A 242910-nucleotide genomic window follows, 5' to 3' on the forward strand; every position below is an offset into this window, starting at 1 on the left:
AAGTGTCTACGGTAGGAGGAGATAAGTCACACCCTGAGAGTGCTCGTTACCCTCCATGAGCAGTGAGGCGAGCAAGGGGTGACTAGCTCAGATTTAGCTGTCTATGCGTGGTCTGTACATTGTTTCCCACCAAATGGCACTGGATGCCTGGATACCTACCTATGGCCAGATGAAGGCCACCCCATGCCTAGGTCTTCAGAAGCACTGAGGTCTCTACTGCACATCTGCAGGCAGCGAGAACTAGATGTTTGAGGGGCTCTTCCCAAGGTCGCAAGGGAGGGCTGCGGAAAGCATGAACCTTGAGGCAGTAACTGCCAAACCAGTGAGCTGGTTACTAGATGGTCTTTCAGTTGGCTGTGAAACCTCACAATACCCTGCTTTTAGTCCTAACTTATATTTCCATTCAGCAGAACAACTTACCACCACCCTGCGCTCACAACATGGATGGGTTACTTAAGGAGCTGAATACATATATGCAATATTCAGTAACCACAACCAAGGTACAGCCAAAGTCCTCCTAAGCTTCAAAGACATGAGAAGAAATTTTAGGGCCAAATCGTGGTGTAAAACAGTACAATTAGATTGTTTTGGAACTGGGATTTGGAGCAGTGCTGATGACTTAATGCAGCAGAGGATCTGGGGATGTCAAGCCCTAGATCCAAATGGCGCAGCTGGCTCCTTCAATAACACCAAACAGCCATATTCCAGTGATCCAGACCAGGGGAATAACTTAGCCTCAGATCTGGGCTCGGCAGCTGGATCTATCCCTCAGGAGGACTGCATTCAAAGCAGAAGCACCAAACTCCCTAAGTATTTACGATTTTTATCTCACATGTCCAACATTCATTAGTTATTAAAAATAATTAAAGTTGATATTGGCTTATTTTCTGTGTTTTTATCCTTTATTCTCCAGTCATCTTTTTAAGCTTTCTTCTGTAATCACTGGGTTTTTTTAGCAAATGAAGCAAAGGTATTTATCAATCCACCTGAGCCCAGCAGCTGCAAAAATAAAGGATTCTTTAAAATAATTTCCTAGATTGAACTGAGATTTCCTAGATTGAACTGAGATTTCCTAGACTGAACCTGAGAAAAAACTTCTTCACTGTGAGGGTGACAGAGCATTGGCACAGGTTGCCCAGAGAGGTAGTGGAGTCTCCTTCGCTGGAGATATTCAAAACCTGTCTGGATGTGATCCTGGGCAATATGCTCTAGGTGACCCTGCTTGAGCAGGAGGGTTGGACTAGATGATTTCCAGAGGTCCCTTCCAACCTCAACGATTCTGTGATTCTGTGATTCTGTGATTGCCCTAAGAGAAAAACATAAAAGAATACTTTTACCTGGAAGTAAATGTGAAAGGAATGCCTCTTTTATGCCTGGTTCCTTAGCATTTATCATCTGCATATTTAAATCCTCATAGAAGTCATTAAATAAAGCGGCTCAAGGAAACATAATTGATTTTCCTCTGTCCTCTGTGGAGCACATTTCTGGTTTATTATTCCTTGCTTATATTTCTTAGGGAAAAAAGATGGATGTGTATTTCTGAGACATAAAGCTACAAAATCACAACTCCCAGAACAGCACTTTTGCAAAAGGTGAGCTATTGTTAAATTAAATATCAAGGTGTTACACAGGGCACTTATGGTAGCCATGACTATCCGGAAGGAATTACCATCATTATGGAAAAAGAACTCAATTTTTAGTTCTCGTCTAGTAGAAATATGACAAATCAACTATTCAATCCAAGGGAAAAAAAAACCAAAACAAAACAAAAACAAAGCAGTAACAAAACAAAAAGCTTCTCAAAACAATGCAAACTGTTAAAATGCTAACAAAGCTAATGGAAGGGTATTTTAGGAGGAAAAGGAAATTCTGCAGAAATCCCTTTAATAATCGTTATGGCTTGTTATAGAAGATGGATAGCAGATGGAATTGTCTTCTCCGGGTCAAATAAACTGTTCATATGAACAGAGCTAAAATCTCTGTTTGCCCTGAAAATGCTAAGTCTACTACTTTCAGTGACATGTAAACTCCTACCTAAGTTTTGAAACTGGTCCTTAGAGAAGCATGTAAATCACTTCGTCCCATGCGCACTACCCCTTTATCTCACTTTTCCCTGATGACCCATGGACACTGCTCTCCGCCCCCCCACGCATAAGTAAATGTAATCAGGAGGGGGCAAGCTCTCTTGAGAACACAACCAAAGCCACCTTTTATTCTGATTCTTCTTCTAGGCTTGCATCAGATGGCTTTTCCAGCCTCGCTTGGCATTACTGTGACTGGGGACATCCTGAAAGGATCTGTCCAGGCTTCCCCCCTCAGAAGGAGATGGAAAGAGAGAGACAGCTCAGCAGGCTTGTGCACTTCTCCAGGCAGTGACCGGGGGACACAGGTAGCATGAGGTTAGGTAGGGGCTGTCAGCATCGCGTGCCCTGGAGAATCACAAGCAAGTGCTGCTTTGTGGGTCTGGCAACATCTCACCTGCAGTTTGCATTGGTATCTGTTGTTACACAAAGTGGAGCAAGCAAACGTGTTAAAAAAGCACAGTGCGGATCCCTCAAGTCCAAATTTAAATGTCCCTCCTTAGCCCTGAATGATGCTAGGACTGTTCATGCAGCTGTTAACACAGTATTGAACTGTCTGCTCCGATCTTGCAGAAAAGCAAAATACTTTTTTTTTGCTTGTTTGCAAATAAGAAGCTGACGTACAGAGAATTTTAATAGTTTTTTCCCAAAACTTCTGTAGTTTTGCAACCGTAGCGTATCTGAATCTTAGTCCAACGTTAGTCATGAGACAGCTTATCTCAAGAATTACTTTTTCTCTTCAGAAATGCACAGTTGTCCTTCCTCCTAAATGCAGCCCAGCTGCTCAGAAGAGGGTGACTGATGGATTTGCCGCGTCTATTTAGACATATACATATTGTTCATAATTCCTTCAGTGGCATTTTCATTTGTCTTAATTTGCATGGGCATAATTAAAATGACTTACTGTATTTCCCAGTGAAAAGTTCAGGGAAAAGGTTAAACTGATGTTGTGCTTCAAAGCATAACCAAGCAGGTTGGGAAGAACTTGAACCTACACTCTCCAGGCTGTCCACCAGTTTTTCCAGACAGACTTTGGGGTGAAAACCTTAGGAGGACCTCCAAACATCATTATGGATGTGAAAACGTGCTCTAGCTTTAATCAGGATAATCATCGTCTTTTTTTTTTAAAGACTGTTGTCAAAGACTTCAAGATGGAAGTCGGAAAGACGCTTCCCTTCATGACAGACTATTCTTGGAATGTTCCTTCTAGACTGTTTTCCCCCCAGTTTCCTCTGAAATGGCAGGTAGCAATCATTAAAGGAGTGATAATGGAAAAGAGAGGCAATATCATCTCTTCTAGCATGAAAATTCTGCTACTGGGTTTATAACTGCCTGAAATCTCTCATGCCCTTTACTGAAAACAGAAGACAAATGGGATGTTAGCTTTCTGGGGTGGGCAGATGGGGATGGGGACAGTCTACTGTGTTTATTGCATATGAAATCCCATGTATTCTGCCTAGCTAGTTGGATTTTGGACTGAAATATTGAGGGAAGAAGATTCTCGTCCACAGTCCCTTGAAGTTCGGCAGAGCCTTGCTCATCTGCAGCATGTGAGCATACAGCCTTGGGTGCTTTGATATTGAAATCAATTCACGTTACACATGGTCAAAGGAGTCTGCCCAGCTTTCTGCTGCAGTGAGGTCATTTACGATGATTCAGATAACACATACAACGTGAGCAGCATTGCTGGAGAAAAATTTGTCTCTTGAACTTGGCACATTGTGAAAGGTTGCCATAAAGTACCTACAGATACACTAGGCTGCAGAGAGAGGTGGATTGCATCTCTGCACTGGCAGAAACGTCCAGCTTGCTGCATTCATCGATAATTTTTGTGAGGGGTTGCTTGCTATTGGGTTTGGACGTTGTTTATTTGCCAATATCTTTATGGATGAGTTGGTGTCTCCATTATAGAACTCGAACCCTGAGATTCTGGCCTTCTTCAGCTCATTAAAATTGTTCTGCATGGAAATTTGACTGCTAAATGTGCTGATTCTGAGAGTTAAATACACTAACAAAACGCTGCTTTCTGTTTGTCTCCATCATGACCCACTGCTCTGTCACCTTCTGAGTGGATTGTTGTAGAACATGCCAGCTGAAGTGCAGGAAAACTCCAGCTTATAAAGCACATGAATTCTTTTTTAAGGACAGACTGGGCCTCGCTCTAAGAGGGTATAAAATTGGGCAAGGTTCAACAAGTTTATCCTCTGAAGGAGACTCCAGACCTTTCACTAGCCCGTGTTGTCCAGGTGGTGAGAATAAGGTCCAGAGTTATCCTATAAGTGTTTTTACTATCTCTCCTCTGATCCTTTTAGTGCTAGTCCCATTAGCACCAGAGATGGCTAGTTTAATCCAGTATAGCGACTCAGTAATTGCCTCTGTCCCTAATGGGACATCGAGAGAGTAGAGCTCCATTGCTCAAGCTGATCATCCTGAGATGCAGGTGCAATGGCCACAAAACCAAAGCCTCAGTGCTAGAATTTACACTCCTGAGGGGATCCCTCGGCAACAGCCTTGGAGCATTTCTTGTCAGTCTGGTCATGCCCAGCTGAAATCTGAGTGATGCCTACATCTCTACAAGGGGCTGCAGCCACCCAGCTAATAGAACTGCATGTGACAGTTCTATCCCAGGTCAACCATTAAACACAGAGCAAAAAAGCAGGTCTTCGTTTCTTCATCAGTGACTTGAATTAGCCTCAGTTTAAATTCCCCAGCTCACCTATCTGAGCTAGCAGCAGTAACGTTCCCTTGTCCTGCCTTTGTATGAAGTATGTCTGGCAAAAGAAGATGAGCCTGCCTTTGCTTTATGTGACGGGGCTGTGTTGTTGGAAGAGTTGCATAAGGAGGAAATGCAGCATGTGGGCAAGCGCACTCATGGTTCAGCTTTCCAGTCGAGCACAAGTAAGAATAGGTTAGTGGGTAAGCAGGAATAGGAAGCTTTCTGCACTCTCCGCCATGGCCACACGTGTCCAGATGATCTCTCTTTGGGCAGGTTTCTCTGACCCAGACTTTTCCACTCCTCTCAATTATCCTTTATACAGAGCTCGGTGATAATCCGTCTCGTCCAAGAGAGCATCTCACCTTGATCTGGGTGGAACAGGAGACAGAGGAGCCATCACTTACCTTACTAAACTCTTCTCCCTTGGTGTTTAAAAATGCATTGCTTTATGATGTCCAACAATAAATAGCCTATTAGAATATCTAGGAGCTTTTCTTCATAGCAGTGCTTTTACCTGTCTAAGGATGGCACCAGCCCGTTTCTCCCAGAAGATCTCACAGATCAACTGTCTGCCTGTGGTGACCCCACAAGCCTATTCAGAGTCTATCTTCCCCAGAGACCATCCACCTGGTCTCAAGCCGAGACCTCCTGTGTTTTCCCATACGCTGACTTCGCATTCGGCAGTATTATTATGCATTTTGGCTGAGTGGCCCCAAGCGATCCGGATTGCTCTGTGTGACTCATCATATTTTTTTATGCTGGCTGTCTTTCTGTTGTCTGCCAGTTATGTCAGCAGTGATTTCATATTTATTTCCAGATCATTGAGGAAAATGTTGAACAGCATCAAGCCTTGTAGCAGTCTCTGTGGATCTCTGCTTGAAAGACCCACAGGCCATTGCTTTTCAAATCTACCAGTTCATCCTATTGATTCCTGCGGATTGAAGTCTGTCAGTCGCTTGTATCATTGACTAACATCTCCTTTCGTTACTGATGAACTACAAATACTTGGACATTGTCATGTAGGAGAAATATAGCATTCAGCATTTATCTTTAAAGGTTTTACCATCTCCATGTAGTGATGGCACTAGCCTATTTCTAGGATTTCTCCTTTCCCATCACCACTCCTCTTTGCTTTCCTTTCCTCAGTCATCGTATGTTTTTCCTTATGGCTTTCATCTTCCCTTATTCATTTTCTGTCCTTTTTTGCCACTATGCATAATAGAAGGTGCCCACTTCCCTTTTCACCATTGCTTTTTGTATTTCTAATTGCTGACACTGAAGAGAGAAAGCTTTGAGTAAGGGTGGTCCTCTTCTGTATTACAAAATAAAACATTTTAGACATCTTGTTGGCTCTTCCTGAAAAATTCCTAAATATCACTCACTTCTCAGGCTGAATTTTTCCTCTTGGTTCGTCTCATTGACCCTGTTTCTCTGTGTGGAGAAAGGAGACAGAACAATTCGCTGCTAAGCCAAGGGCAAAAAAAAAGCAGATGGCTTGAAATCAGAAGGACGAATGTAGTATTCTTAACGTACTTAAAAATATATGAGCCACAATTTATAACTTTGAGCTCTTCGATTAACCGTAGGCGTCACCCAACAGAGTGCAGTTTGGATTTCCTTCCCGTGCTCACGTGAAACAAGCCAAGAGGGGCTCTGCACAAGGCAGGACTTCATTTTCTGACGAGCTGACAGGGGATGCTGAGTTATTTTGAACAGGCAGCTGTGGGGAACACATGGGCACTTAGGCACTGCTGGAAAATCATGCTGATCCCTTTGGAGAAGCCATCCTGCCACGTCTAATCATGAAAAGCAAACACAGGACGAGGGCACACCAGCTGATGCTGTCTCCAGTGTTTTCAAGGAGCTCTTTAGAAAGAGCGCTTCCTTGCCTTGGGCAGCATTTTTAAAAGGCAAAAAAATAAATAGTCTGAACAGCCATGTTTCTGGGCTGCACAGCTTGTTTGAAAGCCCTGGGCACCCTGGGGTCTGCAGCGGAGCGGGCGCCGGCGACGGGGAAGGAATGGGGCGACATCAGAATAGAAGCCAAGGAGCAGCTATGACCATGTTCCCCGTCCCCGGGAGACACGGGCTCGTGGACAGCCACCCAGCATTCAACTCCCTGCAGCGTGACTCTGGCTTCCTCACGGGCCAGGTGAGACTCCCCTTGTGTTCCTGTCCCATCTCTTGGCACGACGGTTCTGGAGCTGGTCTCCATCTCCTCCTTCTCCACCCTGTGCCAGGCCCCCTGCCCTTCTTCCTGACACCTACTCTGGCAGCTTGGGTCACCCAAAGTATTCAGGAAGTAAGACTTCACTCCCTGGTCCCCTCCAAGTCAGGAGACCGCATTTAAAAACTGGGATTGGAGGTTTTTTGTTCATAAAAGTATGGGTTTCTGTGTGACCACTCATGGGCCTTCCCTGTAACTCTCCCTTGGGTTGTCTCTGAAGCCGTACGTGTGCAGGATGAGATACTGAGAAATGAGAGCTGAGAGTCTTACATGACTCCAGGAGCTGGGGATTTAAGAAAAAAAAAATACCATCGTTCCCAAGAAATGGCAATAGAGTCTTCCTCCAGCCATTCGTCGGCTCACTACTACTTTTTCCTTATGCAAGATATTTGTCTTAGTTAAGGAATAGAAAATTGTGGGTTTGACATTTTTGGCTAAAATGTCAGCTGCTGCATTTGATAATAATTTGGATCCCTTTCCAAAGTCCTCTCTGATCTCAGCCCCTCAGGGTGGCAGCGGATTTCTGGAAATTTCTGGCACAGCTCTAATCAAACCAAAATTGCTGGAGAAAGTTGCTTTTTCTGGCTTCTCAGGATTCTCCACTTCCTTCCCAGCACAACATTTATTCTTGTAGTTCTGTTTCTCCCAGATCAATGTACTTTCTTTTTCTAACTCTGAAAAAATGCCTAGGCCATAAATTTGATGCAAAGTATGACCTGGAAGCCAGAAACACCATAACTCTGTTCCTTGTTCTGCCATTCATTTCATGCTCGGTCTCGGCTATGCCATGTAGTCTTTTTTTCTTCAGTAGTGATAGGTATACTGTAGAGATAATTCCTTTTTTCTCTCTATTGTGGGATGTTGTTATGACAATTAGTCAATGTTTAAGAGTGATAATTATTCTGAGTTATTCATGAGAAAACCACAACATCAGGCTGCATGAAGTCTGTGACAAGATTTCATTTAAAATTATATATAAAAAAGAAAATTTATTCAGCTGCAGCAATTAGCCAGCGGCACCAGCTCCCAGCAGGCTGATAACAAATAGCACTGTTCCCCCTGCTTTCCCCTCCACAAATGCATCCCATGCTCTCTCCCAAAGAAAGATGGATTCCCACAGGAGAACTCCAAATTGAATTTAAGTCTTGGTCCCATAATACAAAGTCTTTAAGGGAAATATTATTCCTGTCCCTTTGGCCCTGCTGGTTCACAGTCCAGGCTGCATCAGCTTAAATAGATGGATACCCCCGTTGTCTTCCTCGCAGCTGAGAGGGGAAGGGAGAAAGCCCTTAAACCAACATTATTGCTTAAAACTTGGCTTTGTAAATCTTTGTGAATTTCCCCCAATCTTCGAAGTTCAAATTTACCACTGGAGGAGGCCATTTTTCTCCACGACGAATACAAACACTAGGCTGTTTTTGCATGCAGTCAAAGATGCCTGAAAAACAGGAGAATCACTAACCATTCAGCATATGTGGCCAATATTTTTAACGCTAGGTTGTAAATGGACCAATTTCCAGAAAATCACAGAATGGTTGAGATTGGCAAGGACCTCTGGAGGCTGGCTAGTCCAAACCCTTGCTCAAAGCGGCGTCACCTACAGCAGGTTGCTCAGGGCCGTGTCCAGGCAGGTTTTGAAAATCTTCAGAGATGGAGACTCTACAGCCTCTCTGGACAGCCTCTTCCAGTGCTTGAGCACCCTCACCCTAAAGGGTTTTTTTTTAAGTTTAAACAGAATTTCTTCTATTTCAATTTGTGCCCACTGCCTCTCATCCCATCACTGGATGCCACTGAGCTGGGTCTGGTTCCATCTTCTTTACACCCTCCCATCAGGTATTTACACACACTGGTAAGATCCCCCTGAGCCTTTTCTTCTCCAGGCTGAACAGCCCCAGCCCCAGCTCTCAGCCTCTCCTCATACAGCAGTGCAATACCTTAATGATCTTCTTGGTTGCAGCACTCCAGGTATGGCCTCACCAGTGCTGAGCGGAGAGGGAGGATCACTTCCCTCAACCTGCTGGCAGTGCTCCTCCTAATGCAGCCCAGAATATTGCTGACCACTTTTACCAAAAGGGCGTACTGGTGGCTCATGGTCAGCTTGTCTATCAGGATCTCCAGGGCCTTCTCTGCAGAGCTGCTTTCTCCTTCTTGCCTTTCTTAAAGATAGGGATGACATTTGCCTTCCTTCAGTCCTCAGCAACCTCCCTCTATCACCAGGACCTTCCAAAGATAACTGAGAGTGGACTTGCAGTGGCATTTGCCATAGCATCGTTTCAGTAAATGACCTTATTTGAATGAATCCACTTGTATCTGCCCCTCTCTGGTTTTTGTCCTCCGTTGGGATCTGCCACTATGCTCTTGCTCTCTGCTCAGTGGGAAGGTAAAATACTTTGTAGGACAAGGTGAGTTCCAGCTACTAATGCTTCAGACCCAAGGTTGGGCCAAAGCAATGAAAATAATTATTGTTTCATTAATAGACTTCTTAGACTTATCCCAGATGCCAAATTATCCGTTCTTCTGCCAAACAGGAGTGTGACTTTTATGACACATTATATTACCTTGTTGAGTCTGGGGTATTTGCACACAGATCTAAGGAAGGCTAAAGTAATTTTCCATTTTGAAAACTAACCTTAACAAAATTTGGTCTGGAGATATATAAAAATTCTTTTTTTTTTCTGTGCAGTTCAGAAGATGCACTTTGAAAATGTCAAAACAAAATAGTTGGGCCTTCCCAAAAACCCAGTCACCCAAACCACCCCCCCTTTAACTTGGCTGAAACAATCCCCTGTGGTTTTTAATCTGGCTCTGGGTAATGCTTAAAATTGCAATTTTCGGTAGGCGAATTCTATGGTCAAAAAAAAATCAGTAAGTAAATGCTTCATGTGAGACAACTATAACAGCATCAGGAGTAGATGTTTCTCCAGCCACTGATATCAATAACAACAACAACAAAAAGATAGATTAATGTTCAAACATGGGCAGCATGAGGATAAACCAAACCAAACCACTTCACGTTTGGTTTTATTCTGAATTGTCCTTGGACCTTGCCCACCCTCAAGAAGGATATTACAGAAGTATCTAATGGGGGGCCAGTAGCTACTTGGCACGTAGTTACAAGGATGATAGAGTCAAACAATTTTTGGTACAGGGCAACGATATGACAAGAAGCCATAGGCACAAATTGCAGCTTTGGGGATGAGGTTGGACATTAGGAAGATTTTGCACTAGGAGGGTCATGCAGCCCTGGAAGAGGTCACCAGGGAGGGGGATCTCCATCCTACAATGTCTGAGATGCAGCTAGGCAAAGTCGTGGTCAGCCTGATCTAGCGTGGGTGCTCTGGACTCGCAGAAGTCCCTTCTCCCAGCGTGTCTATGAATCTTTCATGGCGTTTGGCTGTCCCCATCCAGGCTCATTTTAGAAAACAAGGTCTCAAATGCCACCTCTGTAAAGAGGCAGGAATGACACAGAGATGTGCTGTCCAATTATTGTTCAAAATTAAAGTGTGGGGAGAACGTGAGAGGCAGCCCGGTCGGTCTGTGGAGTCAAACGAACTGCTCAGCTATTCAGCGATTTCATGCCAGAGCCAGACAGACACCAGCTTTTCTCGCTGTGATGGATGGAGATGCAGGTTTTGCTGAATCATAGCAGGCAGGAGGTTTAATGCAGGCGGTGCCTGACTGTTAACTCTTCCCTAACCTCTGCTCCCAATCTGGAAGTGAGAGACAGCCTGTTTTTGGGGGACAACCTAGCCCACCTAGATCCGAGCAGTGCTGCTGGCTCTTGCTTGCACCACGCTCCAGAGCTGCAGGTGCAGCTGGGGACAGACCCAAAGACAACAAGTTGCATCAGGTCCATGAGGTCACAGTGATGTGGCCCTGAGAAAAAGCAGCCTTACAGGGCAATGGAGTGAGCTGTGAGGGTATCCAAGCCATGTGGGAGATGGACCAGGACTAGGTAGGTGGCAGATGGCACCATCACACTTTCTGCTGTCGTGGTTAGTCCTAGGTTTGGGGTAACAGCAACCCCCAACTTTGGGGAGAGGCAGGCAGCTCAGCCTCTGAATTCTCAACTTTTCTACTCAAAACAAGGTTGAGAGAGAGACCCCCAAAGCCATGTCCAAAGCCGATCTCTGGCTCTAAATAGTCCATCTGTGCCTGCCCACTGTCACACAGCCTTGAAACCTCTCAGACCTGCACTGCTGGGCATGATCAGTTCCTGATGAAGATTGCTGAGTTCAGCAGAAATGTGAACCCATCTCTTCAGCATTTTGGATACGCTCTCTGTCTAGTAGGTAGTGGCTGTTCAGAGGGAGGACAAATGTAAGAGTGGTTGGTTTTTTCCTTTTCCTTTTTTTTCTCTTGGTTTCATTTCAGTTTTACTTAAGAAATGTTTTCTATTTGGAGAGCTATTGTTTACTATTCAAAGCCATTTAAATATCCTCTAAAATCACACTATTTACAAATGAAAAAGGAGCTATTAGGTGATCCAGTGTATTCATTGACAAGACATATTAACCTCTGATAGAGACATCCACCACTCATCGTTCTAGGACAATTCCTGAGCCCAACTTACTGAATGAGCGTGCTCATCTCTCTGGTCCTAGTTTGCCTGAATCTTTGGCACAAATGCATTTGCAAACCTCCTACATGCCTGAAATGTGGAGATTTGCACATCCAGTTGTTTGCACTTGCTTGTGTATGATTATTGTTGAAAGCTGAGCTTCACATTGGGCTGTTCAAATAGATGTGTCCATGCAACAGCAACTTCTTATAAACAGTAATGCAATCTCCTGCTTTTCGTGGATGATCCTGAAAGCAATCACACCGGCTGTGCCCTCCTCTCCAACCTCCCAGATGTATAAAGCTTCATGACAAGCTCCACCATGTGTTGTCACTGAGATCTCGGCAGTTTGTAGATCAGGTCTCTTTCCACGTGTGGTCTTGCCATCTTGTTCATGCTTTCAGCTTTGAGCTCTCAGGAAGGACCCTTGTGTTTGGATGCATGCTGGTGTAATTCCACTTTCACTCCAAAAGGGAAAAACCTCTCTGCCTGGTTGCACCCCTCCTGGTTGCACAAGTGACCCAGGAGAACAGCTGAACTCCCTGAAAGAGATACTTCTCATACATAGACCAGTGTGACGCCAGCTGCCAGCTCCGGTGCCTTTCTCCTTCCTGTTCACTGGACAATACTGTTTTATTTGTGGTAGGACCTCTCTCTTCTTTCAGAGTTCAGCCCACTAAACTACTCACATGCACTGCAGAAGAGAAGAAAGATTTATGTAGGCTTGGAAGGAAGAGACTTAGCTCAAGGATGCAGAGTCCTTGACATTGCAGAACTCTATGTGGGCTTTATCGGGTTATCTGGGTTTATTGTAACCACCCATCCATCCACCCACCCATCCATCTCGTGTTCTCACTGAACTCTCCAAAAAGGGTCTATCTATCTAGGGAAATCAGTGCCCAATAAAGGACATTTACAGCACGACAACCTCTTCTTATCCAAAAGCAGAGCAAGCAGCTTCACACATGCCAAGGGCAGCAGGACGGATAGGAAGCACCCAAAGTTCAGTGAACATGGGGCCAGCTCTTCAACAGGGGTTAGCATAGAGGATTATTACCTCACTGGCAGATATGCATCCTGATTGAAAATTAACGAGGCAAATCCTTGCTACTTCTCACTATCAAGTAGTACAACGCTCTTATCTCTGCTTCACTGTATAATATAGTAGACCTACATCTCCCCACTGCAGCTTGATGCCATTGAGAGTGTTTATACTGTGCTAGATTGCATTTGTGTACTGATGCAGCAGACTGGTATGACTAAAAAAAGGAGGAAGTTCTCAGCTTCTCTGGGCCAGGAGATGACCCAGATGTCCCATGTACTTCAGCTATCAAGGCTGAAACCTCTCATGGATCTGAGGACATCTCTCAACTGTGACACTTTCTGATGACATTAAAGTGACTTGCCTGATTGCTGGATTTTGGAGGAGGATCATCAGATGACTCCTAAGATGGGTTGTCCACCAGCCTGCGTATGAGTGCTTGCTCCCTTGCTGAACAGTTTACCCCACATTTCCACAGGGGCAAAGACTTTGGTTGAATGTGATCCCAAGAGCAGCCCTGCTGAAACACAGGAATGTGCCATAAGAAGGCACAAACACAAGGAGTAAAAAGTGAGTTAATTCCAGCATTAAATTTCTTTTACAGACTGATGGCAAAGCTGATCTTACAGTTACAGTGAAGAGCGTTCCTGAGGGCTTTGCAGAGCATTTCCCTATGGCTATGAAGAAGTCACTTAAACTTTCTGTGCTGCCGTGTATGTGTTTAAACAGGACTTGCCTCAGGCTGTTCCTGTGCCTAATAATAACTCAGGAATTACTAATCCTATTGCGTGTACCTAAAAAATGCCTCATAAGGATGTGAAAGGATTCTGGAGCGTTTTATTTTGGACTAACTTCTGGCCTCAGTAATCTCTTACAGCAATGAGTTCCCCAGATTGATTCTATCGTCCTTAAAATGTTTTTCTTTGATGAGTTTAATACAGATACCATACATAGCTTCTCCGTAAGGAGAGGTGGAAGCCACATTGTCAGGAGTTAAAGTTCCCGTGAGCTTGCTTTTCTGATCTTTCCCCACTTTTCCCATTGATTTCTGCAGGGCAAAATCAGCCACTCTTTGAGAATCTCTGATTTCAGTTGCCAGCCTTTAGAGATATATTTCTCCATGCCTTTTCCCAAAAGGCCTCCTGATTTCCCCCTTCATACATTTCCGTTGGTGCCTTCAGCCTGCTCTCTTACAAAGATGGTCCAAAATGGGATCTGTATCTGCTTTACCAGCCAGCCTGGAGGTTCATTGTACATGCTGGTTCCCAACATGGATAGTTACTTATCTTCCTGGTTTCTGTGATTGTTTTGTGGTACTAATTAGCCTTCATAAAAGCCACTTCCAGAGCATTGTACAAAGACAGTCAGTAAGACTGTGTCTGGAGTGCATTTTCCCTGGGATGGGCTTGGGGCTGCAGCACGGGGAACGGTCAGGGGGATTTACAGTCCTAGCAATACACACTCCCCCGTGCCCTGAGGAAGGTCACAGTTATTGCCCGTGCCTTGGTTTCCCCATCGGTAAAGTAACAACCCCGACACTCATTAGCAACACAGCCGTATTCTGGAAAGTAAATAATGACTGTGGAGATAATTCAAAATAGTTTTAATGTCTGCCATTTAAAAACAGAACTAATCAAAACAGGACAAATTAGATGTTTCCCAGTGATTTTAAAAGCCATCTCTTAAAATCTTGCTTATGAAAAGCGATGGCAGGGAGCTATGAAAGACAGAAGGAGGGAATAAAAGCAGGGTTGGGGAAGAGTCACCTTTTCCATTTTCTCAATCTCTCTCAACCATTGCATCCATTACCATCACCCGGCGCAACCTGCAGCTTGGAAAGTGTTAGTCTTAACCATGCTGGGGTTAACATCCCTGCCAGCAGCCATTGCCTCCCCAAATAGAAGGACCACATCCCTGAGCGTGACACCTCCGTCTGCCCCAGGATGCTAATGGGCTGGGAGGGAAGATGCTGAGGCCAAAGTCCAGCTGCCGCCGCATCGTAACTCTGCCAAGAGATCCAGCACATCCATAATTCATGGTTTCCGCTAAATACCCTCCCCTTTATGGAGGACGACAGAGGAGGAAAAGGCATCAGAGGAAAAGGCATCAGAGGAAAAGCCAGCTGCACGATTCAGACCGGGAGCCCCAGCTGTTCGGCCCTACAGAGAACAAGGGTGCAATGAGCTGGCAATCCTCTCTCTCAAATGCCAGGTTTTGCCATCTGGCATCTGGTCGGCCCGATCTGTCTTTCGATCCCAGAGCAGGAGTGAGGCAGCAGCACTGCGTGATACAGCCTCCAGCGTTGGGCCATGACCAGAACTGGGGCTTGATTTTGAACAAAGAAGCTGCAAAAGGGAATCCTGACAAAGAATAGGAAAGGAAATAGGGGTATGGGGTGGCCTGGCTTGCTGAGCAGTGACCCCATCCAAAGTGACACAAAGAGCATGCAAAGAGGACCCTGCTGAGCCATGCAAGGCCCAGAGGGATCACTGATGGTCACTAGCTCTGACACCATGTGTCATGCAGGGTTCCTTGCATGCTGCAAGACCCTAACCTGTAGATGAGCTAAATGATGTCATTTAGAAAGAAATACAATCTTGAAAGTCTTCAAGAATGGGACAATTAAGAAGGTCTCTAAGTAAGCTGCATCCACAGCTAACTCCTCATACTGAAATAGTCATATTATGTGTTGTTTCAATTTGTCCAGCTTCACTGTACAGTGAGTTGACTGAGGCCATTTAGTATGTCAGTGGCAGAGCCAGGAATAGTCTGCAGGTATCCCGTGACCCAGGCCATAATCTCCTCCCAGCAGTGCACATGTCCTATGTTGAAACACCAAGAAACTGTTTAAAGACTAGGAAATTGATGATGGTTCCTTTCTTGACGTCTGCAGCAGGGAGATGTGACAGCAAAGCAAGGGCAGTTTTGGGGCTCTTGGTTTAACTCACACCCCAAGCTCAGCGGGAAGCAAGCCTGCAGTCTTCTCCCTGCTGTCCTGTGTCCATGCCGTAGCAGAACCTCCCACTGCCAAAGGACGTTGCAACACACCATGACTCTGCGCCTGGGAAAAGAAATAAAAATGAAAGTGGGTTTGGGGAAAGGTGGAGCAGCCTGGACGAGATCTCCCTGTGTCGTCGTCTGATCTAAGCCTCGCTCAGAGTTGTGACACGGGCGGAGTTTTATTCCTTAAATAGATACTGCAGGGCTCACATGAAGACTTTTAGGGTGTTCAGCACAAACGTGGTGCTGGCTTTTACCAGCTGGTCTTGGGTGCTTGGCTGGTCCTGGGTGCTCGGCTTTTACCAAATCCTTGTGGAGTGTGTTTAGAGAAAATAGGCACTTTCTACTTTTGGGGGGTGGGGTTTACTGAGGGTGCTCAGCAAATGCAGAGGCAAGCAGTATGGTTTAAACACAGTTTTGTAAGTCTGTTAAAGGTCTGACTGTCTTTGCAACTGTGAGCAAGAACGGTCACCATCCAAACAGGCCACTTTGCATGCTGATGTTGGTTCCCTGGACATGTGCTTCACTAACTAGTCCCCAATTCTTCAAGAGGAATGTGGGGAGACGCCAAGCTCTGCCTGCAGCTCTGTGTGAGATCTGCCACAGAGGGGAAATGAGTGAGAGGTGGAAAGAACCAAGTCATTAAGCCTTGACACTCTCTTTGGGCTGATTTTTGCCCCTGTGCTCTCCACTTGGCCCCCAGGCAGGATCTGGGGAACACCAAGAGCTGAGTATACTTCCTAGTACTCTGTCATTTGGCTATTTTATTCACTCATTTAGACACTAAAAGTTTCCAAGTGCACACACCTTCACCTGAACCAGGTCCCACCTCAAGGTGGTGGAGACAGCTGGGCATTTCCAGGATGTGACTCATTTAATCATAACACAGACATCTCAAATAGGTCAAAATAATTGTGATTTGTCAACTATGGGGCGATCAGCTCAGGGGAGACCTCTATTTTGTAGGTGTTTGAGGCTGGGTGAGAAGAACTGCAGACAGTGTCTGCTCTTAGGACAGCACCACACGTATCCCCAGAGAGGGATAGGCAGGTCCTTTGCTCCAGGAAATATCACGGCAGAGATATTTCATGTGATCGGGGCAAAGGGTCTGAGGCCATCCCAGAGTGCCTCACATCCTACATGCCTCTATGGGAGGGCTGAGTGCTCCCCATGAAGCTCCAAGAAGGGGAGAGGGGGACTCCTGTGAATACATGAATGTTCAAAGCATGCAGGCAGCCTCTTTCTGAGCCAACTGCAAGCAGAACATCTGGAATAGTAAGACCAAGCCCTCTCCCAGGGTATTCAAAGTGGCGCTTAGTGCCAGCCTTAAGGGAGGGAGCGGGAAACCCCACATTGTGTTGCCACGTGGCTGGGTCCTCTACATTTCCAAAATCATTTATTTATACTTGTTCTCTTCATTAAAAAGGACATTTCTGAAAAGCAACCTATAAATCAAAGATTTGTTCCTTGAGCATGCTAGTTAAAATGTATTCCGGGTAGACTGCTTCTTAAGGCATTATGGTCGTGACTCATTTCCTTATTATTGGTATGATTCGCTAATGAATATTCGTGGTCTAATATCTGCCTGGTTTGTGTTCAGGCTTTCTTTTTATTTCCCTGCATTGCTGTTTTCAGTCTGACTCCAGCTCAGCATAAAAATCAAATCTGACATGCTAGCAAATGTCTTCAACTCAATTAAAACCAGTAGGACTTGATTTATGTGGTGTTTCTGATGCTTTAAGAGAGAAAGCCATATATTTTCCTGATACTGAGGGGAAATTACTTTGAGCCTATGAAAAAGCCAAGTTCAAGTTATGGTTATTGCATATTTCCATTAGCAAGACACTCTGCAGCCATGAGATTTCCTTCCCCATCTTTGCTTAAAAAAGAGAAGCTTGAATGAACTGGGATGTTCAGATCCTTACACATGAAAAATTTGGTTTTCCCTGAGCCCATATTGTTTTCATTCATCTATCAAGTTTTGATGCAGCAAGAACTGTCTGTTATTCCTCTGTAAAGATATTGTTTGCTAATTACCTTTAAATCTTAAATGAAATTTCCAGGCTCTTCAGTCTTCTTTATTTTTGCTGAATTTCAGCCTGAGATACTCACCAGTTTCTGAGGATGAGGCAAGGAGAAAGAAGCAGTCTTACCACTTTGCAACTCTGACCACCGTTTCTTGAACTGCTTTCTTCCCCTTCCTTCGCCCACCAAGCTTTGAATGTGCAGCTCAAAACCTGGTGGGATTCTCTGGTCCTCACAGGGGAAAAAATGCTTGGATTTGGATATGCAAAATAGGGGCAATAACACACGATTTGTTGCGGACTTTACACTCAGCACTAAAATCTGGCTGGTAAATTCTTCCAACATGCCATCTCCAAAGGGCATGTCCCACTGTGTTCTTGTTCATCTCCGCCCCATGACCAGGGTCTCAGCGTGTTAGCTCTATCTCTTGGGCCCTCCATGACACTGACTCCATCTCTCCCCTGTTGACCCTTCTCTTAACTCCTGCCCGTGACACTCGGGCTGGGTGGAAGAAGGTGCTTCACTCAAAAGCAGCGGGGCAAAAGCTATGGTTATGCAGGAGCAGGGCATTAGAGATTTTGCAACTGCTTTTAAACCTAAAGAGCATTTTGAAAATACACTACATTTTACATCGGCTCTTTAGCAATCAGTGAAAGATTGTGCTTGTACGTGGGGGGATAATCAGAATATCATCCATTGCCATAAATAAACGTTTATTGTTCTAGATAAGCACAGCTTTATAGAGATGACTACAAAAAAAATTAAGAAATTGATCATAAAAATAACTAATACAACCTGATGCCTGTTTCCAGGTACTGAAGTTGTTCAGAAACAGCCACTGATGATTTCTTCAGACCTTCAGCAGTGGGTTGTATTCGTGCACATGCCTTGGGTTTCTGCTATTGCGTCTGCTCTGTGCAACACCTTCTCATGGCTTCATAGCTCATGAGTGGGCCATGAACTTTAGGTCAACATCGGATCAGGGCAGCAGAGCCTGTGTTTTACCACCTGAGCCTCTTCTCATCAGATCCATTCATTTCTGGGGGATAATTTCTTTGCTGATGCCTCAGAAGCAGAGCCCTAAATCACTTCCAATAGCTGTTAAAGCCAGGTGACATCTTCATAAGGCCTTTTGCAAGCTGACCACTTGCAGATTTAATGATTGAAATGGTTATCACTTTTATAGCCGGGATTTTCCCTTCCTTTTGAAGAACAATAAATTCCAGTCTGTTAATTACTTCTCCTGATACTTCGACAGAAGGCGAAGGGGAAAATTACTTCCTCACCAGGATTTTTGACACAAAAATTTTCCCCCAAATCCAACACCTCAAAAAAAAAAAAAAAGCTGTGTGAAAGAGAACTTTCATGCTCGTAAATAGGCTAATTAGTGCAGCAGAGACACAATTCATATGGCAGTTCTTGTGAGAACCCCTTGAACTTGTGCTGTTCAGACAAAGGACTATTTTCTAACTCTCCTTTAGCCACCATTCAGCAGAGGCTCAGAGAAAACCAGGAGACTGATACCTGGTCTTTTTTAGTCTTTTTTAGGTCCCTGGCAGGAGATTATGCAGGAGATTATGGATAGCTAGTAAGTTTTGGTATAGGTGCTAGTACAGACGTAAATGGAGTTATTGTAACTGGTGATGCCCACATGCCTGTTATCAGACATCCATACTCTGGATGCCAGATGAAGGGAATTAATTGGAAGGAATAGTCCTGTTTCCACAGAGCAAGCATATTTATTACAAGGCAAAGCACTGAGAGTTTGTCTGCAGTGGCAGAGGGAGGATATCCAAAAGTGAGCTTGGCCCTCTGGGCAACCCCAAGCCAGTGGGAGCTGATGGTTCCCAGCTTGTACCTTCAGCATTTTGCAAGCCCCAGCCATAAAGCAAATGAAAAGGGAACACCAGCGTGTGCCCCGCAGCTGCCAGCAGTTGGCAAAGTGGGGTATAACCGGATAATGCTATTCGAGCACTTCCCCGAAAAGCCTGTGTTTACAAGATTTTTCATGTAAAGAGCCAGGAGTGTCCCTGCCCCTTCAGAGACATTCGTATATCTACGAATATACGAATGTTTTCCCTCTGTTTTGATAGTGGACCATATGGTCTTTGCATCTACATTCCCTAATACAAATCTGTTCAGACTGCCTCAGCTGCTCAAGTATTTGGTCATTTGCCTTGATATAGCTTCCTAATTGTCCTTCTTTGTCACGACTCTTCTGGATGAGGTTCGGTCTCACCAACAGCGGAGAGCGAATCCAATAAATCAGAGCATCTGTCAGAGGCTGCAGGGAGAGGAATGTCAGATGAGGAATGGACAGATGTTCTCTCACCCCTAAAACCACAATTTGCTGCAAAATCAAGTCACTATTCATTCCCATTACAGCAGCCGGGGAACTGCCTTCCCAGCTCCATGCGCGCAAGAGAACAGGGATGCAAATGGAAAGCTTTGGCTTCAAATAAATCCTGCCACTCCTCATTATCCAATTTTTCTTGACGGCTTTTACAATTTAAGGTGCAGCTATTGCAACTGGACGGTCAGTATGGCTCAGCTGGCAAGATGGGCTCTACTCTATTCACCTTATGATAATCGGAGTGGTATGGAGCCCATGCTTAGACAAACAGCCTTTTTACTCCCTGTAAGGAGTAAACTGACCTAAATAAAGTCTAGTCATGAAAGAGGGTTAGCAGAGTTCAGCTGATAGCTGTAAAACTGGCAGCCCTGCACAGAAATGTGGACAGATACCTCCTCAGGCTCTGCTAGGGCACAGGAAAAACATGCACGTTCATGTGTGCAAGTGCCCTCCATAATTCATCAGTGTGTGCATCATTTCCATATAAATATCTCACCTTCCCAAGGGGGAAGGTGCATGTAGTTGTTTATAGGACACAACGTCTGCCTTAGTCTCTCTGCAAAGTGGTAAAACAAGAGCTCAGGTATGAGTCATTTTGCCAGTGTGAGCCCCAAAACTTCTTAATATCCTTCCAGAAACACCCAAATGGGGTAAGGGCCCAGTGCGTGTGTCCAAAACACGTCAGCTGGGTGTAGAAACAGGTTCAGTCTTCAGTCAACATCTGTAATGGTTATGCAGCAATCATACAATTTTAGGGGGCGAGATTTTAACTCATCTGACCATTTTCCCATTCCTGGGAGCAATGCCTTCAGAGCCAAACAGGCACCAATGCATTTCAGGCAGTTTGAGGACTGATTTGCTCAGCTTTCCTGCATCTGGTCATTAGTGCAGTAGTTTCCCCATCTCCATGTACTAGGGATCTAGATATCTACTAGGAAGTCCTTTTTTTCTTCATATATGAAATGTTTACTTGTTGTCCTTGACTTTTCCAGTCCCTGGCTTTCATATTGAGGTCTGTAGCTCCCTTTACCAAATTTCTATACTTCTTAAGTTAGAACTTATGCCAACTGCTCCTCATCCCCATTTTTACTATTTCTTATATGGCATTTTGTCCTTTTTTTTTTTTTTAACTTTAGTTTTACATCTTTCCTTTTCCTAAATTAGGATAAGTTTTAACCAGCAATGACCCTATTTCTTGATTGTGGAATAGTATCTTTTTACCATGTGAAAAACCCATCTCAAAGAGCCACTTTTTCCTACATTTTTCCATTGAGTTAATTCCAATCATATTTTTCCCTCTGGAAAACGGCCCTGCAGAAGTACTGAGTGCAGGTACAGACCTGTGCAGGTGAACCCCCATGCAAAGTGTGAGATTGGCTGTGACTCCTCTCTATTTACCCAAAATAAATGTAAGCAAGTTGACATCACTCGTCCCTAGGTAGTCATCAGCTTCCAATCAGTAATTTGTCTTCATCTTCTGTTCCCGTGGCCGAGGGCACAAAGCCTGTTGTGTTAAGACAGGCTAAGACGTAATTGTGTAAGACATTAACTCTATGTTTTAGAAACCTTACCGATGCTTTCTTACCAGTTCTGTGCCTGTGTGTGTTTTCCAGACTGAAGGCTCCTCTAACACTTTATTCTTCTATGCTGATCATACAGAAGAGCCTTAAAAATAACTCATACTGATCCCTGCTTTGATCCACCAGACTAACAGACCTCCCAGCAGTGCCTGCTCCTGGACTGAGTTGATCAGCAGGCTGCTCATAATACTGACAGTGTGCTCTATCAGTGCCTCTTAATGAACTAATTATAATTATATGTAATATATATATAATTACGTATATTAAAAATATAGAATTAACTGATAATATCTCTAACTCTGAGTGCCACTCCCATCATTGCCTTTTGCTCACTGTACCTATCCTAAGGGGTTTTATGTCCTGCTCATTGCAGTCATCTCAGCAGGATTCAGCAGTCTGATTATACTCAAATTCTCGTGAACAACCAGGTCAGTTCCTCCAGCTTGTTTCCAGGCTCTGGGACTGGTGTACAGGCACCTGAAACATGTCTTCCCTCTGTGGCCCTGCTCAGGCTGGTCCCATGTGTCCCTGACCTGCTGACGTTCAGGCTCTCTCATAGGGGCATTGTTGGGCCATTGACCTTCTGATGTCTCAACCAGAGTAGATAAGTCCAAAGGCCTTTCTTTGAGGTTCAAACAATTTGCACAACTGGTGATATGCACCCCAGACTTACTGCTTTTTCTCTTCTTTCACACAGAGGTTTGGGAGGATTTGAGAAATCGCTTGGACTTCTACCTTCATACGCTCTCCTCCAGTGGATATCATCTCCAGGTCAGAGCCCTTCACTTTTGTGTAGCATAGTTTTGCTTCAAGAAGATCCCACAGCTCCCTGTCCTTGCATCGAGTATTGAATTCGCTGCCATCCTCACCAGAATGATTGCTTCCCTCTTGGATGGTGACTCTTTTTGTTGCTCCTTTGTTTTATATTGCAAAGATATCTCTCAGTAAGGCATGATTTCTGGCAGAACCTTTTTTAATGCATGTCAGCGCAGGCTTGCAATAGGGAAAAATGCATCATTCACAGAAGTCACGCTTGCAGCATGCGTTACCTTGCCAAGCACACGGAGGCAATGCAAGTGCTTTGGAATGAGGGTCATCTCATTCATTTCTAAAGGGCATTTTCCCTGGATGAACAATGCCTTCTGTGACCAAATGCTGTCATGCTCTCCATAAAACAATTTCAGGCACCCCCAGAAACTCGCTCCGCAAACGGTCCTTAGTGGCATCTTCAGCTCTAGTGCAACAAGACTAACCACTTGTATGAGAAACCAGCACCTGCCCTGCCCCCTTTTCACTCCAGTGTCCTAGCAGAAACTGAACCCTTGTCTGAAGAAGAGGCCTTACCTTCTCTGGAATAAATAAGATAACAACAAAAATATAACAGACAAAGTAAAATCAAATAGCTTTGCAAAGACTCTCGGAGCAGTCTCAGTTTTCCTATCTGTCAGTCTAGCTGTCAGTTCCTCAACAAATCCCTGACACTAAACAGCTGCTTGAACATCTGTTCTTCAGTGGGATGTCCCCTCAGATGCTTTAGGATTCCTATGTCTTGTATTTATTTATTTATTTATTTATTTATTTATTTATTTTCCCCTTCTCATTAGAACTGAGGGCAATTTGTGACTGGGATGTGGCTTAACACGAAGCTGTGGGTTGAATCCGTGGTCCTAGGCCACGGCCTGTTCCCTATTCACTCTCTGAACTCTGTTCCCCCAGCTGAGATGTTTTCGTTTGTGCCTTGGTAGCAGGCAAGGAGTCATGCAAGCTCCAAGTTAAAAAGATCAATACGCAGGGATGTGGTGCTGCAAAAACACTTCTGCCAGCCTCTATATTGAGATGAGACCAGAACTGCACACGTGCCACTTGTGTGAGGAGGAGGCAGTATGTTCACCCATGCATTTGTGGTGCCTCCCTGGATCACCAGTCAACTAGGGGGCTACAGATCCCCCCTCTGTAGCAAATACAACAGAGAGGAAGCTTGATTTCTGACCAGCTCTCTTGAGCTTTGCGGGTGCTCCAACATCTACGGTTGCTGGCAGAACAGGTCTGGGAGCAGATGTGAGGCACCTACAGCTCTGCAAATCCTTGGAGCAGCGAGGAATGGGGAGGTTGTCTCTACTACCCTAGCACTGGGAACCAAGGGGCACGACCTACCCCAGCGTTTCCCTCAGGCTAGTCCTGCTCCTTCAGGTCCCTCTGGGTCTGTTGCCACAGGAAAGCGAGCTTTTAATTTATCCCTCTCACCCAGCCCATTCCCAAAACTATGCCTATAAATCTCCTAAGCCACATTGCTCTTCTCAGCCACACCTGGGACATATCTGTTCCTCCACATGTAGCTCACATCCTAACCATCACCCTTTGCCATTATCTTCTTCTCCCTTATCCTATACTTAACCCACCAGAGGCCATCACTGAATCAAAATATATACACAGGAGCAGGTAGGAAGCTTGAAGGGAGAGGGAGATGCCACCATAGAAAGGTGTGGGTTTTTTTTGTTTAAATCACATGCTCCATGAAGTAGTGAGCAGAAGAGGCAGTACCCTAGGAAAATGCTGATCAAACGAAGAAACAAAGAAAAGCAGTCCAAGGTTAAGAGACGGGCCATAGTACAGGTATCTGAGCAAGGCTATGTGTCAAATGAATCGCTGCAAGGTCTCGACACGACGCTTTCTTCAGATATGCAGGCAGGGCACCTAGAGCTGCACCATCCCACAGCCAATTAGGTCCCTGCCAGGACCGTGTTAATCCACCTTCGCCTTTTGATCTTTCAAGGTTAAATGAGAAAAAAACAAGTTTTTGCATCGTAGCTGCTGGCCTGGTTTTGAACTGTGTGTCCATGGGGAGGCTTGGGTCAGAGACCCAAATATGGCTAAATTAACCTTTTTTTTTTTGGCTAGATTAGCTTTTTGCCAGATCAATTCACCAGTCGGGTTCACCATAGGACAGTACAAACAGTTATTCCAGCGCAGAGGCAAGGCAGAGGGGCAGAGGGAGGCAGGATTGTCTTCTTTGGGCCCAGCACCGTTTCATGGAGTTTTCAAGCATCCATGAAATTACGGCTTTAGCTCAAGGGTGAGATATGCGACGATATCTCACTAGCAGGGGGGGTACTCAATTATCCACCGTTATTTAGAAGACGGCAGGCTTTTTCTGCAAACAAAAGGCCCACCGAATTCAGGAGACAAAAGGTATTGTAGTTAGAAAGATGCAATTCCCTCTGTAGTGTTTCTAGATCAAAAGAAAAAGGAAGAATGGGGAAAAAAGAAAGAAAAAATGACTGATCTTCAGATTGCTTCTCTTCTGAAAGCTATCTGAAACCCAAAAGAAAGATATAGAATTAGCAGGCTGGATTGAAGATTGTTTCAAGAAATTTCTTCTCCAGGTGCAGAGCAGAAATTCCTGGAAACCAGTGAAGCAAATACACAATCACTTTATAAAATACCACTGTGTGCATTTGGTCCTGTCTTGCTGTTCGGCCCAGAAGGATGCAGCCCACTCTAAAATCTCAGCATACCCCAGCATTTTAGCCATGGGAGGTGCAAACATTAATCGCTTCCCCTCCCAAAAGCTCAAAACTCAGAGAAGTAAAACAAAAAGGCCCCAAACACTTTTGCTGCAGTTCCCAACCCGGTGTTCAGCATTATCCTGAAGGTATTTGAGAAGAAGGCCTCTTCCCATTCCCTACCCTGCACCCCGTTATCCCCATCTTTGCAACCCCCTTTTTCCATAGCTGGTAAATCAGCATGCACGGGGGTAATTAGAGAGCAGAGATGTTATTATTCACCGTGCTCAGCGCTGCTAGCTACACTGATCAAGATGGATGGGTGTTGGTGGAGAGGAAGAGCGCCGAGAGCGCTTTGTCAGGAGCAGATGGCAAGGGGAGGGGGAGGAAGGGGGTCTCTCGCGGGAGTAAATCTAGCTCGGAGAAAACATTCATTTCACTCCCTGGCCCAGCCGACTGAATTAACAAGAAATGCAATCGGCCTCTCGCCCACTAATGACGTGCCTTTGAAAGGGAAGACAAGAGAGGAGTCAATCAGTCGAGGGATAATTGAGAGATGACTGATGGAAAGGCCCTAATGCAGGCGTGTTTGCTGCACCGCAGTGAAATAATATGCTGTGGAAGCAACTCCCTCCCTCGCAACTGCTTGGAGAGGTTGTTGAGGAAACCAAAAGCCGCCTCTGCCTCTCTAGCGAGGGTGGCAGCTCCCGGCGCTAGGGAGAGCCAGGTCACTTCAGAGCCGAGCAGGACGAGCTGAGACAGTGGCCACCGGGGTGTGAGCCCAGCACATTGCCCTCTGCGGTCCTGTGACAAAAAGATAGCTCAGAAAAGCCCAGCTGCAAATCTGGGCCCTACATTTGCTCCAGGAGTCACCTCTTCAGTGCCAGAGACCAGCTGCTGATGGGAAAGGACATTGTTGTCTTCCCTTGCCAGCTCCACCATGTCCCGGAGAGTATCTTCCTTCCTCTGGGTGGGGCCTGGACACTACCCCTGACGTACCTGTGGGTTTTGTGGTTGCTGAAGCTTTTACTTTGATAAAGAGGTCACTCAATGCCCAAGGCACTGGGAGTGTCCAAGCCTGAATTCTCCTTCCTCCTTATCTCTTTCTCTAATCACCTCACAGACCCAGCCCAACAGGCACAGCTGCAAAGAGCTCAGCCTTTCTCCAGCACTAACATCCTGAAAAATCTTCATGAGACTAGCCAGGAGGTCAGGGGTGCCATTCGATCTCACAGAATAAGATGGGGAAGGGGAAAAAAATAGCGAATCAAATCCATTCATTCATTCAAGTCTCCTGGGCACTGTTAGGCTGGTCTTCCTCTGTAATGCAAAGTATTACTACGTGCAAAGATCCTCATCAATTTACTGGTGAATGAAGGCCAGATTGTAGGTGACGGTCAGGAGGAAGCTATAAAAGCTAATAGGGAACTGAGTGAGTCTCTTTCAAAGAGGATCAAAGGCAAGAAGGAGAATCAGGTTCCCTGTTGTACTGGGGGGGCAGCAGAGAGAGGCAGTGCCTTCAAACTTCTGGGACAAGGAGACCCCAAGCCAAGCCAAAACATTGTCCTGAGGGTGGTGGGAGGTCACATCTCCACGGACACATTGCTCTCTCTGATGAGCTCTGGGAACTTGACCTCGTTGACACACACTAATGCTTGCCTTGGATGAAGTTTAAGGGGGCACAAAAGGTCCCCCAAACACAGCTCAGATTGTCACTGCCTGACACTGCCTGTGTCAGTGTCCCTGTGCCAGTCATAGGCCAGCACTGTTGATAGGCAGGAGAAACTAACTCAAGAGGCCATGCAGGTCTGGGGGAAAACATTCCAGTTCTGGCCATGACACTCTGAAGAAGAGACATACTCCATCTAAGCAGCCTGATTTTCAGCTTTCAATTAATTCGGAGAGGTGAGGGGTGACGAGCTCTTTTTGAAAGCTGGGGGGTGGTCAAAGAATTGTCCAAAACACAGGTGTGCTCATCACAGACCTAATGCTTAATTACTTCAGGAACAGAAAAGCACTGGGACTGCTTTCAAGAGTGATGTGTCAGGTCTGCCCTCTCCTCCCCCTAAGATTCGCATAATGTTTTTGAAATAATACACAATCAAATCTTGATCTGTCCCCTGGGGTTTGGAAGGCTTTTCAATCCTACTACTTTTCTCTGCAGCTGCGAGGGCTAGAAAGTTTTGTTTGGGAGATTTCTCCCATTATCACAGGGGTCAGGAGTGAAGACTGCTAAAGCCACAAGGCACACGAGGATCCTCAACGTTATCGTGAAACGTTATCTGGTAAAACCAGAAACGTGAAACGTTAGCTGGTAAAAACGTGATACATTTGGCCATTTCCCACTTATTCTGTCTCTTTTCATGAAGAGCTCATCCAGAATAAACAGCAGCACCCGAGCTCAAAATGTGGAGTTTGCCACTAAAACTCAAATGTTTTTCAGTTCAGGGCTGTTGCTGGGCTGGGATGCTAGCAGTGCTTAGTGCATTTACTAACCATCCTAGTCTATATGGGGCTGGCCTTCCCAGTAGTTCTGGGCAATGACTTTACATGGGGTGTCCTGTTCTTAGCCCCTTTCTTCCTGAGGGATCAGACCTGCATATATGTTTTGAGATTTCCAACCATCCGGTCCACATCAGAGACAGCAGCCCAAAAGATGCACATACCCTTCTGCCCCACAAATTCACCTTCATCCTCTCCTGGTTCAGGTCTTCTCTTCCCAGATCTGCTCACGGGAGAACCACCCTCCCAGCGTTTCTCTCCCAGCGACCTCAGCCCTGGTGACCTGGTGCCATGCATGAGCATCACAGGGTAACACATTGCTTAAACCACTTGCTGACGATATTGGCTCAGCCGTTTCCATGGCAAGCGACAGTTCGATGCTATTAGGGGCTCTTGCTTCCTACCGCAGGGGTATGCTGACGAAAACAAATTGGGAGGCAGAGGCAACGCAGGCTTTAGCTGTCTTGAGATGATTACCTGCCTTTCCCACCAGCCCACCACTGCCAGTCCTTTCCCAATCCAATCCAATTTCTGATCATAAAAACCTCTCTTCCAAACAAATCTGAGGATTTTGCTAGAAGAAGAGCTCTGTCTAGCAAGAGAGGTCTTCTCCTTCGCAAGGTGCCTACATGCTGCTGTAGCCGTCCCCATTATACAGACGGGACCCAGCTACAGTGGGGCTGAGGTGTTCGGCCGAGATGGTCTGTAACAGAGATGGATGCTGAGCCTGGATGCTTGTCTTAAGAACCTGTAAACTGCCTTGCTTCCCCACGTACATTTAGATGGTCCGGAAATTGACTTGAATTGGCTTTGGGAAGGAATCTAGACCTATACTTGACATTTGTTTTATATCCAAACTCCAGATTCGATGCCTCTTTCCACAACCCGCCCATGCCATCATCGCACTTGGGTCTGTTACAAACCAAAGACATAACTGAGTCCAGTTCAAATTTGGCTGCTCGAGATCTTAAAGTGCTATACAAAGCTCAGCATGGGTAGCACAGCACACCCGTGAAGGGTAAAAAGTAGTGTATGCATGGGATATGCTGTGTCGTTGGTGGTGACTACTGATCCAGCCACAGCCCCAGAGAGCAGCCGCTGAGCCACGGCTCCTCCTTGTGCTAGGTGCTGTACAAATCTAGACTGCCCTCATTCTGGCTGCCATCTTCAATTGCAATTACAAGGATGGACATGGCAGCAGGGAAAAGGCGGTAACATCTGACAACAAACCATACTGGAAAACACAGCAAGCACAGTCTGAAATACAGCCTGGATAGGGCCATGTAGATCAGGGTCCTTCAAGCCCAGGGAATGGTGGTTTTGCGATGACACCGTCTGGCGAGGAGCAAGACTGCAACGAGTCTGAGCTGTCCTGGCCACGCTGCAAGGAGACAACCTTTGGGATCTGCAGTTTAGAGAACTGTCATCAGTTAGGAGAGATGAGATTTAACTAGCACCTTAAAGGATATGCACCAAAAAGTGGCTGCACGTTTAACTGCAGCCCATGGCTGGTACTGGACTCCCTGTCCCTCCCTGCTTCAGAAGAGTGCATGGTGATTTTATAGTGATATTTTATGTATCATCATAGCATTTAAAAGATTGTGTCATGGAGAAGGGTCCTGCTGCACTACAGATGTGGTAGGCGGTCATATTAACCCCCTGCTATGCACAGCATGAAGCAGGGGTTCCTGCTCCAAAGAGTTTATAATGAGCAGGGGGGACTGGACTAGATGATCTCTGGAGGTCCCATCCATCCTCAATCACTCTGTGAAAGAGAAAACAAAGTAATCAGTTGCTCCTGACTTAGAAAGAAAGAAAAAAATACGTGAGCATAGTGAAAATTTTATGTGTGGGAGCCTCAAAATTCAAGTATGGTTCGCACTGGTAAGCCAGTGGAGGGAGGCGATCCAAGCAGAGGTTAAACCCTTCAGGTCACACACCAACGCCTGGCTGAGCACTGTGTGCCTGTGGTCACCATCCACATCCTAGTGACATCCTGCAGCCAGCCACCTCCTGTGTGCCCCCCATATCGTGGAGTGAGCCGGGCGACACTGGTCAGTGTCTGGGAGAAAGGGATGTTGGTACTGTTGATGACTCCGGAGAACTAGGAGAAATTTTCGGGTGTGAAATTGTACAGTCTGAAGATAGGCACAAAGGGAAAGTGGTCTCTGGCTAATGGTTTCCAGTCCTTTATTCCTCCGCTTACCCCTGCTGCAGCCCTAATGATGGGTAAGAGATGGGTTCGGCTTAATGACTAAAGCTATTTGCCACCGCTTTCTCAATACAGAGACACAAGGAGGCCTGGCGTGCAGTCGCCATTGCTATTCGCTTATTAACCTTCTCATACGCCTTTCATGCCTCAGTTTCCCTTCTGAGGCATGATCTGAGCAGCTATCTCAGTCTACCCAGCTGAATTCGACAGAAAGCATAAAGTTTATCACGGACAGTCATTTTGACTTTGCATGTCAGACCGGGGTGCGGTAAGCACTGTCATTGCTAACAGGAACCTGCATTATCCTAAGATCCTATGAGCCTTGCCCAGAACGTCCCCAGTTCAGCTCCACTTTAGTTAATTCAGCACTGTAGTGTGAACCACCTTCCTCTTTCCAAAATCAGTTCCCACCTTCAGCATTTCTTCTTAACTGATCCCTCCGTCTTAGATGAACTGGGACCAACCTGTAGATGTTCTGCAGATATTTGTCCCATCTGCCTGGCCCGCTCTGCTGTGCCTCACCTTTCTGTTTGTCCAGCATCTAGCACAAGGGGCCCTAACCCGTGATGGGACTTCCGAGGCATTAAATATTAACAAGTAACAAAAAAGAGGCATCTCTGGCCCTCTCCAGGCCACTTCCACCATCCCTTGTTGGCCAAAGGATGCACTGTCTCTCACCCTTACGTAGGATGGATATGGTATTTAACCAGACAGCCATACTGGTCAAACTGGCAGCTATCCATCCATCAGAAAAGGGGAACTGAGGACCCTCAGTTCTGAGGGGACAGTCCGAGGTGGAGAGCAGCACACACTCCTAGGAAGCGCAAGTGATTTTTGCAGTGGTGTATCCTCCACCATGCCTGCTGGTCAAGGCACAAGGTTGCTGTGGCCCCCATATGCTCAAGGAGAGAGGAAATACCTTCTTTCCCCATTTCTCCTAAATCAGCTGGTTTTTGAGAAAACTTTGGAGGTTTTGGATGGAGAAGCACTGATTTTGCAGCAGATGGCGCTTCTGCCTAGGAAATGGGGCTGGAAATAACATGCCTTGGTCCTTGGAGCAAGGAGAGGAGCAAAGACAGTGGCTCCCCGAGTCCTCGCTGCAGAGGGCATCTGTAGATTGCAAATACCCCAAATTCAGGCTTGATGACATTTCTTCACTGTGACATTTAGAAGGCCTTTCTGACACTCTTTCATCTCCCCTTTTGATGCATTATAAATGCATCATTCCCCCTCAGCACAGAATTTTTGCATCTACCAGCACATGCCAATAAAACCACTGTTTTGGAACGGTCTTTGCGCAGGATTAAGGCAGATGTGTGGGAAAAAAACCACTGAGGGTATCGTATATCTGCAGATACTGACATCCTGAAATCACCTTCTTGGCATGGAAGTTGAAAAAAGGGGAAGGAAAGCTTTCAATATCATCAGAATATCCCATTTAGCTATTTACACTTGAAAGTAAGGCTTTTATCATCAACTAAAGTGACTTTAGATTGAATTTTTTTTTCTTATTATTGTGTAAACAGTGTAGCAAAATATTTCCATCAATAAAAAGTATTAAGCGTTCCTTCATAGAGAGTTTAAACATTTTAAGGTCTTGACCCTAAGTAAAAATGGAGGTCAAACTTCTGCAAAACAGAAGTTCGGTTCTGTTTCTGATTTTATTTCAACTAATCTCTGCAATGACAATCAGCAGCAAAATCTGTTCGTATATACTGCATGTACTCTGCATTCAGTCCAGACAATGTTCAGAACTTTGCAAGTGTTACATTGCTCCTTGGTTTTTTTTCCTCCCATTTTATTTAAGTAGTGCAACTGTGCAACTAGAGTATGTGGATCAGAAGCAGGGTTAAATCTAATAAATCAGCTTGTTTCCTATCAACGAAGCCAAATGTACTGTGAAATAATGTACTGAGAACCCATCAGATGGCAACCTCATTACTTGAGTTATCCAAGTGATCATAATACCTTAGAGAGGGGAAAAAAAATAAAAAATCAGTCCTGTCTGCTGGGTGGACGAGAGGACTTCAAGGGTTTCTGCCAGGATTATATGCACTTAATAAGGCTGGATTTTTCCTTCTCGGAGGAGAAGAGGGCCAGGTCAGTGACAAGATGAAGTTTATGAGCAACCACATAAACATCTGTTTGCACAGCAGAGGCAAATAAAAGGCTGAAACTGAGCTAACACCCAGCCTGGATGGCAGATCAGGAGACTGCCTACGAATGGACGCAGCTGGGCTCGTAATCTGTTCCTGTCCACTGCTCCTGCCCCCGAGTGACTCCCACCCCCCCCCTAAATTACAATTTTATGACACTTTTGCTCTTTCTTGAACACTACTATATTATAATTGCTTTTTCTCTCCCTCTAGCTGCAGTTCTTCAAGGCATGAGGGATGGAGAGAGACAAGATTTATATTAAAATAAAGGCTTTTTTCTTTTCTTGGTTGAATATAGGTTACTGAATTACTGTACGTGCCTTTGATCAGACACGCGATCAAATATTTATACAGTGGGCAATCCATCTGTTAGGTTGAATTCCCAGCAGGGTAGCTCCGTTGCTGTCTTCGTACTCACTTCATTTTCCTCACTCGCTACATTTTTCCTGGAATAAATTGGCTAAAAACTGACAGTGAAGGGAGTAAATATTTCTTGTTCCTTCTCTTCTCATCTGCACACCTAGGAAACGCAGCGCTCTTGTTTACTCGGGTGTGCGTTTATTTAGCTCTGGGTTTTAGGCCGCCTCCGCGCAAAGAGCTGTCATTTAGGCTGCTTTGGCTCTTGCCTCTGACTGTACATGGCCAGGGCAATTCTCAGCCCATCAATCCCATATTCTGACACTTTCCATGTTTATCCGCTGGAGGACAAATAGCTTCCATGCTGGGATTTCTGCATTTCCATGTTGACCCCACTGGCCTTAGTGGAAGCAACATCTCTCTCTAATATCTATGTAATTATATGGGTAGATATAGGACCGGTACCAATCTTGCACACTCCTGGAAGGGGAAGGGAAGTGAACCTCCTATAAATAAAAGCCCTTTCAAATGAGAAAAAAAAAATTGCATCTGCATTGGTGTGGAACTGGTTTATCCACTGTGTCTAAAAAAAAGGAGAATTGCAGCATGGTGATTCACGCGTATTTTAAGGCACGTCAGCCCCGAGGTACGTCTGCAGGTTGGCTCTTCAACCCCAGGGGACCGGCGGTCTCTGCTGGCTGGCTCTCCCATCCGGATGCCTCTCCATCGTGCTGCCTGGCCATGGGCAGAGAGTACTGTGGCCCTGTTCGAGCATTATTTTCCCTTATCTCCTCCGTGTTCTCCCAGCCTCGGTGGTTTTGGTCCCTTGGAGTGGTTTGTGGGTGAGGTGGGGGATGCTGAGCGCAATGAAGCCCCTCAGGCCCTTCATGTGCCCTGATGTGACACCTGACATGGACCCACTTGGCAGGTCCTGATATTCCGGTTCTAAGAGGACGTGCTGGACCAAAGGCACAGATTTAATCTGCCTGAGGAAGGAGGGGTGTTTGCTCCATTACTCAGCAAGTCACCCTTGCAGCTGGTCCCACAGCTGTCCCATAGGATCACAGTTAATGCAGGTTGGAGGGACCTTGGGAGGTCTCTACTCCAACCTCCTGCTCACAGCAGGGCAGCTCTGGGGCTTTATCCAGTCAAGTCTTGAAAATCTCCACAGATGGAGCCTGCACAACTTCTCCGGGTTTTCTTCCAAATCAGAGATTCACCTGAGCTCTTCCAAATCCCACCTCTTCAGAGGCAAGAGCATCCTCTGGCCTCTCCCAGTGTCCCAGTAGATGGGTTGAAGCCTCTTTAAGCAGCTGGTCATCCCTGGATGGACCAGTTCCTAAGATGCTATGCTATTATTTTATGTGGTCATAACATAACAGTGTTTAAGCAAACCCATCATTCTGCCCACAGCTAGAACAAGGACAAGCCAAGACCTATTGTCCCCAGCCGGGAAAGTGGGCTGAGATCAAACGGCCCAGCAAGGAAAAAAGGAGTGAGACAGAAAGAAAAACCCTATAGAAAGGCATTTCACATAATTCTCTATGTGCTGATCATATTCCCATTTGTGTCCGCAGCTGGATGCTGACCAAGGCACCGGTAATGTTTCACTGGGAGATCCCCACTGCCCTAGATAGGCAGAGGGGAAATTCCTGGTGGGAATGGAAACATTGCAGTGCCGACTGGTATGAAACACTGAGCAGGGGACAGGAGAGCAGGAATATCCTGAGCCTTTACCGTCCATTTTATCTGCTGTTACGAACTGACTTTGCAAGCAGAGCCAGCAGCTCTCCTCTCTGACCCCTGCTTAGGAAGCAAATTGTCATCAGCCAGGGAAGCACAGCCAGCAAGCAAGGGACAATGTCTCAGCAATTTAGAGCTAGAAAAGCTCCTAACCCGCTGTCACCATCTAATCTGCAGCCAAAGGAAATCCAGCCCTGCCCTCTGCAGCAGGCTAGTCCCGACGTCCGGATTTACAGACACAATTACCACTACATTAATGAGCTCTGGAGAGCGTCCGCTGCCAGCTCCATTACAGATGGGTGGAAAAAAATCATTCTAGGGAATCCCCCAGCTGGACATAAATATTTAGCATGTGATCAGCTGCTTAGTATTCCCCTGGCCTGGAGAAATCTGTGTGGTTTCCCCTGCTTTCAAATAAAAAGCACATAATCAGCATCATTCCCCTTAATTTTTTTGAGGGGTGCAGTGAAGACACCCCTTTATATCTATCTTTGCAGCCCCCTTCCTTAACGCTCTGTCTCAGGCAGAAAAACTGTTTAAGGCCAAATCATCTCTCTGAGGCAAATTCAGGTCAGCCGGATAGGACATTTCAGTAATTTACGTTGTGTGTAGCGTACAGGCTGTCGGTACTCAGCAGATCTCAAGAGCTGAAACAGAGCCTGCTCCTGGGTCTTCCAGCCTGGAGCAGGGGCTACCTTGGCCCTTGGTAAATTCAGCCTTTAAGACCTCAGGCCAAAATACTTTCTAGTGCACTGTTTCAAGACCAATAGAGGATGCAAATAGCTATTGATGCTTTCATTGCACAGCCTCTCTACCCCCCCACCCCCACCCCAAACAGGCTGCAGATAATGATTTTTTTGAGCCAGAAATGTTATTTTTGTGTTAACACATCCTATTGTTTTTTTTTTTCCTTCCACAAGCTTTGTCTGTTTGCTTTCCTGAATCCATGTAAATTTTTTGACATCTACCGTAGCTTGTGGCAATGAATTCCATGGTTTAACAGCATGCGTGAAAGTATCTTCTGCAGCATGTATCTAGCTTCCCATCTGATAACTCATTTAATGCTCTCTAGCTTGTGCATTGTGAGAATGACCAAGCATCCCTTTTTTACTGTCTCTAGGCTACTTGTGGCATCTGTCATATTCCTCTTTTTTCAAGCTGAAGTATATTTAACTGCCCAGTGGTCTCTCCCAGCTCCCTCAGCCAGCCTGTGGCTTTGTCTCAGAGTCATGCAAAGCTTGCCTCAGTTCTTTTTGACCAGGGCATTGCAGACAACGTGAGGAGTTGTCACCAGGAGAGCTCATGTTTGCGTGCAAGCAGCAACCTGCAGAAGCTGAAAGAATTAAGGCTGCCAAAGCACTAACACAGGCCACGGGAGATGCAGGTTGAAATCCACGATCCACACTACTGGTTTGCTGAGCAACCTCAGGTGGATGATGCAGAACAGCAGATGCTCTGGGTAGCGGGCACCTGCATCCCACCAGGTTCAGAAGGAGATGGACACTTCCCATTTCCGAGGTGTCCTGGTTTCCTCTGTGTATGGGAGCAGAGCAAACTCCTCTACCAGAGGAGCATTGAGAGGCTAAAGTCATTACAGATGAGGGGCAATAGGTGGTTATTTTAGTACTTTAAATGACTGGCAGGCCTCATGCAGAGGACTGAAGGCATCTCCACGGACTCACCAGCCTGTCCTCATCATCTTTGCTGGTCTTTACGTGCATCCTGCAATGCATGAGCTCCACTGCACATTTTCTACCTGCACACCAGTGACTCTGTCCTTGCACTGTCAAATAGGCTAAAGACACATCTCCTCATGTACATAGAGATGGCTTTTTTGCTTGCTTGTTTGAGACATTAGGAAAATAAAGGTTGATTCAGAGACCTTCCGCAGGCAGGCCTGCTTTTAGGATTTTAAAGACAGCTTGTGCGTGCCTTTCACACAAGGGGCTGAAAGAGGGCTTGGCTCTGAGGCTGCTGCAATCAGTAAAAGGCTTTTTATTAATTCACCCATGTGTTGCATTATGACCAAGGGGAAATAGTGGAGGGGGGTGAGTTATTCAGCACAGAGAGCTTTGATACCATCGCTAACACCTCCTGTAATAACTTCTGGAATTCCTTAATTAGGGGAAAAGAGAAAGAAAGAGAGTGATGTTTCTCAAAAGCATAAATCGCCTCTATTATTTCTAATCTCTTCTTGAGACAGCAGCTCTGGGAATGCTCTGGATGAAAGGGGGAAAATTTTTGCTCCAGAGAAAACAGGCTGTGCTGTGCTTATTTTTATGTCTTCTTAGCAGGATCTTGGTTCAGTCCAGGCTTCTACATTAAAACATTCTTAGCCATAGCCTGTCCAGAAGGGAAGAAAGGGGGTGTAATATTCTAGGGAAGACGTGCGTTTCGTGGGACAAATTTGTCTCGGCTGATATCTTTTAACCAGATGTCAGAATGATTGCAGCGTGGTTTGCTGTAAGTCATGCCACACACTTTACAAGAAGTTCAGACCGTATATTGTAGAGTCCTGCTTGCCCAGGGCCAAAAGGACAAGCCCAAAGCATACAGCTTCCCCATCTTACAGCAGCTCTAAGCTGCCTGAGCAATGATGTGCTAATAACGGTCCCACTGATGAAAGAAATGGTCACTAGGAGCAGGATAGGTCACTGTCAGAATTGCTTAGCATCCAAAGCCTTGCTGACTCTTGCCAGGAAAAAGGGCAATGGGCCACCAGGTAGCTGAGTTGTCCAGAGAGGGATGGGGAAGGTGCACATGGGATGTGGACTGCAGACACCCAATCATTGCTGCAGTTCGGGGTCAAAGCTTCCTGAAGGTCGTATGGTTTAGACAGTCAAAAAACCACAATGTGTGAGTGAGGGGATATATGCTCACCGCCAGTAATAACTGCATTCAAACATTACCTAAGACATAAAATGTTGCCTGTGGGAATCCCTATAAACTTCTCTCTTGGAAGCTTTACATTTCAGTTACGAGACAGAACAAATGTGTTCAAATATTACTTGTAATGGTGAAGAACACAGCAAAGGTGGTCATTGGCAGTAACACGAAAGATCAGATTTGGAATAATCAAAGTGATCCAATTTGACTTTTTTTTTTTCCATTTTACTTCCTCTTTTTCTACAGGCTTCCAAAGCTTCACCTCCACAGAGCCCGGTCCTTGTCTTCACTATCAGAACAGATACCATCAACCTCAGCAAATGTCATTTCAGGACCTGACAGCTTTCAATGAAATGTTGCGAAACAAAATATGGGACCTCAGAGATCTGGTCGCCAGCCTCAGCACAAGAAACCAGGAGCTGAAAGAAGAAACCAAAAATCTAGAAGTTCTGAACAGGAGCCTGCAAGCCAAAATTGGCTGTTTCAAGACCCTGGTGGAAGAGTTACAGAAAGAGGTGAAGAATATCAAAGATACATTGCAGCAAAGGGAATGGAGGCTCAGACAACTAGAGTACAAAAACAAGACCCTGAATAGAGCCAATAAACAACTCAACTTGCGAATCAATGACATGGCTGGCCAGCTGTCTGCATATGAAGGGTATCAAACTGCTATAGACTTGCTAGGAGGGAAAAGTGAAGCTCAAAAAATCAAAAATTATGCTCAGCGCCTTGAGGGCAAATTGGAAGGTCTCCAGCAGCAGTATGAGGAAGAAAAGCAGCAGACCTCCCAATTAAGAGAGGCATTGAGAGAGCTCTGCCAGGTATGGGAGGATCAGAGAAATGATATAATGCAGCTGAAAGGCGAGCTGGAAATAGCAGAGAAGCAGGCAGCTGTCTGGAGACAGGCCCATGAAGGCTGGCTCCTCGTAGGCTCATCATGGCAGGACAGAGAAGGAACTGAAATGCTGGAGATCTCCTCAGAGCCAGCTGGGATGAGAAAGCTGCATTGGTCCAGGGACCTCAAGAAGACTTTATTCCCCCTGATGGCTTGGGTTGCACTTGGTGCTGTTTTGGCTTTGTTATACACCCATTTTGTCAAGGATTGTTTCAATGCTGACGTTCTTCTGCTCTTACTTAGTGACCATCATATCCACATGATCATGGAGCTCCTGTCTGAATACCTCTCCTGGAAAAAGTAAGGGCCTCTTGTCAAACTAGATTTGCTGTAGCCCTCTGTTCAGCTCTTTATGCTTGCTAATTCTACTGATCTTTATAGTGTAAGTTCAGATATGCATATACTATATAGATATTTATTTAAGCTATATATAATTTAAATAAAGTGATCAAAATAGATGGTCAAGCAGTTTTCCTTATAACAGAGATGTGTTGTAGATGAAATTACTTGTCCAAGGTCAGATAGAGAAGAGGTGGCAAAGACAGGCACATAAACTATTGCTGCTGGGTCTCAACCTAAGGACACCATGCAGGTGTCCTCTCCCTGCCCTGTGGGAGAGGGATGCAGGTCAAACTGCTCATGGAAAGATGATAGATATAGGGTAAAATAAGCCAGTGTCTGTCTCCAGGGAAAACTATCCTAGCAGGTGAAGGTGTGTGATCTATACATCATATCAGGGCTGCTGAGCGCAGGCGTCTGTGGGGAGAGTAACTTCTATGAGGAAAGCCAGGCTGAGGCTATCACTGGAATTAATGGTTTTCAAACCAGTGGGAAATCCCTGCTTGCTGGAGTGCCAGTTCTGCTCTGAGTGACATGGTGACCAAGACCCAAGCACAGCCAAAGTACCATTTATTCTGAAAAGATGGGACAGACGATGCACCCATGGTGACCATCCCTAGGGTCCATCCCACACTTCCTGAAAGCAAGGAGGGGAAGATGAGCTGCAAAGTGCCAAGCTGATCTCTAAATGGTGCTGAACTCTACCGCTTCTGAAAATCAGGCCCTTTGCAGAAGGATCTCAGCGATAGGAGGAACCTATGCCCAATATCTTGCAGACACAGTGAAGAAGCTGGAGATAAACTAGCACAAGGGCCCCACTGCTTCATTTTTTCTAGCATTATTTTTTGGATGCCCCAGAGCCCTGTAGATGCCTGGCCCTGCTACTCAATTTGTATTTCTCTGCTTTGGCCGGCTGGCTCAATGAAGGGACAGTTTTTGTACCACACGCAGCTGAAGGAACAGTGTGGAGCGGTAGTTTGGACTGAGACAAGTCTACAGCTTCTCTTTGCTGTAGGACCAACAAGCTGCAGAGGACAACAAGGGAGGTGAACAGCTGGGAATATTCAGCTCCTCAGAAATACACCCTCTGTACCCTCACCATTAGATGGAGGCAAGGACGTTTGGAAGATGTCACCTCGTAATCTAGCCCTTCCAAATCTTCCTCTGGCTATTGCACTTGCCATTAGCAACAGGGGAACCTTATGGAGCTTTCAGAAGACATGAGGACATTGTAGGCTTTCACCCCAAAGGTTTCCATTTCAGAAACAAAAAAAATGTGAATAAGATTTGTTTATTTAATAGATTTTGCCATAATTGCAGTAGAAGAAGAGCATCCAATGGCAAGGATGGTCTTAACAGTCTCTTCAAAAGATGCTTGTAAAGCAAAGTTATCCCTCAGGTCTTTGTTGCGTTCCGGATAAATGCAAAGAAACAATCAGTCTTTTATGTGACATAAGTAGCTCAAGTAATAGGTGCCACTACCTAAAGATTTCTGCAGGATAAAGACTGAATCAGGAGAAGGAGAGGGCTTGATTACTCTTTGCCAGAGGAGACCTGGTAAGAAAGGTCACGGAAGACAAAGAAAAAAACACACCACCACTTTTAAGCAGAGCATCTATCTACCATAACCCCCTGAGAGAGAGAAACTGCTTCAGTAGAGGACAAGCCTCGGAAAGGGTTGAGGGTATGAGTAATAACATGTCTATCCTTTGGGCAGGAACACAGGACTCATCACATCAAAATACGTAGCTCATCATTTCCCAAACAAAATGGCCATAAGCCACCTAGCGCTAGTGGACCTGTTAGAGGGGACAAACATAACTACGACATTTTAAAAACAGTAAAGAGATGTGAGGAATACTGTTTAAAAAGATATGTAAATAATTTTTATTGTCATTAAGGATAGGGGCAAAGGGAAAGCAGAATTTTTGCTGTTGCTTTTGGCCACCCTATCTGACATTGACTCCTTCTATAGTGGGTGAAGAGAGAAAAGTGCAACCAAAAGGTGATCCATGTCTCCTGGTCTCTTTATTGACCCCAGAGTTTTAACACTGGCACCTCTATAAAGTGCTTCAAGTCAGGTGGGGAGACTCCTCGCCCTGATTCCCACCTCTGCTTCCTACCCAAGTCCTTGGAAAAGTCATTCAGGCCAATATCTGTTGCTTAAACCGGAGAGATACTTCAGGGCACCTAATGACTCTGCAGAGCTGCGCCGTGGTGTATCTCTGTGCTTCCAGCCTCATGACTGGGGTATTTCCCAACCTCACAGGAGTGTTGAGCAGAGCACCGAGATATTTTGATAGCGGGAGCCACACACAGTGAGCTGGACAGAGCTACTTAATTAATTAGCGGAGCTTACCTCTTATATCCCTTTATTGTACTTCAATACAAAGAATCACCTGTTCTGCTCCACATCCTGCATTTTCCCCTCCTTTTCAGTCTTCTCATCTAGCTCTTGCTGCTATATGGAGCAGCCTTGCCCTGTGCAAAGGGCAGAGTTGCTGAAGCAGCTTACGTGGATGGAATAGCTACCTCGAACGCCTGCGGCTTGTCAATGCAGAGCAGACGGTGTTTCCTGTTGATGATGGAGCTCGTTGCACACAGAAGCATTCAGTCTTCTTTCAGTGTCTCGGCATTTCTGGGGGAGTCGTTGAAAACAGGCTCTGTCACCAAAGTGGTGCGAACAAAGGCTGCTGGCCACAGCCCAGGCATGCTTCTGAATCCCCTTTCTGCAGAGATTAATGGAAACCAAAAAGGGAGACCTAGCACAGACTGTCAATGACCAGCATTTTGCCAAGTCCAGGCTGGATGGAGGCCCGACTAACCTTCCCATGCAGGGGACTGGGGCACCCCCATTTTAGTACCCTGGGCCAGCTCTGCATGACAAAAATCTACCTTCCTCAGCGATGTTACGTATGGTGAGCCCTGCCCACTTCTGCTGTACAGTCCTTGGGGACAGCACCTGCTTCCAACCATCCCTTGTGCAGCTAGTGGTGTTTTGGGGTAATTTGCTCATGACAAGTGTGCAGCAGGAAGTGCTACAAGCCCAGTATCTGGTTGAGAAAGGTGTCTCCTTCATGCGATCTTACTTCTCTCCTCTATGCTTCAGCTCAGAGCTGTGTGCTACGCTGTGTGCCGGAGGGTTCATTTTTGGGTGCCCTTCTTGAAGCAATGCTTGCGCTTCATGCACCAACTGATGATTGCTCTATAGCAAGGCACAAAGTCCCTCACTCTCTGTTCAGGAGAAGCTACCTCTTTTCTACATCACCTTTCCAGTGAAGCCTTCTAGATTTTGATCACTTCCTAGACTGTTAAGGCTGTTAAATCAACCATTCTCGTTCTTCTTGTTAATCCAAAGCACACTTAACCCTGGGGGAGGGGGGGTGACTGTTTAAGCCTCAAGGAGCATCTAAGTTGTCTCAGTGTGACCATTTGCCTTACAAGCTAATACACATTCAGCTGAAGTTGAAATGGTCAAGTTGAACAAAAAGTTCAAAATTGCGAGTTGAAATGTTCAGGACTTTTGGGTTGTCCATCTTTGTCTGGTGTTTGCACGCCTAGAAACATCTTTTTTTCTCTGCTTTGCAATTCTACCTTCTTGGCCTACCTTCTCATATTGTGTGGGCCACAGCATGAAAAATAGAATATAGCCCAGAAGACTTCAGCTGCTGCCTGGTCCTGAGCCCAGTGACTTGGGAAAGCTCTTTCTGCATTCAGGAACAAACTCTCTCAGGAGAACCATCACAGCGCTTTTGAGATGAAGCAGATGGGAACCAACATGTGAAGCCCAACAGCTGAATAGCCCCTCTTGTGTCATGCTTGCACCCATGAAGAGCTGCTGTGTGTGCAGGGGTCCTAAAACTAGGATTCAATCCTTATCATTCCAAACTGGAAAACATTGTATTCCACATAAAATGGTCATTTGCAGCCAGGTACTGGATATGAATGACCCTGATGGTCCCACCATTATTTGAATGTAATAAAAAAATGAAACCAGTCACATCAACCTTACAATAAATCTGACACAGTTCCCCCCTCCGCTTTTTTCTTACAGGAATATTTAAGGCTAGAGATATAGCCAGGGTAACTGCTATTATCTCTGCCCACCAGTTCCCAGATGGCTATTGTGACCCTTAATCTGAATTAATCAGTGCTAGCTCATCTTTTCAGATGGGGCTTGTATCCCTGAGTAGTAGTCTCCCGCCTGCGATGCTATCATCTCCTGCCAGCTGGATAGTTAAATGTAAAGACAGGTTCAACGTCTCCAGGGGCTGCAGCATAGCAATGCCCTGCCACATCCATGCTGGAGAGGAGATTTTTTCAGCTCTGAGCACTAAAAACAACAATTACCATATGTGCAAATAAGCCGGATTCATTAGAGTGAGCACATGCAATCGACCTGAACCGATAGGGCAAGGAGAAACAGGAGTGAGCAAAAGAGCCCCAGTCAAGGGGATGGCACTGGGTAAGGGATGTACCTCAGGAGGCGAAGCCAGTGTGTGACAAGCCAAAACTAGGGGAAGAAACTGCAGGCTTGAGAAAGACTGAAAGCACATCATGAAGTGAGAGCGGAGGAAATAATAGTTTCTATGACCAGTGATTGTTTGACAGGATAGAACACACCATGGGTCATTGTAGAAGGTCCTTGTCACCTCCAATTTCAAGTTCTCCAGGTTCCAGCTCTCAAACGCAGGCTGCGTCACTGTGTGGGTGCTCTAGGTAGATGGTGAATCACCAGCAATCTTAAAGGTGGTTTCTGCCTGGCTTTGTGGAAGTCCATGGTGCGCTTAGCTTAGCCATAGCCCACATAAAAACGGTGGGGAGCTGTTGTCATCTCCCATGGGGTGAGCACTGTCCTTGCTCAGCTCTCCAAGGGATGGAGAGCACATGGAAGCTTTTGCCTCACGCTACCTCTATGCTGCATTTTGCAGAGAGCACTGGGTGCAGAAACATACTCCCTGAGGTGACCGCTGCAAAGTGTCGAGGGCTCTCACCTCCTGCCAAAGCACAGGTTAATAATCTTTCCATGATGCCTTGGTGACCGACCGGAGATGGAGGGAGATGGTTTCACTCCATGGGACAGCAGGCTCAAACCTTCTGTGAGACAAGTGCTGTAATCACTCCTTCTAGCCCAAAGCATTCACTGTGGTCTTTCAGGACATTCATCACTAAGGAATGACAGTCCAGCATGAGTGTATTACATAGCTCCTTCCTGTTTGTCTCACAAGACAGACAGGAGGGAGCATTCACTCACTCACTTCTCATCCTATTATCACAAATCTGCTGCATAACCTTTGGGAAAACTCTCACTGTCTCCGTCCTTTGTCCATCCCTGCCTCATACGGACTATGAGGTCCTTAAGACACATACTCAGTGTACCTCCATGGATTTAACACCAAAAAGGACCATTAGATCATCTGTCATGCTTCCTGTGAGCATGATAATTCCTGCTGAACTAAAACATCTCTTCCAACAAGGCATCCAGTCTCGACTTAAAGGCCTGTCAGGGTAGGGGAGAGGGTTCCTCTTTTTGCCACCTGAAGGTTAGATTTTTACCTCAAAGTAGTCAGCGAGGTATCTCTCAAGCCCATGCAGAAAGGCAGCTCCACTCATCCCATTCCAAGAGACACATCTAATGTAAGGGGCTTAACTTACTCTTTGAAGAGCCCTCTTTTCCCTAATGACTTTGGAGGAGGCCCCAGTTCTTATTTTTGATGAGCACACCTGATTTTCTGATGGATGAAGCTGAAGGTTACGAATCTCAGCCTAGTTACAGAAACTCCCATTTAGGTTTATATCGCTTGATCTTCCCCATATCACAGAATCGTTTAGGTTGGAAGGGACCTCTGGAGATCATCTAGTCCAACCTCCCTGTTCAAGCAGGGTCACCTAGAGCATATTGCCCAGGATCACATCCAGACGGCTTTTGAATATCTCCAGCGAAGGAGACTCCACCACCTCTCTGGGCAACCTGTTCCAATGCTCTGTCACCCTCACAGGGAAGAAGTTTTTCCTCAGCTTCAGATGGAACTTCCTGTGGTTCAGTTTCTGCCCATTGCCTCTTGTCCTTTTGCTGGGCACCACGGAGAAGAGGCTGGCCTCATCCTCTTGACACTCCCCCTTCAGATACTTGTACCGGTTATCGGATATCGGTTTTTGTTCTCTGTGGAACTGAAGAACTCAGCAGAATCTGGGAAGGTACCTATATGACACACTGCAAAACTTGCTATTAAACAAGCCTATGCCCTTCCTTCTGCTCAATTTCGCAGCCTGAGCGCTCTGCTTCTCATCCCACTCCTGTGATCGTTCTGTTCCTCAGGATTTTCACATGCTCTCCCAAGCACAAACTCTGGATCTGTTCCCAGCATCCTTTCTCCATCTTACTGATGACACTAACCTGGTACATCCTTCCTTGTCTTCTCTCTCCTCTTACATCCAAGTATCATATCTCTGATAGCAGCCTCACACTGGAAACCAACACAGCTACTATTCCACTCTGGTCACCAAATCCATTTCTAAATGCTGCTCCACAGGATCCTTCTTTAGATCTGAGTGGCATTTGTTTCTTGCCTAGTTGCATCATGACCCATTTGCCTATATGAAGAAGGCATTTTTTGACTAGGTAGCCAAGGTCACCAAGCAATCCATCTTGCTCTCCACAACAACCCCATCCTCCAAGTTATTTATCATTCTTCTAGTCTATGTGTCATAGACAAATATTATCAGTCCCTGCAGGTCTTACCATCTGCATCATCCATGTGATTTCTTCCCAAAAGCTTTTTCTTCCCCATGGTTCACATCCACAACACCAATATAACAAAAACAATGCAGCTGCTGAGACAAGCAACAGGAAAATCAAAAGGATGGAGTGAGGAAGGGATGTTTTCAGTATTACTTGGAAATGATTGAGAGTTACTGTTTTGGAGTGCAAAAAAGTCATTTATTGCATGCTTAAAAGCTTAAATACATAAAGCTGAATGACTGCACATGCTTTCCAGATGATCACTACTTTCTTCTACATCTTTTGCTATACAAAGCTCCCACAGTAAGTCTGTATCTTACTATAAACAAACACAGTGAGACAGTGCTTTACATGTGGTCTGGCAACAGTCTTCTCCAAAGCCTGGAGCAGATTGTAGCAGCAGCCAGTTTCATGTTCTTCTGACACATCAAGAACAAGAATCACCCAAGACAACTAATCTTTCACTTTCTCTGAAGATATTCTTTCCATCACACTAAACTATCAAAAGAGGTTTCCCAACTCGTCAGCTCAGTTTGACTGCTCCAGGCACCTTCTCTACCTTGATTTGGCCATGACCCCACATTACGTTTAAAGACACCATCATTTGCAGACCAATAGTAGTACTTTGAGGTTCTTACCTGCTTAGATTGACAACTCAGTTATCCCAGCCAGAGGCCAAAACCCAGCCCTGGAGTCTTTCTGCTGTTCTCATGGGTAGTGCTCCCAATACTCTTCTGATGCTCCATCAGCAATGGAGCATCAGTATTTTTTTTGAATGCCATGAAGCAATATGCACAAATGAAAGATAAGCAGTCAAAAAATTCCTGCAGCAAAAGCACTTAGAAGTCGAGGGAACTGTTTATTTCTAAAAATAAGGAGTTAAATTCCTTCCCTCCCCCTCCCCTGCATGCCCACAGCTCACAGCCATTACAAAATACAAATACAGTTCAGCAGTACAATGAATATCAGGACCAAGAACAAGGTGAACATTTTAGTATCTAGGCCACAACTTCCATCACCTATTGTAACACATCACACATGTCAAAAGCACATAGGAAAGCTGACCTGAACATCTTATAGTGAATCTATGCTTTCAAGTGTGTTTATTTCTACAAGACTAAAGTGTGAAGTACAGCAAGAGACTCATAGGAGATGTTAGGAAAATCCTAACCAGCCTAAGACAATGAAAAGCCTGGTCCAAAAGGCTATAGCCCGTCTTCCAAATTCCACATGAGCGCCCCCCAAAATAGGCTATAAAGCGCAACAGTCAGTGAAATCTCCTTCAAACATTTTAGGCTTAGCCTAAGCAAGACTCCCTCAGGAATGTTTCAGCCAAGTGTAAAAGTAAAGCAAGGTTTACCCAGCAAGCTACCAGTGCCAGTGGAAAACTGCTCCCTTTTCCTATCGAGACTATTGCTATGTCCGCATATATTGCAATGCTCTTTCCAAGAACAAGAGCACAAAGATCTGTCAATGGCCATACAGGCTATGGTTGTATTTATAGCCCTTTTCTGAATATCTTAGTCAAGGCAGAAATTCAGCATGAGAACCGTGCCTTTCATAAGGGCTGATTCCTCACACTGCTGCCTCCTCAGTCGAGCACAGTTCATTCAACACGTGCGCTTGCAAGGTCTAGTTGCACCCATTTTTTGGGAACACCAGCAGTGTTTTCCAAAGCGCAGTCCAAATGGAGGGAGATGATAATGGGACAGTCTGTGGAGAATGAAGAACATACTTGGCTAGACAAGGCATGGGGGTGAGGTGGAGACACTGGGTCCCAATCCATATACTTTGAAGCGGCCTCCATACCAAAGAGAGAGGCTAGTTGCTTAAGGCATAAGGGAGCAGTAGGAGCAGCAGAATTGCTCAGGGCAGATGTGCTGTGCCTTGTGGTCCTCAGGGGATCAGACTGCAGGAGAATCAAGGTCCCTGGCCTAAAGTCTACCATGTCATGGGTTGATGTGCACATCCTTTTTTGCGCTAATTTAATTAGTTCAGTGAAAGGTACGCTTTCTACTGAAATAATCATTCCCACCAAAGACCCAAATATGACAGCAAATAAAACTGCTTTTCACCAGCATGAACTGGTGAAAAGTTCCTTTCTTTATCATCAGAGGAATAACCTATACCAGCACTGATTCGCCTTTGTATTACTCAAAGGACACATTGTGCTGCTCATGAGCTGAAAAAAGCGTTAACCCATGTGCACAAGCCTTAAGGAGAATTTGAGGCTGAGAATATAAATAGTGTACCTTGATAGACAAAATCACCACCATAACCCTGAAACATTTCAAACTTGACAATGAGGAGTATTGGGAACAGTCCTCGCAACAAAATAATTTACTTTTCACTTGAACGACGGAAAAATATGCTTTTCCTTATGAGAGAAGGAGATTAACTTGCTAGGTTCCAGCCAATTTGCCTTCTGTCAGCAGGGATTTCTTTTTGCCATATTTTATAGGTAATTAGGAAACCATGAACAAGAGGTGAACTTCTCACAATTGACAGAAGACATTAAGTACTGGCCAACTAAAGAGGACCAGATGAAAAATCAGCTATATGTGGGGAAGCAGGAAACAATATGAGGTTTAAGATAACTAAATGGCCCTGAGAAGGGAAGTAGCTGGGCCAATGGCCATAGTAGTTTCCTCTACTTCAGAAAGAGGTCACCACTGGATTGGGGAAAGGAAGGTACAGAGAGAACAGCAGCCAGCCAGCAGCGTGCTGTTAGAGGGTTGCACCCCACTATGTACAAGTAATGGGAGTTTAAGAGACCCCACTCTACATTTAATAGTAATCAAGTTCCTAAATGATCAACACGGGCATTTACATGGACCCATCCAAAATTTTTGATTCCTATCCTGGACTAAAGACACTGACATCAAAAGATATGGCTTTTCTACCAAACCAGATGTGCTCAGGATCATTTCTAGATCCTGAGGCCACCTGGCCTGGGACAATGAAGCCTATGCTATCAAACTCACCCTCCAAATGGGCTGCCCCTAGCCGCCCATGGAGAACGCTCTGGACTGTGACAGCTCCTGAACCGTGCCCGAGAACTGTGTGGAAAAGTCAGAGCTGACACAGGCCAAACCTGTGCCAAGAACTGTTTTAACAGCAGGGCAGATATTTGGGCTGTCAGGGACTCTGTACCCAATCTGTTAAATATTAAGTTTATTTTCCTAATTGCCAGCATACTCTGGAGCCAAACTGAGCCAGATGCAATTCTGTGGCTACCATGGCTCAGTTCTTCATGTCATCGTTGCTATGTAAGTGATGGCTAATTTCTACACATTATATTCCCCCACCTCTGCTCTCCAAAGAAGGAACTCTTGGCTACACAATTCACTCTTCCTCTCAATGACAAAGATACAGTGAGAGAGCAGTCCAACCACAAAACAGGTATGAAAAGAGACAGTACTCTGTGCTATAGGGCAATAGAGGGAAAATTCATACAGCATGTGCAAAGTGGAGTCAACAGGTCCACTATTTAACCAGGCATTTAGGGATTTAGCACAGAAATTTTCTTGGAATGTCAGCTTTGAAGTCTCACTCTCAGTCTTCCACTGTCATGGGGACTAACAGTTCATGGCTGTCAATCACCATCTAGGTCAGCATTGTGGTTAGACAAAGGGATCTACAGAGCTAAATGTACAAATACCACATAACTTTAGCTAAGAGCTGGATTCTATAACTATGACTGCAACAGCCTCAGGAGTCAGAGACCAGCAGAACATATGTCCTTGTAGGACAGCGAGCCTTTGTTTCCAACATAACAGAAAGCTGTAACCTGCAGCCAGGAAAGCCTAAGTAAAGATCAGGTTCAGCAGTTTCACTGCCTGCAACAATACCTTAATCTCACTATTGCAAGGTCCATAGTGTAACTTTCACATAGCCCAGCACCCTTCCATCCTCTCACCTAGATTAACATCAAAAGTGTTGGTGTTATCACCAACACTGCAAAAACAAAAGAGAGGTTGCTCAGGGCCTGGCTGGAGTGCATCTTCTTCAATGGCTGGTATTGCCCTTCCCCACAGAGGAGAATACCACAAGGGAGGAGGCAGGTTGTCCATCCACACACTGGGTGGCCGCTGTCTCAAGGGCAGGCTCTGGCTGGGAGGTGGACACAGTAGAAGCCCCATGGTCATCTGTTCATGCGCTGCAGGATGGTCACACAGCCATGATAACTGGTACAGCGCTGCAGCGGAGGCTGCTGCTCCACACTCCCTGTTGTCGGGTCAAAAGTGAATGCTTTGTCCGTGCCTTCTCCGTTCTCATCTCGGCCACCCAGGATGTAAATCTTCCCTTCACACACTGTCAAGCCACAGCTCTCCTGGAAAGGAGAAGAAAAGCCCAAGAGCTGAGGAACAGCCCTCCAGCTTTACGCAGTGGAGCTGAGCAGGAGAGCAAGTCATTGCAACGAGCTCAACTCTCACCCGCCCAGCAAAATGGAGAGAAGGTAGGTAGGAAAACTGGGGTCCAGCTCTTTGGAACTGTGGGTATTTGGGGTACTACTTCATCATGATGCTTGAGGATCATTACTTTTCCCCAGATTCTCCATGATATTAGATGCTACTATCTCACTCTTTCAGCAAGAGTTTAGGTATTTGAAATATCTCAAGCTGACATTTGCTTTTTTTCGGCAATTGGCCAGACGACACAGCAGAGACTCACGAGCAAGCTAACAGCCCAGAAAACCAGCCAGCACCTCCCTGAAAGAAGTCACTTGTAAGTACGTACTGGCATTGGCACGGCATTGGCATTGGCAGAGAGGACAAGTTCAGAGCTTCTTTCTAAAAAATTGTCCTTACCAGTGGTCCAGGGAGGGTGGCCACATCTCGCCAGCTATCTTTTCTTGGATCGTAGCTGAAGATTTTACTGAGGAGTCCACCTACAACATAAATGATGTTGTCCAAGCACACAGCACTGATGCATCTCTGGTAGAACGGGGTAGGGGACAAGAGTGTCCACTTGTTCTCCTCCGGATCATAACACTGGACCTGGGAGGAGAAACACAGCTATTGGAACATAAATTTCCCTCATCTTCCTCCTTGGATGAAATTGCTATTCACCAGAATTATAAGTGCACAGCGACAGAACTGCAAGAGATCAATGCACAACTGACTCTAATGGAACCATGTCTAACGTACAACAAATGCCCGACATCTTTCCTTTGCCCTCTCTGGTCTCTGTCTCACTGGCTTCCATTTAAATCTATGACTTATCCTAATCCCAGAGGATGTGAAAAACATGTAACTCCTTCCTTTTATGCAGCAGCCTTTTTTGAAGGCTTCCTCGTAGCTCCCTTTCGAAGGCTCCCTTGAAGCTTAGACAACCCCATTTCTCTCTGCATTGCCAAGCAGACCTAGTTTTCTAGGTCTCTGTTCGTTTTTGTTGTTCCTTCCTGGCCTTTCTTTGAAATCTCTTTCTCAAAGCACAACGCCCAAAACTAGACCTGCACTAAGTTGATACCTCCTGCTTCTGAGCTAGCTAAGGGCTTATTTCGCTTATCTCAGTTCTGTTTCTACATTACTGTCATCCTCATACCTTCATTCCAGCAATACCTTGTCTGTGTTTGCGCTGTCGTCCACAGCACCGCCCAGCACATATAGTTTGTTGAGGCAGGAGACCACGGCTGCTGAGCTCACAGCTTGAGGCAGCGGGGCCAAGGTCGACCAGCTGTTGGAGAAGGTGTCATAGCACTCCACGCTGGAGAGGCGGTAAAAACCATCAAACCCTCCCACAGCATAGATCTGCCACAAAAGGAGCAAAGCAAACCAATTAGAAACTCACGGACTCCCCTAACAGGCTACGCTGTCATGTAGTACACGTGGTGAGGCTAGGACATGTCCAGAAGGACAGACACCAAGCCGAGATAAAACCTTCTCCTTGAATCAGAAGTCAGATATCCCAGGTTTAAATGCCCCACACTGCATAGTTTTCACCCAAGGTCTTTACACAGCCATCTCCAGAAGTCTTGCACCATCCCATGATAGGTCTTATTACTATGTTTGTACTAAGTTTCAGATTTCATTTGTGGCTACTTCAGGTGACAACACAAACCAAACTGAAAACAGTGACTCCTTGATTACGTCCTAATTGTTCTCCCATCAAAATCATCTCTACATGATCCAGAAGACAAGCAAATAGTGATAGCCTCGTATTACACTGGGCAGTGGGAGAAGTGGAGGAGTGTGCTCCATATGACTTCTTCCAAAAATCAGGCCAGCGCCTACCTTGCCCTGCAGCGTTGTCATTTTGTGCCTCCATCGGCCTTTCTGCAGACACGCAACCTTGATCCAGACGTTCAGCTGCGAGCTCAGCACCCAAACGTCATTGCTGCTGATGTGGCCCCCTGCAAATCAGAGGGATGGAGGGCTGGTGGGATCCCAAGGACAGTCCCATCACCTCACTGCACCACAATAATGCATAGTTCCTCCATGCGGTGGAACAACCTAGACCACAATATGGTTATTGTGAAGCCAGCTAGTACCCTGCTAGGAACCCACAGGACCTTTCCCCTTGCGAAATGAATGTTATATTCTACAGCAGCCTCTAGCTAGATGGTTCAGCTGTTTGGCTACCAAACATACATACATATTTTCAGTGTGAATAAAGAAGTTTGTGAACAATTTCTTTCGCTATTGATAGCCAGGTGTCTATGCTCCTTATTTCTACTGTAACCAAGCCTGAAGATTGTCTGGGCCCTTAGAAAGCTGGTTAAGGAGAACTTGCTTACCATAAAACTGTTTTAAAGTTTTCTTATAATGTTCTTCTCCACAGGGACTTGGTGGTTGTGCAAACTCAGCCTCCCAAGGGAGATATCCCCTGGACTTCAAGGCACTTATTACACTTCTTCCTCCCTTACTCAGAATGCATTTGATGGGCATTACATTTTAAACAAGCAGCAGGTAGGAAACCCCATTGTTAAAGAAAACCCCATCTGACTGCAGGCGCTGAATCCAGCTCATTCCAGAGCCAAACACTTGACAGATGCCCAGAGAAGCAGGAGGAAATATTATCAACACTTCCATCTTCCTACGAAGGTGAAATTTGTCCTTTGGCCATACAAATCCAAACCACGTAAGAATAAGCTTCACCAAGGAGAAATGACTTTGCTGCTGAGCTGGGAAGCACATGAATAACACCTCAGCGAATAGACCTCAGGCATGGCTGTCCAAGCAGTGGTCACACTGCTCCTCTTCCTAACTCAGAAGAGCTCTGCCACCCCATGGCATCTCACCTGATATGTACACATCATTCTTCAGTGTGCAAGCAGCAAACTCCGACTTGGTATAGCCAGGCACGCTGGAGAGGGCTGTCCACTGTCTGCTCTTTGGATGATAGAGGTCTGTGAAGGGCAGCTTCAGAAGGCCTTTCTTATCACAGCCCCCAATAATCACAATGACTTCTGCCAGCTCCATGAACCTAGATCAAGACAGGCATGAGTAAGTCCATGGGCCAGGCCACTCCTTTCTGCTGTCCTTCCCGGCCCATCTAGGATCCTGGCAGCACAGTCCAACGTGTACAGCAGGCTCCTTTCCTGCGTCTGCTAGGGATTTTCTAGGCATTTTTCATCCCTGTGCCTTCCCTCCTGACTGCATGGGCAAATCAAAGGCATCTCTCAGCTTGTGTAGGAAGGGGTCCAAACTGCAGAGGGAAGGAGCGGGACCTTTAAAAGCCCCTTGTGAGATTAGGTCCACTCGCCCTCCCCCTTCCCGCACAATCAAGCCTAATCCTCAACGTGTAGCCATAAGCATGGAAAGCCTTTCCTGGCAGACAGCCTATGACAAGCTCCCTGCCTGGAGAAAGAATTGTTTCCAGGAAATCTCACTCTCTCCAGCCGTAATAGCAGCAAGCAGACAAGACAGACAGCAGAGAGAGGAAAATCCTGCCAGCTGGTAGGTGGCAAGAAAGAAACAACCCTGCAGGAAGGAAGGACGGAGGAAGGAGGAGAATGAAAGGGGATTTGAAAGACTGCGGGCCAACAATTTGCGTACCTGAGACAAGTCACTTACAGCTGAAGTTATAAAAGAAGGGAGGTAAAACATGGACACTAAGGGTGGCACTTAATCCCATGAATTTTAGCTGTCTACCTCCTTGAGCTGGTCACCACAGACCCTTTTATTGAATAGGTCTTTATACAATGGCCTGTAGGGGCATTTAGCACAGAGAAGACCCTCTTCAAGTCTCACCTTGGCTTGAGAGGACTCAAATCACCTCTTCCCTCCACCACAAGAAAGCCCTAAATACCAGGGTGGGACTTCTGAGGTGCTTTGGGGAAACCTTCAGTCTGCTATCGAGGCTGCTCTACTGAGAGGCTAAAATGTTTGGATTCCTTGGGCCAAAGAGCAGCAGAGCACAAGTCGCCTGGACCTTAATTCCTGACCCTGCAGCAATGCCTGTGTCACAGTACTGATGGCCGGGAGGAGTCAGACTGTGTCTGAGCCTTTCTGCTAATAGACAGACTGGGGATGCCGTGGGAAACACCAAAAGAGGCGAAATAAGAGTAGAGGGGCAGAGGCAGAGCTGAGAATGGAAATCAGGTCGCAGCCCAGTGCTCTACCATTGGTGAGCTCAGCTAGGAATAAAGAGCTACAAACACACCCTCCTGCCCATAGTCTGGACATGCATTTAGATGGCATCATTGCACACCCAGAGCATGTCTTGCTAACAAAAAAGTTTTGCACGCATTAGTGGAAACTTCACACAAGCCCTTTAAGTCAAGAAACTGTCTCCAGCGCCTCCATTTGGGAAGCAGAGTGATCACAAATGAGGCAACTTGAGTAAGACCTGTACTGGTGAGAGTGAGTACTTTGAAGAGAACAGCTGATTAATGTGGGCTGGGGCTGAAAGACCTTCACTGAGAAGTACCGGCTATTACAACAGAGGAGCTGCAAAGGCACTTTGGTCTCTTATTTAAGAAGCAAATTGCCCACATGCAGCTACAGGGTTTCCAGTACTGTTTGAGTCAGAGTAGTACAGTCACTTTATGATAGGTGGTACGCTTGTAAGCCCTTCCATAAGTCAGAGCTCAGTGCAAGCTCCTGAATAGCTTTGCATGAGCCAGACAAAATACAACATGTTGGCTCTGAGGTGACAAGCCTCAATGTCACCATGCTGCCTGGTGTTTATTCATGGTGATTTAAGCACTCTTGGCTGCAAGAACATGGACCAGGGACACCCAAGCTGGCTCTGTGGGGAGCTGAGGTCTAGCACGACTCATTAACTTGTGTCCATATTACAAAAAGGCTTCTGTGTTGCTTTTTGACCCAAACTGACTTGAGGAGCTGGAAAGCCACAATCAACTAGGCTGACCACTATGAGACAGCAGATGTGGCTCTTTTCTCATCTGTCTTCTCCATGGTCAAATGCTAGAATTCCTTTGTGCCCAGGAGGGAAAAAAAAATAGAAGAAACATGACCTCTTCCCTTATGCTTTAATTTAAAATACAAATAGCTTTTTTATCCACTGTGTAGTTTGAAAAAGGTAAAAATTGCTTTAAAAAAAACCCCAAAATTGCCTTTTCCTGTCACAAATTAACTTTTTGGAACGAGCTTCACATCAAAACACAGATTTCAAAAGTACAGGCTTGTTTGCCTCCTCTTTATACCACTGTGAGCCTCAAGAGATCTCTGGTAGCGCAACTGCTCTTGAAAAAAAACTTGACCTGCCCTCCAAGTAGAAGGGCATTGCAAAAGCACAAGAAAAGCAAAGTTCCTCTCTGACACTGAGCCAGAGTCACTACAGTTCCAGATGTCAAAGTACGTCATTCAGTCTTGCTGTAAAGCTAGGTTCCTCATGTTAACATGCTGCTAAAGGGAGAGGTAACATAAGAGATGTGAAGGAATGTCTTAAGCTGGAAAACCTAGAAAAAAAACAAGAACCCTCCCCCCAAGAACTTAGACCATGTAGATCTAGGGAAGAAGATGTTGGGTTTTACCTTCTGGGCCTTGATCGCAAATTGCTGACCTCGTTCCCAAGGATGTAGTACTTGCGTGCCTCATGCAGTAGGGGAATGCACTCCTTTGAGTCCTGGATGAGTCCATCCATTTCCACCTTCTCCAGGAAGTATGTAGGGTCGAGTAGGGGCAGGCGCACATGCTCGAGGAGGTCCTTCAGTGCTCCCTTCCTGGCAGGTATATCATGCCGTACCCAGCGCATCACTGCTTCAAAGACCACTTCCTCCTTGGGGACCACCAGCTGCTCACTAGAAAGATATTCAACCAGCTCCTTCACCCCCATCTCCAAGAACTCTTCGTGACATGACACCTCCACAAAGCACTCTAGCATGAATCTCTTGCTCTTCTCTGTCAGGGAAGCGATGGAGAATGAGTCAGCAAACTTCATGATGCCCAGGCAATTGCACGGGTGAAGTTGACCTTCGAGGAAGGTTACGCAAGCATCTCTGAGCTTGGAGATCTGCAGCAAGTCAGCCAGCTCCAAGATGCCTTCAACATTGTCCTCCTGAATGATGATATTCCCACCATACATATAGTCAAGAAGGAGAGACATGGTGGGAGCAGAAATCTTCTGGATGTTGACGATATCCTGGTGGCCTTCCTTGAGATTGCTACCAAACATGGCCTGGAAATATGTGCTGTTGGCTGACAAAGTTGCACGGTGACAGGGGAATTCTTGTCCATCAATCAAGAGCACCACATCTGTAAAGATGCCACTTTGTCGGTAGGAGTTTAGTGTTTGGAGTATTTGCTCAGCATGACAGGACCCACTGCAGAGCTTCATGTGCAGCTTTTCTTTATTTGAGTCCCGAGATGCATTTTCCAGGCTGCTTGTTCTGTAACTTGATTCTTCCTTCATCAGTCGATGCATCCTGATCGAGAAGGATTGAAGAAGGCAAGAGAAGAGTAGTATGCTTATTAAAATACGTGGCTGCAATATCCAAAATCATCATGGTTTTTGGATGTGCCTCATTGCCACAAGGAAGTACAGCTTCCAACCAAAATACAGCCAAACTCTGCCCCTTCATCCTGACCCACAGCTCATAGAATCACAGAATCGTTTAGGTTGGAAGGGACCTCTGGAAATCATCTAGTCCAACCTCCCTGCTCAAGCAGGGTCACCTAGAGCACATTGCCCAGGATCGTGTCCAGACGGCTTTTGAATATCTCCAGCGAAGGAGACTCCACTACCTCTCTGGGCAACCTGTTCCAATGCTCTGTCACCCTCACAGGGAAGAAGTTTTTTCTCAGGTTCAGATGGAACTTCCTGTGGTTCAGTTTCTGCCCATTGCCTCTTGTCCTGTTGCTGGGCAGCACGGAGAAGAGGCTGGCCTCATCCTCTTGAACAAAATATTTCCTTCAAACCACAGTACAATGATGGGAACTAGGATATTTCCCATCCAATCCTATCCCAATAGAACAACCTCTTCTGATTTTAGGAGATGTTTCTTCCTTGGGCAGTTGCCCTGCCCAACCTCTGCTGTGCCTCAAGATACCCTGCTGGCACCTTTGTCTACTTTACCTACGATCAATGGACACCACTTCTCCTTCTGAGGGATGGAAGGGGATATACAGTCATCTTGACTGAGGGAGAACATTACCTTGCAAACCAGGAGTGCCATGGGAACTCGTAAGCCAGGTCTGCAAGGGCCCACTCAGCCCAGCGAGGACCCTAAGCTTAGGTGTAAACACATCAGGCTACTAGATTTCCAGGATCAGCTCAGGTCCAACACCATTAAAAGAGAAATGGGATGTGCAGATGGGCAGTTAGGTTTTCCACTATGTAGTGTCCCCAGCTTTCAATACCCAACTACGAGAGGATATGTGACTGTTTCCTTAGGTCACATAGAAAGGTTGCTGTCAGAGAGGGTAACCAAATCGGAGCACCTAGCTAATACCTCAGCATCCTTTCCTGTCTTGCTGATGCTTTGCCACTTTTGTTGGCTGGTTTATCCACCCTGCCAAATACAAAAGTTCCATGGTACAGCCCAGTTAGGAACGATGCAGGATTTTAACTTTTTATATCCACCATATTTCCCCAGAAGTCTTATTCCAAGAGAAAATCCAGAGGTAAGCATATGAGACTGAGATTTGCCAAAGGTACTTATGATATGACCTGCCCAAAGGTAGGGGTGACGTCTACGTCTGGGTATACCTTTCTGCTAGATTTATTCTCTGGGTGATTTTAAAAGTCATATGCTCACCCTGGAGACTCTAAACAGCTGCACATCCAAAAGGGTGATCCCTGCTCAAACAGGTCAGGGAGGCAGCCAGCTCCCCGGGAAGATTGTCCAGGAGCCCCATACTCCCCTTATCCCCACGAGAAGGGCTTCTCCCTGTAAAGGAGATCTGATAAGGGGAGAACATCGCGGCACTGACATAGTGACAAGAACTGACTATCTTTGACGATGGCAATTGAACCAGAGACCCCCCACCTATGATTTCCACACCCTCTGCAGCTGCCTCCGCAGTCCTTGATCCCCCCCAGCACTTGGGCTCTGCCTAAGTTTCCTAAGTTTTCCAGTTCTGCCCAAAGGCTGGGTCTGGCCCATCACCGGTGCACAGACCTGGCTCCCCGAGGGGGATGAAAGGAGGGAATCGAACCTGGATTCCTGCTCATCTGCCCAACTGCGCTCACTGGCCAGACTTTAAATAAGAGGGGCACAGAAATGCCACCCCCTGCCCGTTAAAGCTGGGCAGAGACCCAGCACCACTCTTGGAGAAGGGGTGTCAGTGGGAGCATCCAGCAGAGGATGCCACGTTCGGGAGTGGATGGAAACGCCTGATCATGGCTCCAATCTTGGTTCTGCAGATTTTAGATTGCTTTTCTGAGGCTTGGTAACAGCAAAGAGTCTGGTTTTGGGGCTCTTTGGGGCTCAGACCCCCAAAGGTGCTCAGATTCTCCCATGCTCCAGAGGACACGTGCTGGCTGCACCTTACTGGGCTAGTTGAGTGTAGGGCAGGCAAGTCTGGTCCTTGGGATCCTCTCCCCGCCCCTCCATCCCAAGAAAGTGTCACCATTTCCTTTGTGTCTCCAAAATCCCACAGCAGCGGGGAAAGCAGCTCTGCCTCGTCACATGGGTGTTGTGGAGACCTGAAGAGCAGTCAAAGCGGCATGACAAGTACTACATAAATATCTAAGAAATCCTGGAGGAATGGGCAAAAGCTCCAGCTGCCCCGAATGCCATTGACAAGCCCTCAGGGCTGTTCAGAGAAGAAAAAATGCTCTTAGCCAGTCTGAAGTGATTTAGAGAAGTTACAACAAAGACAGGTCTCTAGAGATGCCTTCTGCACAGAGTACGGCAAGCTCCGCGTTTCACAGGGACACATAGCTCCAGCAAAGACAAACACATCTCTTGTCCACGCTTCTCTCCCTGATCTGCTCACGTTTCCAAGCCATCGGGGTCACTTGCAGCTCTGCACAGCTCAGTGCTGGGAAGAAACAGCTGGGGCCAACCTCCATACAAAGAAACCCCCCTGCCACCCTTCCTGGAGTAAGCCAGACACCTTTGTCCAGCTCACGTCCTTCCTGTCTACCCTCAGGGCAACTGCTGCCGAGGCTGAAGAGGGAGTGGGTTTTCCTCACCACGGGTCACCCCCTCCTTGGATCACCCTCTCCCTCCGAATCCCACACAGCAGTGATAGCTTTATTTTTCTGGTGTGCTTCCCAAGATACTAGCGCAAGAAATCAAACGTTACCTGGCCAGCAGGTCGCGTCCTCCAGGTGGGACCTAGAGAAGTCTCAGCTTCCCTCTCGGAGAGCTCACATCCGTGTTGGGGCTCTGCACAGAGACAGGTTGCCGCCGTAAGGCACGCTCAGCCCTTCTCCGGCAATGCTTCAGGAAGCACAAAAGCATCCCCTTTATCCTCACTGCCAGAGAGGTGGGGGAGAAATCTGCTTTTGTTTCTCCTGAATGACATGCTGGAGAGCTACACGGCATTAGCCATGCAGCTGTCAATAACAGCCAGCCAGGGAGGAGCCAGGACCCAGGGAAAACCCATAGCGGCTTAGGGAAAAATATATCACACCAGGGCAGCTTAAGAGCCATCTGGAGAGCAAACTGGAGTCCAGGTGGAACAATTCATTTGATAGAGTCTCCGGCTTACTGAAAATCACACTAAAGAGGATTAAAAAAAATACAGCTCTTTGAGTAGAAAGGCTCCCAGAGCAGGAACGGACTGGAACGGGGAAGAGCTGCAAAGCCCCTCATTAATGTGTGGTAATAAGGCCAATGAGGAAGATGAGGACAGAAGGAAAGGTTTGCCCTGTGTGGCTTTCCGCATCCTCTCCTGCGACCTGACCCCAACAGTTGTCTGGATTTTTAAATGCTCAAAGCAGGGATCAAAGGAGCCCTTGGGAAGCTGATATTTGCTCCACAAAGTAACTGCTGCCCTGAAGACTATCAAAACCCCTAGTGCAACGCAGACCAACTTCCCTCTCTTACCCATCACTAGTTTGAACAACCCGTCTCATTTCATGATAGGCAGCAGGGAAATGTTAATAATAATCAACCCCTGTGTGTTGTCACCCCAGCAAAACCACCCCTCCGCTGAGGCACCACAGCCACGTTCGCTGGCTGGCTCCTTTCTTCTCTCCCATCACCCAGACACTGGGCACAAGCTGGCATCTTGCTTGCTCCCACTATTTGCATATGAATCACTGGTAACCTGGAAAGAGCCTGTGGTTTCTCAGCCTGCACAGTGGGCTGGAGGACTGGAGGAAGGATTTGTTCTTAGGATCTTCCGCTCGGACAGCGCTGGCACTGCCAGGCAGCACCGTCCAGGGCTTCCGCTGCATCCAGGCGTGCGTGGAGGTTGGTGTGCCAGGCCACGTAGGGTAGCCTCAGACCTGATTTTTCTGTATGCTGAGATTGCTAGGAGCTGGGCCACCAGGACAAACAGGAGCACAGAGCTGATCCTGCCCCATGGGGTGCCACAAGCAGGTCTTCTGAGCATGGGTCAGCATCGGGAACCCTTCAGCACACAGGGCTACCAACATGCTCAAAGCCAATCCTCAACTCCAGGCAGGGGGCTGCAGCCACAGAGGGACCAACTAGCAAGATGCTGTAAATATGCAAAGCGATTGCAATGAGAAGGCTTTGTAGGGTGCCACTGCCCCTGCTGCCCACGCCAAGCCTCCTATTGAGCAGATTACCACAGCCTGACTACACTGCACTTGGCCCTGGATCTCCCCATGCAGTGCTAAGTGCTCCAAAATGCCTGTGACCATGTGAGAGCTGTGCTACAGCCCAGACTGGTGGTCTTCTTGTGTGAAACTAGGGCATTAAATATCCCATAGGGCTGCATGAGGACATGGGAGTGCTCAAAGGGGGTGTCTGTGAGACAGCACCAGAGGATGCTCTGTGCAGGGGCAGGAGCCCAGCCTCTCATCCTCTCCAAGTGCCCTGGGTCTCCTCCCAAGGTAGATGCAGACGCTGAAAGCAGTGCACTGCTGAGAGTCCTACTCCCTTGTCAAATCTCTTCTTCACATTAAAAATGCCCAGCCCTTGGCAGACGGCCCGCAGAAGCCATGACGTGCAAAGCCACAAGCACTAAAAAGATGCAAAATGGAAATAAGGGATGTAGGTCCAGGAACTCCAGGAGCCTGCGGTGAAAGCCTTAATGGGCTGCACTGCTGACTCCAGAGCAGGCGACCAGGAGAACAAAACTTGCTGAAGGAACAGTGTGCATGTGTCAGGAGGAGGAAGGAGAAGGGATGTGGCTAAGCTGAAGAGAAAATAAGGAGAAAAGAGCGGAAGAGACGAGAAGAAAGGTAGGAGAGAGTTTCTAATAAATCAGATAACTGAGGCCACAGTGAGACACATTGAGGGAGGTGGTCACCAGGGCTGTGGTTTGTACCTCCAACCTCATGCTTTGAAAGAAGAAAACACATCCTGTCCAGGACATCTGTCTATGCAGCCCCAGCCACACCATCCACAGCTCCACCTTGCCACGGAGTGTGTCAAGACATCATCTCAGTCACTTAACAAAAGCAAAGGGTAATCAGTAGCAACCAGGAGAAGAGACCAAAGCAGGAGAATCAAATAGATGAAGAAGGCAGAAAAGCAGCAGGAGCAGAAACGAGGCTCAAGAAGGAGAAGAGGGAGAAAACAAGAGAAGCTTATGAGGAAAAAGCCTAGTTTCATCCATTGTCAGTACCTGCATCGAGCTCAACGCTTGGTCTAGCGCTCCAGCCAGAGAGATATTGCCTTGCTCTAGAAGCCCAGGGGACAGGGAACCAGCCTTCAGCCTCAAGTTTCTTCTTTTGTTCATACTCCAGCCTGACTTCCAATTTCCAGTTTGAACTTTCCAAGCTCCTAGACTCTGCACATTAAGGCTTTAGCCGATATGTGAGAGCTCCTTCTCAGGCAGATGCCTGCATAGGCCTAGGGCATGGTCACATCAGCATCGCTTTCCAGACTCCAAGACTACAACTCTGCTGGCAAATTTAAGGGGCTAGGAAGGTTCACAGCCACTAGAACTCACTCAGGTGTACCACTAAGCTCTTATAAACAAGGGCAGTTTTGGAGGGGCAGAAAGAGTTAAACAGCATCAATGTTGGCTGCCCCAAGTCATTTGGGCTCAATGCCAGAGACCAATCCTCATCTTTTTATTTAAATAATAAGATGCAGCTGACATGACTCTCATTCCTCCTCTTTCAGCTTTCCCCTATCTTTCACTAAGGAACAGCAATGACAGCCCCCAGTTACAGATTACTCAGTACTGGGGCTATCAGGAACTTTACCCCCTCCCCAAGGGCTATTTCATTTTTAACACACACACACACACAGTTTGTTCCTGGAGCCAGTCAAATTCACGACACAGTACTGACTGCTCATCACCAGTCAGAGACATAGTATTTACTTTAATCTTTTTCATCTATCAATTAAATGCAGCCTTTCACAGGCTGCAGAAAACAGCAGCTTAATGATGAGGAATCTATAAGAACTGCCACACTGGCTCAAACGAGATTCCCCTCCTCACCCAAAGCATCCTCTGTCTGCAACTGGGACCAGATCCTGGAGCACATTACAAGAAAGAGAGCAAGCACCAAGCAAGCCTTTCCCCTAATATAAACGTTCAGCAAAGAGCTCTCAGGGACTTTCCAAGCTGGAAGTCGTGTCTGGACTGCTGTATTTGAAAGCTGCTAATGGCCATATGAGCCATTTCTTCCTCTTTGAACCTGCTTACGCTTTTGGCCTTCAAAGCACCCTGGGGCAATGACTTGCATAACACGTATTAAAAATAAATTGCTTACGCTGGTTTGGTTTAAAACTGCTGCCTGATCAGTTATACGGATGCATCATTGGCCCCCTCTGTGGCCCAAGGAGTGAAAATTATTCTGTAGTTACTGTTCAAGACACAGCTCCGCTGGGTCATCTCCACCCCACTCAACTGCTTTTCAGCTACTATTGTATCAAATCTGGATGGAAGAGAGGATGGGAGACAACTGCATTGATCGCAAGGACGGATCTCCAAACGCTCCTCTGGGCAGACCATCTCCCAAAAGTGCCCGTGGGTCCCCTGCAAAGCACTAACAAGGAGAAGCATGGGGAGGTCAGGGCCAACGATACAGTAAGCAAGGCATCACCACACTGCAAGCAAGCCCCAAACACACGACAACGTCACAGAGCGGCAGGGGAATACTGACAGTTTATTTCACAGAGCATTGCAAAGTTTATTTTGGTCTAGCTCTATTTTCATCAAAAAAGTCTCATCCTTTTTTTTTTTTTTAAAAAAGGTAGCAAATCTTCAGGAGAATAACAGTAACAGTCAGTGCATTATGCATAAGGTTTGGGACTTGTTATTAAAAAAAACAACAAAAAAAAAACCCCAACAACTCTTCATTGCATTACTTTTAACACTTCCAAGCTTTTAAGCACTTGACCTTTCAACAAAACCATCTTCAAGGATAAAAACAGAACATGCAGGTGATTATCAACAGATGCCAAGATTTAACAATGTCTCTCACTTGACAACGACAATCTGCCGGGAATGTTTCAATACAGCACCACGTTTAAGGGAGAAGCAACATGTTCTCAAAGGCCTTCAATTCCACCAAAATCTGGCAGTTCTGCAGGATTAAAAAAAAAAAACACACACACACACACACACACCTTTTTTTCATAGGCTTGAGTATTATGCGAAAGGATAGCGCATTGGGGTAGGCAAGAGGGAGCATGGACAGGGGCCTTACTCCACCTACATTCATAAAAAACCCAGGGCAGATGCAAATGATTTAAAGTCCTGATTTGCACTGCTTAGGGAGTGCACATTAAAGCATCACAATTAAGGTTTAATGACTTGCTTCCATTATTAGCAGGAGCGTTTTTCTTCTGTCGCTTTGACATTTTGCTTCATTTCGTATCTCGTACACAGCAAAGCTGGCCAAAAAACTACCGGATTACAGTTAAAAGATTAGCATTTTAGTGCTGCTGTGATAAGAACTTGCATCAGCTTGCTTCTGGCTATACCAAGCCTACATTTGGTGTCTAACGTGATGCACACCAGCACCCCAAAAACACCCCTCGCTTCTGCGAGGTCACTTCTTACAGTTACCAGGCAGGCTTTGCAGAGAAGCCCTGGCCCAGCTGGCGCTCGAAGCCCCGCTCCTTCCACAGGAAACTACTCTCGTACTCCCGTTTTCAAGGCAGCGCACACCAAACTTCAAAGGAAGCCCACGATCAATGGGATTTCTCATATTGCACGTTGTGTCAACCGCGACGCGGCAAGGAAGGAAGCGACCCCACACCGGAAGGACGCGGCGACTGAGCCAAAACCCATTCACATCAACGGCAGCCTTTCAGCTGGCTTCAGCTGCCTTGGGAACCGGCTCCGTGTCAACAGCAACATGACCCAAAAACAGGCTCCTCTCAGTGAGGCCTTGAAGGATAACAGCAGAGAGCTGAGACTGCCCTTGGGCTGGCTGCGAGCTCTTGCAGGGAGGGGGAAAAATGCAACTGTAATCTTAGTTTCTGAGATTTTTTTTTTTTTTTAATTTCTGGTCTAGGATTTTGGTTTATAGCCTCTTGCATTGGAAAAATGCTGATGAGAGCTCTCGACTTCACGAGCCCCTCAGCATCTGCTGCAAGATTGTCGCTCCTTTGGAGGACAATAACAGGCAGCCTCGAGAAGGTTCTGCTTTGAAAGCAAGGAGATAAGGTCTCCTTGCAGGAATCAATTATTCTCCCAAGCCGTTTCCCCTGCCAAACTATTTACAAAGCCTTTACCCACAGGTATCTGCTTGCCCAAAAGGGGGAAGCTCACACTGCAGCGCCATCTCTTCTTAGCGGGTGCAAGGACAGGCAAGCCAGGAGCGATTGCAAATGCCACTTGAAGTGGCAGGCACTTTAGCCAGATATCTGAGCGGCGTTGGCGCCCATGACATTGCTTTATGCAAGCCATCAGGGCTCTCGATAGAGCCCCACCCAGGGGAGAGAGAAAAAAAAATTGAAACCAAATCATTGCCGCCAGCAGAGACCAATTTAAAGCCATTTGCCTTAAGACTGCGACAGGTCATTTCGCTTCGAAAAAGGCCATTCTCCTGAAAGCATCATTTTGGGAAAGGGGGAGGGAGAGGGAGAAAGTGCCCAAACAAACAAGCCAGTGCAATTCCTCCTCCGGCTCTGAACTTCAGCAGGGAAGAGCAGCGCTATCTTCTCTCCTAGGAAAGCTCTCTCCTCCAAACAGCCTCCTGTTAAAGCAGAGCTAAAACTTCATTGCCCAGGAAGGGAAAAAATAATAAAAAAAGAATAAAAATGACACTTCACAAGAACTTCACAACGTACGTTTTAAACAGAGTTCAGCTACGCAGTCATTGCGCCGAGGAAAGGATTGGAGCTGAGTGGGAAGAGAAAGGGGAGCCGCATCCCACCTGCTTTCCCCGGCCTCCCCAAGGGGACTCAGGCTGTCACATCACGATGCAAATAACTTCAGCCATAAGGTAAATGATTTAATGAACAAGGTATTTCCATTCATGCCCTTGAAAAACAGGTACACTCCAAAAAAAGAAACAAAGACGACAAAAAAATCTGGACTTTCTACATATATACAAAAAAGCCCCTCGACCTCACAACCAGCAGGGAGGTGGAGCGGCCACCGATGGGAGAACGGGAAGGGGTGTCTGCCCGACCAGCAGTTCCTCAAAGGTTCCCGTCTCGGAGCAGGCAGGAGAGCACGGCTCTCACTGCCAAAGGGAAAGTGGGGAGCTGGCCATGCTGTGGCGTTGGGTCCGAGCTCCTCACTTCATCCGCAGCTTGGTGTCCCGATGATCCGTGGGGGTCACCATCTCGTTGGAGTAGCCGTTCTCGGAGCAGAGCGACAGCTCGTCCGTGTTCTCCACGCCGTTGTTGATCTCTGGCCAAGGCAGAAAAGGGGAGACACCGTCAAAGCGCCAATAAAAAACAATAAAAGCATCAAAGAGACCCACAGCAGCTCGCAGCCTTTCCCGCCAGGCACTGATGGGGAAACTGAGGCACCAAGCAGCCATGAAATTCCAGCACAGCAGCCACATGCAGAACAAGGCCCCTACAAGGACTTCCCCCCTGGGCTTTAGAAATACTACTCTCCGTTTACACCTTCTTATGCCAAATCTGAACAGGATCTGGTTCCCAGCAGGATGTCACCTCTACATCTCACACCTTGATGATCCTGCCACCATGAGGGGCGGAACGGGACTCCCAAAAACAGGGGACACTGTCACGGGCTGAATTGCCTGCCTTTGCTAGAGGATTCAAGGGATGCTCTTATCTCCTCCACCTGGATTGTCATTCTGGAAATGGAGTGAACCCCTGTAGTTCCTGGATTCTCTGGGAAAAATGCTCCTCTGCCAACATTTTATTTGTAAGCACCAATCCGAAGTGAAAACATTTGTGTCAGAGGCATGAAACTTAGATATGCAACACTACCTCTAAGGGCATTTTATGTCTAGAATATTTTAGGGAGGCTTAATTCTAATAGGACTAACAAGGCTTTCTCGTTCCGGGTTTACTAGATTTGCTCCCAATTTTCTTCGCCTCTGGAGGGCAGAATCAGGCCTGCATTCCACACAATAAGCTCTTTGAAGTGAGACTTGTCTTTTCGTTCTGTATGTGCCCAGTACAATAAATCCTGATCCCTGCTGGAGGTCTCCAGTCCCCTACATTTCTTTCTATGCAAAGAAAGAAAACCAATTAAAAAAAAACACCAAGGGGGGAGATTATATTCACATTCCTTAAAATGCAAGCTTTCCAGCTTAATGCACTAACTTTTATCTTTCAAAGCCGAACACGTTTCTCTCATTGTACGCGTTTCTGAGAGCTTTTTTAGAGGTGTGCTGAGATGGGCATGGGGGAAAGGTGCCCCCGTGGAGGGAGCCAACACACACCAATGCAAACAAAAGCTGAGCGGAGCAAGGGCACATCGGGACCCCCCCAAACTCTAGTGCCTCTGACTGCCAAGTCCACCTCAAACTCATCACCACTATTCATGGCAACTTAGTGTTTTAGGATGTTGCTATTTTAGTTTGTTTTATAGACGTTCTCCCCTCTGAATCATCAACTGTGTGTGAAGCTGTGGGATGTCCGAGCGCACTGCGTGGCACAATTTGGGAAGTTAAATGGAGGATATCTGAGCAAATCAGGGCTCAGAAGCAGTCTGAGATAGGTGAGCTGACACCAAATCCCACACGTGGTTCAGTGCAGCTGGGTCAGCCCAGCCGCACTGTCTTGTGTGCGGTAAGAGATGCCACACAGATCAAGACCATCTCCTCCACCAAGACCATCTCCTCCACCAAGACCATCTCCTCCACCAAGACCATCTCCTCCACCAAGACCATCTCCTCCACCAAGACCATCTCCTCCACCAAGACCATCTCCTCCACCAAGACCATCTCCTCCACCAAGACCATCTCCTCCACCAAGACCATCTCCTCCACCAAGACCATCTCCTCCACCAAGACCATCTCCTCCACCAAGACCATCTCCTCCACCAGCAGAGAGCAGGGTGACAGCAGAGAGCTCCATCCCACCAGCCCCTGCCTTGTCTCCTGCATACCTGAGAAGATCAACTTTTCCTTCATAATCTTGACGTCCCTGCTGGATCGGCGCACGGCAGCGCTGAGCATGATCTGCTCCGGGTTGTACGTCCTGATGCTTCCTAGGCGCCACCTGCAAGAGAAGAGGAGGATGTCACAGGCTGGTCTCCCCAACCTCAGGAGCCTTCTCAAGGCAAGCGGCCACCAACATGGAGACTGGCAAGTCCCGGAGACCCTGATGCCTTTGCTCCCTTGCATCTAACACAACCCCACGTGGTGGGTGGATGTTCAGAGATGAGAAGGAGCATGTCATATCAGGGGACTATAGGCATAAAAACCCAGCCATCTTTCAGCACTTGAACATCCTGATTCCAGCAGTGCCAATCCACAAATTTCACCAATGACCACACATACCCAGAAGTGATTTGCATCACATCAGCTACCCAGCTGCCCTAAGGCATGACCACAGGTGAACTATATCAACTCTTGAGGATGGGAAGAGGGAGAGGAACACAAGACTGAGCCAACTAAAGGAAATCATGACCTCTTCTTTGCAGTGTGACATGCTCACACTTGTGGGAAGAGAGAGCTCAAAGACAAACTAAGGTCTCAAACGTGAGACACGCAGCAAAGAGACACTGGGGCAAGGTGCTCTGAAGGAAAGTACAAGCAGTCCCAACACAGGTAGCTGTCAAATAAGGTGTCCCTTAACACAGTTTCTCCTAGAGCACTTCCCTTCCCAAATACCATGGGGGTCTTTCGTTAAGCATCCTCACCAACTCCTCTCCCCAGCCAGAGAGGGCTTGAGGCTGGAAGATAGCAAGGGATGAAGCCTATGCTGTCAGACCAGGATCCAGAAGCCTGGTAGCTGTTTCTACCCCAGAACCTACACTTTTTAAGCCCTAGTGAAACTCAGCATTTGCCAGAAGTTTCCACCACATAAACAAAACGAGGCTGATGGGAACCTGGCTGCAAGTTAAAAATCAGCCAGGTTTTTATCCCCATTACTGAATAAAGAAAATGGTTGCTGTTAGCAAAGAGTGGTGGCAGCAAGTTAAAGGGGACATTGCTTTTAAAGCTTTTTCTCAGCCTGGGAGCTCCTCTGTCCCACAGGGATGCTTGGCTGCGGATCTGCTTGAAGAGCAAAAGGCAGGCTGCTGTGGTGCAGCAGGGTTTGGCAGGCTCAGACAAAGAGGCCATACCCAAGATCCCTTCGCAAAGGGATGCTCTTCAGGCCGTGCTTGCCCAGCTCAAATCCCACCTCCTGACCACAGAGGAAGGTTTTCAGGCTTGCACCCCTCGGGAGGCTATTCCAAGTCTCCCTGCAGGAGCCAGGGATGTTAGGGTGCCATTTGATGGAGAAACAGCACAGATTTCGGGTGGCTTCTAAGGTTTCTGATCTTCTGGCACCATCTAGTGGCCTACCTACACAAAATAAGGTGAGTTTTAGGGGGCAATCACTTCCTCCTAATTTTCTATCCTCCTTCCCACAACTGGTTGCAGAGGATTTAAGGAGTCCCAAGCATCTCTGGACTGGGCTCACAGCATCAGCCTGACAAAATAACGTTCGCAGAAGAGGTTCTGCGGTTTTGCCAGGAAAATCTATCTGGTGCTGACGTCGTAGGATTTCCAGCCCTCTCCCAGCTCCCTGCACTGTCAGGCTCTGACTGGGGCATGGATGAAGGCTGCTCTGCTACAGAGTAAAGAGGGGATGGGATGATAAAGCTGCACATTTGACAGCCCCACAGACAGAAGCAACACAGAGGAAGTACAAGGAGGTGGAGAAGCCACTAAAGCCTAAAAAGATTAAAATAAGAAAATTAAAGCCATTTGCTTCCATCATTATCTAAGCTGAGCCACACTCGGAAGAAAAATGTCTCTGCCTTTAGTGTCCTGTGCAGATAGCTAACCTACCTGTAGCTCCCACTACAGTCAGTGGGACTGCAATCACTTAGGAGCTTGTAGGATGAGACCGTCCTAAACTATAATCAAGAACAAAATATATTGCTCCAGAGTTGAGTCTTTTTGTGCCTACAATAGCAGAATTTTCAGCACCGAGCTGGGTTGCTTGGCTGGAGGACATGAAGGTCTCTTGCCACAGTCCTTGATGTCCCATGGAGGGCACGAGCATCAAAGAGGTGGAGGGACTGAGGGCTTTCCTCCTCCTACCAAGGGAGATACTCACAGCTCTCTTCTCCCCATCTCACACGGTGGCTGTGGTCAGACCCAGGCCAGTTAACAGCACAAGGGGCCTGTGATCCCTCTTATAGGAGTGCATTGCTCTGATTGAATAAGCTGGGGGCAGGAAACACAACTCAGCTGCTCAGACTGCTTTGCTGGGTGGTGGCTCTCTGTGGCCTATGCACCAGCCTGAGCTGGGATATACTCACCTCAGGCACCCTGACAGTCCCCACTCCCAAAAAATCAGGGGACCCATAGCAGGGCCAACCCAGGGTCAGGGGGGAGGGCAGGTCAAGCCAAGACTTTCTAGGGATCCAGGAGGGAATTTCACCTCGAGGTAAGAGGAGCAGAGCAGGGGTAGCAGCTGGGATATGTTTGCAAAGCAGAAACACCTAAGCAGCAATATCAAAACCAGATCAAGTTTTCAGGGATAGTGCAGTTATTCTTTTAGCTCCTGTGCGGCAGCTACCAACAGGAAATCAGGCTCTCACCAACCATCCCTATTTTCAAGGCTTTTTTGAAATATCCTCTTGGCGCAAGAACCACCAGTACGTTCCACTGTGATGCAGCTCCAGCTAATGCCATATGAAACATTGCCTGCAGTAGTCAGGAGGCTTTGGAGATCCAGGAAGCTTATTTACTATAAAATAGCACCTTTCCTACCCGCTTGGACACCGCTGTTATCAGGCATGTTTAGGACAGCAGTGTGCAAAAAGGCCCGGCCAGAGCAGGGCTCGCTGTGCCAGACAGAGAGCAGGTAGGTCTTGTTCTGAGACACTGGCATCAAAGCAGACCACATGGACACAGGGTGGGACAGACTGAAAAACACTGGGGCAGTGACACACAGACAGCACACACCATGTTAGGGCAACAACTAGGGCCCTTAGTTTGGAGGGGAGATGCTAAACAGCATGGAAAGGGGATGGGGGAGGGCAGTTTGAGGAGCAACTGGGGTAGATTGGTGCCAAGATGGAGAGATGGAGGGGAGCAGAGAGCCAAGCCAGCCACAAATGCAGAGCATCCGCGTCCTGCTGCTGCCCTCACGTGAAGCCTGCCCAACTCCTTTGTGCCCTTCTCCTCTCCCTCAACCACGTGTGCAAGCCTAGGAGCAAGGGGGAGGTGAGAGGGGGCCAAGGAGGGCTCAGCTTGGCCCCGTAGCTAGGTCTCACCTTGGAAGGTAACGCAAGGCCGCCGTATCGCAGAACGGCCCTCTGCGGATCGACACCGGGCACGCGAGTTCGGGGCACCTCGTGGGGCAGGCAATACTTACAGGTGGCAAACCCCAGCCCCGAAGTGGTGGGTGGGCAGAGGGAGAGGGGCTGGTAAGGGCACACACAGAGTAGCTGGTCCTCAGAAATACGACCCCATCACTCAAAGCAAAAGGAACAGAGAAGGTAACACACAGAGTTTGGTCCGAGTACAGAAGTGGTGAAGGCTTTACTGCAGAAAGACGATAGAGCCTCCCTCCAAGGGGATAAAAGCTACTGAGGAGAAAACAGCCAATATAAGGAGAAATCTGGGCTTTGAATTCAGGGATCTTCAAATTCAGCATCCCAGGCTCACTTCCCTCCTGGGTACAACGCTATTTATTTTCACACCTTATTTCTAATTCTGTAGTGCTGTAACTGGGAAGAGGCTCCTGAAAGATCCCAAGCTCAAACAAGTGCAGTAGCAGAAGAGCCAAACCTTTTCATTCCCTACTGGTTCATTCGCAGGGCTGCAAATGATGCTCTGTAGACCTGAACAAAGTTACATTTTTCTTTAGAAGCCTTGAAGCTTCACTGGTGGAAGCACAACGCCAGTAACAACAAGAACCACGCGGACACCTCAAAGAAACCACAGATATCCAAAATAACTCCTTTCCCCCAGGAAACAGAGAGCAGAGCCTGGCCCAGGGTGTTAAGTAGGGATTTGCGGCCAGCTTCCACCAGGAGGGAAAAGGAATGAAACATAGGCGCACAGAAAAGCCCCAGTCTCTAAAATTTATTGCTAAAACATGCACTTGGGGTAGATGAGCATACCATGACAAACTCACTGCTTCTTCATTGCCCATTTGCCATGATTTTAATATTTCTGGGAGGATAGGCAAGCTAAAAGTCTCAAATATCAATGGTAAGTCCAAACTGGCCAACTTAGAGCAGGCTGGACTCAAAAACTTCTGGTGACTGCAGTAAGAAGGGTGATCCTTTTGCAGTGAGATCACTTCTGTGTGGAAAGCACCATGTCCACAGGGAGTTTCCCAATTACAGCACGCTACAGGACATTAGAATAGGGCAGCTTTAAAGGGCAGCATCTCAGAACATCAGATTGCCTTCAACACACCCACAGGCTTCAGCATCAGGCTCTCGAGGTGTTCATGATTACAGACCATGCAACGTTCAGACTTTCAGGGTCCCGTGTGAAGCCGGATGTTTGAAAGCATCGTTAAAAGCTGCATTCTGCACTGTCCATCTGCAGTGAAGCCGTAGCAGAGAGGGACAAAGACAGAGAAAGGAAGGTTGAATGAAAAAGAGAAAGAAGAGGAAAGCACCAGAATTACCTGATCATGTGATAGCTGTGAGATGCCAGAATGCAGCAGAGAGAGAAAGAGGAGGAACATGCACAACAGTCAGAGCAGTAAGAAAATAAACAAGGCAAAGAGGCAAAAAAGATTGGTTAGAAGTCATCACAGTTGGTATTTCCTCTCCAGAGAGGCTGCACAGATCCTGTCATTGGGGCGGAAGCAGAACAGCATGAGCAATTCCTACCGTGACTACGGAAGAGAGAAAAGCCATGCGTAGGAGAGAGAACGAGCACATCGAAGCGGTGGCTCTGTTCCCACCCACCCCCCTCGTCTTTGCGTGGAGGAAGCAGCTTTTGTTTTGCCCCAGAAAGGACTTGGAAAAACAAAACAAAGCAACACAACAACAAAGAAAAAAAAAAGAATGACATGTTTAAGGCCAAAGGCCAAGCCCCATTTCCAAGTTCCGAACCACATCTACAGGTAGCTGGGCAATTCTGCCACAACCGGTTTTTGGTATACCCTCAACACAGCGACCAATACTTCTACATGGTGGAGATGCCACGGACAGCAGAGAAACAGGTCTCTCCTGAGCAGGATGCACAAGGTAGGAGCGCTTGGAATAATAAGACTTTTCCTGCAAAAAGTCCACTTTATGGTGCTAGTATTTCTTCTTCTTCCTTCTACTGACTTGGGGGTTTCATGACCAGAGTTGCCCCAATGAAGTGATCCAAAAAATGAAGCTTGACCCTGCTACTGATGGACCCCACATGGCTAGACCTCTCTGAGCAACTGCTTTTTATGTGAGAGGTCCAGAGGCTGGGCAGGCTGCTCAGCACTGCAGGTAAATAAATCCTGGGGAAAGCTAGTGGCAGCTTACAACTGTCCTTGCCTGCATCAGATTTCCCCTTGGGCAGGACAGAAATCCCACAGCAATCAATCATCCTTTCCCCTCTTACCCTGCTTCCACACTCCCTACCCTATCAAACCACTTCCAAATTGGAAGAAATTCAGTCCATGCAGAGAGGAAGAGGCCAGCTATTGCAAAGGCCACATAGCTGCAACTTCTCTCCCTCTCTCCAAGCAATGCATCATTTCATCCTCCTTTGGGACCTGTAGCTCACATTCAGCAATTTGAATCAGTTTAATTCCTTTATCCATGGTCTTCTGGGTCAGATTCAGAAAGCCTGCTGAAAAGTGCTTTGGGGGAATGACACGAAAGACTCTGCAAACATCGCATCACCTTGGTTTACAAATTCTGCTCTCGAGCAGAAAGAGACCTGCCTCTTCCTCCAGACTCCTCAGTGCATTTCTGTATCTGATACAGTAAGATTGAAGAGTGGGAAAATCTCCTATTAGACCGCATCATAAGAGAAATCTCATATTATCAATGTGAAGGGGCAGAGGAAGCTTTCAGACAACACAGTTATGATGCTCTTCTGGAGTTAAGGCTTTAATTGGCTGCAACTCAAACCATGAGACTTTTTATTCCAGCTCAGTACTCCGTGGCCCATGTCACGATACATATTTTGAGGGCAAGCCACGTCCTTCAGATCTAAGATCACCCAGGCAAAATTCTAATCACGTTGCCAAACTCATTTTGGTGTTGGTTTCATTAAATGTTGGGAAATCTAATCTGAAAGGACAGTTCTGAACCTTCCTCTTGCTCTGTTATCCTGTGCTGGAGTCAATGACCTGCTGGGCACAGGTCCACCAGCCTGGAACTACGCAAGTCATGAATTCAGAGAGACATAATTATAACAGAGCCGAATGCATCTCATGAGGTATAACAGACCCAAAATCTCACCTGAAACCTAGTCTATTGTACCAGGGCAAAAACAACCCAGGAAATTACCCACCCTGGGGAAGGAAGGGGATCGCTGCAAGCAGGTGATTTGGGACGATGTGACAGTAAAATCACTAGCTCACAAGGCTGAAGCAGATGACATTGCTACTCCTAATGACAGGGCATTTTGGGTGTCAGTAAGGAAGGAAACTGCAGGTCCCTCGATATCTCTAGGACTGTAGTTTGTGCATGCCAAAGTAGATGAGATTATAAAGGTAGGGGAACAACAAGTGCAGTTTCCAAATGACACTTCTCCTAGGAGAAGTCTTCTGCTTTTCTTTTCAGGGAATGCACCTCCCTTCTTCAGCTCACGCTTTCCCAGAGAGGGTTATTACATTGTCGTCACTGACAGTTAAATGCCTCTTGGGAGAAAAGGCACATCAGCGGGAGGACATCATGGTTTCCTCCAGTATAATCAAGAGGGGGGCAGTTTGGCCAGGTCTGTCATTAGGAAGTTGATTTGTCTCCTACCAATTCATCACTGTCTTAACTTGCCTTGCTCCTAGGTTTTCTGTTCCATGCTTGTTTTGAAAACACATTAAATCCTTGCTCTCTCTCATCTTTGGAAAAGCGGGGAGACTCTCTCCATGCATCAGGCTAAGGCCAATATATAGAGTAACTGTTTTGATCTGTTAAACCATAATAATTTTGAGTCCTCCCAAAAATGTTTCCATTTTGTCTTTCAAATGGAAAGAAACTGACTTTAAAAATGCCCAAATATAGAGCTTTCTCAAATTATAATATGTCCTTCTTGAAAACTATAACCATGAAATCTCAAAATATTTCCTCTTCTTCCCTTAGAGCATTTCAATCTTCCTCAATGTCCACTTCCCCGAAGTATTTACAGTTTCTCTCCCACGCACATTTATGAGCATCCATAAGGAATCTATCACTATTATTTTGAGATCTATCATTCTTCTCAGCAAGAAGCAGTAGTGACCTCATCTAGTTCAATATCTTATCTCAGGAGTGGAAAGAACATGCCACAAATACATGAGAGTTCAGCTGTAACAATGCTACTTACTTCTGGAATATAAAAACTCCTACAATTACGATAAATGAAATGAGATCAGATGTGATCCAGATTAGACGGTACTCGTCTGGAGGCTGGAAGACAAAAAAAAAAGAGAAGCAGACCTTATACCTTTCGCTTTGTACAATCACACAGAGACCACGTATTGTCAAGTTATCACCAGGGTAGAGTGAAATGTCATAAACCTTGTGATTTACATGTGACCCCTGTAGCTCTGTTCTTTTCTAATGTTAGCACATCACTCAAAATGACTTCATCAGAAAAGACTGCAAACAGCACATGAAAGTTTAAAATTGTCCCTCACATTTTCTCAGAGCTTTGTGGGCTGAAAGTTTCCTATCTCAACTGTACCGCTAGGTGAGGTAAGATGCTATTTGGAAATCCAAGCCTGGAAGAACAGAAGAAATTTATATATATACACACACTCTACACATGAAACATTCGGGCTCCGCTTCGAATGCTTTGCTAGAATAAGCATTACTTATTCTGATGTTCATGGTCGAGCTTATTCTGATGTTTACGGTTGAGCACAGTCCCTGCAGAGGAGGGGAGCCCTCTGCACTTTAAGCACGTACTTTTCAATTTCTGTCCTTTAACGTACAGGTAAGTCAGGGGTTGTAAGCTATTTTGTCTCCGTTTGCTAGTTTAAGTGACTATCATCACCACACCAACCATCTGAACCTAGCATAGGAGCATGCTGCTTCACATTCACTTTTGGGTTGCCCAGGAAAGAAAAAACTGAAAGACAAAGTCAAGGGATAATTAATAATAAACAACTCCTGGTGGTGCTCAGAGGGTACCAACTGGGGAGAGCCATCCGCAATAGCTAATCAACTTCTGCTTTGCCAGCCCAAGCCGGAAGAACATGGTCCAAACCAGGAAAAGGTCACTGACTGCAGACCACACCAGACAGATCCATCACAGCCACCAATACCAGCATTAACACACATAAGTAATATTTCATTAGAAAAGCAGAAGCCATAATGCAAGTGGGTGCATTCATCAAAGGTAGGGTGACACAGATGAACCAGTCTGAAGCCATCAACTACGCTAGCTCCATCTTCTAGCACAGAACAGCTTGGGTTTCCTTCTGTTCTGTACCTCCTCACGGGTCTTAATTTATACTGTGAAAGCATACTGCAGAATTAGCTGTGTAATGCTTAAACTAGCCAGTGCTTCGCATGGAGATGTAATCCTTATATTTTCCCTCTTAATTATAGAAGGGTGACATCTGACATGGCGTTGACATTGCATGAAGATCTGGCTGTAATATTATGTTTGCCGCATCTCTTAAGATCAATAGATACAAATTGATTGTGTTCCCATTTGCAGGAGAATGCAATCATAACTAAGTAATTTGAATGAAAACTCAAAAGTCTCCCAGTTTAGAACAAAATCTACACATCCAAACTTTTTGTTCTGTGCAAGCCTTGGTATTCCACAAGGAAAGACCCAAAACAGCAGGATTTCCTGTGGGGTAAGAGTTGCATTTCCCAGCATGTATACCATGCCATAGGTGGACATGCACTCAGTGCTGTGGGCAGTTAATACCAGGACCCTGTGTTGATGATTATAGGTGTTTTTTTTTAAAGTCCTGTAAAAAGCTCAAAGCTATCTGTTTTCACACCAAATCAAGGCTTTGTGAGCTCAGATCTGCAATTGCAAGATTATCAATAGGGGAAAATTGTATTTTTTCCAAAGACACACACCCAACACGCATAGTCATTAGGAACACCCAGTGAGCAGATGCCACCCCGGCTCTGTTGAGGAAGGGCACGGGCCAGCAAAAACATACGTTGTGTGGAGACAACCCATTGTATTGCCTCGCCCACTCCAAGACCTGCACAGGAATTTGCTATTCCCACCACCAGCGTTGCTACATTTCACTAAAAATTCCTCTTTTTCAGATAGGGCTGTTTTAGAGGGATTATTGTGTTTGTCACAAACTTCACACAGCCTACACCCTATTCCTAAAACCCTCACGTTTGCAACCCTTCAAACCAAGCATCAATACTGTGTAACACTGGCTCTCGGCTCCGAGGAATATTTCCAAACAGTTAACTCTCTAACACCTGTTAAATTCTTCTCCTTGGACTCATTTGCTCTTCCCTTCCCTAGGCAGATCCGTCAGAGCACAAGACGAAACAGCTTCCTCCTGTCCTACCCCCAACAGGATATATCAACAAAAGAAGAGTTGCGCTTACACCTCTGCAGCTGAGCTTTTATTTGGGGAATACTTTGGTGCAATTATTTCACCATTTCCCATTTGCCCTACATGCTGACACAAATATTTCCATTTGGTTCAGAAACCTAAAATGCTAGCCAGGCTTTCAGAGAGTTGAGTGAAAGAGCTATGTGATGGAGGACAAGGGGCTGCTTTCGGTCTCTGGCTGTCCTTGTCCAGCAATGGGGCAGTCAGAGGTAAAATCTGTCCTTTTTTGGGAGGGGGAGAGGGAGGCAAAAAGGCAGCTTTCACAGCCTGCCTGAAAGCTAGGTTAGCTGGTTCACCTGCGTGCCTGCTTCTCTTGCAACTCAAACAGCTACTCAACAGGTCTGGAAAGGTGTTTTTCCTTGAGAGGAAATAGGAAAAAGCACGTGGGCAAAACGGGCAGTCTCCAAGGCCCCCAAGCCCTGCATGAGGGGAGACGGAGGCCACCTGAAGCACGGGATGACGCAGGAGATCTGTTGCCAGCTCAGTGCGTGGACATACAGAAAGCAAAAACCCTCAATCCCAGCAGCACGTTGAACCTAACCAAACCTTTCTGGAGAAATCCATTAGCCGTATGGCTTCGGTGGTCGATGGCCACCTTTCCACCCCTCTGCCATCCCCTCTCCTTCCAGGGACTTGCGGTGTGCTCCCAGGCATCGTGCTTACCATTAGCCAGATGGGAGAAGGCACCTTGCGAAGGACGTGGGAGCTGTCGGAGGTGACCGACTGGACGCCAGCGCACCACAGGATGGAGTACAGCCAGGGCTCATTCACAGTATAGAGATTCACGCTCAGGTTTGCCGTGGCATAGTCCCTGCCGCAAGACAAGTGGACAGAGGGGTTAGTGCTACAGCAAGAAATCAGGCCCTCCACAGCTCGTCCTAGTGTCCTCACGTCAAAGAGGAGAGCTCTCACCATCAGGCAGTGGGATAACGCTGACTAGATTTATTGGCTTTTAACTGCATGAGAGGGGTTTTTAAATAGGGCACAATCGCTTCATAAACAACCAGAGGATATTGCTATCAAATGAGTTGAACTTGAAAGGTTTCTTCTGCTCTCAGAGGCTATCCAACCCAGGCCACAACCCATTTCTGACGCTTCTTCACCAAGGATGGACACACCATATTTTTTTGTAATGACTGCCTCATCATGTTGATGTAAAATTAACATCTGGTTCAGATGCCGGTAACACTTGGTAAGTAATTTACTGAATTAAAAACTGGCAAACCGCATTTCCAACATCAGTTCCTACAACCCCCATGCCTCTGCTCTGCGGACGGTTGCAGGGTCACCGCTTCCAGTCTTACGGATAATCTCTAGTGCCCTGAGATCGTTTTCCAAGAAGCTAAAACTTAAAGCTGGTGTACAGGAGCCACCGGCAGCAAACCAAGAACTAGTACTGGACTCCCCCTGCCCCAGCGATTTGCATAACTTGTTCAGTTTCCTTATCTACAAAGCAGAAACACCGCTAATCTGCCTTGCATAGGCAGCACAAAGGTTAATACTTGCAAATTAGTATCCGCAAAGCGCTTTGAGGACGAAAGCTGCTGTACAAGACGTGGACAACTCAAAGCTCGTAACATGATCAAGCTGCTCCAAAAGCTACAGGATACTCAAGGGCAGAGCCAGTCACAGCGATGCTCTGTCCACACACTGATTTTTCGGGGGCTGAGAGAACTGTGTTACACCAGGGCTTGTTGAATCTACTCTGGCAGCGGCGTTGAGCTAACGCTTGCGCTGCAGGACTGCCACGACATTTGACTGGGCACCGCACAGCCTTCGGGGTCAAGAAATGCTCAGGCAGCAGGTCTGATTTTAGAGGGATTAGTAGATAGATGAGAATATTGGCGTGTGGACATCTCCATGAGAAAAAGCAAATAGGTAGTAGAAAACAGGCAAGAATTATCCTGCAGGTGAAGCATAGACCTGATTTGATGGGCAAGCAAACAGACTGATTGCTGGCACCTACAGCAAGACACCACTGGATCACACTAAATAGGACCACACACTCAAACAGCTGTAGGCTCAGCTCTTCACTACTCCCATGTCCACATGGGAGTAAGACAGACAGACAACTTCTTTAAAGATATTTTCCCTATGCAAACCTGTTCAATTTTCAATTATTTCTTTAGAGAATAAAGTCAAAGTCTAAAAATGCAAAAGCTCTACTAGAGATCATCCACCTTTCCTGAATGCAAGAGAAGAGGGCAAAGCTGCGAGTTAACACACTGCACATTTCAAATACACACTCAGGTGGGAGAAGGAAAACCCAAACTGTGCCAGTCTAAATTTAAGTTCCTCTTTTTAATGAAAGAGGAACCAGTCTAAACAGGTGACAAGGGCAAACCAAAACTGGTGCGTTTTCTGCAGAAGGGATTTTCTAAAAGCAAATCCAGACTTTGGACTAATCATAATTCCGCAGTAGCAGCTCTGGAGCCGAGGAACAGACGTGAAGTGCAGCTGCTAATGCGGATGAAACTGCAGTTGTAGGCACTCAATGTGAGAAGCTCCAACTTTTTTCAGAGATGACAGCGGAATAAGAATCAGACGACTCATATTTGTATTTCCAAAAGGTTCATCATATCCTGAATTAGCATGTAGAGCTATGACAATCAACTGCGTGCCCCTGGGAACAGTCTGGATTTGGGTTGATGAACAGGGACACCTTTGCACAGCTCCAACTTTTAAGCACAAGTTCATCAAAAATGATATCTTTATGCAGACAAGGCAGCCTGGGATGATCAGGAAAAAGATGCTGCGGGGCCAGGATGCATACCGGGCACAAGGGATGCGAGGTGCTAACGACACCCACCACAGAGCACACGGGCAATCGCACGATGTCCGAACGAAGGGCAGTACCTGACATCCTCATTCGTGACCTTGGTGTAACGCAGGTTAAGTTTCACGATTCCTTTCTCTTTCATGCGCTGCGCGTCCAGCTTGAGGCCAGAAGTCTGCTGGAAACCCGGTGCAATCTGTCTGACCAGCTGCCGCTCTGCGTCCGGCAGCCACATCACCTGTGGACGGAGGGAGACGGAGACGGCAGCTATTGCAAAGACGATTCACCAAGCAGGTAACACGAGGCATGTTTGCAGACATGCCGTTTACACCGAGTCAGAAGCTAAACTACATCAGACACTTTGCCTTATTGGTCATGCAAAGTGCCTTAGAGACACTTAGAGTCCCTCACCTCTCTATTCAAGCACATCTCAGGATTGCTGGCAAGGCCAGAGGGCTTTAATGAACAAAAAAAAAACCCCAACCCTTTTGTCTCTAAGGAGAGGAGCTGAGATATAAAGAGGTCAGGCAAAGGGCTCATGAGAAGAGGCATAGTGTAGTTCTTAAAACCTGTCCCTCCTGTCCAATTCAGGGCACAGAGAGAACTAAGGACATGAGGCTAAAATTGACAGTGCAGGCAGGACAGAGAGGAAAAGCCTCCCACAGTCCCATGGTTGAGATTAGTTTTATTTAACCATTTTATCAACGTTACATCTATTCCAACCCAGGGCAAGGTTTTCTCTGAATTCATACTATGCTTTGAAAACGTGTCAAATCAACTATCGCAAACATGCTCGGCTGCCGGATGTAAAGTGGATGCAGAAGCCAAACTGGGCAGTTTTATAGCTTGTGCCATGCGGAGACCGGGCCCAGCTAGATGATCTTAGCAATACCATCGGGCATTGTATTGCTCATTTACCAAGGCATCAGAGCTGCCCGAAAGCAGTTGCATGCAATTTCAATAGGGAACCAGGGCGAGAGACTTCAGTTTGCATTGCAATATCTACGTTTCGACTATTATCCCCTTGCCCTCCATCCCGCTGTGAAATATCCAAAGGGAAGACAGCACAGTCCTCCTAGGGATCTAGTAAAGCTGGTAGCAGTTTGTGGAAAATGCACACAGTCACTGTGACCTCAGAATGAATTGGAAATCGGGTGGCAGTGTCACTCATTAGAAAGACAGACGGAAGTTAAAAATAGCTCTGTTCCCTCCTGGGCCCATCATTGCACAAGTCGGAGCGCTGAATGCTCCCACTTTTCTGTGCATACAAATGCAACTAATTGGTACAGATGAAATGTCTAAGCTGCAAGCGATGTAAATCACTCCACTTGCCAGCCATACTAAGCTATTGTCATTCAGTCCAAATTCACGGGAGACACCAGGACAAGTGAAAGGACAAGATTTCCTTCCCAAGACAGGCCAAGGAGAGAAGCTTTCCAAGGTCCCACCACAGTTCCCAGGTATGGGTGCCCTTCCAACACATGAGAAGCAGGACTCTCCCTCTAGGAAACTTCATTGCATCAGAGCGATCGTGTTGGGTGATACTTTATACTTTGGGGCCAGAGAACATAGATAACAAGGCTGGCTGGACTGTGAATGCAATGGCTCAAGTGTTTAGCATAACCCAGTAAGGACAATTCTAGGGAAGAATTGAGAGCTTGGAGGAGATCTCTGCAAGTTTATGTCTCTCTTTGCTGGAAGCCCTTCCTTCCTTTCCAGGACATGCATTTCTCCTCCAAGCAGAGGCTGGCTGCAGCAGTTCTTTGGCCCAGGGAAAAGGATTATTTAAAACTAACAAGTGGGAAGAGGAAGGGCATTCTGCTTTCGCACTACAACTGGCATCCAGGTCTCAGCCTCTTTCCCCATGTCTGGAGGCTCTCAAAGCGCTTACATAGGAAAAGACCTTAGGAGGTCTCTACTCCAACCTCTCCTCAAAGCAGGGCCACCACTAAGTTCAAAGCAGGTTGCTCTAGGCTTTGTCCAGTCAGATCTTGAAAAATCCCCAAGGATGGAGGTCTCACAGCCTCTCTGGGCCCCAGTCTCGATGCTAGCCTGTCCTGACGGGGGAAACTTGTTTCCTTATATCCAGCAAGAACCTCTTCTGTTTCAATTTATGACCACTGCATCTCACCCTCCTGGGGTGAAGAGCCTGCATCTGTCTTCTCAGTAACCTCCCTGGAGGCATTGGACAGCTGCTCTTGGGTCTCCCCAAAGCCATCTCTTCTCCTGGCTGAATAGATCCAGCCCCCTCAGCCTCTCCTCACACAGCATGTCTCCAGCCCCCGACCAGTCTAGTGGCCTGTGCAGGACTTGCCCCAGTTTATCAATGTCTGTCTTGTGTTGGGGAGCTCTACCAGAAACAGTATCCAGGTGGGATTTAATGAGAGTAAGGGGAAGAACTACTTCCCTCCATCTGTGTTAATACAGCCCAGGATGCCGTCAAGCATCGTTATTGCCAGGGCACATTGCTGCACAGGAGTAGTTATCTCAAGTGGTTTTCAGAGGCCCATGCTGACCCTTGCAGGATGGTATTGCCTCTTGGACCACCAGCCTGTGGCACCGTCCTCCCCAGCATGACCTCCTGGCACTAAGCAGCTCCGGACATTTCAAACTATTAAGTGCCAAACAGACCAAGTGAGGCATTCAAGAATACGGGCAGCCCATGAGGACTGCAGTTTCGGAAATAAGAAGAGTTGCTTGGGAGTAGACTGGGGACATTGTGGAAGTGACTAGAGAGAGATCCCACAGCGTTTAACAGCAGGGAAAGTAGGGCCAAAATAGATACCCCTGAGGGAAAAACACCCTCATGTTCTACAAATCCCCAGCCAAAGGAATTCTTTGATTCCCAAAGCAGCTGATATAAGCAGATAGAAATTAGCCCGTTTCCTCCTGTTCGTAAAGCCCTTCCCTTTCGCACAATGTCACCAACTCGTTTGCCCACTTTTCACAGAACTCACAGCCTGCTGCCGAATTCCCGATGCCAGGATGGTTTCCAGGGTGATGTTGATATAAGTGCTGTAGTAAGGATGAGCAGGTGGCAGGTCCTGGAAGTTCAAGATGACTGATGTATTGTCCTTGACCACCTCTAGCATATCTGCCAATTTGCAGACTGACTGGTTGGCAGCTTCCAAGTAGTCAGACTTGGAGAGAGACCCAGCCGTCCAGAAAGGGTCATTCTGAAAGCAAAGCATATCCCAGCATTACTGCCACAGAGCCCAGACTGCCGCAGTACGGGTGGAGCTCCTCTGCTACCCCACCTTGGCAACAGCAGGCAATGCCGACAGCTACACTCAATGCCTGTCTTGCAGCTTGCCGAAGTGTTTCAGGAAGCCAACTCTGTGCCTTAGTTTCCCCATCGCAGGGTAAGTCATAGATCCTTTCCGAAATGCTGTGCTGCCCCCTTCCCACCCCCCCCCCCCCATTTCCAAGGAGAGCGCTGACCTAAAGGGTACAGGTCAGAAGCAGGCAGTGACCAGAGATAGGAGGAAAGCCTAAAATGAGGAAATGGGAGCAAGGAGCAGGAATTAGCAGTGTTCATAGAGGAGGCGAGTGAGAAGTAACAGCCTTCTTTGGGGGCTGGCTGAGCTCTTGTATGAGGACTAAGCGTATTCAATCCAATTTGCACAAGTAGTAAGTTAAAAATATGCTTTCTCACACTGTATGTGCTACTGCAAAAGATTCTTCAAGACAGAGTTAAAAAAATACAGCTATTGTATAGTATTGTATAGCTAAGAGTGATCAGAGAGGAGCTAGAGGTTTGGAAGAGACCTAACCACCTACACTCTCCTAGGGCAACCCCTCTAAGTCCAGAGGAACAGCCTTTCCCTTGGAAGCAGTCTGTTTCAACATTTAAATGCAGGATCACCCTCCACCTCTGACCTTCCTCCACAAAGTGCTTGAGATCCTTCAAAGCAGAGGATATAGGCAAACATGGACCATCCGGATTTAAGGACGTTCCGCAAACGACTCTGCCTCAAAGAGCCAAGGACATCTCCCAGAGCAGCCCTCCAGCTCTTGTCTCAACCCTTCTCACCTGGTAGGAGGCAATTCCTCAGCATTCCCGCGCCCGCAAGTACATCTGCGACCCAAACAAGTTTCTGTGCTGCCCCACGTGCAGCTGTGTTACCTAGACACTCCAATCACATCTCCAAACCAGCACAGGTTGGCACAGCAGTGAAACCACAGTGTTCAGGCTGCCACTGAGCAAGCACCCAGGGTGCTCCAAGCAGGCACGTGAAACGAGGATCTGAGCTTGTTTGACTTAGCATGCAATCCTAAGAGGATGCCCTAGCAGAGGAAATGCAAGCCGTTATGCACAAGCCAATTTGCGCACAGTCAGAATGCCAGTCCCAGTTTGCTATCTGCAGCTGGGAGAGCTGGAACCTGCTCTCACCACCCAGCCTGAGGAGGTGAAGGGCACCCAACAGGCAAACGAGCAGACACTTGCCATGGGAAAACAGAATAAGGGTGGCAAAAGGGAAAAGTCAAGCTGCGCATTGGAGCAATGAATTGCGAAAAGTATTTGAAACCTGCTATTAAATAGCAAGCCACAGCTTGCTCTTAGCATTATTGCAGTCTCCCATCAAGCAAGAAGATGCAGTCACAAGTGGTTGTGTTTACAGGTAAATGAAGAATATGCCTGCCGGGGGAACTGCAAAGGAAGGCAGACACTACACGATCTTGAAGAGGGTTGGTCATATATACCACTCTTTTCTGTTCTCTTTATAATCAGGTTCCCCCTCTCAGGATCTTGACATTCCAGGAGGTGGGAGAGACATAGAAAGACAATGCAATTTCTCCTCAACCCCAAGTTTTAGGGCAGAGAGAGGACCAAGCACCCTGAATCTCAACCAGGGCTCTTGGGAGGCTACTAGCAACATCTCAATGATACACGTTAACAGGTGGCAGCCACCTAGGAAAACTGCCTGCACAACAGTAAATATTTAGTATTCATATTTCCCCACAGCATAGGGCAAGGAAGAGGAGCAATGTGCAGCTCACAAGCTGAAAAAACATTCCAACTCCATTCTCCCGTCTTCCGGGCCATTTCTCCAACCCTTGGGCAGCAAAGCCCAAAAGAGGCCATGAACGTGAACGGTGGGATGCCAGGCTCTGTGGCTTGCAACATGGACAAGCAGATCAACGTCCTAAAACTGACTGCACAAACAGAGAAGCCCCTGCTAATTTTCACCCACCCAGTGGAAAGAATCTTCCATTTGACAAGCTGAGATTAGCTACCAAGATGCCCCAAGCAGCAAAGAAAAGGGCAAATTAAGTTGAGCAGAAGACAAAAAACATGGTTCATGAAGACCTGACGTAGTCACGCTTCAAACTACTTCATCGAGGACACAGATCTACACTCGTCCACCCCAGGGCAGCTTCAGGTTTGAACTTTCATCCTGTGGCCTTGGCACCAAGACAGCCTCTCCATGGCCTCACGCACCTGTAGAAACCACTCTCCAGCATTGAGCTTTTCCAGGTCAGTCCAGTTGAACATGGAGGAGTGCTCGTAGGCCAGCTCTGGAAACACTTCCTCCACATTCGTTGTTCTCCTGAGTGTTTTGTCGTGCATCAGAAATGGCACTCCATCGTAGCTGCAAAGAGAGTCAGAATCCCCATTACCTGGTGGAAATGAGCAAACAGATACAGAGTACTAAAGAAACACTCACTCCCACTTCTCCCATGGCTTTGTGGGACCACATCAAAATCATTGCCAAGGTCTTAACCAACTTAGCACATCCAGTTGAAATCCAAGAGCCTTCTTCCTTTGGGTGCATCTCATTTCAAATGGTCTCAAGAACACGAGATACCCAAAGGAGAAACCTCTTGGATACCTCCTAGTTGTTCGCTTTCATTCAAATGCTGACATAAATGAGAACACCCATGATAAACAAAGGTTGCTGCAGTGTTCACAGCTCCCAGTAACATCACAGGTTTTCCGTACCTCATATGCATACACACACAGAAATTATTCCCATGCTGTAAATAGTAGATAACGGGTAAGATTTTCAAAGGCTTTCAGACTATATGGGACCCTAAAGTTCATGGGCTTTCAACAAGATGTAAGGACTCCAAGCTTTCAAAATTGCTTTGGAATTGCCTTTCCCAATTGAAATTTGTTTTCAGGAGATAGTCATGCTCATACAAGTAGCTACGTTCATGCAACTTAAAGAACATTTACTTCCCAGTCAAAACCAAATAACCAAGTGCATGCCCTATGGTTTTTAAGGCACCTGGATATTACAGAAGAGTGGTTTCAGGAGACCTAAAAACTTTTTCAAAACTTTCTTCCAGACCTATTTTCTCTGGCTGGGTCAGTGGCAACACTACAGATGACAATGATAGTTTCTATCAAGAGCTAGGGGACATGGAGTTGTCCACACTCAAAAATCACGACAAACCCAGCACAGTCAGCCTGGACAACAGCAGAAGATTATAATGGCGTTTTCCAAAGCAAGAGGACAGGACGCGAGCTGGCTGGCTGGAGGGGAAAAAAAAAAAAAAAAAAAAAAAAAAAAAGAGTGCTTCATGCCCACCCCTCCCTGTGCACTTCACACGGAGGGTCTGGGGAGCTCAACCCCTGTAAGGATCCCGTCTTTGCACTAGGAGACTCAAATAAGGCCTGAAAAGGAAATAGGGTTCAAACTCATATGAATCCAATTAGGAGACAAGCCAGAGCATTCACCCCAGTGCTAGAGAGTGACCAAAAAGACCAATTTTAGAAGGTAGAGCAAACGCTGTCCCAGCTCTGCCACTGCCTGTGCAAGGCCGTTAACACAAAGGTCACTTGCATCTTATTTTCTATTTCTAGCATGCATTATAGCAACTAACTTCCCTCCTCCTCCTCACTCAAAGCGATGCTGACACAGCAACACCATGCTCAGCAGCAAGCACACCAAGCTGCTGCAATCAGAAGGCTTTCTAATAAATGCTGTTAAAAAAATGCTCAGCAACTGCAGAATTAAGTGTGGAGTGTTTAAGGAAGATAGGAGCTCAAGTCTTAGCAGTATCTGATGATGCTCTGCGAAGAGATGTTAAGCCTTAACCACAGTGCAGAAATCCTATGGGGCATTTAACATTCGCTCTCTCCTGCCTAATCCTTCCCCTTAGAAAAGTCAATCAAAAAACACAGTCCAGGGCTAACCACAATGGATTAGCAGGCACTGGTTTGAAAGAAGTAATTTGGAGAGAAATCACAGCTTTAGAAGAAAAGGACACGTGAGAAGAGGCAAAAGATGGGATGGGAGCATGAAGAGATACTATGCTCCTGCTGCTTGAAGCAAAGACTTTTCAAGTGCACCAGTGCTGCTTTATAACCACAGCCACCCAGTTCAGGGTGCAGACTGGGTGCAACATTTGCCCCAGCGAGAAGGAACCAACCCATGGCCGATACTCACATGGAGAAAGAACAAGTAGGAAGCGTGGAGACATCCAAGGAGGAGAATTGAGGGAGTGAGTCTGTCATGTCAGGCACAAAGAGCATCTTTCAATGGGATTAGGGCAACAGTCGGGGCTCTGCTGCAAACCTTTGCCAAAACTGCTGTCAGCTGTATTGATATGTCTGTTTTCAGTCTGAACTGAAGGCCACTGGAGTCCTGTTTCTATAAAAAGACATAGGTCTCCTAAAGTTGGCCTCAGATAATTAGGCCATCAAGGGTGTCATTTCAGCTATGGGATGCCCCTTCAGGACGGCTGATGGGTGGCAACTTGGGAATCTCTTAGAGCTGTTCCATCTCTGTTCCCCAAAAAGGCTGCCTTTCCCTTTGTCTAAGGCTAAGGAAAGCAATCAGTTCAGCCCACGCTGTGACGTGAGGTGTCATCTGGTAGATGGGCAGTCAAGCTTTGTCTTTTTAAAACAGTTACGGAACTGATTTTTGAAGAAAGAAGAACTGCATCACAAACATCCCGATTCATTCTTCATCCTTCCACAATGACCTTCCATTCCCCAGGGGGAAGAAATTCCATCAGTTTTTTACATCATTTGCTCTCAAACAATTATGGAAATTAAAAAAAAAAAAAAAGCACTCTGATGATTAAACTGCTAAAGCCCATCTCTTCCACCAGGCAAAAATATCTTTTCATCAATGCCAACCTCCAAAGAGATCATAAATAAATAAATAAAAGCTATGAGGCTTTCTTCTATTAACATCCAGAACTAAGAAACTGCCCCACACTCAAACCCTGATCCCTGCTGAATTTGGCAGTCATTAGGCTCCTAGATAATCAGGAAAGGGTTACTGGCCACTCAGTACAGGGAGCCAAGAACTATGAGAGACCCACCAAAGCTGACAGAAGGATGTAGCTTCTAGCCTGGTAAGAAACATAACAGTCGTCTTCCTTCTCCAGGAGGTAAGTCTTACAAGATGTACTAAAGCAACACCTTGCCCTGCTCCTGTGATATGCCCTTATTCCTGCTTTCAGTCATGTACTTGGTCCTTGTCTGTTCCTAGGCAAGGAAGCTTGTTCACACAAGCCAAGAGGCCCCTGACCCACTGGCAACAACTTAAAGCAAGTAGCAGCCCTAATGTCCATGATCTTAAGGGGAACAAGCTACCCTCAAGCTACCGAGGGAGAGATAACCAAGATAGGGCTCTGCCATTCCCTTCATGCCACTTCTGTCTTCTTGCACATCTGTATAACTCATGCAAAAATACAGCTCAGAAAAGGAGCAAGAATATTTATTAAGATTACACTCCCGGAGCAAAGGATGGTTCTTGAAATAACTCTTGCAGGATCCTCTCTGAATCAGCCTTCTCAATTCAGCTCAACATTTGCCTGCAAGGAATGACTTTTCGACAGGTAAAAGTATCAGCAGATTCCTTCTTCCCTCAGCATTAGTGTCATGTGAGGGAGAGGAGCAGGAGAAAGGTTTTACTCCCAGGCTGCTAAATTCTTGTGATGATTTTGCAATACTGGTAAAACCTGACTGGTGACCTGCACAACAAGGAAGTCATTTTGAGATCTCTTCTCTCTGCACACGGGGCTTCCCAGCAGCAGTCACTTTTAAGTGGTTCAGTCTCTTCCCTGGGAGCAAGGCTGCCAGCAGATTTCAAGCCAGGCTACAAACCAGGTACTTTGTTTCATGCGATAAAATAAGTCCAAGGAAAGAGGACAGGCTGTCTGTAAATGAAGATTAGTTTCACGACAAATGAATCCAGGTTTTCTCCACCTGCACAACCTCATCTTTAGTCATCATCTCAACTGAACAATGTCTAACTTCTGTGTGCTACAAACACAGGCAGCTGAGGAGTTACCAGGCACATTCTCCATGAGAGCCCTTTTCAATGGGAAAGGGTGGCAGTGACCACCAGACAGATACCAGAGAGAAGAGAACCAGGAACATGGTTTAGGCCATCCATAAAGAAAGTCTCTTTGCTCAAGCAAACCAGTGTACTGACTTACCTCAGTACTACATCAGCTTGGACTCCGTATGTCTTCTGCTCCACTGCCTTCTGGAAGGACATCAGAGTGTTTTCTGGTGCCAGCTACGTGAAAAAAAGAGCAGTAAGAGATCAGCAGTAAGTGGAAATGTTTATAAAGCAATTCCAGCTTGGATGATGCTGGGAGGAAGGATTAGAGAGATTAGAGAGCCAAAACAATCTTATTTTGAAGAGTATGTGCTGGCAAGTTACACTGGGGTACCAAGAATGCTCCAGAGGGAACTGCATCTCTTTGAAACCTGAAGATGACCAATGGATCTGACCCCACTGAGAGTATTTCACAGCAAAATAAAGTTCAAAGAGTTGTGATGGTCTGTGATGCCAGACACCCAGCTAGTCCCAGCCTGTTGCAATAGTACTATATTAGAGAGAGGCCCGCCATCATGGTTCTCAGAGGCTTGCTGAGGACCCAAAAAAGTGTCTGTTAATATAATACCAGCTCTCTATTCACAGGTTTTATCTGGAGCTGCCTAAAACAGCCTCATAGCTCTTCATTCTCCTACTTCTCTATGCAAACAGTGGTTATAAGGTCATCACAGAGAGACAAAACAGTCCATGAACCAGGATATCATCCATAACATGGAAAAGAGCAACTAGATCGCAGGTTCTGTACCACACATCTTATTTCCACATCTACAATTCACTGAAGTGATCTACCAGTAAGTAGCAATTGATCAATTGCTTTCTCTTAATTACAAATGCTCCAGTTAGTCTTAACAGTGGTAAATAACAATAAAAATTTTTAAAAAGCCTTAAGCCTGGAAATTTTATGAGTCCTTATCTGTAATAGCCATAGAGATCAGTTTTAATTTAAATGCCTTCCTGTTGAATGAAGCAGACAGTAAAAGAGTTAGGGCTTGTTTAAAAACAACTACAACAAAAAGAAACACTTTCTTTTTCTGCAAAAACAGTATAGCCAACCCAACAAAATCCATAAATCAAAAAGACAGACCAGAAAGAAAACAGACAACCATTTGGATAAAACCTGAGAGGCTGCTATTAAACAAGTCCACTTCATAATAAAGCAATTTTAAAAAAAACATTTTCTTTTTTCGAATTTTACTTTCAGGTTTAGAGCACCCGTAACATCACTTTTTCACAGTTATCTCTGCCACCGTAAGGATCAGTGAGTAGCCATCAAAATACACTGAATACTACCAAGTTAAGAATCCTGGAAAATCATAGGGGCTTGGAAAGAGGAATAATTTTAAGGATAAATGCCCAAACGCACACTGTAAGTAACACGCACAATACATACAAAAACCAGGTCAGGAGTTTACAGTATCTTTAAGAAACATTCGTTTTCTTATTAGCTGGCCTACTTAGGTGCTCGGGTCAGCAAAGCTTTAGCGTAAAACCTATCAGACCAAATACTCTGCTCTGAGCTGTCTACAACACAACCTTCACATAGCTCTGCTATCTCTCTACTGCATTCCTCTGGCCCAAGCCATGCATCAATATTTGTCCATTTTTCTGTTTGTTTAACAAAAGCAACACAGCGGCATGTTATCTTGCCAGCAAAAGCTCCCAAAGACTGACTTTTCCAAGAGGACAGGAGAGGAAACACCCCCATTACACCCTCTTGCACATTACAAGAATGGGTCATATAAGGTCAGGCTAAAACGCCTTTTCCCGGTACACACACAATGCCCAGAGCTGTCAGCAGGGAGCAGCAACTGCATAAAGATCCCACTCAGGCAGCTCTGCTTCATCTTCTTGGGCTACTTGCAGCATCTCAGGTTTCCCCCCTAAGTAGCTCAGGTTTCTCAGGATGAACACTGCAAGGTGATCCTGTCTGTATAGCGCAGTGCTCAGTATTTACTTTCAGAGGCTTCAGCAATTGCACAGAAATAGAGTGGGTAGCACTCAAACCAGAGACAGCTGAGATAGAGAGACCAAAGGGCAACGTACAACTGCCAGCCTGAGCTGGAAATGGTTGGTGGGTGGACGCAACATAAGCCCCAGGTCGAGATGCTACATCACATCAAGCAGCAGCTGAACCTGGAACCCTACAAGCAGCCTCACCAGGGACGCAATCATATCACAAATAGAAGAACAGCAAAGTATGTTAAGCAGTAAGTCATCCCGAGCAAGAAAGACTGGAAAGAGCAGCTTGGACTAGCTCCACCGAGCAATCAATGTTAAACCCTTCAACAAGGGTAGGACAAGGGTGAGCAACACTGCTGTCACCCACATCTGCGACTAAAAGTTCATACTGCATGAAGCAGGGCAAACGAAGGCAAATGTTGCTCCCCCTCAGTAGAGGCGGGCCAGGTGAACACGATCTTGTCCACAGCCAGCCTGGGCATCAAACTGGATTAGGCAGAGTCCTAACCCAGTGAGGAAACACAGGCTCTGCGCAACTGAGAAAGGCTATATGCTCATTGATTAAAATACTTCTTGCCTCCTCCTCTCTCAGTGTATTTTGGTTTCCGTGGAGATAGGATCAATCTTTGGTTGGACATCACCTCTCTTGAGATGTGGTCAATTTGATGACCCCAGAGGAAGCCTTAACCTAAAAAGCAGGGGAGTTGCAGCTGCCGCTGCTGGAGGCACTCAAAGGAAACGGAGCCAAACAGATGTGAGAGGCAACAGGTCAATAGGCAAGAGCCTGAGGAAAAGCAAGTTTAGACGGAGCCAAGACTGCATGCAAAAGTGATAGATGAAAGCCTCATAGGAAAATAGTCTCTCTGGGACAGGCTTTTGGTTCAAACTGGGAAAAATTGACAATCTGAAGATCGTGGTGACACTTGTGCATCTTAGAGGCATTGCTACGATATGGACTCTGGTGAGCTAAAAACTGAGATTTTCAATGAATTTCAAAAGTCAGTGCACTTTGATCATCCCATCCTCAGCACTCAGAGAGATGCCACCGAGCCTAAACTCATGGAGAGGTAACCTCAGCCCCAGTGTTGCTGTCTCATCTCCAGGTCCTTCCGAGCTTGCAGACCTAGCTTTGTCCTTCAGGAAGGGGAGAACTTAGCTAGGACCCACTGGGGCTGCATGCAGATATGACACCCATCCGTTCCTTTCCCAGGAGCTCAACCTCAAGCACAATTTGGTTGAAATTCCAGCTTTGGAGATGTGCAAAAGAACAAGCATTTTGAAACTGCTCCCAGAACAGGCTGTCAGTTAGGGTCCGACCATCAAAACGCACAGTTAGGAGCCATAACATCGTCCTCACCACAGCACTACACCAGATGCTAGGAACATCCCTCTTAAGAGGCTCATAGAGGCATCAACATCCTAGCTGCTCTGAAACAGCAAACAGCACTGACATCAACAGAATCACTCCCCCTAATGCTGTGCTCGCAAAGGCATGTGCTGGTTAGTCTCTAAAACGCCATGTTGCTGTTACTTGACAGCCTAATTCCCATATATGTCATATCCTTTTGCAAAGTAGATTATAAGCCTTCCAGGCAAGGACCTCATCTCCTCGTGAGCATGTCACGGGTAAGCTCCTAACCTGGCCAGAGCCAGTCACCCTTATATAAATAATTACATCTCCAAATCAGTCCATCATCAATGCAAAGAGCTGTCCTCCGCTGTCTCTAAACCTCTCAGTTGTTCCTAGCCCAGAGGGAACTAAGCGAGCTGGCATGCAGGGCTCGTCATCACCAGACTGATGACACAACCCAGGAAAGCATCAGCTAGAAGCCAGGAAAGTAAATTTAACCCTGTCCCCTGAAATCAGATGCTGCCTACTCCCGGAGGTTGCCTTGGCACCACTGGGGAGCCAGGGCCTGTCTTTATGGTGACTTCATCTACATTGCAATGCAAAAGGGAGCATCAGAACAACAGATATTTCTGCCATCCCAGGCTGCCTGTCTCTCTACCAATCTCCAGGAAAGAGGCAACGGAAAACCAAAATCCAGTATGTTTATGGCAGAGATGTATCTAAGCAGGACAGTCATTGCCATAGTGCTGATTTTTTTTTTCTTTCAAGTTTTAAAGCAAAGCTGAAATAAATAAATAAATAAATAAGCTTTCTTTTTGTATTTCACTCTCTCTCCTCCTCCCAATCCCTCTGATGGTTTTCATCCTTGATACAACATCAGCAGGCAAATTTCGTATAAAACCCAAACCCAGGTTTGCAACCATCCAGGGTAACTGAATACAACCAATTTCTTAAGAAATTAACGTTGAAGCAAAGGAAGCAGTGATTTCACTCCAAAATCGTCATCACATAAACCATGAAAACATCCACTGAAAGCCACAGACAGTCCCCGTGCAGAGTTTTTGGAAGCTGTTCCTTCTTTTTGTGCACGGCTTGACAGACTCACCCCTTGCAAGAATCAGCCTGCTATTCACTTCTTCCTGCTAGATCGAGAGGGCAGCAAATAATGCCTTGAAAATTACCTATTTAACGCATTCTGACTATTTTTATGCTTAGAAATCAATTGCAAATGCTTTAAAACGGATCACTGAAGTCAAGAACGTTGGATCCTCCCTAACAAACATTGTCAAAGCGTGCTATGTAGAGTGGTAGAGCCTTGCTACAGTCGGACATCGCTACACTGTATTTTTCCCCTAATTAGCCAGCTTAACAAGGGCTTCAAAAAAAATCACTGCATCATTTGCATGTGTATGGAGGGTAATGAAGAAGTCTGCACAGACAAGCCAAATTCCTTGCAAACCGTAACAGCGGTCACAGCACACTTCTGGCATCGTGCACGGAGCTACACTGAGGGATTTAATCTTTGTTTTATTGACAAGCTTTAAGTATATTTCCTGACTCTTTTGGAAACATTAGCATCATTATAAAATTTATTTTATAATTTATTTTGCTGAGCAGGAAATAGTCCTCAAGAAGTCAAACCAAAGAATTTGAAGACATTCATATACAACTAGGTAGCTGCTTGTGGATGATGGGAGAGGCAGCAGATCCTCTGAGCTGCAGGACACCAACATGAGAACAGCCAGCCTTGCAACACACTGCCATGCCACAAGCTGTCACCATCCCAAATCTACTCTCAAATAGGATGTGAGGCAAATTGAGGATGTAACAGACAGGGAAGAAGGGCAGCCACACAGCTCTGAATCAGTATTGGACAACAACAATACCTTTTTTTTTTTTAATTCTTATTTTAAATAGTATCTTTAATCCCCCAAGAATTCAAGGTGCTTTAGACAGCATCCATACCCAGTATCTCTGGAAACAGCTCTTCTACACTGAAAGGAGGTGAAAAAGTACAGAACAAAGAAAAAGTATCATCCTGGAGAAGAGGATAGACTCCTAGGTAAAAAGCCATTAGAGATTTAATAACTAGACAGAGAAGATGACCCCTCATGATTGTGCACATGCATAAAAGCCAAAGCTTGATTTAATGACTACCTAACCCTACATAGATTTACATAGGTGAACATAAGCCTTTTTCCAGGTCTGATGGAAGGCATTAATTGCGACTGTTGCTATCAGTTGGAGCAACAGACAGGTTAACTGCCTATATATTTAATAGCTAGGTGGCATAAAACATGCAGCAGACCAAATGCTTCTTGATTTCAGCAGCAGAAATAATACAAACTAAAGTGCTTCAGAGCCCTTAAAAATCAAAGCCACCTCAAATCAGGTGGTGGTGAAGTTTTTCATTTTATCTGGGGTATCAAAAGGCCCTTGAAACCACCTAGAAACCAAAAACAAAACAACAAGAAAACGACCAGGTCTTCTACGTTTAGATGACAATTCTCCAATGAGCCATAACACCAAACAAAATCTTCACTACTGCTCTCATCAATAGCTGGCATTACAAGATATCAGAATAACATCTCTGAGACAACGCCAACATAGGCTGGAACCTTCACCTTCAGGTATCATGAAGCACTGACTCCACATGTATAATGGGGTGTTTTCTGGAAATTTCCTGGGACCCGCAAGATATGCTCCCTGCCAAGGCAAAACATTGACGTACAGCAAAGGAAAAGGCAAATCATAAGAGCAATTAAACACTGGCTGCCCATCAAGGAGTTTCATCCCATCCATGGGTACATTTCTACCCCACTCAAGTCGTTCATGTTTTCTGGTAATCATCCCTTTCCACTTTTAGAGGTTCTGTAGAGCCCGTGAGCCAGCGCTCCCAAGAAAGGCTCTTTGCGGCACAGAGAAGGCCGCCGACTGCCACGTGAGCAAGGAGCTGAGACACAGTGGCATTCGAGAGCCGAGCGCTTCAGAGCCCTTCCGAAAACACATTGACAGTTGCTTCAGTACCGGCTTTCTCAGTCCTGTTAAGATATGTCAGAAACCAGCTGTCTAGGTAGTTTGCCTTAAGTGTTTATTCTGATGCCAAATGCCCTTTGTTCCCACAAGTTTAGCCCCAATTTCTTTCAGAACAACCAGTGCTTTATGTGGCCCTAGTAAAGAGAGGTGAATACCTAGGCTTCATGCAGTTTCCTAGGAAGACAGATACAGCTGAAATAAACTCTTGGTGGTATTAATCCTTTAGGTAATTTACAGAACAAAATTGAGATCAAGGACCATGACTGGCCTAATTTTGAATAGGATTCAACATCACGGATAGCAGCTCCTCCAGATCCCAAACCCAAAGATGACCTGCATCAAGTCTCAAGCACTTCGTGAGAAAAGCTGTTTGGGAGAAGACTAAAGGTACAAACAGCAGTAAAAGTTGGTGTCCTACTGGATGAGGTTCCTCATTTCCATTTCAGATTTGGACCTGGCTTCCACCTCACGTGCTTGTTGTCATTTATGCTCAGCATAAGTTACACGCTTACCATCACAGGAAGAAAACAGTCAAGTCTGTTGGCATTGAAAACAGCATGCAACTAGACTGCTGTGAGAAGAAAAAGGATTGCTTTGAAGAACAAAGGCACCAGACATCAGCTCAGAAAAGTGTCCAGCAAGTTTAACCCGTTAACATTCAATGGTGGCAGCAACCCTATCTCACATTTCAGGGTAGCAGACAATTCCGCCACCTGTTAGGCCAGGACACCTTCAAACTCATGGGCATCATGTGGTCACGAGGGCCGGTGCCCTCAGTTCTCAGTACACTACCACCACCACCCTGATGGTTTCCTGATGGGAGTCCAGAAGAACAGAAACAGATCTGGAGGCTGGATGGCTAATTTAAAAGGAATCTTTGAAAAGAAACTATAATTGATGAGCTAAATACCTGCTCAGAGAAAGGACATACTTATCATAGGGAAAAGTGGGCACCACTGGGCAATATTTAGACCAGGAGAATTTAAGAGGTGTCATTCGGGAAAGCGTTCAGCGCAGTCAATTAAAACACATTGGGGAACAGGATTATACCAAAGAGACATTGCTTGGAGAAGTGCTACCATACGCTCGTAGCTACAGACAAGCCACACAGCGTGGGACCAGCAGCTCTCCTGTACTGCAGAAAATCCACGTTTCCTCCAGCTGCGAATACCAGGATGCTTTCTGATTTTCTCTTGGGCTACTACTTAAAATGCAAGGCTATTTTCCTCCACCAGTGTTTCAAAGCAAAATACGTGAGCCATATGACTTCTGTTTCTCACTTTTACCCTCCACAGCACAAGGCTGGCAGTGAGTTGCACTCACACGGATGCTATGAAAGCTGCACTTTCGCATCTTAAAAGGGCAAGAGGAGACAGGGTGAGCGTGTGCATAAAGGAAATCAGGCTCTGTGGAGCACAAGGAAAGATCTTTGCCCCCGTGCAAGAAGCACGTTGCATGCACTGATAGATCAGTGTGCTGAGTCCTGTATCCTTCAGGAAGCATGCACATCCATGGTTTTCCAGGGAAACTCCATTTCACACTAGAAGAGTACTCCAGCTCAGGCTGGGTCAAAGCACAAAGATCTGCCTGACTCCTTGTGCCACTTGTCGCAGAGGGACCTCAGCTGACTACTGTGGGTGGGGTGCACAAAGAGCAGAATTGATCAAGTGCATCTCTTAATTAAATCCATTTCTGTCCACCACCTTTTGCATCATCTGCAGCTGTTCCCTTGCCATCAGCCCCAACAAATTCTTTGTTTAAAGACAGCAAGCATATTCAGCCATCCCACAGTCTCTGCTGGCTTTTGTCAGAGTAGTGCTCAATTGCATTTGTGTCTTTGTAGTATAAGGGTGTTCGGCACGCAAATGCAGTATTACAGACAGTCTCGCCAGCCTGGCCAAGCACCAGCTATCAGGCTCTTTCAGATCAAGCATTTGTCTGCACAGCTCCCAAACCACATTTGTCTAACTCTGGGTTATTTGAAGCAACCGTTGCTACAGCAGTGCTGTTTATTACCTCCCCTTCCACTAGATCTCCTCAGTAGTATCACCTCAGGTCCCAAGCTGCCAGGCTCTGTGGAGTTTCAGCCTTGATATTCCCTTGGGGAGGACATCTGGGTCCTACAGTGCAGTCTCTAGACTTTTATCTGGGCTATTCCCTCCTCTCTAGCTCCACTTGGCCATTTCTCCAAAGTAAAGCTAGACACGCTTGGGCTCAACAGTAGAAGTGCAGTAAGTCTTCTTGTGAAGCCTAGATCCTATTAGGAAAAATGCCTTTTGACAAGGCATTACAATCATTAGCTTCCAAGCAGATATTGCTTAGTACAACCTGGGGATTTACACTGTAGGGTAGAGGAAGCTCTTCAAACTCAAGGTGACATTTGAGATAGTGACAGGCTGGGCAAGGAGGGAAGCACAGAAGGTGGTTTTAACCACCTGTCTCTGCTTCTCATCTTTTTTTCGATTACAGCAATTAGTTTCTTACCCCATTTCAGTTTCACTATTCAAAGGCACAATCACCTGAGCCACAGTGCCACATATGGCATAAGGCATCCTCTACAGCTACCCTCTGCACCCTAAAACGCAAAAGGGATCTTCTCTAACAGGCTTATATCCTATGTAAGAAGCGTTTGCTGACTCCAAGGAAGAACATGAAGCAAAACAATGGACGAAGCCTCTGCTGGGAGTCTTGTTCAAGACATGGCACTCTAAAGGTTTATCTAGTCCAGTTTGATCCAGACGACAGAAGGTTTTGGTTTGTTGGTTCGTTTCTTTAGAAGGCTGCAGGGGGGCACACAGGTCTAGAAATCTTACAGGAAGATAGAGTCCTACTACGCTTTTGTGATTTCCTGCCATACAGGAAGCATGCAGAGCCTACGTTCTCACATGGCTCCTTCTGGACTTCAAGTTGATACAAGCTCAGCAGGACAGGAAAAAAAAAAAAAAAGTGTTTGTCATGCCCAAAACTTTATTCCACCGCCCACAGAGGCAATATAGTTAAAAGAGCAGCTCAAATTAAGAAATCCCTTTAAACTCCAGCTTAAAGAAAATAAATAATTTTTTTTAAAAAAGTCGGGGGGGAGAGAGTGTGAGAGAGAGAAATAAAAACACTTTGTGTCATGGTCAGCGTCCATCTCACCTAGCAAACTCCTAAAGCACACTCTTGGACTTGGAGAGGAGTTCAAGTAGACTTTAGCCTGCCAAATAGGTTTTGGCAGCCTGCCTACATTTTTTCTTCTTTGAATGCCAGCAAGAAAGTTAGCCAGCTGCCTTTAAAGCCACTTGCAAGACCAGTGGCTCTGTGCCGTAACATGCTAGTTTTTCATAGGCCGGTCAACGTACAGGAAGGGTGGAGGTACAAATATGCAACGGACCGAGGGGCAGAAGCAGTCAACCTAGAGAAGACCGAGGCCAACACATCAAGGCACCACAGGACAGCATTATGCAAGCCCAGTGCTGTGCCCAAGCCAGCAAGCCCTATTCTTTAGTCTGGACCTGCCCAGACACCTTGGAGGAGAAAGGACTACATCATTACAATTTCAAGGTGTAGCTAGGGGGCAGATGAGAGAAATTTTTCAACACCTCACCCGGTCTCATCGTGATCTGCAATGCAAGAGTACAGCATGTCATACATGGTCAGCACAGCCTTTCTGCAGATTGCCTCATGTCCAAGGCATCTTGCTGCGGGTTAAGTTTAACGCTGCTGGTGAGGTCCCACAGAGGACATAAACGCAGAGCCTCTAGGTCTAAAATCACAAACCTCTACCGCTGCAGCTCAAAGGCCATGCCTGAAGAGCAAAAAGAACAGCAGAACTTCTAGTGACCAGATACACAAAGGCCACAAAAGACCCTGAACAAATCAAGCCCTATTTTTTTTCTTTTCTTGTACAGCACCTAGTGCAGGTGGGGCACGACTCACCTCTGGATTCACGTCCTGCTTTATCACCACTGTAATTCTAGCCAGAAGGGAGTTCCTGCAAGTCACTTCAAGTACTTTCAAGTTCTCTCTCTACTGTCCCAATTCCCTCACAGTACTAAGGTAAACGAGCTGCTAGAGATCACACACTGACATTTACTGGAGATGAATGACATTGTCTAGACAGCAACATGCAGATCATCAGATCCAGACCCATCATCAGGCAGAAGAGTCAAATAACACGGTACTAATAATATGAAACTACTCACCATTGGTGCTCCACGGTGACCTATAATGGCCGGCTTTGGTCCCAGAGCCTTCTTCTCCATTATGCAAGGGGATGAAATGGTGAGAGGGACGAGGTAAAGTGCAACTACAACTGCAAGGTATGCAGTGAACATCAGCATCTGAGAAGCTGAGGCAAAGCAAAAAAAAAAAAACACACACTCATGAAAATGCTAGTTCAGACTTCCCCCATCAGCAAAGTCAAGACACTGTCCTCCTCCAGTGCAGGGACTGGTCCACAGCCATCGCCTTCAGCAGAAGAGCAGAGCTCTGTGTTTAAGGAATAACATCTTCCATTTAAAAAAAAACCAAAAACACAAAAAAAAACCCTCTCTCTGAAGTATTCAAGTCCTGATGGAGGTTTTTACTTGATTTTATACTTGGGGAAACAAAAATTCAAGTGCACTGCTTAAAGCCCCAGCAACTTAACCCAACACACTGTCGATTTTCAGTCCTTTGGGTGGGACTCCACCAAATTTTGGCCTGCTTGACAACAGAAATAGGGCACCAGATAAACATTCCTGCAACTCATGTGCCACGTTGGTATGTTTAAAGTTATTTTGGTTTACCTTGGTGGTTCATCAACACTACTCATTTCAGTCAAAGTAAGGCGACTTCAAGTGCTTCTGCATCAGGATATGCACCAGCTAGAACTGACTTAATTTGCAGTGAAGTTTTACTGGTTAAGGTGGACATGTTTGAGTAAGTCCCTTGGGCTGGGGTGGTGCTTTACTCCTCAGGATTCCAGCAAGCAGCTGCATTATAGGACCAAAGGAAGTGAAGAGGGTCCTGGCTGCAGTGCCGGGGGCCGGGCCAGGCCAGCACCCTTGCATCCTGTGCCATGCCTCGGCTGCCCGCCTTTGATTTTCAGTGACTTCTGGCAAACAGTTATGCTGGGAATCTTTAGAAGGTGCTGACAGTGCAACAAAAACACCCCTTGCTCTTGACAGACGTGCATTTGTTACAAAGGACAACAGGCACCTTTGAACTCATGAGCTATTTACAGTCACTTGAACCCACAAGTGTCAAAGCAAAAGACAACTTCATTTTCTATTTATTTTGCAAGCTTGCTAAGACATTGGAGGTTGGGAGAGAACCTCCAAAAAACTGAATTAAAGCAAATATTTGCAGTAGAAGCAAGATGGAGAAAGCAGTTTTTTCAGGAGAAGCATGGAGCAGCCCAGCTAGGGTCCTGACCAGAGCTGATCTACTTTCACAAATAAGCAAATGGCATTTTGCTTTTGCCATCCAATAGCCTTATTCAAATGTGTTCCTACTTGTCAGGCAGTAACACCAGCAACTTTGCCAGCTCTGGCAGAGAGTTCAATCACCCACAGAGCACTCAAGGAACTGAATGTTGCAGTGGCATCTTGCTAACTGAGTTCATGCTGTGTCCTGCACCATAAAGGTATGGTGCCCTGGAGCTGTGCGTTACCAGCATCAAAACCTCCAGAAGGCACAGGACATCACCCTGACCCATTCTTGTTCACCCCAGGAACGCAACACACCAACTAGGCTTTCAAAAATCAGCCTAACTATTTGCACAGCCTGGGACTTTGCTGACAATCTGATCCCTTCTCTCACGTTACTGCAGCTTGAGGATTATGCAGCTCAGAGTCAGATCAAAGGTAAAGACCACACGAAGTGCGTGGGCTTGAAAATATTTTTATCACTGGACTGTACCCACTCACAAGGGCAAAATGCCCCCAGAAAGGATCATGGGCCATTTTGAAATGGATCTGAGGATCACAGCCAGCCATGCACATGGGGAGACGGATATCATGCCAAAACAACCAAAAAAAAGCCCCAAGCAAAAACGATCAAAACACCACAACACTGATTCTTCCCAGAGAGCAAAAATGGAGTGAACCAAGGCCGTTAATTTGTTTTTGTACTTCACTAGCATGCAACTCCCGTGCCTTCAGCACACCAGCAAGGGTGGAAGTGCTGTGTTGTGGCCGACACTGTCACAAAGACACCTGGCAGATGTGAATGGGGATATGCAGGAGGCACTTGGGATTCATCTGAAAGTCATACATAGTCATGAAATACAAGCAAAGTACACGCTGTTCAGTTTGAGGTGGGAAGGTCTGTATGGAAGAAGCTCTCCTGATGACCACCCGAGCCAAGTGAGCAGGACGAATAAAGCTCTCACCTTCCACAACATGGCAACGCCAATGTCAAAATTTAGATAAGCTTTCCTTCTCCACTCCTCCTGCTCTTAGCAGCCACACTGGTGGAGCCTAGGCTCCTACAAGAGCATATTTGTCACATTCCCATTCATTATTCAAGGCTTCCAGGGCTGAATTTTCACAGCTTGCTTCTGCTTTCAAATAAGCTACTACCTTTTAAACCACTGGAGCCATTCTAGAAACATCTATTCTTTGGGTACAGAGAAAGTAGCAAAGAAAAAGAAAAGCGTGCATAAATTTACTCAGGAAAAAAAAAATCCAACTGCTGAAGTTCAGGTGCCTCAAAGACAGGACAAGAACAGACTCTTGCACCAATGACTCCAGCTGCACTAGTTATTTCCACATTAGTATTACTGAGTGAAATGCTATTACAATGGATCGTAAACCCCAGGCCAAGGCTTTCACAGAGATTTCACTTCTTCACTTCCATTTTAATGCTGCCATGTCAGGCATATCTGCACCAAAAGGACTGTAAACTCTGCCAAGTAGGATACCTTTCACAAGTAAAATGACTCCTGAATACAGAGGGATCGAGCGGTACAAAAGAAATACACTTTTCCTTTTTAAAAAAAAATACCATCCAGGAGCAGAAGAGAAACAAAGGAGATTCTTATCTTATTTTAAAAAAATAAATAAATAAAGAGCCATCTTCGGAGAACTCAGCTCAAACAAAACAAGTATGAGGAATTCAAAAGGAACCCATAAAGTCTCCTCTAGGCATACCTGCAAACCCTCCCTCAACTGGCAGGCTAATTACACACTAAGACATATATTTAAGAGAAACCAGGTGTAGCTTCACTGGAATGTTTATAAACTAAACTATAGCAATTCTTTCTTTGAAAGGTCTCCCCGGATATTAAAGTCTTTCGATCTCCAGTCGTCTTCTTCAGACACTGTTTCCCTGTGCTTAACACCCACTTCTTGGAAGTTTTTTTTTTGCAAGTGCTGCCAAATACTTCCAAGGCTTGTATTTTGCTGCAGGTTAAATACCAATTAAAATCATTTTTTAATGGAGCTGATACAACAGTCTGAGGACATCTGTGACTTCCTGAAGAAAAACACTGCTGAGTGCACCGAAGGAACAAACTATTCCAAGAAGAACTGAGGGAACAGCCCAGGACTGCGAGAGCCCGTGGCAATGAGGTAGGGGTCATGGCAACACACAGAGCAACTTCTTTCAGTAGACAGGACGAGCAGCCAGATCTGGGTTCAGCTGCTGGCTTTGCTGGGTGGCGCTCATCCAGGTGACTGCACGACCTTCACCTGGCTGGTCTCTTTAGGCTTAGACCATGTCTCAATATGCATTTAGGAAGCACCTAATCATCCAGAGGTCAGATCAGTTGAGCCCTCTAGATCCTACTGCAACACAAAAGGAGACCATAAAGGCCTTCAAAAGGCAGATAAACCTAGAAACCCAGGTGAACAAGAGCCAAGGAGCCGGAGGAAAGGAGAAGTACTTATGAGATACAGAGAACCCTGTGCATTAGCTGGAGATGCTGTAATTATGTTTTCTAAAGCAGAAGGATAGAAATTAAGATGCTTTTATTCACTTCATCATTAAAAGCAGCCCTTTCACCTCCAGGCCTGGTATGCTTCCAGCATCAAAGCAGCAGCTATAGGATCCGGATGTATCCCCAGGCCAGGCGCACCTGCCCTGGCTTCAGCAGAGTTTTCCCAGAGAATAGCCACATCCCCGAGCCAGCAGACACAGGATGCCCAGCCCTGGCAAGGGAGTTTCGGGGCTCTCAACCAGAAACTGTCAAGCAGGATCTTGACAAGGGGAGTCAACACAGCTGATGGACACCTGGCAGCCTCCAAACGCAACGCAAGGAGGTGAGCGGCACGTGGGGTGAGAAAGACGATGACGACGAGCTGGTACTCACTGGCTTTCTCTGTTCTTGCGAACTGCCCAGCTATCAACCACGACAGGGCCGTGACCGCCGCGAGCGCTCCTATGTGCAGGAAAGGAGCTGTGGCCTGCAGGACACAGGAACAGGAGAGAGAAACTGTGGTTACAAACAGCCCAGCGCCCTCCAAATTCGCTCACCTTGCCGACTCCGTAGGGCGTCAGCCCGCTCCGTTTCAAACTGGGTTTCACAGTGCTCCTACGTCGGGCTTCTGCATCCATTTTTGGCCATCTCTTGTTCCTAACCCTGCCGCTACCACTCAGGCCACTGAGAAAGCAAAGCAATAAAGCCTTAACCCCCTTCTCTGAGGAGAGCTCACCCAACAGACAGATATTTGAAACAGGCCTCTTGAGACACCAGGCAATTTTCAGTAAAGCTCTGGCTGCCAAGTGAGTTTTAAATTTCCTGTAGTCCAATTGCTAGCCAGCTGAACACACTGCTGTATCACCAGGTAGCATGAGATAAAGTTTGAGATGGGTCCTATGAGTCCATGTCTGTTCTCCAGTTGCCTTCCTAAATCTCTAGGAACCGGGGAAGAATGAACAAGCCACTTCTGGGAAGCATTAGTCACTTAGGGAATGCTGTTTTTTCCTCCTCCGTATCTAGGTACTCCCAAATACAGCAGTGACCATCAGTAAAACCTCAGGTCTTTCACAGCCAAAATTGGTTTGCTCAGCTTTTTGAGGAAGAGGGGAAAAAAAACGGAAAAGAGCACCTCTATCAAGAAATAAGCAGCTTGTAAGGCTTTTCTGCTAACACTTACGCAGCCCTGCAGCATACCAGAAGCATTTCTTAAAACAGGACTAGAGCACGCACATGTTCCATTTTCCTTAAATATACATACATACTTATATGCAGTGTAAAAATAAAATCAGAGGAGCATTCCCACGAGGGTGGGAAGAGCATGACGTTTCAGGCCTGGACACCACGTCCAGAGCATTGCTAGCCAAACGAAGATCGTGGCTATTTCAGCAAGGAATTGCTCTCTCCTTCCAGCAGCTCTGAGTCACTCCCAGCCTCTATTTCCCACCTCCAGCTCTGCAGCCAAGCCCTGTTTGGAATTTAAAGAAAAGGACCCAGGACACAGAGAGAGAGTGATATCATGGCCTTGAGGAGTCCATGGGAGTTTTGCCACAGACTTTCTCATGGCCAAGATTTCATTCTTAGTATTGGGAGTGACAGAACAAAGCCCAAGAGAGGGTTTTATACAGCAAGACGACAAAGTCCACATCAAGTAGCTATGCTGATCCATCATTTCTTTCCCCATCCAGAAGAGCATCCCTGCACACAACTTACTTGAAGTGAAATAAATACCATCTCCCATTCATCGTCCCAAAGCTGAGCTATCGATGACATGGTCACCACGGTAGTTATCAAGGTCGTCATCAGGCCAATCTGCAGCAAATATGAGCGTGTTTACTTAGTGGAGGTTTTGTATCGTTATCGTGGCAGTTTTACAGATGGGAAAACAGACAGAGAAAGCTTTCGGATGCAATAAATGACCATTTCCTATAACAACTAGTCTTAGGACCCATGAGGAAAGAGACTGGGCTCGTGTGCTCTCCCAACACTGTACCTGCCTCCGTCCACTCTCCCCCCACTGGAGATAAAACACCAGGCTAGACGGCCCCAGTAGGGCACATCTCATGGGTGATCTCTCACTCTCTTCACAGAAGAGGCCAAAGGTATGGAGAGGCCAAGTGATCTGCCATGGCAGCAAACTGGATCAGAAGCAGAGCTTAAACAGCGGTTGGGGTCTGCCTGACAACTTCAGGAGATGATACTGTCCTCTCCTGGCCCTGCTGCGACAGACTGATGCACTAATGCTATAGGAGGTTGGTGGACTTTGCTGCCAGCTCAGATTTGCCTCCCCTCCACTTCTGCTCATGAATAAGCTTTGAAAACACACAGCAGACAACTATCATTGCACTTCCATAAAGAGCAGATGCACGTGCAAATAAGCCTGCGCATCCCCACCTCTAAGCAGCCACTTCACAGAGATAGCTTGACCCAACTTTATGCATGGATGTGACTGTCAGCATCCAAGTCATGTTGGCAGAGCAGTGACAACAGGGATATTGCAGCAAGAGAAGAGGCTCTGGATGACCCAGCAACCAAGCAACCAAGCTGAGATGTCAGGATGAGATCCAGTATATCAGCCACCTCCCCTAGTCCACCCCTCCTTCCATGTGGAAATACTCAGAAGTCTAAGTAGAACAGTACAAAATAAATAAATAAGTAAATAAATAGAGGGAGAAAGAGAGAGAACCTCTATGTTGAGGGTAAAAAGCTCAAACAGTAATAAACTGCCACAGATAAAACTCCACCTCAAGAGACGTGGCAGGCTAAGTCTAGTCTCTGTCAAAAAGCAGTTGATCTGCTCTGCCTCTCCGTCTGGTCTCTCAGCTTCTACCACACTGCAAGCCTGCTAGAGTCAAAGGATGCTGCTGCTCTGTGCCTCAGTCTCACATGCTGTCTAGATCTGTAATCCTTACCAGAAATTTAGGCAAAAAAAAGTCCAAGTGATACATACTAATGAATTGATCATCTAGGATGTACAGGACATTACTAGATTGATTTCAGATTTTCTTTACAGCTCATATGCTTCTTGTAATAGCAACAAGCAAACAGAAGAAAAAAACACACATTCCCAGCATTTACAGAAATCCTTTTTTTAATGCAAAAAAGGCGAGTTTAGTCTCAGTTTCCCCCCTGCCATTCCTGTCCTGGCTGCCCACAGACAGATCTGCCAATGGTGAAGTAGTTGCCCGTAGGACAGCAGTGGTTTACCCTGAGTCTCCACTTTTCGGAGAACATGAACAAAACACCCGTGGTGCCAAAAGGGGACAAGGGAGATGGCCTTTGAGGTTACACTCACGTGAGCAAGGATTTACCTCCCCCCAGTCTGAAACGGACTCATGAGCCAAGAGGTTGCTTGCAAACCCCTTACTGCCCATCTCTGCACAGGCAGGCAAGGGCTAGACTTTCTTGCCTGCTTAAAAGGCAACCCCTGCTCACTGTAGTTGTGAGCCACAAAGGGCTTAGTGAAACCTGAGATCCAGTGCAAAGCTGAGACCCAGCGCTAACCCAGAAGCAACGCGGCAGGGCACTCGTGGCTGCTTATCTGCTGTGTGCCCATCCACCAATGGCACAGCGAACCCTCCCGATTCAATTAGAGGTCGGCAGGGTGCCGGTGTGTGGACTTGGTCTGGGGACTGACACGACACAACATCCTCCCGCTGTCTGCATGCGCATAGATGATTGCACTTTGCCAAATAGCCTTGCAACAGTTACTCTGCTCCTGCCCATCCTGTGGTCAAACCTCCAGGCTGCCTGCCAGAGCATAACACCAGCATACAACATGGGTCAAATGCACTTTGCATCCATTTTATACTCAGAGCTGAACTCCCAATTCAGTGCCAACAGAAGACCTTGTCAGCTAGATTATTTCAATACACACTTAATTCCCATTCATGGTCCTGTCCTCACGAAGCACAGAGGTGTCAAAATACAAACACATCTATTTCATCATTTCCGTCTCACATCAGCTCTCTTTTATTGCTTCTCACCCTTTCCCCTGTATCTCCAACTCTGCTTATGATCCTCAGCACTTCTCACAGGATCACAGAAGACAGTTGGAAGGAATCATGCTGCTCGCACATACAAGCCTTTCCTACACATTTTAATCTATATTTGAAGGTAATTCAGTGGTAACAGAGACAAGAATATTAACTTATTCCAGCCTCTCATTCTCTCTGAGGGAGGTGCAGAAAAGAGAAGAGAGGCTGAGCAGCACATCTAAGTTGTGATGAAAGGGGGACTTTTTTGGAAGAAGGGAAGGAAGGATGGGCTTCTGTAGGCAAGGAGAACTAACCGATCTCCAACACATTCCTCTTCTTGACTTACTCATCCAAACCCACCAGCCACCTGGAGCGTGTCTGAAAAAATACCATCTCCCCAACAAAGAAACATATGTTAGACTCAAGAATCAACAACTTGTTTTTCAGCAGCAGTCAGACAGCCTCCGCCCCCTCTTTGCACTGCATCCCCTTCTCCCAAGGAGGGAACATTGCTGGAAAGAGGGGGCTCAGGGAAGAGAGGAGGAGGGCTGTGCTCTCCCTGGCCCTGGGGGAAGATGCATCTGCTCAGGTTCCGATCCTGCAAGACCTTGTCACGTGCAGAACAACCGATTTCAGGAGATGCCTCTATATTGGCAGATTCAGGACTGGTCCCTTAATTACCTATTAGCAGATTGTCTGTTACAACTGAATCCTGCCAAGCCATTTCTCTTTGGCGCTGTCTCTCCCCACAGCTTGCTAGCTAGTCTTCCTCTCCCTTTCTGCACTCCGAACACCAAATCTGTATCTTCTGCTACACGCATAACTCAGATTTTCTCCAGACTTTTTAACACGTACTCATGTAAATCAGGACCTTCTTGAGTTTCAGCAAACCCATACCCTAAACTGCAGGCTGAACACCTACATCTTTCCCCCAACATTTTTCCACAGTTACTACAAGCACATCTTGAACAGCTTCACACCTGCTCAGCTCCTCTGCCAGGGCTGGGTTCAACGCAGAAAGAGGCACAAGAGAGGGAAGTAAGAGTATCACACTGAGCTGAGACAGAAGTCAGGATGCTCTTGCGACATGGTGTTTCTCAGTCTCCAAAAAGGAGTCCTTTGCCAGCAGGGACAGCAAAGCATTTCACCCACCATGGATGAAAGTCTTTGTCCCAAGGCTTTGACTGCCTCTACTGTGTAATTTTGCTCAGTTTTCTAAGGTGAAGATGCAAGCACTACAGCCCACCTCAAGGTTATGTGCTTCCCAAAAACACCACAGTAGCAAGTACCCCATGGACCACCCATTCCTTAGACTCCTATGTTTTACTGACGTCCTGCTCACTTCTGAGCAGAGCAGAGTTGTTTACCTTGTGAAGCCAGTGTAGGTTCATTTGCTGTCCCACAGCTATGTGACATAGTGCTAGTATCTGGAAAGAAGAAAACAAGTCAGACAACGGCACATCACAACCATGAAGGGTTCACACATGCAGGAATGAGACAACACCCCAAAAGACAATGACAGGCCAGGACAGAAAGCAGGATTGGGGATGGTGCTGCAGACAACACCTAGCTCAATTGGACAGACAGATCCTCTCCAAAGCAGGGGACATGGTGGAAGAAGCCTTGACCGCCAAGAAGCGGAGAGTTCGGTCCATGCATGCCGGGGACTGCAGGATGCACTGCCTGCACGGGGCCAGGTATCGCCTTGCTGCCTGCACGGACATCACCTTGTAGACACCTAGCACCCTGGGACATGGGGAAACAGCCTGCACTAGCGATTCAAAGATACATCAAAGTTGGGCCTGGACCATACCAAGGGAAACAAGAATTGTTTCTCCGCAGGCCAGCTGCCCCACCAGCATCACAGCCTCCGTCTTTGTTCTTGATCATCTGAGCTCAAAAGGCTATGTATTTTTCACTTTCCTTTTACTTTAGGCAACTTAAGGCTTTGAGAGAGAACAGGAGAGAGAAATTGCTTCTGAAAGGAAAATTGCTCACCATCTTACATGGACTGAGAAGTTCATGCCCTTTATAAAAACACATACACACACACAACCTTTATAGATAGCATTTTTATTTTACTTACCAATAACACTGCAATGTACGTAAAGCCAGCAGCAGTTGTTACAAGTATTGGAATGGACCAGTCACTCCAATATCCCATTCGGTTATATAAAAACCTGAAAAATAAGTATGAAATAGAGATTAAGAGGGGATTCAACACCATAGCAATTCCACCAGGATTAAACAAAACTTCAGAAAACGTGCCTTTCCATTTCCACCATACTGATCAGAGATAGGCAGCAAAAAAGCACAAATCGTTTTGAAACGAAACCCAGAGTTTGTGCTTTGATCCCTCATGGGAAATTAACTCTGCAAAGAGGAATCAGACAATCACGTCAAATACAGCAACAATGTTACTTTGGGAAAAAAAAAAACACTCTACAACATACTGGACTAGGCTTTTTCAGAAAAAAAATATTCCAACAAGAGAGAAAAAGAATTCCTACATGTGTTGCAATTTGCCTAAACAATAGTGCCAAAGCTGTCCCATAAGCTCATAGCCTAATAAATACAATATAGAGATAGCATCAAGGACAGAGGAAGAAAATGAGTGTTGTCGTGCATAACCGTGTGCTATTTACCCAAGCTCTTTGCAGAGGGATGAGGCAATGGTGGGAACTGGATCTCCTCTACACAAAGACATTGCCTCTTATTTGAACAGACTGAAGACAAGATCCAGCCTTGCAAGAGTGGAGACGGTCAGCAACTGGCCTCAGGACTTCTGAGAACAGGGCTGGCTAGAGGAGGACGTGCATCCTTCCAGTCTTTTCTTCTCCACTAACTGAAGGGTTTGCCTGCCTAGCCTGAAGATAGCCTGTAGACCGCGAGGACTTTTTTCAGTGAGTTGCATTATCCTGGTCCTTCTGTTTGCTCTAAAGCTCTAGGTAAGAGATGGGCCACTCAATGGCTCTGTGATCCCACTGCCCAACCTTGGGAACAGGCAGCCGCAGTGTCCTGATGCTCTGGAGGATCAGAGCAGGGGTTACAATAAGGTTAGAGTGGTACTGAGGTACAGGTGACATCCTGCTAACAATATTTCCAAAGCACTGAATCAGCTTCTTAGGCTCCTCCAGACTATCACTTGCCAGCGAGTTTCCCCACAGTTCCCCCGTACACAAGCAGAACAGTTGCCGCCTTGTCAAGGTTGAGCAGCACAAAAGCTTAAGCCACATGTTTTGCCCATACCTAGCAGTCACAGCACTGCTCTAAAAACAGAGAAACTCATGCTCATCCCCTGCCTTAGCCTTTGGGAGAGCAGTGCTCATCCTCCACCAACTCTGTAGCCTACGGGCAAGGCGGAGGCTCCATCTTCCTGCTGAAACTGTGAGGTTGCAGCAATGAAAACAATCTCAAGAGTCTGCTGAGGATATAGCCTGAATTGCCTGGTGCAGTGATCCAAAATCTCTTCCCAAAGGATGGGAATATGAGCCCTGGGAGGGCTGTACACAAAGCACAGATTCAACCACACTGAGTAGGGAGTGGATGGCAACATTTCCAAATACTCTTTACCAGGGACCCCCGTGACTGAGAGCAGGTTAATAGAGTCCTGCAAAGAGTAGTTTGGCCATGGCTAGACCGGCTTTGGGGTGATGGATGGACAAGGTGACCTCCAAGTTCTTCTAGGTCCACTTAAAGTTTTCAGTGATTCAACTTGCAGATAAGCAGGGTTGCCTTCACTCATAGGTTGGACTGACCACGCTGCATGTGTCCTTGCTGATTCACCTTCAGTGTCCCCCTTTTTCACCTCCTGTTCCTCATCTGTCCCCCCTCCATTGGAGAAGGTCTCACTTCCCCTCCTGCGCCCTTCCCCTCAAACCCTACTGCCAACATTGATGCTGAAGGAAACCATTAACCAAGCCAAAAACACAGTGGCTCACCCCCATGAAAATTTTTACTACTATTTCTCCTTGCTCCTCTCTTTTACTTATCCAGGTATCTTCCTCACTCTCATTTATTAGGTCTTCCAACCCTCATTTCAGAAGGTGGTTTATGCCCTGTAACCTGTCTCTCCTTGTTGCTTTCATGAAGCCACAGAGCAACGACAGCTTTATGAACAGGAATACCAGATGAAGCAGACCATTATTTGCCGTGGCAGCACTGTAAGAGACACTGTCCCTCGTGCCTGGCAGCAGGTCTCAAGTGTCAAATTTGCATTTAAATAGCCATATGCTTCCCAATAAAGCTATCCTGGAGTTGGAGTAGAGAGTCATTAAAGCACATTACAGCAAGACACAAGATAGGCTCAGCCAAGCATCTTTTCTGGCCTAAAAAAAAAGCATACAGAAGTGCAGAAAGGAACAGAGCTCCTGCAAACAGCACTCTCCCCAAAACCCACCTCTGTCCCAGCCTCTTATATTGGGGGTTCATATAGCAAGAGGATTTCTGCGTGCCAAGAACTTTGAATCCCAGCCTCTTATATTGGGGGTTCATATAGCAAGAGGATTTCTGTGTGCCAAGAACTTTGAAAATGCTTCCGATCCCAATGTTTCCCCGATAATAAAACTACAGCATGCGCATGCTTCCCTCTGTGCCACCCCCAGACACACGCCTGCCAAAAGCATCACTTCTGTCAGTCTCTCAGAGGATCCCCCCCCTCTTCCCTCTTAAGGAAGACCATTACACTAGACTAGTGATACTGCTGGTAGACAGAAATAAGCAAGTTGGACACTCTACCTCCTCCACAGCCTCCTCCCCATCACCCAAATCCACATCATTCATCAGCCACAAACTCCTGGCTTGACAACTGTCCCATCCACTATGTCCAGGAATAAAGCTCCCATGCAAGATCTGGAGTAAAATCCTTGGGCTTAACATGCACACAATCCGTATCCAGGCTCTACTCAAGGATTCAAAGAGCCATAACAAAAGAGAACGAGGGGAATCAAATATGCTGCTTGGAAACAAGGGGAAAGAAAGAAAAGAGAGTTCCTCTGAATTCTTTGTTCACAATATCACCAAAAGTTTCCTCAGCTTCAGTGAATTTTAGTTTTTTTTTTTGGCTCTGATGTCCCTTCAAGTTTCCCTCTGTCAGGTCTCCACTTGATGTGCAAATGACAGTTTTAAAATGCTATCTCCATGGTAGTTACGAATGAGATCAGCCCTCTGTAGAACTATAGAAGAAAACAATTGCTACACAGTCTTGTATTTATAGATCTTCTCCAAAGGGGACACGTGGCAGGCTCATGAACTACAGCATCTTCCACATCCTTTGTTAACCAAGGTCAAGCTTTCCTTCTGTTGCTGCACATAGCTCTAACCTTGCATACTGAAGATTTGAAGTATAGCTAAATGTAGACACCCAAAAGGGAAATGCCCAAAGCAATAAACTAAAAAATATTTACTTCAAGAGGCACAAAGCCCTTTCACTGACAAGAACCTCATTGCATATTCAGGGCAGGAAGTCTTGCAGATAAAGGGTAAAAGCCTGCAGTAATAAACGCCAAGCTATGATTTTGCCTCATCTTTCTTAAGCCCATTTCAATCCCAGGAAAGTCCCCTAAGTCTTTACAAGTTTAGAGGCCAACTCCTCACATTTACATAGGTTAAGCCCCAAAATCACTGTCACCATTAGCCCCTATTTTAATCAGGGGCTCAATTTGGTTTTTATATGGGTAGGTACATCCGCTCCTAGACCTTGAACATGATGTATAAGCCACAGGCAGGGTGCGCTACGTTCATCTGTAGGTTTCTGCTACCTCTTAAGTCATCTCTGGCAGATGTTCAGCAGCCTTTAGCAACGTCCTGCACATCTAGGTTAAGAAATGAAGAACATCTTGACAAATTCAGGTTTCAGGCGCCATTTTAGCCAAAAGAATGCAGACAAGAGGGATTGTCAGCCATCATAGTTTCACTGTAATGAAGCTTTACATTAGCATGTTAATAGCCCTGCTGAGAAGGGCTTGGGGTTACAGAAGATACTAGCTTGAATGAGCCAACAGTACCTCCATCATAACTAAGGCCAAACCATATACTGGGCTGCATTAGGAAGAACGAGGGCAGCAGCCCAGGAGAGTTGCTGTCCCCCTCTACTCAACACGGGTGATGCAGCACCTGCACCACAGCATACTGTTTGGGGCATCCCAGTTGAAGGAGATGGTGAAAGACCTGGAGGGACTCCAATGGAGGAAAGCTTCAAGGAGGTGAGCTTGCTTAGTCTCAGAAAGAAAAGGCTAAGATATTATCCAATAACTGGCTACAGCTCCCTGAAGGAGAGCTACAAAGATAATGAAATCAAACTCTTCTCAGTAGCAACAGACTATCACAAGGGGAAAACCGCCCTTGGAGGTTCAAGTTGGACATAAGGAAATCCTTCTTCTCCCAGAGGGTGGTGCAGTCCCAGAGAGGGTCAGAAGTCTCCATCTTTGGGGTTTCAAGACCTCATCTAGTGCTGGCAATAGTCCCGCTTTGAGGGGTTAGTTAAACCAGATGCCTCCAGAGATGCCCTGCAACCAGCGTTTCTTCAGCTGCTGTGAAGGGACAAACAGAAGAGGCTCAGTGTAGTTGTTTGCATGCAACATAAGAAAGAATTGCTCATGAGAACAGTCTTCACAGGGGAGGATCCAGCTCAGAGAGAGGATATACCTTGCAAAGAAAGAGTCAGAGGAGCAGAAAGGGAGGCAACAAGAACAGCATCATCAAAGAAATACTGTCCACAAAGATGGACCATAAGCAACAGTCTCTGAGGAACAGCAAAGATGGGGTTTTAAGAGCCACTGTATCCAGTCAGCAGCAGGCTCATAGCTCTGCTGGGACCAAAATGGTGCTTTCATCTCTTTTGCACCCCATCCGGCTGGGAACTTTCCCCTAACAACTGCCATGTTTTAATGGAGCCCACGCATCTGTGCTGGGAAGGGAAAAGGGCCAGGTTCAGCCTGAATGTACCCAGTGGAAATTGTTTCCTCTCTTTCTGGAATCAGCAATGGCTGTAATTAAAACCTCGCCCCATGTTATCATCCTCCCTCCCAGCCTTTCCACAGTATTTCAGGCTGTTTTTAAGAAATCCTGCTGTTTCCCTCAATCTCTGGTGTCAGCGCATGGAGCAGGGGTCTAATTGGGGTTATGGCACACACAAAGCACTGGCCTATTTTCAACATTGAATGGCAGTGCTTGAATAGACAGACATAGCCCTGCTATTTTGCATCCAGAGAGCCTCTCCTGTGGCCACTACGCTCGACAAGAGGGTTTGCTTTTCCAGCCCTGCAAATCCAGCAGAGCTTCCAACACCCTGTGCGCTCTGGGTTGCATGGCAAGAGAAGCAAGGGGCTTTGGACTGCCTGTGACGCGTAGGGCCTTTTAAAGCCCAGGTACCTCTCGCATGCAGAGGAGACATGTGCACCTCCTCCCATTCCTGCAGGAGGATTCGGGGACCCAAAACTTTGCCACATCAGAGCTGCAACAACCATTCATAGCATTCCCAGGGCTTTATTTTATCTCTGCGTGATTTAGCAGTCCTCCTCAATTCTGAATTAACAAGAACTTGCCTTTGCACTGGAATGGCCTGGGGCATTCCTATCCTTCACTGAAGCTATAAAACAAAAAAGGAGTTCCAAGACAGCCAAAAAAATAGAGCTACTGCTGCCTTGACCAGGAAGGAATATAATATTGTCACTAAACTTTCAGGGAGTTTTATCTGCATGCCAGACTCTCCCTGTTGATCACATGGCACCTGTGGCAAGAGTTTATATCAGCTTCTACCCTGCTGCTGAACCCCTAAAGCACCATCCTTACTGCCATCAAACCAAGGACGCTACAGGAACACAAGGGCTGGATTTGGAAAGAAAGACAGTATCATCTTTATGCTCCTACTATGAATAGGAAAAGCAATAGCGATGGATTTCAGTTGCCTGGGAGCGTACGTGCAAACAAAGAAAAATGATGTTTGCAAGAACAAGGGAAGGGACAAAAAGTTCATCTGAACTGACTTGAGCTGAGACTCGTTTACTTCTCCCTCCTTGGCCAATAACCTAAAAACACATGCAGATAAATAGCTAAGAGCAACCCACTAAACCTCACACAGGTTCTTCCTCAGCATGCAGAGACACTTGCACCCGAGACATGAGCTGCTACTGCCACCGCAGGAGCCCACGAGTTCTAGATATCCCACAAGGTTGTTGAGAGCATCCCAAAAACCACAAGGTCCGCTCCAAAGTCAACAGCATCCAGCAGACCATAATGCAACTGTCTTTTCTCAGTTTATTTGACTGGTACCCCCCTAACAAGACACCTCCGAGTGCTACACTAGCTTGATCACTGAGCAAAGTGCCACCAACTTTGGCATGCACAGAGTAAACCAGTCTCGTATTAGTCACTCCTGGAAGGAGACAGCTCACATCATTAAGTTACTAAACACTCTGCCTCGCACAGCTTCAGCATCTAAAGCAGGTAGTTCATTTAAAGGACCAGCCACCCACTGCGTTTTAAAATACTGTTTGCATATTATCTTTGACAGGAAGACTATGTCAAAGTGGTTGGGGTAGAACAGAGTCCAAGGTACTGTCAAAATGTTTTAGGATGTTGATGAGGTAGTAAAAGGAAGGACGATTTCCAGCACTGGGGGAGGGGGGGCTGGCAACCTCCCAAACTGCCCAGCATATCCCATTGGAAAACTTGTTTTCAGCTCCTTCCAGCATTGCTAAATTTTCCACACCCATGTCTGCTTCAGGCTGAACTTTTTCTTTTATATTTTGCGGAAAGTTTCAGCCAAATCGCTCAGCCATTTCCGAAAACAGCCAACTATAGAAACAAACAGAAAAACCCCAAAAGGCTTTTACATGATTTCAGTTCCACCTTTGTTTTCACATGCTGTTTACCAGGGAGCACCTGCCCGGAGCTCCATCATGGCCAAGCAACAGCGATGCGAGGCCGTATTACATCTACCAGCGCAGACAGAAGAAGCTCTCATTAAGCCTCGCTTTCCATTTACTATCATTAACAAACACATCAGAAGGACCCAGATGCATCCAACCTGCTTTGAACGAGGTTTTTAAGAGGCACATGACCGCAGCCAAACTCGGTAAGCGCTTGCCACTCCGCTCATCTTGTGGCAACATGGATCTCTACTCACCAGTTGATTTCATTGTAGTCGTTATGAACTTCCCACCAGAAGTAAAACCAGACCAGCGTCAGGAAGAAGGAGGCGGCGAGGATTAGGAACCAGAGGCGCTCCCACTGCAGAGAGAAAGAAAATCAGCTTTAACACTACTGTCTCTCAAGACCAACTCCCCATCCAGGCCCACAACTCGCTTAAACGCAGCTGAGAACGGCACGGATGAACTAGACACTTCCAATGGGCATAGACCTCTATCTTGGCTGCAACAAGCTTTCCAGGTTTCCAGCCTACATTACAGGCTATATCGGACCAAATATGTGATATAAACAGCACCAAGAGCCTCAATTTAATTAGGTCAGATCTGTCCTTCCACAGATTTAGACAGATACCAAAAGCCTGTGCAGACACGGCCTAACGCTCTGACTATTTTTGAGACGCGGGGACACGAGGAACTGCCCTCAGCACAGCAGAGGCGTCAGCAACGACAGCTGAACTCGCCTAGCTGTTAAAAACCGCTCGGCTCTGCTAGCTGGGCGAAGATCACACCTCCTCTTCTCTCTCAAGACTCCTCGTCTCAGCACAGCAAGGGATGAGGGGAAATGGCCTTTTCCCAGCGGGAGCTGGGGGATGTAGGTCCTGTCCCAGCCCGGCCTCACCTGGGTCACTTCCCACCTGGCCGCATCTTGCGTAGGGCAGCGTTTCTCCAGCTTTCAGGGCACATGGAGTAAGACAGCCTTTCCAGGTGTGGAGGTGCATTTTTGTTTACGTGGGTTTTGTTTTCTTTTGGGGAAGGTTTTTTTTGTTGTTGTTGTTTTGGGTTTTTTTTTTTTGAGGCAATCATTTAATCAATGCTTCCATTCACATGCAAGAGATGTGGCACGGCACCTTACGCTCCCATGGGTTCAGCCTGAATAACTGAGCCACTATCAGATCTCAAGGACTCCACAGAGCAGGTCAGAGATGCTCAAAAGGGAACTCGCAACAGCAGATACTACTATATAGACATATAAACCCCTCCCAGGGTGCTCAGATGCTGCAGAGCCAAAGCCTGCATCTGCAAAATTTGTTTCCCCCCCCACACACACACGTAAGTCTTTTGCAGGTTACATGGCAGAAGGAAAGATCACACGAGGCTTGGATGAAAGAGGTTTGCATTGACGCTCAGTTTTGATGAATGTTTCAGTGACACTCAGTTTTGATGAATGCTTCAAATAATACCAGGAAAAAAAAAAAAACACAAACACCCCCACACCCACTAAAGCAGCTGTTCAGTGCCCCACTCCGATAGCACGGCTAAAATCCTAAATCACGATGACACCCACAGAAGAGATAATGTCACAAGAAAGCTGTCTATAACCAACACCCTTTCCATGTGTTCCTTGGGGGTTTTGCTCTGCACGCGCACATGCTTCTGCTTCAAATAGCATCCAGTGTTCTTGGAACAAAACACTAAAATAAATTAGTAATGGAAAAATATTCAAATGAATCCTCTCTTTCCAGACTGAAGAAGGGATGAAAAGAGAGAGAGAGAGAGAGAGAGCGCGCGCGCGCGCACACACACGCAACTCTACTACCGTAATTTCTTTCCAAACCCTGGACACACCATTAATCTCTTTTGAAAACACCCTCTTTTCTAGTGAAGTGCTACCTGGCTTTTCCAATTACACAAAACAATATAACGAGTACCAACACTATTTTGGTGATATATAAAAAACAGGACTACTCTCTGCCTTCCCTTTTCCATCTCAAGGGCTGAAACTACTTATTTAACTATGTATTGACTATGTTTCATCATGAATCACCCTGGATACCAATCTTGTGATATAGCTCTTCCCTTTAAAGTCCAGGTCATAAACAGGGCCAAAAAATATCTGCAATAAAAAGGGCTAGAATTATTTCATTCCTGCTAGGCCAAAAGTGATCTCTTCTGTTAGAAATTCCTGGTTCTTGGCTCAAACGGTTCTTCAAGACAGCTCAAGTTTGTTAACCAGCTTCTATCAAATCTCAGTGGAGCCGGATGCTTAATTCCTGCGAGCAGCTTTGTGGCCTAGATAAATGGCACAAGAGCAGTAAGGAGGAGATTTTTAGGGACTTTACTATGCAGCTACCGAGTATAATCAAAGCCACGTGGCTAAAGTGCTCTGCCATGAATTTACAGACCATTTTCTCTCCCCTTCATGCACGCACCATGAGAGTTGCTACGCTGGACACAGATCTGCATCAAAACCACATAGCGAGCAGTCAAAACTCGCACAGCTTGGCTCGCCGAAGGAAAGCGCAGAGGCTGGAGCGCTGTGCACCATCTCCACTGAAATGGGCGTTTCACCCCCTTTTCTCAAAGGCGACAGTCAAAGCAGCCACAAGTCCACCACCATGGCGTACCCAAGGTGACCCCTTCCTCACACACACACACAGATACATGTATATATGTGTGTCTATACATATATATTTTTTTTTCCTCCATTCACATGGAAGTAGCACAGCTTGTGTGAATCCCTGGGGTTTGGGCTCATCCCTTGAGGGTGCTCTTCCCAGATATACTTGCCTGGCTGACTTTGTGAAAACCTACTCACACTCTCCATGATGTGTTTTTGTGACTTAAAGCATAGTTCTGGATGGGCTTCCAGAAGAACTATTACGTCTCCCCAGCACTGCCAATGCAATTCAGCATCAACCAAGCCAAAGCCTGACATACAGGCACAATATCCTGGATCGAGTCTGGGTCCCGCACAACCTTCCTCCATCAGCCCCTTGGCAGGAGAGCATTTTGGCCCCTCGTTTGCAAGCTCATGCAAACACGCCACAGTTTTCACCCTACTGTAAAGCAACAGCTTCTAGCCTCAACTGCTAAAAATACCAAAGACTTGAAAATTGTGTCATTTCGATCACTCAACACAGCCACAAGTAGGTGGAGGAAACGGTACCACTTCACCTACAGAAACTCAAGAGAAGATATTTGGAAAACGTCCATATTTTCAGCTCCGCAGGACTTTAGAAGAATGTCATCACTGACATTTTAACAGTTCTTCTAGAAAACTTTTTTCCCCTCCTTCCCTTTAGGGCTTCTCCTTCTTCCCACTCATTTGCACTCTGGGACAGGATGGATGTCCTTGCTATTTATCAATTACTGAAAGCTTCTCAAAAATGGTCTGCTCACCCAGCACTCAGTAGGGTCTTCCAGAGAAGCCCTACAAAGGGCATCCGCATTAGCACCTTCATTCCTATAGGGATGTGTTTTGGAAGTAGCTCACCCTTTTGCCCTGTTTATTGTACTCTGATACACACTGTAGAATGTTTTTTGGTGAAACTAAACCAGGCGATGTGCTCCAGGAGGTAACCGAATGCGCTTCAACCTCCAACAGGCACTCAGTCAGCAGGACTGGACTAGAGCTAGTCCTAAGTGATCGCACCACCACCACCTCCAGCACTCTCGGAGGATGGACATCAGGACCTCAGCACCAGCTATCTCCTTCTAAAGACTTTCTCCTCTTGGGCCACACTACTTGCTAAAGCAGATGCAGGTAGGGTGTCTTGTTGAACGGCACAAAACAGGATTAGTTTCATCATACCAATATTTAATTTTAAAATAAAGTAATAAATGAAGAGTCAGCCTTTTCCTCCAGCTATGCACAGCTCTCTGGGAAGTCATTTTGGTGTATATAGAAATGGATGTCTTGGCCACATCAATCTCCCCAATTTGAGCACTCCAGAAGAAATTTGCCATGACCCACCACGTCCACGTAACCTCCCTGTGACTTCCATGGCTCCCACCATACTCTGGTCAATGCTATTAACAGCTAAACACGCAGCGCTAGACAGATGGATCAACACAGGAAATACGGAGCGGAGCAGATGAGACCACTCTGACAACTAACACAGGAAACTTGGCACAGTGCCTCCAAGTGACCAACACACCTAACACATCTTGGATAAACCTTCTTAGTCTGGGATGAATTTATTGGCCAGGCAGGCATTAAGCCTCACAAAACTCATTTTGCCACGGGGCAAAGCAAGAGAGAAGAAATAGCTTAAAAGTAATTACTGAAAGAACAAGGAGATGCTAAGCTGCACGTGGAAGCTTGACTCCTAGGTCCTTCCTTTAGCCACACAACCACCTCCCTTCTTCTTGGCTCCTGCCTAGAGAGACCATGTACCAGGTGCTCAATTAATTAAAAAAAAAAAAATCCCAATTTGTACATGAACTAAACCTTTCAAAGCACTCCCCTCAAGATTGCCACAGGCCAAAGAAGGGTGGAAAGTCTCACTTAAAGTAAGAGAGTAAGGGAAGTGGCTTTGAAGTGAGAATATTGAAAAGGTCAGACATAGGCCTAAATTTCTGAACTTCTGCAGAAGCACTTTCAAAAACCCGCCTCGCACATACCACGGCACTTGTGATCTCATGTCTACTGTGGAGCCATTTCAAGCAATGGGAATATGGTTTCTTATTCCAAGGGTGTCTACAGGCCTAATCAGAAGAGCCCCAAAAGGAAACTACAGTCAGATATGTTACGAAGTGGCTGTTACACTTTTAGTTTGCCAGTGATTTTTAATCATAGAATTCTTAAAAAAAAAGAAAATTCTCATTCTCTGCTATTTTGTGCATCTCCAACCTGCACCCCACATCAGGTGGGGGCATTACCACTCCCAACGTGAGGGAACATGGGGGGGAAAAAAAAAAAAAGGAATTGCCACAGAAAAGGCCAGTTCATGATTCAAACATGAAGCTGACTCATGCGTTTTACCTGCTCCTGTGCTTCAGGTTTTACTCTAACTTGTTAAAAACAACCCTGAACATGATATCGAAAAGCACAGAATAGATTTTCCAGCCCTGAGATTACTTTTGGATAAACGAAACATGCGTCACACTTCTGCTGCAACCCTCCAAAGCGTACCAAAGTCACAGCATGATTTACCACCCAGCACCAGTAGAGCAGGAAAGCAGACAGGCTCAGGAAGATTATTTTATTTTCTATGTGATCTGTCGGAGATATGGTGTTCATCTGCCCATTTCTCATGCACACACACTCCTACCTGCCCCTCCCACGACACTATTTCAGTTTAGTCAGTCCTGTTATATTAGTAGAAATGAAATTTCTCACCCATTTCTACACTCTAGCTGATAACACATATGCTGGAAGACATCTCGTTGGTTAGCACGGTACCATTTTTAAACCAAAGCAATTTGTCGACCAACAAGTCCCTTTTTTTTTTTTAATTAAAATTAAAGAGTTTCTTTGGAGGAGGTAAGCTGTCTATCACCAGAAAGGCATCATCTGCCAGAACTAGTGACGCACGGAGTTAACACACGTGTGTCTGCCACAGCTATCTGCTGCGGAATGACAGGATGAACGCATTTCAGTGTTGTGCTTGTTCCAGAGAGGACCGAGCAGTGCCCATTTGATAATTACTTAATGAACCCTTTTCAAATTGGTCACTACCTTGCCAAAAAACAACGCAGCACAGTATCAGGGTCTGCACAGGATGCGATTTGGACTCCGAACAGAGAAGGGACATGTAAGATCTTAAAATCAGGACTCCTCAGGATGAAACTTGCTGGACAGGGAGTGGATATCATTGCAATTACACGTGTCCCTCTCCTCTTCAGGCTTAAATATTTTCCAATTAGGCCGGATCCATCTGAAAGTAGATCCAAACCCGTGCAATTTTTGATTGCAAGCCAAAGAGAGAAGTACAACTTGCGAGAGGGCACTAAACTGCTTATTTACTACCTCTTGCTAATACTTTTACAAGTGACACAGAGGTGTATCTGGGGGGATAACTTCACCCCAGTAAAGCAATCCCACAGTTCACCAGTAATGCCGTGCAGCGCTCATGCAGGAGCTAAGCTGCTCCCCTCGCCCTTCCTGTGCGCTCAGCTTAAGGAGGAGGCTGTGTTGTCGGAACAGACGGCACACCGTTGGCTCGCGGTCTGCTCTGCTAAAGCCCCCCAGAAAGCTGAGGCTAGAGCCAACTGATTTGCTGGCAGCTTACGGGTGAAGCAAAGCATAAGCATTTTGCTTCACTGAGGTTGCTGGAGTCACCCGGGTTGACATTGGTCCTTAGATGTCCTCCTCCATTTATCAGCTGCCATCGTTGCCGAAGACCTCTCTCAGCTCACCCCATGAAAACAGCCAGCTTCAAAATGCAGAATTTCAAAATGAACTAGAGAGAAGCCAACTTTGAACTATGGGCGGGTAAGAGGAAATGCCAGCGTTGGATGGATTAAGATCTCTGTTTCTCTGCCAATAGCTCATAGCAAACAACTGGTCAGCAATCAATCAACACGGGAGAAGTCAGGTCCCTTCCAGTTCGTGCATCCCTAGAAGTTTTCCAGAGAAGGAAGTTGAAAGCCACTAGGAGCTTGTCCTGATTTATACCAGTATAACCAACTAATTGTGGCAGCTCACAGGTCCAGACAAGTATTTTGTACATCTCTTCTTGGGACTCGCATCCAACTGCACGCATTGCAGTTCCTTACATCAAACCCTCTGCGGCAATAGATCCCCAAATCTCTCCTGAAGCAGCTGAAACCAGAGAGAGCAAAATTTCACCTACAGAGCCTTAAAAACGGGGGTGAGGTGGTTGGTGAGTGGAGGTGGAGAGGATGATGGCAAAGCAGATTTTTTCTAATTAAAAGATATGCTCTTCAAAAGGTTAAAAGTCAGAAAGTGCAAGTTCACAGCTTTAAACCAAGACACCACGGAGACCCATCAGAAGAAACTAACTTCCTCCACTAAACAGCACACTAAGTCAGAAAAGGTGTGCCAAGTTGGGGTAGCATAATTTTCTTTTTTTCAATGCTTCATACAAACCTTTCAAGAGCGTGTAAGAGGGTTTAAACACACCACGAGAAAAAAAACTGCATACCCAAATCAAGTGAGCTGCCTCTCCAGATGCCTTGGTCTTTTAACAAAATTCACTAAAACAAAAAGACAGTTCTTCGAAAGAGGTGCATAAACAGCAAAATAGGAAGCGGAATGGGGGGGAGGGGGTGGAAAAGCTATTAATTCCCTTGAAACTTAAAACTCCCTCACACTTGAAGGTCTCAAATTCAGAAAGGTTATCGCTAACATTTACAAAAAAAATCCTTCACCACAGACCTCGATGTAGGGACCCAATCTTCATTAGAAAGGGAAGGACAGGAAAGACCGATAGCATTCGCTACCGACCAGAAAGGCAGCGCAACGGCGGGGAGACCGAAGGGCAGCGAAGGATCACGCAAGCCCACTGAAATGAATAGGAAAAACCTCCAGCTCACTTCCCCACGCCCTGGCTTTGAACCAAAAAAAAAAAAAAAAATCTTTTATTGCTAGATTCATTATTTCAGGAAAGTGGATAAATTGAGTTTCCTTTCAATTTCGCATTCCTCTCTGCTGTTAATTTATATTTCACACCGCACCAGGAAATCACTCCTCATTAAATACTACTGGCAGAGCTGGCAGAGGCGATGCCTGCCCTGACTCTCTGCTACCTCGAGCAGAACTGAGGGTTATTCTGCCAGAGCTGCTCAGAGGTCCCCTTCCTCCTGTTAAGAGCACATTTTTTCAAGTTTCCTCTTAAAACAGTTGCCTTTCTGAAACCAAAAAGGGAGCGCTTTACGGTGCCGCATTTGGAAAGAAAGTCGGTGCAAATCAGAGCTATAAAAGCCACCTGACTCACCCCTCCACATTAACACTGAGTTATAATAAGCATCGTGCAGAGTAAACCATCTTTAACAGTTAGTTAGAGCGGAATATTATTTTTCCGTTTCGCCTGCTGATAGGATCTGTGTTCTGGTCAGAGGTTTCTGTGATCACATACATCAAGCCTGTTTCTAATAAGTATAGCCAGCTGCTGAGAAACGTAGAAGGAAGTCGCTCCACACTGAAAAGATAGCAAGTGTATTTATTCATAGCTACTCCTGGGCAAGAATTAATATCTTTGCATACATAAGGCTGTAAATGAAATGTCATTGCAAAAGGGAAGGCAAAAAGAATCAGCATTTGGTGTGTAAATGCACACAGAGAGAAAAAGCCCTTCACTGAGCTATTGCAGGTATTTTTATGCTTTGAAACATCATCGTCCTAAAAAAAAAAAAAAAAAAAAATTGCCTAAAATCACAGGCAGGGAACAGCCAAGGAGCTTTCAGTCTAACAACAGGTTAAGATGCCTAAGGTTGGTGTCCTTGTACAGTCCCTAGAGCCTTCTTCAGAGCAAAGGTTTAAATTAAACACTCCAAAACTTGCTCCGGAAGAAGCTGGTGCTCTCCTTTTGCTATATAGGGAGCCTAAGAAATCAGCCTCTAGGTTTCAACACCTACAACTAGATAGTGTGAATACCTCCCCGTCACAGCCCCAACCTCATGGGTCTCTTTCCGCTTACATTAATAGAAACGTGTTCCACCTCCAGACCTCATGATCGGAGAGGATTTTCACAATTACTTTTTGTACACTGCGTGCTTAACTTTCAGCCAAAGGCAGTCAGTCTGCTCCCATCATCATCTCTGCAAACACCACGGGCTGAGCCTGGATCCCAGCGCGCCATGCAAGGCGGCGGACGCGCCTGCTAGAGAAGGAGCCTACGTTATGCTGGGAGAGGCTGAATCAGAAATGGAGGAGTAATCAGATGGTCTGAATGGTTTCTGGAATTGTTAAGTTGTCTGCTATGAAGAGGGCTTTTGTTCAAGTCAAAACGCCTCTGGGAATTTAGGGCTCTCAGGCCACGTGGCAGATCCTACCCATTCTCCATCTCTTGGACACAGTATGTCCCCTGTTCATTCAAAAAAAAAAAAAAAGAAAAAAATTCTAGCTAGAGCTGGAAGGAACTAACTGACAAAGCTGCTTTTTATTATTTATAAGTCAGAAAAATTCCAATTGTCAAAAACTGAAACCTTTTGTAGGAGATATGCTATTTTAATGCAAATTCTTGGTGGAGGGGCTTCTCAACTGGAATTTCTCATCAGAGGAAATCAGAGAGAGATCAAGCCTTCCTAAAACAGAGAAGCACAGCGGCCAGGATGCACACAAGCAGATGGAGAAAAAGGCCACGTGGGTCTGACTACACACATGCACTAAGAAATCAGCCTGGGCATCTTTCTCCAGTTCCACTTATTCAACCATTCTGCTGGAACAACTTCAGCTGCTCGCCTTAAGAAAATGCTCTGCTGGCTTTAGCCTTCTCTGTATCATTGGTCACATCCAGACTCAAGCCGACAGGAACTTCCTACGTCAGTCCTGCCCTGCCAGCATTAAGATCTCTAATTCAGAGCGATTTTAGCCTGCTTATTGTGTCCTGATGGGATTTGCTTATGACAACTCCTAGGACACTTCCCACCGTTGGTAAACGTACACCAAAACCACTAGAGTGAGCAGATAGCTATCTTCAAAAAATGTTACGTTAATACCTCCACAGCCCTACACAGATCAGATATCTAGACATCCACTGGTTTACCCTGAAATGTAGTCAGGTCTGCCCGAATCCCTCCTCTGTTCTTGGCCCCATCCCTTTCCATCAAAACACTTCTTCCCCCATCGTTCCTTTTGTATCCAAGCCTTTGCCTCCGAAGAAAGCAGCTAGCTGTTTAAATGCAGAGCTTTCAGAAGAGGTAAGCTATACAAACCAGAGCAGCCGCATGACCTGCTGATGAATCTCACCTCCTCAGTCTTCCCCCCGCGAGATATTTATCATCTTCTCACAAGACACCATAAATCTCCATGCTGAAGGCTTTATATTCAGACAGCATTCCCAGGGACATCCCAGACAACTAGGACCTTAATTTGTAAGTGCAGTGATACAAGAAAGGTCTTTTATCTTCCTGAAGGGAACAGCACTTTTCTGTCCCTAAATATCCATCGGTCCAGGCCTGCCCCAGCCTTTGTCAAATAAATGGATTCTGCTGAAGGACCAAGGCCACGCAGCCCTAAATAACTGCTCTGTACCTCAAGAGCAAATACAAGAGCTGGATTTAAATTGGAGCACAGCCTTTACTCAAGTGTGTTTTCAGGTCATTTAAATTCACTCCTGGATACAATGAAGAGGTTACTAATGAGTCTTCACTACACTATTCTCTGACATTTTCAAGAATCAATTTCCTGCAGACATTTATCAGTATTAGCTGAGAGCGGAAAGGACGCAAGCTAACATTTATCCACTGAATACGAAAGAAAAATTGAAGGTATGATTCTTCATTTCCAGATTACCCAATTGGACCTCCTTCAACCAAACAAAAGAAAATCTTCTTCAGACAAGTGATTAAATCATGGAAGATGAAGGACAACATCTCCCAGCTGTGTCCGTTAGAACCAGGAATCAAGGATAAACAAGAACAAATACTAGCTGAAGCATTTTGTTAGCGTACAGAAGACTTAAGTTCTTGCAGTGAAGTTATAAAATTTAATGACTAACTCCTGGTTATAAGTGCATAGTCCTTAAGAACTGCATACTATAAGCGGGATCAGATTTCCACCCATTTGAGTTCTAGCTCACTCTCCCAATTGTTGTACCAAAGATCAAATGCAGACCCCAGCAAATATTTAAAGATAGAATTACCGAGGTAATAAGGGGCCTCTGTCAGTCTCTGCTCCAAGTCCCCACTCAAAGCAAGGCCAACTTCGGTCAGGTTGCTCAGGGCAACATCCAGGCACAGTCTGAACGTCTCCAAGGACGGAGACTGTCACCCTTCTCTGGAGCCTGCTCCAGGGTTTGACCACCTTCACAGGGAAGGACCTTCCTACCTAGGGAAGTGAAATTTCCCTTGACGCAACACGTGCCCATTACCTCTTGCCTGCCTCTACCTTCTCTACAACCACTCAACAGACAGTTGAGCACAACACTAAGATCCCCTCTTCCCCCTCTCCTGCTGCACAGCCTCAGCTCTCAGCCTTTCCTTGCACATCCTGGGCTTCAGCCCTGACCAGCTTAGTGGGTCTACTGGGACCTCTCCCGTTTGTCACCATCTACCTGGTACTGCGGACACCTAAACCACACCAAGTGCCCAAATGTGGTTTCTTAAGTATCACTAAAGAGAGGAAAAAAAAAAAGTCACTTCCCTCAACCTGCTGGCTGCAGTGTTGCTGATACAGCCCAGGATGTGATCAGCTTTCCCCATCACAAGCACATCCAAATGCTGAACCCCATAAAACGAACATAAAAGATGCTTGGAACACAAGGTAAGTGAGCAAATCAATACCTGACTGACAGATGTTGACCTACCAGACCTTTAGTACATCAGGAACATAATCCAGGCACCTGGGCTTCGATTCTCTTGCCATAAGAGCCCACAGAGGGATCAGGCTTTCATCTTTCATGCTCATGAGCCCAAAAGAAAGCAGGCAGCAGTCCAGGGGACTCCACAAAGCATCAGTTAACTCTCATAGTACTTTGTAACCTGCTCAAAGGCTCCATCTAACAAACAAGACTATCAACAATTGGTGCAAAACTCCACCTAAGCATGTTCTCCACCTCTTGCTTTGCATTTTTTCATCCTTACCTTCCTCTCCTCCCCCTTTCTGTTCAGTATTTCAAAGCTCATAAGGTACGTGAGTTCCATTTGCTACAGCCCTCTTCAGTGCAGAAGAAGGATACATCTCCTGTTAGCACTAACTTGAGGAACTCTGGTCAGCTCGTAGCCATTACAAATAAAATGAATTAATGAGAAGAGAAAGCAAGACATAGGGGTATAACAAACAACGGGTCTAAATTAAGGGGGAAAAAAATATTCCTTCCCTTCTGGATGCTGTGGCTTCTGTAGCTAACCAAATGCTTCCTAAAATAAGTCACTGCAAATCTTTGACTTATCTTACTTGATTATTGTAAATACGAGGCTAATAGCTCTCTGCACACCTTGTTAGAAAAGACCATGAATGAGCTGAGTTGTGACATGCTCCATTTACAATTCAATTTAGCAGGTCAATGAAAGCAGCAGAGAACATATTACTGAAATATGTGCTCCTGCTGGGGCTGCCATAATTGAACCGTAGATCAACAGATGCAACAAAAGGGAGCCAAATCTCTAAAAACAACATTATTACATTTTATAAAACGCCGCAGCTCCCAGCCTCCACAAAACACAACCGAAAAGGGTAGTCAGGCAGGACTGCAAGTTCCCTCCAGGTTTCAGGGCTCGTAGCACTGCAAAGCTAAGGAGCAATCAGAGGTTGCTTGCTTCCCGTCAAAGAGAGAACACATACCTGCCCATCCCTCCTTCCCCCCACGCTCTCTGCCTCAAGGAGAGTTTTACGCCTCCGCAGCCAAAGACCCGTTTCTCTCTAGGCGCATTTCATTTAGCAGAGACAACATCGAGCTGTACGCCAGCAGCTATAATAATCACTAGTGCTTTCTGATGGAAATCACTGACAAATCAGGACGGCGCTGCGATGGGAATTCCCGTGCCACAGCAGAGACGGCGCACGGCTAGAGCCTGGGCTGTTTCTGGCTATTAGAGGCCCCAGGGGTCTTTCTGCAGCGATAACAACGTCCTGGAGCAGCTCTGCCTCCTACAATTACATTCACCCTCCTTCATTCAGTGCAGAGGTAAAATGAAACCCCTTAGGGAGCCTCGGATTCACGAGGAAACAGGACAGGATGATAGCGGCTTCCCAATCTACCTGCCACAGCATGATCCACCTTACCCTAACAGCTCCTGACAATGCATCTTTAACCTGCTCTTAAAAACCTCCATTAAGAGAGCCCTATCTCTTCCCCAAACAGCATAACCCTTGATCCCAGTGCTTCTGACCTTCCTGACGGAAGTGCTTCCCGAGTATCTAGCCAGTTCCCTCTGATGCATTATAAACCCATTAGTGACGCTAATGATGGGCTATTCCTTCTCCCTTTACAACACACACTGGACTATTCTCTTTCCCTTTGCGTATCTGGAGGCCAGAGGGAGGCAGTTATCTTCTTTAGCCTGAACAGGTCCAACCCTTTCAGTCTCTACTGGCGAGACAGAGCTAAAGAAATGCAGCCCATCGTTCCCCCGCAGCATCACCTGGAGGGAGCATCACCCTCATGTGAAGGGGAGCACTTTGCTGGACACACCACCCCTGCTGAGGCCTTACCATTCCTGGGCAGCAGGAGGACCAAACCCTCAATGCCTCCCGAGGATGTTATTCCTGATAACACATCTCAGTCTCATGCTAGTCTTTTTCAAAGACACATGATGCTGTTGTCTTCCATTCAGTTCATGTCTTGTCCTTTGCATTCAGCATTGTCTTAATTTAAGCACTGACATCCTACAGAAACGGGGTTTAAGATTAAAGAGATCTATATCTGTATATCTATATATATATACACACATATTTTCCCCCTGATTTTAGAAAACGGATTGCATAAGTTATCTGAGCATAGAGTCAATGAAGGCTATTAAACATAATGGCCTCAGCACCAGCTATGGCTCAAGAAGTCTCAGAAAAACCAGTTGCCAGAGGAAGGATTGTTTTAGACACGTCCTGGGTTGTTCTGGGGGGTCTTCCCCTAACTTTCTGCTCCTGGCTGCTGTTGGAAATAAGGCATTTGGCTAGATGGATCCTTTACCAGGCCTGGAACAGGTTGCAGTCAGTAAAGCCTCCAGATACCTTCAGCAAACCAGTTGCCCAGTCATCCTGCATCTAGACAGATCACTCGCATCTAATGAAAACACTCTACATTTGCCTTTGCTGATCTGATCCTATTTCTGCCCCAGTACCAGGCTCCTCGTGCAATTTGTCAAGATTAGTCTAATTCTGGCTTCTGATGTGCCTCCAGCACCCTCCTTGTTTGGTGTTCGCAAGTTTAATAAGCATGGTTTTCATTAGGAACAACGGTGGACAGGATAAATACCAAACGGATATTTAAAAGAATTGATTACTGTTATGATTCTTGAAGAAGTGTTTACGGGATTCTGGTTCACAACAAATAGTCCTATTCCAAATCGCCTAAGATACAGATGCCAAGTCAATTCAAGGGCGAAGAATGGGACAGGGAGAACAAACAGCCAGCAAGCCCACTCCTTGGATTTTTTTTTTTTTTTTTTTTTTTTTTTTACCCTCCCCTTGCTGCATCTCATTCTCGGCAGCAAATGTCCCCAAAACGAACTCTAAAATGCTACTTTGCCATGATGCTTGACACAAAAATCAAGGGTTTCTTTGCAAGCTCAATGGGCGAGAGCATCACCAGCCAGTGCTGGAAGCTGAAACTTTGCCAGTGAAAGAGGCAATGGGTGAAGCTCTCAATATCGATAAGCGGTTTTCCCTCTCGCCTTCAGAAGGGAAGGCAAAGAGCACATACTTCAGTTGAAAGGAAAAGGAGCCAAAGGAGAGATGCACAGAGAACATTCAAAGAACGGTGGAGGAGTTTGCACTGGCAGTAGCAATCTGCAAGGAAAGAACTGGGGCAACCTCGCATGCTCAGAGAGGGAAGGTGGCTGCAGTAGTCAGAATACATTGTGATAACAAGAGTGGGCAAAAGCACTGACAATACAAAACAGTCCGGAGAGGCTGCATCTTTAAGAGGTTATTTGAAAAATCAGCAAGCCCAGAAGAACTTGTGTTTTCCCCTTGGACTTCTGCAGAGCTTTTCCTCCTCATCCTTACCCAAAGGACTAGCAAATCTTTCTGCAAAGTTTATTGCAGTGCATCTATGTCTAAATCCAAATATGTATTTATTTAAAGGTAAAATTACTCTCGTTCAGAGTGAATGCCTCACTGGAGTATCGCAGATAAGTCCAAGACCTGCATTAGCACAAGTCTATATCTGAGTCCATACCTTAAGAACCTCTATATTACACCTCAGAGTAGACTCAATCCAAGTCTAGGAAAACCCTGCACACTCACTCCCTTCTTCATAGAGAGGACAGAGACGAACATGCCCTGCCTCCCCATGAGGTGACAGGCGAAGAATGCCAAATCTGCATCGTCTCCAAAGCCAAGCTAGTCACAACATGGTCATTTCAGCCCACCAGCAAAGAGGGCAACGCTCACACGGGCAGGTGCAGGAGGAGAAAGCTAAAGATAGGAACCTTGACAAAAATGGTATCAAAACACAGGCCAGAACATTTCCCCACATGAAAATCCAGATAAGCTGTTTTATCAGTCTCTAGTGTCCCAAGTAACAGGCTAAAAAGGCACTTGTGAGGGTGGATTATCCAACAATTCCTGGCTCAGGGCCAGCTGGACCCTGAGGACAGCAGCAAGGAAAGCTATCAAGTGGTAGGTATCCAAAAGCTTGTGTTACACAAAACTCACTGTCCGGAAGGCATAAAAATGACAATGGCATGAAGCACAAATTATTAGGCAATAAAAGCTGCATCAAAGAAGCTAAAGATCTGGCTTATGCAAGGTCCCCTTTCTGCTTTCAGGCAGCCCTGACAAATCTCACATCACTGTTGCTGCAATAGGGCATTTTCTTTGATGTTTGTAACCCTGGCATAGCAAAGTTGAGTTATATAATAACAACTCCGCCACACTTGCCTAAAGGTAAGTCATGAGATTCCCCTGCAGCTATTTCCTTTCAGTACCCATCACCATGACTAAATGCAAGCAGCCAACTTAACAACAAAAGCAGCAACTTGTTTCCATCCTGTTTGAAGCGGCAGTGGGAGCCCAATTTCTCTGTACATGAGGCACAGGCAGGCACACAAACTGTTCAAACCCAAAAATATCTACTGGCACTGCCCAAAGAAAGCTTCTTTTCTTCTACTCCTTTACCATATGATCATCTGTAGCAAGATCATGGAGACCTACAGTGAAGAGGGGACATAGCTGGAGTGAAAGAGGTGGGCCCCCGGATGAGAGAGGAGAAGGGACATTCCCAACTAATCTTTCCAGATGCAGCGCACCCCTAGCATTTCTGTTGGGATGTCCAGTGGGTGCCTCTGGAAACAACCAAAGGATATGGGGGGGATGCTCTTTGGAGGAAACCCTCAGTTAATTTCTTGCCATAAAATTGTTTGCAATTGCAGAAAGGGCATTTTAACCTCATATCCTTACTCTTTAAAAATGCAAATAATTATCCCTCTCACTGGAGACAGTTGCACATTGATTAAAGCACTTCAGTTCCTGCAGTGGAAGGTGTTCCAGAAATAGCAAGCTTCTGCCATACTGCTGTTTCTGCACCTTGCTGTACTTATGAGTTTTTTCAAAGCAGCACCATGGTCAGCTTGATTTTCCACTCTCTCTTAAGAAATAAACCTGAACAAAACATCTCCTGGAGGTTCAGAACAGGTCTCTCTGAAAATAACCCCGAGAGCCAAAGTTCATGCTTTCTCCTGGCTCAGCTCTCACTGGTTGCAGAAACATGCCATAGCAAGAGTGCTAACCTTGCAACTCTCCTACACCACGCTGGACATCTTGCATGAGAAGCCTGTTTTTAAACAACTTCCAGTCTCCTTACTCAATCCAAAAGAGATTTTCCTGAGCTGGAGATTGAAGAGTTTGAATTACTGTTCTGACCAGGACATAGATGGACCAGACAGATACTGTGCATGTGAAAACAGCTAGGGCAAGCAGGCAAGGAAGGACTTCCCAAAGCATCAGTGGTTTTCACCCTGGAGTTTTGCAGGCAACAGACCACATTGGTTTTGGCTTCACATCCAGGACACATGCTAAGAAAAAAAAAAAAACATTTCCAAGCACAGGAATAGATCATGACACAGATGCTGCCCACAGCACCAAGAATATCGTCCCAAAAGACATTCTTACCGAAACCACACAGGGCCTCTCTCCTGCTGTGGAAGAGACTAAGGCAGTCATGTGCTGCAGGCCAAAGTCAGTCACAAGAGACATTGTACCAAGGTATAAAGCCTGCATTCAACTATCCTTCACTAACTTTCTCGTGGAGCAAAGGAATGCCTTTCCTTTATACAGGTCAAGTCACGGTCCACCCTCCGTGACAAATAACAGCCGAGTTTCAGCTCTCCCCCACACCGCCACAGATTTAACATGTCCAGAGGACTAATATGTATTCATTACTCACTTCCTCGACTGTCCTCAAGTTTTAAAATAATTAACTGCTCACAAAGTTGCTTTTATTGGCATAAAAACAGACTCCTTTATAGAGGAGCCAAAAATGCCGTAACTGCCGGAGAGTGACAAACTGCTCAGTAAGAGCAGGATGGGCCTCCCTGGGTGTAACTGTTGATTTCTGTAGCTAACCGAGCAAAGATGCTATTGCGGAGACGGCCGCCTGACAGCAGACAGCTGCAGGACTCCGCGTGCACCAGCGTTTCGTGGATGCACCTCCTCTTCCCCGCACAGACCGGGGTGGGAACAGAAATCAGTTATTTCCACTTCATGCCTGTTCTTATCCGCTAGGCACCATCATGCTGCACCCCATAAAAGCCATCCCCAAGTCAGGAGGCAGCATGACAACCCAGACAGGCAGGCAACAGCACTTTCCCAACAGTTTAGCCCCTTGCCGTGAATCAGAGATGCAGGATGAGAGCCCAACTTGTGAAAAGCAGCAAACAACAGTGGGGAAAGAGGAGGAGGTGATCGCAACAACACACCACCCACCAAGCTCAGTTCCTGGTATACCATCATCTCTCTTGTCTTTTAGACAGCAGTTGTACCAGACAATTTCTCTGTCTGGTCTTTCCTTCGCACTCCCATGATGATTAACGTGAATAAAGTTGTTTCCCCTGTTGCTAGCAAGTTAGCGTCAGTTTGGCTTCAATTTACTCTCATCTCTTGCTGGACAAGAAGAGAGATAGGGCCACGATCTGAACCATGGGGGCATGAGTCCAGCCTTCCTAGCACAGCTAGGTTGTGTGCTGCACCATCCACCGCTGCAGGGTTGGTGTCCCCCTTCCACCTCTGCACATCTGCAATAAGTTGGGGCCTTCATAAAAATCCCTAAGGCACAAGGCAGCCCTGCAGACAGGCCAATAACAATCTCACCAAGCAAGCAAAGAAGCTGAAGTACCAGGGCAAGGCACAGCAGGACTCAATATCCAGGAGCTTCCAGAGCTCAGCTCATTCCTTTACACCCAGCAACCCTTCCCAGGCAGGCATTAAAATGGTCCAAAGCAGCCCTCATTTGGCATCTTCTCCTTAACACAAACTTCTGTGGAGGAGGCAGGAGAGAAGCAGGGAGGTGAATTCAATCGAGGCACGAAGTCAACTCATGAACACCCTCCAAGTTACCCTCCCTCAAGGGAAAGAGCCTGCAGAGAGACTGAACAGCTGGCTCTGGCACGTGGGTTGCCACAGCCATTTTTTTTTTTTCCACTTCAAAAATTTTAAAGCAGATCTTCAATCTTTATTTCTTGTTATACAATGAAAGGGACCCTTAGCAGACAGTCCAGATGCCCTAAGGGTGGCCGACCACATTGCTATCAGAAGCAATTGCTTCTCCCACTCTGTTCAGACAACAATATCTATCTTGGGTCTGAAGAAATAACGAGGGGAGACAAATGCATGACATAGTCAGGAAAAATATTTGGATTTTACATTAAAATAGCATCAACCACCTCCCCGAAAGAAGTTTTCCAAACAGGTTCTTGCGCTCTCTTTCCAAGGGTATAACTGCTCACATGGATCAAGTTTGTCCGACAGGACCCACAGACATCAAGCCTTTCTGTTTATATCACCGCTACCAGAGTGGCATGCCATGTCCAGGGCTCCCCACTGCCTTCCCTCTAAGCTGCTCCAAGGAGTCAACCTTGCCCCCCCAAAGAGCCCTACAAAATCCTGTCTGCAACCCAAAGCCACCTACTGAGCTTGAATAAAGCCCACAGCAGGAAAGTTCACTGAAAAGGAGTCCGTCATGACTATGGTCTTTGAAATAGTCCCTTAAGGAGAATCTTGTCTCATTGAGGTAGGTGTTTTGGGGGACAACTGATAGCAGTGGGCTGTAGTTCTAGTTTTACTTGTTACCTTGGCTCTTTCAGGCCCTGAGCTCCTCAGTGTGTCTCAGAGCCATGTCTCCAGATTTTTCTAGCCTCAGGCAGTTGATGAGAAAAGAAAACTAGATGCCTGATATTTCAATTAATAGCTAGAGCAGTTACGGTTCAGTCAGAGAGAGGATAGAGGAACAAAATAGGAGAATGTTGATCATCCACTTTTCCAAAAAAAAAAAAAAAAAAAACCACAGAGCTGTCTCCTGCCCACCCTGTAATTTCCATCACATAGAGAAGGCCCAATTTGTCCTTATCCTATACTTTGGTGATTAATGTATCAAGGCACGACAGACGTAAGACACCTCCACTACAGTCTGCTTGTTGCTTATACTGACAATACAGTCGAGATGGTGCCTACACAACGTGCGGAGAAATGGAAAAGTAAAGCCCGATTTACAAATCTGCAGCCACACGCAAGGCTGTCAACTGTGCTTCTGCAGGAAGCTCATCCAAACGTTTCCTGTGACAAAGAAACCTGGATTATCCGAGTTATCCAAGGCACCTCAGCTCCCATTTCAGCAGAGCTGATGGAACTTCTAAAAATAGCACCTGTAAAATAGCATTTCCGAATTTTCATAGACATGATACAAATTACTCCTCAGCACTCAAGTCATTAATGCTTCAAATATGCAAAGAGAGAATATCACAGGTATTTTACAGAGATATATAAGGACTCTTTGTTCCTTCCTATCCTAAATTAGGCAAGGAGGCTCAGAGTTGGGAGTGCCTCCTCCGTTTAAGTCCACAAAGTTCAAGAGGAGTCTGACCTTGGACTTGGTTCAATATCAAAACATGCTGGAACTGTTTGAAGAGGAAAATAAAAGGAAAAGCAATAGCTTTAAAGCAATTCAGGCTATAAACCCTAAGCACAAGCGGTAGTTCCTGAGTCATTTCATATTGAACTGGTTACGTTTCTTTAAGAAACTTAGGACAACGAAAAGATTAAAAGTTAGATTAAACTGTGAGGTTTGGTCAATGAAGCAAGGTGGCAACAAGTCCCATCTCCTTGATGGGCGCAGTCATCCAGAAATCACATGCACATGGACTGAGATTCAGTAACGCGCTGCCTCTATTCCCTGCCCAGCAGGTGCAGGATTATTCCCCATCGTTCTTCACTCAGACTCTGCCTAAATTATTCAAAGCAATGGCTCTTCCATCATCTCCCCTGACATCCTAGCTCCAAACGATCTCCATTAGATGCTGAAAGTTCAACAACTGCTAGCTCCATCAGCCCATGCCTGAAAGACAGCTGAATTTTCAATTACCAGGCTCTTATCACAAGGGGCATTTCCCAAGGCATTTGTTGGCTATGGCCACTAGCCCTGGGAGTAACACAGAGGATCGAGAGGATAAAAGGATGCAGCCAGTTCCCACCTAGCATTGCAAGTGCTTTTTCCACCAGCAAAAGGGCATGAATGTTTGATGAGCAACTCTTTTCTACCAATTGTTAATCCATTAAGGAAACAAAGTCAGATCAATTCCTATAGCCCAGGACCCCCAGCAAGGCATGCCTAAAGCAACAATTGTACTGTGCCAGATAGGAGGGGGGGGGAAAAAAAGTGTTAATAAATCACATAGCAGCAGCCTGGAAACAGGCTGTGACCACAGCCCAAACTAATTTACAATTGAGCTTGCAGGAGGTGAGAGACAGGAAAAAGGTGAAACGTGACCCTCCAACCTCAGGTTAGGAAGCCACAGAGAAAGCTGTATATGGATTTGGGTATTTCCAGCAAGAGAAGTGCTGCCAGAGACAGGCGCTAAAGCATCTCTTTTAGCCAAGTCTCCAATAAAACAGATGCTGGGCAATTTAAACAAGAGAGGAGCTAGCTTCGCTGATCCCTTGCACTTCACACATATTCACAGGTACACCGAGAAGTGTAACACCTCCCTCTGCTTGACACACCATGCCTGAAATAGGCTACAGGGAAACAGAAAGGTGACTCTCCACTTGGAAATACCCAAAGGCATAGGCTGCGTGTAAGGTGAACCATGAGCCAAACTCACTCGCTAACCTCCGCCTCTCAGCCGAAGTCACGGATTCATTCAACTTTAAGAGAAAATCAGCCCGGATCAGTTTGATGCTCAGACTCAGTTCTGTTCAGCGCCAACAGACTATCCACACAACATATTTATTCAGCAGTTATTTGCACAACTGGGAAGAGCGCGCCCCGGTGCTTTCCTCCTCGTTGGTGTCCCAGCTGAGGCCTTGCACAGTTCTTGCAGTCCAGAAGAAAAGTCTGCATTATGCTCATTAGACAGATTGAAGCTCTCTCCTGACCTATCCACGTCATTGTCTGCGTTGGAACGTCTCCAGCGAATGATCTGGACTTCAGAGTTAAACTGGTGGATTTATTCTCGTGGCCAAGTCTTCTCTTCTCGACATGCTTAGCGCCGTCTGTAAAAGTGAGTTATTAGCCTGCCGTGCTCCCCAGCAACTGCCATTTTACACAGCAGATATGTATCGAGAAAACAGCAAGACGGGGGCAGTAGCTGCTTGGGGTCACGCAAAAAAGAGCGCAAAAACAAACGTGTCAGAATCACGTAACTGCTCAGGGAGCAAGGCTGAACTCTGACTTCCGCCAGCAGGTGTTTACAAAAGCACTTCACCTCACCAAAATTTTAGGTCCTGTAGCACACAATGAAAATTGTATGCATGTGCTTGGGTAATTAAAAGCGTACACAAGTCAGCGCTAAACAAAATCAGGTCTCCTCTGCTGTGTCACAGGGCTTGATACAACAACAGATAAGGGGATTTCTCCTTTAACCGGTTGTTTGCACTGATGGAGTAAAGAGTTGGCCATCCCACTACTCCACTATCGCACGCGGGGAGGCAAAGGTACACAATTAACTATAAAATCTTCAATAAAATATCCCATAGATGGATTAAGAGGGGCTCAGCATGACCAACCCATCCCTCTAAGTAGTTAAGCTTCACCCTTGCAACAGCCTCTACTACATATATACCTCCAGCAACCTTCGCTTGGGAGATTTCCTAATACCTTTAGGTCAGCATCAGTAAACACTTAGTAGAAACAGAGAGCCAGGTCTTCAATTTGGTGAAAACCAGCCTCCCTCTAATGAGCTACCACCTCTGAACCAGCTACAGACTTGGAATCTCACACACACACACACACTCACAAACAAGCCTGATGCAGAGCTAAACATCGCCACCGAACAGCTTTGAAAGCAACAGAACATGACTTTAAGGCAAGCTCAAGCCTTTGCTAATCAAGGCCCAGTCAAACCAGTCCATCTTTCTCTGCATTTCAGATCATTCAAGGGCTTTGTTCCTCCAGCATAACGCAGACATCTGCGCTGCACTGGCCTGTGAATAACAAAAGGGTCTTGGTTAATATTAGAGCTACGTGATTTGGGTGACCAAGATCTTTGGCCGCGGCGCACCCTGTGGAGCACAGGGAGTCCTGCCCTACTTTTCTCTCATTTTAGCATGAAAACTCTCAGAATTTCTTCCACCAAGCTGCTACCAGAAAGCATTCAACAGCGAAAAAGGAACAGTTCTGCTGTCAACCAACAGACTTACACAGCAAAAGGACCTACTACAGGCATAAATCAGGGCACAAGCAAGTCCACGCTAAACTTCAGGCGAGCGTCCCTTTTGTCACTGGCATTGCAGATCTATTCTTAAGCATCTCTTATCACAGGTGCGTTTGAGTGTAAGTCATTTCACCGCATGGATGGGCTTCTTTCCCCTATCCAGGCAAATTAGACAAGCTATTCTTGGATTGCAGAAATAAATTCAGAACGCAGCAGCCCAATAGAAACAAACTAGGCAGTGCCAAATGGGATAAACTAGGCCATAAAAGCAATTGCTTTTAGTAGATGCTATCGAGTTTACTAAACTGCTTCTGAATTATTAGGTTTGGGGTGATATAGCGTGCCTGCCTGCCTTGAGCAAGAATCCATAGTTTTATTGGATTATAAATTACAGTCAACTCTAGCAGCATACAAATTAAAAATCTGCTTTGGAAGTATAATTATCACAATGCTATAACTAGTGATACATGGCACTTCCCTTCTTTTATTCTTTATTATATTCAGGGCTCACTTGAATTTTATGATGAAAATTTTGTAGTACGGGAACTTCTCTCAACCAAAGTATCTTTCCATAAGGGCTAACTAAGAAAATATCCTATAAATCAGAATATTTGCTCATCTGAACAGGAAGATATATAGAAGCAGGAGGCAAAAGATCCACACTACCTGATGATAAAGAAGGGAACAGAAACAGTTCACATGGAGGCCTGGGTATACATCTCCACCAACCCATTTGGCAGTTGATGGTGAAGACAGGAGGACTAGGGCTCAAACTCCTCCAAACAGCCGTGCAGAAGCATAGCCAAGTTTTACCAAACCACATCAACTTTGCTTGCTACATCACAGCTTAAGCTGATCTAGTTCCACTGGGGTCGGGGGGAGGGAATCTTGCCTTATCAAATCCTGCTGGTATGAGGCTCTTCAGTGGACACAGCCTGTCCTGCTGGGCTAGACCATCAAGAATAGATACCGCAAGTTGGATAGATGTTTTGTCCGATTAGACAGTGGGTACCCCTGAGGCTCGAAGGAAGCAGAAAAATGGCGTGAAATGGAAAAGAAAGAAAGGAGGGGCAAACCTACCATAGTTTCCACCCTTTTTTTTTCCCCCTCCTCAGGGTCGGGCTGGCATCTGCGGAGTCCCTCAGATGTTCAGGTAAGGTGTATAGTTTACATTTCTCCTTCCACATCTCTTCTGAACCTGATGTGGTGTCTACAGCTTCTCACTGTCCTAAGCGTGATTCATGTTACCCAAACACTGGGACTATTTGGCCAGCCAGAGCACACTGCAAGCTTTTGCAGCTTCCTTACACTGGGAAGCTGCATCAGCCTTGCTCCTCAGCTCTGTTGAGGTTTGTCCTCGGATCGCTGCCAGGGACACAGATGCAAAAACCACAGGCCTGAAGATACATGTTTGGAGGCTTTTCAGTATGAGAAGGTCTTAGTTTGTGGACCAAAACATGACAAAAGCCCTCTGCCTGGTGTCAGATACTTGCTATACAGAAGTCTAACCGAAACGTACTTTTAAATCCTTTAATAAAAAAAATGCAGTGGTCGGGGATGACTTTGGAAAAATATCCCTCGCAATGCTGTAAGAGAAGGAAAGGCCTGACATTACAGATACACAAGCAGAGCTGCTTTGCAGCCTTGTAAGCCCCAATGTTAATTTTTTTTAATAAATAAAAAAGGCTGTAACAGCTCGAGGGGGCCCTTGAATCTAGAAAACCCCCCAAAAGGTGTCCTTTGGGGCAGAGAGGCAGCCTTATTTATCTTCCGAGAAGGCACATGGCAGTGCTTGAGCACACTGGCACACACAGGATGGAGATTTACTGCTTCCTTAGCCTACAGCCAGCTCCACCTTCCAATTCCTCAGCAATTTTACATCCCCCTCCAAACCCAAACAGCTTGGCTAATTTACCACCCTGGGTGCCCACTCTAACCCAATTTCATACTCTTCAATTGCAGCTATTTGAGGTAATAGCATTCAAAGAAAACACGTTCAGTCTTTTCCAGGGAGAAACCATCAGGTGCTCCAGAGGGAGAGTCAGAAAACGGCCAAAGGAATCAGTAGTCCTGTACCAGGGTTCAAACAGCAGCCAATAAATAGGAGCATCTGGACAACAGCTTCATCAAGCATTCTGTACACTGAGCAAGGCAAGGGCAATCCAGCAGGCAAGTGAAACATGGTACTGGGATGTCCTCCAACAGGGCAGACTGGCATGGAGCAATGCCTTGATAACGTCTTGCTAGGACCACGTGCAAGCGCTAGGTCTGCGCCCTTCTGCAGAAGATCTTGCTCTCTCTTTAAAGAGGGCAGAAGGCAAAGCCAGCCCTGACTTGAGACCAAAGAACGAACTAGACAAGGCAAAGGGAGCAGGGATAAAATAGCACGACTGGTTCATAGAAATACGCCCCCATCTCCTCCAAGACTCCAAACCAGGAAAGTTCTTCCAGGGCAATAGTAATGATTATCAAGTCTGTGCAACACTGCAGACAAACAGATCTTGGCTGTATCGCTATTTCAGAGTTGCCTCTGCTTCCAGAAACAGGGAAACAAAACATTAAATTCTGAATATTTAGATTACAGTAATAGGTATATTTTATAGGCACAAATAGGCAAACAGTTGCCTCCAGAGAATCCAACCTACTGCATTTTCCCACAAAACTTTTCGTTGTCTATATAGAAGAGGTAACTTTTTCAACAGGAGACTGATTTGGATAATTTGGTTTTCAATATTCCCAAAGCCCGTGAAAAGACGCACAGTGGCCCTGAAGCCGTCTTCCAGGCTCAGGACCCACGAAAGTAAAGTCTCTATTCACAGACAGCAAATCAATCCACTCTAGACCTCTGAGAAAATTAAAATCATTTTTAAAGTCCAACAAACAATGACATCTGGAATTTTACTGCAACAAGACCCTGAGGAGAATAAATAGCTGCAATTTTGCAGACAGGAATGACAGAACACGCAGCTATAGACAGCTCTTTCCCTGCTATTTAAAATAATTAGATTCATATGCATGTGTCCCTCCTCCCCCCAAATTATATGAAAGCAAATCCACTGTAGAAAGCTATAACAAATACAAAGCAGTAGTCAAGCACACAAAGAGCACAGGAATTATTTCACAAGCTTTCATCATTGGTGTTAGTGTCCTTACATAACAAACATGGCATAATAATAGAGCTAAAGTCCTCCTTAAGCAAAATTTCGGTAAGCCAAGAAAAACAAACCATAATCCTATTTCAATCTAGTGCTACAATCTTAGACAAAAGTGTTTAAACAAAGCTCAAGATGTTGATACATGAATTACTAAGCTCAAAGCCTCTTTTTCACTGATTCAGAAGACATGCAAAAAGCATTTTCATCACATTCCCATAAGCAAGACAATAGTCCAAATATTTGTGAGTACATTTGTTGAGTGATCTTTCCCCCAAGTATGTGCAGATATTTATTTCTTCTCTGCTTAATTCCCTGCTTCCTGCTCACCTCCACTCTCTAGCTACCCAGGTAAGAGTGTAAGGTCTCAGCTTGGGGACCGGCTGACCTCTTGTCTATGCAGACAGCGCTCTCAGCAAGGATGGACATGGACTCAGCCTCTCGACACTATGGAAAGCTACCCACAAAGGGCAGGCTTTGTTACTAGAAATATTAATGCTAAAAAAAGGCAATAAACTCAGAAGGGAGGTTGGAAAACTAAACTCCAAATTCCCAAGTCCCTTTTTCAAGGCAGATGTTTCCTAGAGCCCCACAGTAAGGTCAGTTTAGCACTTTGCTTTCATTTCCCTGCACATCCACTGTTTCTCCCCAACTCTCTCTAAAGCCAAATAGTTTTGGATAGTTAACTATTTTTCCCAATCTATCCCAGATTTAGGGGAGCAGAAGAGAGGACATGGACAGAATGCAGGATGATACAAGAATTAATTTCCAGTTAAAAGAAAAAAGAAAAAAAATCCCAGGCCTCTCTGTATTTTGGATAGCTACATCTGAAGCTAAGAGGTTTGCAAGCTATTTCTGAACTTCAGAAAATGTATTTGGTTTTGACTCAGCAGCTCTGTTATGAAGCTGCACTATTAAAGAAGCACGGTAGTTTGCAATTATAGGTGCGTTTACCACAGCCACCTTAATGCATTTCTTAAACTAGCATGATCCCCGCACAAAAATAGAAAGGACTTTCGTTTTGGTCAGACGGGAGACAATTAAATAATTCATTGTAATTATTTGCTGCCCTAACTTACCCAGCGCTCAGAAAGCTACCTGATTATTTTATGTGCGCTCAAATTGAGGTGCTCCAGGGGCTGCACCCAGGTGGTCAAATGCCAACTCACCCACCGGCTTCAGCGCTACCCAGCGATAGCGTCTTTGCTGTCCTAGGAGGAAGGAGAGTGGGGAAGATGCAGTCTGGTCCCTGCCATTAAAGAGGATGAGCCAGCATCCCAAATACTAAAAGGATTGGGAAAAACCACTACTTTCTGGATCAGGAAGGTGCACAATGGCAAATCAGGAGGACCACTTTCATTTGGGGGTCACTGCTGCTTTTGCAGGTGTCTTTGCACCTCTCAAGGTGGTTGGACCAACCCGACTTGGCACAAGGGTTTCTACTACAGCAAGCGGAAGCAGGTGGCTTCACATTTGAGTTTTTAATGAAAAGCCTAAAAAGGCTGACCTGCCCTTTCCAGGTGCTTCACTGCAAAAGAAAAGCTGTAGGTTGGCACACCTCTCATTATTGCCTTGTCTTTCAGCATCTAGTACCAGCTAGCAATGTGTCATTTACCCAGCAGGGTGTGATGACAGTGTGTAACAGGTCTCCCCTCAAGGGTGATAAGCCATACACAAACAGCTGCAGTTCTTCAACCCTTATTTACCCAATACAGAATAAAAATCCCCGTCGATTCAGGCTACTTTTGTCTTCCATTTGTCCTTGTTACTGAGACCAACATTTCAGATTTTTGACTTTGCCTCTAACACTATGAACGCAGTCATTTACTTAAAACGAGCCAGTACAGACATTTCTTTCTAAAGTTAGGTTGAAAGACCATATCTTTCTCCCTAGAAAACTGGGAGAGGAAGAGAAAACACGTAAACAAGGGCCATGATTCTTCTTCAAAACTGTGCATTAAAGCAGTAGTCATAGCATCTCTTCTAAGGTTAGTTTTACCCTAAGCACAGACGCAGAAACAGATTTCAGCTGATATTTTCACACGCGGAAGCAAAACCATCATCCAAATAAGCAGCAATCTACTTTTCAGAGGCAAGTAAGCATCCTGACATCCTACAGGAGCCAACAGGAGCTGGGAATTACCCTGAATTAGGATTTTAGTCTTCTAAATTTTTTTAGTCTTCTAGGAGTGCCCCCATGTCTTTGCAGCTTTGGGAGCCCAGATGGATGCTCCACATTAAGCAAGCCAGAAAGACTGTATTCCCTCATCTCCATACCACTTTTAACAATAGTATTTTACCAAATGCAGGATCCAATTTTAACAAGAAAACAGTGCAATCTTGTGTCAGCCTAGGGTGAGAAATTTATGTTCCGCAGTCTTCAATCTTGTATTCAGCATACATTTCATGTTTCATAGCAGAGGCTGTTGGCATGGCTGACCAAGCCTATACCCAGACAACCAAGGAGTACGCCCTGCCACGTTTCTTCTAACACATGCCACTTTTTTTTTTTTTAAGCCAACTCACCTTAGAGTTGGACTTTAAGGGGGCTGATTCAGTCACCATTGCTCAACTCATCTGAGAAACAACTTTGTATTCTTTCCCTTGAGATTCATGGAAAGGATAGCCCATGCCTGATCAAGAACTTGCTCCTATCCCCCTCCCAGCATGCATCAGTGAACTCAAAAGGAGAGCAAGATAAGGTCTGCATGGGGCAATACGATACTAATAGTGTTGTTTGGCTGAGGAAGCCTAACAGGCTTACAACATTAGGAAAGGAAGACGCGTACACACAAAGCCAGCAAGTGCCAGCACATCCGGAGCCTTTGGGCCTTCTCTTGCTCACACACAACACATGAACAAGGGCTCATATTGTTAGAGACTGCTCTCTTCCAGCCCAAGCCAGATGATGGACAAAGTCAATGACCTAGGCAGTATACATAATTGCTTTTGCAGAATGAGACTGTATACAGTAAGAAGCAAATTCAGAACATTCCTCTCAGATTTTTGCTGTCATGAACACAAAAGGTGAAAATTGTCCATCAGGAATCTCTTATCCAGGATACTTTTACTTCAAGGGTTTCCTGCAGACCCTGTAGATCAGCTCCTGCCCAGGCCAAGGGTGACACTGGATACAGCATCTCTAGAGCCATGGGAAAAGCCTGACCCTCAGAGCTAACCCCAGAGGAAACAAAAGTTGCACTTCGAACACTGGAGCCTCCCATCAATTGAAAAACTCTGGAGAAGAGAGGTCCTACGGCCTTTAGAGAGCAACATCTCATTCATGCTGCTCACCAGAGCTTAGAGACCACAGAAAAAGAGAATTTTGCTAACGCAGGAGGACGAAGCATAGATATGTAGAGGGGAAAAAGGCAGACGCCAGACCCGTGTCCTTACAGCTAGGATAGGCACAGGGCGGATGTAACAGACATAAGCACATATTGAAATACCTCACCGGGATGCTGCAGAAAAGCAGCAAGTACAAATACCTTTGCGAACAAGAACAGTCCTACCAGACCAGAAGAACTTTTACCTACCAGTGCAATGGGGCCAACAACAGTGTTTACATGACACTCTTAGGCCCTTTTCCAGGAAAGCCAGAGCTTTAAGCTATCAAAACATAGGTCAGCCAACTGTTGCTAAGCTATTTGGCAGAGGATATGGGACAGACAGGGGCAGGAGGCAGAGAACAACATGGAAGACAGCACTATTAGTCCGAGATTTGAACGCAGCCTTCACGGGCTGGGGCAACACTTGATCGCTGTTCACAGAAAGGAGCAGAGCACAGGTTTTACCCGGCCATTATTGTTCACAGGTCCAGGAGACGCTCTTTACACAGCTGTATGCCAATACTATGCTCTCCTTGGAACAGGATGGGACAAAGACTATGCTCCTGCCTGTTCAGTCCCAAGTCTAAGGTGAAACCTGCTGTATTTGACAAGCAAATGAAGTGACTTGGTTCTCCTGCACACACGGCTGCAGAGGCATCATCATCATAGAAAGAGATAGCAGCTTTAGGTTAGGTAAACCAGTACATTTTCAGAGCTGGTTTTGCAACGTCATCCATCCCTGAAGACTGCATTCCCTAGGGCTCCACAGCTCTCCTAAAAAAGCCCTCCTCCTTGACAAAGGAGATGAGCAATTCCCAGCTAGCTCCGTATGGACATTGTGCAACACTCCCCATTTCTCAGGCTGAGTGAGACCCTGGGCTCTCCATCCAGGCATTCAGCCCTAAGCCCCCTCCCCAGGCAGGGGCATAAACCTGGGCACCCTAGAAATAGGCAACACACAACAATTCCTCGCGTACAGCCACAGGGTAGAAGAGACTGGAATTCTCTCATGTATAGCCATAGGGTAGAAAAGACTGGAATACGCTCAGCAGTCAGTCCCAAACCAGAAATACCTATCATAAGCATTCAGACTTTCCTAGCAGCTTGTAAACCAGCCTGAACCATGGACCATGTAGAAGGAGAGCTCAGAGGAACCTGCCAAGACAAGCGTTTCCATTACACGAAGCACCATCATTCCCATCCTTCAGAAGACTGCACCACTTTCTCATCTAAGAACAGATTTTCTAGAGATAACTGGATGGTGTTTAATGTAATAGTGAGCTTGCATATCTCTAAGAGCTTCTCCATCTACAGAAGGGACACGTGATGTGGAAGACCATCACTTACAAATCTTGGTTTTTTCCTTTTGGTCCTACATCTAGACTCCTCCCCAACCCAAATCCCTCTCCTTTTCAAAGCTTTCCTTGAATTGACCATTTTTCACTACTTCCTTGTAGCGTCATCCCTTCCAGCACAGAGAAAAGTTGATTTTAAGAGGTTCAAATGCTGCTTGTAAAATTAACTTGATACTCTGCCTTGCCAGGTGATCAGCCTTGAGTCTGTAGGCTTTCTGCTGCCCTTACCAGCATTCAGCACACAGGACCTCACTCCCTCACTTGCTTCAAAACGTCCAAGGCTCTTTGGGCAAGCGCAGCCATGCAAACACGCCAAATCGGATCCAGGGTGACATCGGACACTGCGCTCCCTCGACCCCTCTGCACGCAAGGGTAAATCGATTCAGCCTCATGAGGCACTTGCGTGGGAAACCAAGAGCACTTCTCAAATGACACTTGCAGTCACACGGTCACCCAGAGGAAAAGGGGAATTTCCTTTGCAGGTGGTGTTTTTGGGGGTGGCATCGCAAGGAGGGTCTTCAGATATCATTGCTATAATTAAATCTGGGCACAAACAGCAGCTGCAGAGAAGAGCTCGGCAGTGACGTAGGCGGCAATATTCACTCTGCAATACGGCAGCTGGACTCCTGCTGCCCGAGGGTCACCAAACAGCCCTAATCTGACATAGTTGCCGCCGACCCTAACTCCGTGCCAAACGCACAGCTGGCCAAAGCCAGCCCCAGCATTTTGTGCAACAGAGCAGCCCTCACCAGGAAAACCCTTATGCCCATTCCCTGCAGCCTTTCTGGGCAGGAATTAAGGATGTCTAATACCTCTACAGTTCTCACGCCTTATTATACTGATCTCTTCAGTTCTCACAGAGGCACCCCTCAAAGCTGTATTTGCTACACCTACCACACAAAACAAATATTTGGAGCGCTGCAAAGCGGCGGAGAGGAGAATCTAGAGCTGCAGCGATCAGAGAGGTTTCACCTTGCTCCAAGGAGGACGCAAGCACACACAGAACAAACGACGACAGCCTGAAATTCATTTTTTTCCAGGAGTTTGCACCCAACTTCAGTGCCTACTGCCCAGCAGGCAGCATCTGGGCAGCTTGGTCCCGAGAAAGTTGCTTGCAAAGAAAAAAAACAAACAAGAACAACAAACAAAAACATTAAAAAAAATTAATAGCATTGTCCAGCAGTGGCAGAGCGCTAGGAAAACTCTCTGCCTGCTGCTGAGATGCCTCATGAGTGTCATCTAGCTCTTTTTTTTTTCATATCTCAAAGCAGAGAGAGAAAAATAAGTTAATGAATAACTGGCAGTTATTCATTAAAAATCAGCATCGTCAGGAACCAGACTGCAAGAACTTGTTATCCTCAGCAAGAGCTGGTTTTGTGCTAGCAGTCTGAGGCAGGAGGAGTTTATTTTTAAATTGGCTGATGTTGCTTAGCGTAGCCGCTTTCATGAGAGAGATTTTGGCTGTTTGTCCGTTCTGCAGAGCATGGGGCACCCCAAGCAAAACTATCCAACAGAGATCACAGAAAAAGAAAACAGAATAAAGGAGGAGGGTAGGGAAGGAGGTGTGCAGTAAGTAAATAAAAAGCTCAAGATGTGACTTTTTATGCCCAGGAAGACTAATAATAATAATAATGAATACAGGCTCCCGTCCTTGTGCATGCTCTGCATAGACCAAACTCAGGCTCTGAACTTTGTGCAGCCTCGAGAAAGCCCAGAGGGTGCTTCGAAAGCCCTCACCATGTATCATTACTTTTTGTCTGCTTTATTAAACGCTACAGGCAGCCGCATTACAAGACACCCCTGGAAAACACTTCAATCAATATTAACGATTATAATGGGGGCCTTAGCAGTCATTTCAGCCTCTCGCAACTCCCTAATAGCTTTAAGCATTGCTTGCAAGTGTTTACAGCCTCAAATTTAATTTGTTTTCAAGCCATAGTGGCTCTGGACTAATAAGTTGAGTGCTAACCTCTCACCAAGCAGTTTATGTACAAACACCACCAGTAGATGTTTCCAAAACTCCCCCTCCCCACAGCGCATGGGGTGCTGGAAGATGGAGCAACGCTTCTACCAGCAGTATCTTAAGGGCAAGACGACTATTCTCATTTGCAGCCGAGGAGCGAAGGAGGAGTGAAGCAAGGACAGCAAGCCAGGCCTCCAAAGGGGCCTCGTAGCGCCTGCCAAAATAACCCCCAAAAAGCAGAGCAGGTGCAAGGCAGCTACCAGCACTTCTGCTCCCGAAAGCGGAACGGGCTCGACAGCCGTCGTGGGTTGCTATGAACCACGTCACCCCAACGTCACAACCACAGATCGCCACCGTTCATCAGGTCTGATGCTTGCCCAGCATCACCTTTAAGGAAGGGGCGGCATGTTTCTACAGCTTGTGCCTGACTCAAGGTGAATCCACCCATCGGTGCCGGGAAGCGAGGAGGCAAATGTGCTGGTACGCCCAGCTCCGGCAGCTCACATCATCCTGCTGACAGCAGAGAACAAGAGATAATTGATAAGGAAAGTGCTGCAGGAGCACAGGCAGTAAATTGGCTCATGAATCACACCCAGACAGGGCAGGTGGAGAGCTTCTGTAAATCCTCACCCCGTTGCAAAACATGGTGGTTGAACTCCACTTATCAGCTGACTCGATACCTTAAAACACCCTGACAGGTCAATGCAGCCTGGGACTAAACATGTCCAGCATCGAGGTAGACAAGTCTATTCCTTGTTGCCGTGATCAGACACACGGCTCACTTCAGCAATGGTCCAAGATCACAAAACCCATCCTGCCAGCTCATTTGGCACTCAAGTTGCTACAAACCCAAAACACGCAGAAGGATGCAACGTGGCCACAAGCTTGGGGAGCAAAAGGGAAAATAAGCAAGACAGTCGGGTAGGGAGGGAAGCAACTAAAAATACTCAGCACAAGACAGACTTGAACCAAGGCACTGCAGAGAGCCAGCGCTTCACTCCAAGACAGGCAGACAACTGCCACAGATTTGCAATTGAAATGTTAATGAAGACAGGCTCTCGCAATCAGGGACTCTAATTTAGACTGGAGTGCTTGCCTTTTGCCAGAGAGACAAGAAATGTAATCAAGAGTCCTCACTCTCGCCGGCTGGTGCGGATTTATGAGCGAGTCACAAGATGCCCTTGCACCTGGCAAGTAGCTGCCTCCCACGCGACGAGTTTGGTGCAGCCCGCGAACAAAACACCCTGCCCCAAAGTTTCCAGTCCCTCCTCAAAGCCAGGATAAAATAAACTTAAGCTTTGACCCACATGAAAGAAGGGGAGAAAAAGAGTTGGCGGCTTCTCGGCCGCTCTTTCCCAGCGGCAACTGCAGAGATGCTCCTAGATCTTTGTGCAATTTTCCCTTTCCATTTGAGGGAGAAAGGCTTGTTAAAAAAAAAATAGAAATCATAGAATACCTTTGGGGGGGGGGGGGGGAAAGGTCTTCCCTTCATTTTGCTGCGAGGTAATCGTTGCATGTCCCAGCCTCTGAAAGGAATCAAAGGCTCAGAGGGGCCCAAACCTTTACACCTTCTGCCAGATCCTTACGCAAGCTACAGGTCTGCTTCTAAGTATCAAGAGCCTCTGTGGCATCATCTCATCGTTCCCATGTTCCTAGACCAAAAAAAATAAAATAAAACAACCACCACCACCCACAAACACCTCCTCCTGCCACTCCAAATACACTTCTACTTGCTTTATTTATGCCAGGAGGGCATTAAGCACTTCTGCTACAAGTTCGCAGGAGGAAAAGACTTCTGCCAGGTGTTTGGGCACTACAGGAGGAAGCAGAGAGACCCCTAATAAACTCACTAAGCAAACATCCAACAAGGTAGAATCTAGTTAAATCACTAGAAAAGCAGAGGAAAAAAATAAATAAATCAATGTATACTGTCCACCAAGGGTTAGGCATGTTAGAGGCGTCCCTAACTTATTCCCAACCTCCGGCATGCTCCTCTTGGTTGACGTAACCTAGAGCCGCTCACAGCTTCCATCCACATTGCCTAGACACGGGGGGAAAGCACATCTTTTAGGCCAACTGCAACATTTGCCCCCCAAGCAACGGTGCACGCACACGTTAATCGGTTCATCACAACGGTAGCACGTCCGCACAGATACTTCTAGAGCGCTGAAAACATTAACTTATATGCATTATATATGTATATATATTGTACATGTATATTAAATACTTTCTTGACTTCAGACCTGCATTCCCCCCTGTTAGCAGATGAGGAAGAAAGATTAAACTGACACCTTGAAAGCCAGAGACAAAATGACTGGAAAGACGAGGGCCAGACCCCAGGGCCTGCGTTTAAATCTCTAGCCCCCACCAAATCTACCATCCAGAGCTTTCATTACAATAAAAAAAATAAATTAAATTAAAAACAAAATAAAACACACAGACACACACACACAGAGGAAGGACAGAATATTAAGACAAGAAGCACAAACATAGTCCAGGCCACTTAGAAAGATAAGATTACCAAAAAAAAGAAAAGGAAAGCATTAGGATCTAGCACAATTTGTATTGTTGAATGAGTTCCAGGCTTCTCGCACAAAGAAATTTAATGAAATGCACTGAATCGCACTTTATTAGCATAACACACAGCTCCTCCGTCGTACTCCGCAACTCGGCTACGAAAACTCTCGCACAAAAAAGAGTAGGCCCCTAAGAATTTGCAGTTTACAGAGGAGAGCGAAGCTTTGGCAATAGCGGCCCAAAGCAAACACCTTGCAGTTTGGCAGGGGACGTTCTCGGCAGAGAAGCCGACAAGCTGGTATGGATTTTGTTTTTAAAAAAAAAAAAAAATTGAGGAGGTTTTCATGCTCATTTTAGACAGCCAGATCAGATGCAGCAGTAAAGCAGAGCAGCTGCAGTTAGCGCTCCAGCTTCCCCAAGCAAGAACAAGCCCAGGAGCAAAGGCTCCCGGATACTAGTTTTATTTCATCTCAATCTGTTAACTTCCAGGAGCGTAACAGCTTCCAGGCACGGGGGAGATATTTTTCAGACAGAATGGCACCCCTCCAGCCCAATAACTAGCTCAACGTCACCGTCACTCCGCCAGCGTAAGGAAGTCTCTAAAAAAACACAAACTTGAAGGACATATTGATTCTGGAAAACTGGTGAGCCAGATGCGTGTTTTTTAATTGATAAATCCTCCATAAAAATCAGTTGGCTCCTCACCTCAGGCTTCATCAGACAAAGCAAGTTAACTATGTTATGCAAATTGCCTTTGGTGATAATGATATCCCTATCCACCCATAATGCACTGGGGAAAGGCTGGGGGTGATGTAGTTTTTATTCAAAATAGTACTGAGATATCACCAAGCTCCCTGGCAGAAAGGTGGTCTTATTTATGCAATACCTTGGGCAACAGGCACAGCAAAAAACACAAACAAAGAAATAAAAAAAAAAACCAAAAAACCACACCCACCCACCCACCCCAGGACAAAGACAGGATCCCAAACCCAACCAGAAAGTCAAATAAGGAATTTAGATGCAAAGAAACAAGCAGATACAAATGCTTGGCTGAACTTCCTCCAACGAGCTGTGGCAGTCCAGAACGTAGGCTGTTGATCATGGGAGATCACGGCATCATCTTACGGACAGGTCAGACTTTGGCTGGATGCAGACAAAATAAATCCACTGCATCACCTTTACCCACAGCACAGTCTAGAAACAGAGAGGGAGTGAAGAAAAAGTACTTTCTACCCAACCTGGTCAAAGCAGGGACCACAAAGAGAAAGATCTCCACCCTGACTGCTGCAAGCCTCACTCGCAGCCCAAGGCTTGCTTGCAAACTCCTGTCTCCTGCACCCCACTGCCATGCCGTCCCGTCATGCCTTTGCAGCCATTGGTGTCCCGTTCCCACCTGTGACTCCACCTGCAAGGGGGGCTGGAGAGCCCCAGGCGATGGTCTGAGCTTCAGCACATCCTACACCACTGTCCAGGTCGCATCTCCTCAGATGGTCCCTGCATGACCTGCTCCACTATTTCTCTCCCATCTGAGCAATGTCGTACAGGTACGCGTGCCTGGATAGCGCCATCACATGGCCACACTTTGTGCAGGAAATCCAGGCAGTAAAAGGGCCTGAATTATAATGCTATCAGTAGGCTTCCAAATTAACACGTCACACAGCAGTGAATTACAGTCCCTTTCTCCTGCCGCAAATTTATCTCCTAGGATGGAGCGCTTGTACAGAGCCCTGAGGGAAATATCTCCCTCTTTAGTGTCTCTGACCCCAAAGCAACCAGCTTTGTCATATCAGGTAACGAGCCGCATCTTCATCATTGCACATCCTCTGTTCCGGAAAGGACCTTTGCAAAGACACAACTCACAGAGCTGGGGCCAGAACCCACCTCCCAGTTCCTTCTTCCACCACTTTCCCCAGGTCATGCCAGATTTGTGTGCACAACGCCTCGCAGCAGGCCTGGGATTGTAGCAGGACCCTACTCCAAATCAGCAGGATGGAAGATAGAGACACCACAGTTTGGCTCTAATGGGGGGGGGGGGGGGGGGAGAACCGAAACAAATTTTTAAAAAATCCTGAAAGTACCTGTTTTCTTTTTAATTAACAACCTTTGCAAATCTGTAAAGCCTGTGAAAGCAAGTATTGTTCCAATGCATTAATCTAGTTATTCCCACTGGGCACAATTAAAACCCTGAAATGTAACTAAAGGCTTATTGGTAGGTAGTTTATCTAGGACATGATAAGATGTAACATTTTTTTATTTGTCCAAAGATGCATTTCTTACAGGGGGAAAAAAGGCCATTGGGTTAGCCAATTTGAGGCCATTAGCCAGCACACCAGGTAATTATTTAAGACAGCTCTGAGCAGAGTTTGCATCATCATTCCCAGAGAAAATCATTGGCCTGTTACCCCTTCCACAAGCCTCCCGGGTTCATCCCGATGAAACCGCAGCAGGACGCTGCGGTAAGAGCACAGGTTGCAGTAGCGGAGTTTGCTCTTGCTTCAGCCTAGGCCAGGCAGAAGGACAGACAACTTTCTTTGTTTTCTCAGTTGGGTTTTTATAGGAAGTGCCAGGCCACTTCCCAGTTGGCTTAATTTATTTGCAGAGAGCTGGCTGGCCCATGGCACTAGCATGCACTCGACTCACCTGCTGGGTCTCCAAAAAGGGGGGGGGGAAAAACAAAACAAAATAAAATAAAACCTTCCATCACAAGACCAGTAATGAAATCTGAATTGGCCAGTCAGTTTTCAACAACTGCTGGTGAAAGCTAGCTGTAACTTCAAAATTACTTGCAAATGAATTTCCATATTCCACCCTCGTAAGCAGTCCAACTCAAAGAAAACGGGGAAAGTCATTTTTAACTTATTGGAATAATTAATAAAAACAACCACATATGAAAGGGGTATCTTTTTCCTGCAGCTCTAATTTAAATGACTGAATATATAAAATTCCTCCCAGATCTCTACTTGAAGGCACAAAAGTTTCGCAGATTTATCTGCTGCCCATAAATACTGTGGTTTATTATGGAAACACTGACAGGCTCTCGTAGAGGAACTGATGCTAGAGCTGATGAAATTAAACCCGGCAAGAATATCCACTGAATTACAGGGCGGGGACTTGCTCACAACCCCATTCCAGCCAGCCAGGGAAGGAAAAAAAAAGATAATAGTGACTGTATTTCCAATGCTGGCTGGAAGTTTTAAAGGGCTATTGCTGAGACTTAGAGTTGTATTCCAGAGTCAGTGACAGAGATTTAAAAAAAGAATAACTAAGCTTGTTATTGTTGGGGGAATTTTTACTCCAGAGGAACCAAACTCCCCATGAAACACATCTGAAGGTGAAAAATGGTGCCCCTGGGATATTACCTGAGCCAAAAACTACAGGGATGACCCAGGCTCCCAAACTGAGCCCTTGTCTCTCTCATTCTGGATCTGCTGGTTTAGATGAGGACACCTGCACTTTAGGCACCTAATTCATGCTCCTTAGTAATGACAATATAATAAAAAAGGGATCGATCCATACATGAACTGGAAGTTGGAAGAAAATGCACTTTATTCTCAAGTTCAGACTGCATAAGATATCTGCTTCCTGGAAACATCATGAAACCAATATTTTAGCTTGGCATCCCTGACCAGAGCAAAAAGTTTCACTGCAATAAAACAAAAAAAAAAAACCTTTAAAAAAATCATCTTTAAACAGCAACAGCACAACTCCAGCTAAAATACAGCCAAGAAGCGATGAACTTGAATTTATTCCTGCCCCACTGAAGGTAAGCTCTGCCCTAGTCCTACAGCACAGAGGATGGCTCAGAGCAGCAGAACAATATCCTAAATCGCCAGGTACAGGAAAATACAATATATGGAAGTAGGTCCCTACGTCCATCTCTAGTCAGCTGTGAAATTCTCCAGTCTTCAGTGGAAAGGTAGACAAAAATAAACCCTAATGCCATTTTATTACTCTAAGGCGGCAGTGTATCCACCCAAAGTAATCTCACTAGGAAAATAAATTCTTTTTCCAGTTACATTTTCAAGTGAAGTCTATTAAATTGGAAAAGTTTTTCACTCACTTTCCAGGAGAGCTGATGGACATCAGATAATTAAAATCAAGACGTGCAGCCAGCTATGGCAGAGACTTTTTTTTTCCCCCTCCTTCTCCAGTCTTTGTCTTGAGGAAAACCAAGTTTATACAAACCTCACTGCATCAGGAAAACAGCATATATAAAAGAAATTCATCTTACAAGCACCAAGAAAAGGGTCTGAAATCCAGTCCTTTCCATCTAGCCAAACACTGCTACAAAGTGCATAAAAGGTAAAGTGGGGCCAAGTCCAAGCCCCCCATTTCCACTCCTACCAGGTAGACCTGCAGGGAGGAGATTGGGACATCAAACCACAGCCTCGAACGTGGTCCACTTGAGTGTCCGTTTTTTTCTGGGTTCTCACCCCTCCGGCAAGCTCTGCAATCCCACGTTCCTACCTCCTCACTAGCTCCCTTTACTGGATGCATCCTAGAGATATTTATTTAAAAGAAACACATGCAAAAAAATCAGGAAAAGTACAGAAATGCTATACCCTGATCAGAGGCTTTCCATTAGCAAAATGCAGATATCTACTGGGCTTGGAGCTGTGTTTAGTCCATTTGCTTTCTCAGCAGCTTCTCTGTCCAGGGACCTAGCACGCACCTCCAGCCAAGGGATGCTCTGCTGAGAGCAACACCACAAAGAGAGGAGCGAAATTTCACATCAATTTTATGCTCCTCTCAGAGATACCATCACACAATTCACACTCCTTTTGCGGATTTCTCACTTCCTTGGCAGCAAAAACGATGCTGAGGACTACGTGGTACAAGGATACGGGTCAGCTGTATGCTGACGCATCATCCTTTTCAATTCATTAGTTCAAGTAAGACTGTCCAGTGGAGAGGGTCTCGCTATTTCTTGCTACGGATGCCCATTAGGCAAACGAGTCTCCCATCGCTTGCACCCAGAGTTCAATCCCTCTCTTGTGTTCTGGCTTTCAGGTCAGTGGATCTCCAGGTGTATTTTGTCGAAGGTAGCCAGGCTTAGCTGGGTCTGTCCCTTGGGCTGCTCATAAAACATGGGTGCTGGGCAAATTGCAGCTCCTCTGCATACCTCCTCTGGAAGATGGGAAAGCCAACAATAACTTTATGGTAAAGGAGCACTTTTTCCCAGCCCATTCTGGCTGAGATCACAAGCTTGATGCACTGCCTCGTTCCATACCACCTCTCCTCCCTCATGTCCCCCCTCCCCAAAAGTAGGGACTTCCTACCACCAGCTATACTGACCTGCTTCCACAGTTTCTGGGGACTTAAGCTAGACAATCCTCCAAGTAGGAGATGAAGGTGTCCCCCAGCACGTAGTCCTCCTCTGCCAGGAGGAAGACCTCAGCACACAGCCCACGGAGAGCACCACGCTGCAGTCCCTCTTCCAGCTCCTCCACATGCTCCTACTGAGGCTCTGTCTGCATTTTCCCACAACTGTGTATTCCTCCCCTTCCCACCCAAGGCCCTGCCCATCTCCTTTTCACCTTCCTCTTGGCCAAGCTGGCCATCCACTACACCGGGAGGAGGATGATGCACCGACACCATGAGGATCGTGTCCCTTCCCAATGCATCCATTGCTGGGCAGCATCCCTAGTTCTTGGTGTATTTTCAGGGCACAGCGGGTAGTGATGGATACTTTACTTCCATCCCCCTCCTGTTACACTCAGAGCAGTTCACAGACTTCCCTAGCAAGAGAACAGGCAGTGAGTTTTTATCTTCTCCATTACAAGGGGCTTGGGCTTTCCCTCACCTGCCTGAACTAGGCTTCTGGGGTTTGCTGTTAAGGAAACATTTCTCTAGACAGACATCCCAGGCTGGAAAGCAACGGCCTGCTCTGTTGCAAGCGTTACAAGCAGCAACAGATCTTCCAGGGAAGAGCCCATCTCACAAGATGCAAGCCAGCTCCCGGCTTCCCAGGAATTTCTCAAAGCAATTGAAGGAGTATTGTCGTACCACAAGCCTTTTTTCCAGTTACAGCATTTCTGGAGCAAGCTGTTGGCACAAGGTTATTCCAGATGAGCACACGCAGTTTCACGGAGCAAAGTTACATTTTGCATTCAACTACGGATCGCCAGAAGCCAGGAGAGAGAAGGAGGGAGCACAGAGAGCAAACGAGATGGCAGAACGATCTCCTACTCCTCAAACACCCCTTGCCAGACCCTCGCAGAGACAGGATGCTGGGCAGGATAACCTTTGGTCTGACCCAGTTGGCAAGTCCTTATGTGCTTGCACTTTGCTGCATGAGACATTGCCCCATCAATACACAGACAGGCTTATTTATTCCACATGATGAGATCCAGAGGGCAAAGACGCATCTGTTAACAAAAGCCATTGAACAGGCTAATAGGCAAAACGCTCTCCCCCCTATCTTTGGGGCAAACCATCGACCTGAAAGTCTATAATAAGAAAGATTTAGAGCAGGGAAAACTGAAGTCTCTCTTTCAAGGGGAAATCGATAAGACCAGAGTCCTCCCCAGCCTCCACATCCCCAGTTATCATGAACAGAGAGTATCTGAAATACTGGACAGTAACAGGTCAGATTTACCAGTACAAGGTTAGAGCTCGGCTTCCCAGAAACAAGGGTGCACTTGTCTCTGTATCTGCCAGACAACAGGACGCTTTGTGCAAGTCAAAGAAATCATGTATTTTTCTAATACTTGACATATGGAAGGGATTTACTTATTTTCCCTGTAAGAGATCAAAACGGGCTCAGTGCACTGCCAGAGGGAAACCAAATGAAGTCACAAACTTCAACAGCAGCTGAGTCTCCAAACTCAGCATCCGTCTGTAGGTGGAGAGGAAGGAGAAGCTCTGCTTGCAGGATTTGATTTTATTTTTTACCTCTCTAGGGCTGAATGTCAAAGAAAAAGAAATTGGCCATCACAGCCAGAATTTAAGTGCTGGCGTCTGCTCATCACAACAGCCCATTCAAGGCCTTATATGCACTGCAGTGTCACACTTGGCACAGACAATGCACCAGAGCGTAATACAGCAGCATCAAGGCAGGTTTCACTTTGCATTGTGCCATTTATCATTCATTTTTTTGCTGAAGCAGCAGGAACCCTTGATGGTAGCAGACAACTGCAATAAAATAGCTTGTTAAGACTTGCACACATTGCTAACAACCCTTCCAAACACACACACACACACACACTAATTCACCATTGACCTCAAGAGGAAAAGCAATGAAATAAAATACCCTTTTCACATATCGCTCAGCTAAAAGCAGTACCACCACACCCGACTCAGCTTTGGGCTCTCGACCTTACTGGGGAAGGAAAGCACCGAGACGATAAGGCACAGCTCACAGTGGTGTGGTTTGTTCAAGCTCAGCAGTGGTTTAGGCGGTTACAAACCAGGCTTGTTAAGCAAACCCTAAGTACGGCACAGCAGCGTGTTCTGAATTAGAGGAACCAGGAGGTGGTTTGTTTTTCCAAAAAGGCCAGCAAGAGCTGCTTAAAAATATATAGTTTATAAAAGACAGCAGCTAGCAAGAATGAAAAAAATGCTCTTGTGGTGAAACCAGCAGACCAGGAGATCAAAAAAGCCAACACGCGTCCTTCCTCTGCCGTTAACCTGCAGCGTTCAGCCTGGCAATAGGGCTGATGTCATTCGAGCCTTTCACAACACCTCTACTGAAAGAGCATCGCCCCAAGCGTCACCATCAGCAGGGCGGTTTGCTTTCTCCCGTAAGGGATGAGAAGAAGCAGTAAAGGGAGAGGAGCGAGACCCTAAGTCTCCAACTGATTTGATCCTGCTGAGGTGGCTGAGGAATACGGTTTGGGGGATTTTAGCCCGGGAGGGAGGCTTTTGCACCAGGTGAGATTAAAAGCACCAGGCCTTTTCCAGCTGTAACATTCAGGAGTCAAGTGCTGCCAATCACAGCATCATTCCTGCCCAGCACCCTCAGACACTCAATGCCCAGGGCAAAGCAAGAGCTGCTCTCCTCTTACTGCCTTTGGGGCATGCATTGCACTTCCAATAGCACCCAAATTTTACCTGATAGTAAGGGGTTCTGCTTTTTTGCCACCCAAAACAAAACTGCAGCTTTGCAACTGGCCTGCAAGGCTTCAGGAAAGCACACAAGAATGTTAACTACAGTTGACTCAAATTTTCAAAGTCAGAATGTTGATTGAAATCTTCCCAATTTCTTTCTCGTAAGACCTTAGTTACTTTTTCCATAGTTGTCCCTGAAAAAGGGCCTCTTGACTGCACTGAAGTTGATGGATTCTCAAGTGTTGACTGACGTCATGTGCAAATAAGCATGCCACCAAATAAAGGCTCAAAACCACATGTCAAGAAGCGCCTGACAGATGACGGGTCCAGACCAGTCCATAGGCTCTTCTTTTAACAGCTCATTGGTGAGGTAGCACAAAGGATAAACTTTCCAGCTTGAGAGGAGCTACAGAAGTTAACCACCAAAAAGCCCATTAAAAAACTAATCTCCAGCTAGCCACACAAAAGCACAGCTTCTCCTTGCACATCTCCAGCTGCCATTTATGCCCTTGAAATCACATTTCAGAGCTCAGTAGTCATTTGCCTGGAAACAACTAGGAAAAAAAATTTTGTATCTGCATTCAAACATCTCTAAATTCAAGGCTATTTTTCAAGAGGAACTCACAGTAAGAGCAGATAAAAACCATAGTTCAGATTTCTTGGCCAACACTGAAAAACAGTCATCTCATTGTATTTAAGCCTTGCTAACTGGGTTCGTTAATAAGCCAACAGGTCAACGTAGAGGTCTCCAGTTCTTAAAAATACAAGCACTTCCAGCATCCCAGTTTCTAGGTTGAACACATCCACGTTGAGAAAGTCTGGATGCCTGTTCAGATCCCACAGGCAGCCACGTAGTCTCTAAAATGGCTAAGTGAAAGACTACTGAAACGTCTCACGATCAGCCCAAGACGTAGGCCAGGAAAGCCACAACCCCCCACATCTTCAAGCTCTTCTCTCCTAACCACACCACGCCATAAAGCTACCCACCAGAAACCAACCTGTCTGTCTGCATGCGGTTATGGTGCATGGCCTCATTCTACCCACACTCCAAAGCAGCTTTTGAAAGCATCAGAAACCTGTACACATCACAGCACACCCAATAAGACCTAGCTCAGACACCCATGGGCTTGCAGGCATTTCCACCGCATCAGTGAGCCGAGGTAGAGACAGGGCTGCACTCTTCCATGGCTGGCCAGCTTAAACTTTGTTTGCAGACTTATGCAAAGGACTTCACTACAGCCAAGGACTTAACTTCATTAGTGCCATTCAATCCCATTTACACAACGACTTTTTCCCTCTCTACCCAACTAACATGTTTACCGGGCTCAAAACTGAATTAGAGATGGCACCTCAGGGAACCTGCAACAAATAGTCCTGTCCTGAAGCTGTGCAGTGCTGTTTGCTAGCAGAACCCAGAAGGAATGAGGTTGCAATAACTGGAGCCAAACTCCAAAGTTAATAACAACTAATATCAAGATGTCACACACGCATGCACCCCGAGTGCACAGTCTTCTGGGTCAGGAGGCAGAGCTGATCTGTAGGCCACTGTGGGTGTTTGCTCAACATGCAAGAACAGCTGATCGAGAAGAAAAGCCGGCAAGAACAATCCCAAAAGCATCATCATAACCTGCCTATGCTCCCTAGTCTTTGCTACGAGCTTCCCAGCTTCAAGCAGCCCTTGCTCAGGGAAGGGGAGTTCGGTCTCTACTGCAGGTCAGGATCTGGCCACCTGCACGCGTGTTACGGAGAGCTTTTTCCTTGGCTCCACCATGCAATCAGCACAAGGGAGAGTGTTACAGGAACAGCAGGGCTAGCTATGACTGCATCCAAGTGGAGACCAGTTGCTGGGAGACCTGAAGTGGATTCAGAGCAGGCATTAAGAATAAAACTTCAGAAGAACTAAATATGCATTGTTTGGCCTAGCTGCTTGTTAGGATATGCTAAGAGCGTAGGAGAGATTTTGCTGCCAACTCTTCATATTTATTACGTGTCTCACAATCTTTGGTGATGCTCTTGAGCTTCAGCTGCTAAGGAGACGCACATTTACGGGAGACTCAGCTTTCACTGCAGTGGCATTCATCTTAGACAAGGCGTCTTTGCTGTCACCACATGGGTGCATGGCAGGGTGGGAGAGGGGATCAGAAATGCAGTTCAGATGATGCACCTTGGAAAAGTAGAAAAATCCCATGGTAAAAGTCACTGCACTCTCAGGTATGGAAATTTTACATCCATCTCAATGTTTCAATGACCAAAACTGAAGCTTCTTGAAAGCCTGGGAGAGAGGGTATGCAACCTAGCAGAGGAGAAAGCATTTGCACTGGTCCTGAAAGCTGGGATCAAGGGAAGCAAACAGGAAGAAAAGGGGGAAAAAAAAAAAAAAAAAAAAAAAAAGGAAAGTAGTACATCATGACACTTTCCTGGATACCAAAACTCTTTGCTTGAGCGGTAAGCTCTTTGGGGCACAGAGATTCTCCCCTTTCAAAGCAGGGCTTCCCAAAAATAGTTGCAATAAAGACTCACACAAAAAAAAAACGCTAAACTGTTACAATCTTTTCCTGGTAAAGGGGAGGAAGCCACAACTGTCAGACTCAATCTCCTGAACAAGCATCGCCGCAATAACCCACACGCTGCAAGAACGCTTCAGAGTTTCAGTTTGCGGTGGCTTTTTAATTCAATGGGACTAGCTTGCAAACTACAAAGGGCAATTGCCCTGTAGAGAAAGGTGCACTCTCCACCCCTTTAATGCGAAAACCAACCACGTGTCGGAAACAGATGCAGCGTCTGATTTATTAACAAATGGATGGGAGACTCCAGCAAGGAAATTAATCTTTAACAGTACCTGTTCTGGGATGATGTTGCCTCTAAAAAGGGGTGAAGGACAGGGCCAGGAACAGTGTGCAGTTACTCTATGCAGAAACTTGGCTAGACTCCCAGAATAGGAGACATGAATGCGAACATCTGTATTAAAAGGCAGAAAGATATTATTATGCAAAAGCTTTTCGGCTTCCAAGCCTTTCTGTTCCAGGATTTCTCGCAGCCTTGCCTTCCAAATTAGGACGAACAGCTGCGATTTATTTGGCAAGCTAACCTCTGCCCTCAATTTAGAGGCTTCTTACATCACAAAATAAAACACACACATTTTAAAACCAAAGGGACCATTAAAATGGTCTAGCTCAACTTCTGTACAAGAAAGGCCACTGAAAGTCCCCCACATACTTGAATATTGTATTATAGCTAAACATGTATTACTAGGCACATTTTCGAAAAAGATATCCTATGTTTTCAGAGGTTGAGACTTCTAAGCGTTGCCCACAGTACAATGAAGGAAAGTAGATCCAAGTAATCCACTTTTTCGAAAGAATTGTTAGAGCCTGTTCAAGGAAAAAAAATCACATCCATCAATGTGACTGGAGATGGATGCTGCAGATTTTAAATCCTCCCAGCAGCACCTCCTAAGGACACAGAGGATGTTTGACTTTAGTCAAGTAAAGTAACTCACTCTCCAAAATAGCAAGGCAAACACAAATGGAGAATGATGCTGAATTTTGCAAAATAGCATCACATCTGCGGGAGAACACACAGAGCATAACATCAGATCCTACGAATTCATCCTTAGTACATCCATGCATGTCTGTAACTCAATTCAATTATCAGCTACCATCTTCAGACGCGGCAAGTTCCTCATTTTGAGCCTTAGCCAACAAATGCATTGTGAGGAGACACACACAACTTCCAAGAAACTCAATAGTAAAAAAAAAAAACTTAAAAGAAAGTAGTGCTTCAGATCTTTTTTTTCCAATACGGCCTTCTAAAAAGGCTACTTCCTAGAAATTTTACAGTAAATCCCAAAATCTTTCATCAGGAGATTTCTTAGATCCAAGATGCAACTCCTGGCCTAAGCCAGGGACCACAGAGAGTCCCACCCTTCTGTTGGAAAAGAAGAGGAAAAGCCAATGACTATTTTGCTACAACATTCAGACTGGACAGGTGGGTTGTCTACCCTCTGCATACCCCTAACCCCCCTCTTACATTACTCCCAGCTCCCATCTAGATAACACATGTTGGGTTAGCCACTGGCTAGTTGGTTTTATGCTCACAAACCAGCTGGAGAACCTAGACAGAAGAGATTTCTTAGCCGCAGGCCTTCCCATTTTCCCATTTCCCCCCTCTGCCTACAGAGGCTAAAAACCAGCATCTGGGAACACAGCTCTGAAACCTGTCCCCTCTGCCAAGATTTCTGAGCAAGGCTTATTGCATGGATGTATGTTCATCCTACCTCTACGGTGCCACAGAAGGATCTGATTTTTCCCAGCCATTTTTAGCCAAGGGGCCCTCACATAGGCAAAACACCATATTCTGCAAAAGAGCATGAAACAGCCACAATACAGCGTTGTGTTGTACTTGCTCTTTCACACAGCGCTGCGTTTCTGCGGCTTTCGCTGAAGCAGTAGGACACAACACCTAGGGAAAATAAAAGCGAGTGATATAAGTTCATCAAAAAATGAGATCAGCTATCAAAAAACGCAAGAGAACGTGCCGCTACCTTGGCCTCCTCCTGATCTCCAAGCAGTAGTAGCAGCAGAGGGAAGGATTTCTACAGAGAGGACAAGAGAGAAGAGGGTATTGGTCCTCTCCTTCCCCATCACACAGATACTCCCCCCCCCGCCCCCACCATGTGGGCATTTGTAGTTGCTTCTGAAGAGCTGCTGCCATCCTATTTAAGCGCACTTTACTGAAAGTTTACTCTTCCAAAGTCTTTTATACTAAATTCTGCCGCAAGCCAGTACAAAAGGGATGAGGTGGAAGGGTAGTGCATGTCTTTTTGGGCAGGGTAATTACTAGAAATAAAGAAACACCCAAACCCATAGGCTTGGGGCACAGGGATTTTACAAACACTTCATCTCCAGTCTCCTTCAGCATATCCTCATAAGCGCAATTTCAGCAGGTCATGGGCGCGTCAAAGCCTTCACCACCCTACGCTTGCTCTGCCATGGCCACAACGCTCCAGTGTGACCTCCCCAGCACGGCAACACATACATCCAGCTCATGCTTCGTTATCTGCACGAGAGCATCTCCCACCCGCCACAGCCAGAAAGAAGCAGGTTCTTCTTCACTGCATCTTTCCTACCACTGGCAAGGTGGGTCCTCCACAAAACCACTGAAACCCACAGAGATCTCCCCTAGAGACCAACACGCACCTAAGAGACAGGGCTTCAGGACACCACTCTCTTGGGCCTGTTTTATGCTGCACATGCAGCTCCATGTGAACTTCAGTCTCTTCAGCACAAAGATCTCCTTACTCTCCTTTCTTCCTTCCCTGAAGGCTGCTATTCACAGCCATTTAAAATTTATGTGAAAGCGGGGCCAAGTTTAAATTGCTCTTATAAATATCTAATCCACCCCTGAAAACAGGACACACCAACGTGAGACTGTTTACAAAGAGCATCTCATCTGCGATTCCCAAGCAGGGCCCTGTGGGAACATAGCCTTTTAGTTTCCATCAGTGTTTTACATGATTATTTTCCAGTCGTTCACAGTTTTGGTGGGAACAGCTGGTCGCAGGCTGGGATAGGGCCAAACAGCCATAGCAACAAGTGGAAGGAAGCTGCATCCCAAGTGACAGCAGGACATGGGCTGGGGGAAAGCAGGAGAACCCATCTATTCTCCAACCATTGCTTGCTTGACTTCCATCTTTGTCCTGTTACCTGTGTCTATCTGCATACACAAAGCAAATTTCTTTTTCCTGGAAACTTTCTTCTATTTGGAAAGAAGCAGGGGGGAAAAAAAAAAGTCTTCTTTCTTGGCCAGTATACCCTCCTGGGGCAACCAGCAACCCAGCAAGGACACACTGCAGGGTTATTCTCCTTGTATTTTTTTTACGGTCCGTCATCTCAGCATTGTCCTTGGATCTCTTCCAGGACACCTGGGAATTAGGGAAAGACACAAGGAGAGCAACTCAGTAGAGCAGAAGACCACAGAATTCAAATGCAAAAGTAGTAAATCGACCGAGTCCAACTGATGGGCAACAAGGTCACACTCGTGTCCCTCTGCATTCACAGTACATGATTAGGGTAAAAAACACCACGCACTAATGACTCTTCTGGATAAGGATCCTAATTTATCACCATCCTTGCTAAGATTAGATAGAGGGCTTCAGACACTGAAACAGGTCAACAAGTCAAGTTTCTGTGTTTTTAATATCACTTCACTTCTAGCATTTGCTCTCTTCAACACTCACACAATGATTCTAGAAACGGCAAGGGACAAGATATCTAAGTAAATAGTGACACATTGAATTAACCACCTGTGTTAGTACCACTACCAGCAACAAGTTTGTGCTGGCAGGAGTACAAGTTCCCATTGCTTCTTTTGAAAAAGGAGTTATCCAATTCACTTTAGAAAGCCTAACTGGTGCCGACAGAAACTACACAGCCAAGAAAAAAAGACATTTGTTTTGGAAAGCAAGCAGAGCACAGATCCCTTTTTTCCTCCTTTTGAAAAGCATTTAGTAAACACTCTACCTTCCTCACAGCAAGCTCTGGAATTCCCCAGTCCCCTCTCAGCTGTCTTACTGGAAAAATTAAGTATTTACTTACGTGAAGAAAAGAAAAAACTAACAAAGCAAAGCAAAGCATGCATGCAAGAGACCTAAGAGGATCAACACACCATTGTTTGGCCACAGTAACTTCAATTGCAAGGCACGATCCTGCTGAATTCCCACAGCTGGTGGCAAAAGCGCTAAGTAATAAGTGGACTGAAGAACAAAACACCAGGGAAACTCTCTATGCGAGTTGGTATGGTCAGCCACCACAAGTTGATCAAGCAACCAGGTCTTATCTCTCACTGAGGGACAGGCCCACACCACACCACCACGCCTTTTGGACCAGTGAAGATTGTGCAAGAGTGGTTGTATGCTGCTGTCCTTAGATCGGTGGGTTGGAGAGATCCCATTCCCAAGTCCCCAGGGTGGTGGGAGGAATCTAATCTAGAGAGCCACCAGCTCTTCTTGTAAGCTAAAGAACAGGATTTGCTTAAAGGGACCATAGCTCAAAGAGCTCCCTTCCCGCCCCGTGCCTCCTTTTTCCCCCCCCTCTTCTACCACGTGTCACCTACCCACCTCCCTCCCCCTCTTTCTCCAGATGCAGCTTCAAATCAGTGCTGGCCGTTTATAGCCTGAAACGCATTTTGCAGATGCTGTGCCGTTTAAAAAAAAAAAACAACCCTTTGACACCTATAAAGCATTATAAATCATAGGGCATGTTAATCACCCAGTCTGAGCCCATAATCCTAACTCAGGCAAAACAGTCAATGGGTTTTGCAGACTCCCTCCCACAGGCATTTTGCCTACATCAGGACTAAGCCACAGATTTAGCATTAGTCAAACATCCTCACCCCGACAGTGTTAGGTTGCACCAAGGCAGCAAATTATCTGCGGCTTTCCTCGAGTTTCAGGGAGCTGGGATTTCCCGTCCTTCAAACAGGCATTACAGAAGTAGGAAACATCCTTCACATGGAGCAAGCAGGAATTTATGGAGGCCGCAATATCTGCGACCAAGAGCTGACTACACATACTGAAAAATGCTTTTCAGGGGAAAAACACAATCCAGATCCATTAGGCTAGACCTCTATTTCTTAATTGGCTGCTATTTACAGTGCTGCCCAGCAGCCTGGTCTTTTAGTCAAGGCATCAGGAGATCAAATTAAAAAAATTCTCCAGCTTTCCGGGCTTGTACCTGCATGGTAAGATGTAGCTCACGGTAGGATCTAGGCATGAGCAGCAATGCTCTTCAGGCTCACCTGGTTAAGCTGGCAATGACTTTAGCCTTAGCCTTGCCCCACAGCAGATTCATCCCAGCTTTTCCCAAACATTTACGAGCTGTCAGGGGACGTAGGTCTCAACCACAAGCAAGCTCCAGGTGGATTAAGCCACCTTCTGAGGTCTGACCTACTGGTTGGACTCCTCTCTGCTCCTTTCCAGGCTACCACTGGACTCCTGCTCAGACTAGGAGAGGTCTCACTCCTTCAGTGAGATCAAATCATGCCGTTGCCAGATGGACATCCCTTGTAGTCCACTGCCCAGCCCCAAGTTGATGGCACTGCACACAACAAACGCAGCTCCTACCTGGCTCAGCTTACCACAGACCTGCTTTAGGGAATATGCAATGAAAAGCCAATGAGATGGGGGGGGGGGGGGGGGAAGGAAAACTCACATTACGCAGAGCATCCAGTTATCACTCTATAGAATCAATTAGGTCTTGAAGTGTGGCTGGAGATTGAGAAGAGTTGTCCTTGGCAGAAGGTATGGGGAAAACAGAGAAGCCCTGCCTTTTCATCTTCCAAGGGCAAGAGGAAACTGCCACTGCTACTGAAGCTTTGAATGCATTTCAGCAGCTGAACCTTAACAACCTCACCAAGACGGACAGCACTCGACCAATCTCCACGCTTTCAGGACAGCTTCCAACCCCAGATGCAAGGGAGTTCAGCAAAATCCGCAGCAGGATCCAGAGGCACCAGACCCTGCAGCACGGGCAGGGTGATGCGTTCACATGTGACTATGAGCATCTTAAACATCTTCCCTCCCCAGTCTTCCAACCGGGGTCACCTCACAGACCCTCCTGTATAATAAAAGGCTCCAAGGGTTGGTGTAAAGGATGTTTAAACAATGCCCTGAAAACAGGATAGCTTTGCCTTTGGTTCCAACCACTGGAAGATTAAGATTTGATCCAACAATTGGATTTTCCTGCATTTATTCCCATCACTCCAACATAATCTGACATGTCTGTTCAGGGAGATTCAACTCTGAGTCACTGGTTATGCCCTACTATAGAACTCAGCATGCAATATCTCAATGTCTAACCTAGCAGAAAACAGGCTTGAAAGCATTTTCATCAAAAGCCCTCTCGTCCTCAGGACTGGCCGTGAACATTAACAAAATTAAATTGCACCAAAAAGGGCAAGTTCATCCATCCTCCGAGAGTGGTTTTTAGCTAAGCAAGAGATTTCTGTGGCCCACTGACCTTCAGCTGTCTGCGGATTAGTGCTGAAGACCCAGCAAAGCGCTGGCTCCAAAGGCTATATTCATGCAAATATATCATGCCAGCGTGGCTTAGATCATCTGTTCAGGTCACCTGCCAGCAATTGCCAAGTGAGAATTACAAGACTATTTCACTATAAAGTGAATTAATACACGTTTCACAGACACAGCACAGCAATCCATTACGTCGACAGATCACAGCTTCGCATTCTTCTCACAGCTTCATCCTTTTGCAAAAGGACAAAAAACACCATCAGAAGCATCAGTTCAAGGACGTGTGACATGTGTTTTAAATGAGACAGACCATCTTGTATCACTCATGTCTCACTTTAAGGGAATAAGTTTAACAGCAATCGCCTAGTTAATTAGGAATAGTTTGATAGCTAATTTATACTGTTTTCCACCTACGCGAGCACTGTTAAGACAGATGCTTAAGAGGCAGGGAGAGGCATTTCAAGCATTATATATTGTCCCATCTCCCTCCCGTAGCCATGCAGCTCAGATACCTTGCATTTAACCACAAGATTAGGAGACGCTTTCTCATGCGAAACACGCCGTCTCCAGAAGGAGAGCAATGGTACGGCTCCACGAATGATGCTTTCTAGAGAAAGCGTTCAATTAGCCAGCCTTCCCCATGGGCCACCTTGAACCCATCAGCTTCACTTCACGTATCACGTGCCAAGCAGGGCATTAGCTGGAAGCATCTAGTTAATTCATAAGGGGCAATTTAGTTTAATTTACGCCGCTGCAGCTCTCCTATTTCTCTTGCTAAACGAACAGCACTGACATTAGAACAAAGGTGCCTTCGGAAAGGGTATAGGGACGCACCCTGGCTCTGGGCATTTCTGTTTCTCCAGCATTTTCACACACACCCCAGCAGTCCCAATTTTTTTGCTATGACCACACTCAGAGAGCATGTACATGAATGACAGTGTTTTGATAGTTCAGCAGCAGCCAACGCACGCTGTAACTCTACCTACAGCATTAATAACAGACCAAAGGCAGCCACTGGTGTTGTCACCCTTTATATCACACTAACGCCATCAGAAATTTGGAGCAGGCCTGCTATTTGGTGGGTTGATGTCAGGCCTTCCCCCCAACTACTCTATGCAGCCACTTGTAGGGTGGCATTAGCTAAAGTATATTCTGCCTTAGACACATCTATGACTAGTCAACAGACTAACAGAGCACCTTTGCTTTTTCCAGAGTCTTAAAAATCCCAAAACCACGTGCGTGAGTTCAGTCAGACTGCATTGAAACATCTCAGGTGGGACATCCCGCATCAGCAGGAGATCGTAGCTTCATTGAGCTTTTCCCCACTCAAAGCACTCCTGGCTGGATTATTGCCTTATCTTCTACAAGGAAGCTCTAGTACAGTTACAAACATCCAAGGAGGAATTCAGAGAAAGAAGTCTCCAAGAAATGACCAGGGTCCATCTTTCAATCTAAAGCACAGCACCTAAAATAATTTTTATTGCTGTTTTTCCATCTCCCTGAATCCACCTGTCAGATGATGTTGGAGGGATACGATAAATGCAAGAAAATCAATTTTTTGAATCAAATCTTAGTTTTCCAGTACTGGGAACCAAAGGCAAAAACACCCTGTTTTCAGGGCTTTACACATCATGTAAACGTCCTTTGTGCTGATCCTTTGAGCCCTTCAGCTTCCAAGCCTCTGATCAGAAAAAAAGCTTTTCTCTCATGAAAGCTTGTCCTCCCGAGGGGATGCACTTCTCAGTGCAAGGCACAACTCAACGGGCTGCGAGCTCTTCCCATCTCTTCCATCAGCCACCCCTGGAAAACCATATCAGATCCTGGCCCCTGTCTCTCCGGAAACTCACTCCAGGAATAGGGTAAAAACTAGCGTCCTTACAGCTAACTATTTTAAAACTTCCTCTTTCTGCAGTGCTTTTCCTCAAGAGCTTCAAAGCATCAACCCTATCCAAGGTTTCTCCTGAGCTGAGCATGGAAGATTTCAAGTCATGGCTTTCCATGTTCTTTTTAGGAAGGGACTGGCATGAAGCTAAACTCCCCGATAATATGTAATGGATTTTCTGGGAAGCACAGGCAGCCCAGACTTCTGCCTAGAAACCAAGGATAAATAAGTAAACAAATGCATGAAAATACAAGAATCACCTCTTCTGCCCATTGCTGGACCAAAGAAACATGGAGATTTCTTGGATATCAGAAACCTGAACAAGTCCAGTGTTGTGCTGGCTTGTCTGGGGATCTTTAAGTAAAAGGGTTTGAAAAATCCCTTTTATCCCTAAATCCTTCCCTCTTATGTATTCTCTCTTTCTTTCTTTCACAGACCCTCCTCAACAGCCCCAAAACTCTTTTTTTCTGCATGGACAGCACCTAGCTGCCAATCCTTGGATCTACTTGTCTACACGTACCAACACATACGTCACTTATTCAGGCCTATCTTAAGCTGTTACTCAAAGGTTGATTTTCACTACAACCCTGGATAAAAACTGAGGGTGATAAAGGTCCACCCGTCTCTCTAGTCTTCTTGCTGACAGAGACCCTCCATGCCCCACATGCTTCTTGTTTGCTATTCCACGTATTTTGGAGATCCAGCATCCACTTAGGGACCTTCTGGTTCAAGCTATACAATTTAAGAGGGGAGGGGGGAGGCGGTTCTTTAGGCAAGTGACCTACTGACATTCAGTAACGCTGAGCTCACCTTTCCCAATTACACTTTAGGCAACAGCATGCACATAGTGCCTTCAAGGACAGAATCACCTAACCACTGAGCTTGGAAGGGACCTCTGGAGATCATTTGGTCCAATCTCCTTGAACAAGCAGGATTAATCAGCTCAAGCAGGTTGCCCAGGACAGTCTCCAGTCAGGTTCTGAATATCTCCAAGAACGGAGACTCCACATCCTCTCCGGGTAACTCGATTCCAGTGTTCAACCACCCTCACAGTGAAAAAGTGTTAGGTTTGGGTTTTGGTGGTTTGTTTTTTTACACTCAGAAGCAGCAACATCATCTATACCCTGCTGAAAAGATGCAAGACCAAGCAGAAGGAGGGAGAGACGATGGGCTCCAGCTTGCAATTATTCACCCAGATAACTAGTACAATGCATAAAGAAAAGCAGTTGGTGGGAGCACATCTGGCAGCTATAACACGGAAATGCCACAATCTGAATAAAACCCCGGAGGCCCATAACATTGGAAAAGCCACAAGGCACCTTTGTGTATCTGAGGGAGGCTGGCCTGTCGTTTATCACAGGGAGCTTGCACATGGCTTGCTTCAAAGTTTCTGAATAAAGAGGTACTGACAAAGTATTAGAAATTCTCAAACCATTGCTATATAAGCTAATCACTAATCACCTCGAAAAAGGTCAGCCCTTCCCAGGAGCCACTTTGATTACCTAGAGCCTGAAGAGTCGCAGGCAACCTAGTTAAAGCCACAGTAAGAACAACTGCCCACCAATTTCCGCTTACTGCCAACTCACCAAGGCTCCTGGTGGCATCAGCTAGTGTCACAAGCTGCTGAGATAGCACCCCCACCTCCTCAGCTCCAAGCTGCCGCGATAGCTCTACAAAGAGCATGGCAGAGGCAGACAATATCCAGTGCCATGAGGAAGCCTCTGAATACATTAACATCTACTCTAGCTTTTTAAGCACCTGAACATGGACACTTCTAAAGCTAGTGTACAGAAGGTCCAGGGAAACAGAGGTCTGAGCACCCCAGACATAGCGGTGGGGTCCACCTCTTCCAGAAGTGCTTTCTTGAGAATAGCATTTCTGATTTTCAAGATACCAGACCTAGCTAGACAGATGATGCTGGGATTCAAAATGTCCAGACTTTGGCCACTACCAAGTCATCTTGCGACAGCTTGAGTTCCATGCCTCAGCTTACCCAGTCACAGAAAAAGCAAGCCTGCAGAGGGACTTACACCACTTTGCACAGCAAGAGATAATTGTGAGAGGTTGTGCTGACTAACAGCTTTGGTATTTCATCTGAAGAGTAACAATATTAACATGGGAACATTATACCAGGGCAAAATCAGCAGGGTGCTGAGTAGGAGCTGGTTGGTTAGGAAGTTTTCAGTTCCTTCCCAGTTCTCCTGTACTTCAGCATGCCCATCTGCTCCAGAGGCCCCAGGTCAGGAAGGCTGAGGCACTCTGCCAAGCCCTACTAAGATTTTATTGCACTAAATCAGAGTACCCCCAGGAAAGCGTTCATTAAAACGCCTCAGTATTTTCTCCAGCAAAGGTATAAGAGCCTATAGGTTGATGGGATGGTGAATGAAGCAACACTGCTGGCCTGAGGTGCTTCCAAGCAGCCTGTAATGACTAACAAGTGATACCTTTTCATTGACTGGATATTGGAGCCCTTAAACCACAATCCATCATGACAAAGTGTGTCAGCTCCTGAACTCCACAGACTGTGAAGCATCTGCCGCTGGGTGTAGAAGAGCCAACACATTACAAGGCATTGCTCAGGACTTGACAGCTCTTAATCAATGGGAGTAGGAAGCCTATAAAGCAAGAGAAATGAGGAAAGGGCTTGGCTACAATTGCTAAAAATTACTGACACAAAAGGATGGAGGAAGAAAGGAAAAAACAGACTCCAGAAGGACCAGAGTGGCTATACACCAGAAGGGGAAGAGAAGAGACGCAAGGACACGTGTTCAAGGAAGAGACGGCCAAAAAGCAAGGATAGACCCGCTGGCACGTAGAGGTGGGGTCTAAATACAGCAGTGGGGAAATACCACTCAACTGCAGCGCTGGAAGTGACGGCTGCAGCAACAGGCTCTCTCAACAGCCAGAGTTGCTGGTGACAAGCAAGAGGCAGGAAGAGTTCAAGGTCTTCAGCTCTCAGAGCAGGTCCTGGTGCTGCTCCCATCAGCTCTGCTTAATGGGGATCTCATGCAGCAGAGGAAGGAGGAGAGCAATACACTGGGTGTGCAAAGAGCTGAAGGTCCCTCCCCATTCTCAGCCATATAAAGAGCTGCTTGATTGCTTCTCACAGCAGAGCTCATCAGCCACAATGTTTCTGTACCTTCAGCTGCTCCTGATGGTGCTTATAATTCAGGGCCCAGAGCAAGCTCAACACACAACACAAACGCTGAGGCTATATATGAGAGCTTTAAAGTCATGAGATTTATGGGAGACGCAAGGGAAAATGCATTTCCTAAGTCAGGAAGGCAAGCGCAAGGACTTTAAACAGGCTATATTTATAGCATATGCATGAGCCATACAAAGCCACGCTAAATAACTTGTTTCTATGCCTGATGAGAGGTTTTTGTGCTGTGTGCGCCGGACACGTTTTTAGGACAACAAAACCTTAATGTGACGCCCAGCCTCCAGCCCTGCAAACTCATGTTACATTGACCCAGCTGGGGCAGTCCTAACTGCCCCAAAAGCTACAAAAAAATCCACTCCTGTGCTTGATTCTTGGCTCTCACTATCTCCGCTTTCCCCATCTTTGCAGGCTCTTAACAAGGATGTGGTTTAGTAAATATTCAGGCTAACACATGTAGGATTAGAGCATTCAGCCATACTGAAATCCTGCTGCTTTCTGATATTTTACAAATCAGAATTTCATTGCTAACAGCGCTCCTTTCACTCACAATATCCCAGGACTGTTTATAAGAGAAATGGAAGGAAGGAGAGACATTGCAGAAGCACCATGAAGTGTAACACTCATGAAGAGACTTCCACTTAAGTGTTGAAGATGATGCTGAAAAGGAGAAATCACAGGGATCTTGCATTTTCAGTCACCTGGGATACAAAGATGCCAATTTTGGGTTCATTCCCAGGTGACAAGAGACTTTCTGACTGTATGCAGCCAAAACAGACACCTATCCAGAACAAAGGAGCAAGATCCATTTTCTGGGGAGAAATAAAGCTCTGCAAACATAGGAAGCTTTAGGGAGAAATGGGGGACAGAAGTTCAGTTCAATAAAATAAGTTTCACAAAGGGTTTGCTCCCATTACAGTTGGAAGTACGAGATCAGCAGTGTCTCAGTAGCTGAGGGTAGAAGCCAAAGCCTTTTGAGAAGCCAAAGCCTTTTGTAAAGGGTTGTAGTATTTTATCCTGAGCTCTTGCAGTACTTAGTAACTGCAAAAACTAGCCAGCTGATAAAGGCAGCTTCTTCTGCTTGTTAGCTTAAAAAAAAAAGTCATTGCAATTTCCTTCTGCAGAATATTGCTTTCCCTGCTCCTGCCTAGGATTTCCCAGGCGTGAGGTTTGCTGTGGACAGACAACAGGGTTTGGGATAACCAATAAAAACCAGAACACAGTTATCCATCTAACTCTTATTTCGCCTTTACGCAAAGCAACCCATCAGCATCTCCCAGGCCGATGCCGATGGAAAGCTTCGACGGGAAGGATCGGACCCCTGATCCTGCAGTGTCTCGCGATGGGTGTTATCAACTGCTGTCGCCAGCTCCAGCAAAGTCTTTAGACTTTGCACCTAAAGGAAGAGCCATTCTGGGGCTGCAACATGCGGCAGCAGGTCATTTAAGGTGAAGCACAAGCTGTGCATGGAGCATTGCGTTCATACGCTGCAATTAGCAATACTGCTCAGTACGCTCAATTGCTGGCAATCCATCAACAACATAGCCTTATCTGGTGACTACCTAGGAAGCTGCCATCCGTACTTTAAGCCTTCAAAAGCAACTACATGCCAAGCCTTATTCACCCACGTTTTCTGTGTTCAGGGCAACAGAGCCCTGTTAAGATGATGCACTGATCTCATAAGAACTTCCTTGGTTGAAAGCAGTATGAACAAGCCATAGTTAGATCAGGAATTACTTCCTCGCACCAGCTACAGAGATTATTAGGCTCTGAATCTCTGCAAGACCATTTCTTCTTTCTTTTATGCTTTTCATTAAAATGATACATTAAAAATTTAAAAAAAAAAAAACATGAAAGGGGAACTTGCCAGCAAAGCTGAAGCCGCACAACAGAAAAAGGAATTTTGCAGCTGCTCAGAATTAATTCAAAAAGGAGAAAAAGGGTGCAGGTTGGGTGCCTTCAAACCCCACCTCCCCCCTCCACTTCCAAAAGTGGAGAGGAAGGTAGCAGATAATTATGGATGCAGCAAGCACTCTCCCAGAAAACTTAGAACTCAAGCTTACAATTAAAATTCTCATTTTTATGCAAATTTTGTATGTATAGTAGAAAGCCTGATCCGCATAAATTTGAGGGAAGAGGAGAGGAATCATTAAAAGTCCGGCTGTTGAGCAGCAGCACAATTCAGGAAATACTCATACTCGTCAACAGACGATTTCAAGGGGGGGAAGCTTTTTGCAAGGCTGGGTTGTTGCCCAAGTTCAGGTGAAGGCCTTTTAGTTTAGAAACCCCAGTCTTTTAAAACACAGTCGTGCTGTAGCCTACCCTAAGAAGAGTTGCGCTTTGAATGTGTACCTTGCTTTCTGATAACTGAAGGATATAGACATAACACATATACATAAACCCTATTCTTTGCTTCCCAGGATTTTGCAACATTTGAGACCTCCCATACATGACACACTCATTTCGATAGAAACCATGCTCAAGAAAATGTTATACTACAAATGCCTCTACAATGGGTTTTGATAGGGCTGGACATATGGCAATATAGTAGGTAATATTAACAATCTGCCAAGGCCTTTATGTAAAACAAATAGGTGTTTAAATTATAGTATGGTGTTTGTTTGACTAACCTCTTAGATACACCTAAATACTGTGGCTGGACACACGTCAATCAGAGTCAATTAGCATACGTAAGACTTTCTGTCCCCATCAAAATGCAATACCTTGGGATCCGGGCAATCTTCCACATCCCAGAAGCCTACTCATGCAAACCCCAGACCGCTTAACTCCACAGCTGGGAACAACCTGCATTTTGGGGTTGGCTCATTCCTGGTTCGAGCTCCATTAAACTGCTGAGATCGAGGTTTGCTGTACAAGAGGTCCTGAATTTGAGTAATACCATGAAACGATCTCCCACCTGATCCAGGGAGGATGAGGGACCACTGGTTTGCAACCTGTAGAAGTTACCTGCTTGCTTAAACAGCCAAGGCCTACTTTGCAATAAAAAATAAGATAAAATTTAAAAAATTATATATTTTCCACTTTTTACATGTATCCTATAGTTCACACCCATTCTTTGCAGTATCTAAATACCTACAAATAGACCAGCGCAGAGGACAGCCTTTGTTTGCACTTCTCCCCTTCCCAAAAAACATGTTGCTACAGTAGCTCATTCCATCGCTAATGTCTACAAAGTACTCTACTGACAGCACAATGGGAACGGATATCTCTTACCTCAAGTTTGCACAGCCTACAGCTAATTTTAGTTTTTCTTCTTGTGTTCCTATAAGGAACAAGTTTTCTCCGTTTCTGCAATCAGAGCTGAAGATGAGGCCTCACGTAGACCTTCATATGAGCAACTTGGACTGGACATATTTTTAAGCCTAGATCAGGCATCTTTAAACTCAGCCCAGGTTCTTTTCCAAATTAAAAAACAAAAAAACCAAGCAAAACCCCACAGAACTGGAAATTTGCAGCTGATGGTAAAAGAAGTCAGTGCAAGCAGAGGTGGATTTTGCTCAAAAATTAATGGCAGTTTTTTCATGGACTTTTAGCTAAGAAACAAGATGTTCTTGTCCATAAAAAATAAGGCATTTTGAGTATTTAATTTAGTATATGCATGCATGCCAAGACACTGCGTCCCACTGTTTTCCTGACAAAGTCTCAGAAGCCCAACTACACCCTCCGCTACGGATGTACCCAAATATTCGCTCAAAAGGAAAATTCTGCTGGCTCAGGAGCGTTAGCTCAGAATAAGCTGGCCACATTGAAAGAGGAGGAAAAAACAAATGGCACAAACATTTCTACTCTGTAAAAGGAAATTTGTTTTAGGGTGTACAAACGCAAACTGTGCTTTTTTTTTTTTTTTTTTTTTTAAATTCACACAGGAGTTCCCAGCCCAATGGCGCTGTCAACAATCGACGCGATTCACAGCCGGGCGCAGTTTGGCACGAGACTCGCCACCCAGACGTACTCACGCCTTAACAGCGTGTTTTCCAGAGCAGAAGCACTCCACAGCCTGATGGAGTCCTGGTTGTAGGCTTAAAAATAAAACAGAGCAGCTAACTGTCACCGGAGCAAACCGAGATCTCAAAAAAAAATAAAATAAAACAAAACAAAAAAACCCCAAGGGATCTCCTGGGAGCACTGCTGGAACAAATAAGATTTAAGTTTCGTTCTGTGATTTCTTTTCTTTAAGTAGTAAGCACAGTAAAAAATAAAAATAATAAAAAATAATGTGGGAACAGAGAAAAATAGTAATACATAACAAACGTTATCCAGAAGATGGAATAAGATGGATATGCTTTTTCACCTCCTCCTTGCAAACACATCAGACCTCATGAAGCACCTCTCAGCCCCATCAGCCAAGAGGGAAGGGGCAAGTCCGGCCCCAGCTATCAGGATTCCCTCTGCCTCAGCTCTTAAAACCTGATTTGTGGAGAGGGAGGACAAGTCACCCCTAAGAGCACTCCTGCTCGAGCCCAGCTGGTTCTCACTTCATATCGTCCTTCCCTTCCCAGGCATTTCCTTCTGCGAACATGGAGGTTGGCGACCATGCAGAGCAGGTCCCACGTATTCCCAATCCTACCTCGTCCTCAGTGCAAAGCACTTTTAGCAATAACTGTGTTTACTAAGCAGCAGGGAAGTGTATGGGGTTAGGGTCTGGTTTTTATTTTATTTTAGTTCTGCCATCAGTTCCCATGAAGATGCAACCCATCATCAGCACCTCAGACTTTCCCAAGGTATTTGATATCGCTGTGCTGGTTTTAGATACGGAAATCCCTTCAACTTCCCCAGGTGAACCAGAGCCTGGGCTAGAAAAACACATCTTAGGAGACAGCCATCGCTCCACATCGGCTGGACACGGGCAGCCTCTTCACAGCTCTTTGTTCACGTCCACATGGAGACCGACAGCCAAAGAAACCACAAGCATACCAGGAAAAAAAAACAGGAACAAGGAGAAAATAGAAGTCTCTCCCAGCATGAAAAGGAAAATACACAGAGGTTTGGCCAGCTCCACGCCACTCACCCCTTTGAGCACCAAGACAAGTGATGCATTTGCATCTGTAACAGCAATAACGTGTGTGAGGACTTCTTTTCTATAACCCATATTAAAATGCATTCAGGTTAATGCAAGGCAGACCTCTTGGCAGATTTCCACCATCTACCCAAGCCTACTAAAACCAAACAAAACAGCATCCAGCATTTCCAACAGAGATCTCATCCACAGTCAAGGCTTAAGTTCAGGTTTCCATACCCAGCCACAGTCCAAAGTCACTGGGAAGAGGAGAGACAGGTACAGGGCATCAAAGCCAGCTACCAACCTTGGTGGTGTCATCATGTGACCGCTGGTACCGTTTCCAGCGGCAGCCGTAGATTCCCGTCAGGCATGACAAGCATAGCTGCGGCTCATAGTACTGCAGCGGTTGGTGTTTAACCATGCTCCTTCCAGCCCCTCAGGAGTAAGGTATCAGAAATCCATCAGGTCCTGGGAAAGTCCTTCAGCAGTAGGAGAAAAAGAAAGAAAGAAAAAAAAGGGGGAAGTCAAGAGCATCTCATGATATTTCAATGTATTAGCATACAATTTAATTATTAACTATGTCCTCTGGCTATTAAGAGAGGGAAAATGGCAATCAGAACTAATCCCAGCCCTGCCAACGTATCAGGCTTGTTACTCAACAGGATCTCAAGAAGTTTAATTAGTCTGCAAGTTGTATTTCCTTGTCTTGTTTCTCCCGCTCCACTAAAAATGAATATATTCATAGCAGCTATCAAGAGGAAATGCCGCACAAGGACAAGAGCAGTGGACAGACTATTTGAAGTCTGGTTGATTAGATTTATAGAAATGATTGAAATGCAAAAACCATACGCTCAGCTAGCATAACCTTAGCATTGACTCAGAAACCTCTGCAAAGTTGCACCCCAGCCAAAGTAAATTAGTTTATCATGAGCATCCTATGGAGACTGCAAAACAGTCCCAGCTGAGGAGATAACACTTCTGCGCTTGCTGCAAGAAGCGGATATTCCCCTTCCTTTGCACACGTCCTATGAGCCATAGAAGGATGTGGGTGGGAGGCAGAGCCAGCTGCAGCCTTCACCCAGGAAGGAGATCCCCTCTCCACCAAACTGCATGAACTCCCCAGGGACCAAATTGACTCCGAAACAGCTGCCCTATTTGACATGCGTGGGAACATCGCTGTTTCGAGGGAAAGTACTTTGCTCCATCGATTACAAGCATCGTGCGTCACAAGGCTGTATTTTTATATTTAGGCACTCACTTTCGTCTCTAGTGAGATTCATAACAGGAACAGCCCAAGTCATCCTACGTTCTTACTAATTCATAGAGTCAACATTCAGAAACGGGGACCTGAAAGCAAATGCTTGCCAGCCTGGTGGTGTCATGCTGATATTTCTCAGCTGTACTTAACTCCCACTAGGGGTTTTCCACCATTTCCTGGTGCACAAGTGCATACTCACAGCCCCACACATTGCTCTTGGTGGATAATCTATGCACTATGAATAGTGCTCAATGGGAACTGAACTTGCAAAGTGCTTGGCTGCCTCTGAAGAGCATGCACAGTTGCATGCACTACCTGCACTTTCAGGAAGCAAGTCAGCTCCCGCTCTAGGGTAACTGCTTCATTTCCTTATACTCCAGATCCCCAATGCTGTGGTCTTGCAGAAAGATATGACAGGTATGAGTAACAACATCCCCACTGGCATTAGCATAGTGTGGCAGGCTTGAGCAGGGGGGCTGGACTAGATGATCTCCAGAGGTCCCTTCCAACCTCAATTGTTCTCTGATTAGATGGCTAGGATACCTCTTTAAACACATAATGAGGAGAGTCACCCATTGCTATGTCCCATGGAAGGAAGCCACTAAGAACTGGGTTCACCCAGCTTTTTCCTACAGCTGATGCATAAGGGGATGTTGCAAGCATTGTGGCAGAGACCAAAAGACATTTCAGCAAGGGTACAAACAGCTCAACCCCTCCAGCTTCTGCCCTTCTCTTGCGTCCGCTTACTCTCTATTTTGCGCTGACAGCCCAGGACAGGCCTGTGCTGGCTTTCTCTAATTAGGACTCAGTATCCCGGAGGCAGACAGATCTTGCTAGCTGGCTGTTACGGTTTGAAAGCTCAGCAGACCGTTATTGTGCTGTCTCCAGAGCTCACAACCCACAGCTCCTTCACAATACACACACATGCTGTAGCTTTGTCCTTTCAGTAAATCTCTCTAGAAAGCTCTCAGCACTGCTCAAGGCATTGACCCAGGCAGATGACAAGGGCACGCAGGACTCGTTCTCTGCATAGCAGCTCCTGGCTAGCCTGGATCCCCACGTGTTCTCATTCGCCCCCTTGGGGAAGAAATGCAGGACAGCGTCAAAAACACCCAGTCCAAAACAAGAGGTATTTGCTGATCATCTGGCACCTCCATGCTCTCCTAGCTCATCTTCCCCCAAGCACTGCACCACCTCAATGGCTTCATGCTTGAGGTTACTTCCCTGCCCGCGTGTCATCTTCTCTCACGCTATTTATAAATCTCCGCGTTAGTCACTGCACAAGTTCCCTGCTCTCTTCCCTCCTCCAGGTTTTGTCTGCTTTGGTTTGTCTCCACGACATGAGTTTCCTGGGCTGCCTTCCCCATGTGCCAGTAGCACACTGAGGGCAGAAACAACTGCTGGTTAGAATAGGACAGAAACGCTGAGGACCCATAGAGTTAGGTGCTATTTAAGAGACTTGGACAAAGCCATCATCTCTGCCCTGAAGATCTTAAATGGCAAGTGATGTACAAAACATTGTGGGACACAGGCGGGACCTAAAGTCATACACAGTTAACAATGCCACATTGCTAGCCTGAAAGCCTAGCAGACTACAGTGAGTAGAAAAAGATCCCTCAGGAATTAATCTCCAAAAAACACCATTTCTCCTCAGTCCTACCTCATCCTGCTTCACTCATGCAAAGAAAGAGGGCAAATAGAAGACCTCAGTCTTATAAAAGCTTTTTAAAGGGTATTTTATTTACTAGCTTACAGGACTCGCATTGCAAACCCAACACAAGCGCAACGAGCATTTCAACGCTCTGTTCTTCTGGGAAGCCACTAGCTGTTCTCCATCCCTTCCCTCTAGCCCAAAGCACCTGGAGAAGCAGTGCCATACAGCAACCACACAAGAACACCAGATGGTCAGAGCTGGCAAATCCTGACTTTTCAAACAGAAATCCAACTCATCCAAAGTGGCAGAAGCCAGGGAGCAGAGGCTGGCCTTCAGAAATAATAAATCTCACATGTTACATAAGTCTTGGATCCATCTTTCCTCTAAGAAAGTTGAGACTGGAGTATTTTAGTCCCTAGCTGAAGCTTTATAATACAAAGTGTAACTTTAGGTAAAGACAGGAGCTTGTCAGCATCGCTGTAGCATTACAAAGTGGTGCCGGGATTTTGCAGAGATAAGAGCTACACTCATGCACACATACACACACACGTCTCTGTGGCAAAAAAGAGAGCAATCTAACCCAATGACAATATAGAAAAAAGGACAGGAAGTAAGGAAAGATAACAGACAGTGCCACAGGTCTTTGACAGGGACTGTTCGCATATGATCCTAGGCTGACATAGACAAGAGACTACTCCTCTTCTTCCAAAAAAAGTCTTCTGGTCAAATCTGAGACACAGTGGCTATTTGCCATGTTGCCGTCTCTCCAATGGAAACCCATCTGGAAATGAAACCTGGACCCCAAATTGTCATAAAAGGGGAGGCAGGTGGAAGAGTTTGAGTTTGGGAAGCTTGGATAAAGCTTTAATCCATCATTTCTTTAGCAACATCAAAAGCATCTAGAGATCCACAAATGGAAAATCTAGTCTCTTGGACCCTCATTTCAGCACTAGATGAAGTAAAAAGTTCCCCCATACAGAAGGGTAAGTAGTCTCCAGATGCATTCTCTAAGAGCCCTGTATTTTACCAGCATAACCATTGGTCACCTGCTAATAGAGAACTGCAGCACAATACTCAGCAACCCCTAGCCCCTAGCAACCACTAGCAGGGCACACACTGCACATGCTAAATTTGTCTGGAGTGCAAGTTTTAGCTTGACCACCACCTCCAAATGCAGTTGCAGGTGCCTATCATCACTTCTCAACTCTTTGACTACATCTGAAGGGGCTAAGCATGGCAGTGGCACCTCTGTCACCTTAGCACAACTCATAGCAGGCAACTGATAGAGCTGTTGGGACAAGTGTCACAAGCTAGCAGGTACATGAAGAGCTCTTATCTCAAGACGTTTGTCTCAGAAGCCAGGAGCCATGATTCGGCCTTTTCCAGATACAAACATCCCCCTCCAACCCCATGACAGTGTATCCAGTAAGGCTATAAGCTAAAGGCATAAGCTTTGACCATGGTAACCAGCACATCCATAGCTGGTGGAGGCACTGAAGCCATTTCAAATGACATTGCTTTACCGAGGTACAAGCGCACTTCAAAGGAGAACAGGGACCAGCAACCAGCCCTTCTCCCAGAAAAAAAATCTTACCCAGAACCCCAGCAGTCAGGACAGGTGTAAAAGCTTCGAATTTATCGTCCAGTGCTGAAGAGCATCCACCAGCCTCCCACAGCAGTATCTAATCCAGCACCTCCCAGACTCCCAGAGGGAATCAGGACAAAAACAAGTGTTTTCAGTGTAAGAGGGCAACCAAAAGGCACATCTGTCAAACAATACCATCACCAGAAGGCACTGCTGGAGGGTTTAGGAGGAGCCAGAATCCAATACATACAACCAGGAAGGAACAAACTGGTTTTCCTTGGAAAAGATCACCAAGGAAAAATACAGCTGAGAAGGCCCTATAACCTACCAAATGAAGCTTTTGTCCCAGTCCTCTAACTGAGCCCCAACACAGGCAGATGCTATGGGAGCCCACGAGCTTCACCAGCATTGCCACCTTCAGTCTTGCAACAGAAACCTTTCAAACTATTTCAGGCTGCTCTTTATAAAAGAGGTCAGGAGAAGCATAGAGAGAAAAAAAAATCCAATGCGAGTTAAAAAGCCATTCCAGAAACGCAGTAACGCAAGTGCCTTTGCTCTGAATTGCACAAGGCACAACCTACAAGCCTAAAAATCATTCCCTTTTCTCCAAGAACATCATTAGGGGATGCACAGAAACCCACAGCAGAAAGGAACACACAAACCATGCGGCACCTGCCCTCCCCTTCTCCCTGCCACACGCAGACACCCAAGTAATAACAGGGGGCCCGGGAAGAGGCTGGAGTACCACAAGCAAGACACTGCTCAAGAGAAATCAGACTGATAAAATTACCATGCTGATACCATCTGTCCAGAGATCGTTGCTTGGCCGAGATCACAAACTGAATACTTACTTCTCCTGCTACCAGAAATGGATTTAATGGAGAGAAGCAGAAAGTCCGTACCCTACAATCACTGTTCCCATGACATGACATCTGCAGCTTTGAGGTGGAGAAAGCAGTCTATGAATGATTCAAACCTCTGCTGGTTAGCATTACATACAGAAACGAAAACAGGAAGCAAGACAACATACATTAATTATTCAAATTCAGTAACACGCACCAGAAGGAGGAAAAAGGAAAAAGAAGAGAAAAAGAAACAATAAAACACCAAACCCACACAACCCAACCACCTTGACTTTAAAGATGCATCATCTGCCAATGGCTACAAACTTCTTTGAGCCGAATAGTTTGCCAGCCAGCTTGCCCAAAAAGGGAGAGTCCATCTGCAAATACAACAGGAGCATTTTCTGAAGGCTCCAGGATGCCTAATTAGCGCACACTGCATTCCCGAGATACTGGCCTGTAGGTATCCATTACAGACTACGACACATTATTGCTTTCTGAACAGCTTTAAAGAGAGAAAGAAAGAAGAGAGAGAAAGAGAGAGAAAGAAAGAGAATTCAAGTTGCAGATTTAAAAGGGAAGCTCTCTGGGGAGATCTGGCCTAAAAATTTGGATTTTCATCTACATGAGTTAACTCCTCCATCCCTGTGGTCTTAGGGCAACGCTCTGGATCCTGAGCAGAGAGAGGACAGAGCAAGTGGGACTGATCATTTCCATTATACCGCGTCTGCTAAATCTCAATGCTATCATTTTGGCAGAGGAAGAGCAACAACACAAGTCCAGAAGTGTGCTAGGTAAATAACGCGAATGGAGCCACAGAACCCTTTCACACAGCATGGTACAGTCCAAGTCCTTCCTTTTAATCCCCCTTCAGTTTTTAATCCGTCAGCCTCGTTTCATGCAGGTCACGCTATGATCTCGTTCAGCATCTCGGGAAGAATCTTTTAATAGCCCAGAGGCAAGTGGCTTGCAGCACATCCACCAACTCAACACCCCAAAGCAATGTTATAAGCAGTGCTATTCTGGATGCTTGTGTGGTCAGCCAGAGTGCTTTGGGGGAGCTGGGGGAAAGGACAAGAGCTAGTAGAGCAAACGTGCTGGCTCTTGCCTGCATCACCTTGATCTACTACCTCAAGCCTTCTCAGTCACCCTAGGATGGCTCAGTACAAGGCAGCACATGACTTCTTGCTTGAACCTGCCAAGGACTCCTAAACTGGATCAAAAAAAACAGAAAGCCAAAACCTAGCTGAGGATGTTTTAATGCACACTTAATTGTGAGCCGACTGAAATCCATGGGGACGCTGGAGTGCACAAACACCTATTGCCCAGGGGTGAGGAGGACAGTCACAGTCTTCTGCTACATCTCCATCCATCACAACAGGGCTAAAAAGACTTAAAAAAAAAAAAAAATGGAAAGTTTAGTCCCTGTGGGTTTGCACCTGGGGCTAGAGGATCCCGTGGCTTCAGAAGGCCAGATCTGTTGGAGCGGTGAGGGGGATAGCTGAGAAACGTGGTCACCGTCAACGGTCATATCTCACTGTGCTCCCCCCATAACTGGGGATGCCAAGCAGGCCATCTCAGTGGTGGGAGATCCAAAACCATGAGCAGGTCCTAAGCAGAGAGGGTTCAACTGTCCAAAAACCAGGCCCAAGGACACATACCCTACTCACAATGCAAATAAATGCAGAACATACAGACTCCAAGGATGTTTGAGACTTTTTACTAACCTACTTCTTTTAAAAGAAGAGCCTTGACAGATTCTACTGCTTTCTACATTAAAAGCAGCATTTTTCCTCTCACTGGTGACTCATGAGATCACTGTTTATCATGAATCTCTGTATAATTTCAACATCTCCATCTCTTATTACAAATGATATCAAGTTAGTTACGGTTAAAACACTGAGCTGAACAAATAAGTACTTATAATGACTACATGCAAATTTTACCAATTACCCCAATGATATTCTTGTAAGCATTCACCTCACTTGTTTCCCTAATTACACTGGAAAATACTAGATTTTATTTAAATACTTCCTAATAATAGGAGTTAACCTCTTCAAGAGCAAACCTTCCAGGTCTATACACACAAAAAAAAAAAAATACCCAAAAGCACACACACCACACACACAAACACAAATATCTTATTTTTTGCCCAGCTAGAACTGAAATGATTTACAGTGTTAAAATAAACTGTTCTAAATTCTTGCGACTTTCACTGACCCCTTCTTCATGGTTTTCATACCATTCTTTTCGTTAAGATGCGGAATTCATCCAAAAGAAAGTAATGCAATTTCACTTTCCCCATCTTGGAAGACAAAAAAAGGGAGAGGGGAAAATATCCCCATCTGTTTAATAACAGAATAACTCTTATAGAGGGATGTTTGCTACAGCCATTCCCACAGGAGGAAATCTATATGCACGCTGAGCAGTTATTTTCCATGTTTTGTTGGCTCAGACCCAGAGTGTCTCAACTTGCAAGATCAAGACTTAATTTCAAGGCAGGACCAGTAAGAGAACACCTCAGAGCCATGAACAGCTTCAGCCGTGGAGACGTTCCATTTCAGCTACAGACGGCACACAAGTAACAGTTGTGATGAGCCTCCCCAGATCACTGCAGACCTCTTGACGACCCAGTTGGGTTATTCTTCCAACATATTGTTATTCCGTCCTTCCCAACCCAGTATTATTCCATGCTCTGGAAACAGGGTTGAGTTAGAGGCCTCCCACCCAGGCTACAAACATTCAACTTTTTTTTAATATGGACAGTGTACACGCACAAGTGAAAACAGCAGATGTGTTAAAAATGCCAGTTGCTTGCTTCTCTCTCTTTTTTTTTTTTTGCTTGCTGGAAAAATAATCAAAAGCAAAGTGTTCCTTGACACATGCGTGCGTGCGTCTAAATAGAGTATTTTGGATCACAACCGAGTTTGGAAAATTTCTATTGGCAAAACACCCCTGCCCTAAAAGCCACATGGTGCTGCTCCAGTGACAGAAAATACCAGGGAAAAAAAAACAAAGTCTACAGAGCTTATCTTGATCAGTCTATAGGAGTTCCACAGTTACAGCTCCAGCTCTTAGGCCTCTGCAGGGGAACCGCACAGTCTTCCTGATGCCTGACGATGCCAAAAACCCTACGACCACTTCCTAATGCAGGGAGACATCCAGCGGATCCACTTTGATTCACAAAGCGGCAAGAAACAACCCAAATAGTCAGAGATCTCGCTGATGTGTAGCCCCTATGGGTCTGACCTGTTGTTTATTGTTCTTAAGTTTAAAAAAAAAAAATTAACGCTTTGAAACTAGGGCAGCATGTAGTTTGGGGCTGTACACTTCCAGTTAATGAGAATTCAGACTTCAAAAGATAAACACTTCAAAGGGATTACAAAAGAAACTTAGACTTTAATCTCGTTAAATAAATAAGCGCAGTATAGACTAACGCCCTCTGCAATCTAGCTTCTTAGCATTTTCCACACTAAGGGTATATACAATGCCTCACATTTTAAAAAGGGGCTGAAGAAACAGAATAGGACATCAGAAAAGCCTGTACAAGCTTCTTACAGAGCAATAACCAAACACATTCTCTGCTTTCTGCACAAGCTTTACCCTTTGCAATAAAACCTTCTTGCAAGTCAAGGCATGAGGATAAATTCGTAAACCCAACATCTTGACAGCTTTGACTATAGGAGAAGAGCCTTGTTCTCTCCCAAAGCTGAGAAGCAACCAAAACCAGTTATACAGATCTTTCCAATATTAGCAGGACTATGTTTTTTGTTTTGGTTTGTTTTTTTTTATTTAAATCTGTGCGGTGATGGCAGAGGTGGTGGTCACACCTGGCTGACTTCAGGCTCCACCCAGACAGGCACATCTCAGCAGAGCCCTGCCCTCAAGCATGCCCCTGAGGGGACGAGATCACAGTACGCTTATTCTCAGCGAGCAAAAGAAACCTCCCAGTTAGCTGATTTTTAATCCAAACAGCACTTTGTATCATATGTACATGCTCAGAAGAGAGCAGGCGAAAAAGGTACTATGATAAGCATGAGAGTTGATGCCTGGGGTTAAGACAAAAAAAAAAAATCAACTTTTCTTTACCTCAGCAAAGGATACTAGGAATGGAGAAAGCAAAAATAATCTAGTTTATGATCAGTGCAGATTTTTCTTGGTCTCCATTTCTGAGTATCCTCCCTAGCAGATAACAGTAGAGTTGATGAACACCTGCAAGAAGCCCCATTAGCTGTGCCTGCCTGGTTTCTATGTGATTGCACACTAGAAATCATTGCAACCGGCTCAGCTGAGCTCTGCTCCATGCTTAGAAACCAAAAAGCCAACATAAGGTTGGAGGTAGACAGAAAGCACCGAGGACGCCCCACACATCTACCTAGGACACTGCCTTGTCTAGGCTCATCATCAGAATGAGAGAAAGAAGAAATGCATGCAGATCCCTGCACAGCAGAGACCTGTAAGATGTGGAAGAGATTCAAGTCACTTCAGCATATGAAATAATAGGCAATAAACAGGCAAGTCCAGCACCTCCCAGGCCTCCCTGGTAGAGAAAGCTGAGAGGGGGTGCACATTTCAGGATTGATTTTCTAAAGCACAGCAGCTCTGAGAGCTGGCTAACGCAGAAGAGACCAGCTTCCCAAGCCTCTACCTCATGGTTAGATCCTAGAGGTCGAAACAAGAGCTCTGCTCAAAGTGTTTCCTGCTGTCAAGGTAGTTCCCATGCAGCAAACCTGTAAGGTTTACCAAGGGAGAGCTCAAAATTCAGCTTCTCTTCCATCCCTTTGGCTTGTCTCCTCTATGCTACCTGCCCCCCCCCCTTTTTTTTTTTTTTTTTAAAAGCCCTGAGCCCCATCTTCAAGACCTCCACTACTCATAAAAAAATAAAATAAAATAAAAAAATCCAGTTAAACCACAAATAGGTTTTGGAGTTACTAGAAAAAGTGGGAGAAACACAGATGGGTCATGATGGTTTTTCATTAAGAGAAGAGACAATACTTTTTGATCCCCTCTGCCAGTGACCTCCTGGCAATCCAAGCATGAAGAGAATTCATTCCTCTGGAGGCTGATAGAAAGATGGGCAACAGCTTCTGCCAGTGCATCAGCAGTTACTCACAGCTGCAAGTCTCCTAATGAGGTTTTTTGCTCTCAAAAGTAGCAAAGAGAAGTTTCAAGCAACCTAGGAGGTGCAAGACCCTTTTCTTCCTGGCAGAGAAATATAACTATTAGCCACTGCAGAGACAGACAGAGGGAAGTCAAAGATACCCAGACAAGCAAGTGCATTTAAAGTGACATGACTAGAGCTAATCCCACCTACCAGAAGGTGGGATTAGGTGCTGAAGGTCTATTTCCATCACTCTACCTATGACATAGGGGAGGCCCAAGTGGGGGTGCCCATAGGGAACATGTCTCCTGTCTGCAGTGAGATTGGCAACCATCAGACAAAAATCAGCTACTGTTCTGCAGGCAGAGAAACATTAGGTCTTTTCCATTGCTGGAGCATAAAATCTAAATCCAGATGTAAGCAGGGCCAAAAAGGAGTTCAAGGAGGGGAAAAAAAAAAAAATCAACCAAAAGTAATAGAAAGATTAAGAAAGCCAATAAGAGCAACACCCTAGACTTCAACTCCAAGGAGTAAGTTGACACTATAATCACATTTCCTTTATGTAGTGCTTCCTGATTGAGAAATACTACGTGAGTGTTGGCATTGTATCAAGATCACCTACCTTGATTAGAAATACACGAAAAGCGAAACCAGCCCAACTGCTGCATGATTTTAGACTGTGAAAGAAGCTATCTCAAGCCTGTTGAGCCTGTATTCGGTAAACACATGCTAATATCAAAGTGAGGAATTGCTAGGAAGCTGGTGGACTTTAGTGGATGTCAGGTCTCAGCTTTACTGGCAAAGCATGTGCTGACTAAATGGCCTTTCCCTAGGGTTTTCAAGGGGGCCTTGCCAGTATTGCTGGCATCCAGGAAAACCAAACAGAGAAGTTCTTTGTCCTTTAGAAAAATGGGCTTGTCCTATTACAAACAGATTTAAGTCAGGCACCAGAAGATGCTGATAGGTTAAGTCAGAAGAACGCTGAGGACCTCCATGGGCTCCTCTCAAAGCTCTTGTTTTGAGCCCCTTAACCCAATTGTCCACCTGAAGAAAGATTCCAGATCAGCCACTTTGCTAGAGCTTTCCTGCATTCAAGTAGTTTTCCAGCTAGCTGGGATGGTCGTGTTTGAGAAGAGAGAGGGCAGCAGCCAGGAGGTGGTCAGGAGAACTAACTAGTCCGGAGACCACAGAGAGAAACCTCTCAGTTACAGCTGTCACCAACCACAGAAAAATAAGTTAGCTAGAGAGGGTTTTCACTAGACACAGTCTCTAATGCACACATGTGGCACTGAATTCCCCAGGAGGGGTCACAGGTGCTACAGCGCAGGTACGACTCTCTTGGACCATCAGCTCTCCAGGGAGGAAGACAGAGCACGCTAAAAGTCACTGCGGCACATCACTTTAGAGTGGCCGATGGCACCGGCACCACGAGAAAACAGTTAAATAAAAATCTTGGTCTTGACGAGGACACCAGATGTTTGACCTTTTTTGCCTAAAGACCATTCAAGAGAGGATGCACCATGATGCAAACATGGTCTGGGCCATGAAGAAACATCAGCAGAGCTAAGCAGAGGAGAGTGCTAAGGTTAGAGAAGAACGAACACAATAGGAGAAGACAATGAGACAAGATACCAAGGAAGCACAGCTAGATGCTGAAGCAAGCTATGAAAGGGCTCAAGCACAAACCAAAAATAATATATTTAATTAAAACATTTATGGAATTAACAAGATTTTTCTGTGTTTCTCCTCTCTATAGATCCCAAGAGTTTTGCTGTCTTCTCTAAGATAAAGAACAACAGTTTACATTAAGCCTTACCCATTTTCAGCACGTGTTTTTGCTGAGGAATTAAATGGGAACAGAACTCTTTTTGACATACGGTTTCCTTTACAAAAAAAAAGCTTTTCTCCCCCCTTCCCAAACCCCCTTTCCTACTCACAGCCCTGCAGGGTTCACTGTAGTCACACACAAATTGTATTACCTGGCCCTTCAAGAGGCAGTTTTAATCTCCTCTGGAAGGTGTTAGGAGCTAAAGCAGAAGTTCTTGTCAAACATTTTGCTGTAGAGGGTTTGATTCTCTGCTTTCCCCAGGACATGTTCCCTACTGCACCGCTGAAAATTTAGTTTACGCCAGCAGGAAAAGAAAAGAACTGCAAAAACCATGCCAACAGCACTCATCTGAGAATGAGCAAAATGCCTCCACACCCACTGCACACACTTCAATTGAAACAGCAAGGGGAAAGATTGGTTTTACAATCAATACTTTGCACGTCTGCTGTGCAACTGCTATCCAGAGAATTAAGCACGAATGTCTTTGGCTTAATGAGAGGTGGAAAGCCCTAGTTTAATGGATTACAAGCTCTTCATTTCCTATGATTGATTCCTTCCATGCAGCTGCAAAAGGGAAAAAAAACACACACACACACCTACACAGCAGAGAAGAAGCTATATTAGTGAAGCAGCAGACTTGCTCTCAAAGACTTAATGCTCCTTTCCTCCCAAGCAACAACCCTGCACACAACCAATGTGTTGCAAAGCACTGAAGTATCCTCACCAATAAGATCAGCAATAAAAACAACACGCACAAGCTGTTCCCTCTGCATCTTACATGTCCTCTGTAGCTCTCTTGTTCTACAAGCCAGATACTGCTTCAGCTTCATACTCCCAAAGCGTGCATGTTAGCTTGACAAGACCCTAATCACTCCTCCTCATTACAAACACACTGGATATGCCATAACCAAAGTGATCAAAAGTAGAACACAGGCAGCAGGCTCTCATGACACGCAAGACATGAAGAAGCAACCTTCCTCTCCCTGGTTTTGGGGAACTTGTGGCTCTAAAGCCTTTCTCTTCCCTTCCCATTGCCACTGGACTGATTTGGAGCAATTAAGAAAGACCAACTGACACTGCAGAGGCCTTAGCTATAATTCTAGATATTTGGTTTTGGACAGAGAACTCTAAAAAGCCATGGGCAAACTGATAAAGTCCAAGAGAGATCATCACAAACGGTCAGCCTGGATTAGGAGATGAACGTGGAAGGGTTGCTCTGTATGGTACAAGCCCAGGGTGGGAAATAACCAAGCAAAGTTCTCAGCAAAAACAAGAGCATGAAAAAAAAAGATATCAGAAGTTACTGCTTCATGCCTGGGGATGCCAAAAGTTGACATGAGCTCAGAAAGTGCTCCATCCTTGGAGGTTTTCAAGACCCAACTGGAAAAGGCTCTGAGCAACCTGATCTGAGCTCATTGTTGCCCCTGCTTTGATCAGGGGGTGGAGTAGGTACCTCCTAAGATCCCTTTGCCCCTGAGCAGTTCAATGGTCGCATGTTTTAACGAAATATCCAGCATCAACCCCCATGGGAGCCCCAGTTCCCAGCACAACATACACATGCGAGCTTTTCAAGTGACCAGCTACAGCACATCCTGGAAGCCTCCCTCATAAAGCAAGTCAGATGCTGCCACCTGAAGCTGTCCAGTCTGTGATAAGAAAATTCTTTTCTGGGAAGTTGTCAGGATAGATACGCACAATTGACTGTTTCCAATTCATCACCTTCACTACAGATTTTCTGTGTGCTCAGAAACATGGGAACGAAGATAAAATCAAAATGAGACGTGCACACCATCCCATTTCCACCCCCCCCAGTCCTATTTTAAGGCAAATATTTTGATTTTTGCCAGAGCAAGGGTAAAAGTCAACTTTATCCCTTTCTGCTCTAAAGGTGTTCAATAAAGGTTTGTCTCGGGTTCCTAAAGCCTGTTTCCAGTTACTATTATTGCCTTTCCAGTTTGGTATAAATCATACCGCCAAATGCAAGGGGATAGATACGACAGATCACCTCCCACAGAATTTACAAGCTCAAGCTAGACACTGTGCAGCAAATGCAAATAGCATCTAGGGAAACAAGTAGGTAACAAAAGACAGGTTACAACAACCCGATCACATAGTTGCTCAATCCAGGTAAATACTTGCCTTGGTTGCTGATATGAATATTCTTTCAAAACCTAGGAGTCGATCTTTAGAAAGACATGAATGAGGACAAAGTGATTTTACTCTTTACAGCAGCATCCGTCTTTCAGTAGATGGGAACTTTCTCATTTGATTGGCAAGCGAGTGAGATATTCCCAAATGTTCCTTGCTTTCAAAAGAGTATCTTGAAATGCCAGTCAAGGTCATTGCGATTCTGACACATTAGAAATGACGCTGCTAGGGAAGGAAGCCATCCCTCTATCCACAAGGTTTGCTCCCAGAGTTGAGAGATTTACAGTCACTTCCACCCCAAGCCTGGAGAGTCCTGTTCTAATAAAAATAAAAAAAGTAAAAATAAAAAACACAAAACCCCATCTTCCAGTTACATCAGCCACTATCTTGTTTTCATTATGGAAGGGACCAGTCATGAGGGATTCATAAACTCATTTATTGATGCAAATCCAAGACCCATTAGTCAAAGTGCTCTCAATCATTTTTTGAGGATTTTTTCTCTATTACAACAGACATTAACCCAATCCACTCCTGTACGCTCCTCAGCGCCACTGACACTCTTCCAGACACAGTTACCAATGGCTAGAGAAACGACACCACCACTCAGCACGCTGTTACCAGTGACATGTAAACGGGCAGATCCAAGATATTACAGCAACACACTGACATCTGCAATGCGCTGCCTTCACAGTAAGAAAAACATCTCTCCTGCACCCTGCTCCTAGCGAAGCTCTAAAGAGAGGATAACTGTATTCATACGGGAGCTATTCGAGTAGTCAGTAAATCATAAGAATAGGAGTGTCCTACTGCTTGCTAAACACTCAGCAATGCTACCCATCCTTACGGGCCTTTTTGCATCTCTCCCTCCTCGTTCACAGCAAGTAGGTGATTTATGGTGTTCAGTCAAGAGGCCCAGCACAAGCCCCGGTCAGGTAAGGGATCTGATGGGCCTTGGTATTTGGGGATGTCGGAGCAAAGCAGAGCCCCAGAGAAAACGCAAGAGGCAGGCAGCAGACTGCTGTCCCTCCTCCCTCTGGTCTCTTGACAGTTTTGGATGCAACACAGATCTTGTTACTTGGCAGACAGGCCTGAAGGAGGCAAGAAGATGCCTCTCCCTCGTCCATCCTGTTACGCGCTTAAGCATTAGGGCCGAGGACAAAGCGCAGAAGATTAGAGGTGCGAAAGATGTGCCTCAAAGCACTAGAAGTCTATTTAGGTCCTTGCTTATGATCCTCAGCCTCACTCTAAAGAGAACAGGGTCTTGATCCAAGACCCCAAGGGGCCCATCAAAGCGCAGCCACGTAACGTGGTGGAAATTGGTTCCAACCCAGAGAAGCACATCCAAGCATCTGGTGCAGCTAAACAGCAAGTCCTTCAGGAGCCCAGAGGCCAGGATGCAGCAGCATCACTATTTTTCTTCTAACCTCCACAGAACACTGCGTTTTCTAAGCAAAAAAGCCACAAAAGTACAGAGGCTGAAAGCTGATTTTTCTTAATAGCCCAGTGACACTGGGGTCAGAATTTTCGCTCAGCATCCCAGACTAAAAATCAGTTATGCAAACATGCAGTCAGCGCTAATAAGCCTGACCACAGGGAACGTGTATTCATTCAACACGAGGACCTTTTCTTCTCTGCCTAGAAGGACACGAACATCACCACAGAGGGGACATGGACAGCACACCCGAGGCAGATATTTCAGCAGCCCAGGACAGGGGGAGCTTCAAGCACATCTTTTGACAAACCATCCCTATGCAAGCATCAAGCAAACAGTAGACACTTGCTAGTCTGCAAGGGTACGCTACTCTGAAGGGAGAGAAGCATCTGCCTGGGTGAGTCACACCTCTCACATCTGGAAAACAGGCCAAGCAGCAGCTGCAAACCCAGGAAAGCAGAGAAGGACTCTCTGGGGCATGAATCTCCCACAGAAAAGCAATATGTTGGAGGTTTTGCTTTGTTTTGTGGGGTATTTTTTGGTTTTTCCTCCAGGGTTTATTTATAAAGAGGTTCCCAGGAAAGTTAGCCTATGTAACTTGAAAGGGCAGGCCAGCTGCACACAAACACAGCGTTTCCAGAATTAAGTAGCTTTAATTCAGTTTGGTTCACCTCACTTCTCCTAGCCTACTCTGGGTTTTTCCATCTTCAGTTAATTTAGATTAAGGGCCTTTCTAGATGGGAAGATTGAGGTAGGCTACCATCCACAGAAAACGGGCAGATGTCCTTATGCTGACAAGGAGCCAAAAATATCTTTATTTTCAGCTTATTTTCCTAAGAAAACACAGAGTGATCGGGTGAGTGTCTCCATTCCTCCTCTCTCTACTACCTCTTCTTCCCAGCTGCCACCAACACCCTGGAGCGCTGGTGCACCTCTGCCAGCACACAAAGTGGTTTTGCTCTGGCATGCTTTTCAAGAAGAGTTGTTGCCAGGTGGAAAAGAATCAAATGAACCTACCCAAGGGAAGTTCCAGCCCAGGCCTTTAACAAAGACTAGTCAGCACACACAGCTGGAGACATGAAAGGATGGAAGGGGGAAGATTAAAGATCTCAAGCAAGTCCCAAAGAAGCTAGACTTCAGTTGCCATTGGGTCAACTTTTGGGCTTAGAAAGGAAAAACTCGAGAGCACTCCACGTTACATAACTTGCTGGATGGACCACTAAGCCAGTTTCTGTTGCCTCTTGAACATAGTGAAAAGGTCCTGAAAAGATGCTGGTTTGTTGACCAAATTAAGAGAAAGTATAAAGTACCCAAAACAGCATCTCTGCAAGTGTGATTTAAATGAGAAGTTTGAGAATCAGGCTTTATAGATGCCAGAAAAACAGGAGATCTGCTGCTGACAGTATCTTCTTTTTTGCTGAAAGAGTTTTCACACACTAATGAAACTCTAGTGCAATCAACACAAGACTTCATTGCCCTCATCCAGGGAGCAGTGAATTTAAAGCCACCAGTATCCAGACTGGGGCAACCAGGGGACACTTATTTCCAAAGGAAAAGAGCTAGACAAGAAAGAAGGAAAAGGCAGACTGTAGAACTGGGATCTTTTTCTGCAAAAATGGTAAGCTCCAGGCTAAAGGAAAGTAGATATGGCAGGGGAAGGGGGGGAAAAAAGGAGGGGGGGGCGGTGTCTCTCACTTTGCCTTATGAGAAGTCATAGTGGAAGGCTGTGGAAAAGGAGATGAAAGCATTTCTCAGATAGAGCAGTCAGAGGCAGAAGGGAATAGGAAGATGGAACTGGGGAATATTAGTCAGAGGTGCAAAACACTGGGGAGGCTGTCCCTGAAGGCACTATTGCAAAGTAACGGGGAAGGAGGCATCTCGTTGGGCAGAGAGGAAGAGGAGGAGGAATCCCAAATGACCAGGTATGCTTCATGCCACTAATGAGAATACGTGCAGCAAGGAAACACAGGGATTGCATCCAGCAAGAATGAATTCATTCAGATTTACGTTAGGCCACAACACAAAACCCTGCATAAACATGGGGGAAGATCTACCTAAGGGGCAGGAAAAAGAAAAACAAGAAAACAAATTTTTGAGGCTATCGTTTGTACCAAGTTCCTAAAATCCCCTCAAGCACAGGCAGGAAAACACCCTCTAAACCAAGAGGCCTCTCCTTCAAAGTATCCCACTATGGACGGCAAGAAACTCCGAGGTCAATCACTTGCCCGGTCCTGATGGTATTTATAGGACTTACCACAGTTACCCCAGTTATAAAACTATCCAGGGTCCTGTTAGTCCTCAAGGACTCACTGAAAGCAAAGGTGGAAGAAATCTACAGCAGCAGAACAAACTAACTGGCTAATTTATCATCCATGAGAAAGAAGGGGGGTGAGGGGAAGATAAACGGAAAAAAAAGCTGTCAATCTAGTTGTTTCTCCATACCTTAAAAACAATTTTCAACTGAAAACTGGGAATCTAACATGAATGCCTGCTCCACTTCATCACTGCATGGGCTTTCGGACCTTCAGTTTCCACCACGTCCATTAGATGTGAACATCAGGGTCCAGGCAAGGCATGGGTGAAATAAGAGCTTATACACGCTACCTGACACCACTAGAAGATTTTTGGGTTTTCCCAGTTAGGGCACGGCTTATAAACCAACACAGGTATCTTAACATCATGATTACAGTCCAGCTCACGTGTGTCAGCAGGTCTGTTCAGCTTGTAGTCGATTTGACAGTCACCTGAATTTCTCCACAAATCTAAAAAGACCCATTCCCTCCAGCAGATCCTTTTTCATTCCCAGTAGCATGATCCTATTTTTGGATTCTGTGGGCTTATCAGCTGTATGTTTGACTAGATTTTCCATCTTACCCGTCTCTTAAGCTGGTTTAAGAGCAGACAGGTAACAGTCCTTCTGGGTTATGATGGGGAAGGAAGCACTAATTTCTGACCTCAGTTCTGATAGTATTAGCACATCTTCCAGATTTCTATCATCCTCAGCCCTACTGAAACTGTTCATTTCAGAGATGGAAAACAAATCTCTTCACTTTCCTAATTGCTCAGTCCTCTGAAATTCATTTGTGGTCTAATAGCTAACTAGGAAGTGATTGTTTTGAGGAAAAAGGCACTTAATGGAATGACTGAAAAATGGTACTTAAAGAAGTAGTGTCTTAGCTTTGCCAATACAGTCAAGTCACAACTCATCCATTACATAAATCTAGTTCCAAAACCCCTTAAGCCAAGAAAGAGGTACATGTCTCTTCTCAAGTCTGCAAGAAGCTTATCAAGAAATACAAGGGTGGACGAGACAGAAGAGTGCCTCATTCAAGGAAAAAGTCATTTTAATGGCCGCATCCCCTGAAGCTGGTAAGAGTTGAAATACAGTGAACCTCCTTGGCTTCCTAAGCTCATAGGCGTCAACTGAGAGACATGAAACAAACTTCCCCCTTTTTTTCTGCCTTCTCCAGTTATCATTATCTGATCCTCTATGGTAGGTGAACCACTGATTTTATTACTATTATTTGAAGCAACACAGAAGAAACCTAAGCAGTTGCTAAAAGATACCTCCTTTTCTAGCCAGTTCAAAGTGGGGCACTTGACTGTCCAGAACTAAAAAGCTTTTAACTGTTGTGAACCGCATATAAGTCAAAACTCAGACATAGATGCCTTGACTCACACTCTATGTCATGCAATATGGGGGATGGGGTGGTTCCTGTTCATCTAGTAGTACTTTTAAATAGTCAGGCTACGCATCCTACAACATCATATCAGATTTTGCCAACCCACACAATTCAGCTACCAGGATTATTTGATTAGCTTGCTCTTCAGATGTTCTCATAGCTGACCTGAGCAGGAGGTTGGAGGAGGAGGAAGAGGGGCCTGGATCCCTCTCAAGCCATACTATTCTATGAGTGTGTGATATTTATATACCAAAATCAGTTTCTTCAAGGGATGCAAGGCTCTTTTCCCAAAACACAAGCTTAGATTTTGAGTAAGTCCTCAAATTGCTTGACTGAGAATCAGAGAAATATTTCAGGCTGCTTGATCAGAGGTAGACTTACAAGCCCATTTGAGCTCAGAGGAGCATCTAGCTCTCTGCACCCAAAACACACCCCCGCAAGGTAGCCAGAATTTGTGCTCTCCAAGCTGGGTTTGCCCATAGGAGGGTGCTTGCACAGAAGAGAAGCACCTCCCCCAAAAGCATTTTCTACCTATTTCAGAGTGTGAATTCAGAAGACCAATACCCTCTTGCCCTAGATAAATGCTCTTGGGCCTTCGTTTCCTTATTTCACCAATCAGGGCAAAATTCATCCTGCTCTGCCACAAATGCATCTGCACACTTTTGCCCATTATACCAACACGACCAGCATGGTCAGTCCTGGGTGGTACAAGATACCCCAGCTGCATCCTGCCCAGAGCTGTCGCTGACCACGCAGGTATCAACCTCATTGTTTAAGAGCATTGACGGCGATGGCAGCTCCACATTCTAAGCAATACAAGACAAAAACGCTACACCTAAAAAGAAAGCAAGAGGAAGCAAATATGACAGGCTATGCTTAGTAGCCAAGATGAAGATAAGGCTTTTCAAGAACTTGAAAGCCCAAGAGCTCTTGCACTTCCTCCACAAGCCCACGCTAATTTTTCTGCAGTGCAGCAAGGCACTGGAGGGAAGCAAGAACGCATTGCTCAGTCTTCCCACTAGCCAGCTGCTGAGCAACTATTTAATCAGTTGCAATCCTCCATCAGCAGCTTACATACAAGAAAAAGGTTTTGCAGAGCTGTCTCTGCCTTTTGGCCAGGGAAAACATAACGCAATAACCTGGGAAAAACGACCCCCACTCACACTTTATTCAGGAGCAACCTGGGAAGAGGAGTTGGAATATTTTTTTTCTTTTTAAATAGATGTTTCCATCAGAGAGACAAAGTGTTTTACCAAGTTTTTCAAAAGCCTGAAGTTTACAGCCAACATACTCCGAAAGAGTCAAGCTGGTCAGGATGGAAACATCTTTTCCAATATAAACCCCTCAGGCTAGCTATGTTGGCCAAACTGCTATAAATCACCATCATCTTTTTAATCTTGGCTCTTGGCTATTAACTTCCAGCTTTCTAAGCAATTTTACAAATTCCAGCAAGTTGGGGTTTTGGATCACGCTGCTTTCCGAGAATATCCATTTCTTTCTTGAGCAGCATAGCAACTACAAGCTATTGAATAGGCTGTGAGGCTTCAGTTAAGAAAGTCCTCAGTCCTTACCCTGGATCTTTCTCAGCTGTATTTAAGAAGGGGTGATGGACTTTCACCAGGTCGGAAAACACTCTGCCCTGATAGTATTAATACATTGCCAATATATTATAATATCCACTGGAGTTTTACGCGTTTTCCAATGGAGCTAGTTTTGTTATTTATCTTCTACCAGATCACTCAGAATTCCGAATTTTCTCCTTTTTTGTTCAGTTTAGTATTAACTGACTGAAGCCCGTTAAGACCTTCCCGTTTTTGCAAATAGCTGATACCACCTGCTTCCAGCAGCAGGAAGGACAGCAGAACATCACGCACACGTTTCTATTCGCGGGACATTATGCAAGAGCCTTCTTCACATACCACCCACGCTTCGGTCCTCAATCTGTCCGGCTTCACAGCATCCCTCTAGAGCAAAAACACGGAGGCAGTTCTGCGTCTTGTCTAGCTCTGTCTTTCAACAGGCTGTTCATGTTTCTTTTCACGGCTTAATAAGGTTCTATTCTCTGTGCCGGAGAAGCGTCTTTGCCACCTAACACTTGTGCAGCCCACAGGTTCGAACCCAGCATATGCAGCTTCCTCGTTGCTCCCAAGCCCTCCCTCTGCAACAGGTGGTTCAGTTCTTCTGTTCAATGTAAGCATGATTCTCTTAAATCTCTTTTAGAGCTCAAAGTAGTCACTTTAACATAGGATCCAGGAGAAAACCTAAAGGCTTCTAACTATACTGACTTGTCAAAGCTGTAATTCTTCAAACTCTCAACTGAAAACCCAGGCTATTTACTGTAACAAATTAAGTTTGACATGTCCATCCTTGTTGCTTGGCCACTAGGCACAAAATCATAGATTTAGACACATACTACAGAAATAGTAGAGAGGGGAAGAGCCAGCCATTCTTTGGCAATGAGGGGCTCAGTTAGCAAAGCCTTTTCCTAACACGGGATCCTTTCCATTAAGGGAAGTTTATTTTCAAGTTCTTACACCTCACAAAGTAACTCACAGTCTTGCCCAAAACACTTTGGCCACGTAGCAGCAAATAATCCTCCTGACAGCTTAGCCACAGCTGCAAAGAGCTCCATAGGTCCAGCCTGCACATAGCTAGATTGCATCTGATTTCAAGACAGCAGGTACAACTCAACACTACACGGCTGCCTGCAGAGCAGACCCAGGGTAGACCCAGATTTGTGCCCAGCCAACACCAAACAGGCCACTCTAGGCCCTGTTATAAAGTTACCGCACAGCCATTTTCCACCACGCCTTGGAGGAAGGCCAACCAGTCCAATTACCCCACGGCGACAGAAGACGATAAATACAGAAGGATGCTGTGAGGTACGTTTAAAGCTCACAACTCTGGTTTAGGCTCTCTCCATCATGAGGCACTGCTCTCATCCTTTTCTATGGAGAAGCTTCCAAATATAAGGCTTTTTAGCTTTCAGATAGGAACAAACTCTGTGGCTGTGCCACTAAACTCTGATTACTCTATTAAGGATAGCAGTCTGGAAGGGAACATACCATATTTCACAGGGACCTCTTCACACAGAGAAAGGATTCTGCTTTCCTCCATAGCAAGACCAAGAAAGGTGAGATTATCCCCCACTGGTAACCCCCAAGCCTGTGTCATATCAAGCTCCCCAGGTCCTGGTCTCTTGTTCAGAGATTTCAGGAGCTAGACATGATTCAAAAGATTTCAGGGACTAAATATAGATGAAGAGTAAGTAGTAAGATCTCCCAAGCTTGTTTGGAAAGGACGCAAAGGCTTTGCCTATTTATGTTATCATCACAACTGAACTCCCTCCAGCTCATTTCATCTGTCACAAGGGACTCTTCTAGAAAGCAAGTGACGTCTCTAGGGAAGCCCACCCTGTAGCATCACACTGAGTCCCTCGCAGAAGATATTGAGGGTTTTACTGTACACCGATGGCAGTGTGTCAATTCTTTGCTCTCAAGGTAGGGAGAGAAGAACGGAGATTTGGAGGTTATATTTTTTTTTTTAAAAAGAGAATGAGCGAAGGGGCTACAAACTTCTGCATCTCACAAGAGCCAATATCCAAAAACTTTGGCACTTCCTCTCATTCCCAATGTTGCTTTAGGATGAGCAGAACATACAAACGGTGGCATACTCAGGGCATCAACTCCAATTCCTACCACCATCCATGAGTGTCTCTGGAGGAAGGAGCAGAACACTCAGAGGAAATCAGTGGAAAAATGAGACAACAAATCACTGAGTCTTTCATTACAGTCAGAGTGCATTTAAGAATGCAATCGCATCCTTGCCATTTTCTTTGCTGTTACAGAGAGCTTAAACTTACCATTTTATAGGATTTTCCCTTTTCTTCTGCTGTTCAAGCTATCAAGTGGAAACAATTGAAACAGCCCCAAAAGGAAGGGAGCCTGGTGTGTTCATGAGCACCCAGAAATTATCAGAGGGATGGTTACAGGGCTGAACTCTTCCTCTACAGGCCACCCAAAAAGGACATTGCTTAAAAGTCACCTTTTCCCCCAACCACTAGCATCCTGAGTCTGCCATGTTCTGGTTTAGGTTTCAGAAGAAACATGTATATCGCGGAGGTTTGGTAGCCTCAACCTTTCCCTAGACACTGTAGAAACCAACCAAACCTGATGAGACGGTCCCTTTAGACATCAGAAAAAGCATACAGATTTTTTTTACAGAAGAGCTCAGCAGAGATTTCAAGCTTGTCATACATTACAGGGAGAGCTGCAGAGCCAACTGGATCATCCGTTTTGCTCCAAAACGGAACCTAAACAATTTGCTAGAGCTAAGCCTTTCACAGAAGGGGAGGGAAGCAGGTACAGAACTGATAGATCCCAATTTGGCACCAGACAGTACCAACCTCACAGATGCCATTTAAACAAACATGCTTGCAATTTAATTTTGAGAGGAAAGAGCGTCGTGTTCCTCCCTCCTCGCTCTGCTGCGTTAACCTCTGTCACTACTGGGACAGGTAACTCTCCAGTCACATCCCCAGGGCAAGGCTCAGCAAAAGGAACAAGAAAATAAGACAGCTTTAAGATGACAGTCAATATTCTTGGCAAGCAAGAGGGGTTTGGGGGTTTTTTTTTTGGTTTTTGTTTTTTGGAGCTGAGCACTCCTGGTAGCCTCTTATTTGCTGCATAGTTACGGTTTGTTACAAAAAGCTTCTTACAGAGGCTGAAGCACTGCTCTTCCAAAGATGGGCTGTCCACAGCTTTTTCTAATACTCTTCTATTTTGGGGGGCTTTGCAGGCCAAATTATCCCCACGGCAGTTTCACTACCGCGTTCTGTACTTTCACATTAGCAGCCATAAGCTGTATTCAAGATAGCCTCCATCAGTGTATTAAGACAGTGTGTTAAGATTAAGTCTTGCATTTTTGCTTCAAGTTACAGTGCAGATTATTAGCAGGGAAGTATTTCCATCTGCAGTTATTGCCTAGCAGAAACTGAACCGGTACCAATTCATCATCCAGCTACCTACAAAAGGGGGTTGCACAAGAAAGCCGAAGCGCCGCATTGATTTCCTGTGCCAAAAAAGAAAAAGAAAAAACAACAACAAGACACGCATACACAGGTTCTAGGGGCAGAAGAAACTCGTTACATGTTTTAGTCTTGTTGGGCTTCGAAATTTTATTCACAAGATGTTTTAACTAACAGGATTTGGAACCTCCCAGGGAAATTGGGAGCAGGAGGTGGCCAAGACTTCACCCGCACGGCAGTTCAAACACTTGGCTAGTCTCTATCCAGGCAACACAGCAGAGATATTTCAGATCTAGGAAGACACTGGCAGATTCATAAGCACATTTAGGAGCTGACAAGCAGCTCTCTGCAGCAAGCCCGTTGAACGGGCTGTTCACAGAGCCACATGTCGCAAGTACAAATATCACTTCAGCATCAGCAACAGAACGGACAGAAGCGAGACGTTTCTAAGAATTCAGGATAACAGCGGTTTCTTTCCACCATGCCCTTGCCTTCGCCTCTGGGCGGATGCAACACAACACAGAAACTCCTTGGATAAGGCAGGGACGTGGCACAAGGAGTGCCACCACCTTCGCACTGCTGTCCTTTGACCACCGCATCACCTAGGGACCAGAGCCGCATCCCACAGTTGCGGACTCAGCATGCAATTCCCCCCTCTGTTTTCTGGGAACAGAAACGCGAGGAGGAGGAGGCGTATCGCAGCCACAAAACCCGGTTGGCCTTTACAAGTCTACGCACATCGTGATAGTTCAATGCCCTGGGTGGGGAGGATCAGCTGCACTCGTGCACACACACACGCACAGGATGTGTTTTGTTTCGGAGCGTATTTTGAGCAGAAAGACAATAGTGCCTTTTTGCAACACCTCTCCGCTCCAGATAATCTTTCGTACGCCCACGTGCCATGCAACCCTGAAAAGCGGTTCTCAGCAGGTAGACACATGGCTTTTAAAACACAACAGCACAATTAAAAGAGTAATAGTCAGAGGGAACAACAGGACATCCACGTGGGCAAATGCGAGCAGCAGGTGGGACGGCAGGTAACAGAGGGAACAAACAGAAACCAAGGGTGCTTTCACTACAGTTATTGCAATACTCAAACCTATACTTAAATCTTCCAACACTTTAAAAGGAAAAAAAAAGACCATCTTATACTTACTTTCAGGCAGCCTTCCTATTACCAATGTCTGAACGCGCAAAAACTCCAAGGAGAGAGATCAACAGTAGGGCAGGATATGGAAAAGTTTAACTCCCGAGTGTTCATTCCTGTATTGAGAAGTCCTGTAAAGCTGCTGATGCTCTGTGGCACCAGTTATATGCTAGCAGAGGAGCCCCAGACAGGGATGGACGCACTGTTGCCTACTCTTTGCACAGACCTTAGAAAGATTCAGGTTGCAGTTCCACTAGCGCAAAGCAGATAGGCCAGATAAGCCACCTGGAAGCTTCCTTGGAAAAAGCACATGAGTCAGCTTTTGCTTTCTTCTTTATTTGGTAGTGTAAAATGAGTCAGCTTTTGCACTTTTTTTTTGATAGCGTATATACACATCTAGCCAAATCCTCAGTGGAGTATTATCTTGTACTCACAAAGCATAATGCAAATCTACTAATGAAAACAATCTTGATTGTGTCGCATCAATATAGTTTGTCACTTTTGCCCATATACCTGTCTTAAGATCACGCAGCAATTTGTTCTGTATTTCAGACTGACAAAAGTAGTAAGTAGGCTTCTAGAGCATCTGACCACAAAAACCCACAACAACAAAAAAACACACACAATCGAAGAACAACTAGAATTGCACAGCAGATTTTTCTTTCTACTGCAGGCTGAAACACAGGTCGAAACCCTTCCCTAAGAAAAATCACCTGAGCACTCGATTTCAGGAAATTATGTTACCATCCTTTTTTAACCAAATTACTGAGAAGCCTCTTACAGATGTTGAATTGCCCAGGAAACTGAGCCTTGTTTTCAGCTAAAGACAAGAAACGGCAACAAGAGCTACAAATCCTAAAAGAGAGGGAACCTCCGCTCCCAAGCCCACAAAACAACCTGCTGTTACGATACCAGGGTAGCTCCGACCGATCACAGCAGTTTCTTGCAGATCTCTGGAGAGAGAAACGCCAGCCAACAGTGCCATTTGGCCCCTAAAATCCTACAACATCACGCAAAGATGGTCCCCTCCCAAGACAGCCCATGAAGCAACCCCTGTCCCATTTGAGCCTCAATGTGAGAGACCTCATCATGCAAGATCTCACCTGGCATTACTGCATTTCAGAGTGCTGTTGCAACAAAGCTCTTTTCATCATGCTTTTGTGGCCAACGAGAAAACGATCCTTCGACTGCCCTGCAGCACCTCAGTATCGTCAGATGTTTCTCCAATCACTGCAAGCCCGTTGCAGTTGATAGCTCTTTCTCCCCGCTAGGGCACTACGAACCAGCAAAATGCGCACAGTAAAGCGCCAAAAAGAAATCTCACCATCACGTCTGCAGCAGAGATGAATTCATCCCAATTACCTCCTCTTGCCATGTAAAAAACTCTACAGGAGATGGTCTAAATCCTGACCGAGATGATACAACAGTAAAAAAGACACTGCCGCAAGCATTCATCTCAGGTTTTACATGCCAGGATTGGCCTTTGGGAGTTTGAAGAGTCTTTCAGAAGTGCCTTCAAAAGGCAGGCAGATATTAAAGCCCAATTATACACCTGAATTCAAGTCTTCACCCTCTGATTCAGGGGAGCCTGAGCAACACACACGTACAGGAACAGCTTGTTTAAAAAGAGGAGCTCAAAACCCCCAGTATATGTAATGCAGAGAAGCTGGGCAAAGAATGCAAATCCTGACCTACTTCTCCCTCCTCAGTCAGGAGAGGCAGCTGCTATTGCTGCTCTGCAAGTGCAGGAGACTAGCAAGACCCTGCCAAAACTTCTGTAGCAACGCCTTTTCCAGATGCGGGCTGCTCTATGTCGGCTCCTTGCAATGCAGTGGGAATCATCTCTCTGCCCGGGCACCAAGACAGCAACTACCCAGTCTAGTAGTAAACAAAGTCAGCACTGGCAGCGGTCTCTGAAGTTCATCTTTCCTGCCAGCACCATTTCCCACCAGACTCATTCCACAGGGCCTGCCTTACTTCTGCGCCACACTGCACGGAGAAGAGAGGTGTCTTTCTGAAGAGCCAGTGCGTAGATGGGAGGTCAGGTGCCTTTAGAGAGCCTCTCTCAAAATCAGCCTCAAGGAGGGGAAGAGAGGCAGGTACAAAGCCATTGAGGTGACAGAAACATCAGCTCAACAACCAGCTCAACCACACTAGTGGACAGAGCTGTCTTTCCTGACCAAGACCTGTATGAGAACCACCTGCTCCCCTGGTGCAACAGGCCAGAGATGCAAGGATTATATCAGCAGAGAAGAACAGGAAGCCATGACAGGAAGAATTTCATCAAGTAATTCCTATTCCTCCACCAAAGGACATTTCTAACCCTTACTATGCAAGTGGAGGCTCTCACCCCAAGTCTTTGTGTTGGATCACCTACCTGATAGCTGCCTACTTGCTGACAAGGATAGTCTACAGGAGAGAAGAGCTATGGGCCTTCAGCTACTTCTCACCCCAGCTGGGATGGAGTCCAGTCATCCCGGTTACTGCAGCCAACAGTGAAGTGGAACCACTGGCATTCATACAAGATAGACCCTACAGGACTTTCCACCTCAGGAGATTCAAATTTTCCATATAATCAGGAAAACTGAGACATCTTTTAATAAGGAGTCAGAAGTCTTCTTCCCAAGCTATTCTGTACACCTTCCTGCATGAGAAAAACCTTTCAGAGAAAGAAATTCATGTGACCAAACATAGAAACAACTTAATAGGGTTACCCACCAGCTTAGGCTGTATAACTCAAGTCCCAGAGGTGTGTTATTGAAAATTTTTCCACTAAAGCACCTAGCTGTTTCAGTTCACAGTGATATAGTACAACTGAAACCAAGCAGCAAGAACTATCAATCTTACATCAACAGAAGATCCAGTTCATTTTACACAATTGCATTTCACTTCACCCAGAGCACAGGGTGCAGCTAGCATTTGTTGGTGAGCTCACACGGGACGCCTCACACTGCACGTGGCACTGGTGCCGCTAAGGTGGCACGCAGGTAGTTTATCAGATGTTGCTGGCTCATTGCAGGCAGCTGAAAAGAAACTGGGGCACACAAAGCCCTGACAGCAGCAGTTTTTAACAGCTCCAAGTCTCAGCACATTTCCAGCGCTAGCATAAAGGCACATACGGCCCAGAGAGATTAGCAAGACTCAGAGGTTACCTGCCAAATTTCAAGCCATGGGAGCATGAGTAGCGGTGACAGCCCTATACCTCAGCAGGAGACATAGCCATCTAAGACAGCATTCAGTGACGCATTTCCAGGAACACATTGGTTTCTCATCTGCTCCTGACATGCAAATACCGTCATATATTACATGCATTAAGCTCTTAATACAGTCCAATGCATTAATACAGTCTAAGGTATATTGTTCAGCATCTCTCAGGTCTCCTGGCTGGCATAAACAAAGTTATAGAGACATAAAATCCTAACTATAACTGAGACAGTACCGGCCAGCAAATGCAATTTTTGTCCAAAGCCTACTGCAAACTATGATTATAGAGAAGGCTTTGTTCAGCCAGTCTCCTTCCTTTCCCTTGAGAAAGCTATATGTCAAAAGACCAATAAACATTGGTAATTTATTATGTGGAAAGACAGTCATGCAACTAAGAGAGAGAACTGAGAGCTCAGCTAGGTTTATGTCCTAAACTGCCACAGAGCCCTGTGGCAGAAAGTCATATTTGCTGCTCCTCTGTTTACACACACACACACACACATAGTCGGGCTGAGGGGAAGTAAAGCAGAGAAGCGTTATCAGCATCACAGGAGCATTGGACACAGATGTAGCTCAGGTTTAAAGACTGTTCAGAGACTGTGTAGCAAGCAAATAAAGAAAGGAAAAAAAAATTACCAGGGATCAGATATTTCCCATTTAAAGAGATTGTCTGTTAGTGTTGATTAAGGAAAGACTGTTTTTTTATCCTAAAGGATAGCAGGTGAATCACCACAGCCCTTCAAACTCTCATCCCTCATTAAGAGATGCCACTGCCTTGAGCTCTGGAGGCCTCTCTTGTGTAATTTTGATGCTGAAACAAACAAGATGCACATACAAAGTATTTGGGGTTCTTTCAGCCTGCCCAACCACCCAGTAGACAGAGGATGTAATATCCCGCTGGACACCACCTCGGCAGACTCCTAAAGCACATCTTGCAAGATGATCACTCATTTCTCTCTGGCCTCTTGCCCGGGGACCAGGGCATTCAAGTACGACTTTCACATGCCTTTTCGGTAGAGCTCCAGGCAGAGCAGGCACAGAAACGTGCCTGCCTGCATTTCGGTTAAGCACCCCAAGTAGGAGAACTTTCTCCAGCTTCATAGGAAATGCTTACAAAAACATCCCTTTCCCACTGTACAGAAGACGGAGCTGGGATGTTACATACAGCACTCGCCCATGATCCTTCCCACCAAAACCAACATATAATCATCGCCAGGACTGAGACAGGTACCTGGGATGCGTAAGAGTTTCAGGCCTCCGTGATGCTTTTGGCCTGTGTCCTAAGTGAGCAGCCTGCCTTGTCTGTCCATGGCACTCCTACTCAAACCAAGATGACAGCTCTCAGCTTCAGGATGGAAAGTCTCCAAGCACGTTATGCTACTGCTATTCTTATTTCAAAGAGTCAGCAGACCTTTAGAAGAGCTTCCGAGGTCTGTACTCATCTGTACAGTTGCTACCTCTCCCTGTGCTATTCCAGTAGCTTGGTAATACTTTGCCATCCAAGATCTCGGCAGCCTTGCTGTGCTACCAGCAGCCCACAGAGCCCACTTGTCCAGAAAACTTAACCAGCCACCTCCCCTAAGGTTTGCTGGCATCTGCTGTCTGCTCTTTGCAAGGAGCCAAGGGATCCTCAGGTCGGCCAAGGTTGCCAGCAGGGCACTGCTGCCTGTGTTTTTGTGCACAGAGCACCAGCACTGTGCTGGTGCACAGAGGTCTCAAGCTAGCTCTGAGCAAGTCCCATGCACTGCACTTGATGAGCTGCTGATGATTAGAGTCCAGGCAGTTCCTCCTGTGGGGAGTCCAGCATCACATGGACATCTTCTGGTTCAGAGCTGTCCATCAGGGTAGGTCTGTCCCCACGAGGTGCTGTACAATCAAGACACTTAACTGCAGACAGTTCTTTTTCGGTTTGGATGGATTTTTAAGACACCATGTATAAAGGTGAGAAGGGAAAAGATTATTACATAAGCAAATGAATGTTTTGGACACGACAAGCACCACGTAGGGGATAGGAAACCATAGAGATCTGCCTGTAGCTCAACAAATGAAGCAGATGGCTTCAGTCTTAATGTGGCCGGTCACAGAGCAGCCATTTAAAAGAAATAAGAACTGCTGCCTGCTCTCCAGACAAACAGCTCCAAGACTGCCCAGGAAGCATTAGAATTAGATGAAAGGAGGTAAATATTATTCATTGCCAAGAGCTGCCTCTGCAGCAGAGAGCATAGCTGCACATGAGCCATAGGGCACTTTTTCCCCTTCTTCTCCCTTCAGAGGGGAATTAAATAGCCAGCAACCCATTCAATACTCTTGGATTGACAGAATTATGCCGTGCCCCATGGATTATGTCCCTTGTCCCTCAGCATCCACTGATCCCTGCATTTGGGTGGCAACAACTGCCAGTTTGAGACTCTTAGTCACTCTTCTGCCATAATCTTAGGCAACTCTTCCTTATCCCTTGAGAAACCTAGCAAGTCTTCCTCTAGGAAAGGCACAGCACTATTTTTCAGCAGGAAATCCAATATACAAGCTGTGCCATTTACTGAATAAAATATGGCCAGTAGCTTGGGTCACTGTTCTACTCATGCCCTCAAGTTCTTCTTCAGAACTGAAGACTCAAAGTTTTAATGAAGGCAGAAATCCTCATGCTATTGCAGACTCCAGACTGGGGATCTGAAGAGAACACCAAGAGTCAGCCACCAGATTCAAAAAGGGCAGGTTAGATTGAAATCAGGGAGTCAAGGGCCCATCCTAGCCTGTAAAGCAGAAGGGTGGGACACTTCTCCCTTCCTTTTCCACATTACCCCCTGCCCTGTCCTACTGCACAGCTTCTGGACCAGAACTTACTTCTTCCCCATTGCCTTTGAGGACAGAGGCAGATCAATGCTTCCCCGCCAAGGAAGCGTTTCTACCAAGATACGTATGTAAGTCAGTTGCCTACCATATTTATTGATAAGAGTGCCTCTGCTCTTACAGCCCCAGTTATAAGAGTTTCAACAGCCCCATATTTTAACAGGAAGCAGGTCACTATTACATCTGCGATGAAAGCGGTGTCTTGTTCCTCACCACCACCAGCCATTTTACATTCAGAATTAAAGGCTTCTTTATATATGTCTTAGAGACAAACTAAAGAGAGCATATGAATTTCTCTTCATCCCCCAAGGCTAGCTAACCAATCAAAAGAATAGCAGCCTGTGGAATTCAGTAGTGCCTGGGATTCACACAGGACCTGAGGGAGCCCAGGGAAACCTCAGGTCCATGCCCTTTGTTGGACGCACTCAGACACACTCCACTTCCTAATGGTGTTCTCCATCCTTTTGTGAAAGAAAGTAATTGCATCCTCTGAAGTTTGCATTAAACCAGGGAAGGCAAATGACTCTCTCACTTTTTTCACCATTAATGAGAATGGTATTCACTGAACAAGATAAAAGATTTTTTTAAAAAGTCAATACAACACAAACATTTCCTGCTTTGCAAGGTTAACCACTCCAGCAAGCTATTAGCTTAATTCAGAACACAGTTATCCACCAAACAATAGACTTTTAGCTACACTGAACAGTAATTAAGATAGTCACACCACCAAGAGCCAAACAAGTGCTTGTGCTACCCACCAGGGCCTTAGCTTGGTTCCCCATGAGCAGCTCCGATGCCCCACAGAGCAAGAGCTCACACAGGAACGCAGCGTTTGAAGCTCTGCCTCTGCTAAGTTTTGTCAAATCTGCCCCGCCGGTTCATATGTTAAAAGCAAGAGAAAATGCACAGTTGCACAAACCTTGTTTTCCAAGAGGCCAGAAAGGAGGAAGACATTAAAGTAAAAGCACTGATTTACGAAGATGTTGATTTATATGCTGCAAACACATGCTGGAAGGGGGAGGAGGATAAATTAGTACAGACAGTCCAAGTCGGCACATCTTTGTTATTAGCCTCCTGTCATCTCTGGGGACTGAGATCGAACCACAAGCAAAGGAGCAACTCCAATCCAGGATCCCTCCGCCTGCCAGTCCTGCTAATCCACTGCGCAGACGTTAATTACAGGATGTGAACCATGCCCCCGCCTGGCCCATAACCTGACGTCAGGAATTTGCAGTGCTCGCAGCCTCGTGGAGCTGATCAGCTGGGCAGCACGGGTACGTGTGGACTGCCTCCCTCTGCACCAGGAAACACCTGGAGGAAGGCAGAGCCATCATACCTCCAAGGCACCCCTGGACCTGCACCAGCCCAAGGCACCCATCGGCACCACTAGGCACAGGCAGTTAATTCCCCCAAGAAGCACTGCTCCTTCTTCCCGACTGCTCACGCACTTTTCAAAAGCGGCAAGACCCTTAAACGCTTCCCAAATTTCCTCTGCCCGCAAGACACCACAAGGACAGTCACCGTGACACCAAAGACAACAACAGTTGGTATCTTAATGCATGTCACCATGACCTTCCGTTTCCCCAGGCAAGCATAACAGCATAACAAGATAACAGCACAACAGTCCCCTCCCCAGAAACGCAAGTGCAACAAGGAATAAACCAGTTATAAGTAGCACCGATTAACATTCACCACTAATTTTTTTTTTAATCCCAATGCCTGGAAGAAAAGAGAAGATCCCACCATCCAGGAGCCTTGTGGTTCCACTAGCTAATAAAACCAAGGTGCAGCTTTGCTGACAAACACACTCTGAGCTCTTCCACCCAAGGGAAGGCAAAAGCAAATGCTCTCCTCCACCTTCTGAAAAGTCTGCCCTTGCAGCAGCTTTCTCCCCTGTATTTCTGCAGGCAACTTTTAAAACCTCTAGAAAGCACTGTTCCATATTAAATCCATATCCAGAAGACACTAACGCTGAAAGAGCACATGGAGCAGAGTCAGGATTCCCAGGCTGCCTTTTTAACCATAAGCACTTAGAAAAGCAGATAAACAAATGTAGTGAACTGGTGTTAATGACAATTCAGCACCAGCCTGTGGTTTTGGGTACTCTATTTTAGATCCATGGCATGGGAGGCTGAGCAACAGCTTTTCCTTGTAAAGGAGTCAAAAAATTGCACAGTGCTTCCAAGCACCACCTTTTGGAGGCCTCTGTGCATGCATATATGGACTGAATCTCTTCATGCAGCATAAGAGAAGCGTCTCTCCATGTCCATCCACTCACCCATGCCAGGACACAACGAGAGGGAGATTGCTGCAAAAAGCACACAGGACCATACCAAATCCAGTAGCCCATTCTTGCCTAAAATGAACAGGGCTCCTGCACCCTATGGTGAAAAGCAGTCCCTGATGCAGAGTCACAGCAGCCTAAGCCAGCAGGGTTTGATTATCCTCCATTTCAGCCAGTACATCCCCAAGGCAGAGATTCAGTTCTTCTGCAAGGTCACAGTAGACCTGAGAAAGCCCGGCTGGAGTGAGCCACAAGTCACCCCAGTGTCCCCCATCCCAAAGGTCTGCGGGAACCCCAGGGGATGAGACTCAGGCCATCACAAGCCACCACTACCATACTTGGGTGATGCTTCCAACAAAGCCATCTGCACCTGGGAGTATCCTTAATCAGCTCTTCCCTTCCAAGGCTCCCCCAACAGTTTAAACACAAGATTTGCCCCACTATTTCCTCTCACACACATGGCAGCATGCAGCACAAGACTAATAAGCTAGAAAAGCTCCTCGTGGGCCAAACGTGACACCCTACAGATAAGGTCAGCCCAGCACTTAACTCCCACAAAGCTGCCTATTATTAGCAAAATATCGACTCGACTCTCGAACAGTGCATTAGTGCGGATCAGCCAGAGCAAGGCAGGCAGCCAGAGCACCCACAGCTGCTGTCCCAAAGGCATCCAGCTCACTCCATCTCGCTGGCAGGAGGCAAGGGGAGCACTGGGACATCGTCGCTTGCGGCCAAAGGAGCCCCTTGCATTGGATATCCCTTTGCACTACGACCACCGAGGCACAAGAACAAGATGCAGCTCCCCAGTAACGGATCCAGAACACACAAAAGGGGCAGAAAAATAAAAAAAAAGAAAAATAAAGTAAAATAACATACACACAAAATAAATAGTGCTTTCAGGTCATTTTTAGCTCTGGAAAACCTTCCATTTTCTCCACAAACTTTTCAGCCAGCCTCATTCATCCACTGCTAATCTCTGCTCAGACGTTCTCTGTTGACACCAATTTTAAATAAGCATAGGGATTAAACAGTATTCAGACAACCAAGGTCACACTGAACGGGACTTGAAGCCACCCTCACAGCCCCAGCACGGATCAGCCTCAGCTGTGGTGTGTGGGGTCCTGGCTCCCAGGGGACACGATGCAAACATCCCCCACAGTTTTCTGCACCATTGAGCTATGGTGGGCGCCTTTGCACACGGTCCATCCAATGACCAAACCAACAGCTTATGGGGAGCCCACGACTCAGCCCCAGGAGGCTGAGCACTGGAGAGTGGCCCAGCTGTGCTGGCTAGGCTCTTTGCAACCCCGACCCACCAAGAGCAGCAGGTCCAACACTAAGAGATGATGCCCAACTATACAGCTCATCTGCAAAACTCCTTGCACGGGACAACGTGGATACCATCAAGCTTAGAGATGTTCAAGGGAGTTATGCTTTTAAGAGAAAATTCCACCAAGACCTATTGAATACAGTTTTATTTATGTATGTTTATACACGTGTATAAAAAAAATCTTACATTGCTAACACAGGAGGTCTCCAAACAAGTCTAGGGGCTGGAAAAAGACATCTGATGACAGTGTCTTTACATGTTGACCCTGTTCTTTGACTCTTTTCCATGCCTCTGGATCACCTTTGCATTGAAGGCTTTCCAGAAGGATGTTTCCAGGGGCCCATACTGCAGAGCAATTCAGCTAAGAGAAATGACGCAAAAAGAAGAGAGCAAACAACTTCTGCAGAGTCAGCAGCATATTCCAGTGCCTACACCAACTGACTTGTTTTCTTTTGAGGAATTAGAGAGGAAGGAAGCAGATCAGCACTTCAGAAAAACAACACTACTACAGCTGTATCCGCAGAGCGCTTCTGATTCAAAACAGGTCACAGCAATCCAAGCACTGCTGCGGATTACTCAGACACTTGTCTCAGAGACTTATTTGACATTTCTGGATGAGCAAACAATCTTATTTCTCACATACAAGCAGCAGAGCTGAACATGCCGTTCCTGGAAGAGCGTCAGAGCCCACATGCACTGCTAGGGTCACCAAGTCAGCACAGGGCCACATAAAAGGTGCTCACAAGTCCCAGGAGGGGCCGGAGAAATTCAGGAGCTGGTAGGAGATAATAGGAAGAGATGGAGCAGTTTCAGAGCTTGCCCATCCTGAACCTCACACGCGAATATCAGCATGGTCAAGTGGTCTCCCCAAACCTCTGCCCTCCTCCTTTGGCGAGGGATGCTGGAAAGAGAACACTATCGCTTCCCAAGAGGGGACAAAGGAGGACCTCAGCCTGCCTCTCAGAATAGATCTGCTGAGAGGTGTCTTGAGCCTCACATTCTCCCAACTGTCAGGCACAAAGTCGCTATTTAGGTGTTTGGATCCCTGCTAAAGGAAAATAACTCTGTATTCATGCTATTTTTAGAGGGACGCAATGCTTCCCGCCTATCTCCTGGTAGCTCCTCAGTTCTTTGGCGCTAATATATTTTTAATTAAAAACAGAAATAAGGGATTAGACAGCACAATCTACAAATATTCAGTCCTTCCAATAACATGCACTCACTCACCCCAAACTAATGATTTTGCTCTGTGGCATTCAGGCTAGCTTTTTAAACATTGCAGACAACGGTCCCAGTTCCACCTGCATCAGCATCACCTCTGCGCTGCCAGCAATGCCTAGCTGAGCTTTCAGTACAAGAGAAGTCCTCTATGTAATCCAATCTCATCCCCGTGAGATAGCATTAAACAGTTTTGACAACAAACATTTAAGCATTGCCTAAAAATACATTTGGCTTTCGATCATCACAGATGCAGATGAAACCTCACAGGGACAACACGACATGGCAAGGACAGATGCTCAGGTAAAGCTCTAGACTCCACTGTCTCAGGGTCTTATTTGTCAAGTCAGCAAATGGCATCATTTCCAAGCAATTCTCAGTCAATTATTGTTTCAGAGCATTACTTGCAGTTCCTAGCTTCCACATGCTTTGGGAACAGTAGGAAAAGGATTTTTTTTTTTTCTTAAATAAATAGGAATAATAATGCACACAACCAATTTACAGCACATAAGAGAGGCCAAAGAAAGAATAAGCATTGGTTTCAATTCTTCGGACACGAAACAGCCTCCATTCCTGCACACGTGGGAAGGCAGTCATTCAGCACATTACAGTACCCATGGCCACTTAGGCTGGACTGACCAAAGGGCAGATGTGCGGAGAGCACCAAAAAAACACCACAGATGATAGGTTCATCCAAGTAACCGAGAACACACTGCTTGCTTTGCAGCATCACCGCTCGGAGCCATGTAACAGTGGCTGAAAAACCCCATATACGGACTCCTGAAATCCCTCTAACAGGAAGCATCTTCAAAGCATTTCATGGGCAAGGAGAGAGTCTGAAGGATGTCCATAAAAACCATTAGGCACAGGGCACTGGAAGACTCTCGTTAGGGAAGAAAACATTTAATATATGTTTAGAGAGCCACTTTGGCTTGAGCAAGATTTATATTTGCTCTTTGGCACCCCTACTGTATACATTCAGCCCATCATTTGTGTCGGCAAGACTGCTGCTGGGAGGCACCTTCCCTTCCTGCTGACCCAGTGGGACCTAGAGATCCTCTTGCTCCTCCCAGCCCAGACCCACACAGCAGCCCTCCATCACACCCTGCAGCAACATCTCCTGCAAGCACACTCCTCACCGCTCCCTAAACCCGGGCACACTCAGTGCCGAGCTCAACCATAGCCCGGCATATGAGGAGGAAGCACAGTCGGTGGTGGGAAACTACTGAAGTTTATACAGGAGCCTCAGTGCTCATCTCTGCAACCTGGAATACTTTGGCATCTTGTCCTTTACCCGTACAGAAAGTCATATTAATGCCAGGCTACAAATTCATGCACCCGTAATCTTTCATTTTGCTTTTACAAAGAAAGTCATGTTTAGGTCAGGTTCTACCTCACCCAGATTATCCAATGCCCTGTTTAGGGCCTTGGCATTTCTGGTACCCCTAGTTACATGCAGAGGGTGAAAGTTAGAAGAAGCCATTTTAAATCAGCCAAGAAAAGACCCCTTAGGAACATTGGAACCGATGAGTCCACAAACACAAAGCTAACACATGCACGAAGCCATCGGTCTTAGTTTTCTGGAGGATTCGTCCATTAACAATGGAAACGTCACCTTCATCTTCCACTCATTTTTCATTAGCCGTATTGGCTGTGTGTGCAGTGGCGACCAGGAGATTCAAGTGATCTAGAAAGTATTTAAACACAAACCTTTACTAACTCCACTAAAGCCAGAAAACTTAATTTCTTACTCCTAGGCAAAATTAGAGCCATATAGCGATAACTGCATCCCAGACCCACCCACAAGCACTGTACTAGAAGCAGAACAAAGTATTAAATTCTCAGATTTGGCTGGCTATTTGATACAGCTCTAGTAGAGATCTCATCGTGCATGCTAAAGTGAAAATTTGTCACCACATCCAAGCCAGATATTAACACCATTTCCAGCAAAATTAGCCTTATCCTGCATGTGACTGCATCAGACGTTTTCCTTAGAGGACCACACTTGCAGAGCATCCCAGCTGTGAAAACCCCCACCTCAGAAAGCCTCCAGTTCAAGTCACAGAGGACTTCAACACATAAAACTGGTCCTTCCAAGAGACGCTACCATGCAAAACCATCTCTGTGGCAGTAACCAGCCCTAATAAGATGCATCTCTGCAGCAGACTTTGACTAAAGGTCCTACTACATAGAGCCACCTTCCCTGCTCTGGGGAAAGGAATAATCGCTGTTGAAGCATTTCGGTCACAGGACAGACAGCAGTCAGATGAAGTTTAGCTGGCAGGATGGGATGAAAACTCATCTCCAGCCCTGCCAAGTGGAAAGTTTTCAGACGCTCATCAGCTTTTGACTCCAGGGAGACAACACCCTCTCCTCCTCCTCCCCACCAGTAATGTTTTTAGCAGGAAAGTGCAGATGTGCCCTGGCTTTTCAGTTTCTACTTTCTACTAAATTCCAACCCCAAGGCTCCCATTTGCTAGAGTGGGAACAAGTGTTTATACACTTACTTGCTGCAACGTGTCTTGTAGCTGCAGCGTTTTATTGCTGTTTTGCCAAGTGATGAACGAGAGCACAAAGAAAGCGGTGAACGGTGCAAGGTCAAAGGATCCTGCTCCCAAATCTCCTCACAGAAAACAGATCAGCACCATCCCAGCTCCCCAGGACAAACTCTGGACACAAGGACAGTCTTTGAAACCCAAAGATACTGTTCTGTCGTATCACAAAGCAGTCACAGCTGGAAGGGTTTAAGTTCGCTCCAGTTCAAAGAATCACGTTCGCTATGCAAGAAGGGTCTGCTTACCACTGCCCAAGGGCATGAGTTGTGCGGGCAAGGTTTTCAGTACCTACAGTGGGCTTCACTGAGCTTTTTGCTTATTCTCAAATTACAGCTCTCCACCACGCCATCTCACACAGGTTCAGACTGTCAATAACCGTGTTTAAGGTGGGCATTGGCCTTATCAACAGGATGAATGCATTTTGGCTGCATGCCTCATTCCACTGAAGCATGATATAATCCCTTAAAACATTATCAGAACTGCTGTTGCTTAATTAGACCACATGATTTCCACCTAAGAGGAGAGTGCAAAACCCATGAGTTCGCTGCTGCCTTTCCCAGCTTGCTCCATAGGCTCAGCAATCCAAAGTCTAGCGTGAAACATCCCCACCAACAGCCTTTCCCCTTCCTCCCCAGCATAAATCACCGACAGCTCCCTGCAGGAAGGTCTTGTGATAACAGCTTCCAGATTTCTAAGTGTTTGTCTGCTGTGTCCGGAGAACATCTTGAAAAAAGAAGTAGGTCATATTGAAGTAACTGCATAATTAGGTGGTTACTTACGTTGCTCCTAAGCCTTTAATATCCAAGGGCTTATTATTTCTGCATGTGCCACACCATGACCTGCTCAGGTCCAAGTCAATCCACTTACCCATGGTGATAGCTCAGTTAAATCCTTCCTTCATGCTGCTTTAATGAGGCCTGATTTAAAATAGCTTTTCCTTGGAAATGCTCTTGGAGAACGAATCCGGTCTCATCAGTAGTGTTCAAGGTGAGTCCGTTAGCTTTTCCCTCCTTTGGTTTAGGCAGCTTTCGGGGAAGCAATGAGACTTTGCAGCGTTCACTCACAGATCAGCAGAGCCAGCGCAGGCACACTCAGACCCATCGTTTCAACAAGTAGAAGAAAACAGGCTGCGCTTATCTTCCCTGTCAAACAACCTCTACCTTCCTTCCTCCACTCCAGCCCCCCCTAAACACTGGTAACATGGTCACTTTATACCATGCCACCTTGATACCCTAGTAAGGATAAACAGCAGTTTAGACTTAGCAGTTTAGCAGTTAAGACTAAGTCTTAAGACTAAGAAAAGTCTTCTTCAAGCTATTTTCTCAGGGTGCAATTTATTTAAAACCATCTTGCAAAGTTCACCTTGGTGCAAAGATGAGTTAACAGGACCGGGCAGGATGGACCACAGCTCTGCCTTTAATGGCATGGCACAGGAGATTGTAGTACTTAAGAAACAGGGATTCACACCGCATTAGCATTTCACTTCCACCCAGCCAGGACTTCACAAACAACTGGACGGACACTATCTCCTCTATATTCCTCTCCCCCTATCCCCGAAGAAGAGGAAGCTATTCATCCCCATTTAGCTGCGTAGCTGAACAGTGCTCATGGCTGTGAGCACAGAGATTAGACTGATGAAAAACAGGTTTTTCTTAAGGAAGGGAACAGCCCAGTGGAGGGGAGGTTATATCAAGCTGAGGGAAGAAACCTAGTGGTATAGTGAAGCCCATGAGGCTTTTCTATCCTAGACATCCAGGAGGTAGAAATTGCTCCCATGATTAACCAACAGCCTCACAGGCCTGCCAAGTCTCTCCAGCAGCACCAAGAAATGGCTGTTCCTGCAGCCACGTTTCTGGGGATCCCATGATAAGGATCTAGGCACCAATTATACAGGAATAAGAGGAACCCGAGTAGGACAGAGTAAATCAGAGACAGCAGAGAATAAGTTTAGCCTGCGCATCGTTAGGACAGCATTTCCCACGATGGAGAGGAAGAGAGGCAGCTACACACAGGAACAATTGCTCCAAGGAAGGGGAAACAACATTGTTTGCAAGACTTAAGAAGCCACCATCGCAGGCTTTAGGAAGCAATTCTGCAGCATGCCCAAGAGGGTGAACCACCCAGGCAACCCAACAGTACTAGGACCATATGAGCCGTAGCTTGATTTTGGCCAATATGTCCCGGCACCTGCCCCGTGGACAGGGATACTGGAGCAGGTCATCGCTGCCCAACTCCATACCACCTTGCCATCACATACTCTGAGCTAGAAGGGAGGAGAACTTGCTGGGTTTTGGAAGCGGTGTTGAAACTCTGTTCCTCTGGAAGGAAACCTCCCACATTTCCCTTCATGTCAAAAATGCGAGAATTTGCAAAGGCTGAAGGGCGGGAAAGTGTCTACCAGCTTCATCGAGCAGGAGCAAGGGCCACCACCTCCCTCTTCCCAACAGGAAAGTTTCCCCCTCTGAGGATGCTTGCACAGGCATTGCAAATCAGGATGTGGCACAGCCAATTTAGCAACAGTAAAATTCCAGGCTCCAGCTCATTAAGTTCAACATCTCCCTGCTGTAACATTATCACACTCAATTCCACCCCCCCCCACACACACACACTTAAGCCTTCTCAAAATACCTGTGATCCTTTGAGGTAGTTTTTTTCCTCCCTTCAAAAGCTTTGCAGAAATTAAATCCTATTAGCACAACCATGCAGCTACAATAGGTTTGTTTTATTACTGACACTCTTTCAGCAAAGGCCTTACCATGCCTTCTTTAAATATGAGTGCAAAAATTCAAGTCTCAAAGTACTTTCCTGCGCACCCACGCTAATCCCTCCCAAGTTACCCTGCCCTTCACTGCTAGCAGCAGTAATGACCTGCGGGCAGATCTCAGCTTGCTCTGCCCTGTGCCACCCCCAGGTCCAGGAGCTGAGCTTCACTACACAGCACCATTCCTGGTCCTCAAAGGTCAGTCCAGGGCACAAGACTAGAGTAAGCCATCTGCACCTGTACTATATTGAAACCTGATCATGAATCAGCATCTGAGGACCAAAAGCACTGCCTCCAAATCCCTTTTCCTTATTTTCACCTTCATTTTCTCTTAAGCTAGGGACATCCATCCAGTAGTCCATGGTGTTTCACATGCCTCCAGGCACGAGGAACCAGGCAAGAGGAGGAAAGTGCTCTGGCACACTTGGATTCAGTCCCCTGTGGATAAAGGCAGCAGCAGAGCTGTTCACCTTTATAAAATAAGTCCTACCAGCTCCTATTTGGCTTGACATTAAGTTGGCCTTTCAAGCCATGGGGTTCAGAGCCACAAGACCTCCTATTACCAACAGGCAGCTTTGTTTATGAGCCATTTTCACATGCTGTACAAGCAAGAGAAAAAAACTTGGAAGACTTTTGTGGCACGGGTAACTCCTAAAAGTAATCATCTATTACAGCTACCAGCTTCTCATAAACACACACACATGCTTTCCAGCAAACTCCCCAGGTCTCAGGTTAGAGAGACTCGAAACAAAAGTTTGAAAAGCAAAGTCAGATTTCCGATGTTCTCTCCAACTTTTTGGCGTATAGCTTTTCATTGGCATCTCTGCAGAGCCAGAGATTACTCTCTGGGGAACACTTTCAACTCAAACGTTAAAGGAAGAAGTATGCCATTAAACTCTGACATCTGCTTTCCAACGGCAATTTCATGTCTGAAAGCACACAGGATTCATTAAGTTAGTAGGAAGTCTTGCAATAGCTATGGAAGGTGACAGTTTCTAAAAGGCAGATATTTTCTGTCCATTGTCTGCCCTCATCCAAGACATCTTTCTAGGCTTCATTAAGCACATTACAAATTTACTTTTTTCAATGAAAGTGCAGATGCAATTTGATCTGGAGATTAGGATCACGTTTCCTTCCTCTAAAAGCAAAAGCCAAATATTAGCAAAGACTGCTGGGCTTAAACTTTTATTACCACTTAGGAGAGGCTCAAGCTCGCTGAGGCAAGAGATAGGGATTTAATAAGTTAACTGCACCTTAATGTGTTGCAACTAAGAGAGCTACGAGCAGTAGCAATGTCCAAATCTTTCCTTTATTCCACCCCTTCCAATGTTTTTAATCTCTCCAGTGAGTCCAGCCGCAAACTGACGCAAGCCGACAAGCGCTCAGCACCACGATTACAGGCAGAAGTATCCTGGTGCTGTCAGGAAAATCCTGCATTGCAATGCCACTACTCGAACGGATGTCCTCCACGGGACTCCTCAGCCCACAGCTTCAAAGGACTTTCCGGCAGACCAAATGACTGTTTTAAATATTGGTTTTAGGAAGTGTTATTTTTAAGTGAGGAGAGACAAACCAAACAAAAGGGCTCAGGCTGATTCCACATGCTGCTGGCAGAACAGCGAAGGGCAGACTCTTTGGAGACATCAATCTCCGCTGGGATCCGACTAGCTTCCCTTAAACACCGGCTTTGGGAAGAATCCTAGAGAATGAGTTTCATCATTCCCAGCTATTGCATGGAAGACATTGCTCCCCACTCAAGCAAGAGCAGAGGCAGATAAGGCAAGGGGACAAAAGAAGGGCCACACTGAGGATTTGGCAACCAACTCCAAGTCAGGAGACAAGACAGCTTCCTCCAAGCAAGCATGCCAAAAACCAGGCACAGAGCAACTTCACCTCTCTCCCTCCCACTGCAGCTATCACCTAATTAGGGAGCAAAGTCCAGCTGCTTAAGACAACTTCCTTTTCCTGTTCGCCCCTCTGAAAGGCAGACCCAGCAGCAACCATGGGAACAAGCAGCCACACCACCACTTCATCCCAGACAGCTTCCACTGACCGCTGCCGCTGGGCTTTCTCTACCTCATCCTTCAGTGACGAAGGGACACATGCCCCACCGACTTCACTGGAGACACGAGACAGGTCACGGTGGTCCCACACCCCAGGGAACCCGTGTCTGATGCTACCCATGTGGCAGAGCTACACACACCCCATCCCCAGCTTGCTAAGAGCAGTTGATAGATAAAACAAAGGCTTCGGCAACAGGCTTGAGGAAGGCAGGTTTTGAAGCTGTAGTTCCTCCAGCACCTACGTCACCACGAAGGCTGCGGAGCAGGGCAAGTCTTCAGCTCAGCGTCTTCATGCATTTTTCTAGCCAAGAGAACTGCAAGGGAAGGACTGCCCGGTTATTTTATCCCCCTTCCTCTCCACAGGAGCCACGCATTTATCTATAGAAACTACTAGGTCACACTTTCCACTGAAGCAGATGCTTCAGAGACAGACATTAGCAGGCCAAACTCAGTCTGAGACTAAAAAACTGACCATGTGTTCAGGGAAGTAACTGCTTTCCAAAGCGGGCACGACCACAAGGGTTTTCAGAGAGGCTGAGGAGGGGTAATTCCATAGGTTTATTTTGCATTCCAGGGGATGGAAGGTTATTGCATAGCTATTAACTTAGTTATGCCATATGGACTTAGCTGGAGACCTTGGCAAGTCATTAACACAAAGCTAGCTAGCAGCCCACATGCTGGGGAGAAGTGCTGGGACCACGTCCAACTTATGGGCACAGCTTTGATCATGTAACACCCAGTCTTCGCACACAGAGGGGGGGGGGGGGGAACCCACACTATACACTCCTCTCCCATTTAAGAAACAGATTATGGAGCCCAGGAGCTACAGAAACCTGGACCTACCAAAAGATCCACAAAGCTTAAAGGGTTCTGCGTCTCTTCCCACAGAGGAAGAAAGGCTAGCGTAGAAGCTCCCTTTGAAATGCTCTTTGATCGTCAGTGCCAGGCCGCTATTTTGGCCATGACACAATTGAGTGGATGGACTGCAGCTCTTCATCCACTTCCCTCTTCATGCATCTTCATCCAGGCACAAAGCAGAGACCTGAGAAGACCACTGACATCCAGGTGACTGCAGGAAGCCCTACACACGAATATGCTCCACAAAGCCCAGCTCTGACCCTCCTGCAAAGTCAACCTTCGTGCATCAAGCACAAGGAAAAAGAGGAAGGAAGGGATAAAGAGGGGGAAAGCCACATGCAAGTAACAGAGTAGAGCCACTAGCGACTGACAGAGTGACCTGCTACCCCTTTGTCCAAAGGGCCAGACACAAGGGACGAGAGCACTCAAAATCTGCTTAGCATCTTCCCCAGCTGAGGCCTATACAAAAAGACAAGTGCATTTTTCTTTAGTGGCCAAGCTTATCAAGCATGGAAATAATCAGAGTACGTGCCAGGCACAGCTCTCCTCCGAGCTGAATTCCTGCTTGTCAGCATCCAGGCTGTGGCAGCGCTGTACCTTTCCACTTCCTCTGCAGTGAAATTGAGTTATTCTAGGCTCATAATTGACATGAAGTCAAACTCCATCTGTTTCCACCAAGATAAAGATTCCTCTGAGGTCGCTCTGCTAAGTACCTGCAACTTGGCTGTCCTGCCTCCTACCACAGTTCTCCCGCGCAAGGCGGGGGAAAGGTGCACAGTGCCAAAGTTGCTTCCAGATTTTCTCAGGGTTTACAATATTTTTGGGCTATATACGTGCCTAGATCAATGCAGTAAGCCTAACGCTGCACATAGCGTCAGTAAACGGGAGTCTTGCAATCTCTGCCAATGTGGTAAAGGAGAAAAATATGCAATCATCCTGGGGAAGACACGGATGAGAGGAGGAGAGCGCTGTTTCTGAAGTCATTTGTAATAACGCTGAAGTTTCACAAGCTAGGTCAGAGTCAGGCAAGAAATTTGCCTTTATACAATTCAGGTCACTGCTTGTTTTTTGGTTTTTATGGTTTTTTTTAAGTAGTATTAAAAAAAATAGTCACCCCAGAACAGCTCCAGTGCACAGCCAACACACAGGATGGGAGGGCTAGAAAAATCCACAGCAACACTGATCTTTGCACCCAACAAGACACAGAATTATAACAGACTCCAACACTGTCCGTAGCCTTCAGAGCAGAGAGGCCACGATTCCTCCAGCTCCATAATACTTTAAGGAAAGGGGAACAGCAAGAAAGTAGGAATGCAGGCAGGAAATAAGTCTGATTTTCTTCAGCAGTATAATTATAAGCAATCAAGCTATTGGGTGACGAGTCCATTTGCGCTCAGTAAACGGATGCAGTCAAGTCAAGTTACCCCATTGCCAAAACTAGCATGGGGAGGCCAATGAGTTACTGCAGAGTCATTGCACTTAGAGGCCATTTGGATGCAACTAGGTATTGTCAACATTTCAGGCAGCAGGCAGGAAGGGGGGTCAGAGAAACCAGCACACTCATGAGTGTTTTCTGAAGTCCTGCTTGGCCGGCAGACGCTGCGCGGGAAGTTTTGTTGCACACGTGGCCCGTTCGTACCAGAGAAGCTGCCAAAGTTTCTAGCCACGTTTTCAGCAACTGCCCCATTTAGCAAGGCACCTTCCCATAAACCCGCTTCGGTGCGGCGAGCGGCCCCTTACCCAGGCTGACAGCCTTGCTTGGATAAACGGCTGTGAGGTTCGATTCCCTCTTACGTAGCAAAGTATTCCTCCACCCCCTTGAGCAGCGATGGGCAAACTCCCCCAGAGGGACAGCACGGACAAGAAGTCTGTCCCTCGACAATTAGCCTGTGACATCAAGCGGCAGAGTCGATGTTAACACATGAGAGGAATAACTGCTCTGCATCCACAGCCATGCGGCCGACAGCTTGCACAGGAGAGGGTTTTGCATGCTGAGAAAGAGCTGGATCCCTAGTACAGGGAAGTCGAGGGTAGCAGTCTGCCAGCAGCAAAACCACTGCCAGGCTTGTGCTTTCAAACACGTGAGCGTTTGGTGAGAGAAATCAAAAGGTCTTTGCAGAACAGAGCCCTCCTTCCAGCAGCACCCCAATTCCCTGCTCCAGGAGTGGTAGGATTGGGGGAGAGGAGAAGCAGCAAGGTCTGAACACAACTACGGTCCAGGCAGCTCTGCACATGTCTAGAGACCAGGTGGAGCTTTGACGCCATCAGAGGAAGACCATTCCATGTAGCTTCAGAAGCTGTTTCTGATGCACAGCCTACCACACGAGCAGTGCCATGCCTCAACCCTACGGCAACCTCCAGGCCAGGCCCATTTCTGACCCTGAAGGTCCTGCTGATGGTCAATGGCATCACGCCTGATCTAGCACTGCATCTTTCCAGAGAGAAACTTGCTTTGCTCTCCCTTCATGTGTTAAGGCTACTACATTTCCACAGGTATATTTTCCAAAAAAAAAAAAAAAAACAACACAGAAGCTACCACGCAGTTATTCTTCAGTATCAAGCATTCACAGGAACATATACCTAAACATAGGTACCAAAAACACTTGCTGAGCAGGGGCCAATAGAGGTACGTAAGCACCCTGCCTTTCCCAGCAAGGGATGACAAATCTGTTAAGGTCAGGTCCTTGCTGTACTAGCAACGCAAGTTCCTATATTGCCAGAAAGCCACGAGTTTGAGTAACGTGTGAAGTTACCTACATCTTACAGCACATAAACGCCACTACTGTCCCCAGTACAGTCACTGACCTGCCAGCAAATAAACTCATGTCAAAACAAAGCCCTTTAGAAAATGACTTATCAGAGCAGATACAGTTTTTTCCCCTCCTTTGGCTCAGCCCCACCTCCACATTAGCTTTTCCTCTTATTTTCTTCAGTGACAACGTGTATTGTGTTGCTTCTGCTACGCGGAGGGGAGAATCACTTGGTTATCAGGCACTTCTCAGCAAAAATTGGACTTGCCAGGGTCAGCCAGGGTGAGAGCATAGAGCAGCCTCAACAAACTATCTCCTGATTAAATCCGTTTCTACTTTATCTGTGTTTTACCCCATGAACTGTCCTTACATAGAGGATCTTTATCTGAAAGAACAGCCTTTAGCCAACAACACGGGGAGAAATTAAGTCAAGCCATTCAGAGCAACCCCCATGCTATTTCCACCTCCCCTGAAGAGGTTATTCTGTGGCAATAGGGCAACTGCCACTATGAAAAAAAAAAAAAAGATACTCAGATTGATATCAAAGTATGAAGTATCAGCCTGAGGACACCAGGGCTAGGCAGATCTCTGCTAGTCCCTTCCAGTGACATCCCCCATTTATTACCACCTCCACAAGGAAAAACAGCATTTCTGTATTGAATGCAAAGAGCTAACGTGTTCCCTGTGGCCCTTCTCCCGGATTATTCTCCAAGGAACCCACAGAGTCACCCTAATTCAGGCTGGTGAGGGTGCAGCAAAGGCAGGTTCAGCTGTTTAACCCTTCTGCGCCATTTGCAAACACCTCTCAGGAGGAGAAGGAAAAAAAAATAAAAAAAAGCAAGCACAATTAAATATAGCTCATGATCCTGCAATCAGACCTATAAGACTGCGCTTTTACTCCCCCCTCCAACTGATCCCCAGTTACAGGAACAGACACCTCCTCTCCACCTCTAAATCACTGCAAGCTACTTTTTCCAGGGAGCTGCCTGGGTTTGACGACCTCTGTTATATTTCCGGTCCAGCTCCAGGAAACCAAGAAGTACTTGGCCATGGGGCAAATGGGCCTTAAGCCTTTACCAGCACTTCTTGCTGATGGTATTGCCAATCCCGAGAGAAAAGCTATATATTTTAGAAGCACAAAAGATCCCCAAGCATCATGATCACTGTTTGCTTCTGGCGGGCTTTCCAGGGATTTATTTTCAAGTTCTCCGTTGCGTCCAAGAGGCCTAGACCAATGAAAAGGAGCAATGCTCATGTGACAGTTCTCTAGCTGCCAAACATGTCACAGTGAGTGCGCCAGGAGGTGGCAAAACCGTCCCGGTGTCACTACAGCAGCAGAGAGAAGGTTTTCCCATCAACACCTGCACACCTCGCTGGCTCCAGAGATGCTCCGTGAACTCAGCCCATTGGCACGCTGAGGATAAAGTGAGCAGAGCCCTTTGCCAAGTGCCAGCCCCCACAGAGCTCCCAGCTATTTTTGGCAGGTCGCATCCAGAGCTGGAAATATTTGCGGTATTGAATTACCATCCATCACCACGCAAGATCACAAATTAAGTGTTCAGCTTTTAGCTACAGTGCTGGAGAAAGGCTGTTAAAAAGAAAAGCTGAAGCGGGGAGAAACCTATGGTAGATTCCATTTTTCTTATCCCATCCTATGGGCTCTATTTCCTATGGCCGCAGTATTGTTGCTCACGTGAAACTGCAACATTATGCTGAGGACAGACTGCTGCTCCATCACAATACTCCCACTCGCATATGAACTCAACTGTGGCAGCTAGGCACAGAGTCCAGGCTCCTATACAGCCTCTTCTGGACCCTCTCATACATCTCAGCCCTCATCACCTTCCAAAAACCCATCCTTGGAGCATGTCACACCAGCTTCGATGCAGATGCTGCATGCTCTGTTGCTGCATGCTCTGTTCCAACACATCACCAAGAGGTGCCTCCACCAAGTCACCTTCCTCCCCACGTTGACCACCCAGCTCCTTTTCTGGAGTTGCCCAGCCACCACCTTCAGATTCTCTGTGACAGCTCTTTCAGTATATTTTGCCCACTGCAAAGGAAAGCTGTACTTCCACTTCTTAGAGCAGGCAGTGGAAAAGTTACGTTTACTAGCTCAAACTTAACAGCGTCACAGTGGGAGCAGGCCGAGCAGCCCACCTAAGGGGAGACGCTTGCCAGGAACAAGCCTTCGTTCCTTGACATACGACTGCTTGACAGCTTGTTTGCAGCTCTTCACTGGGTGAACACAGAGGAGACTGGTGCATAAACTCTCCTGTAACAACACAGATCCCACAGATGGTTTATCCAGGCTATTAACATCAATCTTCCAAGCAGGAAATATCAAGGACACACATGATAGCCCACAAAAAGCAGGCCTCAGAGAGGGAGTGGCTCACACTCAGCTTCCTGGTGCCTCTCCCATCCCACAGGATGTCCAGACCTGGACCAAAAAGCAGACATCTGACTCCTCACATGAAACCATTCATGTCTGACACCACTAGACATGTCTGCAGGATGCCTGTGTCAGAAGCGCAATTAGTCCAAGATCAGCATCCAGGAAGTTGAACTCATGGGAAGATCTCCAAGTCAGAAAAATCTAGATACCTATCTGCCTTCCTACACTACCCAGGTATTCATCATCCTGCCCCACTGAGGCTGTGCTGTGGCCTCCATTTTGCAGGCACAGAACTGGGAGAGGTGCTTATCTTTTTGACCAAAACCACTCAGGAGATCTGCAGAAAGCACAAAGATAAGCCCCAGTCTTCACCCAATCCCTCGGCCATCTTCCCCCCAGATTCAACATCACAGCATCAACCCAAAACTTCATGGCCCCCTGGCAGTATCTGAGGACACGTAACCAACGGCCCAAGTGTTTCGTAATTTAAGAGGCAGGATAGACAGCTCTGTGCCTCAGTTTTCCCAGGGTGAAACAGGAGCTAGACAGCACAAACAAAAACTAAGACTCTTCTCCCAAGACCATCATCTTTCACAGACCCGTTCATCCTGTCACAGCTGAAGGGCCCAGAGCTTGCCAGCTCCTGGAAGTGAACATCTCTAACCATTTATGCTAGCAAGCGCTCGACCAAGGCAGAAGAAAGACTACCGCTCAGGACCACAGGCTGCCCATAGCACCTTTGACGTCATCAGCCTTGGGACAGGCTCCCAGAAGGGAGACCTCCAGCTCACCAAACAGCCTTGAAGCTGCAGCAGACACAGCCAGCCGCAGACAAACATTTCTGCTTTCTCCTTCACCTCCGACTGGTGATGCACCAGGCTCCACTGAGGCACTCTCAGTTAGGCATGGAAGAAGCCCACCACCCTCTGAGCCCAGGGACAGCCAGTCTCTCTGCTGCCATTTGCTCTGTGGGGTAGATGGGAGCAGAGATGATCACATCCCAGTCAGAGAACATCCAACAGGGACACAGGACACCAGCCAGCTATGCCCAAAGGACGAAGTTCTGCCTCCAGCAATCCCATGAGGCTCAAAGTAAACACTCACCCAAAAATTACAGCCTGGGATAAGGTTTAGGAGTGATAAGGGACTTGTTTAGAAGTCACTGCATGCTCTACCCATTGCTCAAGGCACAACAAGCACCTGGGATGGCCCCTGGTAAGCACAATTTAAGAAGTTAGTTTAGGAAATGGTCTCTAGAGAAGACAGAGATTTGTACTTTGCTTCAGGACCGAGTTTAGCCTGTTACCCATGATTCCCTTCTGCTTTCCTGAATGGTAAAGAAGTTGAAAAGAGCCAGCAGAAGCAGCCCGGATGACTTCCATTGCACAAATGCTCTGGCAGCCTCTTAACACTAGACTCACTCAACTGCAATCCTCCTGTAGCTTCACACAAAGCCCTGTTTCAAGCTTACAGCAGCGCTTGCTTCTGTAATATTATAGATGACCGAACGGTGTTCATAAAATAATTGGCCATAGGATAGGGCTGGTAGGTGAGTAAAACTTTCCCTACTTCTATCCAACACATAAAATAAGAAAGCCTACGTGGTCTTGCAAGAAGCATCACCTGCACTTTGGGAAGGGTAGAGACTGCATACAGCCTGCACAGGACAGAAACAAGAGTTTATCTTATAGAAAAACACTACAGAAACCAAGATAGCCCTCTTTTCTCTAAAGGAGGATTAGCCTTGAGGGTCCACTGAGCACTCCAGCCTTCTCCAGAAGGATATGTTAGCACATGGGGCAGTCTGCTAGCACTGAAGAAAGCTGCCTGATGTTTTCTAATCCTCCTACGGCCCCAAGTTCTCCATTGCAGCCCACAGGGATCTGTGTTTGCAGGGAAGAGCCTGAAGAGCTCTGCTTGCAGCTCACTATTTTCCCAGCTGGTTTCCACATTCCATCCAGCAAGAGCACATGCCATGAAGATGCTCTGAATGTCATCTTATCACAGCAAGATTTTCCTGAAGGAGATGCTTCCTTGTGCTTTGCTCTCATCTTTGCGGGAATTGGAGCTGGTAGGATGTGTAGCTTTCAAGACACCTGTCATCTCTGCTTGAGCTGAACAGAAGGCAAAGGCCTAACTTTCTCCAAGGACAAACGTTAAGCTAAGGCATACTTGTGGGAACGAGGCAAGAACAAGTCCTGCTCATCCTTCCTGTTGAACTGCATTGCTTCGCAAAGTAAATTCTGTGCAGGAAAAATAAGGATTTTTTTTTTTTTTTAAATTTAAGTAAAGGCACTTTTTGCCTGAGCTGAAGCATGATATGATGCAACTAGAGCGCCCAGGGAGCAAAACACAACAGCTTGGGCAGACCTCAAGCACTGGAAAGCTCCAGGGGAGCCACAGCGCACAGGTCTCTGCTAAAGCTACACCAAGATGTCATCAGCATTTTTCAGCCTGGCAAATCACCAAGCACTTTACAGCACTATTAACACAAGAAAAAAAAACACCCTACTCTGTCCATCACTTATACTGTGAAAGAAAGCTAAAGAATACCCAAGCTCTTTAGCTAGTCTCAACTCTGGGACAAAAAAAATAATTTAAATACAGTCCTCATGTCTCATGACGAGAAGAAAGTTTACTACTACTGGGACATGAGTCTTTCCCTACAGGCAGGTAACTGCTGCCTCTTGGTATCTCCCATCTGGCAACAAGCCTGAGAGGAATCAGGACACCTCAGCAATTCCTGCAAATCCACTCACTGAACTTCCAGACTACAATTTATTTCAAAGCTCAGCCACTTGCAGCTAAATTTATTTTTTAATACCAGCAATACTGCCTCAGCCCTATGCTTCCTCTTGACAACTCTGCTATTTAGCTATCATTAAACTCGATGGCGCATGAGATATAATAGGGTTTTACTCACACCCTTGTCAAAGGGCTGGCTCAGTGGAAGTGACAGCCACAACTGTTTTAGGTGGTATTTATCCCATAGCCTTCCAACCAAAAAAGCCAGGATTTTACAGTCAAACGCATGGGATCCATCACCAAAATGGCTAGTTTGGAGCAGAACGTCTCATCAGCTTCAGGCAACGCTAGACCACGGTTGCAAGTTTTAAGGCAGCCAGGCAAAATCAGCCAGTTAAAACTCAGTAGCCGAGACACAGCCAAGAAGTCAGACTTCACATCCCCTTGTAAGGGCAGCGGGGTATTCCCCAGAAACGTCAGCACAGAGATGCAAGCTTTCCCCTCCCCAAAACATTCCTTCTGGGACTCCAGAGGCCTCGGCAAGTAATTATGCTGTGGAGCTTTATAAAGCATTGGGGGAAAGGAAAGAAAAAAAAAACACCACACATACAAGCAAGAAATTGGGCAGAGGTCCAGATCCAATGATAGAGTCTGAAAGGTTAGAGAGGAGATAATACACTTGCAACATGATTTACTCAAGCTGTCTTTACTGCCTTCTTGCCACCACCACTTGACATTTTCTCTTCCTCCTAGACCCAACGTCAGGCTCCACCACAGTCATATTTCACTTCTGACTGCAGCAAAAAACAGAACAAACAAACAAAAAAAAAACCCCACCTTCGTCTAAAGCGTGAAATAGGCCTCCAGTTAACAACTCCCATCGAAGCCTCTGCAAACACCTTTCCTCAATGCAAAGGGCTGGCTTCTTTATCCAACTGTGGTATTTATACAAGAGAAATTTCATAGGAGGCATCGCCTTAAGCATAAGGCACCTGGGATGTAACAAGTACCAGTAGATGCTGTTTCTCCCCAGCTTTACAACATTAGGGGGTCAGTTCAGACATAATGATCAGCATGTAAATTCTGGTAGAAATCAGATGCCTTCTTGAGGCGCTGGAATCCGAGAGCCCCAGGACCCGGGGCATACAGACAGCTTTCCATTGATTTTAAGTTCTAGCTTTTTTGGATTAGGTTTTTAACATAAAGCCGAGTTACAAACATCGGATGCTGTGTTAAATCCCATTAGCTCATTACACAGCTGAGTAGAAGCAAGTGTTTGGTGAAAAAATGAACCCAACTGCTCATTTGGGAACAAGACGGTCACATCGACCTTGCACACGGCAGCATGCAAGAGCCATGAGTGTTGTAGAAATGAGTGTTTGTTCCCAGTTTTGTTCAAAAGCCATATTTTTCAACAATTCATAGTATTTGCAGCACAGCCAGGGTGACATTCCTCAGACTAACGCCGGCTCCACTGGAGGAAACCCTGGAGCACGGCTTTGCAGAAAGAAGGCCCATTTCTGCCTCAGTACCATAGCAAGAATCACTCCTGCCAAATCTCAGCTTGCTCCCTTCTCCCTCTCCTGCCATGCCATCACCTGGACCAAACAAGCTTTCTTCACCTGTGCTGCCCTTCTGGGGAGCCCATCCCAGCACATCGGCGCAACAGAAAAGATGACAAAGGCTACTCTAAAACTGGCATCAAAAAAAAAACAAACCAAAAACACAAAACCAGCTTTTCTTGCTTTCAAAAGCAGGGTTAAGGGCAGCCTAACAGAGCGGGCACTGCTTGCAGGCCATTCTGCATGAGGACAGCAACTTGCAGGGAGCTTCCTGCCATTGGCAAACCTTAGGTTTGACTCTCCTTTCCCATGAGTTCCTCTGTATTGATGGTGCTGCTGGAAAGAGTCATGAAAAAGCAACAGGGAACTAAACAGAAGAGAAAAGGAAAGGAAAGAAAACAAATGAGAAAATCGCTTTCCACCTCTACTCCTCTTCCTAGTACAAACAGCTATATACTGGGCTCCCTTTCCAAGCCCTTGACTTTTACGTTCTTTGTGGTATTACACTCTAGTCTCAACCTCTAGGCTCCATCCCTCCTGCTAAAAGAGCTTTCTGGGAGGCAGGAGATGAATATTTTAATTCCCTCATGCCAAAAGGGCCAAGACGTTTTCTGAACAGTTGCTCTCATCACTCCAGTAGAGCAGGTACCACCACGTTTCCCTCTCGGGAAGCTCAGCCATGTTCACCTTTCTAAGGGAGAAGCTGTGTGCACCTGCCTCTGGAGAGAACTTCAGGCTGCAAATCCCATATAGATGTCTGCATGGGCATCGGTCAGCTATCTGAATTGGAGAAGGCCAGGACCAAAAACATGCCCACGTTGCTGCAGCCTCTCCACCCTATGTTCAGGCCACACAAGGGAGCACCTAAAAATTATGCACTTTGAACTCAAAGCAGGCTGAGGTCTACACCACAATACCTTTTACTGGCATCAGCCCAGGTTTTTGCTGTCCATGCAGAGGTCAGTGCCCTGAAAGGGCATCAAGCCAAGCCGGGGGAAGAGCCCTCTGTGCACGCGGAGTTGCACAAAAGCATCAGAAGTTCTTCTTCCAAGCCAAGAACAGCCTGGCAAGGTGCATGACAGCAGATCCCTCAACTGAATTCAGTCTCAGCTGAGACCAGCCACCACGTTCAGTCACCAGCGAGCTCAATGCACACACAGACATACACTGCAGTAACCACCCTGCTGCATGTAAGCCAAATGCTCACCTAGCTTCCAAGCCTTCTTCTCCAAATTACCCACTGCCTTCTTTTGTTTTAAGCAGCAAAGCAGTGGAGAGAGACTTACAGCAGCACTTGCAGTGCAGTTCCTTGTTGAATGGTTCAGTACTGCTAAAGGACCCGGAACACCCCTATCTCTCAAGCCCTGGTGACCGCTAAAGTTTTAATAGAGCTGATAAGCTCCCAGCTGGAACAGCTCTTGCGCACAGTCAGTTTTATCTGCAGCAGAGCACGCCTGTTACAGAGCCTGTCTTATCACCAGTGCAAATATCAGCAGAGATAGAGAGGAGCACGTAATGACCGGGGAGGGAAGTTGCAGAAATACAGGCAAAACGTTGTCTTTTGACCCCATTTCCCCTATCTCGGGGGCTCCCTACTCCTCATCCCACGTACCCACAAGCTCCTGGCAAAGAAAGCCCCGAGTCAAGCTGGAAAATTAGGGAAATTAGGGAAAAGGCAGGGAAATTTGGGAAAAAGGCAGTACTATCCCTGCATGGTGGGAGAAAGGCAAAAAAAACCCCATGGGACCTCCACTCACACTAACACAGCACTCAATACTACCAGACCATTACCCGAAAAGCTTGAATTTTAGGACTCTCGGGACATAAGGGTTTTAACATTATAAACTGTCACTTTTAAAAAATACACAGATTGCCTAGTTTAAGCTTATTCTGCTCTTAAAAGTAGATTTGCGACTCTTCAACTACAGGGCATCTCTAAGAAAGTCTAGACTCCAGGTTACAACTTTGCAGTAAAGCAAAATAAACTCACAGGCTCCGGTCCTGCTAGCTAATCACATTCCCACTGCAATACAATAGTGTTTAGCACATCAGGAAGATAAAGCCTCGAGGGACTAGTAGCCCTGCAGAAACCTCTGCCTCCAGGTCACTGGTTCAAATCCGGCCTCACCTTTACCCAGCTAACCTCCCTTCCCGTGCCTGTTGCTCCTGTTCACCAGCCCAGGCATTTATCACCCTGCTCCAGGTGACACCAGGGCAGGTCACTGGTGTCATTAAGGCTTCCTACTGTGTTGGCGCTCAGCCAAGTGCAGTTTGAGGTCACTGTGCACCAGCCTGGTGGAGGGATTGCAGCAGGGAAACTTCCATTAAAGACCCACGTCCATAAAGACCCGCTTCCAACAGGTCGCTTCCAGCGACTTTTGGCCGCGCCTGGAGTTGCATTACCAACCCAGGGCAGGGGCAGGCCCAACCGAGCAAGTTTTGAGGGCTGTAGACCCAAAACTGGAAGAACCAGCCTTGCATTCGAGATCAACAGCTTCCTCCTCAACTCCTCCTTTTTGAGGAGACACATAGGCTCACCTCTGGGTATCTGGGTAGGCGCATTGCTCCGAGAGCTCAGTCAGCGCTAGCTAGAGGCAGTGTCTTTAAATCTCCCCGGAGATACAAAACTGCAATAACTGGCTCTCCTGGGCCGGTCACCACCTCCCTGAGAGCACTGCCTGCCTTCTTCCCCAAACCCTACCTCTTGCACAGGGAGGGCGGTTTTCCAGGCTACATTGAGTAAGCAGAGACCCACCACCAGACAGCTCCAGCTCGCTTCCCACAACACTCAGAGCTCCCAGCTCATTTCGCTTAAAGGCTTTTTTGGGAAGCAAAGAAAGAAGTTGCCAGGTGCTGAACCCTCATCACCAAACCCAAGGTGCTCTGGATGGACTATTCATTTGAAAAGGCTCCCAGACCGGATGTTTTGGCCCCATCGATAACATCTAGGGAGTTGAATAGGTTCGTACCTCAAGGGCAGCACCTTCACCTTGCTGCTAGGACAGCCGGTGAGATGCCCACACACATTTTTTTTGTTGTTGGATGTTTTCGAACAAAAGGCAGAAACCCCTCCGCATCCAGAGACTCCCTTCCCGTTTCCAGAGGTCCAGGAAACCACAGAGCGAGTTCTGAGCTTGGATTGGATTGAATTCACAAAGCCCCAGAAGGAATAAATAATAAAGTCAAGTGCTTTCAACGGCAGCGGCTTTCTCAGCTTCATAGGAGTTACCCATGCAAGCTCAGGCCAGAGCCGAAAGCACTGCGCATCACAGGACCTTGGGCTCACGCGGGTGCAAACGTGAGGAAGGACTCTTCCTCGGGCTCCGGCCTTCAGCCACTCCTGCCTATGTTTTCAGGGACGGTAGCTCTATCACTGTAGTCCCAACAAGCACATTTGTGGTTTTGGGGTTTTCCCCCCCCCCTTCTCTTTGCAAAGCAAAGCCATACGCAGAGAGTCCCCGCCGCCTGTGTCGAAGTACCCCCACTACGTATCTACAGAGCATCAAGTGAAAGGTAAAAAATGGTTCGGGAGCTCACAGGACCCAGCTCACGAGCACGGGGAAAAACAGGAGGCAATAATACATATTTTTAACAAGTTTTTTTGATATCTGTGTAGAAGCTGGAAAACAGGGCTTGCAAGGTCAGCGCAGCAAGCGAGCGCAGAGCAATACCTCGATGATAAATACAATTTGCATGAACACACCTAAAAATAGAAGCTTTGACAAGCATAGGTCCTGGCTTACCTCTTAGCTTGACAAAGTCCAGGACTCTTAACAAGCTCAAAACGATACACAGACTGCAAGGATCATTCAGCCGTTAATATAGTGCGGCTCTCTACAGTCAGGCAGCCAGCTCGGGGCCACGAACAGAGCAACGACAACCAGCAAACTCCACAGGGAAAAGCTCAAGAGAAATCGAGCAAATCACCCAGCTGGATATCTGCTGCGATGCCAAAACCCGGACACAAACGCTCCCCTCTTGCTGGCTTTGAAGCCGCAACGGGTTTGAGTGACAGCGTGAAGCCTCAGCTACAAGAGGCACCAATAATTAGGAGGTAGATTGACACCAAAATTCCCACGATACCTGCAAACATAATCCCTGCCGTATCAGGCGACTGCCTACAAGGCATCACCAACTTGACAGCCTCAAGAAACTCCTCTATACAGTTTCCTCCTACAAGATGAGTAGTAGAGTAGGGAAAAGCCCGAGCATCGGTCTCCAAGCCCTGAAGCGACCTGCTCCAGCATTAGAGCCGCTTCCCAACAGCCACGTGCAGCCTCACCCTGCCATCCGGCCACCTTCGGACGCGACGTCCCAACCACGAGACTGTGGTCATCCCCCGGTCTCAAAATTTAATACCTTTTCTTTGTTCGGCTGCAATTCTGCAGCGGGCGATAGGACCATCGGCTTGAATTTTTGGCCCGAGGCAATGAGATTTACGATTTAGCGACCGTCGGCTCGAGAGATTCATCGATACGAGACGAGCGGCCCGAGATCTAATCGGTGAGAGAAGGACACTCGGCCACCAAAACGCGCCGCAAAGCCATCGCGCATTTTTAACCGCTGCATCCAAAGACGCCCGTTAAAAGAGACTCTGCTCTTCACGGCGTGCTATCTAAGTCAGGCGCAAGACGCGCTCGCCGCGTAACCCGCGCAAGCGGGAGCCTCGAACTCGGCGCAGCTAAAACCGGCGGCGGAGTCGAGTATTTCTGCACTGTGCATCTAACCTCAGGCTAGGGGAGGGAGAAGTTTCATTTCGGCTAACCGAGGAGGGGGAGGAAGGGAAGCTAAACGGCAGCGAGCGGACTTTTAATAAAAGCGTCGTACAAGCAGCAAAGGCTAACGAAGTTTTACAGGGAAACGGCGGCATTAAAATAAGCAAACACAGAAATAACGCTATTAGGAGGCAGACTTTCTTTAAAGGCTCCCGGGCAGCGTGCGAGATGAACCGCAGCGCCGCGTGGTAAATCTGAAAGTGAAACGGACCCTTTCAAGTGCTCCCAGACAAGGGCGGCATAAACTTACGGTCCATGACGTCCGAGTCCGCCCGGACGCAGCAACCCGGCCCCCGGCGGCTGCGGGATGTCTCGCGGCCAAGCCCGGCTCCCACGCAGCCTGCGCCCCCGGGGGCGCGATTGTAGGGGGGGGGGGGGGGGAACACGGCGGCGGTGGTTAAGCAGCAGGAGGATTCAATTTTGTCATGACGAAAGGAGTTACGTTAAATCAGCGCGAGCCATTTCCGAGGAGCGCGTTAGCCGCCAGTGGGACGGCGCGCGGACGCGGGAGCCCAGGGACGGAGCCGGGGGCGCAGATTTGCTCGGGAGCTGCCAAGTAAATGCAAAAAACATTCACAACAAGGATGCAGAGACTTCCCCCCCACACACACTCCTCCACCTCTAGCAAGCTAATTCTGACCAAAGACCAGGCGGGCAAAGGAGACGGAGCTCAACCAAAACACGTAATGGATTCAGCATGTGAAAACATGCAACGCATGGAGAAAACATGCATCAGCATGGAAAGACTTCCAGTTGCCACCCAAGAAGGTCCTTGTTTGAATATCCTTCGGGAGAACGCGCTGTACCTTGAAACCATTTCTTGGCAGAAACGTTACACAAATATTTAATTACGTATAAAAATAAAGCTTTTTCCCCAGGTTATTGAGCAACGATAGGCCATTTAACCAAGTGTTTGGGCTGTTGTTCAGCCAGCATCTGTGGGTATTTTTGGAGGAAGCGGGGAGAGCACAGCGGTTAGCTAAAGAGGAAAAAGAAGCAAAGCCAAACACCAGCACGCAGCTTTTTTTTTTGAAAGCAACACATACATTAAAGTAGCTGTACCTAATCTCTGTTTATAGAGGGGCTGGCAGTCAAAAGCAACCGCTATAAACTGCCTTTTAAATCCCTTTTCCTTGCATCAGGCATATAGTATTCCTGCAATGATCTCTCAAATGCCATCAGCATACGTGGGGTCATGGAAAAGCAGCAGGGACCGTATCCGGAAGAAAGATGTTTTGCACTGTGAAAAAGGGAGCAGGAACAAGATGCCCAGGTCCCACCAGCCTGCTGGGAATTACACCATCACCCTTGCAAGACCCTTCTGCACCCCTGGGTGAGCAAGGGGAGTCATCTCCATACACACTTTTCACAGCACTAAGGAACCAGCTCATCGGTGTGACACTGCCCTCTCCTGAGCAGAAGGAACTCCTCAGCTTCACATCAAGCTCCAGCACAGCAGCCCTGGGGAGGATCACCCTAAGACTTCAGTCCTGGGTGAGAAAACACCCTGTTCCAACAGGAGAAACCATGAGACACCACTCACCCCACAGCCAGGACCACCAATGAAGCCTAAAGCAGATGTCAGCTCCTCACACCAACACCACTTAACTGTTTTCCTGCACGAGAAGGAAATACCAAAGCCACCTCTTCCCCCACCCCCTGAACCTCCTCAGAACATAGTTATCAGCTGCAGCAGTTTAATGAAGCCTCATTAAGGCAGCAGCCCAGGAGCTGCCAGGTGAAACCCATCATTTCAGCTCACTATCAGCAAGGAGGTGCAAAGCAACTCCTTAAAGCTCTTTCAGGAAAGAGCACAGGTCCCCCCCCACACACACACACACAGCTGCATTTCTTGTTCAAAAGGAGTTTCAAAGCAGCATGGCAGGCTCTGCATTCCCAGAAGGTGAGAAACACTTGCAGCAACATATAATTTCCAACCATATAGATTTGGCCACACACATCCACCCCAGCAGGATGGGAGCTGCCTGGCACGTGTCTCAGGTGCAGGGCTGGGACAGAGTCTTCTCCGAGGCTGAAATCATCTCCAAGCTGAGATCCTACCCCTCTATTTTCACCCTTGGGAAGACTCGCAAAGCGAGTTAAAAGGATGATATTCCCTGCAGGTGTGTCTGTGAAAAGGGGACCCAGATCTAGCTTCCACCGCCTGTGAGCGCCAAAGTACCTCCAAGCAAACCACAGTGGGTGTGAATAAGCCAGATCTTGACCTCCATCTGTGACAGCATTTGCAACCATGGCTTACTGTAACCTGAACAGCAGCACGTTAAAATTGCCATAGTGTTTCACAGCGACTAACACCAACATCAGTGGTTTTAGGGCTTTCTTTTTCTAGTGAGATCCAATGTGCATGGCACTTTCTAGAAAAAAAGTGCAAGACACGACCCCTGGCCCTTGCAGCCGGTTCATTATAATCTTCCTGGGTCATAAGAGCAATTTGTTTCCCAGCTAAAATTAAAACCTTTATCATTCATTCCAAGCCAGAAGCTCCCGCAAACGACAATCCCACATCAAATAATCAATGGGACCAGAACTCATTTCCTTTGTGCTATTCACTGTCGAGGCGCAAGACAAACAGCAGTCAGGTTTTGCCTTCCAGTACAGAATTCATTGCAGGGTAACGTGCAAAACATGCTTATTTAATAGAAAAAGTACAGCTTGACAGAGACACCCACTCTAAAATTAACTCTGCCTCAAAGCAGAGCTTATATCCCCCGCTGAAGCAGTGCCTTCTAAATTGCAAAGAAGTACTCTGCAGCTGAGTGCTGTTTGAGTAGTGGTTTGAAGATGCTTCAAGTCTCGACAGAGGAAAATATGTTCAAATAGCAGCCTTTAAGGCTGCTCAGGTAGACAAAGGCTGTATAATGTATTAGTGACTGCTCTCCCCAGCAGTTTGGTGGCCAGCGAACACGGACGCGCCAGACAAAACGCAAGGCAGGAAGTCCATTTACTTCAGCTTTTCCCCCAGCCACACCTGCCAAGCGCAAGCTAGCAATTTGTAAGAAGGAAAGAAGGAAGGAGACATTTATTCTGCATCCGTGTGTGATCCAAACCAAAAGGGGGAAGAGAAAGGAAAAAAGAAAAAAAAAAGGCTCTTGAAGAACGAGCAAAAAGGCTAACTTTTAAATTTCCTGGCAGTCGTGCGAGCACCCAGAGGGGAGAGCGCGGTCTGAGCGGCGTATTCGGGTTTAATGCGCTCTCCCCACCGCGTAACTTCCTAATGCAGAAACAACCTTCTGGGGCTTACTGAATGAGCGCTCATTTTCCTTCACACGGGGAGGAAGTGCCAACAAAGAGAAACCTCATTCTTTTTCTTTCTTTCTTTCTTTTTTTTTTAATTTTGCATGCAGCATTGTCATGACTATTCCCATCATACAGCCATAATCCCTTTCCAGCCCCAAAATAACCTTTGAGCCAGCATGATTACAAAGAGCAACTGTAGCTGTACAAACCCACCCCGAAAAAACAAAGTAGGGTGAGCTTGAAGAAGCCAGGTTTTTTTCCGGCTGAGGAATCACCGTTTCCATCTGGCCGGAGTACGATTCTGTAGCTCCGGCATCGGGAATTGCTACAACAGACCGTTTCCAGCAGAAGGCTCACATTTCGGCTGCAACTCTTAAAAAACGCCTAGTTTTCGAGGCGCTGAATATACGGGGCTGGAGCGGACTTGGGAGAGAGCATCAGTGCGACAGCAGTGAGAGGTTTGGCAGCGGGGCGGGGGGGGGGGGATTTCCCTCTCCCCTTTCTTGAATTTCTTCTCTTTCCCAATGATTTCTCTGCCGAGCGTCAAGGACAAAATAAGACCCTCTACGTTCACCCTCTCCCAGCCTGTCTTCTCACTGCTGGTGAGAAACACAAGGTGCTTAAGGCAAATAGCAGCTTGCTCCTGGGGGACATCACCAGGAGCCCAGCGTCCCTACCTCCACCTCCGAGCGGGTCCCCGAGGCACCGCGAAGGGCTCGGGTGCTGGACGGGCACCGGGTGGCCTGGGCAAGGGAAGGCAAGTTTAAATCCCTCCTGGGATTTCGCTGCCTCGGGGTTTTAAGGAGCCACGCAAGCCCAGCCTAAAGCCTTGGGGCAGCGGGGTGCTGCGGACGCCGATATTTTGAGAGCGGCACCTAAAAACGAAGCGTTACCTGCCTGCCCGCTGCAAAGCGAGCGCGGCCTGAAGGGGAAATTGGGGGGGAGGGGGGGGGCTGGATCCAACCCGGGGAAAGTGAGGGGGGTCCCGGATGCCCAAGAGGGCACCCAGCATCTCCCACCCCGTGCCCTACATCCCCCTGCCACCCAGCAGCACTCGCCACCTCCCAGCTTTGCTTAGGATGCTCCCAGCCCGGAGAGACACCCCAGGGGCGGGGGGGGGGGGGGGGGGACAACCGCTCGGGTGGGGGCACAGAGGGTAACGAAGCACCTTTTGGGCCAAAGAAGCACTTTTTGGTAGGGGGCCGAACCCGGCGTATTTAACACCTCCTACCAAACACCCGCCTCAGCATCACCTCCCTCGGGGGGGGGGGGGGGACACATTGCACCCCCCTCCCCTCCTTTCTCCGGGCATGCAAAAAGGCCACGCCGTTCCTCCCCCCCCCCCCCCAGTGCCACCAGTCGTCCCACCCTTCCCCTTTACCTGCTGCCACGGGCAGATCCTCGGGAGACCCCCGCAGCCGTCGGGGGGCAGGGGCGGGGGGGATGGAGGGTACCCCCCCTGCCCCACCGGGTGCGGCGAGGCCGGCGGCGACCGTCCCCTGGCAGAGGGCAGAGCCCGGGCCGGGGGCAGCCAAGGAGCGGCCAGCAGCGAGGGGAGGATGGATGGATGGTGGGGACGGAGGGTGGCACCGTGTCGCCGTGGCCGCGCCTGGGCTCGGCTCGGCCGCTCGTTGCCGGTAGCGGGGCGGGCGCTTGGGACGGGCGGCTCCGCCCCGGCCGGCGGCAGGAGGAAGAGGAGGAGGAGGAGGCAGGCTGTTGCCGGCTAAGGCTTGCGGCAACCTTTGCCGGGTGCCCCTGCGGCGCCCTCGGCAGCCGGGGGAGGGGGTGCACCCAAAGTGGGGAAGGGGTGCGCACGTCGGCCCGTGGGAATATAGCTCTGCTCGTCCCTACCCCCTCCCCACCACCACCACCACCCTCGGTGCTACCCCGAAACTGGCCGGCGCCCGGTGGGGAAAAGCATCGGGGAGCTCGGTGCTGCTCCGGGTGGGTTTCGGGGTCCCTGGGGTTTGGGGAGCACCCAGCCCCAAAAAGGCAACCGATAACCCTCTTCCAGCACCCTCTTCCTCTCCGCTTCCTCTCTTGGGCGACCCAGCCTTCGTCCACCGGCGTCTTCCTCCTGGCGAACGGGACGTCTAGAAATTGTCCGCCCCGAGGAGCACCCCATGGGTCTACGGACACGCACACGCGCCAGGGCGGTGCCGCCGAAATGTAAAAGCCAGCCTGGAAAACCTCCGTGGGTTATAGTGAAAATAATGGTCCCGTAAGAGCCCGGCTGGCCTGCGGTTAACCGGGCACCAGTAAATCGCCGCTTGGGCAGCGAGGAGCAGAGCGGTCAGAAGGGAAAACAGATCACTCGTATTTATATTTCTGGGATATTTATATCTAAGGCGGTAGTGTCTCAAAGCCTGCTAGGAGAGACGCAAGGGGCTTGTGCGACCAGGTGTTCCCACGCGGTGGGGATGGAGGTGGGAAGGAAGCGGGTCAGGCAGTCGCAGGGTGCCGGGTTTGGGCTTTGCAGTCTCCTGATTTCCCCCGCTCCTGTAAATGTGCCCTTTCCCACCTGTCTAATATTTATTTTTCCACCCGTTGCCATCAGCTGCACTTGGTCTTCCGTTAGATCCTGATATTGCAAGTGTGCAGGTACGTGTGCACCATGGACCAGTCCCCCGGACCTCATTTACACACGTGCCTGTGGGCGTCCCA

The 242910-nt window shown here is 46.3% G+C and overlaps 2 protein-coding genes and 1 long non-coding RNA gene across 14 annotated transcripts; all 3 read right to left on the reverse strand.

Moving 5' to 3' along the window:
* Nucleotides 1-45096: 45096 nt before the first annotated feature.
* KLHL35 (kelch like family member 35) lies at nt 45097-58711 on the reverse strand. Its single transcript, XM_009688325.2, has 7 exons — nt 58582-58711; nt 54864-55754; nt 52164-52348; nt 51157-51275; nt 50485-50673; nt 49732-49920; nt 45097-49253 (listed from the first exon to the last, which is right to left on the reverse strand). The coding sequence occupies exons 2-7, from the start codon at nt 55751-55753 to the stop codon at nt 49065-49067; spliced, it is 1761 nt and encodes a 586-aa protein (XP_009686620.1). The 5' UTR covers nt 55754; nt 58582-58711; the 3' UTR covers nt 45097-49064.
* A 3805-nt stretch (nt 58712-62516) lies between these two features.
* Nucleotides 62517-241905, reverse strand: GDPD5 (glycerophosphodiester phosphodiesterase domain containing 5). 12 transcript variants are annotated; one of them, XM_068930746.1, is made up of 17 exons: nt 241628-241867; nt 178236-178410; nt 116084-116187; nt 109043-109136; nt 108324-108383; nt 104693-104791; nt 103373-103466; nt 99282-99427; nt 88846-88928; nt 84887-85037; nt 82401-82619; nt 79524-79681; nt 77331-77478; nt 74447-74529; nt 71616-71630; nt 66916-67028; nt 62517-65238 (listed from the first exon to the last, which is right to left on the reverse strand). In XM_068930746.1, exons 2-17 carry the CDS (start codon nt 178350-178352, stop codon nt 65123-65125), a joined length of 1800 nt encoding a protein of 599 aa, XP_068786847.1. In that variant the 5' UTR covers nt 178353-178410; nt 241628-241867; the 3' UTR covers nt 62517-65122. The 12 variants fall into 12 exon arrangements, with proteins under 12 accessions (XP_068786847.1, XP_068786851.1, XP_068786850.1 ...); XM_068930750.1 differs by lacking the exon at nt 241628-241867 and adding an exon at nt 237239-237371; XM_068930749.1 differs by lacking the exon at nt 241628-241867 and adding an exon at nt 233421-233525.
* Nucleotides 161690-164764, reverse strand: LOC138065663 (uncharacterized). The gene is made up of 3 exons (XR_011138773.1): nt 164547-164764; nt 163118-163302; nt 161690-161799 (listed from the first exon to the last, which is right to left on the reverse strand). It is a non-coding gene; the product is annotated as an uncharacterized lncRNA (long non-coding RNA).
* Nucleotides 241906-242910: the final 1005 nt, after the last annotated feature.

Source organism: Struthio camelus, chromosome 1 (genome assembly GCF_040807025.1).
Source record: "Struthio camelus isolate bStrCam1 chromosome 1, bStrCam1.hap1, whole genome shotgun sequence".
Lineage (NCBI taxonomy): Eukaryota > Metazoa > Chordata > Aves > Struthioniformes > Struthionidae > Struthio > Struthio camelus.

What these genes read in the sequence shown, in the direction of transcription:
- KLHL35 (XM_009688325.2), bottom strand. Translation starts at nt 55,753, where the DNA reads ATGCATCGACTGATGAAGGAAGAATCAAGTTACAGAACAAGCAGCCTG. An exon ending in TTGCGATCAAGGCCCAGAAG is followed by an intron (nt 52,349 to 54,863) that starts GTAAAACCCAAC and finishes GTCTTGATCTAG; the next exon opens with GTTCATGGAGCTGGCAGAAG. An exon ending in CCACCCTCCCTGGACCACTG is followed by an intron (nt 49,254 to 49,731) that starts GTAAGGACAATT and finishes TCTCCTTTCCAG; the next exon opens with GAGAGCTGTGGCTTGACAGT.
- GDPD5 (XM_068930746.1), bottom strand. Translation starts at nt 178,352, where the DNA reads ATGGTTAAACACCAACCGCTGCAGTACTATGAGCCGCAGCTATGCTTG. An exon ending in GACTACAATGAAATCAACTG is followed by an intron (nt 109,137 to 116,083) that starts GTGAGTAGAGAT and finishes CTTATTTTTCAG; the next exon opens with GTTTTTATATAACCGAATGG. An exon ending in CGGGAATTCGGCAGCAGGCT is followed by an intron (nt 79,682 to 82,400) that starts GTGAGTTCTGTG and finishes CTCCGTCCACAG; the next exon opens with GTGATGTGGCTGCCGGACGC.